The sequence below is a fragment of the Prinia subflava genome, chromosome 5 (assembly GCF_021018805.1).
Source record: "Prinia subflava isolate CZ2003 ecotype Zambia chromosome 5, Cam_Psub_1.2, whole genome shotgun sequence".
Classification (NCBI taxonomy): Eukaryota; Metazoa; Chordata; class Aves; order Passeriformes; family Cisticolidae; genus Prinia; species Prinia subflava.
In genome coordinates, this window is record NC_086251.1 from 38,045,738 (window position 1) to 38,300,883 (window position 255,146).

Here is a 255,146-nt window from a genome sequence, read left to right on the forward strand (position 1 = left end):
ACTGATTGGACTGCCCACATCTCCCTGGAAAAATTCACCTCCCCCCAACCACGACACATGGATTCTGCACTGATTACATCAGTAGGTGCAAATTTTGCCTATTCCTGCAAAAGTCTCCATACTTTTTGAAGTTCCTGTAGTGCTGACCTCCTGAGCCAGTTCTGCATGGTGCAATTCACCACATACTACAATGCCAAAGATAGAAGTCAGAAGTAAGGAAAAAACAAAAGAGGAAAAGTTACTGACCATGCTTTGAAAATAGATTGTAACTACATTTAGATATTGCAAAGATGTCCTATCTTTTCATTTGAAATTTAATTGTAGAGGTAATCAAATCTGCTGCAGCATGCTTTCTTCATTTCCCTTTCCTTGACCCTTTAGGACTTTCTTTGGGCATTTGGGAGCCACTTTCCTGGAGCTGCCTTGCAAGCACCTGCTTTGCTGCAGTTCAGCCAAAAACCTCACCCTTGGAAAATAAAGGAGGAGAAGGGAAGAACTCAAAGCTACACTTAATGGCAACTATTGTTTGCTGTTGCTCCTGCAAAGCTAAAAAGCAATTACTGTTCTGAGGGTGGATACGAAATAAAATGGTAAATGTCTTTACAATTTTTATACATTTTATACATTTTACCCTTTTTATAGCTGGTTCAGAATTCCCACTGATACTGAGATTTAAATGAAAGAAAAGATAGAAATTTACTATACATACTCATAAGTACAGGGGCTGGCAAAATGCCATCATATATTTTTTAAAGGAGGAGAAGTCAGTAACTCTTAAAAAAGCACGGAGTCAACGTAACACCTCAGAAAACAAGGAGGTGACTGTTTGTGAGAGAATGCCAAGTTAGCACACTTGTCCTGAAAACTCCCCCTGCCCCGCTAAAAACAGCTTCATTCCAGGGTGAACGTGCCATCTTCTCACACAAGAACACAAAGAAAGAGCACTGCAAAGCAAAATAAGAAAGCACATTACTTCTAGACCATGAGAACAAATGTTAAAAGGCAAGCATTGTGCCAAAAATCCCTCTCACTGTCACGTAAAGACTTACTGAACAAAGACTGTTTGTCTCCATTAAACTTTTTTTCCTATACCTCGTACTTGGCATGTCAAAAGTTGTTTGGCAGAAAAAAAACCCAAAGCAAAATCATTCAAAGCTTTGGGTTTTTTCTGCTTCCTTTTCATCTTTAGAACATTGAAAACTCAGGTACTATCTTTGCATACACCATTATTCATCTTTAATTTAATAAATGATCTCTTCTATGTATTAATGGCTAGCAGTGCATATAAATTAGCATTTATAAAAATCAATTACATTGTCTCATAAGACAGAGGAGAAACCAAGGCCTTCATCACTGGATCATTTGTATTTATCTGTTAATTATAAACCTTAATTGTCTCCTCTTATCAGATTCATTTGCATAAATTGCATAAGTTTAACGTTTAACAGGTTTTAATACCAGAATACAATTATTCTTTAAACATTCTTTTTTGAAATATTCATTATTAATTACAGCATTAAAATTAGAAGTTCTGATAATTGACCTTGGCTTCTCCTTGGCTCATCATCATCTGTCCATTGAGGTCATTTATCTCATGATTATGCATGCTTTGTGGCTCCTTATTACTGATGCACTCAGTTTTAATTGTACTTTATAGCCTGTCACATTTCTCTGAATTTTGACTTAAAGCAGAATATTATGCAGAGTTCCACAAAAGTGGATTTTTTATAGTGTACTCATCCTCCTAGCATAGCTACACATAATGACAGAGGGTGAAAGGACTTTTGCTATAGCTAGACTATTAGGTACAACTATTTCTATCCCAGTGAGGAAAGTCTTCATTTCAAAAGACAACTTATGAAGTAAGAGAGACATTTAAGCTCCCAGGCAGCCTTAGAAAAAAAAAAATTAGCCAGGTATTATATTTGGCAGGTCTTCTAATAGGCTCTTGTTGCTCCTAACTAACCAGATATCTAGCTGCCCTTCTCACTTTAAATACTGTTGAGGTTGAAGCCCAGGAAATAATCAAATACGAAAAGATGACCAAGACCAAACGTTGACAGAGGTATTCACCTGAATTTAGCTGACCTGAATGTAAAGATTTTTGAAAAATCATGCCATGCAGAGGTGAAAACAAGTGGGTTTTCTCATCTGTCAGATCATCCACTGAGTTTCACATACAGGGATTTACTGAGCAGGAGTTTCCCTCCAGTCAAAATTATTCATGTTATTCAGTTAAGTAAATATTTTAGATAACATCAGAGATAGATCCTAGGAGAGAGACTAATATTTAAAAAATATTAAACTAGGCTTTTTTATTGTATGCAGTTGCTATTATTAAAATGCTAGAGGTGCCTCAGGTCAATAGCTTATGGCATATTCTTCTTAAGGGAGTCTGGTAAGGAAAACACTGGGTCCAATCTACTTGAAATTTTCAGTATCTCCTCTGACTTACCTGTGCTCTGAATCCAAAGATTCAAGCCTATTGTCTGAAAAGCATGACTGATGTATTTCCAAGCCAGTGGCTGGCACCAGGGTTTCCCAAGTTCAATTTTCAAATTCAAGTAAAACCTGAGAGTTACTCTGTGCAAATCATCTTTTTGCACCAAGGACTTTCTTCTGCTGGGATTTCCAATGCAAAGTGTATGTGTGAATCAACAGAACACAAAAAATCGGTAGTGAACATTAGTGTCATTACAACAGACTCGCTGTACCTCCATCATGACTTACCTGTCCAAGAGCACACAGATTATGACTCCTACTGATGGGAGCCCAAGGAGAACTGGTAGGGTCACTGTCAGGTCATGCAAAATAGAAGTAATAGGAAATTGTCAACAGTTCCTCACAGTCTCACAGGTGACTAACTGAAGGAATGCACAATTAAAGATCAATTGTTATCCAGTCCAGTCCATCATCTTTGTAATAACTTGAGGCTGTTACTTGATCCCTCAAAGGAGATCAATAATCGGCACTAATATGGAGAGCATTGCCATTTTTTTTCCTGCTTGAAGGTCAGCTACAGTTATCTATTTCATCTCAAAGTCAAGTTGCTAGAAAATGCTTCACTTGATCAACACCTTGATGCCTGATTAACTAGGTTGACATCTTTTATACAAATATATTAAGCATCTTGATTTACATTTAGAGGAAGGATGGCAGTACCTTGGACATGTTACTCTTTAATCCCCTCATCTTGCAAGAACAGCCTCAAGCAAGTAGTCCTCTCTGTTGCCTAACACACTTTGCAGAAATTCTGCAGGAGGGACTGCTCAGTGTGTGGGGACCAGAAACACTGCAGGGAAGTGGTGCCTTGCATGTGTGCTGGACCCTTTCCAGCCAGGGACTGCAGCTGGGCTCCTGCCCAGGAAACTTGAGATTTCCTGTTTCTCCACCACTCATGTTCCCTGGCCCAGCTCTCCCCAGGAGCATGACAGCAGCATTTCCTTATGCCAAAGTGGAAACACGCACAGACACCTGCACCTTGAGCATCTGCTGAGTCACAGAAGAGTTAAAACCTTCAACAATAGTTCTGCCCACATTAACAGCTGTAAACTACACCCTTTATTGTGCAGTGGGAACATAAGGATGTCACAGAATTCTACAGACTGTCAGAGGTTATTTCACAGGCAGTTTTCTGTTACTCTCACCCTCTGTTTCATTTCCTTCTGAGGAAACTGATCCAACCCCAAGATGACTGTGTTCCAGGCAGATCCATTACCACTGCCCAGGAGTGCCAAGCATGTGGCAATTCACCATTGTAACATCCACACACCATGGAACCACGGTCAGCCTAGTGGCTGCTGATCTACAGAGATCTGATCCTGCCTCAAACCACACACTGCAAGATGACAGCCACTCTCTTCAGCCCCAGGCAGCACGAGCAGGTTCAGGTAATCAAGTGTGATATTTCTAGGCTCTTCTAGACAAAGTTCACCTAGCAGAAAATGTTTATATGGAGTTTCTTGTTTGGAGTTTCTGGGCGTTTTTTGTGATTCTGTTTAGTGACTGGCCAGAAATGAGGCAGTATGGCAAGCAAAATTAGGGTAGGCTGACAGGACAACCCAAGTGCTACATTCTGTTCATGTTCCCTGTAATTTCATGAGCCCCCTTTCAAACTTGACACATATAATTTTTTTTTTAAGAACACAAATTTTTTCTTCTATCTACAGAGAAACTCACTTAGCAGGCTTTTCAGCTGTTGGGTTCAGTGTCTGTAATTTCATTTTAAAAAATGAAGAGGAGAAACCAACACTGCAATGTTTGGCTCTTTTTGTATTTAGATCAGCCAAATCCAGGTTGCCCAGCTCATCTCTCCTGGGTAGGAAATGAAAGTCCAGCCTCTTCCCCTCTGCAAAATACCTCCCTTCAAGTCAGCTGTCCAAGTCCCTCTGCTGCCATTGTGCCATGTGTGCCAAGGAGTTGCAAAAGTACCTCACTTCTACTGAGCTACTTATCTCTCTGTGTATATTCCCACTTTTTGAGTCATATAAAGAGCAGATGAGGGAGGCAGGGTTGTTTAGCCTGGAGAAAAGGAGGCTCAGAGGTGACCTTATCACTCTCCCCAAGCACCTGAAAGGAGGGTGTAGCCAGGTGGGGCTTGGGTTCATCCCCAAAGCAACCAGTGACAGGATGAGAGGAAATGGCCTCCTGCTGTGACAGGAGAGGTTCCGACTGGACATCAGTAGGAATTTCTTTAGTGAAGGGATGGACAGGCATTGGAATGGGCTGCCCAGGGAAGCAGTGGAGTCACCATGCTGCAAGGGTTTGAGAAATGACTGGATGTGGCACTTAGCGCCATGGTTTATTTGGTGTGGTGGTGCTTGGTCAAAGGTTGGTCTCTGACATCTTGAAGGTCTTTTCCAATAGCAGTGATTCTATGAATCTGCCTGTCTTTTCTGACTCTACCTCCAGTGTCAGCTGAAACTGAAAGAAACATTCCAGTCAAACTGCAAATATTTTTGCTTCCCTTTTCTATTTTGAGGGACTCCTTTCTGCATGCCGCTTTTGGCCAGCCTACAAGAGCTGTTGTCAAGATATGAAAACGACATTGTCATTGTAACTATACCCACTTGTCAATGCTGCTGGAAACACCCACTACCAAAATAATTTCCTTTTGCATTGCATCAATTATGTCATCCCCAACCTCATCACTCTAAGTCCTTCTCTGGTTTTCTTTCTTAATGACCTTAAGTTGTGAACATATCATTCCTACTTGGAGCAGTCAGGATGAGAGAAAGCTACTTTGTGCATAGAGTTATCACAGAAGAAAACAGCCACATAATCACATCGTGATTTTCCTCCCAAAACCTGTACAGTGTCATCACAGAAATGTAATATCTTTGAAGCAAGAACTGCATCATCCTATGTACAGGTGTCAGGGTCAAGCCATGTGGGGTATTTCCAAGAACAGTCACTGACACAATGATGATCACGCTGACAAAGATCATTCCACCTGACTTCATAAGGTTAGCATTCACAAATAGTCCATCAAAGAGTACACCAATATCAGATCTGCTGCAAAGAAGTCCAGCATTTTTCTCAGCTGTCACTTTCCGTGAAAAAGCCTCTCACCATGACAATTAAAACTTTGGAGAGGCCTGTTTCAAGAGGCAGAACAGGTTAAACCTCCAAACAAACTAGACCCAGGAGACTTTGGCTTTGGACTGTAGAAAATCAAGGTCTTACTCCATTGCCAAAGCTGAAACACTAGTTCTCAAATTCCCTTGCAGTCAACCAGATTGCATTCATCCCAGTATAAGACAGGATCAACAGGTTTAACCCTGAAACCATATCTTACTATTCTCAGTACTAAGAGGTTTTTCCTCTTTGCCTCTAGAATATACTGACAAATACTAAATCTTTTTTTGTGAGTACGTTGAGCCCCATTCATTACATTTATGGAGAAAAAATGCTGTCTGGCTTCTAAGAAAACTTAACACAGCCTTAACAGAGGTCAAGTTTGTTTTCTCAGTATTACATCCATATGACAGAATACTCTGATCCCTTTCTTTTCCTGGAATACAAAAGTAGGTTTCATGTTTCCCCTGTGTATAATGAAAGCAGTTACCCTCTGGCCAACTCAGATCGTTGTTTCTGAAAATTGTTTTCCTCTCTGGTTTTATTGGGCAATGTAATTATTTGAATTGCAAGAGAACTGTCTGAAGAAAATCTAGGATATCAAGCCCATCAACTCACAGATTTCCTAGACAGTCAGGGGCTCTAACAGAACTTGCTATCTTTTTCTTTGCATAACAAGACAATAAAAGTGCAGTCATTTAAAGAACCAGTTTGCTATGTTGAGACATACAATTTAAAACCCGGTAACGCAGTTATGGGGAACTTTAATATTTAATGTGCAGATTAAGTACACAGTTAAAAAGTCATGAATGCATGCAACTCATGCAAGTTGCAGAACATACTTTGCTTCAACACAAGGTCCCTGGCACTTCAGAACAATGAAGCAAAGAAAACAACACTCCCTGGTGACCTTATAATCCTTGCAGCTGACAGAGATATCAGATTTTTCCTACAATCAGAGGGTAAGTTTACATTCACCTCCTGTAAAATGCTTACCACTTATTCAGACCCCTAACAAAGAAAATTGTCATCAAGAGAATTATGGACAAAAATGCTTACAAATGAACAACAATGGCAGCACTGTCCCCTGCAGTATGTAAAACAGACAACCGGTCTGCATCCTGTTCTAGAAAAGCGGGCAAACAAAAAAATCAGGTAGTGGAAAATACAGAAAAGCCATTAGTTCTTGTTTAAAAGCAGGTATTAAATATATCAGCAAAACTGGGGAAATGAAGTCACACTGCTACTTCTCATAGCACCCTGCAGCAGGGACAGACATGATACTTGCTTTGCAAGAAAGGTCATGGTAAGATGTTCATGGGACACTTCTGATTATTTTGAGCTTCTCTGGTTCCCCCTCAGCTGTCCCTATGCAGAGCACCTCTACCTAGCAGGAGGCAAAACAGTCCTCTTGCTCCTACACTCAGCAGTTACATGTCCAACTAAAGCTTTGGTCACTGTGCTCCAGAACACATCCCACCTGTGCTGGCTCTCTTCACTCGTGGCCTTAGCTGAGGCCTTGCATGGAAATTCTGAACAGAAAAGGCCAAGAGCTGAATGCTGCTGCCCACAGTTTCTGTTCTTAAGTCACTAAGAAACAACTGGTCTAACACTTCCAGGAACCCTGCCCCAGGCTCCAGAGAAAGATGAATGTTGTGCATAGCCTTTTTAAATTTAAGAAACAGCTTTTGATTGAGATAGCTATGCTTTTTGATTAAAGTAAGAAAACAAGTGGAGCAGAGCTTCTCAATAATACTGGACTTTACAATGCATGCAATAATTTAAGAGTGTGCTCAGCACACATGAAGTACAAGCATTTAATATTAATGCTGTATCTGAAGCGCACAAATAAAAGATAATTGAGTAAAAAATTTAAAATAAACTACACACCTCTCCAGAGTGCAGAGTTCAAATGGAAGTATTAAAAGGGATCTGAAGTTGATTGTCATAGCCCTCTCTTTGCAAGTACCGGGTAATAAGGTAGATACACCCCATGAAAGTTAGAATCATGCCAGTGGCTTCAAAGAGGTTACACTGGTTCTAAGCAACATTCATGTTTTGACACCTTGTAATAAATATTTGGACTTCATCGTCCTTCATAATGAGTAAACACTTGGGTCCCGATCAAGAGTATTAAAGTTCCTAATGCTTCTGAAATTGTATTGATTACAGTCGACCAGCAGACACAAGGGTGGAAATCATATGTGCAAATAAGCCCTAGCCAATTACTATATGGTGCCTAAAATTCCATTTATAACCAAATGGAATATAAGAAAATGTTACATAAAACACAGGACCATACAAATAGAAAAGGTAATAAGTTGTGTGCAGCTTTTTTAGACTTTTTGTTTGTTTTTAACTAAAAAAGTCTAGAGTCTCATAATGAAGAATATTTTTGCCAAGGATGTCGATAGGCAGAAAACACATTAAATTACATGATGGGACTCTGAAGTCGAGACAGAAATTAGGTTTTCCACAGGCAACCTTTTAAGCAACTATCAGCAACATGGTGCTAGCACCAAGGGTCGGTAATTTTGGATTTAATGCACAAGGAAACAAGAGACCATGAAAGAATATTAGCACATTTCATTTCAGTGTGAGATGACTGAAGACATTGAAATCTCTATCAAAATTAGTGACACCCTAGAAGCTGAATTTTCCATTAGCTGCAGGAAAAACCTTTCAGCCGTATTGAATAGCAACAGCTGTTATACATGCTTGGATGAGGCAGCTTCATTGCTCCTTTATCAAGCTGGCTTTCTCTTTACTAACAGCCTCTATCCAAGTGCTTAGAAAGCTACTTTTAAATACTTTTATATTTTCAGAGGCTTATGCTAAGTTTGCCATTTTCATCCAAGACAGTAATTTCAAACTGCTGAACCTTTTGCAATGTGGATCTAAAGGTCATTTAGGGAGTGTTGCTTTCCACGTAACTGATTCTCACCGTATACTCAACTTCTGTGCAGCTGATTTATTTCTGCACATAACAAATCCATTTCTTCCTGTCAGAAAACATCTTTATTTTACTCCAATCATTCTCACACATCACTGACTGCATGGACTAAAAATTATTTTTTTAGATGTATTCAGTCTTTCCTTTCTCTGCTGTCATTACTTCAAGTGGAAAAGGATTCCAGTATCTGGGTAATTTAGGCCATTCCCAGGGATTCCTCCAGATCACCACCATCATGTAGAAACACCTAGGAGAGCATTAATCCTCACAGATCACCTCAACTTATCATCACTCTTTCTGAATTCACTAGTGATGTTTTAGCTCTTCCTGATTGTCTTGAGAATCACAAAGAATTCATTGTCTTAGTGCCATGTTGTGCCTTCAAAGATCTGAAAAGCAACTTAGTGTTTCAGAAAAATTTCTTCTGCTGTTTTCTGAAGCCTAAATGATCTGAGTTCTGGATTTTCATTACTTACACCAGTGGAATATAATTTTGACTCTGTTAAACTGTCTTTCATTTCAGGAAAGGGAATGAAATCTTGAAATCAGAGAACAAAGTCTAACAAACACTCTGGAAAGGAGATATGATCAAATAAAATGCAACTGAAAAAAAACAAGAAAATTTGGAAATGGAGTGATAACAACCAAAGGGACTGAGATGAAATGAAGGGCAGTGCAAAAGCCAAAAACTTGCCAAAGCTACTCCAAGTCCTGAAATCAGGGAAGAAATGTAAACAGAAAGGAGAAGAATATGAAGAAATGACATGTAAAAAAAGAAACGAAAAATTCCAAAGCTGAGTGAAAACAAAGTGAATGGGATGACAAGAAGTGCAGGGAAATGGACCGAAGCTTGCCCAATTAATCCTCGTTGAAATTGCAAGTTTTCAGTCCTTTTTCTTGAAAGGAAAATATCAGTGAAATTCAAGTCCAAAAAAAAAAAAAAAAAAAAAAAAAAAAGGGAGGAAAACAAGAGCCCCAGAAGTCTCCACTTCTAAACCTCTAATCAGCTTCAAACCGTAACTTGTGTTTGGTCTTAGATTCTGCAGACTGGAGCTTGTCAAGCACAGTGCTGCTCATGTCATTTCCATGTTCTCATTCATGCATTAACATTTTAAACAACGAAAAAATGTTTATAATGGGTGTGTTTTGGAAATTAAATGAGCTCTTGTGCTCTCAAAGGAAGGAGGAGTTCTTGGGCTGCCACTTCAGCTGGCTGGGCCCTGGAGCATCTGCTCACACATACACTGCAGTCACCTGACTTGGTTTTAGATACTTATTCCAACCCTGCTGCAAATTCGGCTGCTTCTAGTGACATCCAGCAATAGGAGGTGTCAGTGAAGCTGGGACTGCTCCCAGTCACAGAGCAGCAGGTGTAAATGTTTTTCTACCCCAACTCACTGAATACCTTAGGACTTGCTAAAATGACAGCAAAAGGAAGAGAATCAGGCTATCTACTCCATTCCTGACCGAAGTACATCCTCAATTCCCAGCCACTAGAAAAGTCCACCCATTCTTCTGTGATCTTTATGGGTACAGGCATCACTTCCAGAGTCAAGATCTTTCTCTCTCTAAATGCAAAATTATAAAGCAGTTTGAACCCCAAATCTCAGACTTGCCAGGGAAGTAGCCATATTAAATGGTGATGCAAGAGCCTTCAATTTGCCTGACTTACTATTTTTAACACACAGGGCAGCCTATGCCAATTAAAATTAAATTAAGTCTCAGTTTCCTACTGGCTGCCTTTCAGGTCCAAGCAGCTTGACTCTCCTCACAGACTATCAAACCTTTCCAAACACACAGAGAACAATTTTGATATGTTGACTGAATGCAGCAAAGTGCTTTTCTCTTTCCCTCCCTAGCTTGAAAATAAACCCCAGAGATGATTTGGTAAATTTGGTGGACATAATTTCTACCACTTTTTACATTCAAATCTGCACAGTATCATAAAATACTTCTCTTCCCAGTGCTGTATGGCAACTTGGGCTAAGGAGTAGTTTCTGTTAAGCACATTCACCTCATTCTTTCCTCTTTTGCTCAGTGGAATTCTTGATAATATGTAAGTATTTGGAGGTCACATCAATTATTGCAATCTAAGATGCCATTTCTGGACTGAAAGTAAGAGCACCTTCAGTTTAACAAGATTTAATAGAGCTTTTTAAGGGTGTCTGACATTTTTTGACCTTTGCTCTTCTCTTTCAGAGTTTGAATAGATCTGATTTAATTAGGCAGAAACTGTTTAAGAATGAATGCAAATGTAAAGGCTCAGAAGGAAGGATACATGTTTAAGAAAAATTACCCATTCAGTATTTTTAAACTGCAGCCAAACAAATCATGGTTCACATTGATGAGGACAGAGTCAACAGGAGAACTATTACTGGTTGGAAATTAGGAAGAAATCATGTCAGCACCAAATTATGGTTAAGGAAAGACTGAAAGTGAAACCAGCTCATGATTTTTTTAGCTGGAAACATAGACAGCCTTTGGAATTATCCACACCGAAGCACAACAGTTTCTTCTGTCTGGCCACCTCAGCCCTCTACACTCAGGACTGTTTTCCCTCTGAAGGAAGGAGCCTTTTCTCTAGGGGAGAAGGAGAAAGAACAGACAAATTCAAACAACCAGAAATTCTCAGACAAGCAAAAAGCTTTGGAGTCCCACACGAAATCTTTCTCCGGTTTGGCTTGGAACCTGGAAAACAGGCACTGTCATCAAGTTAAAAAAATCTTTTTCTGAAGCTAATGATCTGTGTAAGTCAGCAAGAGCTAGCTGGGGGTGAGGGGTTCAGAAAACATGTCCTTTTCTCATTGGTTCATTGTCCCTTACTGGAGTATTAAAGGGGTAGTTTAGTCCCAAACACTACACTTAGCTCCTGCTTCAAACTAGTGCACTCTGTCATGACCCTGGCTTTTATTCCTGTCACCTGGCCTTCTTCCACACATTACTGCCACTTCTATTGTCTCATCTCCTAAAAATAAAGGGACACTGACATAAAAATATTCTTGCTCTGTGCCTAATGGAAACCTACAGCACACAGAGTGTCCCCAAAGCTCCATAATGTCAAAGCTGTGAGAGGAAAATTATATTATATCCTAGGTCTGGGTTATTCCAACAAACGTAAACAAAACATTACCACTTCTAAAGTTAACTGACCAGCAGCCCACATCCCACTATCAAATGGCTTATTTGTCTGCATTATTTACATTTACTTTATCAGAACAGCCATTTTAAAATAAGGTCTTTAGCTTGGGAAACAAAAATAAATCAGAGTACAGTTGTATAATTATTTTCAAAAGCTTTATGGAAATGATTACATCATTTAAGCTGTAGAATTGAATCTTATAAACTAACAACTCTCTTGTCTCAAGATCTGATACATGTGTCTGCTGATTTACACCATGAATCTGATCTTGTGCAGGTGGGAATAGATGCACATACATGCATATATATACAGGTAAAGATGGAACTGATGTAATCAATGATGGCAGGAATAAAATGCCAAGACACCAGATTACTAAAAAAAAAGTAGTTTATGTACTAGGGTATTATCTTAAAAGGAAATCAAAAGTATATTTAAACAATGGATAGGAAAAAATTTACAAAACAGATAAAGGTAAAAAATATTTCTCTCTAAATCAAGATAGGTGAGAGACAGGGGAGGGAAGAATAGGAAGCCAGTTATCACAAAACCCCTGGAGATAACAGTGTGGAACAGAAGGAGGAAAGTTTAGATAAAGGCAATTAAAATATTTTCTATGGTGCATTACATTTGGACTTCATTATAGTTGATGTTTTGCAGTCCATACTGATACAAGCTGAAACATACCAGAGACATCCAAAGCAATCAGAATTATCTTCATAACTACAGAAACAGGTAGTATAGCTCACATCCACATTCTGAGGCTATTGCTCTTTTGCACCCTCAGTCACATTGGGGTGAACAGAGAGCAACCTGTGAAGAGAAACCAAGTAAACTGCATACCTGGGAAAAGAAGGACTTCTTTGATGAAAATAAAATCTATATTAGAAAATGTGAATTACAGTCAAATGGAGAGGTGGGCTTTTTGAAACAAGTAAACCCCAGCACATGACACAGGATAATGCATCAGGTATTAGACACTACATAAAGTATTTGTCATAGGTTCTCCCACACAGGCACCCAAGACAAAAGTAAAACAGAAAACTTTCAGTGACAGCTGTAATGAAATGTTTACTGCATAACTGAAGAAAATAAGACCAAAATATAAACAGAGGAGCTTGGCAACAAATCATATATTTGAAAATCAAATTATAGACTTTTGGCCAATAAAAAAAAAAATGGGGAGTTTATCTTGAACAAGTGGTATGGAATGAGTGCAGTTAAAGTAAGAGAAAGATTCAGGCACCTTTTGCATGGCTTTGTGCCAAGAACCAAGAATTTCTGCAGTTAGTTCTTTTTACAAGCATATACAGACTTGATTTATTCCAGGGGATGACAATTCAGCCCATATTTTTTGACAGAAAGTAAAATACTCAGATATTTGCATTGATGTCTGCCAGGAACAAAAGTGAGTTTTAGGCAGACTTTTCCTTACCTCTTCTGAGGAAACATCAAAGTGTTGCTGCCAGCAAATTACAGCTCAGGGAACTGGGACTTTGCTTGGCCCACACAGAAGAACGTGACTAAAGTTACTGAAACCAAATATTTGGTTTCTTCCAACAGCCATAGGAAGCTGAGACCCTTCAAAGGAAGTGTTAGTCTCAGATGAATCTTCAGCACTGTTTGAAAATTCAGAATTGCTCAAGACCAACAGTTGCCAAGCATTCAGTTTGATATGCTAAAGATTTTTTTTCTCATCCCTGACTAACTTCTGAAAACCCATGACTGAAACCAAGTTTCACCTCTTTTTTTTTTTTTTTCCATGAGTTGCCTGAATATTTTCATTGTTTTCCTACTGTAGCAGTGAATACAATGCTAATACTTTCCATTTCCCAAAATCCTGCAGAGCCATGCAGTAATGCTAGACCTTAATTCACAGTTCTCCTGATGGGTCTCAAGAGCAACAGTTTTCAGTTCAGGGGAATTTGATGATCCAGCAGGAAAACCCAACAGAAATTTTGGCTTAATAGCTTCCATAGCTCTAGGGCACCTTGCAGCAGTTCATTTCTGTTCACCACAAAATCAGTTATTAGCCAAACCCTCTAGCTACTGACCAGCTTATCTCATGCTCTTGGGAAACATGGACATTCACTTCCATTTAGTCTTTAGGTGGAAATAATTGAACTAATTTCAGCAACTGAACACCTGAACCACTGCTTATTCCTCCAGAAGTGGCCAAAATACACATATTGAAACTAAATCTGAAATTTTTGATGTCAGGTCACAAAGGAGGAAAGCAGAGCTGCTATACTGGCAAGTCTGTGGATTCTGAAAGCATCCTGAGAGCTGAAATAACAGTGTATGGGTGAAAGACCAAACAAGCAAGCTTCAAAAGGAAAAGTAAACTGAAACCTCAGGCCTTCATCTTCTGCCTTTCAGCCATGCAGATAGCATTCACTACAAAATAACTACTTCATTACCTTGGCTGTATTTAACTTCAGACCAAAAAAGGCTCCTCAAACTTACCACAACAATTTATACTCCAAAGGAGCCATAAAAGTGGAGGTCAGTATTTGAAAAATTGTATCTCATGACTTAACCAGAGTTATCTAGGATGCAAAGTCTGCAATCCAGTTATCAACATGGAAAAGTTTTCTGACCCCTTGAGACAGGCAATATCTCCTCCTATTTTACTCTTTGGCCTTCTGATCTACATATGGAACCCACAAAATACTAAGTGGTAGGACCTCCAGGCACAACACTGGAGGGAGAAAGCTACCAAAATACATCCTGACAGATATCACAGACTGTCTTTTAGGTCACTTAATGTCATCACAGAATGTTTCAGAAACACCTATAACACTGAACCATGCCATCCTTTTCTGCTACCACAATATCGCACTTTGGCATATTTATACATATGAATTGTGCCCAGGATAGACATCAAGCAACTGACAGTCAAAGGTGATACCTTACATACCTGGGCTCATTGTGTTTGACACAAACCACCTTAAAGATGTCACTGCTTTTCCTAGATGTCTTCACTTAATCTATATGAACGTTTTATACTAGTGCTCTTTTTACCAAAAGCTATTCTATTTATCTGGAATCACATCTCATCCAATTTCATTCTCACCCTTCCTGAGAAACAAGATTTTCTCCCTCAGGCTTCACATATAGCAACCAACTTTGCAACATCCACCAGCACAGCACCAAAGGAGATAGGCGTCTGTTGAAATATTTATAAACTTGAATTCCATGCCACAACACAAACCCAATCTTTAAAAAACTTCCTCCTTATATGTGATTTAGATAAACACCTATTTGAAGGAAAACGCTACTAAGCTGTTCTGTGAAGTGGAATAAGGACAGTAAATGATTCAGGCCCAACTCATTACTCTGAGGTTGTTACAAAGGTCATCAGAAGAACACCGGTGTGACAACACCAGTCAGCAAAGTCCCTGTCTCAATGGAAACTGCCAACAGGCTGATGACTGATCCACCTGGAGGGCTGAATGTCTCTAAAACAAGGACATCCATCCCTGCAGAGAAAGCAAAGGAGTTGATACTGACACTGTTCATACTCTATAGAAAATGCACCAGTTCCCAGCAGTGTCCCACTGGGACTTCTCAGTAACCCTAAGGTAATTTATTAAACTACTGCAGGAAAGTTTTGCACTCAGTGCAGGCAGAAATTAAAGGGGTCTCTGTCAGGACTCACTGGCAATGTTATGAAATAGACCAGCATGAAAGATCTGTTCAGGAGACCCTTACAGGCATTTAGCTGGAGGAATTTCAGATTTAGTGACGTGAAGAGTGTATAACAACAAATATCTTACAGATATCTTGGCCCTCCCACCCCTCACACCTGTCAACACTGCAGCTATGTCCATCCTCCCCTGACACTGAGCTTCAGAAGACCACGTACACTGAGAGTTTGGCCTCATGTTAGCTCAAGGTCTTGATCACACCCTTCAGCCACAAATCCTCTGCTCAGGTGATGAGAATGTGGCACCTGCAACAAGCCAAGTGTGAGCTTAAGAAGCAGCCTTAGTACAGCAGAGCAACACCCCTGCCAGCTTGTCTTGCCACAACACACAGAATCCTTTGCTGCATTGTGCCAGTTTCACAACTAGTTTAATTAAGTAAAAATGGGACAATCAGCATGAATAATTCCTATTTCCAGATACTTTTCACTTGTCTGTGCTGATTATATCTAGCACAACTTGTACATTCACTTTTCTAGGAGTCAAACAATCTGGGCTAGAACAATTTTACCCTACTGGAATAACTGAAAACTGGGAGATGAAAACCAAGAGTGTCAGAAACCTACACAGTTAGACTAAAAAAATGCCCAAAGGCATATTCTAGCTTTCACAGCCTTATGCTTCTTCTGCCTCTCCTCTTTTGGCAAACTCACAGGCACAGATACTCACCATTTAACAATTACAAAAAAACAAAGAACAAGTTAAGAAGAATTCCATATGATTAAGGGAGGTGATCAGGTAAAAAAAAAATCCATTTAAGAGGTAGTAAAATGCAGTTCCCAGCTCAGAAGAAAAATCTGTTTGGAAGACTATTCCTAAAGGCCCCTCTTAAACCCTCTGAGCCCTCTTGTAGAACAGTTTGCAGATGATGTTTTCCCCACTCATAAAAGCATTATTTTAGAGGTATTTTACTGTACCATGATAATTTTACAATGAATGATTACATTTGAAGCCCAGTTTCAATGTTTCTGCACTTTAAAAGCTAGTATAGAGATTTTATAGTTTCCTAAATAACAAAAGCAAAATGTTCTTCCAGAGAGAAGGAAAAACATAACAAATACTTATTATCTAGAGAATCGTTTGCACTCCAGTATTTGTGCTACAAAGGTTGATTAGGTGATGTGAATAAAAGTGGTAAAGGGAATTAATTTTCAGCCATGGACTGCATCAGAGCTTAGGGCAGTCCCTCTCCTTTGCTGATTGAGAATGGAGATTGGAGGGGATATGCTGCAGAAGCCATGCAAACAACTACCTTTTGATCTATGCAGTCACTCAATGTGATTTATTTGCTGAGACACACTGAGTGCAAGGCTTCAAGCCCCTTAAGCACAGGTGATGCACACAGAGCCTTTTAGAAGTTTCATTTCTCAGTCCTCAAAATTCCTCTGAGCATCTCTGCAGTGAGAATGTCACCAGGTTTCTAGAACAGAGCTACTATTACAGAGCATGAGAAATCTTTACTTCATTAAGTAGAGTTTATACAATACAAATCACTCCTACATAATTTAAGAATCCCACAAATAATTCAAAATAACTTTTCACATAGTAAGCCTTAAGCAGATTGTTTCAGTTCTCCTGCCACAGCTCTGCTTTGGGCACTCTTCTGCACAATCCCGAAAGGTTTTGTTTTCTGATGTACAATACACCTGCAGCTTAGTAGAGTGGAAGGTGTAATTAACACTTCCAAAAGTCAGCAGAAGTGTTTTAATGCGCAAGAATCTAGCTAAATGCATTTCCCACAGGAAGGGAATTCTAAATATTTATTGCCTTAAAGTTACATCATATTTGTGTGACTTCATTGGTAGGTCATTGGTAGATATGGGAAATAAAATTTTAAGTAAATATTGTAAGGCCTATGTAGGAAATTTTATAGATAGACATCACAACAGAGCAGGAGGAACACCTGAAGGAAGTTAGGAAGGCCTGCTCACACTGAAGAGCCTCCAGCCCAGCTGATGGTTAAGGAGGAGGGAAGAAGAAGGGGGGGAGAAAAAAACAAACAAAAACCCAACAACAACAACAAAAAAAAACCAAAAAAAAAAAAAAAAAAAAAAAAAAAAAAAAAAAAAAAAAAAGCGCCAAACTACCAGATGTTAACATGTAAGTCCTTTACTGAAAGACCCAACTCCTACAGGAGACTGCCCAGTGTACAGGTCTCACATTGCACAGCAGAATCTCTCCAAGCTGAACTCAGGCAACCCCTGAAAAGGCATGTTGGTTCCTCTTTTCAGTTAATCCTTGGCTTTTTTCCAAAGACCTCTCCAGAAAAGATAATTAATGCTAATTACTGAGTTTGGGGTTTTTTAAATGAGGCACACAAACCTCCACCTCTATAAAACTGGGCCCTATTAGATGCTGAAATAAAGAAATTCAAGACTTCAAAGGGGTTTTTTACTAATTCTTGGAGCCATTTAGTGCATTGTGCATCAAAAATAAGTTGTATTAAAATTAAACTGCTTTTAAAGCAGCAGTGGTCTCCTGCTTGTGAGCCAGTCTAGAGCTCTGAACTTTCATCAGGGTTCTTAAAGACAGGCAGGAGAAAAAATGCAAGAGAAACACATTTTCCACTTTAAAAAAATAAGATAAAATGCATTTTTTGATTTCCTGTTGAGTTGCTCTAAACCAGCGATTAAAACAACATAAAACATATGAATGTTTTCTCTTTAAAAAGTCAAAGTCGCCAAATGGAATCAATTGTTAACTTTTGTTTGTACAATATTCACAAATGTGGCATTGTATTTACTTTAATCCTATACCACATCTTCATTCTTTTTATTTATACAACAACCACGAACATTTCATCTCACTCTCCCTTTATTCCTCTCTGAGAGATGCCACACCGTGCAACACTTCTGGCATCAACAGTGGTATCCTGGGGTTGCCCAAGGCTAGGATTTGTGCATCCTGGCATGTTTCCAGAGCTCCTTCAGGTAGCAGTGGTGGATAATTGAGCGCTGCAGTTCCTGCTATTACACTTTATTTGCACTGTCGAAGCTTCTGGATACCAGAGTCAGGTGGAATCATCCTATTGTGACAGACACTTAAGGGCACACAAATGAAAAGATGTTCCTTCATCAAAATGGCCACAATCCAGCAAGATTGTGGATGGGAGAAGCAGTTGGATGTAAGGAAGTCAGAATACACAGCAGAGTTGTCTTCATTCAAAAAGATGAGAGAAGTACAATACGCAATACTGTGAAGAGTTGGGAAAGCCAGGGGGAAAAGTTCAACTCAAACAATTTCTGCCACTTTATAAAGTTTTTCAAGTCCACTACAGAAGAGAATGCATGAGTTCTGCTCTGAATTATTAGCAATCCTTCTGTTTCAATTTCTTGCCCTGAAGATACTGTCCACAGGAAGGTCAAAGCACAGGGTGGTACATTTTGCCCTCCCAATAGCCCAACCTCCCCTTCATCTAAACAGATTCGGGTAACAAAACAATTTGAACATAAGGCTCAGATTTGTTCTTGCATACACTGTGCATGAGGAAAATCAGCAGCTGACATCAGTGGAAGCAAACTGAAGCAGTGCTAGGTTAGGCTGTATCAAAAGCCAGCCCATGTACTGTATTGTTCAGGGGTCTTTTGCCAGACCTTCCTCAAATCCTATCCAATGTCTTCCAATGCCAAACCCAGCATCTGAGTCCTAAAGAACCACCAGAAATAAATCAAACTGCTCCTAAGACTGTCCACAGCAGAAACAGCTTGGGTTCTGATGTACATTTCAGACATAAAGACTTCAATATCCTTTCATAAATAGCAGCTCTCTTCTGGTGAAATGATCAGAAAAAAGAGAGACAAAATAGGTATTTTCACTTTTTCCTTCTAGCTCATCCATTGCAGATGGCAATTGAGCAAACAGTTGTCTTTTCTAATAAAATTCATCCAAAAAAATAAACATACATTTTTGATGACTTACACCTCAACACTCCTTTATCAGTTCATACTATACTTTTTTGTTCATATAATGTTCATCTAAAATGCATTGTGGATTTTCCTGACTCACTTCCAAATACTGCAAGAGCAAAGAAATCCTTCCCATCAGTCAAACAGCCAGAAATGTACATGACGCCCTTTCAGAAGTTAAAAAAGGCCTTTTAGCTGCAGCTGAACGCTAGTCCTTTCTGAAGGCACTACTCTTGGTAGTCTTTTTTATTTTGTCTTTGAGGAAACTTTGTAAATGAGATTATAATGCAATATTACTAATTTCATAGCTTTGCAAAGGTGATCAGGGTCAAAAGCAAACAACTTATTCCATTCTTATTGTAGACTTTATCTTTCTCCTTCTCTAAGACCTTGAAGATCTCTAAATATCTCCCAGTTCCCCATCACAGCTGTTTGCACTTACACCAGGTGAAGCTGATGCACATGGAAAATTTGACCACTCTGTATGGCAAACATGTTTATTTTGGCATCTTTATGTGACACGAGGGACAAAGGCAAACACTGAAATTTACTGCTTCTCCCCACAGACTCTTGACTATCTGTGCTTCCCTGTGATACCAGCTCCTCTTTCTAAGCCTGGCAACTACTTTGTCTCCTTCAGCTTGAGTAAGATTAGACCTCCTTGAGCAGCTTTCTTTTCAACTTTTTCCTGCCAGAGTTCACATAAATTGCAGAGACAGCAAGGGTAGGATTTATACCCTTCCTTCTAAGAAAATTATTTGTTTTTCACATTTTTTACTCACAGCTCAAGAGGCCAGCCTAATCTTGCTTTCCATCTTGGTTCTCCAAATGCATGCACAACCAACAATCTACTGACATTTTAGCACAGAGTACTCTTCTGTATGACACTCACCGCCACTTGCATCCATACAGTTTCTTTTCTGTTCCCCACACTGCACACCTGACCCCTGACCAGATCATTTCCACAACATTAGGAAACCTTTTTATTATGTACCTAGTCCTTTCAAACTAATTTTTACTCCTGTCCAAAGGTTTACTAATATTGTATTTTAAAATGTGGTTTCTTCTCTGCTCTTTATTAATATCCACTTTAGGAAGTGAGTCTGTGAACTTCGCTAACTTTGTTACTCCCCAAGATGATTAATGAGGGGGTCTTAAATATCAATAGCACAACACTAGCATTTTGAAAAACTATTTATATTACACAGCAAAAAAGCTATTTGTAACTTCCACATAAAACAACTCCAGAATGGACATTTCCTCCAGTTAAGTCTTTGTTTGTGTTAATCATGACAAAAGCAGTCCCTTTTGCTCTAGGTTGCAGGCTGTAGGTCTCCACATGAAGTGGTTTACATCCAGTGGTTTCAGCACATAAACACAATATTATCACATTCATTTCACATTCATCTGTGAAATGAAGATGCAGCTCCGTGGAACTTCTGTATTTATAAATTAAGATTGTAAATGAAGAAACTTTCCTGGAAGACATCAAGACCCTGGAGTGTTCCTTTTCTAAGCATGGTTTGGTATCATACAAGTCAAAGCTGGAATGTTAATGGGGTGCATATAAAGCTTAAGACAAGCTGATACAATGAAGTCTGATTTGACAGCTACCATCCTAACACTGACAACATATTGTACTCTGCCATCAGGTTTCTCCCTCTAGCAATCTGTATTTCTACTAAACACATAAGCAAATTTCTTCATATAAAGAGGGAATTAAGATGTAGCTTCACCTGTACAAAATACTAAAAGATTAAAGCTGGCAGAAGAAAAAAGCTAGGGTAAGAGGCTTTACCTGTCTGTTTAACAGTTTTGCAGCTCCTGTCCTTGTGTCCTCCCAGGGCAAGCTATGGTCAGAAATAGAAAATTACATACCACAAAGAATGCCTTATCAGAAATCCAAGCTATGCTGAAAGTAGCAAAAGTCAAAACCACAGCAAGAGCCTTTCTTATGAGATGTCACATCTTAAACACCTTGAGCAGTCCAGATAAGGTTTACCAAAGCCTCTGGATATGACTTTCCGAGCCTCTCTGACTGTCCACTCTCAAATGCGTGGATTACACTAGCTTGTTCAGCAGTCATTTTCCATCCTTTCTGCTGGGAGCTGACAGTTACGTGGACATTCAGCTTTCACAAATGCAATCCTCAGCTTCCACAAACGCAATCCTCAGCTTCCCAGGAGCAGCCAAGCCTTCTAAGTATGGCACCCAGGCCAGCCTCACCTTGCTATGTGCCTAAGGAGGCTGGGGAGGGCTGCAGCAGGAGGCTGGATGGGAGCAAAAGAAGGGCAGCAAGAGCACTAGGGAGCAGACAGACAGACACAGGAGTCCTGTTAGCCCAGACACTGCTGAGCTGCTGGCAAAGCTACCTTGCTACCCTCCCATTCTTGTGGCACTGCCAACCACCTGAGTATGACAAGGGCCAACCCAGACCTTCTCTTACATCAGAAGAAAGGCTTGATGGTAGAGACTATTTGTTGCAGCAGCCCTCTTATTCGAGGGTAAAAATGAGCCAAGACACAGACTTCTTATTAAACACAGCATAAAAAGGGTCCTGGTTTATTCCTCTTCAGTTTAGTCAACTACAACTCTTCACTGACTCTAGCTGCAGCAAGCTCCTACTGGAGGTTTCCCTTGCAGTCCCTGACTGCTGGTTATTTCCTGCTGAACTCTGGCTGCAGGTATTAGTTTTTACCTAGCTAGACCATAACTGCAGGTTCCACTAAGAGACTCCAAGTGCAGACCCACACTGACCTCACAGCCGTGAGTCTCTCTCCCCAGGATCCTGTTTCATGAGTCTCTCCTTCATGGTCCTCCTCCATGATGATCCTCCTGTTACCACCTAACCTCTTTTATCTCACTCATCCTTATTGGCTATAGCTGTTACTCATCAGGGGTGATTCTGTATTGGTTAATTAACACAGCTTTTACTTATCAGGGGTGAGATCACCTATATTCCCTTCTCCTACAACAATTTAAGATGCATCAGGATAAAAATATTGCAAACTGACAAGCTCTTCAGCCCTCACTGTCTCTTTTCCATGAGTAGCTCCAGTATTTGCATGTCTTCTCTTAGCCTCTCCTGCAGAAATGTCCCAGCAATCACAGAAAAGAAATACAAACTATACACACTGGTCATTAGTATCCAGACCACATTTTGGATTTAAAAATTCCTTCCTAAAACATGCACATCTATGTCACTAATACCAACAGCAATTTTCAAACTTGAAGTGTTGAGAAAGACTGCACAAGTTCACCAGAGGAAGAGATGAGAGGTGCAGTGAATAGAATTTTGGTGCTGTTTATTGTCCTAATTACAGTGAATAATACTTTGGCAGAAATACCAGAGTCTTGATTGTTCCAGGAACTTCCAACAATCAGCAGACCATTACCTCACTTATTTACACTAGAGACCTGATCTTCCAGTCACATGAAGCACATAGCATGGGCTGTAAACACATGAACAGTTTAACTGACTTGTTTGGCTCAATTGAGGTGCTGAGGAATGAACCTGAGAGTGAAGCACAGGTTCTCCTGCTAAAGGCTTTCTCAGTGTTCTGCATACAGAAATCACTCCAGCCTCCATTTCTTTTCCCCTGTAAAACACCTCTGATATACTCCCTGATGTCCTGCCACCCACCCACCACACTGGCATGATTTAATCTGAAAATTCAGTTCATTGAGGGCTTGCTTGCACAAGAGCCTAGCGGCGTTAAAAGGCACAAGTGAGTACCCCAGTCACTTAGGAGTGGCTAGAGAAGATTGAAAGGTTAGGCTTTGTTTGCAGTAATTACAAAAGTGGCAGAAGACTCAAAGTTCAAACCCCCGCTTTCCCTTGCACTGAGAACATACATCCAAAATGCAAGACTTGCGAAAAGATAGATAATTTTAAAATTCCAGGTCTCCCCAGATAAACTTCCTTTGATTCATGGGTCATCTAGAGCAACGAAAGCTAACAAGGAATAAACCTAGAACTGGAAATCAAATAATCCTATTTAATTTTATGTTGTTGACACAACTTGTTACATGTGTTTCCTACCAGAATAAATGAAATCATAGTCATCTGATTTCCAAATTACCATATCTATTGTTTCAGAAATACAGGGTGTAAATAATTGCAGTGCAATCGCCTGTGTCTGGACCTCTCTCATCCGGAACCCTTATCAGGATTAGCATAAATTACGGTGCCATCTAATAATGAAATCACTGAACACTGATTGTGCCAGCTATTTAAACCTGCAATTATTACTCATTAGAAACGTGTTTCACATTATTTGCCCCTTGCAGGCCCAGAGGTTTTGTCTAAAGGCTTCTGCAAAGAATTCTACAGAGAAGACTGTGGAAAATTTGAAACAATGAAACAATAGGCACAATTTTCAGCTGCAAAGACTGTCAAAAGAAACATGTTGTGGGCACCATTCATCCAACCCGAAAGACATTTTTATCTTTTACTGCAAAGGGAAGTTGCAACAGGCAAGAAAGGAACACTCAGGCATCATTCAGATAATTCTGAAGAGTATGTGGTTTTCTGCCTAAGTGGACAGTGATTAGCTCACAATGTTTGTTATCATAGGACACAATTAGCATAACAGACTCTAATGAAATAAGCTCCTGACCTAGCCAGAGGTAAGGTTTTTGGCAGCTCTTGTCATGGCTAGGTAGGGATAGACAGCTACCTGAGACACCACACCAAAGGCAGTTTAGGACAGATGCCAGAACTAAAGCAAAAATGACTGTAACCCTTGCATGCTCCTCTGTAAAGTATGTGCAGAAGACAGCTGATTAAGACTTGGCAATTGCCCTTCTGGATCAAGCTGCTTACAAGATGAAATGTCTAAGAGACTCAAATAAGTGCTCTTCACTTCTAATAGATATTTTAAATCCATTTTCCTTGGCAAAGTGAAACCAATTTACTTTCTGCCATCTTCCCACTGCACATGCAAAAACTTTGTACAGAGGATAAAGTAATAGCTTTTGACAGTTTCAGAAGCAAAAAGGTACAAAAGCAAGAGAGGACAGACAAGTATTTATCATTTTGAAAGAAACACCTGAGTGCAAAGATCTCAGCTGACAGCGAGCCTATTCATCTTCCCTGGTTACTCCTTCCAACAGCTGATTCAAGCCACAGTTTATAGTTCCATTCCTGGGTTCAGCAGACACACAAACAACTCAGCTGCCAAGGTATACATCCCCTGCAGACAGCAGACCCTCACAGCAACTGGAGGCACACCTACGAAGGCTTGAGCACTCTTGAAAGTTTAGCTTGTTTTAATGCTTCACAAAATTGGAGGAGCCCATCTCCACTTCAGCCAGGATGCAGAAAGCTGAGAGTCTGGCCATTCTCTGAACAGAAGGCCCTTATTTTATTTACCACAGGCTCTGCAACAGGGGGAGTCTCCAGCCTTCTAATCATTGGCTGATTCTGCCCAGCTTCCAGCCACTTGCATCAACATATTGACACAATGCAAGGTCAGTGAACCTAATCATTGAATGGGGCATTTAATTAATTGTTTCTGTATTCTTAAATTTCCTACCGTCACCTGGAAGCTATTACAAGCCTTACCAGAGGTTGTAATTTGATCTATGCAGAATATAGGAGAAACTGTATCTTTCCTTACATGATGTGAGTGCAGCTGTTCTTTTTAGTATTCAACAACTAGCAGCTTCAAAAATAAAATGCTTTCTTGAATGTGTGGGACACAATATATTCAAAAAGTAAGCCACAACTTCTCTTTTGAACAGATGTTCTTTTGCAAATAGGTGTTTGCAAATAAAATTAAATATTCCAGGCAAAGACAATCTAAGCTTTTTGTACCAATATGATGTTACCTGCAGGTATTTGCCCTCAGATAAAACTTTGCATTACCTGAATATTGCCTTACTTATGCCTGTAGTCTGTGATGTTACTACTGCAAATATTTGAAATTCAGTGTCTGATGGAAATAATAAGCTGACTTGGCTTAAAAAAATCATTGGGCAGTTCTGTTGTACCACTCTTAGCTCTAGTTGTCTCCATCAGTGAATATCCTTATATCCTTATGGAACTGTTAGTTAACAATCCCTCCTCCAAAAAAAAAAAAAGAGCCATTCTTGGCTGTTCTGATATGTATCTGTGAATGATGTAGAGCCCAAGTGTATTTTCTTCTTTATTACCAAATAGCTGTCTCCGGTAATTTGCTGGGCACTAAGCCAGAGTCTGTTATTTGGTCTTTCTCTCCAACTTTTTGGCTTTGTCAGGAAAATAAGCCCCTTTCTCTTTCCTAGTGTATATTTCCAAAAACAAGACTTTTGCAGGTTTACTGTTTATGTTTCTGGAGAGAAAAAACTCTAGGAGATTGTTTATTAAAAATAAAATAAGCACTTTGATAATTTGCCGGCGTCAGACAAATTCAACCTAGACTGTGTGGACAACACTGGTTTCTATTTTACAGGATGAAGGATCTATCAATGGGGGACAAAAATACCCATCTTACACAGGATTGATAAGCTTCACTAAAACTGTTGAAACCTTTAAATTATTTGTAGTTTATAAAATAAATCGGTATTCTTTAACATCAAACAGGATAAACTGCAATTCCATTCAAATTATTGTTCTGCTTTTCCTTTTTGACAGTAGAAACCAGGAATTTTCTTTCCATTTGACTCTAATATTACATTTGGTGCATTTATTCTGTTTTCTTCAAATAGAAGTGGTGATGTGTGGTGACAAGAAAACAGACCTCATATTACCATGTATTTATACCCTATAGAAGGAATGATGGTGCATTAATAGCTTTATTAAAGAAGACTGCTGTCCTTTAGGCACATAAAAGGACAAGGCATCAACCAGCTTCACAATCATCAACCCACTGCCTATTTGTTTAGCCAGTTTATCATACTGAAAACTAATCAAAGTTGAGAGATTGGGATAGAGGAGAGTTTAAAATAGCAGCAGTTAGCAAATACATCATTGGAGAGCTGAGAGATTTGCACATCTTGGACAAGATACCACGGCTCTGAAGTGGTTTCACCATTTTAATTTGGATTAATAGCCTTGGTCATATTTCATTGTAAGGTTGTGTTAAAGCTCTGATTAAGAATTATCTTAGCATACCTCTGACCAAGGGAGAAAAAGGAGCACTGCTGTTGCTGTTGGTACAAGAGCAACAATCAGTCATTCAAAGGAATTGTGTTAATGGTACAAAACATGTGCTTTGCACTATTTTGTGTATTTTATACCTGCTTTCACCTCCTACCATCTCATACAAGATAATTACTAAAGAAAGCATTAAATCAAAATTAGGTAAGAAATTCCCGATTTCGTAGTCATCTCATTAGAGATAAAAGTATGGCTACCAGGAAACGCTACTCTATTATAAATATGAAGGGAAAACCAGTAAGTCCTAAAACACCTGAGATACCAGACCTTAAATGAAGCACTTCTCAATGGCCTGAAATAGCAGCAAGAGCCTCAGAGGGGGTAGCATAGGGAGTCAAGTGCCTCTGTGTAGTCAGCAGTATACACTGAACATCCTTTAGCATAGGTAAGATAAAAATGCTATTATCACATTTAATAAGTGTTAGTATATAGGGTTTGTTGAGAGATGTAAAAATATTTTCCCATTACTATGTGCAGGTGTTCACATGCAGGTATATTTAAATATGATATATTGCACTGGTGTAAAGAAAACTGGGAATTGAAATCTCAGTGTGGCTATGTCTCCATAAAAGCCTGCCTAATGGCTCCAGGTCAGCAAGCCCTCAGCAATAGATGGCCTAGCTCCAAGCTGTAAGCAAAGCAATATGGTTCTAGCCTAAAAAAAAAACACAAAAAAATTACACCATGAAAATTGGCTTTATAAATAAAGGAGATAATAACATGGATGCTTAGAAGTCATTTCTCTCCACATAAGAGGGTAGATCATTCTGGTATTTCTACATGTAAATTCTAAGTCTTAACCTCTCTGGGAGAGATAAATGTGATATCAGACTCTAGAGCATTACATATTCTCTCTGTCTCTGTCCCTTTCTCTCTGTATATATTAATTTTATAGATCTTTTTATTGTCTCAACTATACTGGTTGCGTGAGAAGCAGAACAATAGGCCAAGTACTTCCATTTCACACATGCCACCTCCATAATTCAACAAAGAATAGTAAAGAAGATCTATAAACTTGTTATAAATCAGTGCCCTAAACTAAATTAACCATTGAAATAGATTACCATAAAAATAATGTCATAAAAATATTCTTCACCTTTCTAGTCCATGCATGTGTGTGTGTGCTTGTGTGTGGCCACACTGGGGCTGCTATCCCAGCACCAAGGCCAGTGGTCCTGCTAACCATGTGCCAAGATGCCTTCCACAGCCTTGGAGGAGATAGCAGGCAGGCCTGTGAGGATGAGCTTTAATACCTGTGTCTAGAAAAGCAACTCATAAGTAGATCCCCTAACTACATAACTCACCTTTGGTAGTACTGAGTCAGCCCTGCTTTCTTATTAGCACTGAAGCTCTTGTCTTTTTGGCTCTATTTCTGAGGCACTTTGGGAAAAAACATAAAACCAATCAAGCTGCAGGCTAAAGGATATGACAATTTATGCAATACAGCCTTTTCCAAGTCTGGGTCCTGCTCTGCTGTCCCTACACACCCACTCCCCCAGTATCTGACCTTCACATACACTAAGGTCCATGAGAAAGGCGTGTGCAAATACCTGGAGAGTATACAGAGATGATTGTAGGAAGTTCATTTCTGGACTGATATGGCAATGGTTCAAGAGCTGGTAGCTCTTCTGATCAGCTGATAATCACTCTATAAAAAGACATTAGAACAGCAGAGCCCAAGGTGGTGCTTTCCTTACCCACCTCCAGCAGTGTTTTCTCCTGAGCTCACATATTGCTATCATTTAGTTCACAGTCATCATGGGAGAGCACACCTGTATTATGTAGTTGTTGTCTAAAGTTAGCCATCAAAAAATGGCTTTTTGAAATCTGGAAGTGCCACACTTCCAGCCACAACAACAACAATGCCTGAGAACCAGTGGCACCAAGGCAAGAGTGACTCAGCCCCAATACTGACCTCCCTCTGCAGCCTGCCATTCCTGATAGACTTTCTCAACCTGGACCTTGACATGATGATTCTCAACAAAAGTGAAATCTTCCAGAAAGGCAATTCAGCTGCTTGAAATGGTAGAATTGTGCAGCAGCAGCCAGGGTCTCATCAGCACCGAGAGGCATTCCCTTTGGTAAAAAATGAGAATGGAGCACAAAGAACAACTATGCCCAGACAATAAAATGGGTTAAAACCCAAGAAAACTGCTCACTTTCCTCCTAGTGAGATGGAGAAGAGAATGTGGAGAGCAACAACCACCTCATGAATAGGAAAGAGAAAGCCTGGGGAAACATGTAAGGTCTGAACTGAAGGAGAGGGAGCGGTGATGTGTGACAGAACAGAAAATAGCTGTTTAGGAGGTATCAGTCATTGTCTCAGCCCACTTTAAAGGGCTGGTCAACACTCTAGGAAGAGCCTGTGAGGTATTTCCTAACTGGGGATTTTAGAACTGGACAAAAATCATGGATCACACAGAGGAAATGGGTTTATTTCTTTCTGCTCACTGGGTTCACATGTATAGAGCCTGAGTTTTCTACAACCAAATGCTGGTGCTACTGCATTTGGTGGGTTCAAGTCTTTATCTGGTTCTGATATAAGACATACTGTTGCTGTAAAGAGTCAAGAAGATAACTGTCAACTAAAGTTTCCTTCATTTGAAATGAGCTCTATCTTCATCTCAAAGGGGCAAAGAACAGTCTGTCATTATTGGGTCTAGAGCTGAGAGAGTAGGTGCTGAACTAGGATGGAAGTAAATTAAAGCAGCCATACAGAGCTGTAACATGAATTTTCTAGTGTAACTGGCACAGAAGTTAATCCAACTGTGCAGCAATTCCCTTTTTCATACACTGTGGGAAGCAATGGGGTTCAAAGCATCATTGCCCCTGAAGAGGAAGGACTATACATTTTGGATTTAAATGCCATGGTCTGACAGGTAAGATAAACTCATCCTTCAAGATAGAACAGTCATCGTGTTATTCCAAATAATCATTGTTAGAAATCCACTGAACTGCTGGGCCAGTTAATAACGACATCACATTTTATTTATATGGTTCCCATCTGCTAAAGCCTTCTAGGCAGCTCACAATGGGTTTGATTTTTGGCCAGAATTTAGCATAGCTTCTGTTTATATGGATGCAAATAACAGCAGTTGGATGGTTGTGTGCATAAACAGGTCTGACTACTAATCTTTGTGGCCACAATGCATGGTTTTATTCTTTCACGCAACAACAAAATGTCCATCTGACAAATCCCTCTGACAAAGAATACAAATTGTGAAAAAGAGCTAAGTTTTTCTGAGTTTGAATGGTTTCAAAGAATCCAGCACTGGCCTTGGCAGCCCCATGAACGGGCCATCACCATGAAAGGGGCATCACTACTATGCCCAATGCTTAGCGAGAATCCCAGACTTCACACTCCCCAGGATGGGGCACAGCCCTGCAAAGAAGAAAGAACTAGATGTTCATTTCTTCCTCCCATCACCTCCTCTCTCACTCACCATATTATCTTCCCCATTGTCAGCCAGCCCTAACTCCCTTTCTCATCCAACTCTGGAGGGTTCTCTCTGCCAATGTCCCTCCCCTCTTCCTTGCCTTCTTTCTGAGCCTTGTTTTGGCTGTTTTCATGCTCTTCACAGCCTGTTTTTTAACTCGGGGTACTCACTTCTCCAACTGCTCCTTCCTACACCCCCCAGTGCTGCCACTGCCGTGTGCACTGATCTCCACACCCTTGCTTGGCACAGCCTCCCACGTGTCCTTCACCTATGCATCTCAGCAGCAGATGACTGGCTTCTCTCTTGGGTGCCTGAGTAGGACAGATTTCATCTTTTTGCCTCTCATGCTGAAAAAGATGGAAATATGAACACCCTGTCGAGTTCAGCGCTTGCTGTCTGGAGTGCTTCTATCAACTTGATGGCAGTGAGCGCAGTGCCTGGCAGTGCTCACCGAGCCGGGCCTTTGGATAATGGGGATATTTATAGGATATGCATTGCTTGTGTACCGATGGCTGCCAAAGTAGTAAACAAACAAATGCTCTCCATAAAACAATGAGAAAGTAGGATCATAATCTTTGATCGATGAATGAAGATGACAGGTTTAAAAAGGCTTCCTCGCTCTTTTATGCAGATTGCTTTTCCAACTGCCTAAATTCCAGCCAGCACGAGGAGGCTGAAAGTCTGGAAATGGATTGGCAAGAGCAATTCCACGCTGTGCAATCCACCCACTGTTGGAGAAAGATGTGAATGTGTGTCTAGCACTGACCCTACATGGCAAGAGATGCCAGAGGATGGTCTCTCCAGGTGCCAAGAGGGACAGCCCAGGGCCACACTGCAAGAGATGCACCATGCAAGCTTTACCTGCAGGAGCAGGATATGGACAGGGCATAGCAAAAACTTGTCAGGCCCTTTGAGACAGATCTGCTGCTCAGCAAGGACTTCCCAGACTGGTGGAGACCTCAGTGTGTGTAAGAATGATCTTCTACAGAAGCTGTTCTTCAGCGCATTTTATTGAGGTCTGCAACCTGAATCTACTTGGGGAGGAAGCGTCTAGGGATGGTTCATCCAACAAATCCCTCAACAGGATGCATTGGAGAGACTTGTTAAAACTAAGAGCCACACACTGCTCTGGATCTAAGCTTTAAATCAGTGTCAAATCTGCCTGCAAACTCTAAATGTGCATTTGCATTTCCCTCCATATACTCTTATAAAAATGAAGACATGCTCAGTGTAACTTCATTTATGTTTAAATTCAGATATAAACTAACCAATCTGCTACTCTGAACATGGCTCCATACACCTTCCTGGAAGTCCAAACAGATTTAAAATCAGTCATTTTGATCAAGACACTGAAAAGCTGATTAAATTCCATTTAGTTGTTTGTTTAGGCACTACCTCAATAAATTGCAATATGTGTGACTTAAAAAGCAGCTTAATAGAAGATGTGGGATGGTTGTACCACACTAATCCAAGGCAGTTCACGGTGGTTTTGAACTATTACACGTGAATGGCCTGACTTCCAGACTGGCATGAAGTAATAACTACACATTACATCAGTGGGTGTTCCTCTCTTTGAAAACCAGGCCATTAGAGACATTCACTTTGAAATCATATTAAAAATATTAAAATATTAGTGTGGATACACTAAAATGGTATTAATATGAAAGATCTGCATTACCCAAATAAGAACATTATTTGTTGACTGAAATACAGAATAAAATTAATGTTGATGACTCAACAAATAACTTCATATTTAAACAAGTTTCAAGCAAAGGCTCCTCAGGCATTATGGAGATGGGAAGCATAAACATGCCATTACAATTTTAGGTAGGCAGAATGCAATTATCCAAATTGGATTCTGGCCAGAACAATGGGCACTACCCCCTCCTATTCTTGTTTTTAAAAAAGCTCCCTGACAAAAGTGACAACAGCTGTTATGAGGGAGGAATCTATAAGCTGCTCACACCACCCATTGTACTTGATTTAAACATCCTCAATTTCTACCACAGACAAACAGCAGAGGAAGAAACTGGCCAATCACCCGCACATGGAAAGTTGCATGCTAATATTCTCCTTTCTCTTGGACTTTTACAGCAAAAATTCAGATTCTTACTTGAACTTGAACTGCTTTAATTTTTCCTGGAAGATGGGGATCCAGAGCTGCTTTGAGTGAGGTGAACCTGCTGGGAAGATATTACCCTGTTGGGCAAGACTTACTGAGAGATGCAGGGGGAAAATGGGTGTCTCCTTAACCATCCCGTACTCCTGCCACTCTCCTGTATGCATAGCCTTTGTTACACACCTGCTGAAACATCTTCCTCATTTCTCTTTCTACTCTAAGTCACAGAATCTTTCCTGATAAATGGGCTTTGCAGATATAGATGGTAATTAGCTTTTTGCACACTAAGGTGAGCATGAAGATCAGAGCTCACAAAAATTTTCCCTATACCAAGATGGGACTGCAGAGAAGTGATCCCCTCTATTCCACAACTTTACCATCCCAAAATAAATATTTCCAAAAGAGAGATCTTCTCCCTACAGTTTTTCCTTAAGTTACAAGGCATTACATAGTCTCTCCCGGGTTCAAGTATCATCTCAATCACAGAACAACCTCTAATAGCCATTTAGGTTTCATAAAAGCCCTGTTTCAGTGGATCACTCAAGCCTGACTCCAGAAACTGCAGGCCAGGAAAGGACGTACACCCCGGAAAAAATGGTAGAATTTAGGTACATGTCTAAAGAGGAGGTTATTTACACTTAAAAATGTTTTTCTTTTTGCGGCTCAGATTCCCAGAAGAATTGCATTGGACTGGTACTCTGCCAAAAAAACACCCAACATTATCTCTGTCCCTTTCCTCCTGAAATGCCTTCAGAGCTGTTAGCAGACCAAGGCTATTCTAGAACTAAAAAGGGAAATTTATTCAACAAGCACTATAGCAGGTGGCAGCTGCTAAACAATCTGCCACCAATCAGCAGTTTATGAAAGAGAGTAAAGAATCCAATAATAACTCACAGTTGGGGAGGGAGACACCAAGCCTGCAGTTATTGAGGGAAGCTCATAACAACACAGAGTCAACTCTTCAGCAAAATTATTTCTCCTAAAATCTGCTTAATTGCTGAAGTTGGCACTCCCCAGATCCTGCCGTCAGGACAGCCACAGCTGACACACCATAATATAAGCTGTAGGTTAGAGCTGGGAGGCTTCTTAGGAGGGCCAAGATGGTAAAAATTGAGGCTGGTGGAAAACCCAAATAATCTTATCTCTGTTCTTTTGACCATTTCTTTCTCCTGGAGAAAGTCTATCCTTATGCAAGAGCTCTGGATTTTTAGGACATCCAGCCATTTCCAAGATGTAAGCAGGCAGATCAGTTAATGTCACGATTTTCTCCAATACCTTTATGGTGCCAGTCTGGTGAGGTGGAGCTCAGGCTGTACAAAGTATGAGGGAGATGGTGAAGGGGGTGTGCCAGGGCACCTGAGCACATCTGCAGGTTCCTGCACCGCCTCATCTCCAGTGAACTGAGTTTGCCATGGTTACTTAGAACTCAAAATCCTGCAGAAAAACAGATCTGAATTCAGCTTCTGAGGACTAAGACAACTCCATCCAGCCTCACACTAAATCTTTATTTTTCCAGTTATATTACAGCACCATCTACAGGCCTTTCCTGATGGAAACCTTGCCTCAGACAGGTTGTTTCACTAACTGTATAAATACTTTGCGGTTCAGCAGCATGTCTACAGCACTGATAGACTGCACAGTCCAGCTTAGTGTAAATGGGGCAAAATGCCATTAGGCTGGGCTGAGAAAAAAGTTGGGTTACAGATGACAGACAAGTTTGCTTCGTCACAAGAAGTAGCTAATTAGTGAGTGGCCTTGGATTTCAATAGCTTGACTCTAAAGCACAATGCAGGGTCCATCAATTCATTTTTACTTTAAACATTCAACTAAAACTGCATTTTATGTATACAGTTCTGTTTAGAACTGTTGAATCAGAACTGCAAGAGAGAAAAGTAAAAATGCAGAAATCACATTTTAGCTAAAAATGGAACAACAGATTTTTACTGCTATAGTATAGGATGAAAATATTACTGTTCATGTAGGACCACATATGCAAATGTAGTAAGAAAAGTTGATCCACCAGATTCATTATTCTTAGCTGTTTGACAGAGGTAGAACTCTCTACAAGACATCTGGCTCATCTCTTTCTGGAGACTATTATTTGCTAAATTACATGACAGAACAAAAGAAACTTAATTGCTGCTATGCATTTATGAGATCCTGGGATAAGCACTGGTTCCATGTGAAGGGGGGTGTGATGAAGCAAACCTACAGGACAGCAACTATTTGTAGGACAATAGCATCTCTTTATGCAAAATTTATCTGCCATAAGAAAGTGGTTCTGTCTTCATCTGAAGCATCAAACCACAAACAAAATGTAGACTGGTCATTTCTGGCACCAAATGCAGACACTTGAAATCCAGAAAAAAGATCCAAACAAGTAAGAGCTAAATGGGAATCAAAAACTCTGATGACTGAGGGGAAAAAAAACAAAAAACAAAAAACCAAAAAACGCCAGGAAAACTTTACCTTCCTCCTGATATCTTTTGGCTCTTGGGAGGGGAAATGATATTTCAAGATGTTCTCTGCAGCTAGGAGAGAAATGGGCTTTTCTTTTTTGATAGGAAACTTAAGATTCAAAAAAATCATATGAAGAGAAAACCTGAAGATTTAGGACAGAATATTAACTATCACAAGGCTCAGGAAAATATCCCAAGTGCTGGCAGCACTTTGTGAATCAGCACACAAAGCCTACAGGAAATTTTCAGGTTCTGAATCTCTGCCATGAAAATAATTTAGCTCTAATATCTATGTCATGTGGGGACTACATGCATAAATGCCTTTTAAATGACATTCTCCCTCTCAGTCCAAAATGGAGAAAAGGTAAATGGTCAGGGGGATATGCACATGTCACAATTACCACCTGTGCAAGGATTTTGTTGTCTAAAATGCAGTTGTCTTAAATACTACCCATCTTACGGAATTAAAAGTCATAAAGTTGCTGTCTTATTGATGTGTAACAGCACAGAGTGCACACCAACTGCTTTGGATTAATTGCACATACAAAAACAGATTTCTTTTTTAAAAGTCTGCACACAGAGAAGAATCATTAATTTCACTTGAAGTGATTCCCAAACAGGATACGGAGCCTCTAACAGCCCTTTGGGTTGTGCCAATTGTTTTGTGCAGGTGTTTAATCCAAGTGCTCAGCCGCACGTAGGGAACAGTCGTTCTGCAAGCACCGGGTGGAGCGGGAGCTACATGCTGGTGTCACATAACTGCAAGGGGTTGATTCCTCAAAATCAGCAGAAACCTCAGGAAGCTGCTAATTCTTGTAAACAAGAGCCTGGCTTTTATGGGGCAAAATGGAGCAGAAAACACTGAAGTACACGAGAACCAAATCCCTTCTGCGAAAGCCTCTTTTATTATACCAGTGAAGCACTAAAACCTGCCATAAACAAGCTGATTGCTCATTTCAGCCTCTGTCTCTGCAGTCAGGAAAAGCAGCAGCAACCACAGACTGAGTTGAACGGCTGGAATAGGAAACATCTCTTGAAGGTCAACATCCCTTGTATTTTTTGGTTTCATTAGAACTTCCTCATTCACACAACTTGAAAACAATCTATACACATATAGGATAAAAGCTGAGCTGCAATTGTTGTATGTACAACACATCCCACCCTTTTCCCTCTCTTTGTAGCACTGTAGTTTGATACTAGGCTGCAGAAAGATTGGATGGCTCTGAGGTGAAGGAAGGGGAGAGGTTCCAAGGCATCACAAAGAATTTTTGAACCTACCACATCTCTGTGAGGAGTCTGATGAAAAGAGAGGCTCCCTTATAAGCCAGTATGGCATCTAGTGAAACAGAATGCACGCTCTCCTCTGACTTGTAGGAAAGCAGCCCTGCTGCAGGAACCAGGCTGAGTCATTGGCAGTGTCCTGGGAGGATGGAGAGGAAGAAGGGGAGGAGAAAGACGAGTAGGATGCAGGAAGACTGCACCCCACAGCCTTGCACAATCAAATATGTTTCCACAGGGACAGTGACTGCAAAGTTCTGTGCAAGGCTATCTGTGGAGACTGAGTCACAGTGTCAAACCTCTCTGGATCTTTTGTCCCAGACTCTTTCTCAAAGGCCACCTGCCACAGCTCTTCCTTCTCAGACTCAGGTAGGTCCTCAAAGTGATTCCCATTCAACAGATCTGAAATTCCACACAATGTCAGTTTAGTAGCTTCTAGAGATGTGGAATCAAGCAAAATTGAAAAAAAAAAAAAAAAAAAAAAAAGAAAGAAAAAAGAAAAAAAAAGTAGAAAACTACAAAATGGGTATGAAGACTACAGATGATGCTGTGATCAAAACCCAGAAAGCCCAGGAGTTCAGCCCTTAAAAGTGGTCCCACGAGGACCTGCAGCCCAGCCTGTGCTGATCCAGAGTCAACCGCAGCTTTCACTCAATGCTTTTCAAAGATCTGTGTTGCTTTCAGTATTGCCAGGCCAAATCCACACACTTGCTGGAGCAGTTGAAGCGCAGAACTGAGCCATGGCAGCTGTGTGACCGACAGGCCCAGCGCTGTGCCTGGGACAGAAAAACGCACCGAGCGCTTCCCAGCCTGCCCTCAAACCACGGCTCGGGCTGCCAGCAGCCCTGCCCGCACAGGAACTGGGAAACAGCCTCTGCCACCAAATGGGACAGAGGGTTGGTGCTACGGGCAGGTGGAAGGGAGCACGCAGCTCAGACTGGGTTTCACCAATGAAATGCAGCTGGCATAAAGCAAGAGCGTTCACTAATGAATTATTCCAAGATAATTAACAGTCTGAGGGAGACATTTGCAACAGTTTAATGCTTACTGTCAAGGGAAGCTAGCACCAAGCACAGCACTGCCTCACCAACTCACAAAAGGAAACAAAGCAAAAATACAAGGGAAGGAAACATCAATAAAAAAATATGGCATCTGAGAGCTGTTAATAACAAAGGCACACACATTAGAGTAACAAGGATGCTAACAGAGTCTTATTAGTAGACAAGAGATCTGGTATTGGTAGCTTTGTAAAAGAGGCAGCACAGAGTGGACCCAGCCCTGGGCTGGCACAAACAGCATTTCACTAAAGCCCATGCAGACCTGACTTTGGCACTTGGCACTGTCTGCATCTCCCAGCTCCCTGCTAAAAGTGCCTGCAAGTTGCACGGGGAGCTGTGGGGCTCTGTGCCTTTCACACACTAGGTGGCTGTATGCCTGGTGTTTGATATATATTTGCATCTTTCAAGCTGTAAAACGTGTTTGTTTTTCAGCCTAAGTACCAGCTCAAAGTGTGACACCCAGCCCACTAAGGTGCCGGGCAGCTGAAGCCCCATGCACAGACAGAGTGGCAGCTGGTGCACACTGCCTCTGAGAGGAGGACACCCACATATAACAGGGATAAATAAATGGCAAATAGTCTGATATCAATCTTACAATGTGCTTTTTTTTCTTACTATGCTTGAGGCAACATAACTCAATTGCTTCTGTGCAGTCATTATGCACAGAGCCAACATGAGCTCCCACTTATTAAAGTATATTTAGCACCCTTACTCTGAAGCTCTCAGATCAATGGAGTCCACAGTCTTAATCTCACACTGCTCTTGCTAACAATGTGGCTACTGTTGTGTTGGCCCAGATTCTCAAAGGAAAGAGGATATTAGAGCAGAAACCTCTGGTAATGAAATCTCATGTAATGAGTGTTTACAGTGAAATGTTCACATGTTGCCAGCAAAGCAGAGCTTTACAAGGTGATTTCTGAAAGCCTCTGTAATTATACAAGTGCCACAAAGTGCAGTTGGGTGGCAGGCAGGTTATTTAACATTTATTGTTATCACATAACACACTACAACTCTGCAAGCAAAAAGGGTGTGAGGGATAGCAGTATTTCAAGAAATACACACAGCACAATTAAGAATCACAGGCTTGGAACATTTATAAGTGCTTTCAGTATATGTTACTCCTTATTAAAAACAAACTGCATGCAGCTCAAGAGAAAGTCCTGTAGACAGCAAGAACCTGTAGATAGCAAGAAACCACAAGGGAGAAATCTTTCCAGTGGATAGTAAGAGTGCAGCAGCCATATAATGAAGGAGCATGGTAAGGAGAAAGCCTGTGTGCTATGGAAGTGCTGCCCTGTGGGACAAGGTGTTTCTGCCTACCTCATAACTGGTGACAGGTGAATCAAAGCAATCTTCTTGTCACCAGTGGTATGAAAAGACTGGAATCCTCACACTACTCTAAGTATGAACAAAGGCTGTGCATCTGGAAATCCTCTGCATGTAATGATACCTCAACACAGAAAGGTTATCTGTGTTATGAAGTGTGGGCCTGATATTTTTGGGCCTTAGAGATTTTAGCCTGCTGGTAGCTGCTAACTCCCTTCCCAAGGGAAAAGTTTCTCAGGAAAGCTTCTTCCCAAAACAATCTTGGCAAAACAACTATCTTTTCCCAAAACAGTCTTTCTCCAGGTGGCATGTTGCCCTTCTGGTTCTCAGAGGAAAACATTTTGTCTGTTTCTGTAGTTTGACCAATGGGACTGAGGAGGTGTCAGTCCTGTTCACCAATTGTGTTAAGTCTGTATCAGAACACCTTATAGAATTAGACAATTAAAGGGTTTTTATGCATTTTGCCTTCTGAAATATTTGGAGTCTTTTGTCTTTTGTTCGTGTCCTACAGCGACAATGAAAGATTGCAGGATTAGGCCCTCAAGGTAAGAATTCAAGCAAAGAGGAGCAGAGTCACTTGCATGCACAGGTGCTTCCCCTTGTGTCAAGAAATACAGTTAAGACATTTGCTTTTGGCTTTGTGAATTACAGGCTTGTCCTCTGAGTTAAAGCTAAGAGTAACTAAAACCATCTTCACCTTTGCAGATCTAATGGCCATCCTGACATTCAGTAGAAATTCAGCAACCCTCATTCTGCTACAAAAATAGTAAAACTTTCATATTTGAAACATCCTTTCAGAATGTTCTCAGCAATATCAGCAGCTTTCAGACAGATGTACCCATGTAATCATCAACCTTTTACAGTATCCCACATTAGTTACTCTCTCCACAACCAGAAGGTCCATAAAAAGACACTGGTGTTTGGCTCCTTGTTATCAATTTAATTTCAGAGGTGGTATAGGGGTTAATAGATCAGATACTAAGAAAGCCAGGAAGCCAGATGTCTCCTCTGCATGAACAAGCATTCTAGAAAAATGTCTGTCTGCCTGGCCAGTTCTGCCAAGATCACCTTCCATCGAGATCACTCTTTCAGGATAGCACAGGTGCAGCCTGTGAATCCAGTATATTCATCAGCAGAGCCTGAAAACTCTATTACAAATTTGAGCTCATTTGATCTAGACACTGTGTTGGTACATTAGAGGCAGGTCCTAACATGGGATGTTTAGTATCTGAACAAATAAGGCAAATAAAGACTGGGAGGGAAAGAGACAGCACAAATCCCCCATGATCATAAAATAAAGGAAGAACCAGGATAAGAAGCACTGTAGTCTACCCCATCTGCTGTGCTGTTCAAGGACCTTTTATTTTCTGTTCATTACTTGTTAATTATTTCTGAATGCTGGAGAAGGCAAAAAGCTAAAGACAAACAAGCCCCCATAGAGTTAGAAAACATCCCTGCTGTAAGGCAGACTCAAATTGGTTGAGTTTGCAGCCAAAAGCATTCCCAGGGGAGTGAGCAGAGCTGGCTGCTACAAGAAAAGGGCCAGTTGGTTTCTGAAGCCCATGGACATACAAACAGAGATAAAGCTTTGGACAGAAACTTGGAGATAACTGCACGGTGGAAACTGCATGCACACAGGCAGGCTGTGTCTTTCAGAGGATGGGAATGTGCACTAGCAGGCTGCTGTGTGCAAGCACAGGACTGGGACACAAATGTGCCACAGGAAACTGCACAGGGCTGCCCCAGTCCCGCACTCTGCTGCAGCTTCACAGCTTTGAAACATCAGCTGGCTCACTCACTCTAATCCTGTGTCCCTGTAAGCTAACAGCAGTCATGAAAAAACATCTCAGTGCCACTGAAATCCCACTTTTCTGTACTGAGGAGCAAGTGTCTGGTGGGGTGGGGGGGCACTTTGGTGGACAACTCAAAATGGTTTGAAAACTGAAGTGTGGGCATGCACATACCAAAGGTACTCTGGCTCAACACAGATGCTATAGATGCTTATGCAATTTGCACAATAAACTCACCTCAGACACCAAGCTCCAGAAAGTATCTTCCATTTTGAGATTTTATGTCTCATGAAGTCAAAAGTCAATAAAAATTAAAACATGACAGCTGTATAGAATTTTATAGAAAGAACATAAAAATTGTGATTTACAGGAAGTCTTTTTTTCTTTGTTGTAGACAAAATATAAGGGGCAATCCCTTGTCTATAAAGACATATCCTTCAGTAAAGCTGTCATAAAGAATTTAAAACCCTGATAAGGATAAAGGGCAAGGTTTAATTTTTCAGTACTTGCAGTACCTATGTCAATGCAGATATCCTCTATGGCTTTGCTCAACATTTAATCCTTTCCTTTCTCCCGCCTTCAAAAAAAAATTCTCAGATAAATTTCTAACATATACCCAGAGATATTTTAATATAAAGTTGGTTTTTTTAAAAGCTCTTGTATGAACTAATTACCAAGTTAAAAACAGAACTGAGCAACAGTTTTCTTTGTCAGAGTTAACAGTCATGTTGGGTGAAGCAGTAGAGCCCAACATCAGAGCTGTTTGCAGCATTTATTACCACAGTGCCTAAAGGAGCAATGTGAAGTTACCTGCTCTCACCTGCTGCCTGCTCGCTGCCCTTCCATGGTGAGTTCTGCTATGACTGATGGGCACGGCAGCCTCTCCTCATCCCTGACCTGTTGAGCACAGCCACAGAGGAAGTGTGCAGGCTGACATGAACACCACTGACTGTGCTGGGCCCTCAGGACAGCAGGGATGGGCTGGGGCAGGCAGCTGCTGCATCCCCAACCACGCCTCTGCTCCTGGCCATGGGTAGTGAGGAACTTCTGCATCAAGAAGTTGATTCTTACACGTGGCCAGAGTGTAATGAGCCCCCTGAAGATGTATCAAGTCTGAGGGTTGACCTGCAATCTCCCAGAGTGGCTTAATAATAGTGAGAGAACTTGTCTGGACCTGCTTTGTAAAAGAAAAGATTTTAGTAATGACAAAAATAACAAATAGTATCAAACAAAAGAAATGTAAGTCGAACACAGTGTAGAGAGAACTCTTGCATTGGCTAAGGCAGTCCAAAAAAGCACTGAGCAGTTCTGTGCAGTCTTTTAAGAACTTAATGGTTTAGGTGGGATTTTTGGCACCTTGCCCAATGAAATTGGCAACAGGTTTTGAGGTACAGGTCTAGGCATCCAACAGGTATCTCTGCTTGGCACCTGCCCAATTACTGGGAAACAAGCATTGAAGTTTCTGGGTCCTTTACCTGATAAGAACAGCAAGGGGTGAATCTTAAACCTTTCCCTGTATGGAAACACCTGCTCGGGTGTGGGGTGCATTCCTACAAGCTCACTGTGCTTGACAACCAGCAATTACCTACCCATCTAAAAGACTGTCTAAACTTTTTCTGAGCCCATTTAAAACCTTGTTCTCTAGTCAGGTAAAAAAAAATAAGTGCACATTTCAATTAGGAGCTGTACAAAACATGAAGTTTCTTTTACTTCCTGCCTGAAAGGTTCACAGATTACTCAAACGAATCCACAGCACTGCTGAGCACTTCCATCTCTCACTGGCTTCAAAAAGCTCCGTGAGCTCTTAGCAACTACCAAAAAACAAGTTGAATATAAACACAGAACCTAAATTACATGCAAATTTCCTTTCTCATTCATCTTTCTCTACTCTACAGAAATGTTGACTTTCCTAATGATGTTTTAGACATATTGGGAAAGTGTATATCCCATTACATAGCCATAAATATAACAATGGAATTACACTAGTTTTCTGATTGTCTAAAGAACTAGTAAGGACATGAATGCCCTAGCTTGCAAAAGCAATTTGAATATTCAACTGAGATGTTTATCCATCAAAACATTTTAATTTCCAGTTCAAATCATTATAATGAATTCTGCTCTGATCTTCTTGCCACAGATATAACTCAAGTAAACAACAATCGGAGAAAAAAGCTAACAAGGAAATCAATGAAAGTTCTGTGATGAGAAGGTCAAAATATTGTTCAAATCTGAAACAGAGGCAGTGGTGTTCATGTCAATATAGAGTCTGTATTACTCACTGTTTCTCCCAGCCTGGTAGCTTTGCCAAGCATCATATTCTGCTGGGTTTCAGCTATACTTGTGTGGATGTTGCTGCACAGATAAAAGACACAAAACCATAATAGAGGGAGCCATATTCATAAATTTGCTCCTACACCACTGATTTGATTGCAGAGCTATAATAGTTGTTATGTCACTACTAATCCTCTCTTTCCTGGTCACCTTTCATATGTTATGGCTGAGACTGTACCTATTTGATTTAGTGGCTTGGTAAGGCACATAAACCTTCACACAGGTCTCTTGTTCACACAGATTCAGGCAAAGTTCAGTTCAGGCATGCTTTAGAAATGCCACCACAACTTCACAGAGCACAGATGACGCAGGCACAAATTCACGGCCACTGTAAAGCACAGACAATTAAAGCGGTGATGGAGAGCTTCCACTGGTAAAACATGGCCCAAATAAAATCCAGAAAGCTTTAACATACTCACTGTAGATGATGAGGATCCTGAATAATTGCTCCAGGGAGTGTGTGCAATATACAGCCATTTCAGTGTAGTAAATCAGGTGATTTGGTTTGAATTCATGTTTCCCTGTCATCACTCCTGCATTGATCATGCTGCCAGACCCCAGATAAAGTGTCTACCAAGAGGCCAGGGAGGGACTGGTAGGTCCTGGCCACCTGTGGAGGGGCAAGTTTCCTTCTCCACACCAATGCCTTGGTATGAAAGAGAATGTGAAGAGTGGCAAGCAGGTTATTTGCAGGCAACACACATTTCATCTGTCTGCCTCCAAATATGCACTGTCCAGAACTGCAATTAATTTACAGATCAATCTGTCACATCCAGACTCCCTCTAGTTCCCTCTCCAATGTTTTCTAACAGATCTTTGTTATGGTCTGTGGATGGAGATACAAACAAAGAAATAAAATGGGTAGGAATAATATTTGAAGTCCATCAACAATTTGATTCAGCTTGTAGCTATAAACATTAATGGCTGTAGTAATACCCCTGGTTTTAAACAGTTTCTGGTACAGAAAATTGGAAAACCACAATAATTGGAATTAATCTGATGAATTTAGTGCTAGGACACAACATTTTGGAGGGAGATTTATGTAAGTCCTGTTGGTTTCCATGGATCAGCTCTAGTGTGGGGCAACTCTAATGTCAGGTAAAATATTTTGATGTGTCTTTCGTTTAATGTTACCTAGCCATGCTTTTTATAATTTATTTATAAATTTTGAGATAAAAAAAGAAGTCTTGAATTGTTTCAGCAGACATCTGATAAATGTCTCGTAAATCTATAGCTTCCCTCCATTTTGTCCTACCCATTACCTTTGCCCTGCAGTTCAGTTTGAGTGTTGTTTTCTTGGTTGGTTTAGAGGGCTTTTCTCAAGAACGGGAGACAATGAAATTTTTTAAGATAGAGTTGCACCTGCTGCATTTTCTGTATGCTTGTACAGGTAGGCTAATCTAAACCCTCCTTACTTGTCATTTTCCTAGGTTACAGCCATGTTTCTGGCAAAATGAGATGTGTTTTCAGTTCACCGGATCCAGATATGATTTACAGACTTTCCAAAAGTGTTCAGTGTTGATCTGGCAGTGTTCTGTTTAAAAATTACTTTCCACTTGCCAGCAGTGTGGAGAGGACAAACTAGCACAAAGCACTTTTGAACCTACCCTTAGAAAACTAAACAGAAAATTACTTTTTAAATTATTGTCCTTCTATTTTCTTTCATAACTTTTTACTCACTCTTATTCTACTGCTTTTCTGTAGTTATCACATGGATCTCATACCTTCAGAAATGGGTCTCTTTTCTCAACTCTAGAGACCATTATTTGACCTAATGCAGAATTTGTTTTCTTTTCCTTTCCTTCACTTTTTGCCTCTCAATGAGCTTCACAAAATAACTTTTCTAGTCCTGCCATACAAGGCTTATTCCCTCTGAAGGCACATTGGTAACTTTTATCAAAGCACACTTCCCCATATATTTTGTGATCTCAGCTCTCAAAATCTCTAGGAACTTGCCTGCAACTGAAGTTCAATGCACTAGCCCATTATTTCCTATTACCATACTGCTTCTTTCACTGACTAAGATAATGTTAGTTTCCTTTGTGTCCATTTACACCACTCTGCCTCCCTATAGAACTATTAAATATTCATTAATAATTCATTCAGTATTCTCCTACAGTGACAAAACTCAGCACATTCCTATCCCTCCTTCTTGCCAAAGACCAGCCAGCAAGCAACTCATCTGAGACCACAGATGCCAAAATTTATAGATGTGGCCTCACTTTTGTCATTTCCCAAAACAACACAGGTTTTCTCAGAATTGCATTTGAATTAAACAACAGCTTTTTAGAAACATACACTCTAGATTTTAAGAATTACCACTGCTGAGAAACCCACTGCAACCTATATGAATTTGATTTGAATTTGGCTAACTTAAATTTTGTCTTGTAACAAAACTACAAACAAGTCAACCCTAAACTTTCTTTCAATGCAGATAACCAGAAGCTTGCATCTGCACCTCACTGATGGACCTATTTATATTGTTACAACCTTTTTGGGTGGTAGACTGCAGCAGGGGACAGGCCCTCCATCGCGTGGGGTCTGGTAGAGGGACAGTGCCACCAGCCTGGTCCTGCCCTGCCTTCTGCAATGTGAGCACTGGTCTGTGCCACAGTGTTGTTTGTGTTACACAGACTGCATCACTGCTCCTGAGGTTTTGCCAACAATGTGAGACAACAGAAAGTGAATAAAAAATCCATCAACTCAACATCCAAATCTTCTTTCTCAGTTTTTCTTTCAACTTTCCCCACTAGGTTTCCACAGTTCAGTAAAATCTTCTCAGCAGCAAGAAGCTACCTTTTCCATGAAAGAAAGTTTCAGCAGCTGTGAATGCTAATCCATGATGCTATTGGTAATTTCTGGTGACTCTTTCTGAATCTCTCTTGCTCTAGCCAGTGTAAGATTTTACTTTTTACACAAATGGCTGTAGGATTGGAGTCCCCCTTACATAGCATTAGTCCAGCAGTGTCAAACCCCCACTTGTGTGACAGTTCTGCTTAAAGCAGTGACATACAGTTCCAATGCTCAGGAATAGATAAATGTATCTTGGCATTTCTACACAATATTTATAAAATCCATCCAGGTCAGTATAACTAGGTTTAAAATACCTTATGTGGCCAGACTTACTGGATTACTATGGTCTATTTTTGCCAGATCTGAAGTTCTGTATGAAAATGATCAGGACCACATAATCGTGCAACCTACACTTTGTAGATAAAAGTGTTGATTTAGGAGGGAGGGGACTAGAGATCAGAGGTAGGAGTGAGAATGGTATAAACACTGAATAAGAAGAAATCTTTTCTACAACATTAATTTGCAAAAGGCACACTGAAGTGTTTGTGCTCCCCATGGCAGAAGAAGTGTGCAAGAACCCCTCTGGCCAGACACATTTAGAAGTAATGCTACTAAAAGGTGGGGGAAAACCCAAAGATAATTTGCAAAGTTCTGGCTTTAAAATACCCTTTCCAAGAGTGTAAGGGAAGTGCAAATCAGGCCTCAGCACCTAACCTGCCCTCTCCTGCTCTGTAAGGCATAGGGAGATGAATGACACTTGCAGGAAAGCAATGTGGCTGAGGCAGCCCTTAACAAAACATATTTCTAGGTGCCTTGCTCCCCCAGTTTAGCTCTCAGCCTCTCCCAACAGGGTCAGAGGCCAGCTGTCATGCTGTAGCCTGTGGTGATACTACCCATGTTGCAGAGGCTGCACATTTGGAGAAGGAGTCCACAGACACTCCCATTTCACAACTCTTGGCCACAAACTCTTCCTGGGTCAGGCCCTTCAATAAATTGGCTATTACTGCCTTGATGAGCAAACACAAAGTATTCCAAAACCTTTAGACCCACCCTGAGAAATTTTTACCTTTTCCTGTAATCAATTTTTCCACAGGAAGACAAGCCTGGCAAGGTCTTCTGGCAAATCCTTCCCCAGAACATTTCTTTGGAGTAAACCTAATGACAAAAGAGTGACTAGCTCATTAGCTATGAGGAAAACTCAGGTGGCCTTGCAAATGCCCCTTGCCAGGAGATGTGCAGGCAGAGGCTTCAGGGCTGCCAGCAGCTCTGTGTGCCTTTGAACGGGCCAGCAGTGCTTGGTGGGCTGGCCTGGGCTTGGGAGGAGGCTGGTGTGGGCTTCCTTGACTGGCCAAACGCCAGTGATTTGACAGAGCTTAAGCCATGAATCATTTCCCAACACAAGAACTGGCCTGCCAGTCCTAAGTCTGTCCTGAAACTCTGTGGGTTTCCCAAAAAAAGGCAAAAAAAGGTAAAATAAAGCAAATCTCTCATGGGCTAAACCACAGACTATGTCCAAACCCTCCCCACTTGTATTAACCCTAGCAAGTCTAGGTGATACTCTTCGTACCCAAAAGGGCATAAAGCAATATTAATTTAACCATTAGTTTCAATTTATAATTTATGGCAAATCCTTCACTGAATTTAAATACTTTATGCAAAGAGAGATGTTTGCACATAGGCTTTTGGTGCACGCACCTTTTGGGTATTCAGTTAGAGGCTGTTTTTGCAAAGTTGCATGCCTAGTAGGAAGCCTGGCTCTTACTCATCTTTCTCCTGAAACACAAGCAAAGTAAGAGGCCCCGTGCAATCAGCCGCAATGGGTCTGATCCTTAAAAAGAGTGTGTGAGGAAGCAGGTGTCGTGGGGCGAGCCGCGCGCTCCGCAGATGGGCTGGGACGTTAAGTGCCGCGGGAAGAGCTGCCTGGCGCTGCGGAAGCCGCACCAACAGCTTGGTAATGGCGCTGTTCTCCTGAGAAAGGCAGGGTCATTATTAAGTGGATGGAAACTGTTGGCTGTAAAAGGCATTTATACAAACGTAAACCCTTCTTTACTGCCACATTAAATTTATCACAATGCAAAGAACTGTCAGTAAGAGGGTGTTCAGTCTTCCCCATCTACCACAAGCCCAATTAAAGCAGATAACTTCATCAGTGGTGTCTTAATCCAAAACTGTGTGTTCAAAAGTTGATGAAAATACCAATCCTCCACAAATCCTTTGCATTCCTGGTACAGTCCCTTTCATTCCTGTTCAAGGTAAAGTTACTTACTGATTGCATGACATATTGGAGCAATACAGGGTACTTAACACCTTTTCTTATAAAAGAGAGGGATGGAAAGAGAGAGAAATTGTTCTTCCTGAATATATTTGCATGCAGCTATTACTCACAGCAGACCTATGACATCTGGTTTGAAGAAAAATGCCTTTACTTCATAAAATTTCACTTCTGCTTTGCTTGGTTAACAGCTGAGAAGAGAAACTTCTCATCTCTGGCTTCCATTTTCTGAGGAATAGCAGCTCCACAAGAAAATCCATAAGCAACAAGCAAGCATCACAGTTTTTGGCTGGAAATCCAAGAAATTGCTGCTGCACTTGGAAAAGCAGAATGGAGACAAAGAGGCTGACTGCTACCCAGCCACAAGGTCTGTGCATCTTACACACTACCAACACCCAGAGACAGCAGAAATATGAAAAAAACCAACAAAAAAAAGTCTGCCATAATCTTTCCTCAGTCTGCTGAATATCACCAAGACCCAACAAGCAACTTTTACAGTCCTATCCATCACCGGGATAACAGGATGTCCTGATATCATTACTTTTCAGTTCAAGTGGTAGTAGTGTCTGCTGAAATGCTTAAGGAGATGGATGAAAATCCTATAGGTGACAGGGAAAAGGTAATTCATAGCATCATACAGTACTCAGCTTAAATGTTTTTCTTTAAAGAAGTCCTGTTTTAAAAGCAATGCTTTGCCTTTTAAAGTGATGTTCTGGTTTTAATACAATGTTTTCTGTTTCAAGCACTATGAAATATCGTTTCTTCCAGAAATGCATCCCTATATGGCACACTTAAGGGACACAGTCTTGGACTAGCATTTCTCCACAGAAACCTGTCTCAGTCAATGTACAGATTGAAAAATTAAAATCAGAGCAGCATCTAAAGCCTTCTTCAATAAAGGCTGACTGGGTTTTGAATGTAAAATTAGTAATGATGCATAATTAAGAAAAAAAAAATCAAAACACATAGCAGTTTCTACAAAGGAAGCCAATTTCATTTAGTTATTCTTACAAATATTTTCCCCAAAAAGAAATTAACAGGTGGATACAGACTGACCTTGAAGTGTTACACCATTATCTTTTGTGATATCCAGCAGAAAAAAACCCCTCACAAATTATTTTATAGGCACCTGGCTCATTATGTCTTACAAATTAAATCCTCATTTATCTATATGCACCTAACAGTACCTATTTGTCGCCTTCACTTAAAAACACATTGCCCTTCTTTCTAGGCTTGTTAATTTCCAGATGCTAATTAAATTTAAACTCATAAGTGTATCTGTTTAGCATGCATGACTAGATCATCTTTCAATATCCATTATCCATTGTACATTCCAACATGTTTACCTACTGCTTTTGTTTTGGTTTGTTTTGTTTGGATCCATTTCCATCAGTTTAAAGGAGGGAGCTTATGAATTTAAGTTTCCTATTTTGATGCGGGGTGCCTGCATTCTCAGGCTTAGTGCCTTTGTAAACACCTTTGTCTCAACCTACTGTGAGGCAGAGGTATTTTCAGGTTATAGCATCAGAATACGGAACAGCAGAATGGAAAAAAAATATCTCTGCAAAGCAGCATATGGAGCATTTCAAAAAAGGCAGAAATTCTTTTTTCCCCCAGTTCCACCCTGCCCATTGAAAAGTATGGCAAAATATGTTTTCTGTATTCCCTGCTCCACTCAGTGCAAGCAGCACAGCCCAACTCATGAGGAAGGGACTGGGACTGTCTTGATGGAAAACAGCACCTGAGTTCCAGCCTCACTCCTCTTGCAGGTTTGCAGGCTCTGGTCAGGAGGATGACCTGGCAGCACAGCTGGGCACTTCCCTGGTGACCTGACTAGCAGGCAGGTGACTTCCTTCAGCTTCTGTACCTCACCAAGCACACAGGCTCCGAGAGGAGTCTCAAATGGACACAACCTAAAAGGTTTCTAGAGCCCTGTCCCTGCTCTTGTCCCACCCCCTGCCACTGCATCTGCCCAGACTTGCAGTGCTTGCAGCCCCTGACCTTCACTGGCAGACCTGCAACTGGTTCACAGACTTCCCCAGCCACCATCTGGCTCTTAGAGGAGGGATAACAAAAGATAGCTATTTCTTCTTCTTTGTTTCTGAGCCTGCACCAACACCCTGGTGTCAGAGCCATGCTCTCCTTTTTTGTGTGTTTTGCACTTTTTTGGCATCAAGTAATCCCATCAACTTTGGTCTGCAACTTAGTGACTGGGATTGTTGTCATGAAGGACACTTGTTCTATAAAAAATCCTAAGATTTCAACAAAAGTTTCTATTTCAAAATAGGATTAAAAATCTGATTTTTAGCAGTGGAGAGCATTTTGGAGAAAAATCTGCAAGTTTTGTTCCTCTTCTCTCTCCCTTACTAATATTTCCTTACTGCAATCTGGGTTTTTTTAATACTGAATTACATCAACCAGGGAGGAGTTCAACCCAGTTTGATATTTCACAATGCAGACTGCATATCAACATGGCATTCCCTGCCCTTCACTGAAGTTAAACTTCAGATCTGTCTTAGACTCCCAAGCATCTCATTCCAGGCTGCTGCTTCTCCCCTACCATGCTCTGACCCCCAGCATGACCACAAAACCCATGACTTCCAGCATGGCTCTTTCAGTCAGAAAGTTATGTGTACATGGAAAATGTACACCTGTCCAGGAAGTCTAGGGTCAGAGCAGCAGTGGAGCTCAATGTCCAAAAACTTCCACCAGCAGTGGCCATTACAGCACTTTTTAGGACACAGATCAATGTTGATTCAATCCAAAGGCTACCCGATTTGATTGAAATCAAGCAGATGCTGAATTACACCAGTTCAATGCAAAACAGAACCTACCCTCCATTTTCTCTGTGAAAAACATGACTGTGCAAAGACCACTTTTTTCAGTTAAGAAAATGTAAGTGAAGCATTCCCAGTGCAGAACTGGTACATGTGAAACTCATACATGTGATGCTTACTTAGGGAAAACACAAAAACTTGGTTTTAACATGCTCCTAATGCATGTCCCCAAAACTACCAAAATACATCACTACTCACCAATTTAACAAAAAAGATTATTCAAAAAAATTCAGAAATATTCCAAGAAGGATGGTTTGACTGGTGCTTTTGTCTTTGAAGATCACAGAAATGGCCTAGTAGGAAGAAAAGTGCAAATGCAGTTCTTGTCACGTGGGCTGGTTTTACTGCCGGCAAAGCGAGGAGACTCCCGCTGTAAGAAATACCTGAGACTCAGTTTGCTGCAGAAGCAGAGGCAAACAATGGGGGCTACTGGCTCACTTACACGCCACCAATTCAGCGATTCGCTTCGGCACAGGATCCGCAGCGATATTTCATCCACTCTGACACAGACAATCATTATCTGCATGTGGGTGCTGAGAGGACAAGGCGCGAGCGTGGAAATCAAGGTCAAGGAAGCAAGAAGAACTCCCTAGTTTATCCCAGGGAACAGTTATTCCATTCTGCAATAACGCAGGTTAACAAATAATGTAATAAAGATTGGCGTGCTGCCAGGATGACTGAATTGATTCCTACACAGCACAGCACAAATCTTTTGATCTCCCCATAAAGAATGGGAAATTATAGCCACAGTGTGTACCTTGCAGGGAAAGCAAATAAAAATGAAATGAACATTTCTAGCAGTTTTGACCTTGCTTTGGGGAATACTGCTTTAAATTTGATTGCCCTGCCCACTTATTATTTCACAAGAAGACACAAGCAAGTCACAAAGACAGTTTTTAGTATTCCCTTTGATGAGGTAAAAAATTGGATTGTCTTCTCCCACCCACTTTTTTTTTCCCCCTTCATTCTTACACTCAGCAGAAAAGATTTTATCTAGGCTTTGATTTGATTTTCAGGATTTCTGGTGGGAAATTCTTACAGCAGATATTTTGCTTCCATTGGGGTTTATGGTGCTATTCTGTCTAATTATTTCTGGCATTTTGCCCATCAAATTGTGAGTTTCTTCAAAGGAACGAAATGACAGGAGGCCTCCTTTAGAGCAATCATGGATCGGGTTTGAATTTTGTTGTCTTGGAAACAAGCTAGTTCTTGTCATTGAATATATTCATAAAATAATAGTTGAAACATCACTGATAATAATGGGCTCTTTCCTTGTCAAAATTCATGTTCTGGGGACTTTGCTGCAAGAGACTCTGTCAAAGAGTTTTTGCAGATGTTGAAGATAATTTCAACCCTTCTGTTTAAAATCTCCGGCTCAGGACTCCCATCTCTCCGCACCTGCGGCCAGCTCTGCTGATGGGAGGGGTCAGCAGGGGTTAGGAAATCCCCAGTATCCCTTCAGAGCCCGAGGAGCACCAAGGAACCACATCCCTACAGCTGAGAACTGAGGCATGCACCCTCCTGTGCCCGTTTGCCAGCAGCAGATCCAGACTGGGGGTGAGCACCCAGCACGGAGAACTTAGTCTGCATTGTGCCAATTAGGTAGAAAAATGTATTATTCCCCTTGTTTGCTGATATAAGTCCCCAGGTTCAGGGTATTTACACTCTGCCAGGGGTCTTACCAGCAAGTTCTTCACTCTTCAAACAGATGGATACTGATAGATGAGTAAAACTCAGAGACCTAGAGAGGTGTTGCTTTTCAGGAAGACCATTCAAATCAGGAAGCCCCTGTCTACAAGCTTTTGTATTAGCTAATCTGCCTTTGGTTTCAGTTTTTCATATTTCCCTTGGTTTTAAAACCAAGGGAAAAAGAGCCCCTGCCTCAGGTTCTGAAAAGTGTGAATTAAGTTGAGAACTGTCCAGGACTTGACCAACTCCTGTGTCTCCCTGAGACTTCTTTTGTGTGTGTCTATGTGGATGTGCATGTGCATGAGTGTGACACACAAATATAGAGGAAGAGGGGTTGAAGCTTTAAAAGCCACCAGTGGGGACAGGTCATAAAAAGCTTCCATTCTGCCAACTTGTCCGTGAAGCATTTGGCTGGATATAGTAAACCTGTGGGACGCTTGAGAAAATTAAAACTCTAAATTATTACGAGTGAGACTAGCTATAATAGATCTGCTGTGAGAATCTTACTAGCAGTTTTATGATTTTTTTTTCTGTCCTTCTCATATCACTACATAATGACACTCAATACTCAAATGTCTAACAAGGCCATTTAATGCAGCCTGCAGAAGAGGATTCTCCTGTGAAATTTTACTACAGCCTCTTTAGCACAAAGCTTTCTCAGATTATTAGTAATTTGCATTAGGTCTATTTAATTTTGAGGAGTGCCAGCTCAGTGACCACATGCATATTAGAGCTTAGCAAGTGCATGTGTCTAAAAAGTTACCAAAAGGTCATAGAAATTCTACAAGGCATTTGGGATTTTCAGATTTTCACTTCATTACAGCAAGGGAAACCAGCATGAATCTTTTCATGAGGCCAGAGCCTCTCAGATGTGACACGATGAGTTGCAACGCTATGCAATGCTCATGTCCCTGCAGCAGAATCCTTTTCCACCATATATAATTGTCTTGTAGCAAAATTTTCCCATTTCACTGTGGAAGATTAGCCTGATGATGGGGAAAATTCCTTCCAAGAACTCTGAAGGAAAAGCACAGCTTTCCTTGCAAGAACTGGTAAAAGCCCCCCTCTTTCCAAGCAAGAATCACATGAGCTGCTGGTTTGACACGTGCTGTCATGGAGCTAGGGGTCACTGGAGAAACTCCATGGCACTTGAAGACAGGGCTAACAGAAGACTCAAATAACAAAGGATAGCAGCAAATAAAAGCAATTTAAAGAAAAGTCAGTTTTCTTTCACAAAGACATTCCTACTTTCTCCTTTCAAAATATCCAACTTCATGCTTCAAGTTGCTCCCAAAGCCTATGAGAAGCGTAACACCCAAATGAACAGGCATCATAAACCTCTTTTGAGAACCCAATTGCTTGGTAGCTGTGTTTCAGCAGGAAGGCCACATCCTGCACCCAACAATAAGGTTACACCTCAGTGGATGTAACAATTGGTCTCAGAGCCATGTAGTCTCCTGACGCAACTGCTTCTTCACCTTGGTGAGATGGAAAAAGCCCTCAGAATGTCTGCTGTCTGTGCACCAAGGGCAGCTGTACACAGCCTCACCACTTTGTGAGGATATTTTTATGTCTTGACTACTTTACACACATGCAATATTTCAGGCTCCTATCACAGCCACTCGAACACCAGAAAAAATATGATTATACTGGCTCAAGAAAGCAGGAACTTGCCAACAAAATCAGCTCATCCTTGTGAGTCAGACACTCCAATCAAGATTATAGAGTCTCCTACAGTAGGTCTGTGAGAAACACAGCTTTACAAGGAGAGAGCATTTCAGGCTGTCCCACATCAGGATTCAGGAGGGATTGGTGTTATGTGTTGAACCATTGCATTAGTCTGAACGCACATTGAAGCCCGGGAAGGTGAGGAGCAGACGGAAAGGAGAAAACTCTGCAATCTGTTCTTTGTAAGTCAATGATTATGAATCAGTTATCTAATGAAGCAGTAATAGGAATGATGACTAAGTAAAGGAGCTAATAAAGCTAATTTATGTGAAATTGAAATTTTTAGTAGTGTGCATTAAAATAAGCATGATGTCTCAGCATAGTAGAGACAATATTAGTGCTATATATACCAAGCATTTGCAATGCTCCAAGATGGTAATCCAACTAGATATGCTGAGCCTTTGCATTTCTGATTAAAAGCTTGGCTCTTCAGCACAGCCCAACCTACAGGCCTTTCCATGCCACCCACTTGCTTGCTGCAAAACCCACCCCATTCTGAAGTCCTGAGTGCCAGCATATCTTCTCAGCCCCACTAGGAAAGAGAATAAACAAATGAAGGGCCTGATAGGGCAGATGATTTTCCTATTACCAGTGTCTCCGTTTACTTCATTTAAAAAAAAAAAAAAAAGTGAAACCAAACACAAGCATCTTACTAACCTTGACTGGAATGAACCTGATATTCTGCAACACATATAGTGGGCAATAAATTATGGCACATAGAGCATCCCAATACTGCATTTCCATCATAACTGCTCAGCTATGAGAGTATTTCATTCATACACTAACTCAAATGATTACAGATTACTTTAATGCAATTTGTTCTTTTTTTTTCTTTCATGGACTTTGGAAAATTAACAGACACAAGCAAGCTTGCCAGGAAGTTTAAAGGCAGAAACAAATGAAGGTCTTGGGAGCCCAAAACACAAGCTACTTAGCTACTCAAACTATACCCTTCTGAGAGAGGAAATGTGTAGTGTGATATATTTGTTTGATGTCATTGGCAGGAAGGCCTGCCAGGATAGCCTCACTGTTCTGGCTCACGGTCAAGTTCTCTTCCCACACACAAAGTCAAACCAAAGCCAGAGACACAAGGACACCCCAGGGCCCTCGCTACCTTTTGCTGAGAAAACTTTTCCTTGAGAAAAGATAGCTGAGATGAATCAAAAATTAATATTTGGGATACGACTTCACAGTTCAAGTTCCCAAGTGAAGAAGTTGAATGCACCCATCAAGCCGTCGGTTCGTCCCAGCACAGAGGTGAAAGGCTCGACAGTGGGTGCACAGACAGACGGCATTCTTGGCACCCAAAGAGGCACAGCAGCTGGCAGCTCCCAGCACCAAGACACAGAGGAGCATGCCCAAGAGCCTTGGCCAGACAAAATAGCCTACACGATCACTGGAGCACACTTTGGATCATCTGCCCCAGAGGGACCAGTGCTTACCATACAGGAATGCCATGACGTGGGACACACCGAGGTGCTCATGCTCAGCTGCCTGCAACCCAATGTCCTCACCACCCTGAAATCACAGCAGGAACTTTAAAAGTTGATTTTTTTTGTACTGCTATCAAAAGACAGACGATACTTTATTAAGATGTAATTTGGGGGCAAGAATGATCTACCAAAGGCAGTAGCCAAAGGGCCAATATTTCTGAACAGGGGCATTTTATTGCTTATTATTTCTCCTAATCATTCTCTCCCCCTCTCTGAGCCTCCACCCATGAAATTGAAAGATTTCTAGCAGAAATTCCTTTGTTGTATCAGCTTTGGAAATATGGATTACACTATTCTGTGAAAAACATTTATTACTCTGAACTGTGACTTGGACATTGTTGCATTTCTAGGGTTATAGATTTTCTTTCAGCTAAACTAAGGCTGTAAGTCACAATGACAGTTGTAATGTGTGTAATACCACAGTACCAGATTCTATTACATACATATTTTTGCTAGAGGTTTATGGTGTTAAAAATATTTTTTTCCCCAATACCTTCCCCTACCTGTTGTGTAAATATATTGGAACCTATAACACTGAAGTCAATTTACAGATGAAATGTGCATGGGAACAAGTAGTGTTTCCTTTTTCAAGAAAAGAAAAACAAGGATGAGGGAAGGCTATACTGCATAAAACCTAATTATATTCAAGCACAATATTGAATTGTAATAAAAGATGAATGAGAGAAAGTGTGTGTCATTGTGAGGAATGAGGAAGGTTACAGAAAACTGAGACTAGGGAAGGATTTATCATGTGTGATGCTTCAGGCATTGTGTTGAAAGATCTGCAGACTTATTTGCAAGAGTGTTTTACGGGAAAAATAGAGCAGTCTACATAGGAAAGGATTACTATAGATTTTCATCCTTTATACAAGACAAAGATACAAAGATAAAACACTGTTTCTGTTAAAAAAAGAGAATCTATGGAAGAAGTCCCAGTTGCAATACAGAGGGGGAAACCTTTCAAACTGAGCTCTGAGGCCATCAACTGCATAAATTCAGGGAACAGACAGTTGTTATAATACAGCTGATCCATAATTTTTAACGTAAGCACAAAAGTGTGCTGGGTTAAAAAAAACCCCACAACTGCAACAACTAGAAGCTTTCCAGTTTTGCTTGCAAAATCTCAGTGCACATATACACGCAAACAAACCTTTTGGCTGGTTGTTAGAATTCAGCTCTAGTACAGTCATAACACAGCTGTGGAAGCTGGAAAAATAATGGCATTCGGGTTGTATTAGTATGCAAACGGGCATGCCAACACTTCCACTTCGCTTCCAGACCTCATCCAGTCTGCACATGTCATGTTTCAAACCAAATAGGGCTGGAAACCAGGAGGGTCAAGTACACCTGACATTGCTCTTCAGCCTTTCCTCCTTAACCTAGCACTCAGTTGGGGCAGTGCAAGGCTGCTCCAGTGCCTCTCCAAGCAGAGGTGGGATTAGGATGCTCTAACACCATTCCTAGCAAGCATGAGCCTCCTGTTGGCATTATGTTTAATAGCTACAGAAAGGCTCTGGTTGGGCTGGCCTGTGCACCAGACCCATTGGGAGATTAAACTCCCTACCAAGAAGCATGTTTTGCACTTCCATCCTGCTTCCAGCTACAGAGGCCTCTAAAACAGACACATCTAAATTAAGCTTCAGGAGGTGTTTACCCACGTCACAAGGGTATTCTGCTCTCTATTTTACAAATGGGAAAACTGGGTCACTGAGAGGTTAAGTAACTTGCCCAAGGTCATTGTGCTGAATCAATTTCAAAACTAGGATTAGAAGGAAATTCATTCTGAGCATCTGATCAGAGAAACACAGACAGCATCAACTTTTTTTTTTTTTTCCAAAAGAAGCTACTTATATGCTAAGCTATTTAGGGTTGAAAGGCAAAAGTAAAGAGCTTATTTGAAAAGTGAAGGGATTCTTTTAAGGAGTTTAAATTCAAGGAAGAAAGAAACATGAAGCCACTGTACAACATCCCCTTCAGAGCTGGAGCCTCCCCTTGGGTACCCTCCAGCCAGCTAATGCAGTCCTTAACCCCAGGGCTGCACAGCCTGTCCACATGTCAAAGTCCAAACCATAGCGCCCCAAAAAGAGCCACTGTAGCAGGAAGGACAGGTTCCAACCGCCAGGGCTCTGCATCCCCACGTGTTCCAGGAAGGGAAGAATGGCACCATGACCTCTAGCCTGCACCTTTAGCTCCCACACAGCAGCTTCCCTGATGGCACTGGGCAGCTTGGAGCAATGCCAGCAGCCTCGAAGCCCATGACAGCTGAGAGCCAGGATGGAGGATCTGCCCTCACCCTCTCCGCCCACCCCATCAAAATTGTTTGAATGGCATGGGGACATTGACATTTTAGTCCCCTTCTACAAACTTCACTGCATTCTGATTTCTCTGTGTGGAATTAAAAATAACATTAGGAAAGAAAGCTTACCAACCACAGAAACTCAATTAATGGGGCTGTCAAAACTCTGGCAGACTTCAGTGTCACCAGGATTTCAGATGCAATCCCCATGACAACTTTAGCTTGACCCTTCTGTACATATGAGCTATGATAATAGCTACACAGCTTTAAAAATACTTCCTTTTTTTAAACACAGGCAAGTGCATCTGGGCTGATTCCCACAATGGATCACATTAAAGGGGATATAGCACACCCTTCTGAGCTGCTGCACAGCCTTTCATCTCGTCTGCAGTCTCAGAGAATCCAAAGCTTCAGCTGGGATTGAATGAGTTGCATGAGCTATTAGGGGAAAAGAAGACAAGGGTCACTAGAACAACAAATGCCCACTATGTACTGCTGCTAGTAAATTCATGTCTATTAATTGCAATGAAGTATCAGGTTATACGAGCAAAGTGACACACAAGTTCTCAGAAAAATAGGTAATGACAGGAAAAACAATCAGGCTACAGGTTTTGTTTGCCACTCCCCCAGAGACCATGTAAATTGAAGCATTTTTTTCTTATGACAAGAGTGGCACCATTTAGAACAGAATTTGCAAAACTACTGAGAGTCATATGGAATATGAACATGCATCACAATTACAGAACCAACTTTTAACTGCTGGTAACAGGAGTGACTCCAGTAGTAACACCAGCAGATGCAGAGATGCCTTGAGGCCTGGCTGGGACCAGTGTCCCATTATATCTATTCATGTATGACCATAGAAGGACAACCTTTATCTAAACAACATCTCATCCAAAGGTACCTTCAGAGATCTGCCCAGTTCTGCTAGAGGATTTTGAGAAATACTAGTGTTAACAAACACCTAATAGACAAGAGCTGGCTTTATGTATTCTGGAAAACATGGGAACTTTTTGAAAACTGTAGTCCCTAAAATGAAACTTCCCATGTATTTAATTTGTTCTTAGGCAAACTTTACTTTGTGTTTTGCAAAATTCTTTTGGAGTTACAGAAAAGCAAAGTATCTTACCATTTTTCTGTGCAAGTAGTGTTTTACATACTGGCCTATGTGCAGTCCAGAAAGGGGCAGTGAGATTACAGGCTGAGCTCCACAGGTTAACTAACAGGTTTAATAGCTCAGCTGTAATGTTACATTAACATTGATTTTTGTACTTAACAGCCAGTCTGGAGCACTGGCACAAATTCATTCAATTTTTCTTTTGTCACAGAAAACATCCCAGTTTCACTCCCTTCCACTGGCTTTGCCTATGTGGCCATTACCACCACTGTGCTTGTTCCAAAAGAGAAATCCGTGTACATCATGCTTCAGCTGTGCTGCTATGAACATTGTCCAGGCTGCTGCAATGGAGGTGTTTGCCCAGTGACAGCAGCAGAAATGCTGTCTGAGAGCACAGTTTAGAGTTGTGTTCCATCCTTTGTGCAGCTCTTGACCACGGCACACAGGAACAGACTAAATGACTCGCTCAAGGTCACAGTAGGAAGCAGTGACTGACCCTAATACAGAGCTTCAGGGGTTTCCCCCAAAGCCTAGACCACCTGCATGCTGCCCTTCAAGGTGCCCACACAGGCCAAGCTTCTCCTTCACCCATTCATTTGGGGAACAAATGCCAGAGAGGATGTTTTCTAAACCAGGCACCTTGAAAAGAGCTCTCTTCTGAATCCTAAGAGCCAGCCCCAGGAGTCAATTCAGATCAATAAGCCTAACAAGCTTCTGGAAGCCTTTTCTTCCAGCAAAAAGCTTTTGGGAAGGGAGGAGACAAGACAAACACACAAGTCATATGTGCTCAAGAGAAAAGAGCAGAAAGAAACTGCACAGCACTAGACAAGAGAGACAAACTGTTCAGAGATCAGAATGTGCCATGGTGCTCCCCAGTAGTCATGGGTAGCTGGACTGGTTAAATTCACTTTCTGTAACAGCATGTTATTTGTGAGACCTTACAGCAGGGAGTGATCTGCAGACACCTTATTATAAATTTCTGCAGAGGTGAAGTCAGTGTTGAAAAGCACTTCTCATTCTGTCTTCTTCCTGCCTGCCTTGTTCCTCACATATCATTTTCTTTTATCAAAATGGATGGCAGTATCAAAATTGAAAGGAAGTAGAAGCTGTGAAAATAACAGACCCAGGAAAAGAATTTTTAATTTTGCCTCAATTTCTTTGATGATGAAACCAGTGCTGAATATTAAACAAGTCCTGAGAGTTGAACATCAAGAACAGCTGAAAGTTTTGCTTCTGTCAGAAATGTGAGCAGAATTCCTCTATAGCCCACTTCAGCTTTCTGGCTATCTGTTTTTCAGATACAGATAAAACCCTCAACTTCCCTTGGACAGATCCTGCTGTGCTGTGTCCACTCCACCCTTGGACTTCCCCGTGGCATCAGAGTTTGTCTGTGTTTTAACCAGAAAGGGTAGGGGGAGCTTTCCTCCATTTGAAACCAAGGCAGGTTTGTATTCCAATATTTAAAATAATTCTGAGGAATATATTCAGTAAATGAAAAAAACCTTTAAAAATACTATGATAATGATTATTCTATCATTCTGTTTGGTTTATAAGAACTTAAATTACACTTTAAGGCCTAAGGGCAAAGGAAAACAACATTTTTCTTTTTGACAAAACCCAAAACCACAGTGGAAGATGCTTTCTAAACCAGATTACAGTAATGGTCTCTTCTAGCCCTAAAAACCTCTGAGCCTCTCTTGATGTGATTAATAATAAAATTATATTTAGGGCAAACAAAAAAGAAAGCTTCACTTTGCCAGCTCTGTGCAGGGACGGTAGCAATTTATAAAACCTGAAGCGGAAACACCACCAGAGGCAAAGTGACTGCATCCCAGGAGGAGCACTGCAGCATCATCCTGGAGGGGCAAGCTGCTTCTCCCAGCATGGAGCAGTGACAGAGCCACTCACTAATGGTGGGTGAGGAGAGGACTTAATCGGACAAGACGTCCCACATCCTTCCCAAAACAAGGAGTTTGAAATTACAGAACATGTTGAAAAGTATTATTTTTTGTCTTTTTCTTGTCTTTTTTTTTTTTTTTATTAAGTAGGGAGGTTTAAAGTAACATCAATATCTCATTACTGAATACAGCTTTGGAGATTTAATCCTTTCTCCTTTATAGGCACTTCCAAAGGCTTGAAAAAGTTTAGATGAGAACAGTGGGCTCCTCATAGCTTGTGTCAATGCAGCCTGGCTTGCCTATGGATGATAAACTCTAGTTTATTCTAGCTCTAATGGTCCTTTTTTTTTTCTAATCTTTCCACACACAAGAAACAGACAAAACTATTTTCTCCTATTTAAAAATACAATAGTTTTTCTTTCTTATTCAATAGATAAGCTCTTTGTCATAAGAAAACTGCACAGATCTTTTCTGCATTGCTTGATTATTGCAAATAACCAGAGAAAAACCTTCTGGCCTCCTATCACCTTGAACATTAGGTTTCATCTTTGCAAATATTTTGGGTTGCATTGCATGTTAAGGGTCTGAATAAAAACATCACTTATTCATTTTTAATCCAGCTTCCTGAAGTGATGCAGTTGATATGACTCACTGCCTGAATGACTGCATTGCCTGAATTTCCAAGTTCTACTTGTTTCCAGTAATGTCAAACCTATTGTCCGGTTTTAAGCAAATCTGACAAGAGCATAATGCTTCTGCTAAAACAAATATCATATGATGCCAGAAAATCTATACTGGTGAAATTGCATACATGGTGTAACCACAGGACAAGCTTTGCTCAATCTCTGCACTCTGTTGGGCAAGAGCCTCACCATGAGATGCAAATGAAGTGCAATAAATGTGCTCACTGACCTCACTGCTATGGGGAGTTCCCCTCTACACCCACCATGCAGGTGGGAAGTACCCAGGAGGCACTCAGCCCTCCTTTCCACATCCAGCTTGTTCAGGTTCAGAAGACCCTTCTTACCAGCATTCTTTCCACTGCCATCAGAAAGGCTCTTTAGTCTCATGCAGAGCTTTTCTGGTGTCACTGTTAGGAAAAATGAAGACTGTACAGGGACTTCTATGGACAATTCAAATCTGACCACTTTTGCTTGTGTCCACCAGCAGGAGTGATGGTTAGCTGTGTGCCCAGAACTCAGCAGAAACACCTGCAGCAGTGAGGAGCAAAGGCAAGTGAAACAAATGACCCAAAGACCATGCTGCCAAGTGGGCAACAGTTCAGGAGAAAGTGCCTGCAGTCCACATGCAGATGCAGAAACTGAACAAGGGGGAAGGCTCTCAACAAGCCTGCACAAGGGAATTAGAGGAGGAGGATCTCCACAAGTCTCCTGCCTAATTCAATTTCAATCTCTGGAGAGCACTGGAGTGGTCTCATGGTTTAACCCCAGCCAGCAAGCAAGCCCTGTGCAGTCACTTGCTCACTCCCCCACCTGCAAGAACAGTGAGAGACTTGGAAGGGTAAAAGCTAGGAAACTTGTGGATTGAGATAAAGGCAGTTTAACAGGAAGAGCAAAAGCCATGCAGACAAGCAGAGGAAAACAAGAAATTTATTCACTACTTCCCACAGGTGTGGGCAGGCAGATGTTCAGCCTTCTCCAGGACAGCAGGGCGCCATCACGCATAACAGTGACTTGGGAAGCCAAATCACATCACTCCAAACATCTCTCCCTTCCATACTGAGCATGATATTTTATGCTTTGGAATACCCCTTAGGTCAGTTTGTATCACCTGTCCCAGCTGTGTTTCCACCCAGCCCCTCACCAGCACGGCAGAAAAGGCCTTGGCTCTGTGTAAGCCCAGCTCAGCAATAACACAAACATCTCTGTATTATCGACCCTTTGTTCCGCAGAAATCCAAAACAGGAGCACTGTGAAGAAAGTTAACTCTACCCCAGCTGAAACTAGCACAGATGGCTGCCTTGCGTTCAACACAGCCACTCTGTCCCTGAGCACTGCTCAATCATCCCATTGCAAACCTGGAACGGGAGAAGACAATTCACTGTATTGCATCAAGTGTGTTAGGGACTAAAACAGAAAACCCAAACAGCTGTCACAGCTGCTCCCCCCCTTTTCCTCACCAGCTCTCACACCTTTGCCCTTGCATCAGTGCCCCCCTGTACCAATAGGCTTTGACAACTCTTTGGGACCCAACACAACAGTTTCCAGAACTTGTGCTTACTATATGTTCATTTGCCAAATACCTTCCATTTTGGCTGTGACTGGAGGAAACAAACCACCAGCTGACCAAGCCTCCTGATGACACAGCATGGGAGCACCGGCCAGGAGCCTGGCAGGACAGTCTCTAAAGCACTTCAGCAGCACTTCAGCACCAACACAGGTTCTCCAGAAAATAACCAACTGCTGGTAACAAAACAGGCAACTCCAGTGCACCCAATGGACACAGAGGAGCAGCTGATGAAGGCGGTTTTTGCACAATGCATAATCAGAGCACAAAGAAGACTGATCCTTGTGCTAGAACACAGCCTGACAGTCCCCAAACCGTGAGCACGTTTTGGGCCTTTGTTGTCATAAACAGTGATTTAAAGCTGACAGACCAGCTTGAGTTGTGCTGGATTGCCCCCTGCAGCCCACAGCTCACATCGTCCCCAGCACAGGGCTGGCCTCACATCATGGCACAGTGCTTAACATCAATCCCCAAGAAAAGGCTCTGCGATCATTTTAATAACATTTTCCTTCCTGGCTGTAACCAGAGAAAGCTGGTTTGCTTGTTTGTTTCCAGATAGTTCTATCTGATTACAAGCGGAGCTTGGCAAAATAAATTACCTTTTAGGAAACAGTACAGACTCATGTAGTCTTTTCTTTTCTTGTGGACAACAAACATCTTTTCCTAGGTATTTCCCCTCTTTTCACAATATGAAAAGTTGAGGAAAGACAGAGGGACAGAGGAAGAGGACAGAGAATAGGAGTGTTAGGAGTTAGATTTGTTTCTTTTTCACTTACAGGATTTTTCCCCAAAAGATGCTAGGAGACTAACAACTGGGTACTTGTAGGTGCCTGACCAAAACAAAGAAGTGGTCAAAGGAGATTGTAGCATTGGGCTACACCTTTTGTTGTTGGGTCTCTGGGAGTTTCTCTCTGAGGGGGGCGGGGGATAACGTGAGTTTTGGGGCAGGTAAAGGGCAGGGCTGGGGGCAGCTTTGGAGCTCTTTCTCTCGGCATCGGAGGAAGGACAGGCAGGCTGCTGCTCACTGTGGGAAGAGTGTCACTGTCACCAAGTCCGGTCCTGGGAAATCGACCACCATCTGCTCGTGTACCCAGGAATCCTGAGCTCGCTTTCTCCAGCCCTCTCCTACCGGAGCTTTGAGGCTCTCCTGCTACTCTGTAGCCCTGCCCAGCCCAGCCCTGCCGGGACACCCCTGCTGCTCCAGCTGCCAGCGCAGAGCTCCTCATCTCATCCACCAGCCCGGGACTTTCCTCCCTTCCAGCTCAGCCTCTCGGAGCCCTGCAGGGGCACCGAGATCAAACTGCCCCGGGCTTTTGTGAAAGAAAGCCCTCAAGGTTCTTGGTTCTGTTTATTATTAATGTTGTAGTTGTTGTTGTTTGTTTGCCTTGTCATACACACAAGTACAGAACTGTTACTCCTATCCCCATACCTCTGCCTCAAAGCCCCTTTAATTTTCTACATTATAACAATTTGGAGGGAGGAGGTTTGAATTCTCCATCTCTAGGGAAGCCCTGCCCCTCCCTAGCAGACACCTGTCTTTCAAACCAAGACAAGGTGATAAAATATTTTCTAATTCTCCCAAGTAAATGAAAGCAGCAAAGCAAAGGAGATGTGCCTTTTTGCCCTCTCTGCACACTTCAAAGATATTTATCCTTGTATAAAAGATACAGTACAGATAGCCAGAGATCACTTATAAGAATGCACAGAGCACAGATGTGGAGAAAATAGGCCCACAGGGTAGGCCCTGTTTTGTTTAGCAGCAAAAGCAGTACCAGATAATCAGTTATTTTACTCGTGTACTTATATCTCTGCCTCACACACTGCTGTGAAACTTTTGAAGTATCATGGTTTACTTGCTAGTAAATGGTGGACTTCAAAGGAATAGGAAATGGATGCTGAATGGCAAAGTGACCTTTTATTACTCCAGCTACAGTTTGTAACCTGGAACGTGACAGAACATTTTTCATTCTACTTTGACAAAAAAAATCCCACAAAGGATCACACCTTCAAAGCAGCTTCAGTCCAAACATTACAGAGCAGTTTTGACAAGATACTGAAGTATATTTTCTAGTTCTACTCACGCAGCATGGACCAGGGTGACAGGAGGTTAGGGCTCATTGCAGAAGTCTCTCTCTGGCTTCATTAGTTGTTGTTATAGGTTCTTTTCTGGCCTCAGATACTGCCCTCTCACTATCTCCAGATATTTTCACTGGCAGAAGCATCTTCAGTTTCTGTAGGTAAGCGGCTGCCACAGTGCAAGATGGGTAACTGAGGTCTCCTCAGTGAGCACTCTCTAATTTCAATCTTTGCAACCCAGTGGTACATATCAAAATTTGGTGGCCGTTTTGGAAATGTATCTACTTGAATGATATTGTCTCTTAGGAATTGCCTTACCAGGAGACTAGACACCACATAACATCTTTTGCTCCTATGTTTCATGAATTTACCTTCAGCTGATACAAAGTGAAAAGATTCTGGCAAAGACTCAAAATGAAATATTTATTTGAGGCTTCACAGAGTCCCACCAAATGAAAGCATAGCTTTAGAATACAAGACAGGTTTCATGAGATACACTACAATATAGTATACAATACTAAAATATTTATATTAACTCGGGCACTGATTAGCTTGGAAAGTAATATGGGTCTATCAGTGCATCAATGCAACCCAGGAAGGACAGCAACAATTTGTGCTACTACATCCAAACTATGTTGTTTACAAAGCACTAACAGTGAAGATCCCATCACTACTTAGAATTGGGTTCCTGGCTCTAAGTCTTGGCAGAATTTCTAGTCTGGGCAAAACAAAATGAGCAGATGTGATGCTTGTCATATCACCATCACTCACATGACATTACAATACAGCACTCTTGCCCTGTTTTGGTATGCTTGGCTGTCCCTGGGCAGCAAAGGCTAAAGAAAGGCAGGGAATTCAGCTCCCCCTGTCATACTCAGCACAGTAAATCCTGGCATCTCTCCTTGCAGGTCCCTGCTCACAGAGACTGGCACTCCCCAAGACCTCCCCCCCAAGCCTGGCTCAGATGAGATCTTTGATCCACCCTCACCTCCTACCACCCACCCCCACTCTAGCCTTTGTTTTTTTATCTCTGAGGTAAAGGCAGCAAGGCCTGACCAAATTCTCTTATGCCAGGGATGCAGAAGGGATGAAAATGTATTCAGCAGCAAAGTAAGTGTGGAAGGACTTTGGAGAACAGGAAGAGTGAACTGCAGCATCCTTTTGATAACAAGCAAGGTCAAGATGATGTAACGCATCGGCAAAGAGTAGTCAGGACACAGGAAATAAAAAGAAGAGAAAGATAAAAGCCTGAGAAGGAGACAAGGAAAAACATTCCCTTCCTAAAAGGGAAAATATTCAGCCTTTGTTTGAAAATGAAGAAGAACCTAACTAGAGATAAACATATGCTAGGAATAGGTGAGAGAAATAGCAATAATGGATAAAAGATCACAGTCAGAGGAAATTCATACAAATTCCATAGCAAAGTAGGGGGGCCGAATTAAATGCTCAACAATGCAAAATATTAACAGTACTGGCACCATATTCTATAACCATTTCAGGTGTGTTATTATTTGACTGAATGAGGGTCTATTTCCTTCTGCTTTTCCAGAAATTGAGAACAATATGTGATAGTGCATCCAGATCAGGCAGAAAAGAAAACCCAAAGGGTAGGAGGATAAGTCAGGACTGGTGACTTACCATGTTTTGTTCCTCATCTGTAACAAATGGATTTAGCACAGAAAAAGAAAAAAGAAAGAAAGTATAACTGGATTAAAGGAAAGGCAGGGGGATCTAGAAAAAGAAAAGTATGGCTAAAAGAACTACTCAGGATAAACATTATGGATTTTAAATCCCATCAACATTTCAATATGGCACTTCAGAAAAAAACCACTGAGTTTAATAACCCCACCTGTGAATTTCATTTCCCTTAGCTTGAGAGGTTCTAAAGTTCCTGAGTCAAAGGTTGCTCTGATGATATTCTTGCCTGACCTTGAAACATCTCAGCTTCCTCCCAACTGGATTTAAGGGTCCTCATCATCCCTGAGAGGGAGGTGGGTATGTATCTAATGACAAAAAACTTGCATGGGTAGTTTTAAAAAATTCCAGATGAGTTACTCAAAGAGAAGAGCTGGGGAAATCCACCTCCCTAATGCAAAGAAATAAGAGAAGGCCACACTGCCTACACCACCTCAGCTGAAACCAAAGATTAGAAACTCCAATCCCCACTTAGTCTGTGGTTTTTTAGAGAAATAATTTTTTAAGTGTTTCTCTCCACCTGGTGAGGAATAAAGCCAGTCTTTTAGCTGAACGTCAGAAAATTTGTAAACATAAGCATGGATCCTCCATAATCCGCTTAAATCAAGGTTTCCTTCCAAGCATGCTGATCCAGAGAGTGTGTGGGAGTCAAATTTAGACATCAAACAAGGGCCTGTACAGTAGAAATCCATCTGGCTACACTCAAAAATGGGCATTCACTGACTCAGATGTGCTTTTACATTATATACTAAGCCATTTGGATGACAGTAAAACTGAGCCAGTCAGAAACATCATCATGTTTATATCTGCCAGTTCTGCCAGGATAAAGTAGGTACATCATTTATGAGCATTCAGCATTCCACAAGGCTCACAATATGGGAAATTTATCTACGGCCTCCTGTACATAAATAAATATTGCATTATCTCTTATGCTGGTACTACTCATATTGTGTGGGAACAGATTTTGTCTTCCATCAGCAGACTGGTGGAATCTAATAACATTTGTGGTCATCCCGTCCAACTGGAAAGACACATCACAGCCATTACACTGAATGGCTCGTCATCAGCTGAATATATAAATCTGAGAGAGCTGCAAACAGCAAGTGACAGAATCTTTACTGAATATGGATACATTTTTCCCTGACAAATGGGAGTCTCCAGGGTCTTATAATTTATCAGTTGTGCACCAATAGGGTGCTCAGTACTGCACATGACTGAATGAGAAGATGGGCCTGATGGGTTTGCAATCCAAGGTACTGAGTTCTGGAAGCTCTGGTTGAAATATTCACAGGCATAAAATTAATATGAGGTTTCTGGTGGATTGGGTAATGTCTAATGTCCATGGAGAAACAAAGCAAGTGGAACATAACATGAAATTTAGAAAAACTGCCATCACAGTTTTGCAGTCTGGAGGTTTCTCCAACAGCAACCGATAGCAGCAGCAGGTAACAAATTGCATCAGATACACAACAGCAGTCAGTGTTTCCAAGGCTTTCTTTCAGTGACTTCTTTCTCTCAGTAACAAAGTCCTTCCTCCACAGGACACAGTGTACTGGTCAAAGGACTGCAAACCAGTTTATGGCCCTCTGCCTAGGACTATACCTAGTATAGTCCTAGGTAGACAATACCTAAAGGTTGTGGCGAGTTCCTGCTTCCCATATGTAGGTTCAAACTGGATTTAGCCCTGGAGCTTCCCTCTAAGTAGTACCTCAGCTGTGGTATTTCCCCATTACTTCCATGCGGCATTTTAAGACATCTCAAATACTCCCATGATTGCAGATTCTGGTTTAGATGGCAGCTGTCTTCTTTTGCCTTGGCTTACACAATTTCTCTTTGAATGTCTTCCCCAACACTCCTTAGAAGGGGACAGTACCTGCTGTGTTCCCACCTTTCCTCTCTCTCATCAGGGACTGAATTTGGTCCTAACCCAGATCTGGGATCCTTGGGAAGCCAGAGGGAGGGTTACCCTTCCATGAGATCCCACTGAGGTACTGACATGTGACTTTGGCCAAAGTCTCCCCAGACTCCTCCCTTAAAGTTTTCCCAGCTCTAGGTCCACTTTCAGCCATCCAAAGACTTATCTTTTGCCTCCTGCTGCTTTGCTGTAAGCCACTGCCTACAAGAGGAAACTCAGAAGCAGAAAATGAGGTAGAGGTTCTGCTGCAGAGCCTGAGAGATTTGTTCCTAGGGCAAGAAGAACAGTGCCATGAGACTAGCCAAGCACAGCCAGCACAGGGAGCAGAAACCAGATGGAAGGAAAGAGACCAGACGATGCAAAGGTGATGCAGAGCTTTAGAAAACACGTAGTCGAAAATCCCTAACCAGGCATCCTATTAGCTCAGTGGAAGTATGGTTTCACTCCAGCTGCCACTCGGGCACATGCAAAAGATAATGTGCTCCCTTCCTCTCCTGTGTGAGATCTCACCTATTCTAACTATTCTGAAGTGCTGCTCTATTAACCCTGCTCTGGATGCTGTGCCTTATTTTGATCCCTGTTCTTTGCATGAAGAATAAAGTGCAGTACAGTAGAAATAAAATCTGTGTGAAGTCTAAGGCATTACAATAAAAGCAGAGCACATGTCAGGTGTAAGAACCTGTTCTTAGCTGATACAAACTAATAGGAGCCAGGTAAAATTCCAGCGGTTTCCCCACAATTCTCCAAATCTCTTTTTCAGTTATGTGAAGATATCAGAAAGGCTGCTGAAATTCAATAATACAAGTAAATCTGTTTTTAAAAGAGGCTGAGTTCTGGGATCATCCCAATTTCCTTTGGAAACCCCATGTGTTATTTCTGAACCTGCAGACACCATTATGTTTTTTTTTAATTTAATTAACTTCCAATAAAGCTGCATATACTGGAAACAATAAAACTCTTTCTACCATGTCACTCTTCCTTCTTAACACACATACAAAACACATAGAAGCCTCAAGAAAGCTCCAGGCACTCTAAGAAAAGAAATAACCAAATACCACCAAATATTTAATTTTCTATGCCGGAAATGAGAAACAGGTGTAATTAAAATAACACTTTTTAAATTAAGTGACCTCTCTTGACCAACCATCTGTGAATAATTCAGATTTTTTTTCCCATTATTACTGCAAAATTAAAACTAGGGCATATAAATGACGAGATCCTCTTTAACTATCTTTAAGCACCAGCAATATATATTTTCCACCAGTTAAAATCCTTAATGATACCAAAAATCTGTCAAGCATAACTCCCCCAATTCATTTGCCTGAAACCATCAATATTTTATCATGCATTTGCAGTTGGCTTTAATTTAACAGTCCAGGTTACTAATCAAACAAAACACCCAAGTCATTAAAAGTTAGCGTGCCATTTAGAAAGTGCATTTCACGTTTATTAAAATATCTTTCATGGAGCCATTAGAAGGCTAAAGTTTTAATTACAATCAGATATTTAGTTCTACTTCAGTTATGCTTTTGGCACTCTCTTGCAACTGCCTTGATTAATCTTCCAGACAGAGCTCATCCATTACCTCCTGAAATTATTTTCCTCTTAACTTCTTCATAATTCATCTTTTTTCTTCCCCCCTCCAAACATGTAAAATGCATTAAAAAGGTGTGCACAATACCTGCCTGAAAGATAAGTCATTAGAAAGATTCCATTTCAAATGCAATTTATTCTCAAAAGTACCAAATAGCCATAATTCAAACAGATGTATTGAAATTGAAATGTAGGTTTTCTTGTCTTTGTTGTCATTTTAACTATTTTCCTACAAATGAGAGACTAATCTGTGCTGCTCTTTCTCCTGTCTCAGGTTTTGAAATACACAGTTCAGCTGAATTTTGTCTGGGTAATTCTGAGGGCATCTCAAGCTCACACACAGTCTCTGTCATAGAAAATTTCCCATTTTTTTCCTCTTTCATATAATGGTCATATTGCAATACCTTTTACCAAACTTCTGTGCTGAGACCATTTTAATGGCTCTTTTCTATCCATTTTAACTACTGTCATGTGAAACCTCAGTCAGCAGTAATGAGAATATACTCTCATGTTGATTGATATTTTAGAGTTAAACAGACACTTATACGATGTTTTGCAAAGTTTCACCCTAAATGGATATAATTTAAAGGCCTGAGGAAACAAATTTGGAGGAATGAATCTGACCCAGAGATCCCTCTCATTTGCAGCTGAGCTTTGACATTTCCCCTGGATCTGGTATAGAGACAGATTCAAATCCTCTCAACTCCACATTTCCCATTCTACATGCTCTTTTGCTGGAGGTATAGACGGATTTGGATTACACAAAAGTAAAGTCCTGTAGAAATGGACAGCTGAAGATCGGGTTTGTCACCCACTGGTTTAGATTCTTAGATACACTCTATTTGCAGCCGCTTCTCCAGGGCTCAACCTCATCCTCAGACTATACAGGATCAAAGAATGGTCTTCTCAGACTCTGTTATGCATCATTATACTTTAATTTATCCATAGCTGCAGTAAGTCCATTGAGAAACATTCTGGAGAGATCTTGCCAGACCTCAGACCGCCCTCTCCTCCTGCACAGCTGCCCACTGCCAGCTTCCAGGAGTCTCCTGGGGAGAACAGGCTGGCCCACGTCCCGTGCTCACAGCCACACCAGGAGCCAGGTATCATCAGGGAGAGGTTCAGCCATGCTCCCAGCAGAAGGCTCACAACAGCACCACGTAAGCCCTTAATCTGTCTCTCCTCCTTCATCAGCTGCATCCAGGGCCACATCCACCTGCATAGGGAAAACCTCTACGCTCACACTGGACTGAACCAAACACAAGTCAACATCTCTCCTACAACAGCATCTCACTACAACTTTGAAGCCTGGTATTTCACACCAGCAGAAATCATATGGTGGGAGGCAGGGAATAGAAGGGATTCAAATAAAGGCCTCTACCCTCATTCACATGGTCATCAGAATTGGCTCCAGGCAGAGTCAGGAAGAGAGCTGTAGAAGCATTTCAGGACAAATCTCAAGCACTTAGCCAGCAAAATGGGAGATGCTTGAAGAGTCTCTCTACACGGCCCTTGTATAGCATTGTCTGTGTTGTACTGAAAAGCCTGCCTTTATTGTCCTCTGTGTTCGACAGTATTGATTTATTTCTTTTGAGCCTACCCAATCCATTTTTTAATTGGAAAATACAGCAAATTGCTTTAAGCAGATCTGTTTAAAGCAGGTTTAAAGGGGTTTTCCATTATATTCTTAAATAACATTTGAAAATATACGTTAAGAATTGGGAGCATAGAAGGAGGAGGGGGGAAGATGGGGAATTATAGGAAGAGATTAGAGATAAATGAGATACTGTGGCTACCAGTAACCTCAGGTCTCTGATGCCCATCACACTCCACATGGACCAAGGAAATACAGAAGGAGCAGAGCCATTCCTAAAAGAAAAGGAAACACGTAGATTGGGCTGAACGATGTCCAGCTTTGGAAGAGACCCTGCGCTGACAAAAGCTCATGTTTAGAATTAGGAAAGGGTCCTTTCACTGTCCGCACGCTTCAGCGTGAGATGGATGCGCCGGAGCGAGCGGCAGGCGGGCACTGCCGGAGCGCTCCGAAGCGCAGCCCAGTGCGGCAGCACCATCTAGTGCCAGCTGTGAAAAGCGGGGAGCGCTCACAGCCACCGTCCGAACTGCTCCCCAAAGCCACACCCTGCTGAAGAGTGAGCCCGAAGAGCATCATTGACATGCCACTCCCCCACAGCCAGCTGGGCCAAGGAAAATTCTGGCTCAGGACGTGCAGCACGGGCCTGCGGCAAGAGAAACAGAAGAAAATGCAGGGCTCTTCACAGTTCTTTACAAAAGTTAATGGCAAAAGTTTCCATTCTGACACTGATGACGCTATTCAACTTGTCTCAGGAAAAGGATTTCTATCACTGAGCCTCCGAGACACTCGGTTTTTTGAAGGAAAACTTTTCTTTCCTTTAAGAAGGACTTTTTTTGAAAAATAATGCTTTGATCCTCTTCAGTGTTTGAGACCTCATAGTCATATAAATTGGTTAGATTTACTCCCCAGCAAAACACTGAGCAATAATAAACCAAAATTATGTTTCAGATCCTCTCCACATAGGACATAAAAGACAATTTCTGCAAGTGGAACCATTTAAGAAGAGCCAGGGACATGCCCTTACCAATATACATCCTGAAATCCTGTCCTCACTGGAGCACTGTGAGAGGTACTGCTGATTTCAATGCGACCATGATTTCTTTCAATCCTCCTCCATCTCATCATGGCAAGTGCCAGATGCTGATATAACTTAACTGAAGCCTCCTGTCATATGTATTGCACTTCACTAAATTCACAGGTGTGCCAAAATAATGCAATCTACTGGAGCTATAGGCAGCACGATAGAGCTGAACACAGGAAGAAAATTGACTGCCTTTCATACAGGGCTTCAGTATTGACAGCTGATTGCTGTACTTCACTTAAGTGAAACAAAATCTTCAGAGAAGCATATTGACTACTCTATGCATAAAAATCATTCCATAGCTATAAAGCTGGGAAACACAGATTTTTCCTGACAGCAATATTCTGCTGTCCCTTAAGAGGGCTAGGGCTCAAGGAGATGATACTTTAATTATTGAAATTTTATTTGCTTCTAAAAAGTATCTTCATTTTCTTTTAAGTATCAGAATAAGGGCAGCTAAACCAAATAAAGGCAGATTTATTCCTCTGCCTATAGAGCATCTTTCCAGTATGGCCCCTAGCTCTGCAGACTTTGCACACCATAATAGCAAAACCCCATTATTGATGGTAATATTTTTAATAATAATAAATGTTTAAAAAACATTTTTAAAACTCCAAAACTAAACACAATAACCGGAGACCAACAAAAATGCCAGTTGCTGTTTTGCCATAGGTGAGATAAATTAAAAGGAGTGGAAACATCAGTTCTTCTTTCTTTACCTTTTATCTTTGGTGGTAAGAGTAAAGGAATATAACACAAAAACAAGAGGAAAACCTAATGCGAAACTAATGCAACATTTACCACTTATTATCTGATTATTGTTTCTGATGATATTTCCGTTTCTCTAATCTTTAATCTTCTTGTATGTAGATTGATAGACCTTCAGGGCAAGACTCTTTCCACATGTCTGTGTAACATCTAACACAGTGAGATCATAATCTTCCCTCTAGCCTGTAGAAATTTATGAAATTAAAATATACAAGCGATAAGAGTCTCCAAGCTTGACTCACCAAAGAGTTTGGGAAACACAGTACTTAGTTTCTCAGCACTCCTAGGTACTTTGCCAGCTTGCAGAACTGGGAGTCCTTAACCAGGTTCCACTGGTTAACTGGCCCGGGTTCCACTGGCCTGGGCAGAAGCAATTGCAGCACAGATGACTGACCAGTGCCAACACACAACCAAGAATATGCTAGTCAGGAACTGGATGTTCTTGAAGGTCTCTTCCAGCCTTGATGATTCCATAATTCTATGAAGCATTAGTGGGACCCTGCAGGTCTCTACACCTCCCTGGCAAATCTGCAGCTATTGTTGATGACAGGCTCAGCAGAACCACGTGCATGTACATTACCCCACAGCGCACAGTCGTAGATTTGCCCTGTGTTTTAAATTGGTTCAAACAGTTTTATTGCTAAATGTCAGACTGTGTCTACAAATGAGGTACTTAGCCCAGGTGCTACTCAAGCAGAGCAGCACTGTGCCACAGCCCCACAACTTCTGCCTTGTTCAGGGCACAGACATGCAAGTAGGAGTCACAAGGTGGGAGATAAAAAGAGAATTGCATGTGTTAAACCAGAGACCTGCTGTAAGGAGCATTGCCCCTGTCTGGTCTGGATGCACAACCTTCAGCTCTCCCCAGTATTAAGGAGCTAATCCTTTATGCTGGAACCATGGCCACAAGTCATACCTACCATAGAGAGATTTTGGCACAACTTCCCTCATGTCCCCTGTGAATTCAAACTCACATGTCTCACATAATAGGTGTGCAGCATCCAGGGTCAGGATGGTGTCAAAACCACCAGACTGAAGCTGTTCTATTTTTTCAAGGAATACTTACATATTCCTTGGGCTACAGGAACAACTCAAGAGAAAAAAATAAATTCTTCTTCTTCTAACGAATACTTTGATGTTTGATTGTAGGGATTCATTAATACTAATTGTTGTGTTTAAAGCCAACTATCTCAGAAGTCTTTCTGAATATTACTTCTCCCCATAAGTAAAAAACCACTGTCATAAAAATTTTGGTAGCCATCAAAAGGATAGATGAGCTGAGGAAATACAGATGCAAGATATCCACAAAATAATTTGTCCTTTCCAACAGTTCTAGCAAAGTTTCAGAAACTTTGATCAGGGAATGATTAAATAGTCATTTACATGCAAGATGCATTGTACAATTACAATGCAAGATGCATTGCAGAGAGTTTAGACCATGTTCAAACCAGACACAGGAGCATAACTTTCTTTTTAAGTTTCCAGAACATGCATTTCTTTGAGGGCAGGATATTGCCACTCCCATGTTTTATGAGTACAGCAGCCTACCACTTCCATGCAGATAATGAAATTTGCCTTCTTCACCCATTAGTATAGGTGTGGTTACAAGAAGATACCTGATAGAACAAATTAACAATGAAAAAGTAAAATTTTTTTGAGACAATAAAATCAATCACAGTGCAGGGAAGAGACTTCTGCCAGTTGGTCAGCCACAAAAACAGTGGAAGACAGAAAGATGTGAGCCAGAGGACTCTTCCCTGCTGGGCTCCCACCAGTGCTACAGTGGAAAATGAAACCCTGCAAGCCCACCACAAGAGAGCTGCAGAAGACAAAGTAGAGTTTAGATGAAGAAGTATCAGACAAATAAATCTATACAAAGTTCCAGTGCCCCTGACTGGAGTCCTCCATGACAACTACACAAACTCATTCCAGGAGGGCTGGATGACTGTGCTGATTCAAACAGAGATAGTTCAACGCTACCTAGATTTGCAACAAAAGGTTCAGATATTTTGAGTATTTTGAGTATTGACACGTTATAGCAAGAATCATTGCTTCTAAAACACAGAAAAGAGAGTGTCACTATGGGACAGAGAGCAAGGCAGCAGGTCACTGTGACCAGCCCTACTTCAGCTGCAGCATGAGGAATGGAAACAGTCCTTCAGGCCTTTCTCATATCTGACTTCTTTGCTTCCAGCAATGATCTCTCAGAGCCAATTTGTGCCAAACAGCTACTCAAATGCCTCAGGAGCATCTGCATTCAGAATAAACACAACAAAAATGTGTGTTTGAAGAAGCAGAGTAACAGCTACCAGTAGGTGGTCCAGCAAATAAAATAATTTAATCTCAGCAATCATCTACTTGAGACTGTCAGCTCTCCTTCCTTGGTGCTTCTCAGCAGTGGGGAATGCCAGCTGAAGAACCCTGTTAAACTGAGATAATACAAGATGTTGATTAAATGTCAAAGATTATGTTATTTTAGAGGTCACAGTCTACTACACAAACACCCAAGGAAAATGTACAAGCAAGGATATGGAAATTTTTTAAATAGGGAAAAAAAAACTAAAATACTTTCCCTGAAGAGTGGCCAGCAAGAGGTTGTGCAGAAGATTTCATGGCAGAAAGGAATTCACAGTGAAAAATGGTGAGAAATACTAAGGCTGGTAGGGAGTCGAAGTATAAGTAAACAGCACAGTAATATGAAATAAGTCTAGAAGGCATTTGGCCTAAAAAAAAAGAAATATAAACTCAAGTACATGGATATGCCACCAATGGATACACCATTTTAGCTGGCTTATAAATCATTATTCATGGTTTGGTAATGTCAAGAAATAAAGCTAGTAATAGTACTAGACTGGATAATCAAAGTTAACAGTCAGTTAAGGTGATATTAATTGTATTTGACTGATGAGAAGGGGCAGGAGAGTGGATAGCTGGCAGAGGGAAAATGTAAAATTTGATGCCTGCTAAATGAGGCATGATGAATAATGGTTTTTCTTGTCAAAACCACTGCTAGATTCCCCTCAAGCTGCGAGCGGGTATTCAGGAACACGTGTCTGGTTTTAACCAGAGGTCTGATTATTCTCCTAATAAAAGCAACAAAAAATATGATAACTGATGCAAAAAAAGAGCTGAAAAAGACCAAGATAATGTCCTAAAGCCACAAGCTGAAATTCTATCTTATTCCACAAAATGTACATCCAAAGCAAGTTAAAAACAATGCAGGGAGGGTACCTATTATCTTGCATGAACAGACAGCAGTTGTTGACAGGAGTTAATAGCATTTCTCAAGAAACTGGGCTTAATCTGTTTTTTGTTGAAATATATTTTTTCCATGTATTTATTAACAATAAGTAGAATTTCTGACAATATACTCTCTAAACAAAGCATTAAAAGTGGATGTCACATAATAAATACAGCAGAAACATAAGTAAATCAGATCTTAGGATAAGGTTATTCAGAGAGTTAATATCAATAGTTTGTGTTTATCTAACTTGCTAAATCTTTCCAGAAATTGTTCAGCTGTTAGCCTGCTGTATTTATACAAGCAGTTGTCCTGTTACAATGTACATGAGGCTGAATTGCACCTTATGGAGGGAGGAAAGCAGAAAAATTGCATCTGTATTCTGAAATTGCTCTCAGTTCTTGTTTTAGAGAATCAGGACATTTCCTATCATCATTATTAAAAAAATGAAATTGTGGTAGGGCAGCTAATAAATCATTACTCTCTTTAGTTTTCTTGTTATGCACAAGACAACTCTGTCCAATTATTGGGTCAAGAGCCCCAGGGATTATGCATATAGAAACTTACTCCACATAACAAACCAATAAAGATGCTTAAAGTCATAAGCAGAACAGAGATGTGCAATAAAAGCAACAACACCTGAGATTCATTCCCTTTATAAACTACCTTTCAGACACTTTTTCTCTATTGTTGCTGAAGCAAACTGATGCTAGATGTTTAACAGCAGGCTGCAGAAATAATTTAGGCACAGAACAAGAAAAGCACGTCCTGGGGATGAACTGCTGAGCGAGCAGAGCCACAGACCCATCAAAATCCCACTGATTCCAATGAAGAAAACACTGAGCAGCAAGGGCTATGTAGCTCTGTAGTTTCCACATCCAAACTTTTAAATCAAAGGTCAAAAAGAGCCTTAGCCAACCATTCCATTACAGAGCTTCTTACATCTTGCCCAAAGCATCTATTACTGACCACCTTGAATGACTATGAAACAAATAGATCCAGTGATTACCCAGATTGCCAAGCACACAAAGGAAATCAAAGTTTTGAGAGGTACAGAATTAGGACTCGCAGCCCATTAAATCATGGGATTGGAAATGAGACCATATCACCAGAGTTCAGGCCAAAATTCAAGATTCCCCGAAATTTAGATGAAGTTCTAATTTAGATTAGTTCAAGTTCTAATTTAGATTGGATTAATTCGTAAGATCAATGGTCTTCAAAGTCTGATTATGAATCATGCTAATGGAATCTTTGTTACAAGTGTACAGTGCCACTGAGATCAGTGAGGAGGCCTGAAGACCTTACAGAGCCCTTCCAACCCTTGCAGGCAACATGAGGCACAAGCAGAGGCCAGGCTGAAAAGCAGAAAGGATTATCCACAGAGCAGGACTTAAACCCAGCGTCCATCTGCAATGTAAATTCAAAGGTGCCACCAGTCATGTGTTAGCACTAATTAACTGATCCCAGGAACCCTACATTTGACAGCTTACTTTCACTGTCTTTGCAGCTCTGAGGTTAGCCAGTTTTTCCTAGTTCAAGAGCTCTGCTACACTGCTGGAAGTGTCAGGGTATTACCTCTGCCAAGTCCCTCTCACTGCAGAGGTGGCTCCAGGCTGTCCCTGCAACAATCCTGTAACCACAACTCCCCTCTCAGACACAAACACGTCTTCGTGACTCACACACACCTACAGCCACCAGCACCAATGAAACACTGCAGCTTCTCCCTCACTCAGACACAGCCTCAAAGAGCCTGCTGAGATGCTCCAGCATTTACCTTACCACTGGGAAAGCCACCAACAGCACTTTGCAGATGACTGGAAGCATCTACCTCCTGACCACCTATAGCAGGAGAGGCAGCAGATGAAGCTCTAGCCTGGGTGTGTGCCAGATGAGGAGCCTGGCTTTGTGGGCAGAGTCTGAGCGACAGAACAGGCAGAAGTGTGCATGGGCCCCTGCAGCCAGCACACTGCTGCTCAGACCACACTGTCAAGCATCTTTCAGAGAGCAGACACTGCGTGCCATTACAGCCTTCTCTCTAACAAAGCCCATGATGAGGAAAGTGCATACTATCCAGGTAGTAAATAATTCAAGGTTTTGATATCTCCTATTTTGCAGAAGTTTTGGTGACAGTCCTTTTTTTTAATTTACACTTTTTTCTTTTTATTTTTAATTGAATGCTTGTGAAAGTAAAAATACTAGCATTGGAATGACATAGACAAATTCCACATAAACTTGGAAGCAGACTCTTACAAACACTTCTTCATCCCAGCCTGAAATACCCCTGCTGATCCTGTGCAAAACCTGCCAGTTTCACACAACTGCCTGCTGTTGATGTGACCTTTCAAAGATGTCTAGTTGAAGTGAATTACAGAAGAGTTCAGTACGCCTCAAAGAGGCACTGGGAAGAAAGCACAGCAGTATGTGTTGTTCAGGAGAGGGGAAAGCACTATTATGTATGTGCCTTGCTGGAAACAGGCCCTTCATTTCTTTCTAACAACAGGGCCTCCCATTCTGCGCTCATTTCTGCAAGGAGCACACATTGGTTGGTTTAATAACATCAATGAAAGCAACACACACAAAAAAAAGGGAACTTTCACTCCTTTTTGATTTCACCCTCCTCCCCCAGCCCTGTATGTATATGAGATTTCCCTACCCCCATCACTTTATGTTGATTTTAGTAATATGGCTCTTACACAAAGAGGTGCTGAGACTGATTGGGACCCATTCTGGGTCATCTAGCCCATACCCTGCTTTGCTAGATTTCTAATTTCTGTGTTACAAGCATGCAAAAGCAGAATATATGCAGGAGGTATTCATCCATGAACTTTACAAAGGACTCAAAAGCCTTCTAGCCTATTAACTTATCCAGACATCATACTTCTATATTTTTCCACCAGAGAGAAAAATAGGTGTCTTCTTATGGCACCATGAGAAACAGGCTACAACAAATTCCCATAAACACACAGTGAGCATCACCCCTCGACAGTGAACATGCAGAGGCGGGCTCAAATGAAGGCTCTGTAAATTCACGTACTTACTAGCACCGCCTATTGCCAATGATAAAACTATTGAGAAGGTGGCACTGCCACTAGGCTGCCAAAAACTGCAGCAATTCAAGTCATTTCATCTGTAAATAGAAATACACTATTTGCAGCTCCAGCTCCTTTTCTTGAGAGTACTTTGATAGAACGTGTAAAAATAGCCCCCACATAAAAGCTGTCCTTTACATGTGCTCACACACGCGTGTGCTGAGGGTCTCCTCGTGGAGGTTCTTGGTGGGGTGAAGCAGGGACAACGTTTATCTGTGAAATTTTTGAGAGAATCAATGGATTCCTTTTTTTTCAAACCAAGAGAAATATTTGTAGGTTGAACTAACATGCAAACACAATATACCACCAGCCTGCAGTAAAAAAGAAAAGTACATGGGCAACATCCCTAAAAACAGTGTCTGAAAATCAGGCTCATGCAGATGAGCTGAAGCCAGGCTGTGAGGCTTCCCACTCGCTCACAGCAGAGGGCTGTGTTGGGCTGAGCAGAGCCAGCACTGACAGCCAGGACACTTAGACAGCTGCAGGGGAAAAAAGAGATTTTATGCAGAAATCCTCAGGTCGCTCACAGTAGGACAGGGAAGAATCAGGAAGGACCAGTATGACCCCCTCTCATCTTCCCCTCAGAGCACTGGAGGTCCTGCCATCACTTCTGCTTCATCCCAGTAACTCACAGTACATTGTGAACTCTGGGCCATGCAACCCCTCCTCCCCTGAAATAATCTTACTTTTCCTGCGGTCTCACCCAATTTCAATTCCAAACATTAATTTATTTTGTAACACAGGTTTATTCCAGGAGACGGTGGCTCCTTTGCTGCCACAGTATAAATCGATTGTCCGCTCTTTGCCACAGGCACACACGCATCTCTGCTCGCTCCACCACAAAAGGGATACATCAGCACTGACAGGGTTTCTGGGACAAATGTTATGGATGATTAGAAACCCAGGAACTGTAGAGCAAGTGCAAGGAAATTGAGCTGTTATCTAAGAAAGGAGATGCGTGCTACAATATATCCTTTAAAACACCACAGATTGTACGAACCTGATAGAACACGAAATATTTCATTTCAGTGATATAAGGTGGGATATTCTGAGATATACAGTATGCGCTGTTGCTATAACAACATGTCAGGAGTGCTACCATCACAGCATTAAAACTGCAGATATTTGTGACGGAGCCTGATTCATAAGCAAAGAGACAGAAGCTGTAATGAGCAGAAGCCTACGGTCAGATCAAATATGTTTAGGGGAGGAAGGAGAAATAGAACTGGAGGAGTTGAACATGGCAAAACCAGCATTAGGTGGTTGCAATGAGCACTCAGCCCAAACAACTGCCTAGCACCAACGCTGCGTCATCCTAACAGATTCATTTTGCTGTAATGACAAAAGGTGTCCCATGTCAACGTGAGGAAGAGCTCTGTTTCACCTCTTGTATGACTTATGCACACGAGGCTGACCTTCAGTGTAAGAGGTGCTCAGTTAAGGGCGAGCTCTTCTGTTCCTGGCATATCTTTGGAAAGATGAGTTCTTATCTTGCTCTTTGTACTGTGACATGTCAATACTCTGAAGAAATGACAAATCCTGCGGTCTAGATAAATCTATTGGTGAGCAGCTGCCTCTCATGTATTTTTGAGAAGTAATGGTTCTGGTGTCTCCTGGAGTTTTATCAAGGGAGCTCTTTCCTGGCAATAACATGAGGCAGAACATCAGCAGAGAGATGTTCAGTATTTATGGCACTTACTGTTGAGCGGGCTCTGTAGCCCACTGCTCTTTTCATTGTTGAGTCACCCAAGCACTGAGGCACTTCTCACAGGAACAGCTTGTATAGAAACCTATTTTGAGAAGGATAAGGTTCACTCTCAGAAGTACAGTGATTGCACATCAGGCAACTCAGGCTATTCTCAAATGAGTCACAAAAATCTCCTTACAAGGGTAAATGTCAAGATACACTGGCCATGAGTCACAGCTGTCATCCTCCCTTTATTTTGAAAGGTTTGAGTCCTTCTGAACTGTCAGTGAGACTGAGACAGAAGGGTGATGCTGCTAAACTTGAAACACTGGAATTAAGCATTTCCACAATCACTTAGATGGGTCTGTCCTGTACCACTATTTCAAGTGACTGAATTAGCACCTGGACCAGAAGGGTGACAATTTATATAAACAGGAAAGAGTAAGAAGTGTCAGAAACTCAGTATCCCACAGTAGCAGTATATTTCCAATCTCAAGTTTTATATGAGATAAATCTCATTTAGAGGTTGTGGATTACTGTCTCCCTTTTCATTTCCCTATACATCCAGTACAACCTAGGAGTGGGCATTAGTCTGAATATAAACAATCTAATCAAAACAAAAATTAGCCAGTGTGAGAAATTGGCAAGGAGGTGATACATATTTTTCAACCATCTTGAAAAAATGGTGGGTCTCATTCAAGAGGTACAAATCAACAATCAAAGACAAATTCAGGAAAGCACTGGCTGTTTTTTCAGACAAAACCAATCTATTCATACTAGCCTGATACACACAGTGATATACTAATGCAAACAAACTAATCCCACTGTCACATAGTTTAAGGTTTTGAATAATTTGCAGCTAAATTCACTGACAGTTTACAATGAAGCTTAATTGGCTCTAGATTATTGCATTGTATTTTTTACACCTGGCTTTGTTTTATTTTCAATTAGCATTGCTGACACTGTAATCTCATTATTGCTATTATGCTGACAAGGAACAAGTGTTTGCACACGTTGTCTGTCTGCCTCCAGAAGATAAGCTCCATGACAGGCTGCAAGGTTCATCATTAGTGAGCTGACCGTCCCTCAATATTCAGAAAGCAATAAGCATCTAAAATCCTGGGCCAGTGCAGATTCAACCTCCTCTTTTCAGTGCTGACAGCTGGGAGGCACCAGTCAGGCCACCTACATGCAGCGTCAGCATCTGTGCCTGGGATTGCAGAGTGCACCTACAAGAGATAAGCACTGCCCAGGCACAGCACCACCCACATCTGCTGACTTTCTCCATGTCCATCACAGAATCCAAGAGGAGGTGACAGTGGAATCACTAACATTATAAATCAGTAACTACTCATTAATTTAACATTATTTAACATTATCATTAATTAATTAATCCCCGTATGCAGGGGAATAGACAGAATAGGGATGTTACTGAATCACCAGCACTGGTGATGTCTCAGGTTAGACAGCCATCAGTGTAGCTCAACAAAGCAGATGCTGCTGATCTGCACAACTGGTCCTGCACTTGGATGGGACACGAGCAAAGCCATGTCCAGTGTATTTTTTTCTGTGGCACTCAGATTTTGCTATCCTAACACTGACTTGCTCTTTTTCTTTTGTCTGTTCATCAAAACAAACCTCTTATTGATTTAAAAACCCACAAACGTGCACAGAAGTTAGAGTTGCCTCCCTCTTACATCACACTGACCCTCAGCAAGCTGATCATTGCACTGAAAGGTAATTAAAGGGGACTGCATGGGCCAGTCCGCTCAAGGTCACCCCAGCACCAAAGCACAGGCTGGAACAGCGTCACACACTGGTCCCATCTGCATTAAATAATGTGGGTGTGTTGCCCAAGAGTAGCTGAAACACTTCAGACCAAGCAGTCAGGTAAAATACCTTCCAGAGTAGACATAAAGCCACACTGCAATTAAAGGTGTGCTTAGAAGCATACCCTAACCAGACCCACATTGTTGGTGGCCAGCAAACACATCTGACACTGTAAAATCAACTTCTGCCACATTTCACCATGCAGGCAAGAGTTATATGGACTTTTGAAAACTACAAAAGCAGGTATTTGTTCCTTCCCCACACCAAATATTTCTGATAAAATTAGCCAGCAACCTGGTTGTACAAGCCTTTCCTAACGCTTCCCAATTATTAATTCAAATTCCCCTCACAATTATTAATTATAATTAATAATATCAATTAATAATAATTAGACCTCTGTTAATATGGACAAGCTGTAGCTGGGAGAAGGCACTAAGTAATAATCAGGAGTAATTTTATGGCAGACTAAGCCAAAACAACATATGGCTTGGCTCACCAGGGGAGCTCCTAAATAATCTGTAACTAGCAGTCCACAGTTCTCTCCTAACCAAAATATCTACAGCTACTGTATGAAAACAACGTCAGCAAAAAAACACAAGTGTAAATTGAAATGCTGAGAAAGCTAAAAGTCCTGGGCTTTATTTGTTACAGGGTATGCTAAAAATCAGACCAAATAAAATCAGAAAAGTAGGGTAATAAATATGGAGAGGATATCCATCCATAAGGTAAATATTACTATCCTTGCCTCAATAGCCTTAAAACATGGAAAAGTATAAACAATTAAAGACTTAGAAAATGGGATGAATTAGGAAACAGATTTTCAGTACAATCAGAAAGAGCACAAATTTAAAATAGCATGGAAACTGAAAGTGAAAACAGTGAGCAAAGGGGAGAAGGCCAATACCAGAACAAAAGCAGGAGGACAACAGGAAAGAGAAGTCTTGCCAACTTTCATCTTCATAAAAATAGGAATTCTGTCTCCAAAACATCACTAAATTAAAAACAACAAAACACAAACAAACAAACAAAAACCCAGCAGGATTTCAAGACTGAAAAGACTTCCCCCCTCCTCCTTCTTTTTTTTTTTTGTTTTCTTTTTTTTGTTTGTTTTCTTCTTTTTTTTTTTTTTTTTTTTTAATAAAGAACAGGCTTAATCTCACTTTGTTTATTAAAGATTTTGCCTGTGCAGAGCCTGCACTTGGGTGTGCCTTGTTCAGCACTGAGCTGCAATACAAACAAACTCCAGCTGTGATGCATGAAAAGCTTAGGAGCAGCAGAGAGCTTAATGTCTCTAATTAATGTCTGTTTGGACTTAAAATGAGGCATTGGAGACTCCAGATAAACTCTGGCATGTAACACATTTCAAAGGGGAATTAGGAACCAGATAAATAGGAGTTTATCACTATTGTGCTCTGAATATATTTGCAAATTGGAGATGGTGATGAGATCAAAGTATTTTCTTCTGTACTGAGCCCAGGCATAGTCATTCTTGTGTTTCCCTTTTACTGCATGGCAGGTCAAGAAAAGGAAAAAGACGTGAAAGAATATCATGTTTAACTTAGCTTCACATCTACCCTTTAAGCACTGAAGCTATGTCCAGATTTGACTTGAAACATAAACCACCTAAAAGTATGGGATCGTTCCCCTGCAGCAGGTGTTCAGTGCAGATCCGCTTTTCAAACAAAAAATGTCTTAAAGTCGGCTTTAAGTGAGGATAAAAAAGACCAGGTTTATCAAAGCTTTACTTAAACCCACAAGCCATAAAATAATCATAACCTTTCTGGTCTCTGTGCCCACAAAGAAGAAAACACACACAGAGTCTTCTGCCACTGCTCAAAAGCTGAGTGCATTTGTGGGCACAGGCCATTCTCACTCAGTTCCACCATCCTCAGAGCACAGACCTTCACTGGGCTCCATATTCTCCTGCTGAGCTTACACTGGCTGTGATAAAAGCACAATTAAAGGCAGTGTACAAACATCATCTGCCTGAACTTACAGTCCAGAAGCCAGGACATTTACTCCTCACATCAGTACCCCTCCTTACCAAGAAATGCTACACACTTCCACACTTTTGTTTCATCATCTAGGTTCTTGTTACTGCCTACTTGTTCAGGCTTGACCAAAAATACGTAGATCCATAATAAAAAGAACTTTAAGCCACCTTCCTGTTATGTAACACATCTCTCACCCAGGTCTCAGGAACACGTCACAACAGGTCTGGCTCTGAGGCTTATCAGTTCTCACCTGCAGTGCTGGCACAGTCACCAACCCCACGCTCCCCAGTCCCCAAAGATCCTCTGAAGCCAATTCTACAAAACCAAACAGGAGTTGAGGCTGGCCACGGACAGCAAGGTGGTGGTGGCTAACTAAGAAGATCCTGTAGATTCAGTTTCTTGTGCATAAGAAGAGACCCAAGACAGCCAGCATGTGGCAGCAAATGTGTGTACAGTAGGATATAGCATAGAAATAGGATGCTCACAAATGCAAAAATTAATTACCATAGTGAAAAACAAAATAGACACTGAGTCTAGGATAAGTCAGTATAAAACAGAAAGTCAGTCCTTCCTATTCCCAAAGCAAATCAGACCACTGTAACAATCCACAAACCCTTCAGCAAACTGGCCAGCACATAGTTGGCTCTAACTCAGGACACCCAGTTAACCAATTTCCTCAGCTGCCCATCGGTCACGGCCTTCAGAAGGGGTTTCTATGAAAAAGGAGTCGGTAATGCCTTCTGGAAGGTTCCATCTCCCCTCAGAAACACTTTGTGAACAGGAAAGTTCACAGCTGTTCTGAGGTATTGACCTCAGACACAGATAATCGTTGCAATTATCCATGGTATATATACACATACAGTAGCTCATAATGAAAACAGTATTTAATGACCAAAATTTTGAAATACTTTCCAGTGTTACTGTCATAATTAAGAGCTTTCATTCAGGAAGACAGAAGCATTCAATACCAGGAAATCCCATCTTTCAGATTATCACCAGCTTTTCAATATTGTATCATATAAAATGGCCCATACTTCAAATCAGGGTTCAATCAGCCTATTACCCGACCAGAAGCAGGGAAATAGATACGGAATTAATTTGGATTACCCAATCTTTGGCCCTTCATTATGTCAAAAGGGAGTGCTTAGCACCACTATAGGTCTGCATGAATTAAAAATCTGGTATAACCCTGATTACCTTCCCCTTCCTCAGCTGCTGCCAAGCTCTGTGTCAAAACTAGTAGAACCAATGTGCAGAAAATAAGCAGTAGGAATCTTTTCCCCCAGTTTTCTAGGGCATGGCCCAGTGCCACCCCTCACACTTGGGCTGTGCTGCAGGGTGCACATGGGGTAGGTAGCACCATCACCAATGGTGCAGCATGGAGGTGGCAGTGCAATAAATGCCCAAGTAAGGGTGAGGCATTAAGTAAGGTAAGGTGGAGTTTCATATGACTTTGAGAGGTCTCAAACAGTATCATAAAGCTTATGGAAGTAAGCCCTACTTGAACACCATCCCAGGGAAGGCAAGAAGCCTTTTCCACACAACTCCCTAAGCACAGCCTGAAGTGCAATCTAAACTGAGAGAAGCTTTTTAGGCAGTTTGCCAGAGATACACTCTTTATAAACTACAGCAAATGGGACTCTCACCAGAAAGCATATTTTAATTTTATTCTTCACTGAAGTTCAGTACCCAACTACAAGAAATAAGGCAAAAAAATCTCATGGAACTGCTCTGTGGAGCCACAGATCGAACTATTTGCAGTACTGTAGTCAGCTCAGGCTACCCGAAGTTCTCAGCCCTGTGCAGAGCTGAACTGTTAAGCCAAGGACCTTGCATCAGAAGTTCCCAGTTGATTTGCCCTAAGGATAAAGATCTCCAGCTTTAAAGCTCTCAGATTGGCACCCTTCACTAGTGTTACCTTCACTTTACAGAAGCATTTACTCTGAGTGCAAGGAAAATACAAGTGTTAATGCTTTGAGAATAGACTTTCACTTATTTCTCACAAATATTCAACTTCACTACCACGGATTTAGTTGGCTAAAGGTTTGAGTATTAAGTAACCACTTACAAAGGGAGAATAAAGAAGTGCTAAATACACTGCACTCAGCATTCAATACAGCAAGGCAGCACGGTATCTCCAAAGAGTGCACACCCACCCAGATTAAATCCTGGCACTTGGCTCATCAGCGATACCAATGCCACTGACTCGAACACGGCTGGGACTCCTCGGCATTTCGGCACGGCGCCCGCAGCCCTCGCCCGAGAACAGGCACAGAGCCGAGGCGGCCACGGCCCCACCCGCTCTCAGAAGCGCCCCAAGTGACAGGCTGTACCCCTACCGGCCTCAGAGGAGTTTCACAACAAGCTACGACCTGTTTTCCCCAGAGAGAATAGAAACAAAACCTAAAGAAAAGAGTCACTAAATTATTATCAGCTGCTACGATCTATATATCCTACAGTACCATTTTCTCTGTCTCTACTCAGTTTCCTTTAAGTCACCAAAAGGGGGACTTGCAGCAGTGAGCATCAGAAAACCACCCAGGGTCTCTGTGGAATTTGTTGGCTTTTCAAGTTTTGATGACAATCTGAAGATTTTCCCAGCGTCAGTACACAAAGCTGTGCTCTCCATTTCAGAGAATGGAGAACCAGGCATATCACCATGGGAGGGGAGCACAGCAGGACACAGCCCTGTGCATGGTGATAACAAAAATCCTCTCTGACGTGGAAGGTACAGGAACACCAGGAAGCCTTGCTAGATTTGGTGCTAACATGTAAGGAGGGATTACCTGGGAAAGCAAAGGTGACAGCAACCAAGGAATGGCTGACTAATCCTTTCGAAGACTGGGTAAAAGATATTAAGAAAACTAGCTTCAATACCAGGCAAATTTAAAGAAAGATGCCTGTTACAAACTCATTCTGTGTTTAGGAACTAAAAAAAATAAATAAAGGAGGAATTAGGGTGCCAGTTCCTCAAAGAAATTACATAAAAGCTCTTTATGCACCTCAGATAAAAACAGGTAGGTATATAAAAAAAAAAATCTAGGTCTTACTATTAAAGATGAATGAAAAAGAATAGGAGAGCCTAGAGACAAAATTAGGAATGGTAAGACAAAGTGAGATGCAACTAAGAAGGAACATTAACACTTTGGCAACCAGAAGAATAGGAAAATGAGCTTAGGAATTCAAAAAAGAAAAATATTTTAAAACGACACAAGTCCACAACACTTAGTATCATCACAGAAGAGTCTTCATTAGAAACATCAGCAGTATGAAGATGGTTAATAAAATTCATATCAAAACCAAAAAAGGTAAAAGATTATATATGGCACTGTTGCTTAAATATTTCCAAGAAAAATACTTTAAAATAAAGTAATAAAATCAAAGAAGATTCACAGATTGCTTGAAATTTTAGCCTAAAATCCCCAGTAAGAACAATAGGTTATGATAACCTGGCCATCCTTTTTCATATCGGGGAAGCATGATGTTTTCTGTTCTAGGATAATAATAATAAAACTCATACACACAAACAAACAGAAAACCACACACCAAAAAAAACCCACCAAAACACAATAACTAAACAACAACAACAAAAATAAAAAAATAAAAAAATAAAAACACCAAAACAAAACCAAACCAAACCAAAAATAAAAAAATAAAAAAAATATAAAAACCACACAGGAAGTCAGTAGTCATCCTGAAGAACCCATGGGCAGTTTCTAGAAGGCAGAAGATCTACAGCACATCTCTAACAAGGGGAGAAAAATGAGGCACTGGAAATTAAAAACCTGACATGTTCAATTACCAGAAAACTACTAGAATAAATCATACCATCTGTAAACCCACCAAAGGTACTAAAGCAGATGAATGGTAGGGAACAAATCATACCAAACCAAACTAATTTCCTTCCACAACAGACCAACAGGCCTTGTGGATAGGGAAGAAGAAATCAATCTCAAAGCTCAACTTCAGTAAAGGCCTTTGACATTACCCAATATGACAAACCTGTAAGTAAGCTGCAAAAACAAAGACAGATCAAACTACCATAGGATGCCTCCAAAAGTCATCAGACACTATTCCTAAGGAGTAATTACCTGTGGTTCCTTTTCAAAAAAAGAAAATGCATTGAGGTGGATATTTCATTAATAACTGCACCACTTCAACTTCATTCAGTGCTTCCACTAATAATATGGACAATGAAATAAACAACCTTATGAAGTCTGCACATGAGAAAGTAGGAAGAACTGGAACTGCAAGTATACTGGATGGCAAACAGAATTCAACATAAACGAAGTGGAAAGCAGTTGGGACAAGGAAAAAGGACATAAACCAAGCAGGAACCTATGCTAAGCACTGTATTTTCATAATAACCACCAATTTAATGACTTTGGGACAGGAAATGCCTGTCAAGGTAACAGTTCTTAGGAGAGAGGAAGGCAGCAGATACCAAGCAAAAGGCAAGACAATATAATGCCATCGTGAAAACAGAAACATTGTATGAAGAGGATTATTTCAGGTGGGTTTCAGGATACAATTTGTCTATTTCAGTTGGCACCGGTAAGGTCTCGGATGATGTAACATCCAGTTTCAGAAAATACTTGAGGCAACTTACGGAAGATTATTAATTCCCTGCCTTGTCCCTCCTGCCTTGAAATATATAAAAACTTGTTGCAAAAGAACAATCACACATCTTTGCACATGGTAGACAGGACAGGCTTAAAGAAAAGCAGCATTATGGTTAGAAATAAGGAAAATCATTGTAACTGGAAGGGTAGTAGCCCAAATCCCACTAGAGATTACCTGGATTGTTTCTTTATTTGTACAAGCATATGACACATACAAAGAGCATCCTGAAAAGACACATAGGGACAAGAACAATCAGATCACTTCCGAGCTTCCAAAAGTACAGAAGACCCTGCTGATCATGAAAATAGACTCCCTTCTCTTCCAAACCATGCACTGCATATTGCTATGCTAGCAGTCCCCAAAATGAATCTCTAATTGGAACAGAGCTCTGCAAAAGCACACAGCTGGGAGCAGCTGGGGAATCGGCCACTTGCAGACAGACAGGTGCCATTTCCTTTTCACTAGTGTAAACTCCACAGCTCACTTGACAGCATCCCTGCTAAAGAGTAATTCTTGCAGGGTTGTCATTTGCTGATGGCTTTGGAAGAAGGTTGTTTTGACTAGAAACCTTAAGCTTACAGCTCACTTAGAAGCATAGCAGTCGTTTGATGTTTTTTATCCACTTGACATCCTGGCTTGTTATACCAGTACATCAAGATGGTATGACAAACAGGCTAATTAAATGGAGAGCAGGGACTATTTTCACAAGCTTCACCCCACACTGTAGAGGTGAGCTCTAATTCCTTGAGTGCTGTCATTCAAAACAAGTCACTGAATTTAGACTTGTTGCCAGGGGAATTGCAGGCATCAGTTGAAGGTGCCTGAGGTGTATCAATTGAGTTTTCAATGGAAAATCTGTCTCATTCCTAGAATAAAATTTTCAAACAAGGTGTAAAGAAAAACTGGAAGTTAATATACTTGAGGCCAAACACACAGTGTGGTCAAGGAATATCTAGCCCAGACACATGCTAAGAAGGATGCTACAGTTTCTCTGAAACTCTCCTAAAGTTATTTGGATGTGAAAGCAATGACTGGAAGCTGGGTTCCCCCAGGTAAGTGACCATACTACTGCATTTTTAGCTACCTAATTAAAGCTGACATTAACTTCAGCTAGAAAGGGTGATCACATCCCATACCCATTAGACTGTACATAGAGACAAGAGGAATTCAAGTTACAGGGATCCTCATGTTTGACAAGATCTCAGAGATCTTATAGTCCAAAGAAGCTAAAAATCGGCTCTAGCCAGAAGAAAAGCTCTCTTTCTTCTCAGCTGCCACAAAAGGCCAAAAAATAAAGGACTACTCTCTGACAGAAGGCATCTAGGTGGCAGTTTTAAAGTGTTCTGACCCCTACAATAAAAAAAGTTCTTTACAAGGTGCTTTTTTTTTTTTTTTTTGCTAGGGAAGATCCAAGGGTGGGAGACAACAGAGCATTCCTTTTTAACAATGCTTAACCACATATTATTCAGGAATTCACAAAAGAACATTAACAGCAATTCTACAATAACCAAAAGGTTATTGGAGGAAAAAATACAAGGAAAAAAATTACTCCATAAATACTTACTGCAAAAACAAGCTTGTTTTCCCTGGTTTGCAGTTTTGGGCCTTTCATGAGAAGAACAAGCTCCTAAAAATAAGCTATTTTCATGTTCCACATGGAACAGCCTCAAACTGAATGAGTGGGAATTAGATTCTTCTTTTTGTTCTCTTCCAGAAACAATACTTTATAGAAAATGAAAGGAAGTATTTTGATTTCTTAACAGTAGAGTCATTCAAGCCTGTACGTTAAGTCTCAAATATAAAAGTCCTCAAATGTGAGTAAGAATGAATCAATGTTTAAGCCCAGAAGACAACTCAGGACAAGTATTGTAAGCCAAAAATCACAAAGTACAGGGCAAGCTCATGAGACGCTTTCCTCACACTCCTTCACCTGACTTTTTCCTTGGTCTTTAAAAAAAATAGAAAAGCTGTTTCAAAAGTGCTTCCTGGGATCACCTAGTCCAGCCTCCCACTGAAGGCATGACTAATGCCAACACTAGTTCTAATCAGGTTAGTTATGGCTTTGTCCAGAGAAGTCTTGATAACCATCAAGGTGAAAGGTTTCACAACTACTCTAAGAAACCTGTTCCTAACTCCTAATCTTTATTGTCTCTTCTGGATAGTTCCTTACCATTCTTCTGGAATCAAAGAGCCCAAAATCAGACACAGTTTTGCAGCAGCTGCTTCAGCAGATGAGGACAAAAATTGTCCTCTGTTTGGTGGCCACATTCTCCTACCATAGGCTAGCATGCAGGCTGCCATAATTGTCTTGTGAATTCACTGCTGGCTCATGCTCAGCACACACCGCTGATTCCGAGGATCTCTCTCAGCAAAGCTGAGAATTTTGCACTTCTCCTTGTCAAACAGCTGGAGCTTTCTGTCAGCCAAATTCTGAACCCAGGCTCTATCTTGCAGATATTTCTTTTCCCCATAGAGGAACATGGACTAATTATTAGGGTTAGCTATGAAGATACTGAACAACAGCCCCAGTAACACCTTACAGGGTACTCCACTTTAAGCCTCTTTACAAATTAACATTGAGTAACTGATCTGAGTACAGTGATCCATCCAGTCCAAACCACCAAACAGTCCATTCATGTTACTCATAGTTCCTGTGGTCCACATGCAGACACTGTGGGAGACTGTGTCAGAAGCCATTCTAAAGTCAACATATGAGAATGTCCACCACTGCCTTTGCTGACACAAGTCATTCGTCTTGTAAGGTCATCTGGTTGTCTAAGCAATGCTTTCACACATCTCCTTTATAGCCTGTCCCTACTTATTTCCACTCTTTTTTGGTCTTCTAGTTCACTAACAAGCACCTTGCTTATATAAGTAAGCCTTAAAAAAAAAAAAAAAAAAAAAAAGAATAATAATTCACCCTCACAGGCCAGATGTCTCAGCAGACCCTCACCACAGTATCACAACTGATACTTTCCAGGTCTTGTTTTCCTTTGTTAATGTAATTCAGTGCTTTACCCTTGGAAATTTGAGTCTCCAACTGTTAAAACACACTTGCTAACTCAGCAGGTAAAATAAAATGGACATGGATGGATTTCTGTTTCTCTTATCCCTGTTTCCTCAACAAGTCTACTGTCCTGTCTAGGCCTGAAACTATTTAAGAAAGCATACAGTGATTGAAACCAATCTAATGCACAAAGCAAATGATTTATCAATAGTTTTATGGAGAGTTCCAATGTTGCTGCAATGTCAGACAAAACAGGGTTTTCCAGCAAGACTGCTTCTTGCAGCAAGCAGAGAAATCCATGTCATTGATATATCATGGGATGTATATACATTGGCTTCGAAAGGAAGAGTCATCTCTATCAAATTAGAGATTACAATCAGTGTAATTGCACCCGCTCCCCAGATTGCAGTCACCAGGCAAAGGAGGCACAAAAGACTTGAACTATACTTGTCACTCTTCTGAACAAGCCTTAAGATTTTTCAAAAGGCACAAGACAGAACATTTGTGCTCTCATGTGCACATGACATTGAGCAGAGGCAGTATGGAAACCCAAGACACCACGCAGATACCTACAGGCTGTCTGCCTCATACCACGCAGCACAAAGCAGAGACCAGAGCTGGCATGCTTTACTTCAACTTCTTCATGATTCCTCACAAACACTTGAAATTTTTTCAATGTAAGCACAGCTTAATATAACTCTCTTTTCAAGGATCTGCAGAGAAGTGGCACAAGTCCTTCTGATCTCAGCATTAGGCACCATCACATTGTGCAGGCAGACCCTGCAGCTGTGTCCTGACCCAGAAAGCCTCAGATCCACAGAAGTTGTCCCTTATTCTCTGGGTACAGATAGCCCCTTGATCCCTTTGCAGTGAAGTCCACCTTCCCATTTGATAAGAAAACCGTGAGTTCAACAGTCCCTCTTTGTGGCCTAAGACAAAAAAACTGCACATTTTATCCTCGGTCACACTGAGCTGAGCACTATATTTTGTCCAACCTACTGAAATACCCTACAGAAATGCTTTTCAAGATTTTTTTTTAAAACAAGTCTAATAGCAAAACATACCCCACTTCATACATATATATATATAGAACCCACTAATTCTATCCCGAGTTTCAGAACTATTTGCTAATTCTGATTAAAATTCAGGGAGTACTACTTAAGTATACAAACTTCTCAGATCCTGGGATGTGGCACAGGAGGCTTTCTCTCAAAAGTACTTATTTTGAGCTGGTAACATAACACGAGCAAAACAATAAGCAGTCAGTAGTCTAGCACCTAGACAGTAACTAGATATTCAATGCCAGAGTGCATGCATGCCTCTGATTCACTCCTCAGATGAGCTAATAGGATAATCCTATTACTCCAGCAAGAATATTATTCAAAGACATCTTCCAGAATTTTGTAACCTTACCACTGTGTATTAAAGAGCAACACAGAGCAATGTGTTCTGAGGAATTTGTTTCTTTCTTTTTGAAGTATGTGCAGCAAGAACATCTTGAAGGAAGAGAGGATGACAGCAAATCATTACAGAGGCAAGAAAGGAACATAAACCTTGGCCAGAAGATTTTTGGTTTAAATTCCAATGTGATCATAGCTACTTGACTTTTCTGCCTCAGTAGAAACAAACAAATTTCACAGAAAAGACAAATAATATCAATCATTGCCATGATGGTTTTTTTCCCAAAGTTCTTTTGGGGGTTATATAGTGCATCTTTTTATTGTTGTAAAATCTGGGCCTGAAATATGCTATCCACCTCAAATTACAGAGAACACGGAAGGCAAGACATGCTGAGACAATTCCACCTGCAGATACAGCATCAATAAAAACCGGTTACATCAGACACGATTAGCAAAGTGTTGGTCACCTATTAGTTCCAATGATGTGATAGATCTTTTACTTTGGAAATTGGATCACTGTTTGACTAAGGTTTACTTCAAGGCCTGTTCAACTCTTATCCAGCTAAACTCTCAGAAAAAGTTCTTCATACCTTCGTAACTTATTATTCCATCATGCAGTGCTAGTTAAGATGGATTGAGGATCTTGTGGTGATGCACTGAAGGTTATGAAAAGCAGAGGAATTTCTGCCCAAATCTTACACTGGAATCTAGATCAGACCTAGATAGTCTCTCCATTACAAGGAGGAGGCAGATCCAGCTCTGGACTATGATGCCAGATTTTCTCCTTAAGTCATCACTACACAAACAAAAGGCAGAAAAGACAGCAGCTATTGTATTCAGTGATGACTACTGTTTAAGGCTGACCCAGCAGATCAAACAGAGAAACAATACATAAAGGGTTTGGTTTCCTTTTGTCTGGAAAAAAAAAGGACCAAAAAAAGGACAAAAAATAGGACAAAAGCACCACAGTGATATTGGGATAGCATGTCAGCAAGTGGGGAAAAACTGTCTTCCAACAATAGCAGTTCTAGAAAACATGAGCACATAAGCAGGTGCAAGGAACTTCGGGCACTGAAAACCTTTACTGGGGTGCCAATTCCAGAGTCCATAGCTTTGGTATTTTACGGGATGGCTGCTCTGTCCACACCTGTGTGCACAATCCATGATACCCAATCTCTTGAAGTTGTGTCTTTTCAGCTCAATATAACCTTTATTTGTTGTTAGTCAACAGCAAGTACCATTTCTTCAGCATTTATAATGCACACTTCATTTCTTCACCTGAATGGAATGAGGCAATGCTTCACATGCCAGCTGCACCAGTCTGCAGTAACACAATGCCCATCTAGCACCCAAGATTCCCCTTTACAGTGCTATGCTCCTTTCATACCTATTTCTTTTTAATGCTGATGGATATACAAATATATGTCTTGCAAAAATTTGTAAAGAAAGTCTCACTTTAGGATTCTCTGTTTTCCTTCATGGGAGAGAAACCAGAAAAGAAACCCCACAGCCTCTGTCTCCACACTAATTTCTATGTAATGATTTTTGACAAGAAATAAACAGTATTTTTATATATACACACATACTTAAGAAACAGAGTTTGTGCGTATATATGTATATAAAAAGATATAACTGATTCAAGCCCCACCACCACTGTTCCTGGATCTCCTCCTGGCTCCAGCCTGATGTCCTGCAACACAATGCCCGTTTTGGTCTTAGAGCAGCTCCTTCTGCAAAGGTTTTTAATAAATAATTCTACAGTACCCAGCCCTGGAGGCAGCCAAGGAGCCTCTGCAGAGCTGGCTCTGGGAGCCCCAGGGCCTCCAGCACAGGGAGTTGCCCAGCTCAGTCTGCCTGCCTCACAAACTGGAATTATCAGTTCTGCTATATGACACACCTAATGCATTTTTAAATGCTTGTTTCTAATGATACAATCTGAACCCCAAGAGCTATCACTATTAAAAGATTAACATACAGCCACTTGCAGGTCTCTCGGGTGATTTTTTTCCTCATTTCTCACAATTTTTTGTTCCAAATTTATCTAAATTTTTAATGCCTCAATTGTTAACAACATGTTTGAACAACAGCATAATTGACCAGTTGTCTCCAAATGATATTTGAACTGCCTTCAACCTCCAGCTTGCACAGACAAATCTTATGGTTCTATCACAGAGGATATGATCCTCCAACTGATATGACAATAAGGCAGATTGCAGTGAGAAAACAACTTGGTAGCCTTCAGATTCATTTATTATTATTCAAATGTAACGATTAACTAAATCTCTACCAATATCCCTACTTTAAGAAAGAAAACTCTGCTCTGTAATTATCACCATATGAACCATCTCTTCACCAGCTCAACCTAAACAAAATGACACGCTGCAAAAACTTTCTTCTAGAAATTTAAACTTCAGTAAACACATCATATTTTATTAATGAAATTACTCAATTTAAGGAAGTATTCAGAATCTAAAAAGATCTGTCCAAGACTAATAGATTCTTGATTTATACTAGAAGAAATACTGAAAAAGACTGTACTCATATTAGCAAACTGAATTCAAGTATGGTATCAATCAACCCAACTTAACACAAATAATTGGAAATTAATGGTTACTCTTTTTTTTCTCAACAAAAAGCAGACAGCTAATAAAAGTCAGTATATCAAAGGCCTTTTATAAAATATTTCACAATTAAAAATCATGCTTAACATTCCTAATGCCATCACACAGAAGGGATTTTCTCACCCTCATACAAATAACATATCTACTGCTGAAAAAGAGGTTATCAATCTTGGTAGTAGTTTGCAAAGAAACATCACAATCAAGTACTGATTTAATCCACAGAGAGATTTGATTTATGCTATGTTACTTCAAAAAGAGTACGTTAACTTGTCACCATGACTATCTATACATTTAAAATGCTCACATACAACTCTGGATACATTTAAATAAAACCACAACAAAACATCACAAAAAATAACAAAACACATACTTCCAGAAACCTACCCATGTTTTGTCAGCCAGTTATTAAGAAGTGAAAGCACTGAATTAGAGGGAGACTCCTACCAACTTCAGTAAAGCTCAGGTTCATCTAAGAAGTTTAAGGCTCATTGTTTTTAGTTCCCAAAACAACAACAGGGTTTTTAATCAAATATATATGAAGATTTAAATACAGGGAAAAACACTCTCCTCCTCTCATGAGTAGACGTTTGAGAAAATGACATAAATCTGAAAGACAATATTTCTATATATACTGTACATCTACGATTTCTGATGTCAACAGACGTTGCATAAAAGACGTAACAGTACCAATTATTATTGGGCCATTAAAATCACAGTTCTTTGGTCAAGTATCACTTTTGGAAAGTTCTGAGAAAAGCAAGCAGCACTCGGAAACACATTAACTTCTCCACGAAAGTTTTGCATCAAAGCTCTGCTTTTTAACTTTTATTTTTTAAACAAGAACAACAAAAAAATTGTCCACTTAGGAAAGTTGTTACCATCTTGCATTTCAGAATACAAAACTGAAAAAAATCCCTATTAAAAAAAAGACAGGACTTCAGCCAAGTATTCAGCTACTTATTGCTGTAGTTGTAACTCAAGTCCCTTGAAATCCCTATGTTTTGGTCATTTGTAGAGAAAACATGTTTGGAACACTAGCAGCAATAAAAAACCCCTTGAAAACCTAGATATAGTTACTCTGTTAAGTGAAAATCAGCAGAAACCATAGCCTTTGGAACATAATAAAGCATCCTGTAAAAGTGAATTGGTAGCTATAAAAACAGGGTTGATTTAAAGTGCTATCCCAAAGCCATATGTGGGCCAATGACAGTAAAGAAAAGTCCATTTCCCCTCCACCCAGATAGAGCCCAGAACCACAGCACTATTTCAAATACAACAAACGCAGTCTTCAGTCTGCTTCAATGCCTCATCTCCCCCTCCCACCTCCAATAGGTAGAATACAGAAACTTGAAAGAATTGCTAATTCCAAATTCAGGTGATATGCACAAATACACCATTGAACAAAGTCTGGACAGCAAACAGTACACCTGAGTTCAGTCATACAAACTAACTTTTGTAAATAGCATTAGACTAATATATCCATGTCTCTAATATGAATCTAGATGTATTTTCTTACAAAACGCATTAATAGAAATATCCAGGCAAATACATACCATACAATAGCAAAAGCTTTAAGCCCCATTTAATAAGATGACTTTCTGATTAAAAATAGAAGGCAATTAAGATTTACTCAAAATTACAATTAAGAAAAGCTTTCACAGTGCAATATTGAAACTGTCACAAAGTTAAGAAAATACTGATATCAAAGTACAATCACAATGTTAAAGTAGACAAAACTACTATACAAGGGCATATCTTGTAAAATTAAAAGGAATGAACACAACATAAGGGACCATCTCACGTCCCTGCTCTACATAACTCATTTCCTAGTCTTCAGAGTCATAATTGTGTCTTTCGGACCTCAGCAGAAATCTTGGTAAAACTAAGAGGTTCATTCTTCTTTGTCGACCAGATTTCAAAGCCCAGTTACTTCTTGTAAATACGTTCTTCATCACTGCACAATTTCAAAGTAGTGCAATATTGCCATGATGTGCTGAGGCATGAACACATAGCCTGTGTACAGTGCCATTCCAACAATGGAAACTAGCATGGAATCTGAATTACAGTTGAGGAAAAAAGCATTTGAAATAGAAATCACACAAGACATCACAAACTATGGCATTAAAACTTTAGTGGTTACTGTCTTATAACATTACATTTCTGAAACAGACATGATCTACTGTATTCAGCAATTATAAGCCACAGAAGAACCTACAGAACACTGAAAACCAGAATGTCAGTAGAACAATCAGGTGAATTGCAAAGGATGCCTTGCAAGGTATCCACTGCCTTGACAGTGACACAAGAGGACAGGCCAGAACAGAATGGGCACTGAGAAAACACACGTTTCCACATGCATCTTCTCAGATGTTGAGCAAGTCCTGCAGAAGCCAGTCCCATTCAGCCAAGCAGAAAAAGGTCAACCACCCCAAAAATCCAAACTAAAACAAAACTACAGTAATATGAGCAGCTTTACTGAATAACACCACTCTTGTTTGTGGATGACCTCCTTTTTAAGCAGACACCATTAGATGTCTTCTAACTACTTTACTCACAAAGCCTCAGAGCATCAGCATAGCTTTGAGTCAAGGTGTGTACTTAAATAAACACACTCATTAGTACTTTACTATGGGAGATTGCACTGCAAAATAAACTTCACGTGAAGCTATCAGCTAAAAAATCTGCAGATGACCACTTTATTAGCTGAACTCTGAACAGGGAACTTTTGTAAAACTTATACAGAGAACTGAGACAATAGCTTATAAAGTCCATGTACAGCTGGACTTTTGTCAAGCTCAAGGATTTTTGATATCTAAACAAATTCTGGCATCAGATTGCTAAAAGATTATTGTTTCAGAAAGCTTAAGATTTCAGAAATTCAAAAGTACAGAGTGAATAAAGAGCTGTTGATTTCATCCGACTACCTGCAGAGATTCAGTAAACTTAGCCCGAAACACTATAAAACACACTGCAGATTAACAAGCATGATAACGCCAGACAGCAGTACTCAGTTTCCACAGGTGAAACCAGAGGAGCCCTGCGTGCTCTGCGCTTTCCTGAAATCAAGGCTCCACAGCAAGACGTAACAAGCACTCTACGACCGACTCGCTGACAGCATAGCACAGGTACGAGGTGTGCCTGTTAGAGCTGCTTGGTGTATTTATATCCCAGAGGATTATACGGCAAGAGATACTAAAATGAAGGTCAACTCATACATCCACATTTCCATATCAGTGCTCGCTTCTGATACTGGAGCACAGCCACACACCATTAGCTCCCAAGGCCATTGTGTCCGCACTTCATCCATCCAGCACCTGGCAAACATGACCCACCTACAGCCACAGCATCCAGCTTGAGGACAAAAAACATTTTTGGTGATCAGAAGTGATGCTTGTGCCACTCTTTACATTTGTATATTATGTGGCAATTACAATATGAACATTTCATGAAAGCAAACATGCACACGCTTCCATTTACTTAAATATTTTGCACAAGGTAAAAAGGAAAAAAAAATACTATGACTAATGACTAATATAATTGCAGGGAAAACAAAAATTAGGTTTCCTCAGTGATACAGGCATGGCATAAAAGGAAGAAGGCACGTTAACAAGAAATACAACATAAGAACCCCTACCTGAACAATTGTGCACAGTAAGTCTATAAAAACTTACTACTTCTCTTTTCCAGTAACCTCAATTTTTACTGACTTAATATAAGCAGAAAAAATTATCACACCACTGTAACTCGGGCAACCACTTTTACATAACAAATGTGCATTTCTTTACAAAACTGAGCAGAATCTCAGTAAAAGCGGCTTCTTGCTACTACTTATACCTTTCTTTATGTTAATGTTTTAATTAATTTCTCTCTCTCTCTCAACATTAACTGGAGATGGCTCAGGGCTCACTCGTATTGAGACATCATTTTAAGTCAACATCAAAATAGTCAACACTTTGGAGAAAAATAATCGTGATGCCACAGCAATACTTAAGAAAATGCGCTGCCTATATGAAAGGGCCAGGTAAAGAAGCAAACCTACATATAGTCTTTATAGAGACGCCTTTACATGAGCATCTGTCAAGTTCTTCCCCACTGAAACAGCCAAGCAAACTTGCCAGCCCGAGGATTAAATACCCATGAAATAAAAGCCATGAGACAAAGCAGCACGAAAGCCTAGGCTTGCAAGGTTTTGCAGCGTGCACATTTACCTTCCTCTAGGCAAAAATACAAAAGAAATCATTAAAGACACTTATCCTTAACAGAAAGCTCGGGATTTCAGTGCAAAAGGCAGAACTACCATAACTCCAAAGATATAAACTTATGCCGGAGGAGAAGCGGACTAGGCTGCCAGACGCCCGGACACAGCATGCGAAACAGCAGAGTGAGGATTATTCTCAGCCCGGGCAGGATGTCGGTCTGGAAGGGTGAGGAGCTGAGTCCCCGCCAGCGAGGAGGGGTCAAGCCTCGGTCCCAAGCGGAGACCGCCGCTCCTGTGGCCGCCGCGGGCTCGGGCCGCGCTCCGCGCCTCAGGCCGGCTGCCCCCGGCCCGGCCCGGCCCGGCCCCGCTCCCCTCCCGGCCCGCCTCGCCTCCATCCCCGGCGAGCCCCGCCGGCGGCAGCGCCCTCAGCACGACCACGGCCCGGGCGCTCCCCGAGCACCGCGCAGGGCCGGCGGAGCCGCCACACCCGCCCGGCGGCCTCGGGACAGCCCCGGAGCCGCCGCCGGACACGGCGCGACAGGGACGGGGGCAGCCGCGGCCCCCCACACAAACCCCCCGCCTCGCCAGGCCCGGCCGGCAGAAGGATACTGAAGACGGTGCGCTCCCACGGCTCCAGCATGTAGAGCGCGGTGACCAGCAGGTACTGGTAGTACAGCCACGACATCTGCTTCCACGCCGAGCCCAGCGCCATGGCGCTCGCCCGCCCGCCAGCGGCCCCGCGCCGGGCCCAGGCCGAGCGGAGACGGGGGCGGTGCAGCCGGGACCGCCCTCCCCCGGCCCCGCCCCGGGCCCGGGCGGCCGCGGCCAGCGGCAACGAGGCGCCGCGGCCTGCGGGGCTGGCACGGGGCTCTGCCGGCGCTCCCGGAGCGGGGGAGAACGGCGGGGCACGGCGGGAACGCAGACCGCTTCCCCGGCCCTCCCCGCTGAACGCCGGCATCGGGTCCGATCTGATTAAATTATACGGCTGACCCTGAGCCTGGTAACCTCCCGGCCCGAGTCACACCGAGGAGATGGTGCTGCAACCTCATTTCTCTCATCCTGTTTAATCTGAATTGACTGAGGGTAAAGCCCACCCAAAAACGTGACTTAGATAAATGGGAACTTAAGATAGGCCAGCTCTGGCGAGATTAATCCCTATAAATAGGAAAAAGAAAGAGATGATGCATCAGCTTTACTGTGACTGTTCCTAACGTTGCACTACCCCAAGTTGCTCGGGGCCAGAAACCCGAGGGTGTGGGACGCCCCTGCCCTGAGGGCTGTTTGGCCCAGGACAAATTCCCAGAGACTGGTTGGGAAACATGATTAGGAAGGCCCTTGGCAGTTTATGCTGGTACTATAGAAAGCATTTGTTGAAAGCCTGCTGGAAGGGAAGGTACACAATCATCAGGCACCTTAAATGAGCAGAGCATGTGTTGCAACTTCCAGGCCACTGGTCCAGACCACACATTCCAAGTGCGCACAGCATGGAAACTGGAATTGACCCACTATACCTACTCTGCATAGTAAATCAATTTGCAATTATGTCACTGAGCAATGTGATTCTGTCCTTGTAGCCATCCCACCCCTACCTTCACCTGTGCTATTTATACAATGAAGAAAGGAGAATGCACATTTGAGTTACTTACACAGCTGCAAAATACAACTACAGGACCAGGAGATAACTGTGAAAAAGAAAAGCAGCTGGCAAAGAAAACTTAAGACTGTACAATTCTGTGTGGCAGGAATTTGAAATGGGATTTGATTCACCCTGAAGGTATTTAGACACACCTCATCTGTGCAGATTTATTTAACACAAGGAGAAATGAGAGCATTCACACAGTTAATACCCTGACATAACTGCCTGTGGGAGCTGTTGCCACTGTTGCTGGTGTTGCTTTTTGCGGTTGCTGCTGGAGGAGTCGTGTGTTGGTATTTCTGCTTGAGTAAAGGGTGGTAATCATGAAAGGCCCCTTTCTGCATAAACATGTCCAAAGTTCAAGGACAAGTGAGGTATTCAACACAACTAGAGCATTACTCCCGTTCAAAGCTGCAGGAACGGTATCAACATGAAACAAACGGGTCCAGTCTTCTCTGTTCTATGACTCCTAACAAGACGTTCTGCAATTCAAGTGGTAAGGCAAGCAAAATGCACCAGCAAGAAAGGAGCTGGGATGAGAGGAAAGGTAATGCCTAGAGGCATGCCAGCTTCCAAATCTCCTACATCTGCCCTAACCCACCAGGTAGGTGGCCCCTTACACTTCTTTGGTAAGGCACATACTCATGAGAGTTTTTTGCTAGTTAGCCCCTTATGGAAATGGACATTATCCCTCTCCTCAGTTTCCCCTCCTTCACCAGCTCCATTCTACCCCTGCTTAGGGACTGTAATCATGTAATTGTTTTTCCTGATACCACCTGCATTTGAGCTCTTGAACTACATTCTCGCGTGCTCATGTTGCCAGCAGGTGAATGCAGACATCGTTAACTTGACACTACAGAGAGCCTTTGCGTTTCACCTGGAATGTGAAGGGAGGTAAATCGAGGCTAGCATGCTCTAGAGCACCGACCATTATGCCTATTAGATGTGTTCCTCCACACTTCTACCAAGAAACAGTTCTTCATACAATCAAAATTTCCCGTGTACACCTCTTGGCTCGTGGTACACAGTAAGAATTTATTCCACTTCACATGATCCCACAGCTATCCAACACTGCAAGTTAGATACTTCACTAATGACTCAGTGTTGGTAGCAAAGATGAGATTGAAATCTTGTCTCACAAATACCCCAAGCTTCAGAACCAGTAGAGCTCCATTTTGTTCGTAGGTTGCATATGCAGAGGAAGGCACATCATACTGACCAACCACGTGTTCAGCAGTTGCATCAACAGTTCTCGACTTCATCAAGCAGAGGGTAAGTTTCTGCTTTGAAAACAGCATTTCAGTGTTTTTCTGATGTAATCCTGACAGAAGAACCAGCATGTTTATTTCTTCCTAATCTCATGTAACAGCATAGAATGAGTGTGTGCCACTCAGTAAAATACCACACCAGGGACTACAAAAGGGAACCAAAAAGTTACAAGATTTTATTATAATCTAAGGCACAAAAGATGTTATTCAGGTTTCTACCTAAGTTCAAATATTTCTGACAATTCTTTAAAGCAAATATTACTAGTTATTCCTAGTACTATTATGAGACATAACACAAAGATAATTTTTTTATTTCAGACAGACCCTTGTTCAAGGTACAGTTAAAAAATACCAGGCTATAAGAAATGTTAACTACTAATGAAAAGCAAGAGTTTCTCTTGGGCACACACCTGAATGAAGACAGGGAAGGATCCAGTACTAACAACACAGTGGCTTCACAGACATAAATATGAAGTAGCAGAAGCTCTTTGTGCTTCCATAAAGAAGCTGTAAATGTGCTAAAGAAACAGAAAAAGCTTACAAACTAGTTCTATGGTAATAGATCTAACTATAAATTTCTTCTTAAAATGTGTCATCATAAGGAAAAAGGACAATAAAGTCCAGTGCTTTCTTCATATTTATATTTAGGTGTATAACATTTAGCTGTATTACTAGGCATTACTAGGCATTACTAGGCATGTTGATTTACATGATCAGTGGCAGAACAGTCCATGCCAGCAAAGTCAATATAAGCTCACTTCCACTCTTCAAATTTTTGAGATCTTTATGAACCAAAAACCCAAATATCATGACAATCCCTTCTTTATCAGAGTGTCCTGGTTTTGGCTGGCATGGAGTTCATATTCTTGTCAGTAGCTTGAGCCACAGTTAACCTCTAGATGAACATTCCAACCAAATGTTATGTATATATTCACTCAATAATAAAGAATTGTTATATGTATTCATTTATTGGTAAAACATGTATTTACTTTTCCATATCTAGAAACCTCATAAGGCTTTATTAGGGGGGTATAGGATCAAAGACAACTCCCTTGGTTCCTCCTGGAGCCCTGGTGAGGCTTGGTTTTGGAAAAGCCAATAGAAGAATGAAATTGGAAATTACATCAGCTTGTTTGTTTAACAGTATAAAATCTGGGCTACTGTAACAGCAAAGTCAGGGGAGCCTTGTAGCCTGCAAGGTGGACACACCACTGGAGTTCCATTACCAGGCATGGTTCTCCAGTCCTTTGCTGTGCAACTTCCCCCCACATTTGGTGTTCTGAGGACTTGGATGATGGGTCAAGTATTAGGATAACTCATGATGTAATCTTTGTTAGGCATTCTTTCCTAGTAACAATTAGGTGCACTGCTTATCTGATCCTTTTGTAATTCTTTGCTAAGGATTATGTGCATTGCTTAGCCTATCCTTTTGTCATTCTTTGCAGTGTTGCATTATAATAAATTACACTGTTCCTTAAGTTGATGTCTGTTTGTGTCTGTGTCTCTGACCCTGCTCACTGACAAAACACTAAGTGGTACTTTTAGTCAGGGACTTTTCAGTGTCTCATGCTCTGTCAGTGAGGAGCTCCACAAAAAACTGGCAGGGTGCATTACCAGTACAAGTATAGGACTAGCCAAAGGAATATTCCATAGCCTAGAATATCATCCCCAGTAAATAAACTGGGGGAACTACCTGGAAGGCAGATGGTCACTGTTCAGTGACAAGCTGGCTCTGAGTCAGCACGTGGTGAGCAGTTGTGTTGTTGTTGGGGGGTTGACCCTGGCTGGAAACCAGGCACCCACCAAAGCTACTTTATCATTCCCCTCTGCAAATGGATGGGGAAACACAGAAAAAGGTCCATGAGTTAAGTCTTGGGAGACCTCACTCACCAAATACCATCATGGGCAAAACACACTGAACTTGGGGATATTAACTGAATTTATTACTAACAAAATCAGAGCAGGATAATGAGAAGTACAATAAATCTTAAAAACACTTTCCCCAAACTCTCCCTCCTTCTTGGGCTCTACTTCCTCCCCCATCAGAAGTGCAGGGAGACATGGAGTGGTCAGTTCACCACCCACCATTACTGCCACTGCTCCAGGAGAAGTCCTTTCAGGAGACAGTACTCCGCTAACTTCTCTAACATGGGTCCATCCCACAGGCTACAGTTCTTCCCAAGCTGTGGCTATGTGGGTCATTTTTCCAGAGTGCAGACCTTCAGGCACAGCCTGCTCCAACATGGGTCTGCCACAGGGTCACAAGACACATCAGAACACCTGCTCTAGTGTGGGCCCCTCTTCCATGGGTTTGCAGGCGCTGATTTCCCTCCCCACAGGGGGAGGGTGTGGGGGGAGTGAGCAAGCAGTTGTGTGGCCTAGTTGCCAGCTGGGGTAAAACCCTAACACAGACCACATGTGCAAATCTACCAAGAAAAACAGCCTAACAACATCAAACATTCTGACTGAATGCTGTTTATCCCTTGCTATAAATATAACCAATGCAGCTACACAGAATCAGTTACTATAAAGATTTATTCCAGTGAGACATTCTAATACACACTGAGATAATGAATGGACAGTATATGTACAGGGAATGATTGTAATGTACAGATCTTACATGGTATTTACAAAATATTTAATCCTCAATGCTGCAACCACCTGATGGTGGGAAGGAATATTGCTCTCACATACACACTGTATGTTAACTGTACACCTTTTATAAACTTTGCAGAAAGTCCAACCATTATAAAGTTCTCAGATGAAAATGTACATTTATAAGAGCATTTTTAAAAAAGCCAGTGTGCCTGCTTTCTAATACTTCCCACACTCTTAAAAACAGCACATGATTTTTTCCCTCCTGCATCTGCACATTAGGAGTGGCTGGCCAGAACATTGAAGAAGTGAAAAACTTCATCTTTATCCATTACTGCTACTTCAGTTGAGCATTCAGTACATAATACTGGATGATATATTTCCTCTTCTTCTTGATTTGATTGTATAGAGCCAATTTCTTTGCTGTGCTTCGTTTTCTTACTTCTTCTCTTTACCTTCTTTCTGTATTTCAGTATCTCCTCTTTGTTAACAACGCAGTTCATCACAAACATCGCTCTGTACTGTGTTTTGTAAGATTCATGTCTATGGAGAGGGGGAGAAAATGCAAGTCATAGCATTCATACAACTCTGCTTCCAAGAAATCTGTTAGCATCACTGAAAGTGGGATTAGAGACAGGAAGTAACATGCCAAAGGGCTGAAAGCCAAATAAATAGGAACTTTATAAACAGAAGTCACAGCTACAAAAATAATAAAAACATAGAATTGCAGCCATCTGTTGTTTTTTTACAGCATTTCTTAAAAATACTGTCTATTGCTGAAAGAAACACCCTGGAGTACAATGGTATTTATTGGTACTGCAGCATTATGCACTGTTCATACAGCTCATAATAGGCAAAAGATCAGGAAGCTGTGAGTGTGAATCACTCAACTACTGGCACTGACATCCTAAAATGTTGTGCAAGTCTGAAATTCCTTATTTATAAATAATATCATTGACATATCACACTAGAAGCAGCATGTTTGTAATAAAACTTAAAATTTCAGCTGTCATCAGTCTTAACAACTGTCTATTTGGAGCATGTAGCAAAATTCAGTACTGTAGTTCAATTTAACACAATGTCCCTCAGAATGCAATTTTACAGCAGCCTAAACAAACACAACAGTGGCTGCAGAAGTCCAGTCTTGAATTCTGCCAGCTTATTGCTTGTATGACACTGTGCTGAGCTATTTCAGTGGATAAAACCCAGGAAAGACCAGTCTGACAATAGAAATATGGAGTTTTTTATCAGCATAGCAAACTGAAATACTTAACTATAGAACAAGGTCAAGGAGTACCAGAGCCAGCAAAGACAGAGAAAAACAGGACCCAGTACTTAGATGATTTTAGGCTGCTGTGGAATTTCATCCTCAATCACCAAAAATGAGGTATTCTATTCCTCATTTCAGAAGATTTCTTTCTACTTTACTCCCAGTTCTAGAGTATTTTCCGTAGCATGAGTTAGCAGCACTAACTACACCTACAATACAGTCAGATACTGAAGAGTGGCAAAACACACAGTGGATCCTTACCTGAATACCTTCCTGGCACTTTTAAATGTAACTACACTCAAAACCATAACTGCAAAGACTCAAACCAAGTAAGAATATAATATCTTTACTTTGCTTAATCCTCCTTTAACAAAGCATTTTTAGACAAAAATAACCTGGAATCGTTTTATGCCTCTAAACATCAAGCCAAAATATATATATAGATAGGTATCTCTAAAATCCCAAATCTGACTGAAATGCTTGTTGAGTCTCCATGATTATTACTATTTTTTTAAACTTACCTTCTCCACTGTGCTAATGTTCTACTCTATCCCAATCTCCACAATGCAAGTTAAACAGATCGTCATTCTTACAAACCAGCATCTAACCCTAAATCTGACTCACATCTAACCTGCCTTCTCTTTCTTAGGGCCACCTTGCAAGACAGAGTTGATAAAAATCCAGATCAAACCGAATATACTTGCAATACTACTGGCCAAAAAAAGAAGAAATTACAAGAAGACCCCTTATTGTTCACTGTTGTTACCTCTGGCAGTCCAGGCATAATGTTGTCATGCAAGCAGGGCAGTTCAGAACAGCGTCACTGTTTGGAGCAGCTGCAGGTTTTGCTTGCCGCTGCTGTGGCGCTCTCCTCTGGTTACGGTACCTACCAATCCCAGTGAGGTGGAAGCAGAGAAAAAGTGAAATTGCATGCCCCTGCTGTTGGTCATATCAATTCAATGTCAAACCTTTCTTTGCATTAAAATACACCAATTAATACTTGGCTCCTTCTGGACACCTTTTGCATTAACTCAACATAAATAAGAAGGTGAGGTGAAAACACATACCAGTATCTTTTGATTTACAGAGTATTTTAATTTGGTGAGACAAATACATCTGGCATGAGAATTTGTGCCTAATAACCCTCTCCTCTGACAAAGCAGTTAGCTCAAGTGTGATCTCTGCAGGCAACATTCATTATCTTATTCAATAAGATTCTTATTCAATAAGATTTAAGTGGAAAATTTTACTTCTGCTGCAGCAGCCATTTTTCTACTTCAACCTTCAAAAAACCCCCATTAAAGTAGCTTTGTATTGTTCCTGTTTTCTCTGAACATTTTATGGCTTGCTAAATTCAAAGTTTTCCAGAATTGAAATACAGTATTTATCAGGAACAAATATTAATCAGCAGTCAAATTATCTTGCAACATTTTAATTCACACCATGGTTGTTTAGATGAGATCTACAGACAAAACTGGCTTACAGAATTTGGAAATCTTGATTTTAAATATTTTAAAGTTTGTGTAGTTTTGAAGACTCAACTTGCATTACATACACCTAAAACATTTTACAAGCTTTTAAGTTTCTTATGTTTTAAGTTTATATACAAAAAATAGTTTCATTGCACAGATTTGACAGCATTTGCTCTTTTCTCTACATTCACCGTTTTCATTTAAAATTTTCAGTTGATGTTAAGCATCTTACAATTCAAATATTTATGGCTGCTTACCCTCTCCTCTGCGAATCTACCCACGCTTGGTCTCTACTGTCTTCTTCTGGGTCATACAGCAGCTCATCATTGGAGAGAATCCGCCGCTGCTGATGTCTTCTGTTTTTCCGGACATCCTGTGTATCTGGAAAAATTTGTGCAAGACCATGTTACATCCATCAGACACAAATTATCCAAACATACAATTTCCAATTTTCATTTTCCATCCTTGCAATAAATCTAAACTGAAACTTAAATACCTGGCTCATCTCTCCTCCAAGTGCATGACCCCAAAGCATTACACTGGGATACGTCATAAAATTGCAAGAACTACACTGAGATGATACAGGCTGGTAATTCCCTCAAAAATGCTGCCAAAAACAGCCTCTTGACCCCCCCTTGCCCCCCAAGAGGATTTTATAGGATCTGAAAGAGTGAGTGGTACTATAAAAATGCCCTCCTCTTGCTCTGTCATTTACCTTTTTTATCTTCATCCTCTGAATCAGAATCAAAGTAAATGTCATCATAGTATTTTGAAGTGCTGGAACATCCAGTCAGCCCAGTACTTGAAGTACCTACAGGTGAAATCAGAAGTGGTAATAACACCCCACTAAAAGGACAGCAAGTATATAGCCCAGAACAAACCCTCACTTTCAAGTTACTCTGTTCAGAGCATTCTGTTCTACCTGGGTGTGTTAAGTAACAGCTCTCCCAGTTTATTCCCACAGCCTTATCAGCTCTCCCAGTTTATTCCCACAGCCTTATCATTCACATCACTTGTGTTACTTTATTTACAGGCATTCTCAGAGCAAAGCTGCGAAGATGAACCTCAGGTACCAATTGAAGGAAAGTTTCTCCCAACACTCCCTTTAGACACAGAGGACACTACATCAAATATGCCTGTCTCTGCTCTACGAAATACACACAAGATATCTTTAGTCATGTGAAAGAAATACAGGTGTGCTACATTATTTCACAAGCTTTGATTACAATAAAATTCACTAAAAAAAGTCCCCCAAAATTTCAGGGCCACAGAAGTTCAAAAAAGACCTACATGACCTGCCAAGCAGTCACAGCCACTCTGCACCAAAATTCCTATTCTGTGCTGTATGGATGTGGTGATGTAAATATTGCTACATATTCTTAACTACACAACCAAAACCTGAAGATGATTTGGCCACTAAAACATAATTCACGATGTCATATGCAAGCAGATGTTAAGCATGATTTACCCATTTCAGGTGATGTCCATCTGCCTTCCATAGTCTTCATGGTGGTGTTCAGTTCTGCCTCCATCTCCTTCTGGAACTCATCATCACTGGAGGACTCGCTCTCGCCAGTCAGGCACTCCCGTATCAGCTTCCGCTTCTGGTCGGGAGTGCCGTGTAGGAGCACATCCACCTCATCCTCTGAGCTACAAACATTTAATTGGTACACACCTAATTATTACAAATAGGCTACAGCGTGGACATAGTCACTTGGAGAACGAACATCTGAATTGTGTGTGTGCACTGGGAAGCACTTACTCCTATGTTTATGGGCACTGTACATATTAAAACACTTTATTAAATTACGAGTATTATGGGCAATGTACATATTAAAACACTTTATTAACTATGGGGTATTTAAACTCTGGTTTAAACGCAAAGGAGCTTCAGCCGACTGCGTGCGGCCTGCCACAACTGCCCGTGCGGCTCTCGCTCCGCGCAGGGAGCTGTGCGCTCACAAACACAAAGACGCCGCTTTCAAGGAGATCGCCGCGGCTGCCGTGAGGCCGATCCTCCTGCACTCCGCGGGCAGCCCGGGTTCCACACCCAGCGCGGACGAGAGCCCCGCGCCCACGGTTTGGCACCGCCGGCGTCGCTGCGCGCCCGGGCCACCACACGCCAGGCGGGGTCCGGGGCCCGCGGCCGCCGGCCCGAGCCCGCCCCCCGGCCGGCAGCTCCAGGCACCTGCTGGCCGCTCGCTCCTCGTCGCTGGGCTCCTCCACCACGTACGGGTCATCCTCCTCCCGCAGGCGGCTCATGGCGCCGCCGCTGCTCTCCCGCTGCCGCAGCCAGGCCCGGCCCGGCCCCTTCCGGGTGCCCCGGCGGCTTCCGGCGGCCGAGCCTCGCCCGGCCCGGCCCGGCCGCGCTCCCGCCCCGCCGGGAAAAGCCGCCCCCGCCGCCAAGGGCCGGGCCTGAGCGGGGCCCCGGCGGCTCCGGGCCCGCCCCGCGGCGAGCAGCGGGCAGGCCGGGCTTCCCTTTTCTCCCCGGAGTCGCAAGTTCTCGGGTCACGTTTCAAGCACTTTTTGCCAGAGTTACCGAGCCAGAGTTAGAGCTTTAAGAGACACACCCAATACCAAGAGGCTTGGAAAAAATTTAATGAGCTAGTAACACTCAACAGCGAGGACTAATCTAAAAACTGTTCCCACATCCTACTTAAAATATTTACAATATTGTTAACTATATATACATTGTCATCGTTGTCCCTTGTACTCTATTTATAGATGAGTTCCTTAGGAATTATACCTGTTATATCTGGAAGATGAACAGCACAGTATTGGTGTAGTAGGCATTGCTGGGAATATTCTGTACTAGGTAAGTTGCCGAGACCCACTGGGCACTGATCATCGAAGCCTGAGGTGATGGGTACATGAATCAAAGCACAATGCAAACTTCTCTGCCTTTGCAATGTTTCAATGTGCAAGGCAGCAGGCTTAGTACACTACACTGTGCAACTCACCCCATCTGAGAAAAACAAAACAAACCACACGCCTCTGAGCGGCAGGACAGGGCACCTGTAATCACAGAGACACCGACTTCCACTGATCTGCACTGCCAACCGTACCATTCACCCACACTTCACTGCTCCACTGGAGGCCTACAAACAGCTCAGATTGCTTATAAAGCAGCAATCCCACTGCCAAGAGCAGTTCATCAAGTAAAGCCTAATTTTATGACGTAGTGAAATTACACAGCATAGCAGCACCTCTTGGAAAAGGGTCATAGTTCAAGGAAGGGAGACCAATCAATACAACTAACAATACTGGATTCATAGCTCTAGGTCTTAAGTCCAGCTAGAATGAGATTCTCTTCACACATTCCTTTATAGGGGCTACCTTCACTTTTTTCCTGAAGCAAAACATTTAATCTGTATCACAGTGGGGCAGTATTACTTTTCAGTGATATTTTATGCACCTTTTGAACTCCCTTCTGCTACTTTATATCCCCTTTCTTGGAAGAAACCCAGGAAGTTCTCTCAAACATATTTCTGCCAAAGAAATTGCAGAGTCAGCCACCAAGCTCAAAACAATTTAAGTACACTGGATAGGAAAGTCACAGACAAACAGATAAAACCTGAGAATGCAAGTGAAAAAGTACTGGGCGAGTAGTGTTAGACCAATCCAATACTTAGTCAATGGTTTTTACACGATGGATAGAGAAAAAACCCAAATTAATCTAATTTACTAGAAAATACTAAGCTTATAGATGATAATGTCTGCATCATTTTAGAAAAATCACTGATTTCATGGTTTATTTTACAATAATTGGATTAGTCTACAAGTTAAGGCAAACATACTAATGCATCTGCTTTCTTTTTAAATCATAGTTATAAAGGTTACACAAAGTTCTCCAAAATTTCTAAGAAATGTTCACAATTGAAAAAAAGATAAGTTTTTTGATATAAGTACATGGAAAAAAAAACTAAGAGTGTATACAATGCCATTATAGTAACAATATTCAAATATCTAATGGTAATACTTAGGTCATTTGAACAATGTGCTTCAAATGGTGATCTTCAGAAATTACTTACAAAGGTAAATAAGATTGCAGCTGTATCATAGTATTCATAACATGAACATTATTATATTGGCTATTTTCACAAAACCCGAGCATTTGGTTTCTGAACAATGAAAGCGTATAATGATTAAATAAACATGAATATGTACGTATAACAAGTATGCGGCTCATATAGTCTGGAGCTACTTTCAGGTGTTTAATTCTTTTGAGAGAAGAAGCTTGCTTATGTGCACTTTGTCAAAAGTTTTCTCCAGGGAACTGTAAATGCCTATTTAAAGTCATGGAAACAAAATCCAGAGGAGGGCAGCCCTTGTTAGTGGGAGGACGGAACGTAGCTTATGTGTCACCATTTAACACTGCCAGGCAGCTCTGCAGAAGCTGTAAGTTACCCTGTAAAAATAAAGAAAAATATCACATTTGTCTTCTTTCTTTTATGCTTGTGACAGAACAATGCTTTTTTAAATAGCAATGACACCGTTAAAAAAGAATAGACAAGTTTTAAACTTATGGAAAAATATGTGTAGCTTTTGTATTAAAAGGTTTTTTGAATGTAGGAATATACTGTCATGGAAATAAATTTGAGATTCAAAAATAAGCACTTAATACCCTTTCAGGTTTCTTCTTAGAGGTCTAGTCTGGCCATAAAACCTTTTCACTGCAGAGCATTCGCTCAGCAATGAAATTCACAGTTACAAAGTTTAAAATATTTTATGTACCAGCACCATTGCTCTGTCTCTAGAACGAGATTCCCAAAGTATAAATAGTCATGTGTTACACTGAATACTGCATTCAGCAACAAATAGTATACAATTCATAGCACTCGGGATCTCCTTGCTTATAGCAGCCATTCGAGCTGACAGCTTTGTTCAAGGAAGAGAAAGACAGTGTAAGAAAGACAGCAGACTGATTCACATGCTTAGCCAGGTGATTTAGCTGCCAAATTGAGTTCAGCCATTACAGCTGGGGCTACAAAAGTGATTACCAGAACATTAACTCAACTCTAAGCCAAGCTCTGGCCTTCTTTCCAAACGCAGTTTTTATTCTTATTTAAAGCATTCTGGCTCTACCATAAAAATATACAGATTGATTTTCAGGCATCTAAATTAATTTAGAGAACTGATACCCTTGTGAATTAAGCAAATGTGATTGACAAGCCAGAATTTACTTTGCAGGAAAAAAAACCCCACCAAAACAACCCAGTATTGGTATGTGCATTCATTTATGCTATATCACTTTAAACTACTACCTATTCACTATGAAATACCTGTATTACATTTGTTCAAATCTGAAATCTCTATGTAAGAAAAGAAATTGGGCTGTTGACAGTGTTAAGAGTAATTCCTATCAGGTTCAGATAAAATGCAGGAACAAAGTAGTCTGAATGCCCAGCTATGAACATGGAAGAAACTGCTGAATTCTAAAAAAGTTTTTGGATCAAAAATGAAACATATAAAGAAAACTTCAGACACACAAAAGCATGTAAGTATCTGTGATTTGCATGCCTTTTATAAACACTCCACACAAGTCCTTAAGAATTTGTAATTACTTTTCCAGTTAAAAGCACAAGTGACTCATGATAGGTAAGGAAGACATTCATTCCTCAGCTCCAAAAGGTAAATCATAATTTGATGCTCCCTTCAGGTTCTTATAATCCAGATTAAGCAATTAACTGATTTAAAGGCTTGAAAGCAGATTCACAGTTATGCCTACTAAATCCTCCTCAGTCTTATCCAGAAGGCAGCAATTTCAGTTACAGCTTCAACAGCTTTTTTGTCTCTTTATGTCTGTACTGGCAGAGGACAGTCACAAGCTATTTTTTAGAAGGCTTGTTATTTGGTGATATGAACAAGTTCTATATAAACAAGATACATGGGGACTTGGTGGTCCATCTTTGTGGTGTCCAGGATTCATAAATGTAAGGTCTCTGTTACTGAAAAGCTGATTATTGACTGTAAAGAACTAATGAATTGAAAGTTTGTCTGAAGCCTTCAGGCTTCAAATGGAGTTCAATCTGAAGTACACTTACAGACTGCACACATTATCTGTAACTAAAGTGTGACAAAAATCTTTTGGTCATCTTATTACAGAAGAATGAAGTATATTTGTAATTTACAGACCACTATGTAGCACTCTAAAAAAAAAAATAATATTACCAAGACATCTGTGCTGGTTTTGGCTGGGGTAGAGTTGATTTTCTTCTCAGTGGCTAATATGGGAGCGTGTTTTGATTTGTATTGAAAATAGTGTTGATAATATAGAGATGACAACATTATTGCCAAGCTGCTCTTACTCTGCCTTTTCTGCTTCTTGTACTGGCATGCTGGAAAAGTGGCTGGGGGTGCATGGGAATTGGGAAGGGACACAGCTCGGACAGCTGACTCCAAGTGACCAAAACTCCAGACCATATGACATCATGCTCAGTATAGAAGGTGGGGAAAATATGAAGGAAGAGGCAGACATCCAGACTGTTGTCTTCTCAAGTCACTGTCACACATAATGGGATCCTGCTCTCCTGGAAACAGCTGAACACCTGTCTGCCCAGGGAAGCACAGAACAAAGTCTTTGTTTAGCTCTGCTTGTGTGCACAGCTTTTGCTTTCCCTGTTAAAATGTCTTTAACTCAACCCAGGAATTGTCTCACTTTTCTGAGTTGCCAGCTGAGGTTAAACTATCACAACATCCTTTACATCTCAGTCATTTCCAGACTAAGCCAGCCAGTCTACTAAAATTTTCAAAACAGGCATATAATTCATTTTTATTACATCAAATTTACAAAGTTCACAAGAACCACCTTATTTAAATTATAATAAATCAAGGACAATAGAAGCTGTGAGCCATTACTCCTTGTGGCTGCAGTATCTGACATACATGAATTACATCATCACAGCTTGAAAAAAGTCCAAAACATTCATATTCAGAAAACTGTTTCTTGCCAGCTCACACTCCTAAGCTGTAAATGTTAAAATTATTGTCAGAACCACAGTGACAGAAACATCCTTTTCAGGAAATAAAGAATTACTGACAAAACATTTCAGCAAATCCCTTAGCACTGCATTTTGCTTACTTCCTTTTTCTGTCAGTTCCAAACAGACATCTGTTGCTAACAAGTAACACAAGAAATTCTTTTTCCAAAAAACCCAGAGAGGCAAGAGTGTATATATTAGTATTTGTGGAAAATATACATTTCTGTTTATTTACGTAAAAAGAAGTGGCTGTCTAAATGTACAGCCCAGTCTATGAATATTCTAAGTACATGATTATAACCTTAGCAGTTTCATCAGCTATCAAACCTCTCGTCCTGAACATGAAGTCCAACACAGGAATACCTCAAAATCCAACCATTTAAAATACTGAACAGTACACCAAATGCAGCTTTTGCACCAAGATGGCCAAACACTTATTCAGGTCTTACACTAGCTACAGCTGCCTTAAGTCATGAAGAAACACAGAGCTAGCAAAAGAGAAGCTAAGCACTACCTAGGGGGATGATCAGCCAGAATGGCCACAGAAAAAGAAACATAAGTATGTTTAGAGTAGGTAACTCACAAATGATAATCTAAAGCTTCACTTTGGCAGCTATTCTAAATAAATCTAGGGTACAAGCTGCTGCTAAGGCGACAGCTCTCTTTTACTGCCAGACCCTCCCAGCCAAAACTGTGTTTTGATACAAGGGATGTTGTGAAAACAAAACAAAGTAAAGCTTAGGAAAACCCAGAGCAAACTTCAGCGCCTTCTTACTATGCATCTGTACACATAATTGTGCCAACATAAGGGAAAGGAAGAGTCATGCATCATCATCCTTCCTGGCAACAGTCTGCCCTTTCATCAACATAAAGCAAACTCAAACCACAGTCTGATTTTTAGCTTTTTCAAAAGTCTTGAGTTGTAATTCAAAAGGATGAGAGGGTATTTACAATACTTCCAAGAAGTATGTTACAGGGAAGTAGTACATAATCGGGCAGAGAGGGTTTACTTACAATTACAATATACAGTGTCCCTGATTGACCGAGTTTATTTCCCTATGGCAGTCAAGTCTTCTAGAGCTACAGGCAGGTATAGCTCACAAAATGCAAGCTGTGCCTCAGAACCTTCTCTCAATAATTTGGTCACTCTGACTTCTTCTGTGCAGCAACCTCTGTATTTTGGGATTTTTGTTTTATTTCCACACAGAGCAAGTAACTGTGAACAGCAAGTAAAGCAGCAGACACCTTCATCATGTCTGAATTCCTCCAAAAGTGCCTCTCAGGTGAGTTCAGCACCCACTGCTACATTATTTTTAACCTCCATGTTTTTTGTGTGAGGTAACTCCACGTCCAGAAGACACATGGCTACACTGATTCAGAAACAGATGCATCTACATGGCATCTAGTCTGGAGGCACTCACTACTGAAAAAGAAAACCCATCATAGTAGACTTCTGTCAAAAAGCTGTGGCAGTGGGTATCCGTTGTTCCCACATTTCTCCCTACTTAGCATTTTCACTGGAAGCAAACACTTAGACTTGGGTAACAGGTCATGTTGCAAAGTTTGTCAGTGCTGTGCTCCACACTGGATTGACCAAGCAATTGCCATTTTGTTGCTACTAAAACTTCACCTGCCTGTCTCCAGTAGGTGCAAAAGCACAGAGATGGAGACTGCCAGCATCAGGCAAAGTATTTTCCCAAGAACTCAGAAGCAGGAGGCTTTTGATCTGATGTAATTAATTGACTGCCTATGTGAAAAACATAGAGCTTTTTTATGCTTCTACTAGTCCTCTTCTGCCTGTACTTCAAGAGGAATTGGGAGCCTAGAAACAGCCCAGCTTAGCCCTGTCAAAATCAGGGCTACCTAACCCTTGAAATGGGAACACTGTTCATGACTGGCATTTCAGTCATATTTCTTTAGCATTGCTCTTCCCACATCAGGGGACAATATTACATAAAAAAACCCCGCAACAAACAAGTCTTTTAATATCTTCTTTCTCCCTTTTATGGAACTAACCTAGAAAGTGTCCACCAAACCATTTCATCTTTCAATACTCCATACAGACTAATAAAAACCTATCCATAAGACTCTCTTCAAATACCTTGGTTATTGCATCAATGAGAACATTCCCCATTATATAATGTTGAAAAATACAAACTACTGTACTTGTAAATTCTGTAATAATCAAACTCAGAATTCACAGAAAGAAAAACACAGCAACCAAACTGATCCATCTGTAGTAGCTTAGCTTTAAATATGAAACAATGGCATTGAAAAAAGAGAACTTTCAAACCTAGTAAGAAATGAAACATCCTTTCATTCAACAGGTTGCAGTATTTGTTAACGTTTCAAGATTTATCACTCTTAGTCAAAATGACCTTTTATTATTGTAAAGCTTTAAAGATTCAAAACTGTCTAGTGAAAGTTGTGCTCCATGATGAAATAGGTGAAAAGGGTCAGCAAAAAATTTCATCTTCAAAAGCAGAACTACAATTCAAAGCATCTATTACAGCTTCATGGACTCCTTGTTAGTAAATTTACTAAGACAAGGTAAATCACAGACAGATTATTCAAAGAAATGTGTGTTAAACACAAACTGTGGCAACAAATGAAAGCTGAAAATCTTCAAGCACTTCCAGGTATACACAGGAAGCATATATCAAATTGACGGCTACAGAAATTAAGCATCTTCCCCTTGCATTCTGCAGTTATTACCTGTCAAAATTCAAGAGACTATTACTCCAACATCATGACTTGCATAGTTAAAAGAGGTGATTCTTTAAGGATTTTTAAGAAGACAGAGACATTGTCTAAGCATTCCACTTCAAGGCATGTGGAGACTTCAGCAAGAGTCAGTTACAAGAGATGATGAAGTGTCAATGACTGAAGCAGGACCGAAGCATTCCCTTACTAAAGCACAGTGTGCCAAATCAATAAAAACTGGTCCAAGTAAGACTGTCAGGACTATTTAAAGTAAGGACTGTTCCTCTGAAAAGAGTCGTGTTCCATACATTACTGATTGCTTTATCAGCAATACCTAAATATCTCATTAAGCTGAACTTACACCTACAAAGATCTTTTTTAAAAAAGCCCCCCAAACAACCCTTTTTACAGTGCATTTGTTTTACAAGCAATGGGTTTAGCAGAATGAAGAATGACACCATCAACACTACTGACAAGACTGTAAAGCAGCAATACACCTCCTAACAAGTCCTTTACACGGATATATTCTGAGTTAATTCACAGCTTCCTAACCAATGCAGTTTCAGATTTGAAGAGAAATGCTAAAGAATTGATTTTTAAAAGAAAGCTGCCTCCAGGTATAAGACTGTCCAAATAAGAGACTGTTGTAGTCATCCATGAAATCAAATACGTTGTGAAATTTAAGGACAATACAAGCCTCTTAAAGTTCTTTTCACACAAAAATTTATTTTCCTGACAAAGTTATCTGAAACATGTCTCTTTTCTTAATGGTTTAAAGGCAAAAAGAAAGCATACTTATCTCACTGGACAGGCCAGTGTGATCTCATGCTTAATATTGTATATATCACATCCCAAAATCTGGCTAAGAGGAGAAACCACTTCCTATCTCATAGTGAAATGGTGAGATGAAGTTTAAAAAATAGGCAGCGTTTTCAAATCCTGCAGCTGCAAATATCAAACAGCCAAATAAACGTAAAAATGAAGGCAAAATTGTCTTCCAGGATATGAGTTTTCCAAAGGCACCTCAAGCATACCAAGCTCTCAGAGACACTTCACCTATACTTCATTTTTCTCTGTTATTAAAGAAAGTTCATTCATCTTTCTGGACAATGCTTAACTTATAATTCACCTTCCTGAATGTGAAACGTGTATCAACATTTTGGTTAATCAAGCATATAATATTCAAAATCACTTGAAATATAGGCCAAAAAGGATCACAGTTACCTTGGCATGCTTTAATTCCAGTTCTGCTAGTTCCACCAGATTTTTTCTGAATGCTGCAACTCTTCTTGTCTTAAAGTCTATCAGTTCTACAGAAAATAAAAATAGATTCATTAACAGTATCCCTGTTAGTGACCTCAGCTATTAACAGACATTCCTTCAGGATGGACGAGGTAAAGGGTGAAAGAAGGAAAAAAGAAAAACCACACGTTTAATCTCAGCACATTCTGGACTCAAAAATACTGGGACTGGGTTGGAAGAAAGCAAACCATCACTGCAGTTCTCACCTCTAGGTAACCTTTAGTGGACACAAAGCTCTTTGAAAAAAGACAGCCAAGTGGATGCTTTTATTTCTCTTATTCCACCGGCACTGTTCTTTCAAGGCTGATACTTGAAAGTCTTCAGGGAATATACTAAGCTAAAACTAGGATGAACAACAGTATGCCTTCTGCATATACCTTTGTGGCTAAGAGGATCACTCATTCTCCACTGTCTCATTTATAGGAATCATTAACCAGATTTACAGGCTCAAACAACCCTTAAATGATAAAAACAGGAGGGCATGGTGTTTAAACCTTGAACAGATCTGCCACAAATGATGAGTCAGATATGTACTAACTCACTGAAGTATTAACCTAAAAAAGACAGTAAGTTTCCAGAAGAAAAATAACATGTAAATAAGGCTCCCTTTCTCTATTAACTCTGTCATTCAGTGATATCTCATTTCATTATTTCTCCCTGCTCTAATGTAGTATCATGTCTGTAAAAGACTGGTGCCTTAACACAAGAAAGCATAAAACCAAAAGGTGAATTTTAACAACACTAAAATATTTGTTTGGTATTACTGCTAACAGGTATCAATTTCTATCCTAGCTTATGTATGTGAAAAAAAAAAACCAAGTCATTTGCAACTAGACTTTGCTCTATTTATCAGAGTTACGAGAAGCCAAAGAAAAATATAATTTGAACTTTCTAAAATAAATAAATAATAATTAAAAGATCATATTCCTACTTAGGAAACAGTACAAAAATCTATTCTCATTAATTACATTAATTCTCAATAATAACATACTAAAACATATTAATTTTCAAGTAGTAACATAGGATCAAGACCACCCAAATACCTTGTTTTGCTGATTCAGAAATTTTCTCAAATTTTTGACAGCATATTTGCTGAGTAGTTTCAGCTTGCAGTACATCTTTATTTTTTGCTCTTGCTTTATCCAATGCCTTATTAGCATTTTCATAATCCACTAGTGACCTAGATCTTCTATATAGGAGATCCTATTAAAAAAACAAAGGTTGTATGGAGTTTATAAGACTCTACCCAAGGATTTTTATTATATTCCAAGTAATTAAAAAAATCAAATTAATTTTAATGCTTCTTGCTGTATTTCAGTTCCTACTAATTTGCATTCACTTTCCTTCATCCTGAAGAGACAGGGATGTCCATACTAGATCAGATACATCACACAATACTATTTGGTCTCCATCTTGTCTGGCAGAGCTAGGAACAGATGGCTTAGATCAAACTCCAAAAAGCCAAAGAAGGCAAACCATGGGAAATTTCACAGCTTCTTAGATTAGAAACAAACTACATTTAGATCATGTACTTGAAATTCATACAGAGCCCAAGAAACAGTAGTAGCATTTTTTGTGCAACAGTTCGTGACCTAACTACAGACATTTTCTGTCAAATGCTTGCTCATTCTGTGATGTTATTTAATCATCTCACGTCAAACAAAAGTAAGAATGAAATTTTCTGTAAGCACAGAATATCAAATTCAGCCCACGTGTTTTTTTAACAGCACTAGTAGATTATATGGAACACCCAATTTTAATATTTTTTAAAAAAAGCAGTATTGCTTGCAATTACAAGCCCCAAACACACTGCAAACACACGAACAGCAGTTTGTGTTCACAGTTCCACTGTTTCTAGTCACTGCATGATTTGGCCTTGACAAGTGGCTCACTCAGTTCCACACAGTCAACTCCACATCAGCAACTGCTTTATTACTTCTTATATTCAACAGAGATAGGTTTTACAGCTAAGGGAAAAACTGCAGGCTAGAGGTGGCAGCATTTTAATCTATCTATATTCTGAGTTGATGATCCCATGGGTTACTTTCACTTTTTTTTTTAATGTTAAAACCCCCACAGTTTCACTGAACAAAACCCCATAAATTCACCTTAGCAGCTTGAGATTCCCTAAGGTAATATTTCAGAAGATCAGAAAGTTTAAGATCTTCATCAGCAGATACCCGAGCCTCTATTTTCTGGAGAAACAAAACAAAACACCACCACCAAACAAAAAAACAGTAAGCAAAAGGATCAACTTAAAAACATCCAGACTTTGGGTATTCACTTGTATGATACAAATTCAATGTAAAATATACAGTACACAACAGATGGTCTTTTTCAAAAACTAAGATCAGGTAGTAATGACAGGATACTTAAAGATGCAAAATGAGAAGTAGTATTGGGATTTTGTATTAAAATGTAAGGAACAAGCTACTCTGCGAGCAGAAACTGACAACTGGCTTTGTATATTAAAAACTGCTTTTTTTTCCCAATAGCAATTATATTTATTATATGCTACAAAAATGTAAAGAAACAAACTGAGTTGCACAAGCATTTTTACACTGTTGTTGAAATCAAAGGAAAACAAATGTTTAAGGCACATTTGTAGACTAATTGTGTAACTGCATGCACTAAATGGTCTAAAAAACCAATAAACTAATTTGCTTGCATTTCAAACAGATTAGAAATAAGGTCTGCAAGTACATTTTTTAAACCCTAATTTTAAAAAAAATCTGAAATACAACAAAGTCTGTGTTTATGCAGATACATCTGTCAGTTTAGGAAATGCACACATTTTTCATTTGGATGTTTTCCTGATACATGGCATACATCATCTCTCTACCAAGCCAAACAAGTAAGGCAAAAGAGAAGATATTTGAAAAACTGGTTACAAGCTTAGGCAATATTACTTTTGAGCCAAATAACTGCAGAAACAGATCTTGGCTCCAGAAAAAAGCAGCATGACCACTATTTTTTTTTTTTTGGATTAAGGATTCAATTTCTTCATTTCTTTTATCCAGAACAAATTCTGTGAGTCTCAGTAACAAGCATGGAAGATCTCTATGCATTTTAGAGGAACAGCAGCTTTACAAGGGTATTACAGCAGACTGCCTAGAAAGGTTTAGTAGACTGAAGAGTCCTAAGGTTCACTTTGCAAAACACATGACTGAAATCTTACGCTTTCACATTCCATACTACACATTGCTTAAACACTCCACCTAGAAGCACTCATATTAATCCACATATCAATCCCTTGTTGACACATGATGTCCATTCCATAGTACATACCCTTGTTTTGTCAAATAACTCTGACACCTTCAGAAAAAACCTGTGCAAAGGAAACAGCTCATATTACAACATTGTTTTCAACAGTCTGATTACTTTCTAGAACTCACACTATAGTCTGTGTCTGGCAATAAGGATTGCAAAGGCATTGCTTACAATTATAATTCCCAAAACTCAGAGAACATACTAGTTTCAAACTTCAAACATGTAGGAACTGTGCAATGTAAGAAAGGCAAACCACAAACAAAGCATAACAGATGGATATTTGTAAGTGAAGAATAATTGCTCAGCTCCTCAAGGATTCTTTATGCTTCTGTGAATTAAACCCCAAACACCAGCACCCTGGTCAATGGTCTTACATTGTTATCAAGTGTCCTCTACACAGATCTGAATGTACTTTTCTTCACACAGTAAACATGACGTATATCCTACTTGGAATTCAGGGATGCTGAGCAACAGTGTGGCAACATCTCCATTGCAGGAGACAATACAAGGCTTCAGTCCTGCAGCAGACTGAATTACAGTCAAATTATACAATTTTGACAGAAGACAGATGTGATTTGTGACACATCCTAACAGACTACAAAAAATACCAATACTATCATCAAAGTATCTGGTCTATAAGCTATCACCACATTTGGAAGTTATCACTGCAATTCAGGTAAATTAGAACATTATCTTTTATATTCATGTCCTACATGTTGTCACACTGACGCCAACATCACACTAACTAACTATGTCTGTATGTTGACAAGCACTGACATCTTTAAGTTAACTAAGTTTTATTGTCAGATATACCAGACATCATCTTCAAGCAAATCAGTGGAAGATTGAAGGACAAACATCTATACATAGAGGCAACCTCCTGAAGTTTTGGGGATCTCTGTAGATTCCTTTGTTTTCCTAAGGGCAGTAAACTTGCCCAACAAGCAGAACTATTTTACAAGATATTGTTACACCTCAGAAAAACCCACAGACTGGGACCTGTGCTTGCTGCATATGTCAAAGCATTTGTAACATTTTTTAAAAAACAGTGAAAGAATTGTGGTTTTTTCCCTTTTTTGATGAGGACTTTTCCATCTCAACTGTGTAATTTTCTATAGACTGTAGAAATTAGCACTTTTTTACAGACAAATATTAAAACAAAAGTGTTAAATGCAGCCTGTTAAAGAAATTAAATACTAGAGAAGAAAATGTCTTAATGTGATACAGCTGTAATAAATTGTGGTTTTCTCCTAACAAGAGCTACCAATCTCTGCAGGTCACAATTAAGATTGCTACACAGCAAATTACCCTGTAGGTTATTAACAATATCTTACTTGCATATATCTGTGGAGTCCTGCGTTCCTAATGCATATAATGAAGAACCGATTCTATTATAGTCATCCGCCACATCTAGAAAAACAAACAAACTTGTTTTACTACCTCATTCCTCTTCTTTCTGAAAATTTTGGAATTCCTTTCATCAAAAATAGGTGTTTTTCTAAAAGGACATGCTTTAACACAAAAGTAGAAATAAAATTGTGATCACGTCACTTAATAGGAAGGATAACTTCACACAAGAAAAACAGTGCTTTCACCAAATTGTGCAGTCTGTAATTTACCTAGAGTATTCTATGCAATCAGAACCTGCTAGGTGAATTTGTTGTGCAATTCTTTTAGGTTTTATTTTGGTGGAAGATGTACAAACTTAATAGGCAACGTCTGAATTTAAATTTTACTTTAAAACTATTTGGAAAGAATAAAATCACAGTTTAACAGTAACAAAAAGTCTGTGTGCTGAGAGCAGTTAATTGACTACAAACAGCACTATATACACAACACCTTTTCTAGCACATGCCTATTTTTAGGAAACTCTTACCTCTTCAACAGGCAGTCACTAGTTAAAGTAGTGTTAGTGTTAAATCACTTTAAACAATGAAATTAGAAACAATACTTGTAAGAAGGCTGCATTATTTGACTGGTGAGGTATTGCTATATAATCGACATAAAAAATAAACCTTTGCACACAGAGTTTTAAAAAGCTTTAAGTATTAACTCAATGGATGATGAAAACTAACAGACCCAAGTAATGACCAGGAAAATACATTTGTTTGTTTGTTCTGAAGTTTATATGCCTTTAAGCAGAATTATTTTTTCTCAATAACACAACCTTAACAGATTCAGTGGGTCAACTTCCACGTAATTCATTACTCCATACGTCAACAATGCAGCTGTTCCCAGCAAAGAATGGTATTAGGAAGCAATTAATCTCTCCTTCCATTCCTCCCATTTCAACATCAAAATGGATTTTCTGCTGGAAATAGCAGGTCAGTGTCTTTGCAAGCCCTGCAGCTCTCCCTTGATCACGTTATCCATAAACTACAGATTGCCCATTCCCAACACAGGTTTCCCAAGTCATTGCTCTACTCCTCTAGCCAGAATTTCAAAAGGCACCATTTGTCCCAATTCACAGCTTGGCAGAAGTGATCAATAAACATCATATGTGATTTGAGCCTGGAGACCAATGAAGCTTTGTCATGAGTTTGATCAATCCTTTCCCCTCTACAACCTCATTTCAAAGGATTTTCTCAGTTCTATAAGCAGTGTAAAAGCCTTTCTTGCTTTGTAAATAAATCTTGGCACTTTGTTACCATGAATGAAGTTTGGTTCTCATTTTAAGAAAGCAACCAAAACCACCAGAAACCACTTCAGGTGGGAACTGAATGTAGACACAGGGCCCCCTTAGCTCATTAAGCCTTAACTGACTCTTTCCATCTCTTAGCAGACACTAAATACTAAAACTACAAAAGACTCAGTGTTCATACAACGAACGCCAAGAGAAGCTTCTGAAGAACTCAGAAAATTTTTGGTTTAACATCTCATCCAATGTCCATTTTAGAGGTCTTATCAATAGAGATTCATAAAAGGTTTGTGACCTGGTTTTGTATGAACTATATTACTGTAGACAGCAAAGACAATATCTGTAAATCAGACCCAAACTTCAAGTAGACAGAATCTGGAAGATCCATTTTGATTTATCTAGGCAAAAAGAACCTTAAAATCAAGGGCAACACAGGTCAATTTCTTCTGAGCTTCTCAAAACACAATAATCCTAAATCAAACACAATAGGCCTAACCCAAAGATTTTTAATTTTCTCAAATAAATAAACTGAACTTGAGAAGACCACGTAGAGCTTTCAGAAATCACATTAGCTAGCACTCAGCCCACAAAGACAAATCAATAGGCAAGTGGTAAATCTTGTGTCAGTAAGAAAAGGGGTCCTGCAAACCAGGCTACCAAATGTACACATTCCAGTCTCCACTCTAAATGGCTAAAAAATGGAAACCTAGTCTAGAACTAATGGCCCAAACAGGAGTTTGCTGTGAGCAAAGGTAACTTTATCAGCAAGGTAATGCAATGCCCAGTTTGCCAAGAGATTGCACTTGGTGAAATCAACCACATCCGATCAAGAACAACTGCACTAGGGAGTAAAATCACATGGACTGTCATATTGCCCACCTCTACACCTAAATGACTAAGTCAGACTTCAAAAACAAAAATTAATACTTCAAGGGCATTTCTTTTCAAGCAGACAGCATGAAGAATCAACGTATCCTCAGTGCTGCACGAGTCTGTTCTTACTCCACCCAGTCTACTGCAGCAAAGCCTGAACTTAGAAAGTCAGATTGAACTTAAGACTCTGAAGGCTACACTTGGAGAAATTAATTCACTTTTCACAAGCAAAAAGAAAACTAAAAATTACTTCTCCTCACAAACAACTTCTGTACCCTTTAACTAGTACTATTTTCACCCTAGAAAAAAACTCACTTTTGTGTGATCTTGTCATTTTATCAGATTTGGCAGAGGCATCTTTGACTCGGTTGTGATACTCTACAAGGAATGTTCTCTCATGTTCAAAGAAGTCATCCACATCCTAAAAAAAAACCGGGAACAATTAAGAAAACAGAATTTCACCCACTCTCTATAGAGCAATTGCAGAGTAAATTTGCACATTTCACTGTTGCTGTGACAGGAGGTGCATCTGGTTTTATTATCTAAAACACTTTTTCTATGAACTGATTTCTTCTCCACTTACATCATGATATTAAGTTTTATTAAGAATTTAGTAAGAATTAAGAATTTGCAACAAGCATTCTAAAGGTCTATATAATTAAACGTGAAGGAATAGCAAAGGGTCACCAAGGGCGACAGAAAAACAGAATACGTGTTATCTACCTAGAAAAAGGGGAGAAGGGATGAAAGTCACCCAGTAGCACAAGACACTGTCAACTCACACAAGATGATTTCAACTCCTAGCTCAGAACACTGATCTTAATGACAGACTTCTTTCAATTTGGTAAACACAGGTAAATGTTAACACTGTCTGTATTATAATTTGAGATATTTGGTTTATACTTATTTTTTAAAATCCTCTAAAATAACACAGATGATCAATGGAATAGCCTACAACATGGGCTTTGAACAATGTTCTTATGAAACTGGGAGTTATTTGGACTTTATATTTTTCTCCAAGTCATAATTAATCCATGGTTATATCCACTTACCAGCAGTTTCAAAAACACCCAAGATTTTAAACCTAGACACTTTTAACTCTTGTGAAAGTTGCTACCAAATGGAATGTTACCACTAGGAAGAAAAAAGGCTAAAAATCATCCTCTGCAGAATTTCTGCTTGCTGTAAAAGCAATCTTGTAGCTTTTGGAAAAGTAAAAATTAAATTGAACTTGCAATTATTATTTCTTTTCCTCAGTTACATTCTTACATCTACTGGGAAAAATCATGTAACCTCTGCTACTGCTCCTTGAAATAGTAGACATATTCTACAAGACTGGGAGAATTCATTCCCTTAGTAACTTCTGAACAGAAGGAGAACAGGCCTAGTTCTCCTCTCCACTATATAAAATGGCAGGCCTGAACAACAACAAAAAATCACCAGATTATCAATTATCTATGTATAAAAAAAGGTGTTTAATTTCATAGAGTACTGAAAGCCCACAAGAAAGCTTTTAGTTATTTTGCATCCATGCCACAAGTTCTCACTCATGGTCTGCCATGAATTCTTAAGTGAAGTATCACTATAAAAATGCCATTTTTGCACCTATGTAAAATTCTTCATTCAAAAAGGTGACAACAATGTCAATACATTTTAAATCTTACTATATTAAGCAGTAATCACCTTTACTCCTGAAACAATGACACCATCTGCTGATTTAACCATATTTTTGAAGAAGTCTTCAAGTTTCTCTTTCTTATTTTTCCCACGAACACTCAACTGAAAAACAAATTAATTGATCAAGTTAATTCATTTTCTGGAGGAAATACAAGCTTTAAGAAAAATTAAATAGAACTACATACCCCTACTTGCTACACTTAAAACAGTTTTCCTGTTCTCTGTTTATTCTTATACTCTGTGCTAATGGAGACAGGGCACCTTGCATCCAGAATGAAGACTACCTCATTTACTAGATTGTTTATCACCTAAAATACCATTCTAGGCAGAAAAAAAAGATCAGCAACATTCTAGCACCTGCAGATAGTACCAAATATACAGAGTGTACATTTCAGTTATCAATAACACAGTATTTATCATGCACAGTATAGCTGAGTTGATGTAACAACAGTTGAGTTAATATAACCATGTTTCACTTTAGTGAATGGCAGATCTTTGACTTTCAGAGGATAATGCTGGTTTAAGCCTCCTCACACTCTTCCTGTCCATCCGACTTTGCCCAATTTACGTAAACTTGAGTGCCTGAACTTTAAGCATTTCTACATCAAGGAACCTCTGTAACATATTCTGAATTAGGTATGTATGCAGTTGAGCCAGTCTTTGTAGTAATTTCTCCCACTCAATGTTGATGCCTGCAATTTTAAAAAGCAACTGAAATTCTTTGCAGAAGAAGAGCAACCACTGTCTCCAACACCAAAGAGTTATGAATCCAAAAGTACACTCTCTCAATTCAGTATGTTACATGTGGATAGCCACACTAGTCCAATACTCAGAAAAAAATTAACCACATTTTCACTCACATCACTTACAAAAAGGTTTTACTTATCAGAACATTTTGTTAGAAATTCTCTCTAGTTTTGCTAGCAAGAGAATTTACACTACAGTTCCAAATCCTAAAAGTTAGTGTTCCATTTTGTTGTATCATTCTTCCCCACAGCAAAAAAAAATAATTCAAAGAGTGGAAAAGTCAAGGGAAATCACCACCAAAAGATCATCTTTTAAATACAAAATATACTGGATTTCCACTGCTGAGGTTAGAGCATATAGTGCATTTGGTTCCCCAGGTGGCAGAAAATGAACGCCTACAGACTAAATGAATTTCTAACTTTTACAATACAAATATGTCTGGCATGAAAGAGTTGATGTGATTTGCTCCAGGAGGTAATTCCCTCTTAATCAATTTTCCATCCTACCATAAAAGTACATCTTGATTTCTCTCATCAGCAATTCAGTTTTCAATACTCACATCCTGATTATATTCCAAGAATACATGGAAATTTAAGTCCTTTCTCAAAATAGGGTGTGCTGCCACGCGACACAAAAACACTTCATGCATTGCAACTGTCTTCTTGAATATTGCCAAATATTCACTAAAAACAAGAAATAAAACAGACATAAGAATTTCAAATGAAGCAATAAAGTTTGAGATAAACCTAGTGAGCAGCTTTACGAGATCCTCAGTAAGGGTACAAAATTACAAGCTGATATAAAGGAGTTTGTCACTCCAATGTTTGATATAGACATAAATAAATAGTAGTGTTAATACTAGGGAGAAATTTGAAGCCCGAACACATTCCAGAGAGACCTTTAATGAAGATTCAACAAATACACTCTAATTTTTATGGTTAGCTAACAGACACTGGTTTGCCAAAAGTGTAACCTCCTTTCATTGTCCCTTTCCCAGCACCCCAAAAATCAAGAAAGTGAGGTACAGACTACAGTCCCTTGGCACTGTGTATTGATGTGCAAATTCCTTCCTCCCCATCTCCATCCCCTTGCCCATTTGCACCCTCCTTACTTATTTATATGTTCATGTAGTTTGGTTATCATTTTAGACAGGCTTTTATTTCATGTTAAAGCACCTAGCCTTTTTGAGCCAAAGCTTACAAGGACGTCTTGCTTCATAGTGGTTTTAAAAGTGACATTAAGAGCTGCATTTGGTAGGTTAAACAAAAAAACACATTTAACCATAACAATCACATAGTTGCCCAGTTCAGCCAACTCAACTTCAAAGCAATTACTCACTTGCAATTTAATTAAGAGGAAGGCACTCTTATCAATACAAGTTTGCTAGAATTCATTGTGCTTTGCAAATTCAATGAGTAAGATGCAACTCATCTGAAAATGAGGAAAGGGCTCTTCTTCCCATTCTGAGGTCAAACAGTGAAATTATAATCAATGCTTTTCCTTCCACTATGTGCAAGGAGGTTAAGATTTACATACCAGCAAACCAGCAGGGCCAGTGTTGGGAGATGTTTGATCTCAGTGAGAGTAGTAGTCATTCAGTGAAGACAAAAAAGGAGGATGCAGAGGATGGAGGTGGCAGTAGAAGAAACCCAAAGTTTTCTGTGTTATCCAACCCCTAACCAGACCACAAGAGAATCATGATCAGGGCCGCTGGAAAACCAGATTCTTTAAAATCTATAGTGTTCTGCTAATTTCCAGTTTTCTGCATATGAAGTGTATATCTACTCTGCTATCAATTACGTTGTACATATCACTAATACAGAGCTTTTTAAGACATTTGCTCACAGCAGCTGAAGTTCGGAGAGAAAGCAGCAGTTCTAAGAGTTCTATGTACTTTTCTTGCCAATTCAGAGCTCTTGATAGAAGCAGTCTAGAAGCAGCGTAAATATACACTTGAAAACTGAAACCAATGACAGGAAAAAGATCAAAGAAGTGAATGCATGGTAAAGAAAATGGACGAAACAAGGAGAAACTTCACTGTGTAAATCATATGGAACAAGAAGCTTCAGAGCAGTTATTTTAATATAAATTAAATTCATAGTAAGGGAAAATAGTATTTTCAGGAAGTACATTCTCCTTGTGCAAAAATTTTTTAAAAAAGTGTCAAAAAAGGAATTTTCTAGTGATCTTTGTATTTCTTGGGGAACAGAAGGTTGGCATCTACAGTACCAACCACATGCACAACTCCTTACTCCCAATCACTGCATGTATAACCTTAAAGTCTAATTATACTTACAAAATGTGGAACACCAGAACTAAAAAAGATAGAGGTTCTCTCTTCCCTTTGCAGATGTTCTGTGAAGAAGTACCCTCTTTCTTACAAAAGAATGCTCAAGAACAAGCTGATTTATTTCCTGTTTCAGAAGATATTCCATGAAATTATTTCTACAATTTTCCTAATGGCACTGATCATGATCACTAAGATTAACCTTGGTTATATAGCAACCAGATTCTCAAGTCTGTGTTTCACAGAGAACCACTACAGTGAATTCAGAAACATGGGACCGCAAACATCATTAAATGTTTTGGAATATAAATAATTCAATAAAGTAGTAATCAAATCTCTACATACGCTTCCAGTTCTTGTTTCATCTTGGTGAATTCTTCTTTAGTCATTGATCCTTCCCCTTCTCCAAGTTTCTGCAGTTTCTCCCTGGAGGCATCAAAGTCAGGCCTGGGTGGTGCTGGTGGAATCTGGAATTGAATCCAATTTTTTAAAAGTTCTCATTTTCTCAGTCAAACAACACCCATTCACAGTACAGGAACTGTAGATCGCCTGCAGCTTTTTAATCCATATTTCTCTCTTTCATCATTCATTACAGGATTTCTGGATAAAGTCTCTCATTCATGAGTTATACGTGCTTCATTACTACACCAATTTCAGTCAAGAGTCCTTGAAGATTACTAAAGTATTAACTAATGGCTTCAGTTTAATTACAACAGAAACCAAATAATACTTCATTTCCCATGACAATGACTTAAAACTTGAAATAATTATTTTAATTAGTTTTGGTTTAGCTTATTTGGTAAGGATTACTTCTTGTTTAAAGAAAAAAAAAAGAATTCCACAATTGCTTTCACACCATCCATTTCTAACTCCCCAAAACTTTAAATCAAGAAAACCGTTCCCTACTGTTTGCAGGCACTAGCTCTTTCTTGCAGCATGTTGACATTAAAGACATATGTGCTGAAATAACAAAGCCTTCAGCCAACAAGGCTCTAAGTTAATTTTATAATACAGTATATCAACACTGAAAGAGAAAACACATCAAACTAAACATGATTTTTGCCAGGAAAGGAACACAGAACCAACTATGTTTAAATTTTAGTTCACTGATATTGGCCCATTACATTAACATGTTACAAAAAAAAGACAAATCTAGCACCTTGACAGTCAACCATCTGAAACTAGTTATTACAACACTGAAGGTCTAGTCACTTCAAATAGCTTTTCTGACTAAGAAAAGAGTAGCTCAAGAATGGTATGACCATCACAGATTATACTCATTACAATGTACCCACTAATCAATTAGAAATATCTGTTTACCCTCTGAATCAGCAAATACCTCCCAAACACAAAACAAACCTAACCTGCACACCAAGACAACAAATATTCCTATTTGCAATGTATGAAGAGCGGCACCACTTTTAAGATGCAGTATCATGCAGTGCCTGTTTTGAGACCTCTGTTCCTGCAAGGCCTGAGATTAACTTCAAACTGTAAGTTATTATATACTGAGGTTCCCTCTAGTTCTACATGGTATTTAAATTGGTTTTTCCTTTCCTCTTATTTATGGAAAAATGACTTTGATTTTTATAATGAGAACTCAAAAAGTCTTATTACTTCACTTTGCCATTCCAGCTAAAACAAAGGCAACATGAAACTTGTAACTAAGTTAAATATTAGCTTGTAAAAACAATACCATCGAGTTATACCATTCAACTCTCCTCTCTACCACACTTTTAAGACAGTGGCATAAAAATATACCTTGAGACAAATTAAACTATTCATTTATTAGGAGTAAAGGGGCAAGAAAGTATGACAGCTACTGTAGCTTTCTTCCAAGCTTGCTTCAACCATTAATTTTGTGTAATTGCATAAAATTAAGTATTAGAGAAGCTGATCTGATTTTATAAGGAATGAACACCTGCTGTTTCCATTGCATTTAAAAGCAATCTCAAGCAGTTTTGATCCAACCCAGAGAAAACAGCACATATAAACGAAAAGAATACCAGTACTTACAATATAGCCAGCATAGTCCTCATTCTCAACAAAAGAATCATGAAGCCAAATAAACTCTTCATGTTGCCGCACAACAGAAAATTCATTTTGTTTAAAATTTGGTAAGGAACTCTAGAAGGGTAAAAGGAGGTAGAATTATGGTGGGGAAGGAGGCAATGAGGCTGAAAAGCTCAACAAAAAACCAAAAGGTTTTTCATTACTACATGAGAAAAAACCTCGAGGGAACAACAAAAATGTCCGCAGAAGTTCATACCACAGTAATTACCCTCATCTTAATTAGTGCACCAATCAATTTGCATGGCTAGCCGCAAGAGGTTGTAGAGTGTCTGCTCTCACAGACATGTCCAATATCTTTATCAATTTAATCCTGGAGTTCTCTTCAGTATCTTTATCGATGATCTGGATGAGGGGACCAAGTGCGTCTTAGTCTGCAGATGACACCAAGTTGGGTGGAGGTGTGATGTGCCAGAGGGCAGCAAGGATCTGCAGAGGGGTCTGGACCAGCTGGATCCACGGGCTGAGGCCAAATGTAGGAGGTTCAACAAGGTGAGGAGCCAGGTCTGCACTTGGATCACAGCCCCAGACAGTGCTACAGGCTGGGGGCAGAGCAGTTGGAAAGTTGCCCAGTAGAAAAGAACCTGGTCAACAGTGGCTGGACACGATCCAGCGTGTGCCCAGGTGGCCAAGAAGGCCAATGGCATCCTGACTTGTATCAGCAATAGTGTGGCCAGCAGGACCAAGGGAGTGACTGCTCCTCTGTACTAGACCTGGTGAGGCCACACCTTGAGTCCAGTGTCCAGTTCTGAACCCTTCATGACAGGAAAGACTGAGGTGCTGGAGCGTGTCCAGAGAAGGGCAACAGAGCTGGTGATGGCTTCGGAGCATAAATCTGATGAGGAGTAGCTGAGGGAGCTGGTGATGTTTGGTCTGGAGGAAAATCAGGGGTTGACCTCATCACTCTACAAGTTTCTGATATGAGGCCGAAGCCAGGTGGGGGTTGGTCTCCCCTCTCACATAACAGGTGACAGGACAAGAGGAAATGGCCTCAAGTTGCACCAGGGAAGGTTTAGACTGGATATTAAAACAAATTCTTCACCAAAAGGGTTGTCAAGTTTTAGAAGGGGCTGCCCAGGGAAACGGTTGAGCAATCATCCCTAGAGGTATTTAAAACACATGTAGATGTGGCACTTAGGGATATGCTTTAATGGTGGACTCAGCAGTGCTTGAGTAACAGTTGGACTCAATCTTAGAGGTCTTTTCCAAACTAAGTGATTCTAGGATTCTATAATCGAAATCCAAATGGACAAATCCTGAGCAATATGCTCTCATGCATTCTAATTTAATGGTGAGAATGAGGGAGGAGATAGATTAATCATGTCCAGATATTTTATTCAACTTTAATTATTCTGTCACTCTGCAATCAATAAACAATCAAATCTAAAAAAAAAAGCCATAAACAACAGTAATTAAAAATGACCCATGAACATAACACAATTACAAAATATGCTTTTAGAATCTGAAACCAGGAAGAAATCTGGTAAAACAAGACCTAATCTAATCAAAAAAACTATACGGAAGTATATCCATGTATATTAAAGAGTCTACCTGCAAATAGACTAATTAATAGGCATGAGAATGGCATAACAACACATCAATACAAAAAAAAATGAACATAACTTTCTTCTAAGCAGTTTTTTAACTCTTTAGTCATCTTCTTTTGCGCTGCAGCTACACAGTCTCGTAAACGTGAGATAATTCTACTTTCTCATTTCCTCTGGATTGTGTTACACATTGTTTCCACAAACAGTTTGAGCAAACTCTCTTTTGTATATAATACAGAACTGTTGCGTGTACAAACCCAGGTTTTTACCTTTGTATGGACTGTGAATTTCACTTTATCCCTCTCACTTAGTGCATCTGAGATATCCACTTGCAGAGCAGCATCAGTCTGGAGATCTACATTTATTGCTCTAAGCTAAAGAAAGAAAAATACATTTAGCTTAAAAAAACCAAAAAGGTAAACTGTATTTTCATTATTCTTAATTTGAAATGAACCCTGATCCCGCAATGCTGAAGACAGATCACAAAACCCCAACATTAAAAGATTATTTCCAGCAGAAAAAGAAATTCCAGTAGTACTCCTTACAAACGACCATACAAATAATAATCTCCTTTACAGTACTCCTTGTTAGTGCACTATTTTCATTTCTGTAGATTGTTAACTTGCTAGTAATTGAGATGCTCAAGACAAAGTACATTTACAGATAGCAACAAGTTTGGCAGGTTTTTCTTTTTATTGTCCCCATTCCTCTGAACTGACAAGCTGCTCAAAGTAAATATACGGATAAAGGTAATTATAAAGATATTAACAGCTGGAAAGGTACTTTTAAGGAGAAAAGTGGTTCTATACTTCAAAGAAGCAAGAGTAGTTATAGACCTGATTTACTCACACTGTCTTACACTATTCTTCTGTTCAACATATCTCATCATATAACTAAAAAGCTTGAAGAGAACATCCTGAACTTCACAGAGCTATGTCTTCTTGGAAATATTTTTCTAAAAAATCCCAAAGCAAAAAACTCAAATCCAAGATTTTGATGATTTCAAAATGAGCATGAGAAATGGCAAAAGTGCAAGGAATACACATGTTTTTTTCTACAAGACATGAAATCTGAACTCTTTCACAAAATAATTCCGGCCACAAAAAAAAAAAAAAAAAAAAAAGGCAATGATCACATATAGCAAAACTGAAATATTATCTGAGCACGACAATATTTGGCATAACTGGACCAAAGGCTTCAGTACCTGGTGCAACCTCATCTAGAGCCCAACTGGAAATTCAAGTCCCCTCACCCTTGTACCCTTGTTGTTAAAGAGGAATTTGTCCCATGACAATTTCATCATCATGACCAACAGACATTTGGAATGCTTTTACAAGCGCTAAGGCCAATGCTGAAATCTTTTCTAATCACACTGTCACAAAATATTTTGACATAATGCTCACAAAGCATACTTTTAACTGAGACATGGTATTTTCTCTGATGCAGCATTTTTTCTACAAATATCCCGTTCTATAGTATTAAAAACGCATTGCCATGCAGAGATTTGGACTTTTTCTCCATGATTTTTTTCAGGATTGCATTTCTAGGCCAATACTTAAGTACAAAAATGCTTTGAGTATTCATAACACATAGCACAGAGGTTACACATGAGCAGATTTTGACGATAATGTTGTGAGGCACTGGAAAAGCTCTAGGACAGAAGCATCAACTGCCATATCTTGTTTTCCATAAGTTACCTTTATCTTAAATCACAGTGGCCAGATCCCACTCTAGTCTTGCTGTTAACCTCAATGCATGGACAACTCCCACCTCTGTAGCAGCAACCAGATTCACAGATCTTAGATTCAGTGTATTAAAGTAAACTGGAATCATGCAGCCTAGCACATTCTGCTAAGGCTAGCAAAATGTTAACTGTTCAATAGCTCTTACACAAGTAGTAATAGCTTTTCCTTACAGTGAAGTTGGAAATCATTAAAATGACTGCACAGTAACATATTCACACCACGTGATTCAGGCATTGCCTTTTGTTTTGTTTTCCCAAGGTTTAGAGGGTCACTGCCTCACACAAAGGCATATTATCATGCAATGGTTCCTTGCAGATCACTTCTCAGAGGCAGAATCTCCTAGCTCCTACTGAGTTTCCAATGTGCTTATCATCTAATTTAGGAAAGAAAAATATAATGGCATACCAATGTCTCATTTATGTCATGACATAACATTTATCAGCGTGTAAAAAGGTTTTTGTGGTTACACTGTCTGGGGTACTGTTTGCTTTTCTCCAGTCCCCCCAGAATACATCACCAGACTGAGTAATCGCAGCAAATAATCTGGATTATCTAAATGATATTTCTGTAGTCTTTCACAGGTCACAAATATTTCTACCAAAATACTTTTGCACCTCCTTTTTTTTCGAAGTGGTACTATACAAAATTCTTGAATTCAGTATAACAGCTGATATATAACAGCTGATATATATAACAGCATATCCAGTGCAGTGCAGCCTGATTACATGCACTATTCACAACTTCAGATACAAAAGTTCTATCTGTGCTGAAAAAATTAAGAACTAAATATGACTTCACCCATGACATACAACTGTAAAGGACTATTTGTTTGATTTATACTGTCTTAAGTTTGTAACAGTTTTGAAGAGTTTAATTATATGTTAAATTATGCCATGTAGCCTGACTGCCGACAGGGAATGTTGTCATCTGCAATGGTAATGAAGCATTTATGAAAGGTGTCAAAGACAATCAGAAAGTTGAAGGACTTTAAATGTATTCATGTGACACAACGGTTCACACTGCATTACTGGAAATTGAATTCACAAACATCATCACACCACAAACTTAAACAAACTCTGCATCACTACTTCCAAAATAAAACTGCTACCAATGGATGGTTTTCTAGTCACAGAGGAAAATGAAAAAATAAAAGAATTCTGAAACAGATGAAAACTGAAATGAAAGCACCTTAAACATAGAAATAGGATAGAGTCCCTTTTTATTTTGCCCTCCTTCAAGTCAAACACATACAACATCGCATAATAATTTTATGCTTACATATGTAATCTACAACCATGCTGAACAACTTGCAAAGCAAAATCTGATTTAATTACTTTACAGTTACCTATGCTTTACCAAGAAAGTCCCTGTTCTATTCAAAGGGTCTAGAAAACACAAGAAGCCAAAACCCAGGCCAAGCGATGTTAGATGTTACAGTACTAAACGAGAACACAATGCAAGGAGAGGATTTAACACCTAAGCTCTTGCTTAAGGATCAATTATACTTCAAATGGTAATGGAGAGAATCTGGTACAGACAAGAGAAACAACCAAGTGTTACATTCCTAGGTAATGTCATCCATTAACAGTAACTTCCCTGCTCTAAGCTCTTTCAAAAATGTTAGAGTAAAAGGACCCTTTCTTCAGCTGCTTCTTTACAGGCAGATAAATACACAGAGCAAGGGGACAAAGCTTTACAACAAAAGCTTTCAAAGTGTTTTCACAGCATTAAGTTTCCAGTGGACCTGTTGCAAAGGATAGCTCATTTCCACTGAATGAGTGTTAGCCAAGTCAGCTAAAGATTATATAGATATAAAATACACAAGGCAGTACTAATGGAGCAATACTACACCACTTTTCAAAGCACGTATTGTTTATGTTAGAGGGAGCACAAAAATCCAAACAGTACCCAAACTACACCAAGCAAACTCAATCCTATCCTATTTCCTAAGTGAAATTCAGAAAAGCAATTCCCACAAGTTCATTTTATGCAGACCATTTATAATAAGTTCTTTCTACAGACCACCCACTGCTACTTCCTCAAAGATGATTCTCAGTGCTCTGTTTTACAATTCTCCAGAAAAGGCTCCATATGGTAAAACACCATTGTTTGAGAATTACTCTTCTGTGGCATCAGCACGAATTCCAGCCCTCTTTCATCCCATCACCCCAAGGTTAAACTTAACACAACTGCAGCCAACAAACATGTTCCTGCAGCATCAGAAGTACAGTTGTCACAGCAATGTCTGAATTCAACAGAGGCCAGAGTACTGATTTTCAAAACTGAAAGCTCAATTATCCCAACCAGAAGTTACCATCCACACTTTCAAATAAAGGCTTGATCTACTCGTTATTTAATTGCAGAGAAAGGCAACAAATCAGAACTAGGGAATCACTTTATTAAAGATGTTTATTTTTACTACTACTACTACTTAGAAAAAAGGCATTACAGTTTTGAAGATTAAAGCACAGTAAATCCATTCACGAACAGGTTGCCATATTTTTGATTAATTTCCTGTATCACAAACAAAATCATGCAGATAACAATCTGTGTTTTAACCCCATACATTTACACAGAAGAGAAAAAATTACACCCCCATAGTGATCGGTGATTGAAAATAAGAAACTCTAAAAAAATTAGGGAAGTGAGAAGGTTACTGTTCTAATTTAAATCCTCAATACTGGATGAAGATGTGGGAAAGAAAAAAGACTGCATTTGGCCAACTGAGATGGTAAGTCGTACAAGAGCACAAATGTACAATTGAAATTGCTAAGAGATTTCTTAAAGTTTTCAAATTAACTTGTGAACTCTTAGCGACCTGTGGCCTTAGAGGGAATACTCTAATAACCAGCCAAACAGACAAGTTTCACAGGAGGTCAGATCCAAATTGTTATGTTCTACCTGCACCTTCAGATAAAGGCAACTTAACTGTGCGCATCAAAGGTTGTTCCTAAGTACCAGGGACAACCTACGTAAAATACCTATGTAAATAAAATTCCACAGTTAGTAAACTCTTCAGTCCCTGTTCTGAAGACACGCAAAGGACAATAACGACAACCTCCTCTTTCTTTTATCCAATATTCTTAGTAAAGTAGCTGTATACCTAAAGACAAAAGCTTTACGGTGGCCAGAATTGGCTGGATACAGCATTAGAATGCTTTTTTAAATTTTTGGCCATAAAATGGAACATAAAATGCACTGAATTTAACATCTAACTATGGTGTGCATAGTCAATGCAAAACATTATACCAACACAGTGTTTCTCAGATTTTTGTATTTTTAGTAATACACTGTATATAGGTACTTCAATCACCACCAACAGCAAGGGAACCTAAGCGACCCTAAAGCTGCTCTCCTACCTTGCTCAGAGTTGGTCTTTCTCAAGATACTTACAGGGGTAATCAGTCTGACTAAACCATACTCGGTTAGCTGATTTGTTGTTTAAGCGAGGAAGGCAAGTTAAAGAAACATGGATACAGCAGTCAGAAGAGAAACTGAGGCCAGAAACAGGAAGGCAGAGAAAAAGGTTTTCTCAGTAAGAAACGTAATTGTGGCATTCTGTCCCAGCAACAGAACCTCTTCTCAATAAAGAGTTTATTACGCACATGTGTCTGCAGTGTAAATGTCCCATTGTTATCTATGGGAGAACCCCTCGGGCCTGAAGGGAGAGGGGAGGGCAGGACTGCATCACCCAGGCCCCAGACCGCGGCCGGCGATGGATCCCGGCGCTCCCCAGGGCTGGTCAGCCTGGGCAGGACCGGCCCCGCCGGGCGTGTGCAGCAGGAGGGGGCCGCAGGGAGAACATCCATCTCCGGCCACAACCCCCTCCCAAGCTATTCCAACGACAGCAGGAAAGAACTGTCCTTCCAAAACTTGGTGACAGAACAACGAAGAGCACACGCAGACAGACGCCGATATCAGGGGGAGGCTGTGCTAGGAGCAGATCTCGGCGGGCGGACGGATGGACGGACAGACGGACGGACAACCAGCCCGGACGCTCGCCGGCCAGCATCCCGCCTCCCTCCGACACCCACGCGGCGGGCTCGGGCCAGCAGCGCCCGGAGGCCCCCGCAGAGGGGCCGGCCCCGTTTCCCGCACGCCCAGCCCCAGGCGCGGGGGTCCCCACAGCTCCCCGCGGCACTTACACCTCGGTCCTCCTCCGAGAGGAAATCTGGGCCGTCGTCCGAGCCTTCCTGCTTGGGGGCGAGGCGGCGGCGCGGGCAGGGGGCACGGAGGGAGGGGCACGGCCGGCGGCAGGGAGGGTGAGGGGAGACAAAGCGCACAGGTTAGCAAGTGCCCGGCCGCGCCGCCCGCCCCGCCCCGGCCCGGCCCGGCTCCGCGGCCGCCCCGGACCCACCATCATGGCTGCTCGCGGCGCTCTGCGCCCGCCGGAGCCGCGGCCGGGCGGGGCTGCGGCGCGCGGGGCGGGGCGGGGCGGCGGCGAGCGGCGCCTCTCGCGAGGGAGCGGCCGCTGAGGGGAGGGACGGGAGGGCGCCGGGCGGAGCTTCGGGGCGGCTGCGGGGGAGGGAGGGGAGCGGGGCTGGCCCGCGCTGGGCGGTGGCTGCTGCTGTCGCAGCCGCGCGGTGCTGCCGTGCCCTGGTGGGGCTGGCGAGTACCGGGACGCGGCGCTGAGGGCGCTGGGCGCGCCCCGTGCGCGGGGAGCGGCTTTGTTGGGTGGAGCGCGGCGAGAGCAGCGCGCCGGGCCTCCGGAGCTGTGCGCGGCGGGCAGCGCCGGGACCCGCAGCGCCGTCCGCAGGCCAGGGCTGCCCGCCGCTGCTCCCCGGCGCTCCTGCGGGAGATGGGCTTCGCACGTTTGTACAAGCCTGGGTGGGAAACTGTGCAGTGACAGCGCGGGACATTAATAGGCTTATAATATGGCTTTGATTTTTGGGCAGTTACGTGGTTTAAGATTGCCAAATGCCTATTTCACGCTGAGGAGCGGAGCCTTTAAATGCCCTTTTGTCTAATGACAGTGGAAAAGGTCAGCATCCGCACACTAAAGCGGATGTAAATGCGGAGGGAGTATACGCCTGAGACTGCATTTTTGTGTGAATCAGAGCTAGGATGGCCAAGAAACAGCCTCAGGGTTGGGCTTCGTGATCATCGCACTCCCCAGTGTTGCCGAGGGATGCGGGCAGGTGTGGACATCACTCCGTGGGCCTGCACTCACCCAGAGGAGGGCACCAGCCCACCTGCAAATTAAGACTGCAACAAATTCGTAGTGTCCATCCTAGCTGGCTCCCTAGCCAAGTCCATAGTTAGTTACACAAGCCCTAATGGGACAGGAGCACCGTGTATTTAGGTGGAATTAGGTGGAATTAAGGCCATCAGGAAACTGCACCTTGAGAAATGGTGTTCATGTAGCCTCAGGATAAGTGAAGATAAATGCTTTTGGAACTCTGCACTCTTAGGACTCAGAAAAGGAATTTGGCTCTTGAAAATTGATCTTAGTATAGATTATGCGTTTTGTAAATAAAAGCTGTTCTTTAAGCAATTTTCAAGTATGCAGCCTGTTTATGTCTTGATGCAGACATGTGCAACATCATCCAACATACAGACTTAGTACTGCGGTTGAGAGAAATAAGAATATTTTATGAAGTACAGAGAAAGTGTATGTAACCTCTGGTTAAACACCAACTTTGTCCGTCTGAAAGGATAAAGACAAAGTCACACAAGAAACTGATTTCTGGGGGTTCACCTGCGTTAGTATCCTGTTCTGTGCATGGTCTGGGTTCAGTATTGTATACCATTCCACTCTGCAAACATCTATTTCTATGGAAAAAAAATAAAATTAGTGGCAGATGGACTTTGATTCTTTAGTATTTATTATTTACTGTTGATAGATTTTATTAGGACCAAAGAATCCAGGTCAAAAAGTTGAGGAAGTGCTTCACAAGGAATAATGACATCATTTTTTCTTACAGGGGAGAGCTAAGTATATCAGCTGACAAGTATGAATCCGGCAGGATGACCATCTCAGTTGCATCTATAAAAAACAAGCTTATATTGCTTTCCAGTGTGTCTCTGGGAGCAGTCTGGTCATGTTTTGGATGGCACAGAGGCTCATGAGGGACCCAGTCTAGTGAAAAGTGTCCCTGTCCACAGCAGAGGCATTCAAACCAAGTGATCTTTAAGGTCCTTCCCAACCCAGCCCATTCTGTGAATCTGTGGTTCTGTGGTATTCCAAAACAGCAGCAGTGCTATGGCTCTGAAAGTTGATACCAAAAGGATTAATCTTTCATCCTGCCCTGATTGACTTATCCCAGGTCCATGTCTTGCCCTACTTTTTTCCCCATGCTCCTCCCTGCTGGCAGAGCAATGCATGCTGCCTGCTGTTTCTGCTTCAGCAGTCGAGACAGACCATATATGCCATGGGGACACCCTGGCCAGGAGGTGGGAGAAGAGCATTGCCTCTTCTCACTGCTCTTCTCTCGAGTCTCAATAAACCTGCTCTGCAGCTCCAGGAGCAATTCCCTTTGAGAGCTGAGCTCACCCTACCTAATGAGTTTCCATCTTGGCTGCTTGCACACTCTTTTCTGTTGATGTAACAATAATAAATCAAGTCAATGAACTAAATATAACCCAGGAAGAATGAAATTACAAGGTGCAACTGAGACAATTTGACAGCCCTTTGGTATGGCCGCATTCCTACCCTCCTCCACACACCTGACTGTCTCTACACCAACTCTGGTCTTCAAGCAGGCCCTTACTCTTGTCAACCTACCTCAGCAGCTGGAAAATTACATGGGATAAAGGAAGGGGAAACTTAACTGTGAGCTCCACTGACTCTGATAAACTGTATGGGTGGCCCAAAGAAGAATGCAGTTAAAAACCAAAAGAAAGGAAAGTATTGGGGCTTTCAAATGACATCTTGAGAACTTATTCCCTTTACTAGCAACATTCTCCTTTAGCTCCAGGACACACTTCCAACTTACTCAGCTACTCTTTTTTGGTCTCATTTTTTCCACTCAGATACTATGTTTTCTTAGTCTCATTTTCAGCTGCTAAACCCTTGAGGCAAGGATCGGCATTATCTTGAGTTTACAGAGCTGGAAATGCGAAGAGGAGCCGATGCCGTGCCAGGTAGGGGAACGCTGCTGTGCTATTGCAAGCTCCCGATTTCTAAACACATCCACCTGCAAAGACCCGTCACATCAGTAGATGGTGCTGTTTCCGTATTTTTCGGAATGCTTTTCAGCCGAGGTTTATCCAACCAATAACATTTCCTTTGTGTTCCAGCGTGTTCGCCCTGGAAAATCCGAAGCCATACAATTTAAGAAATATTTGGCTTTTATCAGAGAATCACTGGGGTGATCTGAAGTCTTCCCACTCCGTAGCATCATGTCATATAGCCCTATCTGCACTGGATGAGTCATGATGGAGTCCCAATGGATGCAGGCATTTGATACAGGCAGGAACTGTAGTTCTGGTATTTCATTAGCTGATATGTATTTTTTTAAGTGTGAGGAACTATTCTTCATGCACTTTTTTCTTTTTGCAAAGTTTCTCGACTTCCCTTTCTAGAACAAATTACTCAAAAGTTTCTCTTAAACTACCTCATGTACTACTGTTCATGTAAAGCTCAAATACAGCATCTGCAGTTAAACTGTGGCTGTAAGGACCAGCTTTCCTGTATCTCAGTAACAGATTGATTCCTCCTTTTGTTTTGTCTTTGAGATGAAATTCCCTTACATACTTCATTTAAATTTTCTCTGCTGATGCTAACTGAAACTGTATCAAGGAACCATATCATGAAAGCTTTATAGTAGTGGTTTTTTCATTTTTGTGACAGAGTAGACAATTCTGTGTTGTAAAAGATTAATCAATATTTACCTTTTATTTCTGTGGAAAACTAGGGTTTTAAGAGTAATGTTCTAAGAAGTTTAAGGCCAAATGGTAAAAAGGCTTCAAAACCTTATTATAAGTCCTGTCTAAAAGCTCAATCAGCAATAGAGGCTTTTTACCTGTTATGGAGATAGATCACTTTACAGCAAAAAATTACTATCAAACTGATCATATTTCCTTAGAAACAGAAAGAGGATGTGATATGTAGGATTAAAAGAACAGACAGGGAAAATTGTATAATATTACAGAAAAGAAAGAGAAACCTAGCTTAGTACTGCACAGTAACTTCTAGACACTCTGAGGAACAGTAATTTCCATAAGAAAAGAAACAAAAAATCTGTTTCTGAGTGTGGAATAGTCTTCTGTGAATTCCATAGCATAATGGGGACATATGCAAATAATAAGCATGTGTGGGTTTCTATTCAGACTGCAGGGACCCAGAAAAGGCTCGCTCTGCTGTTTTAAAAATCCTGGCCTCCTTGTGCAAGATGTAGACTATATGTATGCAGGTATATTGTAATGCACTTCATCACATTTCTTCCCTAGGAAAGAATCAAATTCTTTCTTTTTAAAATTCATTTACATGGCATTATAGACACTGTCTTTGTCTGCCATGAATGACTTAATGTTCATATACAGCTACACTGATGCAGAAAGTTGAACAAGTAAATCCTCATTTTTCACCAGTGCCATGAACTAACACCAAGAAGCTGTAAGGGGAAGAATATATTATGCAGTACACACAGGTAAAATTCACTTATTCTGAGCTCTGAACATACTGACAGCTTTTTTCTTCTTTGGATTGTATGCTGTTATTAATCTAATCATCATGTTTCTATAACAGATTGTAGGCAATCACTGAGCTGCACAAATTCTTCATTACAAATGGATGCAAAAGGAGACTGCATCTCCCATAGCTCCTATAGGATTATCTGGGAAGGAGCCTATAAAAAATTTCTCTCCTCCTTGGTTCACAGGGATGCTTAGAAATGTTTGTAAACAAGTCACAGACTGATCAGCATTTCAGCTGCCTACTTTAAAGCAATTGAACTCATCTCGTTTCCTAAACTCCAGTCCCTTCTTTATAAACCAGTTGAAACATGGAGTATTTCAGAGAACATTCTGAGAGAATCCTTTTTGATAATTCTTCCCAATTCTTAATCTTTTTTTTTAGGAGAAAGCCAAAATTTCCTGTCATACCTTTGCTCTAGACTAAGGGTTTTACGTGTACCAAGCACAGCACAAAATTCTTTAATTCTTTATTTTAACAAAATTTATTATTACAACAGAAAAAGAAAAACCTTTTTGGTGACATGACAGCTGAAAATAGAGATTGTTTTCCCATGCTGGTTATTAGGTTTTTAATTTCAGAGCTGCCTGGTTTAATCCATGCACTGTAGAGGGCAATAAGAATGTTTTGGGATATCAGCCTCACAGCAGTATTAACTCTGTCAGTCAGTAACTGCAATAGTAAGAGCATTATAGGAGACTTCTCCAAAGCAGTGTTATTACTCTTTTTGTGTCAGATGTTGAGATGAATCTGAGGTAAAAATACCAGAAGACCATTTACAGTAGTGCTTGTCACAGCTCGGGAATAACCCTCAGTATAAATAAGGCCTTGTTGATGAAAGTGCAACCAAGAAGGATAAAAAGCAGATTTGCTAAGACTGACCTCATACACGCCATTCCTCAAAGGCCAGCTCTGCCCCAGCAGGGCAGCACCAGGCAGGGAAGACAAAGCAGCTCTTGTCATGTCTTGCCACGGGTACAATAGTGGGTATCGGGAAGGACTGCACAGTGCTGCACAGTCACAACAGACTGAATGACACTTTCGGCTTAATTCAGTATATATCAATAATAAGGCTACCAGTCTTATGCTCCCTGTTACCTTATTTCCTTTTATCCTAATACTTTTTGGGATTTTTTATCATTATTTTCCCCTCTTTTTTAATATTTGGCAGTTTTACTTCCTAATATCTTATTCTCCTTCCAATCTGTCACTTCCTTTCTCTTTGTTGGACCACCCCATTCCATACCCCAATTTCCTTTGGTCTTGACTGAGGGCAGCTGTCTGTTCTCACTCTCAAACCTTTAGGTCATCTGTGTAATCAGCTCATTCCATTTTTGTCTCAATCTCAGTCCTAGATTCAGTCTTCTGTTCTCCTATTCTGCTCCTCACCGGCTTCTTGATCCCTGTTTTTGCTGTTGCACTCTTGAACTGAGTTCTTCTCTGAAAACCTTGGACATCTCCCAGTGCTTCCTCTGAATGTCAGTAGTAGCAGGGCATCACTTGCAGTGTGAGAGGGTGTGATGACCACTGACATGTTCTGCTTCAGGCAAAATTCACAAGCCAGCCAAACACTAACTGTGTGCTCTTTGTCTTCCTGCTCTTATCACGTGAGCCTTACCTGACCAGCATTCTAAAGATTTTCTGACCAAAGTGGTCTAATTCAAAATGATCAAAGATAAGGGAAAAAATGTTACTTCTGACATGTTTACCAGAGAAAAACCTTAGTTTGATAGATGGCATCAAGCAGCATTAAACCAACAATCATCTGAGGCATTATTTAACGGCCAGGAACAGCTCTTGAAACGTGACAATATCTGACTCAAAAGCAAAGCTGCTTCCATCTCCAGGTAAATCTGCTGTGACATTCAAATTACAGCACAGCTGCATGGGAGTAGCCACCCTGTTAGCTTTGTCAGCTTTGGCACTGAAAGTGTAAGGACGTGCAGAATGGACCTACAAAAGAAATACAAACCCTTAATAATCTCTGTTTTTGAGAATTATTTCAGGAATATTATCCACATTAACAAGACAATCAGTAATGCCCCTCCTTCCACGCAGCTCTTCTGCTAGTGCAAATCAATGTTTTTCCATTAAAGTCAATGGAGCCTTGCTGATTACATGAAGTCAAAATCATTAGGTACAGTTTATTGGCTCTAGTCATTTTATAATACTGTCCAATAGGAAATCTTTTACCTCTGCTTCTTTTATAAAATACAAAGGACCCATGCAGTTTCAGGTCATTATATTTGTTCTTGTCCCACCTTCTCAAAAAATATCCTTTTGTTATGTCTTGCTTGAGGGGGCAGCTATGACTAAGTGGCTGAAAAAAACCTTCAGATTTACCAAACCTGCAGTGCAGCTTATTTCCCAGCATTTAAGGCAATGCTATTTTTGGAATTCAAACTCTGAAATCTCCCCACCCAGAGAATCACTGCTTAGGACAAAGGTAGACCTTTACAAAACAGTGTGAAGCTCAATTGCAAATGCACCTAATAAAGGTCTTTGTTAAATTTCGCCTTTTGCTTCTCACAAAAATATTTTATTTGCTGTATTTCTTATTTTACATCTCAGATAATCACCCAGCTGTAGCACTGAAGACTGAGGAGTTACAGGAATATGTCCTGACAATGGATTCCCCCTCCAGTCTGGGCTGATTTTTCTTAGTGCTGGATTTCATGTAGTCCTTTGTCCCAGGCATACAGTCACAAAATCAGCTCTGAGCCACCCATAGCTAAGAATTTTACTTAATCATGATTACTTTAGCTCAGTGTGTACATTAATTTCTGATCCATAGAACACACCAGTGTTCTGTGGTGGTACAAGACTGTCTTGAATCCTGCAGACAAACCAGAACTGTTACACCAAGTCAGTACCTGTGGGACCAGCTTATGGGAAAGAAGACTAAAATGTGCCACACTGGTGATTCATGAGGTGACTCTTCCCCCTGCAACGCCTCTGAATCAATGCCATAAGGTACACAGCTCCTCTGATTTCCACATGAATCATAAAATGGCTGGGCTGCTTTTGAGATATGATTGTGTGTGACCTATAAACTTGGTGATGAACTAAATCAAATTACAAGAGCAAGTAAGGTTCAACCAGATTCAGAAAGGCTCTCTGTTAAATCTACACATTTACAGGTCAAGTCCCATCCTAATGTTCTATGAATGCTTCTAGCCCCCTCTTCTTTGGGCCATATGCTGTTTATATCTGGTTCTGAATCTAAAACACATCAGTCTGAAATTTATTTTCAGGATGTGCAATGTGACAGCTGAGTCTGATTGATTCATGTTGGGTGACAAGGCAGCCATGCAGGGCTCCACAGTGAGATGACAGCATGGTCCTTAATTGAAATTTGGCTATGTGATGTTTACAGAATTTATGAATGCCATCCACAATAACATTTATAGCTGTTTCATTGTTTTCATATTTCCCCTATTTGTACATTTCTGAAACACTGTTTAATAAATATTAACAAAATATTCAAAAATAACTTAAATTGTTCTCATTTTAGCATTTTAATTTTGAATGAAGTATCGAATATTTGAGGCTTAATTTATCAACAATAAGATTGAGATTAAAATCTCTTAATATTAGTTTTTAGATTTAACCAAGAAAGAGAATAAATCAACTAGGCAGCTGCCAAAGCACATATCTCTGAGCTGAATAATGGAATAATGATCGGGATTTCATGACACATTTAGAAGGGAAACATAATAAAAGATAAAGAAGAATCAGAAGTAGGATAAAAGTACACTACTTATCATGGAAAAGTTATTGTAGACTTGTTTGATATATTTATTTGATAAAAGGATTTTTACAGTGTTCTTTACAGAGATTGATTCTAGACCTAGTCTTGCTGGACTCCTGAAGGTATTTTGTATAATATTAATTAAGATGAAAATCAAGACTAACATATGAACTGTAAAGCATATAAGAAACTGACTGAACAGGAGTCTTCTTCTTTCAGGAGAAAGGGGAATTATTAATGGAGTTTCCTAGATTCACTTGGGAACAATCTTATTTAATCTTCTCATTAATCATCTTGGCATAAAAAATAGGAGGTAAATGAGCAAGTGAAATCTGCTAAAACAAAAAACTGGAGGGTACTTCTGATAGAGAAGAGGATTGGAGTATCATGCAAGATCTTGACAACCTTGAGGACTACAGTAACAGAAATAGGAATAATAATAAATAATAAAAATAGGAATATTATAGGAATATTAAGCAAATAATGCAAAGTGATGATCTTAAGGGACCAAAAGAAATTTCTATAAGAGCAGAGGAGAAAAAAGAATTAGATATACCAGTCCTGTGATATAATCACACTTCTATGGAAAAAGGTACAGGATCCTGGGATGCAGAGAAAGCAATGCATTAATATCTTCATAATCTGTAATGTTAAAGCCTGGTCAAATGTGTCCAGAAAAGACAGATTCACACTGGGCCAGGTACCAACAGGTGCTGGTAGAACAAGGCAGGGGATGAAGGAGGCTATCTTACTAGGAATATCTTGGTTTGAACATATAAAAAAAGGGAATATTACATCACAGGATAAAAAAAATGGAAGAAGGCAAGGCTATTCTAAATAAAGGACAATACAGGTACAAAATAAAATGCCCAAGAATATATTTAGGCTAGTATTAAAATAAGGCCTCAAGGCATCAGTGCAGGATTCTGAACCATCATCTCCATCACAGCACTAGGAAAAAAAACGAAATTAAGTTGTACTTGTTACAACAAGAGGGGAAAGGAAGAGAGGCAATATGGTTTGATTGCAGGCAATAGCCAGTGATTGGAATGAAAGCTCCATTGGATGGGTTCTCTGTTCTCTGTCAGGCAGATTGCATAGAAAAACAATGTTCAAGCTTTCACACGTGCTGCACGGAGTCCTGACCTGTACCACACCTGCAGGGATGGGGCTCTGTGGTCAGACTTCAGACATTTCAGGAGCTGTGGAACACCACACAGCTGGAATATGGGTACCTTTGTGAACCCAGGTACCTTTGGCTGTGGCAGCTCTATCCTTCAGCAGTGCACAAGAGCAAGCAATTCCCATGTGAGAAGAAGTGAACCAAGCAGCTTTGACCTGTTCATTGTGTCCACTCTGCAAGCCCTGGCAGCATGTGGAGTGCTGAATTTACAGCAGTAACTGATGTTCATAGCAATAACTTGCAGGGATGCCTATCTCACTTCTCAGGACGTGAGTGCATGGAAATATTTCTTGGCATCTCATCACTGGAGCTTAGGCTGAGAAAAACACGTTTACCTCTGATCAAAGACAGTGACTGGGAGATGATTCCTGAAGCAATTAAATTAAACTCACAGTGATGTTAAGCCATTAAAACAAATAAAGCATTGTTCTGACAACTGAATCTGATTTTTCAAAAAAGCACACCCAGCTTGTTAAAGAGAAGTACTAAACAGACAAATAACGTGAGTAAGGCACATGGGGATGTTCATGTTATGATCTCGAAGAGCTGAATCTACGAAGTGCAAAATTAGCTAGATACAATAATAACATTATCACCACAATGATACAGACATCACTCTGTCTGATTTCTGCTCTCTAATCACTAACAAACATAGAATATTTGTACAGTTCTGGAGGCAGAATCCAGGCAAACAAGATCCTGACCAGTTACCAGTGTCCTTCAAGATGCAAAGTGATGCTGCATTCAGTGTGAGGGTGTGTTAAAGCACTAATTTGATACTTGGCAGATACGTGGCCAAGGGTAAGTCTTGGCCATCAGACCAGGCTGTCACACAGGAACGCCTGTGAAACCCCCAACCTGCAGTGCAAGCAGAGACTGGAGCTCTCAGACCTAGTTAGGGCACTAGCATGTGAATTAGAACTATGACTAGTCACAAGAGAGATTAATTCAGGTTTCTTCCACATTGGGTAGATTTTCTAATGTTTTTCTTACAGTTTTGTATAAAAATGGAGGGAACTCACACATTAATTAATATGGCAATAAGAGTGGGCTGTACATTGCTTCTGCTGAATGTAGTGCTGTCAGTCTGTGCTAGTCACTTTTAAAGTACCCTCACTACACAGGGCCACTGGGCAGACTGGGACAGGAGAGCCCAGATTCTGCTTTACAAACAGTCCCTGATGTTAATACTGTTTTCTGAACTTAAATTCACAAAAATGAGGAGTGCTTCTGTGAGTATACGAAGAACACAAAGAGACACTACATAGGTGCTGATCCAAAGAAGGCCATAATAGATAAAAATGGCCACATGATAATAACATTTATCATTGCTTTTCATACATTAAAAAAGTGAGTGCTATGAGGTTAAATTAATAATACATATTTAGAGTAACTTCTTGATTGAAACAATCATGCCTTCATTTCTTGTATATGTTGAGACTCATCACTTTTCAATCTGGACTTTTTGTTGCCTAAAACTGCAAATCTGTGTTGCATGCTCTGAAATATGCACAATTCTGGTAAAATGTTTGGCTTCATCTATTGTACACCCTGTGCATTTCCCTGCTGCCATTAACATCATACCATACAGTTCTCTAATGATTCCAGACAGTAATGAACTTACAATAAGTATTTCTAACTTCTGCTGATTTTAATGGAGTTACACCTAATAATGCTTGGATTACATCAATCCTGACAAAACTCCCCTTCAAATTCATTTATTTTTAGCATATACATGCACTGGTTGAATTCCAAATACACATCAGGTGAGCTATTTTGCCTATTATTTTTGTTTTCTAACTAGTCTGCTGTAAATTCCTAATTTACTTTCCCACTTAGTACAGCACTAGATACAATTCACCTGGAATGCTAACAGGAAAATAAAGCTGAAAAAACAAAGCTTTTCTTACTGATTAAGTGAACAAAGCAAAACCCAAACTCTGTAGAAGTACCGGCCCTTAGATATTCAAAGCTGAGTGACTGTGCTGTACATGGAGCATGCTTGCCCACACCCTTCAGAATACTATGGCATGGCAGGATTCCCAGTCTCTGAAAGCTTGTAGTCAGAACTTCAGAATCTGAGGAATTCTGTTAATTCATATCACAGATCTTCATGGGGGAAGGGTGGGCAGAACACTGTTAACAGGAGCAAAGGCAGCAAGCAGGAGCTGGAGTCAGGCACACACGTCTGATGTAGTGTAACTCTGAATTGCACCTTAAGTGAAACACCAAAATGCCTTTGCATGTTTTGTGCTGCATGATCAGCAGCTGAGATGTGACAGACTGAATTTCACTGCTGCTCTACAGGAGTCAGAGCGGTGAAGAACACACAGCTTAAACTATGGGCAAAAGAAGAAGCTGAGATGCCAGTGATCACTGGGCTTTCCAGAGTTTTGCCAGTTAAGGCACAACATGATGATGTAAGAATCATTCATTACCTACCAGAGACCCAAACATCTGATGGTTCTGATCTTTGTTAAATGCACTGTGAGTACACACATCAGCTGTGTGAGATATGGACAGAGAATGTCCAATTCTTCCCGGAAGCACTGGATTTACTGTACAAAATGCATGCAACACAGGAGCCTGGCATCACCTGGAAAAACACTTAGCAACATGCAGGAGCATGGTGGCTGTCATGAATCATAAAATCATTTATAAAATCATAGACTCATAGCATATGCTGAGTTGGAAGGGATTAAAATCATTGATTCCAGCCGTTAACCCAGCAATGTAAAGTCCACCACTCAACCATTAAACCACATCCCCAAGTACCAAATTGTACTGGCTTGAAAGCAAAACCAGTGAGACTCCAAGGCAGAAATACAATTTAATAGAGAGAGAAGAAACAAACAACAAAAAAAGGGTAGAATAAAATAAGACAAATGCAATAGTAAAAAGGACTACTGAAAGAGTCAGAATGCAGACCTGACACCCTGTTGGTCAGGGTGTTGGAAGCAGCCTGAAGTAAGTCCTCCCAGAGTGCCAGATGTGGCTCCATTCAAGTAGAGACAATCCTCAAGAAAGGGCCCAGTCATCCTCTGGGAATCTAGTGGAAACAGGCTCCCTTGGGGTTCGGGATTGCTGTTTTTATCTCACTGGAAAGGCTTTGGCTCCTCCCACTGGGTGGAGCATCTCACAATGGGATGAGGTGATGTTATCAGTCCTGTGAGAGGCCTTAAATGGCCCATTCACAGGTGATGTCCCTCGGAGGAGGATGGTGGAGGAAGAGATAAGAAGGCACTGCCTTATCTGGTGTTATCAGGTGTCCCATTAACAGAGGGCATCCGCCCTCTTTCCACCCCTAGAGTTACAAGAGATAAGGAACAATATCTCCCAACCAACTTCAACAGATGAAAATAGAATACACGTTTTTGGTTACTTTTTTCAACCCAGGACACAAATGCACACATCTTTCAAATACCTCCAGGGATGGTGATCCCACCACTTCCCTGGGCAGTGTGATCAAATGCTTGATGACCCTTTTGGTAAGGAAAGTTTTCATAATATCCAACCTAAACCTCCCCTGGTGCAACCTGAGGTCATTTCCTCTAGCCCTGTTGCTTGGGAGAAGAGGCTGATCCCCACCTGGCTACAAACTCCTCCTTCAGGGAGTTGTAGGGAGTGATAAGGTCTCCCCTGAGCCTTGTTTTCTCCAGGCTGAACAACCCCAGCTCCCTCAGCAGCTCCTCATCAGACCTGTGCTCCAGACCCTTCAGCAGCTCCATTGCCTTTCTCTGGACAAACTCCAGCCCCTCAAAGAACACTAAGTTTAGCTCCTCCACAGACACCCTGCATTCCAGATGCTGACCAAGGTGATTCTCAGAAACATCTGAAACATTTCAGGCATCGTGCCTCCCTAAACAAGCAAAAACAAAAAACAAAAAAACAAAAAACAAAAAACAAAAAACCCAAAAAAACCACCAAACTTTTCCAAAGCAATCAAGAAGTGTAGATTCCCAAATTCACTGCCTGATCAGGCAGATACAAGTTCCAGAAATGAGAGGAGGCATTCAGCCCAGCATGTGCAAGAATCCCCCTCTTATCCCACTCATGTCATTAGAGTGCCTTCATTAGGTTGTCAAATAGCACCCTCAGATGGCTCTACTTCATATATCTCTTTATCAGATTTTTTTTTGCTTTTCTTTTTAAGGTCAGGAAAAATAAATAAATCCTTACTGCAATGCTGTCTTAATTTCTAGTACTTCTGACTGCAGGGAAAAGCCCAAGGAGATGAAAAAGCCTAATAGAAGATTCTAAAAATAGAAGCAGATGAAAACTCTTAAAAGATATAGTATTAATATAATTTCTGATTATACAAAAGGTTATCTCAAGATTTATTGCATCTTTTTAACATGTAATATTTTAATATGTCCTCTAATTCATGTAGCAGTATTCTACACGTTTTATAATACTGATATTTTCTTGATTTTACTAGGAACCAGTGCATTTGGCAATGAACCAGTGAGCCATGCAATTAACTTCGAGCTTCTGTGTTGATACACAGTTTATTTCACACTATTTCTACAGCTTCAGTTTTCAATATATCATAAATTCATGCATCCGTAGCATTTCCTCACACTTTAAGTACTTAACCACTTTCATGGAAGATAACAGCTGAAATCAGACGCTTTAATGATTGCAAAAAAAAGGAGAGTTCATGCTTCTGGCACTGAGGAGAGCATAAAATAACCCAATATGGCAATTTCCCATCTAAATGGCGGAGTCTGGATTTCTGAGTTAAATCCTGTGGACAGAATGGAACTGTTCAAACATCTCAAGAGATTATTTCAAACTGCTTGACACTTTGGTAAACTGCAGTCAGGTTTACTCTTTGAATAATTTCTTCATAAGGATTCATATTTTTAATAAAAGAAATATATTAAATTTTATTTTAAAATAAACTAGATCAAAAGGGGTTTGGTTTGTGGGGTTTTTTTCCTTCTTTGCTCCCTTTTTATGATGAAGACTAAAGGACACTTCTAATATGAAGGAACGGGACCAGAGGAAAATCAGAACTAGCAGGGAGTGAAAAAGTGATGAAAGGAAGTGAAACTGAGGTAAGTGAGGTAAACAGGAGGATTAGAGGAAGCAGGTGAGCAATATCTCAGGGATAATGCTTTGGAGGAAGGGGAAAATGCTTTAGAGGAAATAAGACACAGAGCAAATCAAAGGCAGGGGAAAGGTTTGGGTTTGTCATTTTCATCTTCAGGAAAACAAAGACACAGTAGGACACATCTGTTCAAAAGGAACTAAATGTTACTGTCTATGAAAATGACAAATTCTAATCTGAGAATATTTTTATTCCTTTTGCATACAGCATGACTTGTGACTTGTGACTTCACTCCCATTAAATTAATGTTACCATAACAGCCTTTCTGTGCATTCTTTCATACTGTGCCCAACAGATGGAAAAGTAAGCCTTACAACATTATAGGAATTCCCCCCAAAAGATTAAGGGAAGTAGTTGCTTCTATAACCTTCACTTTAATTTTCAGACCCATAAAAAAATGATGTGTTTCTTCAGAAATATATATCCATTTTCCATTTCTTTTAAAATACACAACAGATGTTTTTGAAACCATCAAAACATTGATCACAGGTAGAAATATTCTGTATTTATCTGAAGAGCTCCAAGTTTATAATAATAGAAAATTATCTCAGACTAATATCATAAAGTAGCTAGAATATTTATGTCTCTCAGATGCTGATGCAACGTTGATGAGATGGTGTATGATTATTTCAGGATTAGGCACTACAATAGTAATCTCATTCCCACTGAGTGCTCCTAAATGCTCTCAGCAAACCCATTTGTCCCTCTTCCTTGACTGTGATCCCATCTCTGTAGAAAGAAATAGCACCATAAAACTGGGTCAAGCAGACAGTTTCCTACAGAAACGGTGTATGTTATATACATAATAGCTCCTTCCTTTGGTAACTACTTAATCCAGTCCATATTAGGCTGAAACATGATGCAGTCTGGGGAAAGTGGGAACACCAAAACTAAAAAACTAACGAAAAGGAAAAAATACATCCTAATGGGTATCTTCAGGAATAAAAAGTAAAGTGCTAGCAGAGGAAAATATAAGCTTTAAATAGTTATTAATTTTTTTCTCCCAAAATATGCCCTTTTGTAATTAAAAGTTATATCTCAAAAAACATGTGCATGTTAACATTAATACTGTAAAATGTGACTTATAAAAATCCTATATTCTTGTCCGTTAACCACTGAACATGATCCAAACACTATTTTAAGAAGAAACTGGCAGGATCTGTATTTGCACACAATGTAAGATGCTGATGCAAAGAGAAATAACTCTTCTCACATTTCCACAGTTTGCTATTACAGCAGAAGAAATGGTTATTAACACCATTGCTAAAAAAACTCAAGCATACAAGGTAAAATCTTACCCTCATTATTTTCCATAGAAGACAGCTGTTAAATTAATGTACTATTCCGAATTACTATTAGTGGTGAAACACAGAGCCAGCCACATGCTTCTTGAATCTGGTGTGCACAAAGCAATTACTGCAAGAATCTCAACTTTGTATTTTCTCTTACCACAGTTCTTTCCTAGAGTTTTCCAAGACCGTGCACAACTCATTTGACAAAACAATCATAATTGTTTTCAGCCAATTTATCATTGTACCTGCAGGTACAATGGCTGAAAATAGATAAATTGGCTGAAAACAATTATGATTCCTGCATGTAATTGCAGTGCTGCATTTTGGCCTTGTGCTACACAGTGGGATGAGACACATTCTTTTCTCCCTTCTGGTAATCAGGAAAAAAATGAAATTCATAGCTGAGATCCTTGACTGTATCATCCTAAGAAAAGGTTGTAATTGTAATCTGCCCATTCTGTTCAGAAATAGAAGGTGAAATATACTTTAAATATTGATACCACAGTGACCTCAACATCTTCCAGGAGAGGAAATTCATCCAGCTATGAAAGAAAGCAAAGCAAACTGCTCTGATATGAATATTCCAACATTTCTTCCACCTTATCACAAAGATCTATGGCAGGTATTCAGTCAGGAACTCCTGGAAGGCCACCCAACTTTAAGAGAGTTGTCATCATCTTTGCAAAACTGAGACTAGCTCAATAAAATAAATAAATAAATTTGATTTATATTATTGCTAATTTTGATGATGACTACTTTTAAATGTTCCTCGAGCTGTGTTGTGAGATTACACTGACAATGCCGAACACTAGGCAGTTAAATTGTAATGGAGTTGAAGTGACTGAATTAAAATAATGAGATCAAAGCAACTGCCAGAATTATCAAAAGGTTATATATCTAAATATAGCTTGTCCTGGAGATACTTCCAACCATTGCACCTGTCAAACTAAATCGATAAAACTGGCTAGAGTCAAAGCCAGGTGTTTTTGTCAGGACAGGTAAAAAGCAATTATCACACCCAGTTTGAAAAGTCTTTATCTGAGCAAAATGAAACATTTTTTCCTGTTTCCACGAATTTTCTGTGTTGGGCTATTCCACACAAACCTGAATGAGCTGACCTCTCATCAGAATAACCCCACAGTTAGAGATGGCATGCCGGACCAAACATGTTCAGTGGCCACGCAGGCTAATACCATGCATTTGTTTCCTATGGGTGTTCTACAAGATGCCTTTCTACTTTAGTCACACAGAATAAATATTGTTTAGGAATTTGGTTACTTGGAAGGAGAGTTCTGGGAACTGAATTTGAAGTGTGGATGCAGAGAAATAATGCAGCACTACAAAAGGAATTTGTCAAGCAGACGACTAAAAACCCTCAGGTGACAAGATTCTGCATCAGTGTTTTCAGTGAAGAACTAAAATTATGCTACTGCTGCTTAAAAGAATTTATGCAGGCAATGAATTCCATGGACTGGGAAGTGTTTCATCTTTAAGTCATGCTTAAATAACAGGGCTAAGATTCAAAAATACGACCATGAATTATGTTTGTCACTTGCAGTCACCTAATCAAGAACTACACCCGTTCATCCTCAGCCCCCATGTAATAGCTTAATTATTGTATTTGGTGTAATGAAAACCCACACATTTTTTAAAGACTGTTCAAATGCAGCTTAGGTGCATCTCTCCATATGACACGGCTGACCAAGAGCACTGTTGTAGCTGGGCTTCACTTCTGTAGGAGTAAACCACATTTCACTGATAAAGAGCTGCGTGCTCACATTTCATTGCATGAAAGCACTGAGACAGTTGAGGCTGTGGAATCAGTACGTTCAGGCAGAGCAAAAGATAACATAAGCCCAGTCATTACAGCGGCAAGCTCCTACTGAAATTAAAAGGAAACAAATCCTCTGCTGTAACCCTTTCCCACCCACCAGATGTACAGGTCTCTATGAAAAACTGCTGCTTCTAAACCTTCTCTGCTTCTCTGCACCTTGTTTGCTACAAGCACATTCCATTTTCTGTTGAAACAGCCAAAATGGAAGAAAAGCTGAGCTCTCACATCAGCTTTAATAGAAGGTCACAGATGAAAGCAGTGCTGCCACTAAGAGGAAGCAGACACAAATAAGGCTCTCTAAACTGGTTCTCAAAAATCACATCTCTTTTTTCAAGCCAATGTAACCTTGCAGCTGTGCTCACCAGGGATTAACTGATGCTTTTAACTTTCTGCATAATAGAAAAGGTTTTGAGGAGCACAATATTACAGCGGCTAGTTTTTCTAAATCAAACACCTACAATCACAAACAAGAGAGGGAGAAAATAGATACTAAAAGGTACCAGTGGAGATTGTCTGTAAACCTTTACAGAAGACAGTGGGCAGATGGTAGGGATTTGCAGTGACACAGCTGTTTTTAAAAATAAAGAGGTGGAACAGGACAGGCATGATTACACATATATTTCTAAGCCTGTACACACACGAATAAGAATTAGGCTAGCAGTGGGAAATTGAAGTTTGTATATTATTTTATAATCCAAATTGACATTTAGAAACTTCTAAAAATAATCAGCAGCAGCTTCAAGTTTCTTTTCCAATCATTAATTTTCTAAGTAACTATGAAGCAAAACTAACAACAGAAACATTAACCTACAGTAAGTTATTAGAAAGACAATCACAGAATCTTAGGAACGTAAAAATTACTTTCAGTACCTCCAATTAGCACATTTTTTCTCTAAGCTTTACAACGTAAAAAGACAATTCCGTGAAAACATTAAATGAACATAAATTATGTCATCTGTCTGAACTTCCTATGAAAAGATTGATCTTCACTGTTGTATTTATTTTTCAGAGGTTACTAGTAGAATGCATAGATAAGTAATGCAAGGAAGAGTAAGATGTATGGGGATTATTGTAGATTTAACAGCATGGGATGTGAGGCAGAGAAATGTCCAAATTCAACAGGGTCAAGCACTGAATATGAATTTAGTAAAAATAGAACATTTTTAAACTAAACAGTAATTTCTATTAAAAAACTTCAGAATGAGACCTTTCATTCCTTTTTAATGCATATTCTTCTGTATGTTCCCCACAGCCACAGAGAAGGCTTATGTTAGGTAAACAGTACAGGGTTTTGAATGTATATTGTAAAAGTCTGCCTTCTCCAGAGAATATAGTGAAGCTGTTTCTTGACAGCTTTGTTTACAAAATTACTCTTCCAGATAACATATTCCTAGATCCAAGAAATCTTATATTAACAAGAGAGATGCCACTGATACCAAAATGATAATATTTTGATCCTTCTTCATGGAGTCAGTTTTTTCACACATCAGTTCACTTTCTTCCCTGTATCAGAAATGACTCGCCAGTGTAAACATACATTTTTTACATTTGCTTTATAAAAGCCATCTAGTTTTCTAAACACATGAGCTGGGATCCAACAAAAGAAAACGGTTATCTAGAACCAACCCTCTAAAAATTTCTTTCTATCCATCTCCAGAGCCACTGGTGCTGGCTTTTGCTACAGCTGGATATTGACCTGAATGGGCAAAAGATAAAACTTGTTAGAAATCCAGGTATTCCCAAACTTCCCCTTTCACAGTATCTGGGCTGCTCTCAGTCCAAAGACAACAACAAAGTGATGAGCGTAGGTGCTGTCTAGCACACAAACAAACTCAACAACTGAAGACATTTAAATTAATTTTATTTATACCAGGTTTTCAAAATCAGAAATGTTTGAAAGAAATTCAATACTCATAGACAGGTGCTACATTGATGATCTTTGATCCACCATTAGTGCCGTGTTTTCACTCTACAATCATTAACTTGCCACCACAATCTAAAGGGGACTCACAGAAGTTTATAAAAAATAGGCAGACATGAAAATTTGGTTTATACTGGAATTGGCGTAAGAGAGTAAAGCTTATTATCAAATTGTGGCAATTTCTGTATTCCATCACTTGTTCTGAGGGAATGGTAGAGCAGGAAAACACTTCCACTTCGCAAAACACTTTGGGTTTTAACTGATCATACTCAAACTCCACTTCATGATCTGACTAGGAGTGATTTTTACACTCAAGTCCATAAAAATTTAAGCTTTGCACTTCTAAAATCGCCACAAGCATAAACCTCACTTACACACTCTAGTCTTGGATTGGTTTCCCTTTTCAGAGAAATCAAACCCATCTATACCTCTTCCAGGATTTACCAAATCAAACAAAACAGCTGGCCTTGAAATATTTCTTTAGAAGAAAAATGCCATTTCTGCACAAGCTACTCTCATGAAAAATTTATCAATAAAACAACTGAAGCCAAAATATCCAAAAATCACGTCTACACAGAGATACACAGAAGATATTCAACTTGAGAGGATTTTCCTCCACTTCTCGATCACAATGAGGCCCTCACCACTTTGCATAATGACAGAAAACAACAGCTGACAAACCATTTTGGAACAGATGCCAGCTGTCTCTCATTTGTTTTATAATTCAAACAGTAACAGTTCTGTAGCACTTTATTGGGCTTTTTTTGTTTTGTTTTTGTTTTTTCTTAAAAGCAAGCCATCTGAATTGGACCTCACATCAGTCAGTCAGTCATTCATTTCAAGAACAAACTGAAGGCAGGCTGATCCTTTTGGATCCAAAGCTTTAATTTGGTAGGAATCTTACATAAAGACAGTTTGTGCTTCAATTTCATAGCTAGCTGGACTGAGTGAACATACACCTAAGCTAGTTAAAAAAAAAAAAAAAAGGAACCTATAATATTCAACTAAGAAGCCACAGACATTTTTCCAGACTGCAGCAGAGAGAAACAATAAATTTAAACACAGTACTTCTTAAAAAAAGTTTACTGTCTAAAATGAAAATTCAAATGGTTTATTAAAATTTAACATTTTCCATTTTGGCTTTTTCTAAAGAAACAATTTATTCCTTATGAAAAATCAGTTAAAAGATAATTTCATTTTACTGTACTGAACTCAAACATAAAGCACAAAGATTTTTACATTAAACTGGGCTTTGCATACAACATGAATGATCAGAAATAGACTATTTCGAGGAATAAAAAGTTGTGGGTTTTTTTTCATCTAGACAACATGCATACCATCAGTTACTTCGCAATCTTAAAAGGTACCTGAAAGGAGAGTTTTGTAGAACAAAACCAAGACTCATTAATACACTTAGTAAGTCAGTGGTCATCATGCCTTTTTACTCAAATTCTAGTAAAGTTTAGTTAGTCTACATAGAACAGCTAACACAATGAGGTGTGCAAGTCATAGGGATAGCCAGAAGCCCGAAATAAAGTCTTAAAGTTCTACAGGACAAGAGAGCCTAAATATAGTACCACTAGGTTACTTAAACTATTGGGGAAAAAAAACAAAAAAAACAAAAAAAACCGAAAAAAAACCAGAGAAAGTATTTGGATTATTATCTGCTTCCTTGTTGAAAAAGGGCTATGGACTGAACATAAAGAGCCTGCATTTAAAAGCTCCACAATTCTACTCCAACTTTTTAAAATAAGGTAATGATAAAAGAGCATTCCTTCTAGCAGCATGTACAGTTCAGCTGCCAGTGGCTGCCTAACAGCGCTCCTTTATGCATACCAGGAGAATCATGTCCAGTTTTGCCATTTGTGGATAACGATGACAAGATACAAAAGCATGTGTTTGCCATAAATAGCTCTGGCTAACGGAGGATTGCTCACACAGAGCAGATCAAATTCTCTATAAGGAGAGCATTATTTGGCTCCCAGCCAAAACACGTCCCCTATGCAAGCCTCAGTAGTGGCAAACACTTTCCAGTTCTATTTACATAGAAGCTAACAAGTAGAACAGTTCATTTAGGCTAATTCTTGTACTGAGTCAAACTGCAACCCTCAAGACACAGAAATTGTTTCCCTGCTTCATATTCCGCATGTAACTGTCGTTGCACATCATCTTACTGAGATGGACGGCGAGCTGTAAAAACTCGTGCAAGGTTTTACTCTGGCATGTAGAACTTTAAGAACACTCAGGTACGAAACACACTGCATGGTTAATTACTTCATAAGTTTCTGACACAAGTGTTTCATGGAACGAATGGTCTCCAGTAGTTGTAGCTTCTTTAACTTATGGTAAACTAGGAGCAGGTCCTTTATTGAACGGCCAGAACAGAGCCACAAAGTATTGTAAAGCAGTGCCTAAATCGGTATTAAAAACTTGCATTATTCAAGATGAGATTAATGATTGTTTACCTTTACAATACTTTCCACAGAAGTTATTCGAAATATGCTTAAACACTTAAAAACTATATTCTCCAATGAAAACAAGGCAACGTTCTGTAATAAGCCACAAGTTTTATTGCAACGTGGCCAGTTTTTGATCTCAAAAAACAATGTTCCATTTAAGGCTCTTTTTAATACAGAAATTGCCACCATGACCGATGTTTTACAAAACTTTAGTGTTTCAAGACTCATATGGTAAACAGATAACTTCTACTCCTGTTCAGTAGTGTACATTCAATGGAAAACAAAAGGCATCGTAACAGCTACTTCATTTATAAAGATATGCATGTAACAGGAATGAAACTGAGGTACTACAATAATTTGATGACACAATTGTTACAGCAACTTAATTGGCATTCCTTGGGGGGGGCGGGTCAAACATATTACAAAAAAGTGCTTTAAATGCATAGTGTTGTGTGCTGCCATGTCACAAAAATAGGCTTGTCAAGGCAGGTGAGGTGTATGAATGCACAAGAGCCTCATGGAACTGCAATCAAGTGCAACTGTAAGTAATACTGTAGAGAGTCTACCATCCGACCAGTGGACAATACTTTCAAGGCATTCAATTAGCTTACCCTTTGCTGTCTGCTAGACTATTTACATTAACTATCACATTCATTGAACATGTTGCAAGGAATGCCTGCAACGTCAGTTTTGGCCAAGAGTATGACGTGAAAGCATTCCTTGAATCCTACATAAACTACCAGGATTAAAGAGTCTAATGGCAATCGCTGGTAGACTGCTTAACAATGACATCTCCTTCAGGGCGGTGGGGACGGGACTTATTTTTTGAGGAGGGGAGGGGATGGGGAGACTAATACTATTCCAATTGAACGAGCTGCAGAAATGGAAGCTCCTTAGATCCAGATGGCACTTGTCTGTTTTTTTATAAGGGTTTTCCTTCAAGTGAAACTACCACGTTGCCTCCCAATTTCTCGCCAAGTGTTGAACGGTCCTTAATATCATCCAAACCATTTACTTGCCACTCATGTTTAATACCTGAAAGACAGATGGACAACAATGTACTTGTGAGAACCTCGACATCTAAATGGCACTGTAAGTAACGAGAAAATCATTTTCAGGTCCATACCTGTAAATTTCTTTTTAATGGCATCTTTAGAGCTTGCGTAGATCATCTTGCTTTTTAAAGGTGCACTTTCAGGAGCCCTTTAAAGAAAAAAGCCAACAACAAAACAGTTATTAAGTCATCCAGTGGTAGCTCCAACATATTCAATTTTAACAGCAAGCTTTGCTTTCACACACCAGAATATAAATACCAGGTCTTCTTTCTTAGATTCCTTTGTCTCGTATGTGGCATCATACAAAGCGTATCGGCAATCGTTCAAAGGTAGCAACTTCACAAAGGCTGTATAGGGGTCCTCCACAGTATCACCAATGTCACCAACCAATATCTGCTTTGACTCCTCTACAATTATTTGTTTTTTGTCATCACTTAAGCAGAAGAGAACAGCTTTCTTTCTTTTTTTAATCTCTTCTGGGGTTGAAGATTTCCTTACTTTCATGTCATTAAAAACCTTTATGACTTCATCATTCACTGTTACTCCAGAAGCCTGTAAAATGAGATCAAAGGAACAATTTAAACACCAAAAATTAACACTCACTAGAAGATGATAGCCCACAGTGCTAGATAAAGAAGTCTGCCTGCCCCCGTAAGAATAAAAATACTATACTCAACCTGAACACACTATGAATTTAGTAATACTTGTAGGACTGGAGCAGAGGACATAAAGGAGGTGCAAATTCAGTAGTTTCTTGCAGATCTCAGCATTTTCAGCTGCAGTTGTGGATAGCAGTTTCATACAACCAGTCACACCACAGTACTACTCAGTTTTCCTTTACCTTATCATGCATTTGGCTTATTTGGGGGGAGGGGAAGAGGGAGTGATGAGGGGGTAGGAACTGAACACAGGAGGGGAGTTTGTAATTTTCAGTTGGGATAGCAGGGGGTGGGGTTCTGGTGGGTTGATTTTTGTTGGTGGTTTTCTTTGGTTTTTTTGGTTTTTTGGGGTTTTTTTTAGTAGAGCAAACACTATAGCAGCAGCTTACATCCAGCACTGTCATGACTCTCATTTTGTTGGGTGAGGTAAGGCTCTACAAGCAGCAGAAATGTTTTCTGCATTGTGTCAGCTTCAACACCGCGCCTTAAGAACTCCCGAATTTTACTTCATACTGCTGCGGGAGCATTGTTTGCTCTTCGTTCACATAAAAATACCAATTACAATTGTACAGCTCCCCATTAGGCTCGCAAGCCGCTCAAAACATGAGCCTAAACCAGTAAGGAAACAAAACACCGGCAAAGCAAACGGGGAGCTCAAGGCAAAATGAAAATAATTTAGCAGACCCCGCTGCGAGTGAGCAAGCGAGCTCAGCCCATCTGCAGCGCCCTTGCTCTCGGTCCAGCAATTACATCTGTCGAGGCAGGCGCTGCCAGCGCAGGCTGCCCGGGGAGCGGAGGCAGGTGCGCGCCTCGCTCGGAGCCGCCGGCTTTGTCCCCGGGGGCGCCGCGGGCCCCTCTCCCCGCTTTGTTCGCAGGGCCGGAGGGAATCCCGCCGCCCCGCGCCCTCCGGCCCTGCGCTCCGACAGACACCCCGCCCCGGCCCCGCGCTGCCGCACGGCCGCTCCCGCCCGCGGGGCCTGCGCGCCGGGCGGCCGCGGCTCCTGGGGAGGGGTGCGGGACCCTCTGCCGCGCCCCGCGCCCCTCACCCCTCACCGCAGCCCCGGGTACCCGCACGGCGGGGCGGTGCCGCAGGGAGCGCCGCGCCGCCCGCCCGCCCGGCCCAGGCCCCGGCCGCAGCCCCGCCGCCCGCAGCTGCCCCGCGGCCGCTCCCGCGGCCCCTTCCCCCCGCACCCGGCTAAAATTAGACTAAAATGGCCGCCGGAGGCCGCGCCGGGCCGGGCTGCTCCACTCAGCCTCGCTCGGCTCCGCCGGGCCGCGCCAGCCGCCCGCACCGCCCTCCCCGCCCGTCCGCGCCGCGCCGCCCTTACCATGGCGCCGGGTCCCGGGGCGGCGGCGGCTGCCTGCGGTGCGGGGCTGCTGCACGCAGAGAGCGCTGCGCTGCGCTGGGGGCGAGGCGGGCGGGGACTCGGCCGGGCGGGGATGAGCCGCAGCGGCCGGGGAGGGCCGGTCACATGGGCCGCGCCGCCACCACGTGCCGCCGCCGGGCCGCGCTGCGCCGGCCCCCGCGGCGTAGGGCCCGCAGGCGGCGGGGCCGGGCCGCCCGCCCGGCGCGGGCAGCGTCAGCGCCGGCTGCGGGTGTCTGGTTTGGGCCCCGCAGCCGCGGGAGCCCCTCAGCCGGCCCCGGCGGTGGCTGGCTGGCTGCTGAGGGGCGATGCGGCCCCTCCGCTGCGCTCGGAGCACGATGGCGGCGCGGCCGCTCCGAGCCAGGCACCGCTGTCCCCCTGCCCCGCACCGCCCGCCCGCGCTGCTCCCCTGGCCGAGGCGCTCTCTGCCGCTCTGAAGGGTTTGCTCCGTGCCCGCGGTTCGGGGCCGGGCGCTGTCAGGCTGCCCGCTCTCGCCCCACGAGCCGGCACTGGGCCATTGTGTGGCTGCCGGGCGCCGCGCCGCCTTGGCCCGCTCGAAGGGGATCCGCGCTGCTGCCGGCGGCCCCGGGCCGTGCAGGGAAAGGCCCTGGGCACAAAGGGGCTCGGCACAAAGACTGCTCTTTCTGCGATCTTGGCAGAGCTCCTCAGACAGTCGGGCGGGACACAACGTAGGGCGAAAGGTGCCTTAAAAGATGTGAAAATGACTTACAGGAAAACAAGGAAGGACAACTCTCCCGACAGTGTTTTACTGTTCACTACTGAGCTGGAAAGGGCTTCAGGCACAGGACAACAAACACAGAGCATTTGATCTCTAGCCTGTCCAAGTGGACAAAAGGATTCTCAGTCCTATGTGACTCTGTACCCTGAACTAATGTGTCTGAAAACCAAGAAATCCTAAACACTGAGGACCTCAAGGAGCTGTACCTGTGAGTCTCCAGCCAGCTCTCTCTCCACAAACCACTTGAATTGCCACCAGTATGTTGGTGGAAGCTGGCAAGCCATTGTTTGTCAGCATGTGTGTATTAGATACATATATATACATTGTGTGAGTGATGTGCTGACATTTCCCTCCCTGTTCTCCATTACTATACCTTACCGTGTTGATCAGCTGAGACACTATGTTTCCAATATTCTTTTTGAGTTACATTCTGCCCTCTGGATATATCCTGCCCTGTGGATGCAAAATCCAAGACTGATTTGCATCATCAGTATTCAAAATTTGATCCATCAGCCTTGAAATCACTAATCCAGAGCTATATTTACTCCTCAGCTCCTTACAGTCACACAGTCAGGACTTCATGCTGCCACTGAGCTCTGCTGCCACTGAGTTCGACTCAAGTCTTTTTTTTCCCAGATGATGGCCACTCGGTTACTTTTACTGCCTGTTCAAGTGCCAGCAGTGTGGGACTCGGGAGGGAGTGTCTTTATTGTGTATTTGGCAAGTAGGCGTAGCTGTGCCCATGTGCAGTGCATACTCTGGTGCCACAGTCACTGCCATGGGCTCAGCAAGCAACTTCTAACATGTGCACAAGACCACGAATCTGCTGTGTGTGAGGGCCCTAATCTCAGGCCCTTGCAGAGCACCCTCAGCCACCTGCATGGGGCCTCTGCACTGCATATCCCAGGCTCCCAAAATGAAAGGTGGAGAGTTAGCAGCTCCAGAGTTGCATGGCTGGATAGGTGCTCCAGGGATGACAACTGCAAAAGTGTGCATGACTCACCCTCTGTTTTAACACCATGGAAACTGAATAATGAATCAGAAGTGCTTGCTACCCTCTTCATCTCACAAGGTGCATACTTGAGGCACCCAGGCACTAAAGGCTGCTGCTGCTGCACATCACTGACTGGTACCTGGCAGCCAGCAGAGTAGAGAAGCAGCACAGGCTGAAGGAGGAGTGTTTTCTGACTTTACAGAAATGTCTGGGACAGAAATGAGTTTACCAGAATTTGAGAGCATTTCTTAGAGGTGAAAAACAGGTTCCAGGTAAACAGAAAAGGGCTTCTCTTTTTCAAGGAAATGAATTTTGAACTCCTGGTGACTGCAGTGATCAGAGAAGGAACTTGTGATAGAGCCTAGGGGTGAACTTTGGAGGCCACAGCAATGGCCAGCATCCAGCCAAAAGCAGTAATGACCAAGCAAATCTTACTGCTGGAGCACGCTCAGACAAAGCTGGTTCCTCACTTCAGCATCTCACTGCACTCAGGAAGCATCGAGTTTCACTACCCCTATGCCACAAGACCTGCATCCCACCAGGCACCACGGAAATAGCCCAATGATTCAGAGAGTCTAGCAGCAGCAGCACTAAAAGCTTTGTGAATGATACCCTCTGTGGAGCACATGCCTCTGAGGAAGCCCTCCAAGCCTCCCTTCGCCCTCTGTGGATGGAAGCAATGACTCACCGTGAAGCAGGAGGCACTCTTTGGATTCAACTCCTGGATGCTCATTAGTGAGAAATTAATATAATGGACTAAGCTGCTTGATGCATTGAAGCTCTTTGGTATCATAGTCCTTTCCTTTAGTATGGTGTGCATCCTATTTGCTTCTCTGTTGTCCTTACTGGACTGACTTCATCCTCATTTCCCATGGAAGCAAGGCCTCTGCTTGGCCCCCTCAGGCATCCCCTCTCTCACTTAGGCTAGTTGTGTGACTTTTTAACTTGTTAGCTTGTTTGAGTTAAATCTGACAGAAAAATAGAAGTCACAAAAGTAATTGAGATCCTTAATTAAGTAATTACATTTTATAAAATAATGCATTTGAGATAGAAGAAAGTGGGGCTATACGTCTACCTGTCCAGTTCAGGAACCTGTTGATTTCTGCTAGGGGACACCAGAGTTGTTGTGGTGTAGCCATCTTACCTTCAAGAGGACTAAGCAGAGAGAAAGGAAAAGCAGAGAAACTCGCATAGATGCAAGACTGAAATAACAGAGTCTTAATAACATCCAGTTCAAAAAATCAACCTGTCAAAGGAGAGAAATCCATATAAAACTGCATTTGATGAGATCTATTGCTCAGGGGACTTCTTTTACCCCTTTGCTGCCCTGCGTACCCCTGCAAAAAATATCAAGTTTCCCTCTAACAATTCTCTGTTTTCAGTGGGAGTGCAAATAATGCCAGACAAAGTCTAACTTTTGGTAATGTAAGAGAGCATTAGAGAAAACCTGTGAAATGCTAACACTGAGTTTTTCTCTCTCCTTACACTGCACATAAATTCCTAAAAAAAAAAAAAACCCAAAACAAACACGCACACACACACACCCAAACCAACAAAAATAAACAAACAACCCCCCTCCAGTAAATATATTTGACTCTTGAGCTGTGGATCCTGGCATGATTTTGCTGCAAGTGAGGAAGCTGTGCAGTGCCTCCCTGTGAGGTCATTCCAGGAGCCTGAAGGGAGGTGCAGGATGCTGTGCTGGTGTGAGGCACGGATCCCCCGCAAGCCCCAAAAGGGAACTCCAGACTCCAGAATCCCTTTTCTCCGGGTCGCTTCTGCTGGTTTGAGCAGCCTCGCCCGCAGGTGCGATCCCCAAATCCCTCTGGGGCTCGGGGCTGTCGCTGCGCTGGGCAGCGGCCGGGGCAGGGCCGCGGCCGAGCGCGGCGCTGGCTGCGGGGCGGCGCTCCCGCCCGGCGGGCTCTGCCCGCGGGGGCTCTGCAGGGCGAGCCGAGCGCCTTGCGTCACCGGCACCCGGAGCCGCGGCCGCCCGTGCCAGGACATTCCCCGGGTGAGTCACGGCCCGGCTGCTCCCCTGCCGCCACCTCGCAGCCCCGGCCTGCCAGCTGCTGGCCCAGGGCTGCGAGCGCTGCCTGCCTTCCTTCCCCTCCGCCCGGCCGGCTGCAGCGCGGGATGCGCGGGGAGAGGCGGCGTGCGCGGGCCCCGGGCGGCGATGCCGGCCCGGCTGCTGTGATGCTTCACTTGGCTCAAGCAGCCTCTTCCCCTGTCAAGTGAGGAAGGCGCTTTTCAGCCCATGCAGGGATGCGGCTGAGGCAAAGCTCCTTCCCCTCCTCTCCGCCCCCCTTGCAAAGCTGGCCAACCATCCTCGTTCCGTGGAGGAGCTGACCTGACGGCCGTACGGCAGAAGAGCAGGCAGAAGGAGGCAGCGGGGAGCGGCGGCAGCACAAGCCCAGCAGGGATGCCCGAGGAGCAGCAGCCACATGTTTTTCGGGGCAGGGTGGAATTCCCCCTGTGCTGGTAACTCACACGTGTCACTGAATCACAGCGCCGGGCAGCCACGGGCCTGTCAAAGGACAGCGAAAGAGAGATTTAATTAAAATGTTATGTCTTGTGGTGACATCATATTAGGGATGGTATTTACAGCAAAAAAAAAAAGGAAATAAAAATGCCTCCTGTGAGAGAAACATGAAAAATAATGGCGGAACAGAAAAAAAAAATCCCCTGAAGTCTAAAATAGAGGAGAAACTTCACTCAGCCTTATTAATAATAAAAATTAAAATTTAAAAAAAGTCTTTATATAATTAGCTCATATTTGACTTTTACAAAGGTTTACACATTTGTAGCACTAGAAGAAATAACTGCTGTTTATCCTGCTAGCCTTTGTGATTCCTGTATGCCCTACAAAATGTGTCTCTAACTGCTGCTGTGTCCTTTTGCTATGCCCATGCATCAACAACACTCAGCAATTTTTACCCTTTCCCCTGTCTTACAAAACGAATGATAGTCCATGTGCTGGGAGTCTCCGAGTTTCTCTCCTCAAGCCTAGAAAGTCATATTCTGCTGCCTTTTATGCTAGGATTTTAGTACAATTACCACAGCGCAGAGACAGAAGTTTGGTTTCTTTTTAAAATCAGAACAGAGATAAAAGTGTAGTTTCTTTCCTTACTCTGTATTGTGGCTCAACAGTTGGCTCTTTGCTCACAATATTATATTCATTATATTCCATATTGTATTTTATTTAGTATCTAAATATAATAGGTCTTACAGAAAGAAGGAGTAAGGACAACAGTGGTGTTGCTGAAGTGCACATCTACAATTCTCTTAGCAGTGAGTTAATTTTGTTTATGTTTCTGAAAACCTGTTGAGCCACAGGGCAGTGACTCCTCTCAGCAGACGAGCATGACAGCTGGAAAGGGTCATTTCTTGAACAGCCTCAGCCTGGTTTGCAGGACAACTGCCAAAAGTTAGGACACAGCCAGCCATCTCAGCAGATGGCACAGTTAAAACTGGTGCACCTCCAGGAAAAGGTGGCAGTGGTTTCCAAAAGCTCTTTTCCTTTAGGATAGGTGTGTGCAGACATTTGAGTTGCTGGGGCTGGCTGACACATGACACGTATGATGATTAAAGGTCGTTATGTTATTTTTTACAGAAAAGCCCCCCAGGAGACAGCCAGGGTTCCCGGTGGGACAAGGAATGCTTGTTCTTCTGTGCCTGGACAAGTGCAAAGAGCATGCTATACACAGAGTGGACAGAGATTTCAGACATTAATTCCAAGTCTTCGAGGCTTGGCCTGATTCTGCTACTAACCTTCATTGCTCTGTGCTTCTCTTCCTGCTGGGGTTACATTGTCATGTTGGAATAAGGTCCTTGAAAAATGGACTCTTTCTAATCATGATCACTTCTATGACATTGCAGGTCTGATTTAAGGTGACATCTTTTAAATACAAAAAAGAATCACTAGTAACGGATCAAATACTCTCCAGGAAACAGAGGAAACCATGACAAAAGTGCCAAGATGGCAGAGATTAATTCATATGGCCTGTTTAGATTGGAAGTTGTAAAGGTCAGACAAAATGGAGGACAGATGCTTCTGGTTCTGGAGTTTTAACACTCCTAAAATTGCTTCAGACAGATCTTGGGCTCAGTTTGCAGCATTGTAGCTGAATGAAAGGAAATTCTGTTTGATGAGGGTTGAACCCAAGGGCTGGTTCTAAGAAGCCTCTTAAAAGCAACAACTATGGAAACAAAAGATGCACCATCTAAATCTATTCAAGCATTTCAAAGTCCCCTCGCAAGATAAGGTGCTGAAAAAGTTGGTAGTGCCTTTTAAAACCATTAAGTTTTTCTTTTTCAGACAGCAATCTAAAAATAAAATATTAGCTAAGCCTAACATGCTAAATACATGAGTTGAGATCACTTTCTGGTGGTTGAGGATGGGCTTTGGGATGACTGAGGCCCAGGAATATTTATAACCATTGCTGGATGGTGGGGCCTGTCGGTCAGTGCAGAAGTGTCCTCTGGTGACAGCAGCACTCATGAGCTGTGCCAGGAGTGCAGAGCCCAGCATGTGACTGATGGTGGGATCTGCACAGGAATGCTCATGAAAAGCAACTATGAAGCCCTGCGCTGCCCAGAGTCAAATGCAGAGCTGCCATCCAAACCCCAAACATTTTGGCATCCTGGCTCCCATTTCTGCCATTCTGAACACAGAATTCACAGCAGCTGAGCCTCAGCACTGCCTGTCTCTTCAAAGGCTTTTCCTCTCCAAGCTAATTTGATCTGTAGAGTGCTCGAAGGAGAAAAACTGGAAAGCACATAGATTATAACACACATTCTTACAGGACTGTTAACCTCGGAACTATCAATATAAATCCTAAATAAATTTGTAAGACGAGTCTAGTAAATTCACAAAGCTGAAGCTGGACTGTATGTTATCCTAGCAGAGCAAGATAATCCTTGTAGAGGATTCCTTTTAACCTTGTTACAGGGAAATTATGGGACAAGCATGCCATTTTCAGTCCCTCCACATGGCATGGTTAAACAAGGCAGCAAAGCACTAGAATAACTCTAGACCATGATGCTGTGACACAATGCTGGTGCAGCAGCTCTGTGTTAGTCAAATAAAACCCCTTATTTCATGGTTCTTTGAAATCAATCTAAGGAAAAAGACAAACAACAGCAGAGAAGACAGAAGTGAAAGCTGATCTTCCATGGCCATTGGCCAGCGTTTTGGAGAGTATGCTGTCATGTAACATCCTTGTAGGAAACTTGGCCCAATCAAACATTTCTCTCATCAAAAGCGAGTGACCTGAACAGCTGGATAAACGTTGTGAGCAAGCAGGGAGGCGCAGGCGGAGTTCTGGAGCTTGCTGCCTTCTCCCCCCTCTGGCAAAGGCTGGGGGACGCTGTGCGGGCTGAGCACCTCCAGCCTGGCTGGCTGCTGCGTACCCAGAGCTGCTTGCAGGGCAGCGGCTGATACAGCCCTGTCCTTGATTTTTTTTCCTTCTTTCATCCCTAAAAAATTTAAAGATTGAGTTGCACCTAGGAAATATATTTAAAATTAATTTCAGCAGTTTTCCAGGAAAGAAGCATTACAAATCAGGAAATCGATATATTACGGTAAAGAAACAAACCTAAAGTTTGTCTCAGTGCACTTTTTGGAAAACATGTGCAGCCTGTGGCTTTCTGCCCCAAGAACATTTCAGGTGTAGCTTGCATTGATGTGCATTTTAGTGCACTCCAAAATGCCTTCCATTACCTGAAGGGCCCACAAGAAAGCTGGAGAGGGCCTTTTTACAAGGGCATGAAGTGACAAGGGAGAACGGCTTTCCATTGCCAGAGAGCAGGTTTAGATTACACAAGAGGAAGAAATTCTTCACTGTGAGGCTGGTGAGGCAATGGAACAGGCTGTCCAGAAAAGTTGTGGCAATGTTCCCTGGCAGTGTTCAAGGCCAGGTTGGATGGGTCTCTGAGCATCCTGCTCTAGTGGAAGGTGGTCCCAGCCCATGGCAGCTGGGTTGGAACAAGATGCTTTTTTGAGGTCCCTTCTAACCCAAGCCATTCTCTAAGTTCTAGGATTCATGAATGATAACCATTGTTGTAATAGTCAGTGACTTAGAGCAGTTAAAAATCCCAAACTTTGCCCAAGTAGATGCACATACATCCACAAATACACAGACGTAATTTAGGGATGGTGGTACATCAGCATCCCTACTGGGAAACCATGTGATCGGTTCGCTTACCTGTCTTTATAGTTCTTCTGATTTGCAGCACAAGGTATTTTACCTTTTGCATCAGTCTTAATCCAGACATCCTTTTCAAGCCTGAGTGCTCTGAAATGGAAAGCTTTCTTATTGGTGGTAACTGGAGATTCTCTGAAGGGTTTTTATATATACACAATTGAGCACCTCAAAGGCAAGGTTTTAGTAGCACTGTCTAAGGAAGCACCAAATTCAGGGAAGTGGGGAGCTGATGAAGGGCAGGTGGAAGAACACATCACTTGGTAGCAGGCTGAGAAATCTCAGAATATCCCCTTGCAGCAAGCTGGGTAAAACACCAGTGGCACCTCTGCAGAGCTAGACTATGTCACTGTTGTGAAGATCGAGGCAGTTTAGCAGTGCAAGGAAAAGATTTCTCAGAGTTACAGCCAAATGCTGTACAAAAAACTTTCTGCAGTCGTCTGGAACTGGCAATTTCTTTAGCGTGAGAAGGCTCTTGCAAGGTAGAAATAGTCCTTGCTGGCCTCAAGAAACGTTATCTAGAATTGCTGTGATCAGTTACATCAGTGACCACGAATATGTAACGAGACTGCTGTTAGATATTACTTATTGAATACAAACAGATAAAATTTGGAAGAGACAAGATCGCTGCAGGGTAAGGGTTAATTTAGTGGTTACATCAATGATTCATAAACCACAAATGTAATCTCCTAAATCCTAAAGTACTAGATTACTAGTGCAGCACAAACACGGTGTTGGGTAGGAGACCTGCTCCCTGCACATGTCCATGGGAGGCTCCAGATGCAGGCACAGCTGGCTGTGGGGCAGCTGCTGACTGCAGCGAGTGGAGTGGGGCTGTGCAGTTCTGCCTCCCTGTACATGTACATGCAGGCTGGTTTTCAGCTGCTACATACTGGTTTCTAATGCCCATATTTGCTAAGATTATGCTAAGATCATCTTTCTTTATTGTTAATACTAACATTCAATTGCTGTCTCGCAACTGCTTAAAACCTCACCCCTCCACAAAAGAGCCATCCAGCAGCGGGTGCTGGGGCACTGGCCCCAGCTCAAACCCCTCACAAAGAAGAGGGCTAGCTCACATGTCATATGGGCTGCCAAACCAAAGCAACACAAGCTTTGCAGCATTGTTACAGGTTTCCAGAAATCAGACTTCCAGCAGGTGACTCTGACACTGGATATGCCAGTTAAGGTGATCACCTGCCTCCTAATACAGGTGAAGGGACTTGATACAAGTCCTAGCTACAGTCCTAGCTACACTAGTGCTGACACCTAAACATGAACAGCCAGTATCAGCTTGACTGCAACCACCACAGAAGGCTACAGCCAGCATTTGAAGTGGCCTTCTCCTTGTGACCTCAGCCTGCTTGGGTAGGAAGGGCTGCTTCTAGTACCAGCAGTCACTGTAGGGATTCATCTTCTGCATCTTGGGTAGCCTGTGGTGCCCAGGAGGTGAGCAAGTTGTCTTTGAGGAAATCCTGGTTCCCAGACAAGAGAATCCTTTGTGTTGGAGCCCAAAGGGTCCATAGCTACTAAAGAGTTATGTACAAAAAAAAAACCATCAGAAGAGATTGCCAAGGGCAGTAACTCAGCTCTGACATAAATGAAAGGGGCAGAATTTGCACAGCAGGAAAAACAGCTGGTATTGCAGCATCTGGGTACATGCCAGGGGTAAGATCTATGGGAACTACCAAGAAGGGCAAGACTCTCACTGTTGCATCTTGTTGAAATGCTTAGAGGACAGATGCTACACTTGAAGCTCAAGGAACCCTACTGCCTGTTTTCTGTAAGAGTCTGGTACAGCCTCATTAGTTTGAATCCAAGATGAAGCTGTTCATCCGATCCATTTTGACCCCTTAGTGAAAAACTTTTGCTTGGAGCCCCTGACAGATACTGTACAGCCCTTACCCTGATGGTAACATCAGTTGCTAAGAGATGGCTGATCATGGTAACACACATATTTGTTAGGAGGGAAAGATGGATGAGAAGCATGAATATTTTGACCCCTAAGACAAGGAAGGAAATAGAAGTAACTCCCCTTTTTGTAAAGGCCATAAAAAAGATACCTTGACATAGCTCAGAAAAAGTATCACTGAAATTTGAAAAAGCTTCAAAGAAAAGTACTGGATCACTGGATCACAGAGCATTTTGCTCTGAGGAACTTGGTTCATGCCCCACAAGCACCACTAAAGCCAAGGACAGACAATCTGAACTGCACATACTGCAGACAGGACTATTTTACACAGCTGTTCAAAGCAGAATACCACTTCCTGTATTTCACCTTCAGTGCATGTAACAGTGTGTGTAAGTGAGGCCTCAGGCTTGCAAACTTAAAGGGAAATTTGTAACTTCGTTCAGCACATGCATATAAACAACACTGTTGTAAGCAGAGATTTGGGTTGGACTGCTCCCACTTGCTCTATCCAAACTCAAAATTACAGCTGTGTTGTTGAGGGGATGCTATGGAAGGAAATAACCTTGGAAAAAGAGTGATAGGAATGAACATTGGGATAAAAATGATTTAAATTGCATCTGCCACCGACAGACTTACTCAGCTCACTGTGCCCCTCCTCAAAATGTATTCACGTTCAAGTCAGTGGGTTTTATTCATGTGAACAAGAACGAGCACAACTATTTGTGCAACCTACTGGTCAGGACTCACACAGCCTCTCGGGGCTGGACAGAGGAAGGGGTATCAAGTACAACTTATAACCTGCAACCAAGTCTCCTGCTGTTCATATTCCTTGCAGAATTTAGCATTCTTTACTGGGAACATTGCTTTTGTGGGAACAAAAAATGTCTGGATAGAGATGTCAGCTCTGAACAAGAAAGCTTACACAGAAACTTGGGAAGTAGTAGCAGACATTTCTGAACAACATCCCTCCCCCTTCTCATTCTTACAATTTTTAAAAATTATTTTTAAAAACCCCCAACCCACAACTGCAGCACTTAGAATTGATCCGTCTCCTATCCACTGCCATCCATTCCCTAAACTCAAGAGATGCCCATTCTCGCCACCTCCAAAGCAAGGGTAAGCACTACAGCAGGCAAAGAAAGCCCACAGCTACATAGCAAGTAATTGTTAGAAGCATATTCAGGTTTTAACCCTTTAACACAAGCTGCACAAACACGGGGAAAAGATGCTGCAGCAGCAAGCCTCACGTTTGTTTTTCCTACCACTCTCTCCTATCCCCAAACTCCCACTCCACACTTTTTTCTCAGAGTGTGGCATATCTCCAAGAGGGCAGGACTGATTAAACCTATTAACTCAAACTGGTCTTAAAAAAATTTAAATTAATAAATATTGAAAGTGAAACTATCAAGCATAGTAAGGATAGTTGAAAGAAGCTGCTGGTCAACTGAACAAATCTGCGAGGTTTTACACTGGTAGAGATCCAAATTAAAGAGCCATACAACTTACACTACTTACATAGCTCTGTACATCTTGATGGACGCTTGCATTCCTCAGAGACCAGGTACCACACAGTGGCTGCAGAGTGCTGGCTGGGGTACTCACACTGGAACAAATTCTGCTGTGTTGCCTCCAGCAAACTGTCCTCATAAGTTAATGGGAAGGTAGTGTAGCTGTACAACTCAAGAGGAAGTCCAAGCTCAACGTACTTTGAAAAAATGTCTCATTTTATTTGTACACTTCCAAAGCTGAATGTAGAAATTTAAGAGTACAGTCCTGCAAATTTACTCATTGCTAGAAGAACTGCCAGGGACACAAGAAGGTATTTATTGATTGATCATCAAGTCAGAGGGGAATAAACAAACAAACAAACAAACCCCCACGCCCCAAAATTTAAAAAGTTATGGGACTTTTCTTTTTTGCCCCAAGTACAAATTTTATAAATACAAAACAAATTCACAAATTACTTTGAATGCTAAATAAATATCTACTTAATAAACTCAGACCGAATACCTCCAGCCAGCACTGGTACAGTACTTGAAAAGATATGCAGTTGTACTCATTAGTGTTGAGAAGATATGCTCAAACAAGTTTTAACAACACACACAGTTGCTTCAACTGTGCTACAGCAGAAGATTTTCTCTGAGTTGATAAAGCCCTCAATACCACAGCTCCTACGAAATCTAGAGGATGAAACAAGGTTATTTTGTGCAGGAAAAAACAAAGTACTTCTGGAAGATATCTGGACACATGAATGTATTAAAAATGTACAAAACCTCTGTAAACCAGTACTGTATCCAGTACATCTATCAAAATTATTAGACACTGAATAAAACTGTAGCAAAGGTAATCTTTCCTACATTCTCCTGAGTGCTTAATATTATATTGAGAATATAGTGCAGGCCACACTTCAAGGTGGTTAAACAGTTGTTATTGCTTTAAATAGACATGACGACTGCGTAATTTAACAATCCATTTTAATGAACGTAATAAATTCCCTCAAAAAATCCTTTGGAAGGCAGAGGTTAGATTCGTGACTTCTTCGCCGGGGGAGCCGTGTGGTCCACGTTACCAGATGTGATGGGAAGTCCAAGCTTTTGAGCTTGAATGTGGAAGAAAGCTTGAAGTCTGGTTCCAGCTTTTGCTTCACTTGTGTTACGAGGGTTGTATTCAAAGCAGTTCGAAAACATCAGCTCAATATCTTCAATGAATTCAGCTAGTGAATAAAATAAATTAATTTAGTATGTTTCAAGTCATCAGATACCAGTCTGATAAACCAGTATGACACCAATAAATTAGTACAGTGATCCTACACAGATCTGCAACACAAAAATGTCTTTACGTGTATCGAGTTTCTACCACTGTATCGGTGCTGTTCCGTGTAAACACTTTAAGTTTCTCTCATGATCAATACGGGAAATACAAATCAGTCAGGAACAACAGTACATTTTATAATATTCCATCAGTGTCTCTCATTGATATTAAAAGCTTGAGAAATTACCAGAAGTTTCATAGCTGCCCATTTCTTATCTATCTGTCATGTACGTTAGTAATAAAGGAACTAAGTTCAACAGATTTTATTTAAAAAAATATTAGTACTTGCTCTCTTTAAAAAGCCAAAACACACCCCAAAACCCCAAAGCAAACACTGTTTCAGCTTTCTAATCATCTGACACAGTTCTGTTTTAGGACAGGTATTTAAAGTGAGAGAACAGGTACAATATACCCCTTCCAATAAATAATACTTACATGCTAACTTATATTCACATTTATTCACTTTTTCACGGATTATATTTAAGGCAATAGGTTTTTTTATGATATCATAGTAGTCTGGTACCTAAAAAAAAATCCAAACAAAAAGATTTATGGGCAAATAAATGGAAGCTTAAATTCTGCCTATGTAAAACATTAAAGCAAATCATGTATCAAACATGTATTAGTCCTATACAACTACCTTAATTCCCTGAACTGTATACTAGTTTTCAGGCACTGCTTTCTTTTTTTTTGTATCATTCAAGTAGCAGATTACAACAAACATCAGCCAGCAACATAATGAATAAATCTACTCCTAAATGCCCTGTGAACAACTGTAAGAAAATTGCATGAGCAGATAAGCATTATGGCATTCCAGCTATTCCCATTGGTCAAGTAGAATATTTTCAATTTTTTATTTTTCCTGTAATATATTACAATGTTAAAAGCTCTTTAATCATGAGTAATAACTATTTTGGTTCCACCACTATTCATTCAGAATTCTGAGATTCCATTTACTTGTGTTGAAGAGTAGCAAGCAGGAGACTGTACAGAGGTACCAGAGAGAAACCACCACTCCAGAACAATGTCCATGGGACCGAGAGTCAGGGGAGGAAAAGGACTGCCTAAGTGTAGGACTACTAAGGTGTGGTACACCCTTAAGTGTACTGATCATTTGGATCCAATTTTGAATTCCAGTAAGCACCAAATCTAGGGTGACTCACAAAGTGAGGTGGGAGAAGCAAAAGAAAAAGGTATCTGATCCAAACATGACTTCCCACCCTCCAGGGAAAGATACCCACATGCACCATCACGTATGTTTTAAAACCAAGTTTTTGGTTACGGTCTGTAATTTTATTGTAGATCAAGTGCAACCTGCAAATGAACCTAAAAGAAGAATTAGTAGAGAAACAGAATTAAATTGACATGTTTTTAATTCCTTTCCCTTCAGGAGTGTTGTTTATGTAATTACTAAAAAGAAAAGTAATTTCCTCTTTCTGGCTTGCTGCACACTGACTGTTCCATGTATTCTTTACATTGTCTAAAAGGCAGCTAAAAGTTTAAACCAAAGTATCTATCATGATGAAGAAAATTTGGGTCAGGTATGGATTTTTCCTTCCAGCTATATAGACTATCCCCTTAGTGACTGATTCAGGCAAACCAGAATGCATTGAATTGTAGCAGTTCAGTTTCAGCATCAAAATTAAGTTGAATTCTCCATTGCACTCACCAGATTCTTGCCCTTCCCAACATAATTCCAGTACTCTAGGTAGGCAGTCACTAATCTCCATTTCCTTCAAAATTCCTCTCCTCCTCCTCTACAGTTACATTGCTCATTCACATTTGTACATCATTCTCTTTGTCCAGATCGATTAATCCTTCCAACTATTTGTGACTCTCAATTCAGAGTTTCAGGTCTTCATTAAAGAGCTGTCTCTGCTAATTTTAGCAGAGCCCTTGAACACCAAACTCTAGATCCCCAAGAATGTCTGTGCAGAGTTGCCCCAGAGGGCTTGGAAAGGACAGGCACTTTGGCAGGGTCAGATAGTTCCAGCAGTGCCTTACAATGGACAAGCCAGTGCAGCCTGCAGAAAGCAGCTTTGGGAAGTTTTATTGTAGTAAAAACTTCTGAAGCAGCACTTACTCTGGGTACAGTATTTGGAAATTTAAACAAGAGGGAAATTAAGAATGAAGCTACAGAATCATCTTTTCACTGCATTATAGTTAAGATCAGCATGAATTTGTTTCTATCTTATTATTTACTGCAGATCTGTTCTCAGAACATCTTTGCATAAATTAAAGATTAATTCAACTAATTAATTAACAACAACAAGTTTACCTTTAGCAGTCCTGTGCTCTACTTATTTGGTAGGGTTTTTTCAAACGAAGGTATTTCACGTTTTAAAATGCCCAATGAAAAGCATATTTAAAATTTTGCCAATACCACATCAAGTGTAAAAGTTCTTCCTGGCATCAAATATCTGAGCTGAAATGTAAGAATTCTCCTGAATCCCACTGCTTGGGTTCTATCGCTCTGTTTGGACCATGCTGTAAATTCCCAAGGTTTACCAGCAGTAAGCAGGACTCTTTTACTCCGTTACTGTTCCCTCTGCAGTTCTGTCAGTTACCTGGATTTTGGAAACCAGTTTCATGAAAGGCCAGCTGTCATCATGTCGCACCAGCTCCACTATGAGTTGTTCAAAAGCTGAGAGTTCATGGACTCCGCCTTGACGGCCTGAACTTCTCCTGTTCAATACTGGAGGAGATGATTCTGGAAAAAAAACAACCCAACATCCCACCAGATAAAACTTTAAGCCTGACAAGTAAAATTAAAAAAAAAAAAAAAGTTTGAAACGTCATTACTTTGGGGTACTAAAACCGTCGTTTAAAAGCACAAGGCATGTAGTTTGCTTAAAGTAGTAACTATACTCCAGTGTCATTTACTACTAAAATGTCTCTCTTCTCATACAAAATGCTAAGTACCAGGACTTAGCCGGGTGCCTCCTCCATTGCATTAATTTTCGACATGATTTTTTTTTTCCACTGATTTTAATCTTAAAACAATTTGTTAAACACTTGAAGAAAAGCCCCATTAGAGAAAAACCAGAATAAGCTGTCTGCTCCTAACTTTTACTTTCACAAAACCTCTATTCAGAGTGGTTTTATCTGCTTTCAAGAGTAGTCAGCAGGGTGGTTAAAGGAAAAGCTCAGAAATTCTGAATAGCAACAGACAGAAACAGTGCAGAATACAAGGCTGCCACACTGGAGTGCAAGCTCTTTTACACTCTTCAGTTTCACACTGGGTCCTTTTTGTTTTTAAAAGGTTATTGTATCTTTCCAAGTATCTCCTTACCATCAAAGTACTACCTTAACAAGCAAGGACCCTGTTAGCTCTATACCAGACAGACAACATTTTCCTTCTGGTAGCAGTGTCTTGTTGCATGTGTATATTCCAAATTTCACTACCTTGCCTCTATCTGTGTTCTTCACTGTTTAATTCTTTAATAAAATAAAATCATAAAAGGTACAAGTAAACATTTGCATGGGTTCAGGCACTTTCAAATTTTCTATCCACTTATTATAGAGCATATTGTGTGCAAATATGGAATTTCAAATATGGATATGGTAAATCTCAGATGGCTGAAAATTTTAAGGTTCACTTCTGTCACTGCAACAGAAAGAAGTGGTCTCACTGGAAGTGGCAAAACTGCCTTCAACCACTACTTCTAGTCTCTGTGCTCTACCATGCAAATATTTTACAAGGAACAGAATGTAGCTTTTGCTGTGATAAACACATTTCTCTAACCTGTAGATTGTCGTTTTCTGCCTCTCCTCTTGGGCTCGGCAACAGGAAGAGAAAGCTTTGAAGCAGAAACTGGGAACTTCCTCAGCCGCTCACTGGGGTCTGGGGTATCAACAATTCTAAATCCAAGCGAGTTGGAAGGGCTGTTTTCCAGGGTGTTATTAGCGCTCTTTCTTCCTCTTCGTCTTCTTCGAGGACCGAGTAACTCCACAAAAACATCTGCTTGTAATGAACTTTGGCTCTGACGAGTGGTCCGGCTATTCAGCCTTAAAGTAGACTTTGTCACTGCTGAAGAGGCTGATTTTATGTTTCTTAAACCCCTTCTGGTAATTTTTGATGAAGATTCCATTTGCTGGCTCCGTGAAGCGTATCTTGCCTGACGCTGGCTGTTCTGACTTGAGAATGGATTGTTGAGTTTGGCTGCTCTCATTTTTAGTGGAAATTTGACCTGGGATCTTCCTTGCTTTGACGGGCTACAAAGTGAATAGTAATGTTTATTTATTCCAAAATTCCACTCCTCTCTTTTCCCTCAGTTTTCTAATTAAGATTTAAAAAACCAAGCTATTCAAGGTTGAACTGGTAAGCAGCTGGCTTGTAACCTGATGCAATCAGTCACCCATAATTACTGTTATCTTAAATACTGCTCTGAGGTGTCTTAATTAAATATTACGTAGAGTACATACCTTAAAGAAATGCTCAGAATTCTGATCACCTTTGCAGCTTAGGCAACAGGAATACATTAACTGGAGCACCAGCTATCAATTTCTTTAAATCACTTATTTCTCACAGCAAGTGAGAAATCCTGTACCAGGATTTCTAAACATTATTATCAGCCACATAAATAAAATGCAGTTGTAAAATGCTACATTTAAGAGTTATGCTCTGGTCAGGGTTTATAACTAATACTCAAGACTCCCCTTCCTTTACAGGGAAGTGAGATAAATTTATTTCCTGAGAACATGCACATTCTCTCCAGCTACTGAATCTCAACTGTCAGAACTGCAAATAACCTTGCTTTAGTCAATTCAAAAGACAGTATCAAAAAGGGAATAAAAATACTCTGAAACCAGGAAAGTTTCCTTCAATTTTTATGTCGTTTGCATGTGTATCAAGTCAAATTTTTACAGAAATTATCACTTTGGATTACTTAGTTTGTGTAGCATTTTTGGTTGGTTGTTTTTCAAGGAGGTCTTCTTGCGTTGTTTGTTTTGGTGTTATTATGGTTGGGGGCCTTTTTCAGGGGGTAATTGTGGTTTGGTTTGTTTGTTGGCCTTTTTTAAACAGTTACTGGAATAGTCCTCAAGCCTTCCTAATGTCACATGGCCTCTGATGGATTGTTTTCACTAATGTTCTAATACTTACTGTATGCATCTAGTCCTCCAAAATTCAAAACTGGACAAAAATAACTCCAGGTTTTCTCCAGAAAACCTTTACTGTTTGAAACTCTCTCCACTTTACATTCAAACAGTAGCTATACAGAACTGCAGCTCTGATGGTCTTCTGTCACTTATACATCCAAAGCTGAAATTTTTATCCTGAAAAGTGAGCCCTAGTCCAGTGGCCCTAGCTTTTGTTAGTATTAAACCTTTTGGTAAGAGCCAAATTCGTAACCAGCTGCCATTTTTCTAAAAATAAACACATTTTTCAAACTAGAGTTTCAAGATACATGCTTATGTAAACAATTTCTCCATATAATGATCAAGGTGGTATTTTAACAGGTCTATTTACCTTATCTCTTCCTCCTCTTGAGATTCATCCTCCTCATCTTGCTCTTCTTCATAATGCTCCTCCTCACTTTGTCCCATCTCATCATAGTTTGCCTCTTCTTCCCCTTCCAGTTCCCCTTCAGCAGTCTCTTCATCACTTTCCACAGAGGGTCTCTGCCTGGAGGAGAGGCGTCTAGAGCGCTGTTTTGGCCGGCACTCTGGGCAAAACCAATCTCCTTCAGGAATGACCTAGAAACAGAAGGGGAAACGAAGAGAAACAGCATTAGCAATATGCAATTATGTTCTAAGAACTATTCAAGTTCTGTGTGAAAAGCAAACACTTCTCTCTCCTGGGATACCTTCAGCTTGGGCCTGATGCAGTAAGTGTGGTAGCCTCGGTCGCAGCCATCGCACAGCACCATGCTCTCCGCATCGCCTTTCTTCCGACACACTTTGCAGCGAGCGTTGAGGATGGACTTGGACCAGATGACACTTCGATCCAATGTAGACAGATGGAGGAAGACTTGGGACAAGCTGGTAGAAGAAAGAAGTGACTCTCTCCAGCGATCCAGAACTGTTTTATAAGACCGTCCACCATCACTGGCATCTTCCATTGAAGAAGGGGATTTAAAAAAATAAGAAAAATGACAAACCCCCACAGAATTATCAAACTTCTTTTTCAAAGATCCAGGTTGTTCTAGAATATGAGGTAATACTCTGACTGTCAAACAGACAGCAAGTAGCAAACTGGAATAACAATTCAACCTTTGTCTTATCTCTTCAGTATACTGGAGTACTTTCTCCATAGTTTCCCAGATGCTGGAGCTTTCAGATTTTACTCTTCAATACCTATTCAGCTTAGAACTTGCACATACATAGGTCATTATTAAGACAGTAAACTGAGATATCAACCTTAAAACCTAATTTGATTCAATTTCTAAAGTATAAACATGACTTACGATTATGAAAAAATGATCATATGTCCAATCTACCTTCCTTTGTATTTAAATTTAGAAATCCCAAAATGTTTAAAGGAAGTACCTGAAACTTCATTGGCAAAGAACAGCTTGAAGGGCATTGATCACCTACATTTGCTTCATTACAGTCTACCAGAGAGCCTTTCAGCCCTCTGCCCATGCCTCACTGCCTTCACTCCTGCCCTGCACTCTGCCTTCACAAGCACCTGCATCCCTGTGTGACTGACCAGGCCAGGTGACTGAGCTGGATGAAACATAACTGTTTCCTTTACACCTTTTAAGCAATGTAGCACACAGAAGGGACCTGTGGTGCACATCAACTGCCAAACCAAGCAGTACCTGAGTTCCTAATTAAGTTAACAATAAACGGGGGAGGGAACAGGGGTACTTTGAAATAGTTTTGGTTTGCAATCCAGGCCATGGAAGTGGCCACACAAACACACTGAATAGTGAGGGGAACAGTACTGAATGGGAATGGACAGCTGGGAACTAGAGAAGCAAATAGGCTGTTTGAGAACCTGAGAGAAAACACAGTATAAACGACACCTTTCGCTGCTGCTGCTGTTGTACAGAAAGCTAATTTCTTTATTGAAGCTGAAAGGTATTTCTTGCATTTTAAAGTAAGGGGGTTTGAGGACAGGAAGAGACAATCTAACAGTGCTTTTGATTATAGAAATGTCTGCATTTCTATAGCTGGACTATAACTTCTAAAAGTTATAGTCCAGCTACTACTGCGTGATCTCAGTTGATTAATGATGCACTCCAGTATATAGTGCCACCCTGCCTGCTGCACTACTGACAGCGGGCACACGAATGGCCTGCGATGCACCTGTCTGCCAAATGATTTACTCTCAGGAATAGGAAGAGAAAACATCTAATAACAAATAAAATGAAAGAACAAAAATGAGACTAATTGCTCTCCTGGCAAGGCCCCCCTGCCTTCTCATCAACCGGCTGCCAGGATTTGTCTAATCTTGCATACATTTGCATTAGCAGCAAGCAGCACAAGAGAAGTGATGGGAGAAGGCAGAGGATAAACAGGCAACAACACAGCTTCATAAATAAAATACAGCCACTCCTGAACTGCAGACTTGTATTTCCTAACATTTCGTATTACTTAGTCCTTAGGCCTTCTGTGTTAAGTTCAGTGGACAAGGTCCTTTCCACAGCACTGCATGTATTTTTTTTTAATTCAGTAAGAAAATTAAAATCACTTAAATCAGTTCTGAACTGTAACTCTTAAAGACACTTTATCTCAAGCATATATATAGTCTGGCATGCATTTTTTTGGCTAACAATGACAGCTTGAGCATTATTACTTTTATTTGGAGGTTGTTTTCAGTCTAGGTTGGCTCACCAATATAGTTCATCACACAACATGACAAATATATTTCAACTGCAGATTTGCAGAGCAAGTAGAGATGAAAATAACTGACCACAACCTGCTTCAGCATATCCTGCTGCTGAAACAAGCCCATCAACACCCACTGTTTCAGATCTCAACTGGTAAAATCGGAATAACACTCTTTTCTTCCACCCATCATCTTTCTCATTTATACTGTTAACTTGGAGGGAGAAATGGCCTCTCCCTTTGTGTCTGAGCAGCTCTACACTGCGCAGTGGGATACCCTTCTGTCAGCTAAGTCCTCCAAGCCTCGCTACAATGCAAATGAAGTCATTTGACAGATCTATGCACTCATCTATCAATAGCTAATTGAGTTCAGGGAAGGGTTTTCTATTTTAGTGTTTCTAGAAAGGATATGCAGTTGCACAAAGCTGTGAAGTTTCAGGAAAAAATGGGGAATTAAAAGAAAGGAGGAAAACCCCCCAGGATTATGTGAACAGGCAGATTTTGGTCCCAAAGGGATAAAAAGAATACAGTTCCTTATTTCTGGTTGCAAAAACCTTTTTCTTAGTTTTAAATATTTGAGATGTATTTGTTTCATATTTAAACCTTTGGCTTCAATACATTCAATATAAGGAACTGGCTACAAAATTAATTAAGTAAAAAACAAAGAAAGAAAACCTGATAAAATATTCAATGCTTTCTAATTCTTAGCAATACAAGTAACATTTAAAATTTACCATCTCTCTGACTAGTCTTGTCTTTCACTCTCTTCCTCCTTTTATACCCCCAGTGGTGCCTTTCATCATCTTCTGCATTACCTAACATTAAATTCATAGAGTTATTTCAAATATCTTTTCAAAGCATGGCAGATTCTTTTTAATTAATTTTTATATTCCATACTTGTGTAGTCTAAAAACATGACTTGAATAGTGGTTCTTAGTATGTGCACACAGTGAAGGTAGACAGTGAAGGGTAAGGGAGTACTGTGCATGGAGGAATTGCACATGCCAGTGTTACTTTGACTCCCACTACAAACACAATGCTAGATCTAAAAGCTCTGAATCCTACCCTGCCTTACCCTTCTGTCCACCTCGGGTGCAAATGGCCACAGGAGCAGATACTACCCACAGGTTTCTCTCTCAGCAAACAATTTGTCTGGTCTGTGCTACCACAAACCTCCTCACAGCTCAAAAAGTGTAGCCAGGCTATGGGCACAGTTCTCAAGGATCAAGAGAATTAGTTCATCTGTCCACTTGAAACAATGTATTTTGGATGTTTTTGTGCAGGAGTGTTCTCAAGTATTAAAATGATTAAATTAACCTCCCAGGAAGGAAGGGTCATGGTCAACCTCATCTGCTCCAATTACAAGGCACCTTCTTTGACTGTCTTCTCTGAAGAGTAAACAAAAATTCTTTATCATAAAAAAGCCCATTTCCATCTTTGCTGCCTCTGCTCATGAAACTCTGCAGGGAAGTAATGAAAGCTTGAGAACAAAGTATGTGTGTATACTAATCATACCCAGGATACCGCTGGAAGATGTCCGATGCTATTATGAGGACAATTATAAATAGGAAAGGAAAAAGCTTTGGGAGTACAGGAAACAAAGATAAAATCTAAAAAGAAAGGAATGGAATAAAGACAAGCAAAAAGGAGCAAAAAAGTTGGTTTAGGTTTTTGTCATGCAAGAAGTGCATGGTGCAAGTTACAAAGTAGCCAAATGGTTCCCTCTGTCAGTCTCAAAGGTGCTGCCACGAATTAGAACCCAACCTTTTGCATGGAAATCTGAAGGATGCTTAAATGACTGAAGTCCTGAACTAGTGCAGAAGGCACTTTTTTTGTGGATGCCTCACTGAAGTCCAGGGCAACCAAATCACTTAGCATTTTATACCTCAACTTTCAGATCTCAGTGCAAGGAATGATGAGGCTTATTACTGCACTGCAAAGTATTTTGAAATGTAAGGAAAAGTAAATTTATATCAAAAAAGAAGCAAAATTCATAATAAAAACTCCTTGCATTTCTTCCTTCTCAAACAAATTTCTTCTGAGAAGCAGCACTTCAGAGTTTCCTTCAAACAACTATTTAAAAAAGAAAAAGGCTTTTTTACATCTTAACTCTGAAATTGTTGCAGGAAAACACTATGCTGCAACTGCACCCCTCCTTTCCATGAGTATCCTGTAGCATTACCTTGGGCTGCACTGAAGGAAGAAAAACCAAGTTTTCATAGTAATATTTAATGAAAGGATTTCAAAAATACAGTTCATAATTAAGAAATGCATACTATTCAAATCATGTTACATTTAATCACCAGACAACAGAAGATTAGTGGGCATTTAGCAGCTCCGTGAGGCTGAAGGGGCCATTTCTGGGGTTTCCAGATCTCCTTTCACATCGCTATCTTCTCTGTCAGTCTTTTCTTGCTCTTCCACTTGAACATTTGGTATGCACCTCAACTCTAAACCTATCAGAATCACCAGCCAGGCTCCTGGCAGCCTGATAGAGCCTCAAACAAAAACAGAGCTGAGAGGAGCAGCTGGTCCTTTTACTGCTGTGCTGGGTCCCTTTGTCTGCTCTGCACCCTGGAGGCCACCAGCATAAACCTGCCAGTGACTGCAGGGAATTTCAGCATGCTGGCTTTAGGACTAGCAGCCATAAATGAAAACTAAGAATTGTTAAGTATGGCTCCATTCCCTAATAGGAACAGAGAAAAAGGAGGAATAGAGAGGGCAAAGAAACTTTGCAGCAAAAGCAAGAACTGAAATAATGACAAAGACAGAACATTTTCAGTGTGGTTTAAAGGAGAAATGCAGGGGCACTCCTTTTACTGCCAGTGTTCCCCTGTACTTCTACCAAAACAGAACTCCCAGCACTTGCTTGACTTCCAATATTTCTACTTAAATGGTAACTCAATTAGCCAAAAAAATTTGGATTATCAGATTTAATATGAGAAACAGATATGCCAGGCATTTTGTCTAGGGGGGGTTCCCTTACATAACTGGAACAACTATTAAAAAAAAACAACCCTCCTGTTAGAAAATTAAAAAAAAAAAAAAAAACACGAGTGCAGAGACGCAGTAATCTATATAAGACCAGTCAAACAATACCAAAACCTCCTCAAACTAAACCCCAGTGGTTACAAACTTAGAGCTAATTTCTATCATCACAATACTGTTGGTCACACTCCAGAGGGATCAGGGAAAAAATGCATCACAGCTTTGAGCACACAGCAGTCGTGAAAAGTAAGCGTCCACTTTTCATTAAAAGGTTAGTAGCACTACGATCATCTCCTTGTCAAGGTAAGTAGAGAACTTTTCTATGTTATACATATGCAATCTTGCCTTCATTCAGATTCACCTCCCGCTAAAAGCGGCCCATTACGCAACTGAAAACACAAGACATTTGGCACCAAAAAGCAAGAGGGAACCTGACACTGTCGCTTAATGGTTAGGGCAGTAAGCCAGGGCAGAGGACACCTGGGATCCTTCCTGCTCCTCAGCGATGTAGGTTATTCTATACATTACTGTAATTTTAGAGCAGCAGCATTTTTCACAGCAGGCACAGGCACATTAAAGTAAACAAACATCAGAGATTTAAGACATGCAAAACACATATATTTGCTTTCCTTATACACTCCCTTTGTCACTCAGTATATAACACCTAAGAGAAGAGGATTTCCAAGTTAAAAAAAAAAAACAAAAAACAACGCATCACCATTCATTTCAAAGATGAGGCAAAACCATGAACCAATGTAAGATTACAGCAGAGTTGATACCACCAAAAAGAAGAGAGAGGACTGCTAAAAGACTCTCTCCAAATACTTCTGGGGCATTTTCCTTCTTCTGGTCTTTTTCCTCTAACTCAGGATGCATGATCAATTGCCACAGCCAGCTAAGAACCATGTTTCTCCTCTTAGGGGAATAGTAAACTTATAACTATCAGCAAGAGACTGTCAGCAAAATACTCTCAGACCCCGTATGGAAATGGAGGCATATAATGCACACTGTATTTACAATTTGGATATGAAAAGTAGGACAAATGCTAGAGGTACCATCAAATTAACTCTTGCACAGGTTGCAATCTAGTCATTTAGCAGGAAATAAGCTGTATCATGCCTGGCTTGGAAAGTGCAGACATATTTGAGCTGACCAAACACTCAGCCAAGTAAAGCTTTTCAACAGCTGCGGTTTCAACTATTCCCGTGCTCTCCCCTTTCATCTCAATCATTTGCTGCACTTCCCTCTTCTAGAGGTCATCACACTGATATCAAAAGCTTGTGGAAGGGAACCCAAGCCCTCGTGTCAGTCTCTGGCACAAATCTAGCTCAAACCCATCTTCAGGGGCAGCTGATACCCAGACAGCAGGCTCCATGCAGGAGCAACCAAGGTGCAGGAACAACTTCAGGTCAGCTGTGCCCCAGGGCATTAAAATCTTGTGTTAACACACCAAGACCTGAATTTTCATCTTCAACTACTACAGCAGAGTCTGCCAGAGCAGAAGGATTTTGTACACAGTGGCTATCAGAAGAGAGTATCAGTCTACCAGGCTGTGCAGCAGTTGCTGCTCTGAGGACCCTGGAATGCGCTGTGCTGGCAAACCAGAGGTGAGAGGTAAAGCAGCCAGCAAGCACAGAGCACAGCTCATCCCCAGTGTGCCATCCAGACAGGAAGCCTGACCAAAACAGCCACCTTGGGAAGGAGGAACCACCTCTACACATTTCTCTAAGATCAAAGTCCACTTCTGAAATGCAAATGATCCTAAGGAATCCAGACCTGAGGGATCATGGGGAAACAAACTGACTTTATGCACTTTGGATCCTCTCTCTCACCCCTGGAATCTCATCACAGGAAGCTAAGTAAGGAATATGTGTTGAAGTCAAGATATAATCCTGCTTTGGTTTAAATTTTTCTTGCAACCTTTTATTTCCAATTTTTATACCACATAAGCAAAACCTGAGAATCTTAATGTTTGCAATGCAAATCTTTTTTCTACTTTACTGTAAGTATTCTGTTATTGCTGAACAAGGTGAATTAGGCCTATAGTGCTTTCACTGAAACAGTATATAAAGAAGCAAACATTTTTACAACATAGAACTGCATGTTATACTAGCCTCAACAGTAATTGTCAACATAGTATTCCCCCAGAAAGCTTGATCATTTCGGTCTAAGGGTACAATTTGTCTCCCAATGCACCAGAGTATAACTGTAGCATCACATAAACAAAGTCACTGAAATAATCTATGTTAAATAAGTATGTATTTAAGAGTAAAATTTGCTTGTTCATTAATACATTTTACATATATATCTATATATCTATTTATCTCTATCTGTGGGCTAGTTAACTTTTTGCTCTTTTCCCCAGGATGTCCTTCTAAAGCATCCAATCTTGCAAAACAAGCAAGTGGGTTTGGGGTTGGGGTCCTACTGCAGTGTTGGGGTAGATGTGTTTGGTTTATTAGTTACAATATCTTACACAAGACTAGAGATGTAGTTTCAATTCTGAGACTTACCAAGAGGTGCTTTGAGAAACCTGCGCTCAATTCCTTGTTCTATCTGAAGCAGTGCAGATGCCAAGTAGTGAACCACATTACTGACTGGCTGAGGAGTACTTGTGCTTGTTGATGCAGCACTTGGAGCTTCGGTTTTTAACCCAACAAGTCTACAAGAGAAATGTATTAAATTATCTTTGAAGTCTCTGAACGTAACACCAGAGATACTTGCAAATGTCTGTATGTACAGAAGCTTCTAATTGTAACTTCATGTACATGCATGGATTACAGACATTAAGGGATACTACACAGGTGGGATTAGCTATCCTAGTTCTCATGTTTGCTTAGCTAGCCTGGTTAATCTAGATAAATCATCTTTAAGTAACAGTTACATAAAGTCCAAGAAATGTGGATGACAAATTTCAAAACAATTAAGATTTCCAGAAAATCTGATGTGACATCCATCAGCTAGTTTATGACTGATTTCTGTGAAGAATATAGTCCCAATAATTCTTCAGTGAAAACACTTCCAATAATGAAATGCTGCTTTTTAGAACACATCCACCTGCAGAAGTTCAACTACACAGACCTCTACAGTTCAAAAGATTTTTGAAAAGAAAACAAAAAAATAAAAACAAAGTAATTTTTAAATGTAAATCAAGAATTGTTAACTTGTACATTCTCATCCTCGGAGGATCTTTATAAAATACTTTTACGTATGGGTGGTTAAAAAGCCTCCCAAACAGTAAAAAATCCCCTAAAAATCCCCTGAAACCAACCAACCAAACCAGCCACCAAAGAGGTAGTTTTCCAGTAAAACAGGACCAAAAGACTAAGTAATAATCTCAAAAAGTAGTTAATCTTTCTGAACCACAAACATTAAGTAACATGTAGTAAGCAGCTCACAGTACTGAAAATAAAATTCCATTTCTAATTGGGGTTTATAAAAAATTAACTAATTAAGACTGTCTAGATTCTGCTTTATTCTCGTGAATAAGCAATGCTTTTGGTTGTCCCTGTTCTCTTTTCACACTTAAAAGCTGTTCATTATATTTTGCAGTCACATACATTTTGAGAGTCTGAAAGCAAACAGAAAGAAAGCTGCATAGTTATTTACATTTCACTAGTCAAGCTCCAAGGTCTTAATGAGATGTCACTTGCTCTGAGGTGGATAAAAAGCTCCACATCAAAAGCAATCTGTCACATGATTTCAGAATCCCATAGCCTGATTTAATATGCAAGACTTTATTAGAGTAGACTTTATTCAGAAACTCTGATGGAGTCACAGTATCAAATGGAAAAAAATTAAGCTACTAAGTTCTGCAGTTGAACTGAGAGTTGGCAATGGAACAAGTACACAACATTAAATGGAAACAGATACATTTTAGCTTCTTAGTTAAAACAGTGAAATACTTCTATACTGTGGTTTTCAGGAACCAAATGTCTGTAAATTGTACAACTAATATATAGGATGACCCCATCCATTTTCCATGCAACTAGAGAACTCTGATTCAAAGGATAGTCTTACAGGAAAATTCTAATTCACAGTGATGAATGAGAATTGAAATAAAATGAGGAAAAAAAAACTTGAGGAACTTTAAATTCCTAACATCCAACACAGCATTCATTAGTCTACTCAGAAAAACAGCTTTTATAGAAGTTTACTAGAAAGCGTCACAAAATACTTAAGCAAACAGTATGGTAGTACAATGATTGTCTCAAATGAATCTTTTTTCCTGAAGTACTTCAAAATTCACACCCTATCAAGACATACAATTTTATATGCATTAACTATATGAAGGTAGACCTTTGAGAAGTATGCAACTTCTGAGAATTAAGAATTTGGAAATCTTCACAGTTTCTGTGATTTCTGAAGTTTGATTTACAACAAGAACTGCTACCAGAAAGTCACATCTGTCTCAAGTATTTAAAAACCAAACAAAACATCACATAGCACTTTACAGCTACTACACGGTAGGATTTGAGGTTCCCTCCTTTTACTATGTTGCAGCTTGCTCCACTGAAGTATTATCATTCCTGAAGTTTTAAGATCACATCTCCATTTTTCTGCTATGCTTAAAGTTAATCTAGAGCATGGCCTGTTGCCCTGGTGGTTCTTACAGTGAGTCTCAAGGTACATTGGCCAGCTCAATCACATTTGTTACTATTACCATTTTTCCTTTTCAACACTCCTACTCTTTTCAGAAGTTGAAGTGTTTTGGTTTTGTTGTTTTGTTCGCTGGTTTTTGGTTTTGTGTCTCATTGGAGGTTTTTTTTGTTTGTGTGAGGATTCTTTGGTTTGGGGTTTTCTTAGGGGGGAGGTTCTTCTGGAAAACAAAACATCAATTCCCAGTTTAACTTTCCCCTGCATTTAAAATTACTTCAAAATGAATCCACATGATCCTTCTTTGATAATTAATGTTTGCTTTGAACAGTGTACTATCTGAATACTGAAAGATGTAAAAATGGATGCCTTAGTCTTATATAGTAATAGAACAGCATCATTTAGAGACTATAAACCAAAGTAAAATCTTGCATTTTAAGACTTACAGTCTTAGAAATCACCATGTGGAAGAATTTGAGGGTAAAAACAATTTGAAGGTCAAAAAGCCCCAAGACAAACAAAACCAGAGCACTTCTATAAAACTCAGAGAGAACCATTATTAAAACTATAGCTCTTACCTGTCTTTCACAATCAACTTATCTTGATCATCAGTTTCCATTTCTTCAGATTCTTCATTCACAGTTTTAATAATACCATTTTCTTTGTTTTCATCATTAAGAAACTCATATCGCCCATGTTCTAAGGCTGCTCTCCAGGCCTGTCTGTCTGTAACCTGAAGCAAACATACAAATTTGAGGTTTCTAAAGAATCAAAGGCTACAAACTTTTAGTACCCATTACTGTCTACATTTAATTTAATTACGCTTTTAGTAAAACCACTGCATACAAGAGTTCTCATTTAAGTTACAGACTTGATGGCACCACTATGTTCCTACATTCTACCATTTACAAATACCTTAATAGCCCCCAATGTTCCTTGGTAGATCCTGTCTTCAATGTCCAAAAGAAAGTCCCTAAGTCTCAGTTCAAGCTGCTTCTCTGCAGATGGGTGAGATCCATCATGGACATTCTGCATCCTTCCCCGTCCTATAGGAGGTCTGACATCACTTTGAGGTTTTTCTGCAAGAACAGCAAGTAATTTGGTGTTAGTAGGTCTGGTTCCCTTAAAGCAGCTGTTGGCAGAGGGAACAATAGTACAAGACAGAACAAGCTGAATACATGGGTTCAAAATTCCCTTCTTGTAGCTAGCTGCCAACACCAATACCTGTGCCAACCAAGGTATCTGATTCAACCAAGCAGGGTAATGATGACCAACTGACGGCCAAGAGATGATTGGCATCCACTCATAACAACACAAGAGAGAAAGCCTTGCTAATTTAAAAGTAGTTATTTTGTCTTAGAAAGTTACTTAGATAAGTAACGCCTACCTTGCTCTAAGTGCAAGGAGGAAAATAAGAGAGAATAAAGTCACATTTCTATTATTTGATTGCTCTTACAGAAGAACTCTTCAACTGTCTTTCCTGCATGTATCTTTTATCACAGAAACACTTAAAATAAGCATGTGCAACAGAAATTCATAAAACTTAACAGAACAAGACAAGATAAAATCTCTTTTAAAAAACTAAAACAAAGCAAAAAGATAAGATGATACAGGCCCAGACAAGACTGACTCTGTCCTCTAATTAAAGGCAGGGAAAAAAGGAGCAAGACAACATGATAATTTATGAAAACAAGGTGAGAAATTATGATGATGGGCTTGTCAAGTAAAAACCTACTCCAAAGAGAACTCGAAGTTCATGCAAAAACTCAAAGGCGACAGGAAAGAGCTGAAAGTCTGTGCAAATCCTAAATTAGTGCTTGCAAGTCTGCATAGGTGGTGAAGATTTTTGTTTACAGGATTTACCTTAAACCTTTGAGTGCAGTGTTAAGAAGGTACGTGCAACAATTTAAGAGGTATTTAATAAATACCATAAATGAAACTGTTGCTAAGAAAGCACAGGATGAATTTCTAAGGTGCTCTCAATTGCTGAAACAATTCCCTGTAACTGAAAGTAATCACGCAAATACCCTCAAAATGTAGGCTAGAGCTCTAATGCCTGGATGTGGGAAACGTCTTTTTTGGTTTAAAAGCAAAGAAGAAATGCAGTATTTTTTCTTGAGCAGAACTAGAAAAGCAGCAATTGCTTTTCAAGTAATTGACAAGGAAAAGTTAGTGGATACTAGAATAAAATCAAGTAATACCACATATCAATTTTATTTCCATGCTCTTTTGAGCAGGAACTGGAAAAGGCAGAAGCACAGCCTAGAGTGCAGGAGAATCCATCTTGTCCTGCAAGTCATTTGAGTGAAGGCAATAGGGCAGCATCTGGAGTCCATAGCAGAAAAGCTCCCAACCAAGTGCATCTACACATTGCTATCTATCCCTGCTTATCACACAGTGGTGTGGCACCATTGGTATTGGACCACTGCATTCGTATTTTCTTCATCTTTATTAAAGTGAAGTTCAAAGCTGCCTCTTTTCTTCTTAATGAAAATTACTGTTATTCTACCATTCTAACATTGAAAGAGAAGAAAAATCTGACTGTGGACATCAAGTTGCTTCAAAGAAAGCAACACACAAATTACAGAAAAAGGTGCAGCAATTAAGAAAATAAGGAACCATACATACAAACTCAAACATATCAGATGATGGAGATTTTCTCACAAAAAAAGACCCAATATGGAAAAAAGGCCTCAAAATAAAGCTTAATTACTATGCAAAAACTGTGTCCTGTGCCATTTTCCACCAAAAGAAATGTTAACTCAGTCATCCATTTAGCAGTATCTGATGCGCTCATAGCGTGTCTTAGCATACGCACTCCACAAAAACAGAACTTGTGTCTGCTGTGAATAATTCTCCCTTGCCCCAATACAGATAACCCCATATCCTCAAGGTAATTTGTCATAATTAAAAACAAAATGCAACTTCTTAAACATTACCCTAAGGAATACCACTTTGCTAACACTGTCTACCCACCAAGACACCACAAGCAAGCCAGCTGTAAGCCTGTGTGTGCAGAATTGTATCAGTGATTGGAGCCAATGCCTGACCAATAAAAGGCAAAATGCTTGGCTAGGTGAAAAAGGAAGAATCCCTAAATCCTAGGTCTATAATAGTTTTCAGTACACTCCTATGTTTAAAAACCCATAAAAACATCTGCTATCATGCTGTTGCCTTCTCTACTGAGTGTCTGCCAAAGGAAGAAAAGGGAAAAAACCCCAGAAAAAGGTACTGTCACAAAATGCTACTGCACTGATGTTAATCCATGTAACAACCAGCACAGCTACACGTCTTTTTAGCACGTATTAACTTTTACTCCCCAGTTAATCTTGTTCCAAAGCTAAAATTACTTCCTGAAGTTGTCTGTTTAAAAGCCAATCCCATTTTGCTAAGCAGTAAGATCACAGAAAAATTACTGCTTTTTTTTAGCATGAAACACCAGAGAATACCACAAAGGTCCGTCAAGGAGGAAGAAAAAAAAAAAGGAAGGAAGGAAAAAAACCAAATATGTTTTCCATCAAGTAAAAAAAACTTAAGAATAATTCTCAGATCTTAGAAATCACATTACAGTTACATTAGAACTAGAGGTTTCTATAATATTATATAGAAGTTTTACCTGTAGAAGCAAATTAAGACCAAGAACCTTTCATTTACCTGGAATATGAAATTTCTCCACAGGAAAACTGATTAGTTGTCCATATATTCTACTTTTCTCTTGTAAAAGAGTTTCTTTTAAGGCACTCTCCCTATGTCCTCGGGAATTGAGAGCCTCTAGGAGTTGGTCCAGTTGTTCCCGAGAACTGTAAAAGCACCAACGGTTTGGTTTGTATACTGGCCTTGGCACCTCTACGACAACACTGGTGTGTGAATCTTGGTCAATATTGGAGGTAGATTCAGAGGATTTCAAAGACTCTCCAGTTTTACTGAATACCTGAGGTTCATTTGTGCAAGACTGTCCACTATTCTGAAAGGAAGAGGTTCGAGGCAACAACATGTCTTCTGTGAGGCCAGAGTAGTCCTCCTCTACAAACAATCCAGGAACAGAGGGGAAAATCCAGTAGCGGCGGTACAGACGGTCACGACCTAACGGGGTGATATTGGTGCAGGCTGTTGCATTCTGAATCTTTTCTAACAGTTCCTTCTCCTTCTTCTGTTGTTCCTGTTTTAAAGCTTCTTCATCTTCAGCAGTAAGAGGTTCGCTCTTTTCACAAGTGGTCTCCTCTTGTCTTGTAAATTCTTTATATCCATTTTGCCCTCTCCTTCCTAAAGTTAAAGAAAAGAAGTATGATAGCAATTAATTCATAAATTTTTTTAACCAAAAACTCAAGTAAAGGGCAGGTTTTATTTCTGTCCCTTTCTGGTTACCCAAACTTACACTGTCACAACCATCAGGTCAGTCAAGAGACAATACTGGTTTTATTGAAGAAAGACTCAAGTCATTAACCCACATTCCCTTGAAGAACAGGTAGCCACTTTAAATACACCTTCATTTTGCAGAAACTAGACTAAGTCTTATTTACTGACACTGTCATCTTCAATATCATACAAAAAGAACCAAAATTTTAAGAACGCAAAAACTTATTACGGAAACATCTTACAAGGATAAAGTAAAAATCTAGCACTTCCACTACTGAATACAAACTATGATTCAGACTTTATTTATCATACTCAAAATGATGACCTTAAACTCCCAAAGGTCTCAAGAAAGACCAGAACTCCTACACAGCAGCTTTTATGGCAAACTCAGGTATCTTACTTGAGCACTTTAATTTTTAAATGTATTTACTATTATTTCCCCCCCTCAATTCTGAAAACATTTCAGTTCACATCTTCAGTTTACCGAAGTATTAAGTCCTGGTACGTCATCTAGACCAATATGTCTCATAATTGATGCATGCAACCTGAAAGGTGCTGTCAACACTCAAGTTCTACATGTTTCCAGAGTGACCTTCAGTCCCCTAGTTGTAGGAATGAAATAATAACACTTGCTTGTCATCCAGTCACAATGTCTCAAACATGGGTATTTGGGAAACCTGAAATTCTGTTTAGGATCTCATTGCTTTGCCATGACAAAACTGTAACAAACATGTAAATCTGTATTACTGAATGACTCAATTTCCATCCCAGGTACTGTTAGGAATTGTATGAAGTTTGCAACTTAAATCCACAATCATCCAGGACTTTCACTGGCACAGACACCAGCACAAAGCCTTCCCAGCAGACACAGCTGAGCTAGCAGCCCACAGCCATCAACAATTCATCCTTCTGTGGTGACATCTATGTTTAGTTAGGAACAGCAGGCTGCACCGTTTACTGCACTGCAGTTCCCAGTTCCTACTAGCACACTGCTGAGGAAATTAAATCTAGGCATAAGTCTGGTTTTATTCCTGTATAGGAGGCATGCTGCTTCATTAACAAAGGCAAACTACATGCAAATCTTGATTGACTGTTTTCTTTCGAAATACCAGTTGGTTTTGCAGTTTACTAAAAAAAAAAAATCAAACCCACACCATCTCCTATTAGATGAAACTCCTACAACTCTCTCTACAAGGGCAAGTACCTGGATTGGACTGTCAGGCAACACCATAACATTTTTTAGACAAAAGAGGAACCCACACAACACATATGGAAGACAAGAAGAAACAGAAGTGTGAAGGAACATACAGCTGACCATAAGAACTACACCAGGCTGGCTCAATGTAGTTACTAGCCCATTATGATCATGTTCAAATGTGGGTTTTTTTCCTTAGAAGAAAGTTACAGTAACTATTGATACTTTTACTACAAAACACAAGAGCTTGCCAGGTGCATGCATTCATGCAGGTGCACAGGTACACAAACAAATTCACTATTGCATTACCTCTCCGTCGTTTTTTGTTTGGTCCCAGCTCTTCTTCATCCTCTGTGACTGTGTCCATGTCTTGCTCTTTACGCTCCATCTCTTTGCTCTCTGTACTAGTATCGAGGTCTTCCCGCTCCTCCTCCCTGACACAGCAAAATAAACACAAGGTTACTAACTAACCAACCATGCAATATACACTGAATGATAAAGAATAAAATCTGGCACCTTTGACACAAAGAGTACTTTTATCTCCCAAGCACTTAACTAGTAAAATACCTATAATGCTCTTAAAAATAAACTGTAAATCACAGACTATATTAAAGCCCCAAAGAAACCCACTGAACTGCAAATGTGAAGTTCTATATTAAGGACTAAAAACTGCTCTTTGGTACTCACACACTTTCATTTGAAGAGTATTATTATTATAATGATCATTTCTGAAGATATCTCTTAGTATAGTTATATTGTTGTAAATTTTTTCCATGTCTAAGAAATTTTCCTTCCCAAAATGTATATACCATTCTGGAAAATGCTTGTTACACATTTTTGACTCATCTAGCAGATATCATTAATACCCTACGGAAACACAAGCAGTTTTTACAAGGTAACTTTTTTACCAATTCTACACTACTATGAAGAAAAATAAAATTCACATTAAGGACAATATACCTAAAATATGCTTTTGTATATGATCAAGTCAATGAAACTACATATGTGAGGTCTGGGCATAAGCTGTAAAGTGCTATATGATCACAGTAATATACACATCACAGTAATACTATGTATCATACCCAACAGATATTTCTACAGCAGGAATTCTTTGCTCTTCTTCCTTCAGCTTTTCTTGTTTCTCTTTCATTTTTAACTCTTGTTCTTTTAACCTTTCTTCTCTTTTCTTACGTATCCTATTAGTAAGAAGGATATAGAAAACCAGTTGCAATTAATCTACCATCTGGTCTGTCCACATCTTTTTTCTTTTATACTAAAACATCATCTAAAACCAGCAGCAACATGGGAAAACACAACATTTAGCACAACTAAGTTTCACTCCTGTCTACTGTCCCAGGCAATCGGCATAGAACAGAAACATTACTACTGTATCTCATAGGCTTTCTGCAACCAAGGGATTAATCTCACTTGTAGCACCAAAATTTAGTTTTCCATGTCCTCGTTCTACCTTGCTGCTGCCGCCTCTCGTTCTTTGCGATGCTGCTCTGCCTTTAACTCCCGGAACTCCTGTTTCGCTTGTCGTAGCACATCAACAGAGTCCTCAATGAAATCCCGAGTGGAGACCAGAGTCAGGAGTTTCCCACAGAGAGCATGAAGGATCTTCATCTTTTCTCCTAATAAAATTTGGGCCAATATTTATGTTTCACTATGCAACTGATAAGAAGCCCAACTCTTACATAGTCCAAATTGGATTTGTTCTCACTTAAGAACAAGTGAACAAGCATTTGTAGTGCACTAAGTGCACTCGCAGAGACATTTCTGGAAAGCACATCTGCTTTGCTCAGAGACACGAGCAAAATTTTAATTTATTAACTTCTACCACCAAAAAAAGTAGTAAAATGCAGTCTTATCTTCAAAACAGAGATAAAGCAACAGTAGCTAGAAATTTTTCTCCATTTCCAAATAATGAACAGAAGACCCAAACACAAACAGGGAAAAAAAAAGCAGGGGCTGAATCAAACACCCCAGTGCTTCTTCCAGAGAGATCCCCTTATGCAAGTAACACTAACATTTTTAAAATGGGATGAAAGAAAAGCTACTCAGAAGTAATGATCCTGCCTAGCTCTGCAATCTCTGATGTGGTGGGATGTACTTGTGGGGGCTGAAGCATAGGGGCTGAGTTTTGGTCTACATATGGTCCCCAGAGATCCCTTCCAAACTCAATTATTCTATGATGCAGTGAATTTTGACCATTATTGGTCTGAAGCAGTTGCAAAATTGATCACTTATTGAGCAATCTAACAATCTCTAACATGTATTGGCTTTTATTACCTGGCAACAAATCATATACTGAGGTACTTGAAAGTTTCTTCAAGAGACCAGGATTACTTAATCTCAGCTCCATGCAAGCATCGTCAGTAGTATCAAACCCTCCTCGTTTCTGGTAACGGTATTTTGCATTGGCTGATGTTATATCAGCACCCGATGCTAGAATGTGAAGTCTGAGAATTTCAGAAAGAGTGCAGCTATCAAGATCCAAGTTTTTCAAATTGCAGCCTACAGTTGAGAAGAATGAACAGTTATTTTATATTACAGACATTTAAATGTACAAAAATATATAAACAGTTCTTTAAAATACAGAGCAAAATAATAACAGTAACAAAACAAGAAGTGAAACCCACACATACCCTGATGTAACTGGGGCCATGCAGCTGCCAAAGTTGCAACTGCAGACAGTGCAGATTTTGTGGGGTCTGAATCTTCATCCAAAGCCTCTGTTAAATCTTTAAGGAAATAAACACTTTATTCTAGTGCAAATTAAAACTTGTACTGTGGAGGGGAGGAAAGAAGCTGTATTTTGAGAGTTGCAGACAAAGCAAAAAGAGGGATGGTATTTACAGATGCATCAATGTATTCAAAACTCAGTTCAACATCCAAACAAAAATTTACAGATCTTTAAATGCAACTAAAAAAATCCAGCTAAAAGCTAAGGACATGCACCACATGCTCTATTCAGGGAGAACACCATATAAGCTGTTAAAGCAACCGCAACACAGAAAACATGCACAATGGCAACATAAAAGGCAGCAAGAACAAATCCAGAAACACGCTTGAAAGCACAGATAAATAGCAATGCAAGAACACCTGCATTTCCTTTCCTCAAATGAACTATTTTTCTTATCATAATTTTGTTTTTAGGAAGCTCAAACCAATCATTTATTTTGATACTGGCTATCACCATTCACTTTACACTTTCTACATGTAACTCGGATACAGCCTGTTCTGACAAACACAATTACTAAGACACTACAAATAAATCATATTTCACCAAATCAAGCAGCTGCACTTAATGATGACCATCATAAATAAGCAAACTGATCAGGAAAGCAGGGAAGTGAAAGGGAGAAACAGCAAATCCCTGTTTCTTAAACAACGGTTTCCTCAGCACTTACAGGTATTTCTCCAGAGGGTTGGCAGAGTATTTTCAGCACTGTATGCTGTTTCAACAACTTCACTTTATTCAAACCCAAATTGTTAAGCTGTTAAAGTCACCAAGTCAAAATAAAACCACAAACTATACAAACTATACAGAAAATGCAAACCCACAACAGTCCTAATATGATGAATAATGTTTGAAAACTGTCACCCAGACACTGCAAAATCAATCTCTGCACCTCCCCTCTCACTGTAACTATATAACACACTTTGAGAAAGCACTGTACACCCCAAACTACACATCCGCAGTGTTCCCTGTTGCAGAAATGCTGCCTGTACAGAATTTAACTGAGAAAACATGCTGACTACTGCTACTTTGGTTAGCCAGAATTACAAAGCCAAGACTATGTAACTCCTTTATGGGAAAGATGTCTAGACAAAAGTGACAAGAAATGAAAGTTCTGAGGCAAGTAAAACATAAGAAATAAAGTGCCTTACCCATAACTCTGCTAAGCTAGAAACAAAATGGCAGACTTTTGCAATTGTCAGCCCCATAATGTCAAATTAAAATATGAAAGTTACATTATGTTTTTTCTGATCAGCCATATGAATATATAGAATCTAATCAACTATTCTATGATTACCTGATAATGGAATCCTTGCTTGTATTGCCAAGGCAATATTCTCAGTAATTAACAAATACAGTTTAATTGCTAAATTCAACAGTAATTAAAATACAGTCTAAACTTACTAACACCATCTCAAATCTGTAACTTTATTTAATTAAGATGAGCAGCCTCTGTTATTGAAGACAGTGCCCATGGTTCACATAATTTATAGACTGGACATAAATCTAAAGCAGGAAAATAAACAATCTACAAGGGAGGAATTAAAGGAACCTTTGTACAACTCACACATCTGGCTTGCAGGGGCATCACAGAATTCACTTGACCTCAAACAGAGAGTGCTCTTATGTACCTACCTCTAATGAAATAAAGGTTAGGATGGGTCAAAACTTCTCCTGCAGTCAGCAAATTTGGCAGTCCATTAACACAGGACCACAAATTTGTAACAAAGCATGTACTTCCTTCTGATCAGTGGTTAGTATACACTAAATGCCTCTGAAAGTGGGGGCAACACCAGCTTTAGAGCAAAGACCAAAGTCAGAGTGACTGTGAGAGTCTTTATTGAAAGAACACACATGGTAGTATCCAGGAGCTGTGGATGCACAACTTCAGGTCTTGAAGGACAATGAATACTCAATGCTCCATTACAGTTGGGCTGGGGAGTTTTAGTTTTTCCTCTAGTTAGGTAAAGATTTTTTAATAGAGACAGGTATCTTTGAGAAGACTTGGGAAAACGACTTGTTTCCTGACTCTCAGGAGAAACATGTAAAAGTGCTGAAAAAAGAAGAAGAAGGTAAAGATGCTTCCTGCACCTCTGAAACACGAGCAATGCTGTTAAAAGCTTATTATGCTTTGCTGGATACATAGCATAGTAACAATGAGCTTCCTTTTTCTCTATTCCCCCCAGACCCTGCAGTCCATGCCCAGCTTAAGGCTTTAACTTCAGATAAAAGAGAAAAAACAAGCCCATTTACATACAATATCCATGCATAATAAGACAAGGTTAAACAAAGGAATGCCATAAATCATGCAGCTTGAAGTTAATTCCAGTGCAATTTCAGCTTTTCAGCAGTAAAATTAAAGATCTGACCTTTGGTCTCAGCATCAGCTATTTGATCTTTGGCCACTTCCTCTTCCTCTTCGGCCATTGCCTGAAAGATGGCAGTCAGGAAGAAAAACAGCAATTCACATAGTGGGCCTTCAGTGTCATTTCCTACAAGAGCTTCCTCTAAAACCTCTGTGAATAAAGTTTAAGAAGCGTCACTTTTGCCGCAAAATTGGAAAAAAAATTATGTACTGAAGAATGAAAACATTTCTTTTTCCTTCAGGTATGATAATTAAATTACGTTTCTAAAATTTAACTGCATATATTCCTAGAGTAATGGTGTCAGAGTCCTGACTAAACCTTGTTTTCTTAATATATAATTGCAAGATAAAAGTACAAGTAGATATTTTGATAAGCAGAATAACAACTTGTACACCAAAATGAATTTTGATTTTACAAGTCCCTTGGAGCTGACCATGAACTGAAAACTGGGTTGATATCCGTGTATTAGAACTGACAGACGAAAGCCACACAGAAAATTCTCTAGTAGTGGTACTTGTGTGCACTTAAGATGTTTGGTTGTTTGGTAGAAGGGAAACCACCAAAGTGGGACACCTTGCCACATAAACCACAACTTGCCTAAAGTCACTCCTTCAGGAAATTCATCTTGAAGATCAAAAAGTTCCCCAAAAGCATGTAAAAACTCCAAAACCATCAGAGCATCACCAAAGATCTCAGGAGGAAGTCTTGTCTTCACTGGCATTGGAATGGGAAGTTCCTGCAAACCAAATGGGATCACTTTAATACAGTATTTGATTTGTGCAAAGTAGACAAGTGATTAAAACCGAAGAGTCTATTATTCTAAAGAAAATGTGTGTTGAGTTTCTCTACATTTTACTAAAAAGAGTCCCACAGGACACATGATCAAATTATCATGGTAACATTGGTGATAGTACTAACTTTGGAAACTGAAGAGCATGCAACTTGAATGTAAGATTTCTGAGAAAGAAGTTTACTCATGTCCATGAAGTTAATCGCACTACAAGTTAGGAACACTGGCTGTCAAGATTTTTCCTTTATACCTTTATTATTTCACAAGAGTTTTGAATGCCAGTCTCCTGATCTGTCTGGACAAGCAAAAATAAACATACTCGTAAAAGCCACTTATGATTGCTTGCAAAGACAAGCAAACCAAACCTCTAACACATTCACATAAAACAAGCCCTTTTAATCCTAGGATATGCAAGATATGTCTCACAACTGCATATTCTGGTAGTGGATTTTTTGCATTTGTAAAGTTTGTACAGTAGCTGAAGACATAGTAAAGGGAGCTGATGTAACCTCACAACAAGACCACTTAACAGAGACACCATCTTCAAATCACAGATGACAGTGTCTAACACCATTTGATTTTGAAATTACTATCTTCAAGATTTGTCTTCACTTACTATTCTTCAAGGATAGTTATTCTTCAAGATTAGTCTTCACTTATTATTTCTTAGCACACATGGTCGAACAATTTCCAGAATGATGTCTCCTTTCCACAAATGTGGTAGTTCACAAATATTAAAAAGAAGAAAGCCGAATACTATGCTTCAGAAGAATATAGTAAGGTATTTCATAAATTTCCTGAGAAGGGAATCTTTGCAAAAGCAGTCCCCACCTAAACTTATCTTTATTAATATTCTTGGTAATCCACAGAATCACAAAATAACAGATTATTTTGAATTGGAAGGGAACCACAAAGATCTTTGATTCCAACTCCTGGCTCTGCACAGGACCATCCATATAAAGAATCACACCTTATGCCTGATAGCACTGTCCAAACAGTTCTTGAACTCTCCCAGGCTTGGTGCTGTGACCACATCCCTTGGAGGCCTGTTCCAGTGCCCAAACACCCTCTGGGTGAAAAAGCTTTTTCTAACATCCAACCTAATCCTCCCCTGGACAGCTTCAGGCCATTACTCCCTCATGTCCTGTCACTGGGCACCGCAGAGAAGAGATCAGTGCTCACCCCTTCTCTTCTCACAAGGATGTTGTAGACTGGGATGAGGTGTCCCCTCAGTCTCCTCCAGGCTGAACAGACCAAGTGATCTCAGCCATTTCTCATATGACTTCCTCTCCAGCCCCTTTACCATTCTTTTTTCCCTCCTATGGACACTCTCTAATAGCTTCATGTTTTTCTTATATATTGCAGTGCCCAAGAACTCACACAGTACTCCAGGTGAGGTTGCACCAGCAGAGTAGAGTGGGCAGAGTGGAGCAGCAGTCTCATTATATGATCACACTGCTTTTCCACCCCTCCTCTTCTTTCCAGTAGAAATGCAGCAGCACTGTTTTCACAGCTTGCTCTCCTTTCAGCAATGGCCTTTCTCCCTTTCCTCAGTTCTTTTCCCTTTCTACGCAGCTGAGTTTTCACTCCCATCTTCAATGGCCATACAGCTCCCCTTGCAAATGTGTTCAGCTCTCATATTTGTCCCAATCAGTGCTTTCACTTGAATTCATTTAACACTTTCCTTTATTTCCACTTGCCCTCCTTGCACTTGTTACCTTTCCCTGTGTGTTTCAAACTCTCATCCTTGTGTTTCTGATGATTTCCCCACGTCACAGTGAATCCCAATAAAGTGTACATAAACGTGTAACACTAGAAAATCTTCTGTTATGTACAGCCACACTATACTCTTGTGAGAAACCTAAGTTCCTTGGGAAGCAAGTTCTTGTTACTTTCTACAGGTTTCCAGTATCATCCATGATAGATGTCCATTAAACATGATAAATACAGTATCTTACAGTATATATAGTATATTGCTACGGTTTAAATCAAAAGAATGCCACAGGACATATAAGCCAATGTCTTTTCCAACTATTGCAGCCAAAAGTTTAATTTTTTCATTACTCAAATCTTTTAAGTAAGTCACATTTGTTCTAAGTGAGTTCATTTTGTATACTTAACAGAAAAATCAGGTGTACTCAATACCCTCCACTCAGTAATGCCAGGACTTTAAACATGTTCCATTGTAGACTGAGCACAGCCTGTAAAAGCTTTTCTGGAGGTTGAAAATGCAGATACAGCTGATCCTATTAACATTGCCACTGGGAAATATGTATTACACAGGCAGGTGACTCACAGCCTCTAGCATTGCAATCAGATCTAGATTTGCCTCTGCATTAGGGAATCTAATCCATCTGGGGACCCTGCAAACTACAATCTTCAGCCATTCCAAATTCAATCATACCTTAAGGTCATCACACTCCATATCTTCTCTAGGCTTACTCCACTGTTTCAGGTATTCCACATATTTTCTTTTTTCCTCACGCAGCTTCTCTCTTTCCTGAAAAAAAACCAGTCACAATTGTATATAAATACTGTTACATGGCCTTATTGCAACTTCTAAAACTGCACCACTTACTATTCAATCACACCGAAAAGTAAAAATCACATTAAATGAGAATGGAGAAATCTATTCATTCTTATTTTGTATATAATGATACTGGCAAAAATATTTAAATGAGGTGATACTTTGTTGGATTAATTATTGCTTTTGTTGGGGGGTGTTCTGGGTTTCTTTTTGATGGAAATGGTGGAAGGAAAAATATCAAAAATTAGACAGCATTTATGAAAGTTGCCTCAAAAAAGACCATCAAAACAAGACAGTGAATGTAGCTGTAGTAAAATATAGTGGAATACATAATTTATGTTCAAGTTGACAAAAAGTTATTTAGCAATTTACATCCCAAGAGAATTCACACAGAAACCCACAACCATCAGATATGCTGGCAATCTGATGCAGAACAGATTCTTCAAAGAGAAGACAACCATTAAATTAAATAGTTTTATGCATTATTGGCAAAAAATCCCCAAGTCCACCACATTACTTCAGAAGTAAGTTCAAATTAAACACGAACTTTTGGTAAACTAAAATTACAGAGAATGTTAACCAGAACTACAACCCATCTTATCTTGTAACTGCCTATTCTTCTAAAGTGCATTTCTAGGAAGTGAAAATGATAAATGGAAAATAACTTGAACCAGCGACTAAGAAACAAGGAAACTAGAAAGCCACTATACTGTTCCTAAATGAAACATATATACTTCAGAAGCATTACTTTTTCCTTTTCTATTTTGAGTCTCTCTTTCTCTTCTTTCTTTTTCATCCTTTCTTCTTCCACGATTTTCTTTAATTCTTCTCTCTTCTTCTCCTTATCTTCTCTCTCCTTTTTCCTAGCTTCTATAGCATTTGCCTTCTCTTGTTTTAATTTAGCTTTTTCAAAAGCTATAAAGGAAAAAAAACAAACTTAAGTTATTTTTTCTTTTTAAAATGTTAGTTTTAACTGATAAACAGACTGATCTTTTTATAATCACTATATGAAAAAGATATTGTTATGAAGACTGAATTGTCCCAACCAGAAATTCAAACACTTGGAATTTCTTTACAGAATCAGAGTTTCAAGCCTATGTATGTCTAATACATATGTTTTATGAGGTTGTCAACAGGTAATAAAGTTAAATATATCTGGTTTTATGAGTATACAGAAGGTTACCACTTGTTTATTGGTTTCAATCAATTGACATATAAAGATGAGAACTGATTCCAATGCATAATTACAGCAACATACTTAGTAATGACTGTTTAATAAAAGTATGTCACAATCAGGTGTGGCACACCACTGTGAATATCTGTGATAGTAAAAACCTTTAAATAAGTGATATTTAAATATTTAGTTACTATCAAATTACTGAAGTCAATACATTTGAAACTTACATAGTATTTCAGTATGTTTTGTTCAAATTTTATTCGTTACACAGTTTAAGCTGAACTTTAAATGACAATAAATGCTACTGCCTGAAGAGATGAGGATATTTTGCAATCATGTGTAGAAGAACAACAGGATACCAATTTCCACTCTCTGTGGACAGGCAGTGCCTATCAGACCACACACAGACTAACAAATAAAAGGGGATCTTAATGTTTTAATTGAATAAACAGGAAAGTTGAAATCAGAAGTGAAAGAAATGAAAAAAGATCCTTACTCTTACCAAATGGATAGTACTAACAAGACCTTTATTATATTTTCCTATAACATTCTGAAAATGGGCTAGGTTCCCTCCACAGAAAGCTACTGCACATACCAGCAATGTCTCTACCTGGCAAACAAATGCAGTGAAGCTGATCCTCAGGGTCTTCAACACACTGGGAAGGTTAATTTTTCAAGGTACTTGGTATTTTGCTACCTTTTCACATTGTGAAAATGTGTCTTAACTAGTCCTCTGGAAGCTGCAGTTTCTGTCCACCCAAGAGAGGGAGCAGCTTTGCCTCTGATCAACTGTTACCTCAGTCTATGCTGTCATTCCCAGCACACGAACAAAAAGATGCTTGTTGTGCAAGAATGTGGACACACAAATGTAATGGAACACAAAATTCTAGTGTTCCCCTCTCCTATAAAGGCAAGGCCCAAAGCAGTCAGACAACTTTGCTGTTACTTCAGCAGATGTTGGACTAGGTAATTTCTAAATGTCCTTGCCATGTTAAAAAAAATCTTGTGTTCAAGGAAATGAAAAGCTGGAACCAGAAGTTCACTAAAACACTTCCACAGATGAAAGCCTTTCCTTAGGAAGGACATGAGTCCTTACAATCCAGAAGAATATCTCCTTGTCTGACTTTTGTCCTGAAAAAGACATACCAGCTTATCTGGCTAAACCCAAACAAAAGGCATATAGGTCCCCTTACTTCATTTGAAATCAAATTTAAATTGATCAGGAAGAGGTCAAAACTAAGCCAAAATAATTCAATTAGTCCAAACTAAAAATATCTGAAGTGATTTGTTCTCTTTTAAGCAAAAAAAGTCAGAATATATTTAAGTTCTTTTAAACTTTGAGATTGTTGTACGAGGAAAATGTATAAATGGAAAAACCACTACATTCATGCTTTCATATACCTTCAGCTGTTAAAATTTATACATGATTTCACCATCCAAACTTCTACAAAAGATTATTTAGCTCTTTATTTATCTCAGAGAGAACTCAACATAGCTGGACCACAAGCTTCCTATATTTCCCCAATTTAGTCAACTAACAAGGAAAAAACAAAACCAAATCAGGAAATAAGCACGCTAACTATTGAAAGGAGCACTTGGCAATAGTGGCGTGGCAGTACACTCTTAATATATTTTCCCTTCGAAAGGTACAACCCCAAAAATACTCTAATTATGGCCTGCTCTTCAACCTGCAAAAACTGGTTCTACTGGTCATATGAGTAAACTTCAACTTACCTATGGCCTGCACATCTTCTTTTTGCTTCTGGAACCTTGCCCTTTCCCTTGATACTTTACTTTTGTTTCCTGGGGTGTTTTGTTTAGGTGTAATATTGTCCTCCTGATAGAGAATTTCGAGGTGGAGAGGAAAAAAAGAACATAATAACTAGAGTGAAATGACCAGCAAAAGATATTCCCAATTTTTCAACTGTTCTCTAGAACACAGTGAAGTAGTATAGAGACTGACAGTCTCAGTGTTTAAATACAGGCAAGTGACATACCTGTATCTGAGGGCAAGCGACATAATTTTATCTGAGAGTTCAAATTAAATCTTTTTAGCAAATTATTTATTAATCCCAGAATGGAAAGGTACTCTGCCATCACAACACTCTGAAAAACAAGTTTCTCGATGGCATCCCAGAATAATGACAAAAGTAAGAAGATAACATATCAAGTGTGATCCCTTTTACCAGCTTAACTATAAAGCAATTACTTTAAGAGCAATTGTGGACTATATCCCAACTGCCCTCAAAATAAAAAAAGCACAATGTCAACCCTGTACTTCAAATGATCTGAAAACTCAGACAAATGGAAGAACTTCACAGACTATGCTGATGTGTCTTCATCTGGGATTAAAAATGTTATTACTTACAAGACCTGCAGATGACCTCTTTGGAGGTCGCCCTCGCCGCCTGCTTGCAGGACTGAAGATAAATGTGGGTGGTTCATCAGGAAAGAAATAGGAGAAATTCTGTTCTGCTAGATTATATTTTTCAATTGATGATGCCTTAGTAAGAAAGATGAAAATAGAAATTCATAGTGAAATTCTTACCTTTTTATAAATATAAGGTAATTAATCAATCATTAATTCACAAAAGAAGACAGTAAGAGTAACCATATCCACAACTGCTTAACTGAGGATAAGAAATAACACTCTGAAATAGTGTAAGGGAAAAGTTAATCTATCAGGTGGGTAATGATAGTAATGTATGCAGCACACATTTGAAACTAGAATTTGGCTTCACTTGGTAAGATATTGTTTCTTTATATGCCTTTTAGCAAACACAGATGAACAGCGTCTCGTAGAAAGTTACTGAAATGTGTCAAGAATAAATTTTCAAAAAAATCAGAAATTTAACTTATTGAAGAATTACATAATTCTCTATTACACAGGTACTTATTTCTGGAGGAAGATTTTTCCAAATTCTCAAGGTTTCTTTTCAAGCCTACTTTCTCAACGTGATGACTTGAGGAAATCTGCCCTTACTGGATAACACAGATGAGGATACAAAGGAGACATTCCAAATAGGACATGTTCACATAACTGAAATGCAAGACAATCAGCAAGAGGACAGTAAGACACTCCACAGAAAGCCCAAATAACGACAAGATGACACATATACAGAATGTAACTATTCTCCTGAGGTCCAGAAAGTATCACTAATAGATCACTAGTCCTTAATGTGAGCTGAGTCAAAATGACCACTAACAAGCCCAAGGAATGGGGTGGTTTATCCCTTTCTGCTCTATTTTCTTCTATTTCCATTTCTTCATCAGAGACAGACTCTAGAGTTACAAATCTATTTAGAAATTCATTGCTTTGTTGTTTTCCACAGCTTTCAGAGGCAAGACTCTCAGTGACTCATCTCTCTGAGCCCTCCTGTGCAGAATGAGCAGTTACACAGCTGTATGAGAAAATAACATATAACAAAAAACCCTGCTACTTTCTAAAAACAAGAAGATAGCAAGGATTTCAGGGTCAAGGCTGCAATACACAGTGAAGGAATCCAGGATCTCTTGTGGTACAGCAGGCAAGGCAGAGGAAATTGCTGCCTTGTGGGAAAAGCTGCTCAAATTCTCAGTCATCTGGTGCCCACTGAGATGTGAACATTAGTCTGACTTGTACCAAGTATCACCATATATCTGAGGTACTACAGAAAACATGCATAATCAACATCCAAGGCCTTATCAAAAAACCCATTCCAACCACCTAAACTCTGGTACTTGTCTCACTGAAGATCTGGAGACTGAATTCATTCTATTATAAAACATTTTCCAGCTAAAAGCATTAGAACAGAATAATACCGGTTTCTTGTACCAACACAGAAACAGTTCATTTTTATTTGACTTAAAAATACCAGCTGCATATCTTGAAGAATGAAAACAATTCATGTGCTAGACTAATCAAAAGTATATCATGTTTTAACAAATAAGATTTTTCTGGGTAAATGCTCTTTTTTATTTTGTAGATTTTTTTAAACTAGTAGCCAAAGAAGAAATTAAAGAATTATGCTTCATGCCCAGAAAAATTATCATCTTGTTTACAAGAAGTTAAAAACCTGGTTGTGAACAAAAAGTTGAAGTATTCACCTTTTCTTTTGGAAAAGCACATAATACTTAAGAAAAACTAAATTTGGTGTCACTTTTAAAAGGAGCTCTGAGCAGGTAGCAGAGAAGAGCAAAAAATACTTTATAGGGTCAATATTCTATCCAGTAAATTATTTCTTCTTGCTTACCTTAGCTTTAATTACTCCATCATGTGGTTCACAGTGTTGTTTCAGAAAAAGTTTAAGTCTATCACGAGAAAAGAGATGTTTCCTCCGGCTGTATTAGGAAAGAAAGGTAGTATTATCAACTAATATCTTTAATTAGTGTTTAAGTACAGGCAAAATGTGCAAGAATACATGTGACAGACCACATGATTGATCTTATTATTTTCTTAATTATAAATAACACCCTTACTATTGTAATTAACAACCATTCTTTGAAACCCCAACTGAATTAAAATTTTCCTTATGAATAAAACAAAACTCAAGCAGTACATAAAGAGTTGGTTTGTGCATCTGCAATTTTTATTTTGAAGATTCTATTATGTCCTCTTCTATAAACACCGTTTTGATCCTCCAAATGGTATATCCTCCAAATGGCATATCCTCCAAATACTTAGAATTCCTAAATAAACCCCAAGTCTGATTGTTTCAGAAAGAAAGGAGGACAAACAAGCAAACAGGGACAGCAGGATAGCAGCATTCACATCTCTCAAGCAGGGAGGCAAGCCAACAAGTGACAAGGTGAATTCACACTTCTCAGTCAAGCCTTGCCACTTCTTTCTACAGGACAGCGTGCACACTACTGGCTCCTGGCATTCCAGGGAACCCACATTACTTCATGGGAAGGGAAAAACTTCACTACACAGGAGCAATTAATCAATTAAGCAATTAAAAAAAACAAATCCTGATTTGTGCTCAAACTAAATCACTTGTAATCACACAAATTGAAATTTGTTTCCAGCATCCAGTTTATATAAAGTTTTGATGCACAATCTACTCTAAACATATATTTTAACTGAGTTTGAGACAAATTTGTTATTTAAGAAGCAAAATCTCTACACCTTTCTATTTTAAATCAATCTGATTACCAATGTCTGCTCCAACATTTCAAACCAGCAATGCTACCAGAGTGCTCACAATGCCAATAGTTCATTATTATTATTACTAGAGTTCTCAAATGTTTTTCCACCTACTCCATCAATCACAACAGTACCCAAGGTATCCAAAGTCACAGTGTTGCAAAATATGGAATATATAAAAATTTTCTTAAGAAAGGATGTTCTTTGGTGTTTGATCTTCATATACTTTCAAGCCTTATCAACACAAAGGTAAATATAATGTATGAAACAGAGAGCTTGTTAGCTTCCATAAGTGTAGCTTATAAGTCCAGGTGTTAGAAAATAAATTATTTGTTGGTAGAATTGCATTGTTAAGGTTCAGGGCTGGACAGGCTTCAGTGGTCTCAGGCCTGGGGGGAGGTTACCAAAGCTTGGGAAAAAGAATGCTCACTGACAGTGGACACAAAGAATGCAGAATTTAGGGGTCACAAAGACACCTAGCAGAATTCCCAAGGTAGGAAATCCAACCAAGCAACGGTACTGAATCAGCTCCAACTGGGTAAAAGGCAATTCTGTAGGTGGAAATCTGCAGCCACTGACTCAGGACCACTGACACAAGAAACGTGCTGACTCAAAGGACTGAGCATCCAGACTAATTACCATAAGATGCATTAATTAATCAATTAATTGGAATCATTAACCAGTAGAAAATAGAATACAATTAGTAAGAGAACTATGCAACTTGTAGCCAATGAACACTAATTCTTTTGGCCCACTAAAATGTGCTTGATTTACAGAATACCACTGATCACCTAGGTTTGTGCATCAATGAAATAAATAATTGGTGTCTCTCTCAAGTGTGTAATTATTGGTCTGCTGCACACTGGGTAACTAATCCGATTTCTGCAGACAACAGCAGGTCTGATCTGTGCACCAATGAAAGCAGAGACTTGCAAGGGGTTGGCACCTGTGTTAATGCTAACAAAGCTTGGAATCCTTATACAGAAGGCCTATATTACAGTATTTTGTTCCATTGCTTTTAATTAACAGCTCTGACATTGTTTTTAAATGCCATTTTATATCAACAACATCTTACACAACTCACAGTTCCAAAGCACAATTTTAACTTCCACATATTAATTTTTACCTTAGTTGAGATGCTTTAACAATAACAGGTTCATATAAGTGTTTTTTAATAGGTTGGACTTTGTATTTGAACAAAGAAGGATCAATTATGGCTTTCTTCTCCCTAGGGGAAAAAAAAAAGTTTACATTCACATATCATCAGCCTCATATTCTACACATTTAATATATTTATATGCCTACACAATGGACCTCTTGAAAACACCCAGCTTGTTACTTCCACCAATACCAAAGAGGGCCTATTCATTTGTGCCTACTTTTCTGCTACTATATTTAAATCTGCATTAAATCAAGTTCCTGCAAGGAACAGGAAGAATAATGAGGGATGTTTTCTTAGCAAGGAAATGGGAGACAAGGGACGGAAGAAAGAGAGAGAGACAACCAAGGATACATCCCAAAAGTTCAGAAAATTGTCTCCTTAATACTCTCAGTACTATGATGGCAACAGGAAGACAGGAAAGAGGAGAAAAAGATGATGAGGAAGGAGTCCAAAAGACAAATAAAATCAATAAAACCAGTAGCCCTTGATCTACCAATTACATTGAAAAACAAATAAAACCCACCTAAAATATTTTTCCAAAATGACACTTTACCAACAACATAAAATAACAGAAAGTAAAAGAAATCATAAGAAAACATATCTGCATTTCAAAATAAATGCTTATCACATTACATGCTTTATTAGCCAAACTACACTTCCCTTTTACAGGTATTGCTACAGAGAACTAGATTTTTTCCCTCCTCATGGAAAATATTTCTTCTGTTTTAACATAACATCAACTGTTTTATTACACCTCTTCCTAGGTGGATAACACCGAGGTCTGGTGTGCTACCAAAATTAACTCCTTCACAAGAAAGAGAAGGGTTTTGCCATAGACAATACACTTCAGGAATAGTGTATTTATGGACAGACTTCATGAACAGAGCTAAACTAATAAGCCTTTATTTAAATCATGTTGCATTTTGGCATTAAACAATAGAACTAACTTCTCTTGAGGTGATAATTTGTAATCAAGAGTTGTACTGCTTTATCAGGAAGAATTCAGTCATCATCCTGTTTCATCAAGAAGGAAAGTTGAAGCAGCTATGTAGATGAACTAGGAGATTTAAAACTATGCATTTCATCATTGTCAGCCCTTCCAGCATTTACAAAATGCTTTCATCAGGTGGAGTTTGTGACAAAATAAAACAGTACATCACTTGCTGTTCTTTAGCCTTGTGAAAAACATGCACAAGATGTTGAGAACTGTACTTTGCAATGCTGCTGAAAATAAAATTTGCTACAATTCTTGTTTTTCCCCACTAATTCTGTGAAAGAGAAATACAAGCAATGTTAACATTCCAATGTCTAACAAATACATTAATTAATACAGATTAAATGAAACAGTACTTATTCACCATTAGTGTCATTTCACATGAGAAGAATTTGCGAAGTTCTCAAGAAAAAATAGTTTATAATGACTAAATTATCAGCATAGTTAGTAATAAATGGACTGACAAAAAAAAGACAGACTTGGAAACAGCAGCACATCTGCTAGACCTATAGATAGGTGCTGTGATATGCATGCAGGGTCTTGCATGATACTGCATGCACAACACAATTCAAATCCAAATTTGAGTCACTTGGACCAACCATTGTTTAAGAAATTTAACAGCAAAAAACCCACCCAGCTATTTCTATTAGCAAAACAGAGATCAACTGTAATCCAGTATACCCACTGGCAAGATTTTAACATCTCTACATTTAAAAGAGCTTTCATATTCTGGTCATACCATGATTTAGTCTTCCATGACCATCTTCAGTGTCAAGACAGGAAAGCTAAAGCAATGAAGGCTGTCCCTAGGAATTTCTGGGTAGTATGAAAGACAAACTTGCACCTCATCACACACCACTGTGTTTCCAGTCTTTAGTCTAGCAAGCTGAAGAATGACCCAAAGAGATGATGTTCAGATACAAAATAAAAGGCATCAGAGTACCAACATTAAACCAAAAGTACATCAGCTTATTTATACATTTTGAATAGATTCTAAGCTTAAATGCTGTCTGCAATCAAATTCAGGGCCCAAAGAATAATCAAAATTTCAACTCTTTATCGTTAATCTTTACTTCTTAGTTTAAGTAAATCTTTCTCAACTTCACTGGATCATATGTAATGGTGCAAACAATTTCAAAACACACTACATTCTCTCTGCTTAGTTTCTGCGTTTCCAGTTATTATCCCAAGAAGTAAATATATTCCTGATGTCCTCCTCCAAACTGATAGCAAAAATTTTGCCTAGTGCAAAAGAGGAAGAAAAAGGTCATTCAATACACATAGAAAGCTTTAAAAATTCTATATATTATCTAGCAGCTTTGGCATTAAACTATTATTATTTTGGTAATATTTGATTTTGCAAAGCATTATATATATAACTCATTAGAGTTAGCAAGGGTTAGACTCATTTCAGAGCAGAGATCCCTTACAAAATCTTCACAGCACAGCTCTGACACACAAACAAATCCAGAGGAAAAAAACAGAGTATTTTGTAATTTAGTAGGTAAAAACCACAACAGAATCACACATATTACACTAGTTTCTACTGCACTCAAGTGAATGTGGCTAGTACTTGTGTCAGAATCTTGCATTTTTAATAAGTTTGTACTGAACCACTGACAGGTAATAATTTCATCAAGCCTTCAATTACTTTGGCATGGTGACCACATGACCTGAACATAAATTTCTTCTTACACTACTTCTATGCTATTCTGACAGCACAGTACTAAGGGAGCAGGACCAAGTAACTTCTGAGACCTTAGAACCACAGAATCATTGAGATTGCCAAAGGCCTCTAAGATTGAGTCCAACTACCAGCCTGGCACCACTGTGCTCATCACTAAACCACATTTTCAAGTACCACATCCACATGGCATTCTGAACACTTCCAGGGATGGCAATTTCATGACATTCCTAGGCAGCCTATGCCAATGCCTGATGTTTCAGTGGAGAGGTTTTTCCTATTATCCAATATAAATATCACCTGGCACAATTTGAGGCTATTTCCTCTCATCCTGTCACTTGCTACCTGGGAGAAGAGACCAAACTCCACCTCACTACACCCTCATTTCAGGTGGTTGTAGGGAGTGCTTAAGGTCCCCCCGAGCCTCCTTTTCTCCAGGCTAAACAAACCCTGCCTCCTCAACCTTGTCCTTTTCAATTACTTTGTCCAGGACATCTATCTACACCATCTGGACTGAGTCTTGCCACAGCTACCTGTATCTTACCGTATTAAGAAAAGCAGAAAAATTGCACCAAAAAATACTGAGAGTTAGAGGATCCGGAATGCTGTCTAAATGCTAAAATGACTGCTATCCCACTTTTTCAAAAAAAGGCAGTGGCTTTTCTTCTTCTCTTTGACTGAACTTGGGAAAGGAAAAAACTCCCTTGAAGAATGCTAGTTAAATAACACAATCATTTATGGTCTCGTCATGCTCCAGTGCAAGCCCTTACACACAGGTAACCTGTCAGCAAACTGATCCCCATAGCGAGGCTGCCTCTGCACATCTCTGAAGGTTGCCACTGACAAGCAACTCTGTACTGAGCAATAATAACAACTGCCCATTTGGAATTGCAGGTGTTTTCTGGAACTTAATCAAAATTTCAACAACAAAACAAAGCAACCTGAGGACTCAAGAAAACCACTCCAGAGACAAGACAACAGCAACAAAATCCTGACTTTTAACTTTTTGGTGAAGATTTTAAGGTGCCATTGATCCAAGTACTTTGGTCTTTCCTTATAATATAAAGAGGACTATCCATCATCATTATTCTTGGATTCAAGTGATGGAGGAATGAGAGAGGAAGAAAGGAAAGATAAGAATTAAAGATCAAGAAAGAAATACTGTACTGAAGATACCGTATAGCTTTAATGACAAGCTATGCCCACATTTTGTCATATCCAGTTCATAATTTTTTCTCCAAATAAAGTTAAATAACTTATTTGAAGATAGTAAAAGGCCTGGACGATGAGGTTTCACTGAAATTATTTCCAAAAACTGTTACCTCTTATATCCCCAAATTTGCAGAAACTATTAGTGCTTCCCCAAAATTAATCTTCAAATTGAACAAACACCCAAATTTACTGTCATAAACCAGCCAGCAAACCAACAATATTTTTTCTAGTATTTCTGATGATGCTTGATGAGTTACACTACTCATAGCCCTGGCAAAAGGAATGCCATGAATAATTAAGTTGCAGCTGAATTGTTCACATTTGACAGCTAAAGCCCCTCCACCTCCAGGCTGCTGCTGAGTGCTAAAGCCAACACAAGAGTTCAACCTTACCTTTAAAAGCCTAGCAGTTTAAGGTGTTCTGCTATTCCATGCAACCACTAAACTACGGTACCAGAGGCACCCAGGGCATAGTAAATGTTTTAAGCATTTAGAAGATTGCTACCTTTTGCTTTGTAACTCAGGCCTTAGAAAGCAGTCTGTTTTTCTGAGGGAAAGTAAGAGCATCATAACCTCTTCCCATACCACCCCAACTTTTACTGCAGAACACAACAGAAAAGGTCAGCAGGAACACTTGTACAGACTACATGGCTATTTCTGCCCCACACCATCAGGAGTAGGGTCACAGAAAGGCTGGGATCTCTAATGACATCTATTTTCAGTTAAGATTCTCTAGCCTTACAGATTCTTTAGGAAAAATATTTGCAGATGGCCCATCAATCTGTGCTGTGCTCCCCTCCCCCTCCCTCACAAACACCCTGAGCATCTGCTGTACCATTGTTTAACAGCACTGCAGCTCTGCACAAAGGCTGGGTCTCAAAACCTGGAGATTTGCGTGCAGGCTGAGGCAGAACTGTCCTGCACATATCAACTTAACATTGGTCCCAAGGTGACTAACATCCACACTCCCCGCATGCAAGTCTCTCCATAAACAGCAAAATATAGTCTCTGCAAGATTAGGGCTGCAAAACAATGTCATTCAGTTCAGTGGGATTTCTTACTGTTATTATGAGCAATGGTATAAAGAATCTTATATGCCAGTATACAAAAATCTACAACAATGCTTTAGTTACAGATAGGTTTTAAACATACAGCAAGTAATACTTTCAAGTCTGCATATACCCAGAATGTGTCTAGAAAACAACTGTTACTACACTCTCACTTTTGTTATAAACAGACTCACTTAAAAGTTACAGTAAGCATTTTAAAGCCACAAGAGGTTTGCAATTTAACTTGCAGCATAAATGTTTGTTAGATATGTCACAGAACACTGCTTCAAAAGCCTGTATATTCTCACAAGAACTCTCTTTCTTAAGAGAAAGTAATTATTTTCCCTTCCTTCTCTGCACTGTCAAAATAACTAATCAGCTGGGGAGAACCACAGACTGACTGGGAATGCAAGACTTAGTCTTACCACAAGCTCTGCATGCATGGAAGTGACAGCACTGTAACAGGATCAATCCTACAGTCAGCTCCGTGCATGCTTGCCTAATTCCAAGAATAACCTCCTTTCAAATGCCACATGCCTTTTGGAATACTGAAAATACATTTAGTTTTTCAAATATGTAGGACATCTTCATGAACAACTTAGACACTACCTTCAAGAAACAGCAGAGAAATTTAAAAATTATTTATCGCATGTTATTTTCTTAACCAAGAGAGAAGCTCCACCCTAGTTACTCTAGGCATGTCAGGATATGACTTCATCATGAAGGAATCAACAAGATTAACTTCTGCATCCATGAGACATCTTAAAGTCAGTAACGGTTCATTCAAAGCCTGTATATTGCTAGATCCTAGATTAGGGCCCACTTCAAACGCTCCTCTTTCATCATCATGCCTATGAAGCATACAAGTCTTTCTTCTCATTATACTGCTACGATAGGCTCAACTACTGCTCAGTAAAGGGATACTCCAAACTAAACACCACAGTCATAGCCAAGAGGCTCTCCTATTCAATGTTATTAGGCTACTGCAGCCCATAGAAAATTCCGCAAGACAAGACACACAGTTTCACTGCACCTAATGACATAACCAAATCCATCAAAAACAATGATATATTTATGTGGACACATGCACAGTGAAGAAAGCTTGGTATGGTTTTGTTTTTTTGGACACAAACACAAGACGTCTCTAGAAGACTTTTCAGAGAGTTCCAGTAAAAGCGTGTCCTCCTGTCATAAAGTAATCTAAACTCTGAGCCCCATGATGGAAGTGAAGTGATACCAGACTCCAGAAATGCAGAACCAGCTGCACCTTCTGCTACAGCAGCACAGATTTCCCAGCACAGAGAACTACCAAAGGGTACACACAGCTCTTCCACCATCTCTCAGCAAAAATACTGTCATTGCAGAGAGATAAACAGTGATTATTCAGTAAGTATTCCATTTCTCATAAAGCAGTTTTCTGGTGTGTTAGCATAACCGGCACCTCTGAAGGTTCAGCTTGTCACCTTCGGCTGTCTGAATGCTCACAGTTTTACAGATCAAATAATTTGCTTCAGTCAGACTCTGGCACATCTGGCTTTAGTCTCATTTCCACCCAGTCAGAATGACATACAGTAAAAGTATCATGTACCCATTTTGTGCAGAGCTACTGTGCGTTTCTGAGTCATCGCTGTCGCTGATGACAATTGTGTCCCCATCAGCACTGCTGCTGTGGCCATTCACCATTCCATTGTGATGGGCTGGAGCTATGACTTCCAAAACCTTACACTGAAACCTGAAATAAAACAAAGACAATTATTAATGTCAAAAGTTTTTCACTACTACAAGGAGTCTAAAGCTGTAGCAGATGTTATTTTAAGAATACGTACATAACTGAACATTGTACTGTCTACTAAGTAAGTAACTAAGAGCCTTGAACTAAAACACTAGGTAAAATATTAATTTCATAAGTACCATCTAATAAATGGACAAATTCATCTGCTTACACAGCTATCAGCTTCACTTCTCAGGAAAACAAATCAAGTTGTCGTTGTGAGGTGTTTTTTTCAGTTCTCATTTAAGTAAAGTAAAAAGTTAATGTGTTACTATAAAACTAGACAAACAAAACTTCTACATTATTTTCACAGCAGTCTAAGAAAAGCAAAAGATTTTCAGATCCTGAAGTATTTTTACTTGTAAGAGATCATCTTCTACTACTGTCGATGACCTAAATAAACAAGGCTGAAATGATCATTATGCATCTAATCTTAATAATGGCCCATTTATCTGCTGACACATATTAAGGCTCCATCTGGCATGCACACAATTGACAAAACAAGCCTATTCCTTTGCCATCCTGAATGCTAGTTATAAAAGGGAGAATTAACTACGTATCCAAAAGTATAATTAATCAACACTACATGCTGGGTAACTGTACTATAGCTGGTTCTTAACCACTAACTTTCACCCCTTTCTAGAATTCCATGGCCCCTTTTCTTTAGCTTAACATCCAAAAGCCTTGTCTGATTCATGAAAATTAGCTGCTGGTAGTCAATGGATGTTGTCACATTCTACCACTAAAAGCTCAAAGCATGGGGAAAAAGAACACATAATAATCTTCTTCTCTGGGCACCAAACACTCCCACTTGAAATACATAAAATTAAGAAGATATGAAGTCCTGGGCTTGAACTAGTGGTGGGTGTCACACTTAGGCTAAAAACAAACAAACCTCATGAAATCCATGACAAACAAATTTTAAATGTTCTTCTATTTGAACTGAACACTGGCAAAAAGCAAGCTATGTCAAAATAGATCTTGAATACATCTTTCTGCAAGCAGATACACTTGTGTAAGCAAGACTTGCACACACTGGGAAGGCTAGGGGTAGGGAAGGGGAAAGAAAAGATGGTGGCAGTCAGAGAAAACTCCAAAGAATTAAAATAACATAACATGAAAATATCCTATGTAGTATTCTTGTGGCACTATCAAGGATAAGTAATGCAGTTAGACCATTTACCTGCTCTCTCCAACAGGAAGAGAGCTCCAGGATACTCCAGCAGATTATTAAAAAATATGAAAATAATTTAATTTTTAAAAACCCAACAAAATTATTAACGTACTTATATAGTCCTAAAGACAACAATATAACCAATGCTTACAGTATCCATGGGGACACCAGAGATGCTTGCACACAGAGACAGCCTGAGCCCACCTGGACTTGCTGGCCACAGGCACACTGCCATTCCAATGCAACCCATCTCATTTCGAAAGCTGGCTGGTCTGGGGCTGTGTAGAGCTGGAAGACACATCTTCCCAAACAGTGGAGACTACGCTTATTCACTGTAAAAAACCTAAATAGGCTCTGTATAAAGAACCAAGAGCATCCACGTATAGTGAAGGGAGAACGTGGTGACTGTTCACAAAGCCAATTCAAGTCCAACAAGGCTTATTAAGGTCTGGCCCAGCACCAGACTCCGAGTCCTCTAAGAAAAGTCTATTATTAGTAACTTAGTTTTCCACTATTTGGAATATCACAGTCACTCCTTCATACTAAATAATATGGAGCCAACTGCATGACAGAATGCATATTTGTAGGCTGGGGTTTTTGAAATCCAGCAAAGATCCCCTCCTAAGAAAAGACTTCTTAGTAGAACTAGTTTCAAATTCAGACACACTTGTAATTAATCCCCAGTGGAAAAGCAGCTCCCGCCGCGCTCCCGCCGTCACCGCGCTCGCCACTAGAGGGGGCCGCTGGCGCCGCGGCCGGACCGCGCCCCGCGCCACCCGGGGCGCGCACTGACAAAGACGCTGCAGCGCACACACCAACCCGGCCGTGCTCCCGCACAAAAACACTTCAGTGTTCCGCTCACCGCCGAGCCTTCCAACACTGATTTTACCTGCTCGTCCATCCAGCGGCCCCCTAATTTACAGGGCATCACATCTCCTTCTCTAAGAATGGAAATTACAATTCTATACGCTTGAGTCAGTAAGCGGCAAAATCCAGAATACAGCTGCATTCCACCCCACCCCCCCCTTCCCCTTTATTTTTCAGCAGGAAGAATGACTAACAGATTAAGCTATCCCAGAAAGGAAGTGATACTCCATCTTCTATGCCATTCAAATCATTACCAGAAACCTTTGGGGTTTCAAGTGAAACACACATTACCTGGTGCAATTTAATGCTTACTGATAGACAGGAGATTAAAGACAGTCATGCAACTGTTCCTTCTGGAATTAAAGAAATAATCTATGAATGATTTTTTTAGCCTGTAGTCAAGTCATGGCTAACAGCACGAATTCCCTGGACTAAGTGGCAAAGACACTGTTTCTAGTGCAAGTGGTCTGCTCTTCTTAATAATCTAATCATTTCCAAGTTAACTCACTACAATTCTTACTTTATATTACAAGGCACATAAAACAACATAGCTGAAAGCTGAAGCAAGACATTTAAATGAAGCATACTACTTGAATTACTTGTTTAAAAAGATACTTCAAGATCTTTACACAGCTTATGTCAAACCATGCTCACTATTCCTCATAAAATAAGATTCAGGGGCAACTCAGTCTGAAAAGACAGCAGCATCAATGTCCATAAATACATACCCTAAATATCCCCATCAGTAAGGAAGCACTTTCTTCAAATTACAATAAAGATTACGGTCACACTGAGTGAATCCCAAAGGCTTTCAAAACAAATTGATAATAGAACCATCAGGAATTTGAACACAACAGTCCCAGTAACTCTAGCTCAGCCGACACTACTTAAAACAATTTTGCTTACCTATTTCTGCACTACAGGCTGTTACCAACAGTGAGCTCTTCTGGCTCATTGAAATGATGGCCTCATGCATACAGATTTGTTTTCTGTTAAGCTCAGAAACTAAGATCCTTGAGCTCTCTCATGTTATGGGAAGGGCTCCAATAAATAATAAGCCTTATGGTTTTATCTTTTTTCTTTAAAAAAACTAAACCAACAAAGAACAACACAGGAGTCCAAAGGTTTTCAACACAAAGTCAGAGGTGGTATCATGAACATTTTTTTTAAAATGTATCTTCTCTCTCAAATGAAAAGGTCTGAGAACTTCCAGTTATTTCTGTGAATGCTGGGTAGGACTGGTCAGCTGCACAAGCAAAAGAACAGAACTCCAGCAATCCAAGGGCTAGGGACTACAGACTGTGGCACAGGACAGTTTTCTCAGGAAACCCAACTCGGTCTCCTTCTGAGGAGGAGAATTCTGGGCTGTGCTTAGAAGAGCAGTTTAACACAACAGAAAACTAAGGTCTGACTGAATCTTGTCACTCCCAGAATTCTAAGGAAGAAGCAGGCTGAAGGTATGCAAAAGCAAACTGCACCTGCAGCCTCAGGCTGCTGCTCCACAAGATGCAGACATCACTGAACAGTTCCTGTCAAATGGGGAGATCTTTCGCCACTCCTCTTTCCAGCCACAGACATGGTGCTTGCTTTTTGCAGCCCTGGCTATAAGTTTCATTTATTGATTGTCATGAAACTGAATTCAACTACCTGACAAAACAACTAAACAAAAGAATATACATTAAAAAAATCACCAAACCCCAAAAATCCGTAACCCAATGCAAAACGCTTGGTAACCTTGTGTCATTATCACCTACTTTAAGCAGCTCACTGAAGGATCAGATGAGAACTAGGGCATCTGCAAGACACAAACACTGACCACAGATAAATGCAAAGGAGGATGGAGAGCTGTCCATCTACTCGAGAGATGGGGAAAGAGGGACTGCCATTGAAGACTGGGCAAAGTTGTTTTTGATTAGGCTAATCCTAGCCTTCTACTCATCCACTGTTACCAGTTTTCCAGCACTGTTTATTTGTGGTTACACCCTCTCAGACCTTCCTTTTCTGGTTAATGCACCTGTTAAAGCCCTTCCTGTTATTCTTTGCATCCCTTGCAAGGTTCAGTGCCAGCTTTGCTTTGCTCTTCCCAGGTCACCTGTCAGTCCTGTATTCAACTGGCTGTATATTTGCTTCTTTCCCTTTAATTTGACCATCAGGTCAAACCAGTCTGCTGTGCTACTTTTCCAGCAGATGCCAGGGTGGTTGAAGCCCCCAAGAACAAGAGCCTGTGAGTGCAATGATCCTGTAGGTGAAGCAATAAGCCTTTATCAATAGGCTCCCCTCGATCAGGGAGCCTGTAGTAATCACAAACCACTTGCTTCCTTTTGTTGCCTCAGTGTCTGATTTTTACCCACAAGTTTTCAACCTGCTCATGGGCTGTTCTTCAGAGACAACTCTTCACACTCAATCCACCTCTTGATGTAGGGGGCAACTGTTCCACCTTTCCTTCTCCCATCTCTTTTGAATAGCCTGTAACCATCTATGGTCATAGTCCAGTCATGGGATTTGTCCCACCACATTTCAGTAATGGCAACGAGGTCATAGCTTTCTAGCAGCGAAGTGGTTTCCAACTCCTCCTGGTTTTGTTGCTCATGCTGGGTCCTTTGATGCAAAGGCACCCTCATTTGGGTTGTCAGCTGTGTCACCTTCCTAGAGGAACACACCCCTTAATTCCTTGGAGATAATTCTCTGGTGGTTTCCCTTTTGGGTTGTAATACCTTAGAGTCCCTGGCTCATCTCCGTAAGACTGTATGTTCCAACATGGCTCACACATTTCAGAGTCAGTATAATATAGATGCACTTCAACTGGGCTACTGATTTCACCTCCAACACTGGCAAGCTGCACCCAGGCTCATCTCTGCCTAGCCTGGTCTTATCCCCTTCCTCCTTCAAACCCGATTTTAAGCCTTCTCAATCATCCCTGCCAAGTCATGGACTTTTAGACAGGTAAACCTCATTTCTCTCTAACAGGCCTGGTGCCATATAAACCACCCCATGGTTGCAAAAGCCAAAACTCCACTGATGGCCTTTAAGCCACATGTTGATCAGGTGGGTTCTCCTGTTCCTTTCAGCATTCTTCCCTGCTACCAAAAGTAGAAAATACCACCTGCACTTTTGTTCCTTCAATCTATTGCCCTAGTGCCCTGAAGCTCTTTCTGACTGCTGTTAAGACTTCTCTCATGAACCTTGTAACTGCCAACCTGCACAACAACTAGAAGTGGGTAATAATCAACGGGCTCAATTAGTCCAAGGAGTCTCCTGATGGCATCTCTTACCCAAGTCCCAAGGAGGCAGCAGCTTGCCTGTGGAATGCATCCAGCTGGCATATGGAGCTCTCAGTTTCCCTGCAAAGGGAGTCACCAACAATCACCCTTCTTTCTTTCTGAACACTCAAAGTTGTGATCCATCTGGATGACTGATGTGTTCTGGTCAGGCTCCAAGACAGAACTTCACTATTATCTGCCTGACCCTGATATTGCAGAGCCTCATACATATTCTGCAAGGGCACTTGGGAAGGAAAGGGAGGTTGGGGGGTTTTGTCCTATCTCCCCGGGCAGGGACCTGTTTCCATTCACCCTTACCTTTTAGGTCCCCCCCCTTCTGCCCGATGGTGAGAGGGTCAGGGTTCCTCTGACTCTTGCCAAGCTTCCATCCACTACATTTCTCTCAGGGACTGAAGGATGTGATTCCACCAGTCTGTTTTCTCTCACATTCCTCAGCCTTTTCCCTTCCTCTTCAGAATGAAACAAACCAGAACAAATTCTTTCATTCAGCTCAGCAACTCAAAAACACATATACAAGCTATTATGAGTTGCAGAACAGCCCAGGTATCTCCATCTACTGCTGCTGGAGAAGTAGAACAACACAATTTAAAGAAGAGAATCTCTACTCCACTATGTAACAGGCCCAAACCATCACAGGATATCAACTGAAAAATCTTGACCCTGCAATTCTTGGCACTTTCACTTCCCAGCAAAGTTCTTCCCAAATGCCAAGCAGGCCTTTATATTCAACCAAGGCTGGTGTTAGAGAGGCTCTGAGAGGAGAGACCCCTTCTCATAGCTCCTCAATTGAGCATTCTGCACATCAGCTCTTGATCTGGCTGGCACTAATTACTCTAATAGAAAGAATAGTCTGGTGCTCTGCTATGTCCCCAGTTCAAGTTAAAAAAACAAGATACCCTGAAGGCTCAGATGAGTTGTAAATGTGTCTCTGTATGCTTTATGATAAGCAGACAGAAACCTTCCCTTGGATGGCACACGGCTGGTTCAAATAGGAGAGTGGGGGAACACTGCAACACTTTGAAGCCAACTTTTAAAATAAAACCCACAATGATCAGTAAGTCAGGAGCAAATTCACTTTTTAAGACACACAAATGAAAGCAAAGTTTTTCAAATGCCAAAATTAAAAAATCACACCTTTTTCTAACAGTATGTAAAGTTAGTTGAATACAGAAACCCCCAGAAGAGTAATACAAGAAACTGTAGTAGCAAGTGCCAAAAAGTGTCAGAAGTACCAAAAAGCTGTGGCATCATTCTGTTTGTCAGCTCTTAAGTTTTAAAGAAGCAAATGTCAAATAAGTACAGCCACTCATATCCTCATCCTAACAGTTCTCCTATACTTGAGAGTAATTAAAGAGGTAAAAGAGAGACGAGACAAGATCTGAAGGCATAAGTGACATCTTTTACTGAGCTAACTGGTACTGTTTAATGCACACACAAAACAAAAGCACACAAGGAGACAGGTTTTATGCACCTAACATCCTCCTAAAGTACAGAAAGAGATGCTGCTTTTGAGTTTTAGCATCTTCATTTGTCTGTCAAGTTACAGTGAAGATTTTATGTTTCAAAGAAACTAGTAAGAAATATGGGTTTGCTTAGGACAAGAGCATGTACAGAGTAGCTGTATCAGCTGTCTCCTGCAGAATTAGGACAGTACTACACTGGAATATGCATAATTTTGACTGCCCAGCCTTTGGTTCATAACATTGTACTGATTAAAAAGAAATAAGTAATAAAACAAACCAAAACCTTTACCTTTGTATTTATAGTTATAAAAGCAGAGAGTGTGAGAATGACAGCTAACAGAGACTGGCAGTGCCAATTGTAACAGCTGTTCAACAACCTGTAAGAAAGGAGTTGCAGGTTCTTTCCCATATAGCATAATCTCATAGCTTCCTCTAGTCAAATAGAAGTATATTTATTAGTCAACCAATTTACATTCATAGCCCAAAGGATTTAAGGGCAGTGGAAAGTGAATTCCTGAAACACAATTTTTCTAGGCCAGTTGATTGATACTTAAACAGCTATGCTGACAAAATGCATACTGTATTTGCTCTATGAATACGTAAGCTGCTCTCCAGTACTATTAGAAATGCTGTTTGACAGACACCACGCTGGTTTTGATACTTTCTGGAATTCAAATTCACCTTTCAAAATAAAGTAGGAAACTTCCTTTATATACAGGAACTTACGTTTAAGCATTATCACTAAAAAAACCACACAATTAGTAATTATAATTTAAATTCTTTCTAACTCATTAGTCTAAACATGGAATACACTGTTACTTAACTATCCAGTGGTCTTATTATGTAATAACTCATCCTAGCACTCAGAATACAACTACAGATATACAGATATAGACAGACAGATATAAGCAACTTGCCAGTTTGAATAAAAAAGTTGGAAAATTAGCTATAATTTTATCTCTTGCAAGGATTATCTTCTACCATCCTAACTCCTTATCAGCTATAGTCATGACCAGCAACATGCTTCCTGTGCCCCAGTTAAGACTTACAGAGATGAAAACAGTATGCAAATCTTTTAATTGGCCTAATGCAATGGATAATCCACTCCTAAATGAACACTCCTAAAGCACTGGGACACCAGTCAAACAATTGATGAGTTTAAAAAGAAGTTTGATCTGTGATTATCTGTTTCCTGCAGCCTGACAACTGTCAACACCAGATCATTCAAAGCAGAGAAAGGATGTTAACCTATTCAAATGTATGATCAGATGCAGCAATCTTCCTAACATAGCATCATCTACTACAAGTAGGTTCATTTTTAGAAGTGTTCCAGTGCTGCTTACTCTCAGACATTAGGCAAGTATTCTTTTGCAGTGGTGTCATCTAGTGGTCAAATTCAATGAAAAAAAGATATTCCTTTCTGTATGATTTTCTTCCTTCTTACACACTGAGCTTTAAGTAATCTATTTCAGTCTGTAAGTGATTGGCTTTTTAATTAAGTGCCATACTAACTGATGGACAAGAATTGGTTGTGCCCCAGCCTCCACAAGGGGAAGGGAAGACATCACCACATAAGCTATTTTTTATGAGTGGGGGTAGAGTTGTCAGATCTACTCACTGCTCAAGTCAGACCAAAAGCTTGTAGTTTCATTAACCAATTATCAAACTGCTCACTTATATATCCTAATAAAGATGGACATTATTTCTTGTGGTAGCACCCAGAATCAGAATACTGATGATAAATCACCACAGGTTGTTTACACAGGCTTTAAATGTAGTTTTTCCTCCAACAAATTAAAACAGTTATAAAACCCAAAAAGCATGCTGCTGACTTCAAGCAGAAAAGAACAGGTCCTACTGCTGAGCAAGTTAGGCTGCTGAAGGTTTTTTTGGTTTTTTTTTTAGTGTGGCTGAGGCATTAGCTGAGGTTATTATTTTAGGTAGGCCTTCCATAACACATAGTTTCAGCTTTCAGGTAATTGTCTTCAGATGTCAAGATGTTGAAAAATCAGTTTCACAAGTTTCAAGTACCAATAATAAAACATATTAATAAGACAGCAACAAATGGACAGGTTACTGCAAGAGACACCATTCCTTGTGGAAAATCCAAAGACCAACAAGTATGTGATAGGTCTTGAACTTCCAGTTCTGACTGTCAAATATAGGAAGCAATTCCAGTAATGTGATCAACATTTTTCCTCTCCTTCAATAAAGTGTGAACTAAAACATTAGCTGCCTATTTTACATGTTAATTGGCCATGGCTAACATGAAATATTGCTCTAATCCTCCCCGAATGACATTCTAATGGACAATATTTACAGTGTCAACTGGTTTCAATCCTTTAGCAACTCAAACTTACTTTTAAATGAAGTTTTCTTTTTGTATTCTATAGTGTTTCTGACCAACATTTCAAATAATAATTTTGTCTTTTGTGAAGGCAGTACTAGGAAGACGTTGTTATGCTATTCTTACATTTCTTTAACTGGAAATCTGAGCACCTGATGTTTGACAGCATAGCACAGCTGCCACTTCGGAGAAAAGTCAGCCCCAGTTTGGCCAGAAAAGTCAGACACATGCAAACCAAGAAAGATGGCCATTTTTAATCAATACATCACTTGGAAGGGTTAAACAGCAAGAAGAATTATGTCCTTGTTGCTTCTAACAGATTACCAAAATGCACCCATAATTTTTAGAGACCACTGAACAAGCCACATGATAGGACTGGGGGGGCTTTCTCTGCAATTCTGGTTGACACGTGTTGTTGGAGACACCAGACATACCAAAACAAGAGGAGGACAGTAAATCTCAAACTCTCCTGAGTTCCCCCTACCAGACCTCAGTAACAAGGCAGAAGTAGCCAAATTCAAAACTGAGGAGCATAGCAAGAAGATAGAAACCAGAAGAGACATAAGACCAGAAGAAATAATGAAGCATTAGACACTGCAAAAATTGGAACACACAGGTTTCACACAATCAAAAAATCCAACATCTACCCAGAGTTTAAACAAAGCACTTGTCTTCTCTTTGCAGATCACGTGTCATTTCTTGCCGTACTATAGAAAACTTCATATGCTTAAAGATAAAAACATTCACATTAAGCCAAAATGCTAAGCCTTCTAGTGCTTGGGCTCCTTACCACTAACTTTGTTCCAAATCCAGAAAACTGCAATCTACCTTACAAGAATATTACACATGCACAATTACGAGTTATAAAATATCACTATTTAAATTGTTTGAGCAAGTCTTGGTTACACATGCATTAGGTAGTAGGCTTGGCATTAAATGATGCACAGAGCTCAGAAAACCAAACGATCCTGCTGACATTATACATGAAAAAAAATTCATACATAAAAGGTGTGGAAGATTTTACAACACCACAAAACAACTGGGTTTTCATGATGTGCCAAATTCTGTTGGTCTCGTAGGACACTATTACAATATAGATGGCCTGTGATAACTTTGTCTAGAAAAGACCACAAAAACTTAGCTGCAAGTGACAAATGCGTGCAAACAGCTCTGCTGAAAAGCCGTATTATGTACAAGTAATATGAGCTGGTACACTTAATCTCCAATGTAGTACTTCAAAATACAGGTCAAAGTCAACTGTTAATTGGCAGACAAATAACTACACCTCATCTCCTCCCCCTTTGTATTCTTTAATTATGTACCTCTAAGCATAAAAGTCCCTCTGCATTACCATGGTATTTGCAGTGTTTCCTGGATTTAGTATTAAAGGTTGGAACTAGCTCCCTGCTGCACCTCTGTCTAGAATATCAGTGGCACACAATCAGCTAAGGCAAGTTTTTTATTCTTCATTTTACACCAATTTATATTTATGTAGTTTAAAACATACAATCTCTGGCAGGCTGATCTTTGATGGAAATAAATTTTATTTGAAACTTTAATCTTTTGAACAGTATGCAGCCCATCTCTTAACCCAGAGGCTTAAGATATCTAGCTTATATCCTATTCATGTACTGATCAGTGAAAGTAGAACATACATATCTAACAATTTTGTGTTTATGTCAACACAAGTTCCAGTAACCAAGAAGGTTGAATTAAAGACTGGTAAAAAAACTGCAGCACTGCCTTAAGGGGATATTACAACTTTATCTTTGGAAACCTCTTTGGAAAGTCATGATGCACACATGCAAATATTTTAAAAAAGTAACAGGAAAAGTCATTCTTGAAGGGAAAAAGCTTTTAGAAGAACACTAATTTTTTTTTTTTGCTAGTAGCTTGGAAACTGTTTTCTACCTCTGAAGATACTAAGGCATTTCATTGAGCAAAAGAAAAACCTGAACTATACTGACAGTTCATAATAATAATGTTTCTAAATAAACAAAAGAAAAACAAACACCTTATTCTCTAAGCAAAATGACTGCAATACCACTGGTAACCTGGTCTAGTCGTTTGACAAATATAAAGATGAGAAAGAGAGAAAGAAACTTTGGATATAGGTTTTCCATACAGAAGGCAGTAACCTTACTGAAGTTGTTCTTGGCCTGGCTTTGCAGACTGGGACTTTACTGGTTGAAAAGAATTGAGCAGTGAAGAGACAGAAGGCTTTTCTACTAAGCACTGACCTTATGTACATTACCATACCAGTTTCCTTACAACTAATCTCCTGCAGTGCATCGAGATTTTTCTTCCTGGTGTAGTACAAAATTTGCCATAAATAACATCTGGATCAGCCACTCCAAAAACTCTCACAGAATAAGTGTTCTCCAATGACCATTTTGAACCAGTCCCCTCCTACCACCCAACAAACACCAGACTATGCACTAAATGTCAGGCTACCCACAGGAGCCCCTTCTACTCTTAAGTGTAAGCTGTCACCTTCCTCCTGAAAAAAAGCAGAATAAAATGACCCTACAAAAAAACCAAACCAAAACAAAACCAAAAAAATCCCACCAAAAAACACCACAACAAACAAACAAAAACAAAACCAAAAAAACCCCAGCAGCAACAGCTGAACCCACGAAGGCTTTAGCACGCATTCTGCAGGTACTTCCAAGCTAAGCATGTTTTTTTCACATCTTAAACCTCAATTAGGTAAAACTGTAATCTCATTTAGACAAAATATGGACCTTTTCTAGACTTCTCCTAGAACCTGCTTTAAAGAAAGAGTCAAGCTGATTTATACTATAGAGCATTTGTACCAATGATATGAGAAAGAATGCATCTGAAGCTCAAAATTCTTTCAAGGTTTTAATCAGTCTAAGATGACAAAAAAAAAATTGCAATAAATACACCAGTATAAAAGTAAGCAAAACACTAACTCTGAGTGGAAAGAAACCCCTATCAGCCCAAATTCCAGATAACCAACTATTATAAACACTATATAATTAATTCCCAACTTCGCTGATAATGCAATCACAATTGTTGCACTACCTAAAAAGGAAAGATCCAACATTTATCAATGATTTTAAGCTTTCAGTAATTTGGCCATTAATTCTGAACGAGTCACCAAAACTTTTGTGTGTTTTTTTTTAATTCATAGCTTCCCCTACTTTCTCATTAGGTGGGTTGTTTGTAGAATAAGATTTTTCTCACACCAAAAAACCAACATTCCTTTGCAAATGCACCACACAGACCAAAACCCATGCAGTGTTGAGACCTGAGAGCACTGTCCTATCTCCACAGCTGCTTCAAAGCTAAGGGAAGGTATCAAGCACAGCAACACAATCCTGCTCTTAATTAATGTCAGGAGCACAGTAATAGTACCACCAGCTTAAGCATCACACCTCACTTGGATAGATTTGTTAGACAGAGTTTGTTACCCTCGGTTTTGGGTTCAAAAAGGCACACAAAAACCCCACCAACACCAAACAAAAAGAAGTATTTATTTTTAAATATACTTACCTTGCACCATTATTTCTAAGTACTTCCACTGTTTCATCAACAAAATATCGATCCTTGACATAAGCAAAGATTTCATCACAGATCTCATGGAGTCGGGTGCGATGGGTAAGGGTGGCCAGGTAGAGAACTGGAATGATGAGTGCCTCTGGAAAACTTTGAAGATTATGTCTGGCTTTCTTCTCTGATTCCAGAGCTTCCTGATATGTGAGTCCTGGTTTACCTGTGACAGCACAACTCCACACAAGGCTGTTGCACAGAATGGTGCGTTCAAAAAAATCACTGGAAGGGAGGAAAGGTCGGAGGGGGAAGAAAGAAAGAAAACAGTTGAGTTCTGACTAATATTTTAAACTTGCTCACAGCTAATACAGTAGCAAATTGCAAATATTTTTTACAAGTGTGAAATGCAAAAGCAGCACTACTCCTCTACAGCTTGTAAATATCAAGAGTTATTTGCCATTTTTCAGCCACAGCATGGTAAATTGCTACTGTACAACTAAAGACTCCTCTCATTACAAACTACAGTAAGAGAACCAAGACCTAGAAATGCTGCAAACAAATTTTCACGTATAAGAAGCCTTTCGCATAATAATCACGCTGAGTTTAATAGGTGTCATATCGTACTTGCATCTCCCCCATTTCCACAAATATTTGCAAGATGAGTGCCTAAAACTGTACAAACAAGAAATAACTTTAGGATCACAGAAACATGTTGCAACTTGAATAAGTTCCAGATTTTGAGTGCCTTAACTCTAATGAAAAGATGAGAGAGGTAAAAAATTAATGTCAAGTAGTTCTCTAAATAGTTTTTATTCCTTCACTGTTTGCATAGCTCTTAGAAAAAAAGCACTGAAATACTTCTTCCTACAGCTGCTTTTCCTCCCTTGTTCCGTTAGTAAATATTGATTCTCCTCCTTCCACACATTTCCAATTAAGGCCAAAATTGCATTGTTGTTTCTGCTTCCTTACTAGCTATTATATTGGAATCAAGAATGAAGAGCTTTCATTAGTCAAAATCTGTCCATTTTTAACAGGTATCAGAAGAACAGCAGTTTATTAAAACATTTTCTAAATGAAGTAGATGATGTATCTATTCACAAAGTCAAGTTAAAATATATCATACACTATGGATCAGTGATCAGACAGCAAAGTAATCTTTCAATATGCTCCAGTTCAGACAATGCTTTTATTTGCCTTTACAAATATTAATGGACTAGTATTGATAACTGCTGAACACACATGACAAACCGAGGCTTGTTTTGTCTTTATCAGTCCAACACAGCTATTTCAAAGTGCACAGTACTTTCAGTCAACTGCATGCTACATGAGATACCTATACTGAAGTTTCATTTCATTCCTTAAAAAAAACCCCCAAAACTAAACCAGCATTCTCATTTTTAAAAGGATAGACCTGTTCAAATAATTTCTAGTAATGAGCTTAAGAGAATTGGACAATTCACATTGGGTGTTTTCTTGCAGTCTCCCTGCAAACCCAAGCTGGCAAATGTTCATCAGTGACACTGATGCAGATGACAGTGTTCACTGCAGATGGACAGATGAACCATAATATTTTGTAAATGAAAATGGAAATTTCAGATTGAGGACAATGAAGGGTCTTGGCTCAGATAATCCTTTCTGTATGAGCACAGGATTCCTCTGAGCGAGATATGCTTTATGAAGAACATCAGCTGTGAGAAGGGGAAAAGAACGGAAGAGGAAGAGATAGATAAATTATCTGAATACTATTTAATAGCTACAAAATTTCAGATTTTTATATCGTCTGCTATCCTGCTATCTGCTTAATATATGTGACACTATATGGATAATGTGTGCCTGCTTACTCTAAAGATGGAAAGGAGAAGAACAAAGGAGGGAGAATTAGATAAATTATTCTTCAATATATGAAGAACAGATGGCTGTCAGTCATTCTTTGTGCATCTTTATTGTGTATTATACTTAAACATATTAAAGAACAGGTTAGACAAAAATCTGTTTCATGAGTTTAGTTTGGGTTTTTTTGTGAGGTGGTAGAATTGATAAAATGCGATCTCTTCAGGTCTCATCCTGCCCTACATTCCAGTCTTTCTGTATTAGACTAAGTAATTTTTATGGATGGACATTCAATGGATAAAGTAATACTTACTTCAGTCTTCATTCAGCTGTTTCTACATATATTTTTGTGTCTCACTTATCAAAGAGGCTCTTGATAATTATCTTTAGCCACGAATTAGAAAAACACTGTAAGGAGTTACTAAGAAAGTGTATCAGAATATAATTTTAAAAAAATTATTAAAGTAAAGTTACAAAAAAAAGTCAAGGAGGTATCAGAGAGCAAGGGAGAGAGTGAGGTTCACACTGACAGTGTCCCTTTAAGAGCTGCTGTTATTCTTTGTGAGGGGACACCGGGCAGTCATGCTATTTAAAGCTGCAGCATTGAACTTAGAGGAAAAAAAAATTAAAACACAACAAAAAAAAATATTAAAAAACCCAATCAACAAATCTCTCTCTAAAAATTCCTAATCCATGATTATTACAAGTACAAAATGCTAAGATCACTTTACCTGAAACATATTTGAAGAAAATATGTTCCATTTGCATATGAGCATATTTTGTGTATCTAGTTTCATTCTCCCTCATTTCCTCTTTTGTTTTGTGTGGATTTTTCCCCTGTGAATTTACAGGGAAGAAAAAAAACCACTGTGAAAAAAACCCTACGTTACATTTTGAAAGCATTATTTAGCTATCTTTACCTGTAGTACATCAAAACCATCTGTGGCTTAGTCTGTTAACACAGTTTCACTGCAATGTTTTAAGGATCTCACTTTAACTTGGTTTGAGAGAAAACGAATTCCCAAAATATACTCTTTCTGTCCCTGTCTCTCTCCAGTGCACATCAGTTATCAAAAAACGCTTGACAAAGAGCGGACACAACAGCTACCAAACCAAGGGAATGGCAGCAGCAGCAGTGATACCCTTTCCCTTTACTCAAAGGGAAGCCCTTGATCATATTCTGCACTCAACTTCACAACAGCAAGAGCATCTGCTGTTGTAGCACATCTGAAGCATTACCTATGTCTTTATCTGGGTATTATGGTTTCTGGGACCTCCTTGCCAGTTCAAGATCTCTGTGACATGGAGGCAGAAGTTCATAATAAACACAGCCACAAAGTTCACTAGCATGGTTACATCTGCATTCGAGAAGTCAAGTGCAACTGCAGCATACTGGTGATGTCCACATCAGCTCAACTACTGCAGGAGCATGGACTAAAAACTAATTTGTATTTTGTTGTAATTAACACCAACTTCTCAGCTGGATGCCTCTTTTCACTTAATTAGTTAGTTTTCTATGCAAGGTAAGGCTAACTGTAAAATTATCAGCAAATCATTGAGTAGTAGTTTAATGCCACTACTCAGTAGGTATTTGATAGGAGGCAGTTCATTAACAGCGACAAAAAATCAAATTACTTACAATCTCTGTGCTGACTGCATTTGCAATGGATATAAAAATCCATATAGAAATTATGGCTGTCTTTTGCTTGAACTAACCAAATATTCCTCTTGATTTTAACATCTACTGTATTTTTAGTGTGCTTCAAGAATATTTACTGCAAACATTGACTTCCATTCATTTTCATACATATGTTAAAAATAAGCCATTCAGTGTACCACAGGACGGTAATCAGAGAAGACCAACTCTGCCTTCTGGATCAGAGTTTTCTTATACTCTTGGTCTCCAGGAGCATGCAAGAATAAGTATTACAAATAATGCACAAAACAAACAAAAACCCCATGATAAATACATTTATTCCTTAATATTTGTAGGTTAATTATGCATTAAGGAATACATTTAAAGTGATGAGTTTCTCTCCAAGACACCAGGAAAATTCACCTAATTTAACTAAGGACACTTTAAAAGACTTTTGAAAGATCTCTATTTGACTGTAACCAAGAACTTCACAGGCCAACCTGTAGAGAAGTTTCACTAAGTTTTGAAGATGAAGAGAAACTGCTCTTCCTCCCCCTCTCATGTTCTAGTATGAGAAAAATTCCTACCACTGCATAGATACTACTCATCATTGTCCTTTTCTAACTGTCTTTATATACAAGACTTCCCACACTTCAGCAGTAGCTTTCTCTACACATCTATATCAGCTATTAACTTTCACAGACAGGGTGTCAAGAATTGGTGGTAACATCCCACTGGTTCAATATGTTTTTCATGCATTTCATATATCTCATGCACATCCGTTCTTGATTTTCCTAGTGTGACCCCACAGACTCTCCTTGCTGGCCTGTCCCTCTAATCAGGAATATAACCAAGCATGCAGAACATCAGCTCTCCCAGTTTCTGTTACTAATGATAAATATAACTCGACATGCCACCCCCCCCTGCTTGAAAGGGTTACAAAATTATGTGATTGTATTTCAGATTAAAGAGGAAATACATTCTTAACAGGAAAGTCACTTTACAAAATACTAGTCTTGCCAAATTCTTCTCATATTAGTATAACCATTTCTTATATGGAAAGGAGTAATACTAATGTATGATTTCTAATCAACTCTACTACAACTGACACAGGCATGAAAGCATCTTTTCAACACTAAATTTGTGCTCTGCCAAAAAACCCACCAAAAAACAAACACAAAACCAACTTGAGTCTTAACTGTACTAGTTAAAAGCATTCACATGCTAGGGGGTCAATTCAGATTATCTTATGTAGCTGTACAGCCCTCTTGATCTAGTCGGACCCTGTATTTTTAAATTCTCCCCTCAAAAAGTAGATTCAGAGAAGCCCAATTTCGACAATAGCCTTCCTTCATGAAACAGCTAACACAGTTTTTAAGAAGTGGGCCCTCCCTATCCCTTTTAATCTACTTGCCCTTGCTTGGGCAAATAGGTACTGTTGTTTTCAGAAGACAACATCAATCAGCAACCTGCAGAGACAAGGATCAGCATCTTTAAAACTAAAAGATGACCAACCTTATGTTCTCCAGCAGATTATACCACAACAGTAACCTAAACTTACTACCCATCTGTGCCAGAACACTTCACTAAGAAAGTACTGCATTTTCCAATCAAATGCACCAATTTTACCTAACTTAACAAAAAGAGCCAGAAAATAAAAACAACAAAAACAAACTCATTACCAAAAAACACACACACACCCCCATACACAAAAAACAAAACATAGTTTTCTGCAGAGTCTTCCTAAATGCCACATTCTAAGGCCTGACCTCTACTAGCTAACCACCTACTGACGTTTCTAGGGATCATCTGTGAGAACACATCTAAATTTACCCCTTAATTCATGAACTTTGGTTAAGGAAGGAATTTGGTCTTTCATACTTCTTAATGACAACACCTCTGCAATATAAATAAGCCTGTCAGAGTACTTGAAATAGTCACCAAACATTTTGAGAACAGACATTTTAAAAGGGATACTTTTCATACCAAAATTTTAGTAAAACTACATGTACCTGAAACATATTTCCCTGAAGTGTCAACAAAGACATTAGAGCCATCTAATGATGAGATAATAACTGTACCCAGAAAAGCGGCTTCAAAATATCAGAAGCTGGGGGAGGCAGACTTAATTCCTACAGAAATAGGAGGCTGTTACCTCTCCCTTGCTAGGTTTTTAAATGCCCTATAAGAAAATACTCCTTACAGAACTCACAGCAACATATTCAGCACCCCTAGAGTAAATAGTTCAGCGAACAGTGAGGCATTACCCTTTAAAGTTACCTAATGCAGCTTCTTTAAAATTTTAGTAAGTGAAGAATATTTGAGCAACAAAAACAAGTCTAAACATGAAAAAGATTAAAGTGTGCTTTTATTTCATGTGTTGCAAATGAAAAGTATTTTAGATTTCACCTCCTTAGTCTGCACATCTTTAAAGAATTATAGTTTGGATGCGAGGGCCTTTTGTAGGTGGGGATGGTGCTGGATCAGACCAGTGGTGAAAACCCGTAATTTATCGGCTTTTGAGAAACGTCTTGCTAAATACTTTCTGTCCATTGTTCTTACAAGCGGTGAAGTGAGTGGCTGCAAGTTCGGGACTACCCGTGCCATCCGCCTTCAACCGCTAACGGGAATTTCACCAATCCCGTTCAGCTTCGTACACAAGAAAAAAAAAAAGAAAAAAGGAAAAAAAAATAAAAAGGAGGGAAGAGCGATAAGACTTATTTTAAAAAAAGCTCCTAAGGGGACAGGTGCGCTCGCTGGGCTTCGGGCGGAGTTTAACCCCCGGCTGTGCCGCCCGGCCGGCACGGGAGGGCTCCGGCGGCGGGACCCTTACCCCGCCGGGCAGGTGCAGTGACCCCGCGCCCCCGCCGAGCTGCCCCGCCGGCCATTTCCAACCGGATCAGCCGGCGGCTCCCCGCGGAGGCGGGGCGAGCGCGGCCCTGGGCGGCGCGGCGAGGGCCGGCAGCAGGGGGTTAACCGCGGCGGGAGCCGGCCGGGGAGCCCAGCGGGCCCGGCAGCCGGTGCCTCTCGCTCGGCCGTCGCCACAACAATAGGGCGACCGGCACATGCCGGGCGGGCGGACGGCTCCGCCGCGCCGGCTGAACGCGAACGCGGGCCCGGCGCGGCCCCTTCCGCGGGCGGCCTAGCGCCGAGCGCCGTCGACACGCGGCTGCCGGCGGGGGCGGACGGGAGGGAGAGCCCGAGCCCGGCAGACGCTCGTTGCCGCCCGCCGCCTCCCACACGCGCAACTTTCACTTCCCCGGCGGGGGCAGGGGCGACACCGCGGAAAGAGCGAGAGAAGGATAGGGACAGGAGCCGGGCTCTCTTCCTTCCCCGCGGGTGAAGGGGGCTGCGGGTACCCCCGCCGAGGAGGGGCAGGGATTCCCTCTGCCCCAGGCAAGAGATCCTCCCTCTCTTCCCCCACGCCCCTCGCGAGGGCACAGGCTCGGCGCCAGCCGCGGTCCCCCCTCACACCCCCCGGCAAGGCTCCCCGCAGCGATCCGGGGAATCCCCTTTCCTCCCTCCCTGCCCGCCCAGGTGTCAGAGTCGTTGGGGCTCCAGGCGCTCCCTGCCCGCCGCCGCCGGAGCGCGGGGGGGTCGGGGGGAAGTGCAGGACGGACATAGGGACGCGGACACCGACACAGGGCTGTTTCTTACTCGTAGTTCCTGAAGATCTCGTTAGTGACCCTGCAGTAGAAAACACGCTCATCCGGCCGGAGGTCGGCGGGGGGCTTCACCCTCACGAAGGGCTTTCGGTGCAGCAGCGGCATCGCCCCGCTCCCGGCTCTCTTCCTACCCCAGGATCGGCTTCAGGGGGTAGGGGGGAAAATAAAATAAAATTTAAAAAAATAAAAAAAACCAAAACAACAAAAAACACGGAGAGATTAGGCGAGGCAGCGGCGCCCACCAACCCGGGGAGGAGGGAGCGGGCCCGGCGTGTCCCTCCTCCCGGGGGAGCCGGGGCAGGAGCGAGCGGGAGCGGCGGCGGCGGCTCGGCGGAGCCTTTTGTGTGCCCGACACGCCGTTGCCTGCCTGGGACTGCGCGCGGACCAACGGCGGCACCTTCCTCCGCCTCCGCCCGCCTCACAATGGGGCCATGACGCCGAGCGGCGGGCGGAGGCGGCAACCCCCGCGCCAGCCGCGCAACGTGCTCGGCTCGGGGATACCCCGGCCGCGCTTTGTCTCCCGCGGCGCCCCTGCCTTCGGGTCACCCCCTTTCCCCCGCCTCTGACCCACACACGCCGGGCCGGACACCAACTTCCACTCCCCCGCCGCCTCCGCCTCCTCCTCCTCCTCTCCGCAAAGCAAACACCCAGGAGGGGCAGCGCCGACCACTTATCTCCCTCCTCCCTCCCTGCCGGGTCGCTGCCTAACTGGGGTCCTCGCCCTTCCCGCCCCGCGCCTCGCCCCGGCCCAGCGGCTGCCGGGCTCCGCCGCCGCGGGACAGCGCGGCCGCGGCGCGGGGAGCAGCCCGGCCTCCGGCCTGTCCAGCGGGAGCTGCGGGGCTCCCTCCCCTCCTGCCCACCTGGTGCGGCCGCAGGCTGCGCTCGCTGCTCGGTCCGTGCGGAGCGCGGTCCCCCTCGCCGCGTTTCTTCCCTTTCCTCGGCTCCCCCCCCCCGCCGGCTCCTGGGAAGTTTTTGATCTACTTCTTCAAGCCCTCAATCAGGAAGAGCTGCGGGGAGGAGCCTTCCCCTGCTCTCCCCTACATCTTTATTGGCCGCTCGGTGCCTTCCAGCGTGTGTCACACAGGAAGACAGCGAGCTACATTATTAATTAATGGCTGAGAGGGCGCATCCTCCATTTTTGAATTATCAGCCGGAGACCTCCGGTGCGGGGGGTGGGCCCAGCCCGACTGCCCGGGGGGGGAAGGCGGCTCTCTCCGCGCTGCGGCCGGGCCGGGCCGGGCTGGGCTACGGGCGGCATAAGCACAGCGACCGTGGCACGGCGGTCACGGCTCGGACCGGGGCTCGGCGGGGCGGCCGAGCCTGCGGCGTGCGGTGCTGCCCGCCCGCGCCTCCGCCAGCGGCGCCAGCAGCGCCAGCAGCCGGTGCCGAGGGGCCGCCGAGCAGCTGTGAGACCGCCGGCCCGGCGAGACCCACCGCTCGGCCCCGGAGCCACCCTGCGTGCCCTTCGTACCTGCCCCGCGATCAGGGCCCGGCGCGTCGCCTGCGGGGCTGATGGCCAGCGGATTTCGGCGTTTGACAGTGCAGGGCACGTCGCTCCCCCAGTTACAGCCCCCGAGCCACAGTGCTGTCGGCGCGTGCGGGGGCGTACGGCTGTGTTTTGCAGAAAGTGCGATTATATATGATTAGGATGAGCATGAAGGTTGTACGTGGGCCCCCTGACATTGCTTTTCCTTCCAGTTCACCGAAAATGTCATCAAATGGTTTCATTAGTGTATTCATTTTTCACAACCTTTTTTTCTCTTTTAACACTAATGCATTTACAGTGTCATTGGTGATTAAAAGTGGAGTATTAAATTAATTCTGTTCCTAAGGGTGCTAGCCAGCTTGGAAGACAAAAACCACAAAAAGTCCACATCCATTATAATTCATCACAACTAAGTGCAGTGTTTATATAAAAAATCTGCAGAATAATTGTAGACAGTCCTTAGAACTATTAAGGTGATTAATATCTGAAAGCTGATACCTAAATAATTCTACAACTGATAATGCCGTTCCTGCAAATAAAGGTCCCGTGCTGTTTCCTGCACCTGTGCATGGTTTGCTTTTTTCTGCAAGTAAAGGCAGCAATCAACACTGCTGTAGCATGTGTGACTAAAACCTTAAAGAATGTGTACATACAAACCATTAATTATTTTATTTTTAAAAGATCATGTCTTAATCAAAAGCACTGAGAAATATTAATGTTCACTTCCTCAAATTAAATTTACAAAGCTTGATCTGCAAACCAGGTTAACTCCTGAGTCCAAATTTTCATTTGTCAGCTGGCTTCCCTTTCAGTTTTTAATTTCTGTCTAGCAAAGGGCACAATTCTATTTGAATTAATGCACTTGTATCTAACATCTGGTAATTTTTAGTCTACTTTGCCTCAAAACTGTACAGTATGCCATGCTTATGACATTTAATGTTGCCAGCTCTTAGGGTTGCAGCGATTTTGCAACACTTAGCTTTGTTTTAAGCTCTTCAGCAGATGCAATTAAATTGAAACCTCAGGTCACCTTAAAAATAATTACATTCCTAAATCTCAAGTTTGATAGAAATGCTGGAATATGCAGCCCCAAAAGGCTTATGAATTAGAAGGGAAAGAAAAGCTTTGAGTTTCAAATTTTTGTTAATCTTATTTTTAAGCCAGTATCATGATGTTTGGAAACCTGGCTGCTTTTTTTCATGCTTGCATTGTCAGCACAGCATTATTTTAGCACTAGTTGGTATCCATGAAAAATGCATGAGCTGATAGAACTGTGACATCAAAAGCAAATTCCCTTTTCCTCTTTGCTCTCTCTTGCCCTCTTTCTCTTTTCTTCTCACCTTTTCCTCCTCCTCATGTTCTTCCCCCCTCATTATTCCCTCAGTGATTTTCTAGTGAACAGATCCTCACTGAGTAATAGGGCTGCACTGTGTGTTCACGTTCTTAGGACAGAGAGGAACAGTTCATTTAGTTTTCACCTTTGTTCTTTAAAATCTGCAAATGCAGGCTCTGGTTTTTCTTCCAATAAGGTCAGCAGGACCTAGAACAAGTTTTTATGATGCCAGCTAAATGTCTACTAAGTGGGCATTGAGAAATCAACATAAAATAATTCTGAAACATCCAAATAAGCTTACTTTCCTTACACATAATATTTCTTTTATTTTAACAATATGTTTAATCTTTGCAGTAATTTGGGACTTTTTTACAGATTAGTGACAGTAGTTTTAATTTAAGATGCAGGAATGGGATGATTGGTAACATTCAGTGGGGTTGTTGATATGGATTTTACCACAAAACAGCAAAAAATGAAGCTGCTTTCTTTTTAGAAGATGACTTATACGTTAACAGATTTATTAAACATAGTTCCCTAGTCAGAGAGATTGCAGTTCTCATTCACAGAACTTTAAAAATAGTTGTATTTGGAACATAAAATCTTATAAAACACTTGGTCTCTATGCTTTACAAAGGTAGAACAATTTCTTAGGGACAGAGTCAACCCAGGCTTGGAGCAGCCTCCCCCATCCCTGCCCAGCTGCTCCTTCAAAGTTCCCCACAATCTGAAAATTTTATATTTCTTTTCACTGGATCCTTCCAGTATTACAGATTCATTTCCTTATCCCATTTCTTCCCCTCTTCAAACTACCAAGAACTGCTTTACACAAAGATGCTCTAAAATTTTTATTCAACTATGTTCATTACAAAATAATTCCATATATGACTGTTGTTATTTGGGAAAAAGTAGAGCACATGCAATATTTTACTAAAGGATTGTCACTTTAAAATCACACTTAAACTTATGTTGGAATAACTAATATTTGTCCACATCATATACTTGAGACTTGTTACTCAGTTTTGCCCATATTGTCATGCAACTGGGAGAGTGTTTTCTGCAGTGTGTTTAGCCACTCACTCTCTTGCTTTTTTTATTCTTTTTATTTTTCCCCCGAAATTGCCACTTTGTTCTCTCAATATTTTGCTGAAGTTAGAGAAAAAAATAATTGGATTTCTTTGTAAAGAACATCCTTGGACCTTGAATGGTATGCTGGGTTCTCAACTCTAATTTTTGTAAAAAACATATGGTTGAAAAGATAAATATGAAAATGTGTAAGTGATAGATTGCTAGTGAGTTGTTCTGTCATATGACATGATATCAATGACGCCTCCCTTTTTTCCAGTTTATTGGATCATATATAAAGGGAGGAGTATAACGTATATGTAAGCATTGACTCATTTTAATGCAGTGGGTAGATTTTGGGGAACTAGTGTCATCCCTTTCCGTTCCAGATGCTGTTTTGAAAATCCTTAATTTCTGTATTGTAAACATTAACGATAGATCACTTTTTTAAAGCTTAGGGCACCCAGCAAAATATTTATCCAGTTAAGCATTTTAAAGCTTACAGCTTTTTTTTCACCTTTTGCCCTTTCTCTGTCACCTTGCTAAGTCAACTCATTCTTTTGATCATATATCTTTATTTGGACTTTAAACTATGTGAGCAAATGTGCTAGTTTTATCAATCCAGCTGTGGGTAACAGTAACATTTGGTCTATTGTCTTTTACTGGCTGTAAAGCACTATGTTCAGTGTTTAATAACATAGTCACTTATAAATAACGTTCTTCAGTCAAAAAAAGAAACCACGGAAGAAGTACACATGATTTTGCACAACACATTTAATCTTTCTTTCATTCTGGTGCAGTTATATTTCAACATGCTTTTAAAGTAGTTCCATAATCACAAGAACAGGAGGTTCCTTATTCTGAAGCTGCTGGATGCATTAATTACTTTGGTGCTTTCACGAGTCACAAATAACAGTAAAGAATCAATCCCTGTTGACAGTGAATTTTTGGTGTGGTTTCAATTTTTGGTAGCTTCTTAATACCCTTAAGACAGGCATTCCACAGTTGCAAATGCAGGCGTAATTGTTGGGTCTGTTGCTATCACAGAGGGCAGTAACTTGTGGCCAGAGTCTGCTTTGGCCCTTGTTGAGCTTAAAGAACACCCAGTAAAGCAGAGCCCATCCCTCAACAAAGCCCTCGGGGAGCACTGGGATGTTTCTTATATCACTGGATTCATTCTGTGGAAGGGCATTCCATGTTCTTAATTTTTTTCACAGTTTAATGGGATTTAGACATATGGTTCGCACTGCTTTTAAGGGATATTGCGTGTTTAATATCTGTGCAACTCTAGAAATTAAGAGATACGTTCCTTTAAAGTTTAATCATATCCTATTTTTTCTCTCTCAGAAAATACTATTAGAGGTATTTAGGCTGATAACTTTATACTAGTGGGGAGGAACTCTGACCTTATCTGCTTTACAGCAATGACCATGTATGATTGGCCTCTAACCTGGTTACAAAATGATAAAATGATGTTGTGAAACCAATGTTTATTTCCTAATAGTGTCTCTGAAACCAGCTTAAACTGAGTGGATTGCCTATTGCAATTTCTCTCTTACTCAGTTGTAGTGCACAGAATACAGAGTATTGACACTACTATAATTTTCTTATACTAAAATATGCTGAATTTCTATTGCTAACTAATATTTAGAATGAATGATGGCTGATTAAGGATTTTGAATGAATGAATCAATGAATGATGGGCAGATTTGCTAATTTTTGCTACATATGCACATTGTCACTACTGGAACAATGTGTGGCATTTTACAATAGACTTAAATATCCTGCATCAGCCTGCTTGAAACCTGGATCTGTATTATTAAGGTATTCTTTGTGCAGTCAAATTTAAGATTGGAAACTCTCAAGCTGCTTAATACTAACCTGCCATTTACTAAGTTTGCATTAATCTTATTCGAATTGATTGCATTGAACACCTCTCTCTGTCTAGCGATGAACTATAATAGAACAAATCATTTCAAGGAAGTTGCTTTATGATTTTATTATATGACTGTATAGTCCCAACATATTTGTTTAGTTGGTTGGGTTTGGTTTTTGTGGGGGTTTTTGTCACTGAGATTAGACAAACCACTTGCACATTGAAATGATCCCATGCAGTGCAATTTCTGTTGAGAAGCACATGAAGAGAAGTTGGCCCAGTAGCTGATCTGGGTTATTTAGTCAGAGTTTACAATGATGAGTCAATCTGAAGCATATACATCTGCTCAATCAAATACAGACCATGCAGATTTTCTTTGAGTCAGTCATTTGACAAATGTGATCACTCACAACCGTGACCGATATTCTGACTTATCCCTTTAATATGAGACTCCTTCGGCCTCCACCTTATATTCTTCTGTCTTGATACTCATCTCTAACAAAAGATCTTAAAAGCTAAAGCAAAGAGGGTAACCATACAGGCACTCTTCTGATGGTAGATCCCAGATAAGGGCAGAATTGAAAGAAAGGGTAGCTGGCTGATGAAGACTCTGGATGTCTCCCCACTTGACAACACATGGGTGAGTCATGGTGTGTACAGGTGGAACAGCCCCACAGTGATGCTTCTGCTCATGCTTAGAGCACTTCAGCCAAGGTAGGTGAGGGCTGGAGTAAACTGGCAGCTTGCTCCGTGTACAAAGCAAGCTTCACTTTTGATTTCATGCTTTTACAGGATGCTCCAAGCCTGCTGAGTCCTACATCTGGAGGAGCCAACCATACTACATCACAGCCACAGAATATAATCCTTAGGGGAGTGCTGTACTCCAGGGAAATCCTCTGAAGGGCGAGCTCCTCACGCTCAAGCCCAAATGATCATTCTCCGTTCTCCCACGGATTCAGGGACAGACATGTTTTAGGTGGACACCACTGTTCGAAATATCCATGCTGGGGCCTCACACCCAAGGGAAAGTAAGATACTGACAGAATTTCTACATTTCTTAAAAGTCAGGCACTTATAAATATGTCTGTTTTATATAAAGCATGTATGTAGAGCAGAACTAAAGGAAACCAACTTTAAAGGTGGTAAGTCTAGTGTGTACTTTAGTCTTGCTCTCCTTGGAAGACTTAGGACAGCAGGAAAGTTATTTGGATTGTTACCATACAGTTGCTAAGCATTCATAGCAAGGAGGAAAAATTTTTGTTACCAGTACCAATTTAGTGCACAATTGATAGAATGAAATTGCTAGTTTCAGAACCTTATAAATTAAGAACCAACAATTATTTCAGTTTTAATTTCCAATTATCCAAGAACTTCTTAGACAAAAAGCAAAGGCAAGGGCAATCCTAAGACTACCTTCACACATGGAACTTATAAATTACAGTGTGGACACAGATATAAAGTTGCAAAAATGCTTATATCCACTTAGTTTATTATTTTACAGGAACACTTTCTAGTGATTCAGTGTATCATTATATATCTCTAAATGTACCCATGTTTAAGGCTGAATTGGCACAAATATCTCAGCCTAAAATACATTTTACATCCCTGTAATATTCGTTATAATACAAGTTTGCATCCTTGTTATAATTAGAGAATATTGTAAAACATTACATGTAAACCCAGATTTACAGAGACAGGAACATTTAAACCAACATATCCACCACTGTGTTGCCCCCAGAAATCAGAAAGTTACTTTTCACTGCAAGTTACCTTCAGTGCAAAAAGAAGGAGTTATCTACTGCCTAGTCCTTATTGGATACAGTGGATAAGACCCCTCCTTAGAAATAGCTTTCAGTTACACTCCATACCACTGACTCATTTGAGGTACAGTGAAATAAATGCAGCTGATAATGAGAAAAAGGAGAAAATGTGCAAGACATTTCTTTTACAACTTATCCCAGTAAGTATCCCCACTAAAGTCAGTACCAAGAAGAAGCGTTTAAAAGGTCAGATCAAGTTTAAAAATGCCCATGCCTTCCCATTACTTCCCTGAATTGCCTTGATTTTTGTTTTCTAGTGTTTGTGAGGGAATGTGAGTTGTGCCTCTGTGACAAAATTGAAGTTCAGTGAGCGAATTTCCTGCTTCATAGATAGGTTTTTAACCATTCAAGGCGTATGCATGACCTCAATTCTCCATTTCTTGCCTGTTGTGCAACTGAGAGTTTAGCAGCAAAAGGAGTTACAACCTCAGCATTATCTAATACTTGTGCGTATTGCATAGTACATGCTTGGATAACGTTTAGCAGCTGACACAAGTTGAAATGAAACACTTCCTCCCCCACGCCCCAAATAATAATTCTTTCACACCATCTAAAAGAATCTCCTTAGCAGGAGGACAGTTTGTCAAAAAATCAGGCGGAGGAAAGGGAAAGGTATTCCAGGAAACACAGCCCATGTCTGTGCCGATGGTGGGATTCTCAGTGAGTTCTACAATAGCCCGTGAGTACAGCCCATCTCTGAGTCCAACACATAAGGATTATTCTTAACATTCATGTAAAACCTGGTTACAAAAAGTGGTGACTTTCCAAACAGCTTTGCAGAACAAAATAGAAGCAGTGCTCTTCGTCTGGCGAAGCTCAGTCTGGCTGTGTGAATGAGGAAATGCTGCCAGAGGAGTTTTATTCACTGCCATTAATTTCTTCCTGTTAGGCTGACTTGCCACCCTGGTGGGCACCACTTCGCAGGCTGGCCTGTCAGTGGGATCTGGATAGATTTTGGCACTAACACTGGGATCTGGAAGAAAAACACATTCGGGAACTACACATTTTGTGCCTAAACCATGAGCAGTTTGATGGTGGGGGTCTCTAGTGGGCCACGACATCCGTATGGGGGCTGCAGTGGGCCATGGCAGCCGTACGGGGGAGACCCTCACAGCTGCGCTTTAGGGCTGGCCTGGGCACAGGTGGGGCCCCCCGCCACGCACCTCTGCATAAGGAGGACAGCTGAGGCTGAGCCAGGGCGGGCTGAGGAGCAGGGACAGCCCTTGCAGCTCACCTGGCCGTCCTGCATGGCTGTGCAGGGGCTGGAAGACGCCCTTGCCAGGCCTGCCCTGCACAGCAGCCGTGCACAGCCAGCACACCGTGCAGCAGGCCACCACCTGCTCCAGGGGGGCCACGGCCCTCCCACCTTTCAGGCCTTTGCCAAAACTGGGTAGGAAGCGTCTCCTGGCTCCAAGCCAGGTAAAGGCCTGGAAGCCTGTGGGTTATGGGTGCTGGGTTTGGCCACCCCTTTAGCCGACAGCGTAAGGAACAGGGCTGGGTTCAGCACTGTAAGCTGCGCTGCTCCTCCTGCGCCAGCCGGGTCACGTCCAGCGCTAGCATCGGTGCGTGGTACATATAAAACCTCACGGAAATTAAGAGGTCCTTCTGCTGAGAGTCATAAAATGTAATCAGTTCCAGTGGGGGTCAAACAACAAAATGCTCCTGGGAATAATTTGGACTTTGTTTCTTCAGTTAAACCAGAATGAATCTACTAGTGATTCATATTTCAGTGGTGTGTAGACCTTGTGCATGTGACCATCCTTTGTTCTAAAATTAAGTCTGTCCCTTCTCTCTCTTTATTTTGTAAACTATCAGTTCATAAGGATTTAGGGAAAGATAAAAGCTCCTGTAAATTGTTATGGTTTCACAGTGTTAGGGAATGCAGAACAGAACTTTCCTGATTTTTTTTAACACATTCTACTCCTAAATCCTACTCTTAGATGTATCATAAGCTTTGTATGCAGACCAGAGCATGAACTAGTTTAACTAGAGTTATTTTGGCATCCGTTTGGTGGCTGTGCTGTGAACTGTCAGGCGGACACACTGAGAAACAAGGTGTAAACACTACATTAGCACATTAACACAGAGTTTAAAAGGTTTTTAGTTAAGTAGGAGTAAAAAGGGGTCTAAATGAGCCAGCGAAAGCTTTGTGCATAGACTAGTTTTTCCTTTTGTCTGGATTTTTCTTGTGTAGGAACTTTGCTTAATTCTGTATCAGATGATTGCTGTAAGTATATGCTTGTCCCACCAAAGGGAGATTTGCCTTAAAGTATCTAAAATATGTCCAAGTATGCTTCCCTCCTATGGTAGTAGTCAGGATAAAAATCCATCTCTGTCAGCTGACTTACACACTGTTTCCTGCCTGACTTACATGGTGTTTCCTTTACACATAAGTATAATATATTAATTCCTTTGACAATCAATAACTATGTATTTCAAGAGCTAATTCTTTTCCCCTAGATGAATATGTTCTAAAGCCTTTGCAAAATATCTGCAAGGGGAAAAGCTTGTGTGCTTGAACTTCTAAAGAAATTGAATGAAGAGTCCACAGTAGGATGAAAAATATTCAGAATGATGGAATCTTACCCACATAAGTTCAATCATACTAAAATTACCCTGGTGTTCATTATGAAACCTGATTAATTTTTCCTAATAAAAATAATATGGATGAGTAAGATCTGCAATTTTTCTGAAGGAATATGGGCAGAATCTTTGAAGATTCAGTGGTGCTCAGTGTGTCAAAACACTGGAGCAGCTGTAAAATCAGAACCCAAAGGCCAACAAGCAAGGATGCAGCACCCAGAAAGGTGATTAAGGTAAGATAAAAGGTGCTTAGATGGGTTCCATTGTAGTTGCTATTTAAATAATCCTATCTGAACTTAACCACTGTATAAAAAAATAATCAAGTCTTGCAGGTTACTTGTGCTTATGCAACTTGAAAACAAAATCTATCAGTTGAGCCAGGTCCTTGGCACCATTCCAACAGTTAAAAACAGGTCTAGAGCCAGCTTAACTGCCCCAGCCATATGTATTTTCACTTCTCCAGAAACAGCTCTGCCAGGCATAGACCTGCTGAGACAGTGTACACTTCCCTACTTCTGAACTCTGACTCCCAGAACATAGACAAAGAAACAAAAGGCATGGGAAGCATGGACCTGCTCTGCAGTGCGTCTCTGCCTCCAGAATGCTCCCTCTGGGCTAGGAGCAGCTAATTAATTCTTTAAACAACAAAACAAACTTCAAGATAATTAAACAAAATGTTTGTCATATCTTTCTTCTCTTTCTTTCTTTCTTTCTTTCTTTCTTTCTTTCTTTCTTTCTTTCTTTCTTTCTTTCTTTCTTTCTTTCTTTCTTTCTTTCTTTCTTTCTTTCTTTCTTTCTTTCTTTCTTTCTTTCTTTCTTTCTTTCTTTCTTTCTTTCTTTCTTTCTTTCTTTCTTTCTTTCTTTCTTTCTTTCTTTCTTTCTTTCTTTCTTTCTTTCTTTCTTTCTTTCTTTCTTTCTTTCTTTCTTTCTTTCTTTCTTTCTTTCTTTCTTTCTTTCTTTCTTTCTTTCTTTCTTTCTTTCTTTCTTTCTTTCTTTCTTTCTTTCTTTCTTTCTTTCTTTCTTTCTTTCTTTCTTTCTTTCTCTTTGGATATAGGATGGAATAAGCACTGAAAAACTATTTAATGTCAGCTGATAGGGTTTGGGCATGTTTACTTTTCCTTGGTCTTTAGTGAATCATCCAAGATATCTTTTTAGAATTCCTGTTGCTTGTTTTATACAAACGTTCTCTCAAGCTTCTGCCTGATGAGGAAGTAATGACAATTTGTGGAGTAATAAAAAGGGGTCAACATTTTACAATGTTGAAAACTGTTAATAATCAACATCAAAAAGTTCTAATCTGTTGACAGTCATCTACTTGATTTATACATCTGGCTGCCCTACTGTCTCTTCTTTGAGGCTAACTGGAGTCTGCTCTGAGCCATGTGTCTTTGCACAGTGGTTACTCTGGAAACATGGAGGTAGCAGCTCTCCAAAGCAAGGGGTTGAGCCATTGCTGAAGGCCTGAGCAAGAAGTAGTCCAGGCAATACATGTGATTTTCCCAGGTTGATGCAAATGAATTAAGGGCAAAGACACTGCCTCTAGCAGCAAAACACCCCACCAGCCCCAAAACAAAACAGAACAAAACCTCCAACCCTCTGTCTGGCAGTTGCCTAGAGCAAGGGTATGGAAATTTTGGTTTTGTGTTCTTGTTGCCTAGAGTGATATAAAACCTTTGCCCTAGCAACAAATTCTAGGACTGACTGGGTATTACACTGTGTGAGAAGGAAGAAGAAAGAAAAGGGGGAAAGAGTCATTTGGGGCACTGAATGGAACTGAGGAGTAAGCACAGGGTTTGAGAAGAAGAAATTTCTTGCCATCTTTTTTTTAAAAAGACTTGAAATGAAGGGATAGGGTTCATACTGCCCTATTATCCTCCTGATAGACATATTAATTTAAACTTTCCAATAATAACTTCTTAAGCCAGGAAGAAAATGTTAATTTTCCTTTTATGATAATCAGATGTTTAGTGGGAGGAACGCTCAATATGCATCTAAGAGATACGTGATGCCAGTTATGAGAAAAAGAGGACTTCACACCCTCAAACTGAACCTGTTTGGTTGCCAGTACAGGAAGCAGCCTGAAGAGTGCACGGATAGGATTATAGTAATTTAAAGTGTAGCAGGTAACACATAAAACCCCTTATCTAGACACATCATAAACTTGTAAGGCTCACTTAGCAATATGAAATTATGGCTAATGTTCTCCAGACTCAGGCTTGTCTCTTTTTAGGTTTGACTGAGAAGGGAACAGATCAAGGACACCTGAGAAAGATGCTGATTTCAGCCTGTTTAAAGCTGCTTCACTGGTGTAAACGATCACATTCTGTCCTCTGTTTCCGCAGGCACATGAAACTCTGGGTCAAAGAAAGATTTTCATCCATATCCTATTTTGGAAGGTTAGGTGGTGACAGGGATGAACACGTGAAAACCAAAAAATTAAAAGGCAACACAGGTACCTGTTTGAAATTATTCTTTTCATCGTTTCAACATTCACCTAATTTGCTCCATCTCCTTATCACTTTATGTGAACCTTGTGTCCAGAAAAGATAAGAAAAATATTATGCACCAGATGATTCAGATGTCCTATTTCTGACACTTTGCAAAGAAAGGGGTATATAGATGTTATGTGTACAAGGTGAACTTCACCCGATTTCAAAAATAATAGATTTATAACATTTCTGTTAATGCCACCTTTT

At 40.4% G+C, this 255,146-nt stretch overlaps 6 protein-coding genes across 6 annotated transcripts; all 6 read right to left on the reverse strand.

Moving 5' to 3' along the window:
• Window positions 1-96,832: 96,832 nt before the first annotated feature.
• SPTSSA (serine palmitoyltransferase small subunit A) lies at window positions 96,833-101,798 on the reverse strand. The gene is made up of 2 exons (XM_063398895.1): window positions 101,609-101,798; window positions 96,833-98,856 (listed from the first exon to the last, which is right to left on the reverse strand). The coding sequence occupies exons 1-2, from the start codon at window positions 101,709-101,711 to the stop codon at window positions 98,753-98,755; spliced, it is 207 nt and encodes a 68-aa protein (XP_063254965.1). The 5' UTR covers window positions 101,712-101,798; the 3' UTR covers window positions 96,833-98,752.
• A 4,622-nt stretch (window positions 101,799-106,420) lies between these two features.
• On the reverse strand, window positions 106,421-111,605 carry EAPP (E2F associated phosphoprotein). Its single transcript, XM_063398897.1, has 6 exons — window positions 111,429-111,605; window positions 110,709-110,890; window positions 109,956-110,051; window positions 109,498-109,621; window positions 108,535-108,654; window positions 106,421-107,041 (listed from the first exon to the last, which is right to left on the reverse strand). The coding sequence occupies exons 1-6, from the start codon at window positions 111,500-111,502 to the stop codon at window positions 106,777-106,779; spliced, it is 861 nt and encodes a 286-aa protein (XP_063254967.1). The 5' UTR covers window positions 111,503-111,605; the 3' UTR covers window positions 106,421-106,776.
• A 215-nt stretch (window positions 111,606-111,820) lies between these two features.
• On the reverse strand, window positions 111,821-141,545 carry SNX6 (sorting nexin 6). The gene is made up of 14 exons (XM_063398896.1): window positions 141,437-141,545; window positions 141,225-141,272; window positions 135,604-135,708; window positions 133,734-133,844; window positions 132,063-132,184; window positions 129,990-130,113; window positions 128,690-128,785; window positions 127,322-127,427; window positions 124,830-124,905; window positions 123,514-123,553; window positions 122,334-122,420; window positions 121,269-121,428; window positions 120,148-120,233; window positions 111,821-113,648 (listed from the first exon to the last, which is right to left on the reverse strand). Exons 1-14 carry the CDS (start codon window positions 141,440-141,442, stop codon window positions 113,595-113,597), a joined length of 1,221 nt encoding a protein of 406 aa, XP_063254966.1. The 5' UTR covers window positions 141,443-141,545; the 3' UTR covers window positions 111,821-113,594.
• Window positions 141,546-160,731: 19,186 nt separating this feature from the next.
• On the reverse strand, window positions 160,732-166,442 carry CFL2 (cofilin 2). The gene is made up of 4 exons (XM_063398900.1): window positions 166,310-166,442; window positions 164,567-164,874; window positions 164,394-164,470; window positions 160,732-164,302 (listed from the first exon to the last, which is right to left on the reverse strand). Exons 1-4 carry the CDS (start codon window positions 166,310-166,312, stop codon window positions 164,190-164,192), a joined length of 501 nt encoding a protein of 166 aa, XP_063254970.1. The 5' UTR covers window positions 166,313-166,442; the 3' UTR covers window positions 160,732-164,189.
• A 474-nt stretch (window positions 166,443-166,916) lies between these two features.
• LOC134551358 (laforin-like) lies at window positions 166,917-171,209 on the reverse strand. The gene is made up of 2 exons (XM_063398898.1): window positions 170,426-171,209; window positions 166,917-170,302 (listed from the first exon to the last, which is right to left on the reverse strand). Exons 1-2 carry the CDS (start codon window positions 170,519-170,521, stop codon window positions 169,742-169,744), a joined length of 657 nt encoding a protein of 218 aa, XP_063254968.1. The 5' UTR covers window positions 170,522-171,209; the 3' UTR covers window positions 166,917-169,741.
• A 6,684-nt stretch (window positions 171,210-177,893) lies between these two features.
• On the reverse strand, window positions 177,894-243,291 carry BAZ1A (bromodomain adjacent to zinc finger domain 1A). Its single transcript, XM_063398901.1, has 27 exons — window positions 243,151-243,291; window positions 242,283-242,432; window positions 235,163-235,441; window positions 222,329-222,472; window positions 215,767-215,868; window positions 213,748-213,835; window positions 211,884-212,018; window positions 211,250-211,352; window positions 209,087-209,253; window positions 208,216-208,311; window positions 205,619-205,757; window positions 205,025-205,171; window positions 202,561-202,656; window positions 202,205-202,429; window positions 201,381-201,546; window positions 200,995-201,108; window positions 200,222-200,346; window positions 198,016-198,624; window positions 195,277-195,440; window positions 194,940-195,094; window positions 192,279-192,427; window positions 184,809-185,056; window positions 184,472-184,698; window positions 182,747-183,216; window positions 181,569-181,711; window positions 179,437-179,524; window positions 177,894-178,903 (listed from the first exon to the last, which is right to left on the reverse strand). Exons 2-27 carry the CDS (start codon window positions 242,393-242,395, stop codon window positions 178,713-178,715), a joined length of 4,683 nt encoding a protein of 1,560 aa, XP_063254971.1. The 5' UTR covers window positions 242,396-242,432; window positions 243,151-243,291; the 3' UTR covers window positions 177,894-178,712.
• Window positions 243,292-255,146: the final 11,855 nt, after the last annotated feature.

Bases quoted from the DNA above. Each gene is read 5' to 3' on its own strand.
- SNX6 (XM_063398896.1), bottom strand. The intron at 123,554-124,829 runs GTAAGATATTGT...TCCTTTGCACAG, and splicing joins GACTCCACAGATATATGCAA to GTTTTTTCTGAAGGTGTCAG. The intron at 120,234-121,268 runs GTATTTGGGTGG...TATTTTCTGTAG, and splicing joins TTCTGAATCAGCAAAACAAG to AACTGATAGACTTTAAGACA.
- EAPP (XM_063398897.1), bottom strand. From the start codon at position 111,502: ATGAGCCGCCTGCGGGAGGAGGATGACCCGTACGTGGTGGAGGAGCCC. The intron at 110,052-110,708 runs GTAAATCATGCT...TTTCACCTGTAG, and splicing joins ATGGACATCACCTGAAATGG to GTACTTCAAGTACTGGGCTG. The intron at 109,622-109,955 runs GTAAATGACAGA...AAATTTTTCCAG, and splicing joins AGAGGATGAAGATAAAAAAG to ATACACAGGATGTCCGGAAA.
- SPTSSA (XM_063398895.1), bottom strand. From the start codon at position 101,711: ATGGCGCTGGGCTCGGCGTGGAAGCAGATGTCGTGGCTGTACTACCAG. The intron at 98,857-101,608 runs GTATCCTTCTGC...ACTGTAATTCAG, and splicing joins GTGGGAGCGCACCGTCTTCA to ATTCCATGCTAGTTTCCATT.
- LOC134551358 (XM_063398898.1), bottom strand. From the start codon at position 170,521: ATGTGGCTGCTGCTCCTCGGGCATCCCTGCTGGGCTTGTGCTGCCGCC. The intron at 170,303-170,425 runs GTCAGCTCCTCC...CTCACTTGACAG, and splicing joins TTCTGCCGTACGGCCGTCAG to GGGAAGAGGCTGCTTGAGCC.
- BAZ1A (XM_063398901.1), bottom strand. From the start codon at position 242,395: ATGCCGCTGCTGCACCGAAAGCCCTTCGTGAGGGTGAAGCCCCCCGCC. The intron at 205,172-205,618 runs GCAAGTTGTGGT...CTTTATTCACAG, and splicing joins TCCTGAAGGAGTGACTTTAG to AGGTTTTAGAGGAAGCTCTT. The intron at 192,428-194,939 runs GTAAGAGCTATA...TTTCTCTTGTAG, and splicing joins AAGTTGATTGTGAAAGACAG to ACTTGTTGGGTTAAAAACCG.
- CFL2 (XM_063398900.1), bottom strand. The intron at 164,471-164,566 runs GTGTGTGAAAGC...TTTTCTTTAAAG, and splicing joins GACCTGGTATTTATATTCTG to GGCTCCTGAAAGTGCACCTT. The intron at 164,303-164,393 runs GTATGGACCTGA...TCTGTCTTTCAG, and splicing joins CATTAAAAAGAAATTTACAG to GTATTAAACATGAGTGGCAA.